Source organism: Rhinopithecus roxellana, chromosome 11, assembly GCF_007565055.1.
Source record: "Rhinopithecus roxellana isolate Shanxi Qingling chromosome 11, ASM756505v1, whole genome shotgun sequence".
NCBI lineage: Eukaryota > Metazoa > Chordata > Mammalia > Primates > Cercopithecidae > Rhinopithecus > Rhinopithecus roxellana.
The window spans coordinates 70,425,503-70,680,671 of NC_044559.1; the positions used below are offsets into that span (position 1 = coordinate 70,425,503).

General features: G+C 38.5%; 2 protein-coding genes, 1 non-coding gene and 2 pseudogenes across 6 annotated transcripts; 1 reads left to right on the forward strand and 4 right to left on the reverse strand.

Annotated features, from left to right (window-relative positions):
• Positions 1–109,433: 109,433 nt before the first annotated feature.
• On the reverse strand, positions 109,434–188,179 carry IPMK (inositol polyphosphate multikinase). 2 transcript variants are annotated; one of them, XM_010367506.2, is made up of 6 exons: positions 187,634–188,179; positions 161,941–162,026; positions 154,828–154,924; positions 137,150–137,322; positions 116,797–116,878; positions 109,434–114,617 (listed from the first exon to the last, which is right to left on the reverse strand). In XM_010367506.2, the coding sequence occupies exons 1-6, from the start codon at positions 187,821–187,823 to the stop codon at positions 113,995–113,997; spliced, it is 1,251 nt and encodes a 416-aa protein (XP_010365808.1). In that variant the 5' UTR covers positions 187,824–188,179; the 3' UTR covers positions 109,434–113,994. The 2 variants fall into 2 exon arrangements, with proteins under 2 accessions (XP_010365808.1, XP_030796913.1); XM_030941053.1 differs by having other exon boundaries at positions 161,932–162,026.
• On the reverse strand, positions 133,354–134,528 carry LOC104665615 (annotated as a pseudogene).
• On the reverse strand, positions 162,868–162,971 carry LOC115900608. Its single transcript, XR_004060277.1, has one exon. It is a non-coding gene; the product is annotated as a small nucleolar RNA U13 (small nucleolar RNA).
• A 1,054-nt stretch (positions 188,180–189,233) lies between the features above and the next one.
• On the forward strand, positions 189,234–210,115 carry CISD1 (CDGSH iron sulfur domain 1). Of its 3 annotated transcripts, none has more exons than XM_030941259.1 (4): positions 189,340–189,484; positions 196,118–196,325; positions 197,230–197,435; positions 208,099–210,115. In XM_030941259.1, exons 2-4 carry the CDS (start codon positions 196,286–196,288, stop codon positions 208,186–208,188), a joined length of 336 nt encoding a protein of 111 aa, XP_030797119.1. In that variant the 5' UTR covers positions 189,340–189,484; positions 196,118–196,285; the 3' UTR covers positions 208,189–210,115. The 3 variants fall into 3 exon arrangements, with proteins under 3 accessions (XP_010365810.1, XP_030797119.1, XP_010365809.1); XM_010367507.2 differs by having other exon boundaries at positions 189,359–189,484; positions 196,231–196,325; XM_010367508.1 differs by lacking the exon at positions 196,118–196,325 and having other exon boundaries at positions 189,234–189,484.
• A 26,070-nt stretch (positions 210,116–236,185) lies between these two features.
• On the reverse strand, positions 236,186–236,555 carry LOC104665618 (annotated as a pseudogene).
• Between the last annotated feature and the right edge of the window lie 18,614 nt (positions 236,556–255,169).

Sequence of the window (255,169 nt, forward strand, 5' to 3'; positions counted from 1 at the left end):
CACCAAAAACATCCGAAGCTATTATTAGGTTGGTACAAAAGTAATTGTGAAATAATTTGCCATTACTTCTAATGGTGAAAACTACAATTACTTTTGCACGCACCTTGTACCAACAATTTATAAAATATTAAAATGTAAGGTATTGTAGGCTTTGTCTATTTAACCTCTTCAATTCTCAGTGAGAAAACTGAGGCTCTAGAGTTGTGAGTTGTCCTTAATATAGTACTACGTATTTCCAAAGAAATAATTCCCATATAGTGCATTCAAAATTAAGCTAATAATTCCATCTTGCCAATGATACAATTAATCAAAGAGAAACATACAATGATTAGCAAGTCAATTCAAATATCTTAGTTGTATCTCCACAAAATAAGGTTATTACACAAGAGCTATAGTTAAAGAACACTACTAACGAGTCCTTAGCATTGTAATTCAGCTAAATGCCTTATCCAATAAGTTTCCAACATTATTTTCCACTCGCATTCCCACCATTAGTCTAAATTTACCATTTACACCTGCTGTCCCATTTACTGCAGGCAATTCCTTTAAATTGGAACTACTTCTACCCTTCACTTATTCCTCAGAATTTTTTAATGCAACAAGAAGTGAAAAGTATAATACATTAAACCTAGAAACTCAAATTTGAAAGTCAAATGTTTTGGATTTTTTCTGGATATTTCTCCCTGAGGAAATAGAAGTTATGATTTGTAAGTTTCTGATATATTCCAAGACATGGTAATTTATTCAAGCAATTGTATCTATCTGTTACCTGTAGAGTTTCTTGACAATCAAGCTAATCCTGGAGCCTCCGACTGATTTATTGTAGGACCACAGGCTCCACATTCATCCCATTCTCCATGACCATGCACTTTGAAGGGTTGGTTTTAAATTTAAAGCCTGTATTCCTAGAGACACTGTGTGTACCCACCTCCTTGCATTATGAAGTCTTAGCAATGCCCAATTAAATGACAAGAACCAACATCAGAATCTGTCTTATAATCAGGCATTTCTTTGTTCAAATCCCACATATGCCAACCATTTACCATGTTATATAGCAGACACACCTGACAGCAATAACTTAACTAAGCGTACCCTCAGAATGACCCGGTGGTCTAAGAAGAATGTGTTAAGAATTGTGAACTAAGGAAAATAGGAGTGGCTGACCCAGAGATTGATTCCTTACTCAGGAAGAACATCTGAATCCCTGGTTCATCTCATGGAACCCAGGCAGTACAGGGGATTGAGGCCCTTTGTTTTGGGTTAAATGAAGGTTGCTAGGTGGAAGTTGCTAGAGAGAGGGTGCTAAATGAAAATGCTGTATAAACTGCATGCTTTTTACAAGTGGTTGCTGTTCTGCTGTCCAGCCCACCACCACCGGACTGCCCTGTATGTAAGTTCCCTCAATAATCCCTAAGTCTCAGTTGCTGGGTATCTTCTTCAACCTTTTGAACATGGTGCTATCCCTATTGAAGTCAATAGGGGTCCATCCAGCATAACACATGTAACCCCTCTCATCATCAATATCTTCATGTGTAAAATGGAATTAAAATTACCTACTTGACAATATTATGATTAGAATTAAAAATAACAAGACAAAGTTGTCTTATAGTGTCAGTATATATTATACAATCAATAGATGGAGTTTGGTAGCAGTGACTGACTCAAATGTTGGTAAGGTAAAGAAAGGGAAAGTGGTCAGAGGCTACTGGGATTCCTCCCTCCTTGCTTACTTTGGGTACCTTTGACCAGAAGCCACCATGGTGGAAATGCTAGCAGTTCCCAGCATGTCCACTTCCACTTTGCTTCAACTGGTATCTTGATAAGAATTAACTGCCCACAGATGACTCTGTTCTGTGGTCAGAAGCACCACTCACTTCAGTCCTACAAATAGATTCTGTTTGATACAAATAAAACAAACAGAAAGACTGTGGATCCTGCTATAAATAAATCAATGACTATGACCGGGACCATGGCATGCCCATATTTCTATTCTGTTTCTAATACTTATCAAATTACTCCTGCAATAAGTCTCAGAAATCTTTCTTAGTGAGTAACAGAGGAGCCCCACACCACACGGTGGGAAACAGAATGCTGCCAGGAGAATCTTTGGCTTCAGAATCAGAGATTGGCCCAATAATGACTCTACCACTTAGCAACCCTCAACTTGGTTTAGTGTTACCGACATTTTCTATGCTAGTATACCATACTGGCCTGTTCTTTAACTGAGTTATTAAGATAGCAGGACTCCTTTAGTGCTGTTACTTATCCTCTCTGACCCTTCATGTCCTCCTCTATAAAATGAAGAGACGTGCCCCTCATGTTTGTTGTATGAGGTAAATGAGATCACGTATAAAGCGATCAATATAGTATTGCCCTTGGTTTAAAAACCATTATTTTGCTGTCCTTATTCAGTATTATAAAACTCTATATTGGCCAGGCGCAGGGGCTCATGCCTGTAAGCCCAGCACTTTGGGAGGCTGAGGCATGCAGATTGCCTGAGGTCAGGAGTTCATGATGAGTCTGGTCAACATGGTGAAACCCCATCTCTACTAAAAGTACAAAAAAATTAGCCAGGCATGGTGATAGGTGCCTGTAATCCCAGCTACTTGGGAAGCTGAGGCAGGGGAATTGCTTGAACCAGGGAGGTAGAAGTTACAGTGAGCCGAGATCACACCAGTACTCTCCAGCCTGGGCAACACAGCAAGATTCTGTCCCAGAAAACTCTATCTTCTCTCATATGCTGAAACATTCATTTTGCTCTTCTTTCTAATGTTTGTGAGGCAGAATCTTTGCTATTGTAGCTCTCCTAGCTCAGCATCATAGATTCCCCACAGGGCTGGAAGTCAGGAATGCTGACATTACAAACATTCTCCTGTGATATGCTGCAGCCAAGAAAAATGTCAACCCATTGCCTGGATCACCCACAGGTCAGTATTCCGCTAGCTCCATTCAACCTTTGCCACTAAGTCGATTTAATTGAAAACCTCAACATAGGAATGAAATGCATCCTGTTAGTTATATGCTTCAATTATCTATTAAGGCTTTTCATTTACCATGGCCCCCATATCCAGAGTCAATGAATATTTTTTCCTTATCTCAGAATAAGGCTAATTTCTCTACAAATCTGGAGCACCTGGGTGGTAAGGATATAGAAATAGAGATAGTTAAAAAGGTCATACAACCTCCATATTCATCTGACTTGCCGTAACTAAAGAAAAGTGTGTCCCAGTGTACTTTTCCAGGCTTGAGGTAGCCCCTTAAAAATGACTGAATTTCAAGGCTAGGTGTGGTGGCTCATGCCGGTAATCACTTTGGGAGGCTGATATAGGAGAATCACTTGAGCTCAGGAGTTTGAGACCAGCCTGGGCAACAGGGCAAAAACCCATCTCTACAAAAAGTACAAAACTTAGCTGGGTATGCTGGTGTCTACCTATGGCCCCAGCTACTCAGGAGGCTGAGGTGGAAGGATGGCTTGAACCCAGGAGGTCAAGACTACAGTAAGCCGAGATGGCACCACTTCACTCCAGCCTAGGTGACAGAGTGAGAACCTGTCTCAAAAAAAAAAAAAAAGATTGGAGCTAAATTCAGATTGATTAACTACTAATTGCAATATTAATAATAACATTTATGCAGTACTTACTATGTACTATGCTTTACTTACATTTATTCATTAAATCCTCACAAGAATCCTAGGGCTATAGATACTACTAACATCTCCATTTTACTGACAAGGAAACTGAAGGAAAGACAGTTAAGCAATTCACCAAGGATATACAGCTGGAATTTGAACTTTTTCCTTTACTATGTTATACTGCCTCTCAAAATCACAGGAAAAAAAAATGAAAATAATTCTTTCAAGCTGGGCCTACATGGCACTGAAAAGCTGTTTAAAGAGTCATAGAATGGCACTGACTCCTCCACTCAACAGTTAAGGAATGTTGACTGAGCATATCCACTCTGCCAGGTGCTAGTTGTTTACCATCATTTCTGGTTAATCTTTCATTAAATCCTGGCTCAGATCATTGAGTAGACAGAGTGCTGTGTAGGCCTAATACAATGGAACACCTGTGTCAGTACAGCCTTCCATGAGGTCCCTTGGCAGTTGGTTTCATGTAATATTGCTTTTCCTAAAATGCACTAACACACAATCCTTTTCCCATCTCCGACCCCCACCAACCTACCCAGGATTCTTGAGAGTATATGAGCTCTGGGTCGGGCATGCTTGCTAATTTCTTGACTTATTGCAAGATGATTGGAAGAGTATTGGGACAAAACTTAATAAACAGAAAATCACATATAATACAGAATCAATCAGCAAATAACAGTAGTAATAGCAAGCTACACCTCCTTATGTCATCAAAAGCTAAACATTCCTTCAGTTATGGCCATTCTGTTAACCTACACTTGGGAACATTATGATAAGGCCTAGAGAATCATTCCTTCCTGACCAAAGATTATTCCTTTCATATGAATGGAAAATTGGATCCATACACTTTAGTCTCTCTTTCCCCTGGAACATTGGATTAAGCACTGCCACCTTCTGCATCACTGGAAATCTCCATTCTTTGAAGGCCTTTACTGGGTTTACAATGGCTTAAAGTAAGGAGGTCTTCTTGGTTGGGTTGCATCCTTTCTAATGCAGCCGTATAACTCCATGTAGTTCTTCTAGCCATTCATTCACCCAATAATTACTGAGAACCTGGCAGAACCTGTGCTGGTGCTAGTGATCTCTACCCTTAAGGAGCGTATAGTCTATTGGGAAATATAGACACTAAACAATATAAACAAGCATAGAATGTAGTCATTCGTTGCTTTCAGTAGTTCTGGGAGCCACAGAAAATCCTATCATTGTAACTGTCACATTTCTTGGATTCAGAGATTATCATAAACTTCTCTACCCTCCCTTAATGTCCTATATTTTCTTTTACTAAAACTGCTGCAAATCTTCCATTCTCCCTCAGACCCACTCTCCATCTTCTCTACAAGCCTATGTGTCTCAGGATGTGTAGAGAGGGTAACAGAAGGCTCCCTAGTCCTTGGCTTCCTGTTGGGCTCAGCCAAAGGGGTGCGCCGACCAGAGATTTTTAAAAAGAAAAATAGAGAGTAAGCTTGAGGTGTGTTTTTTCATCAAATTCCTTTCTGTGGCATCATTGTGGGGTGGCTACAACCTTCAACCAAAGACCACAGCCTCTGTCAGGCCACCCTCCCCACACAGCTCTCTTTCCCTATACCCTCTCCTATCCCTCACCCCCACTGCAGGATCTAGTTACAATACAGGCTCCCAGATTTTGCATTATCCTTTGAGTTTTTAGTAAATTTCCCCACAACTTTACAATTAGTCTTTTATTAGACTCTCCACAAATTACCCATTTTGAATGTGCCATCTGTTTCTTGCAAAGAGCCTGATTGATACAAATCCCTTGGATTTCTCCTTCATCATGGCTTTTTCCTGTACAAAGAATTATTTTTGATATTTTATGAAATATTTTAGGCCAATCAGTAAACCTTTAATGAGAACCCACCATATACTTCACTGTCCAAAATGTGCTGAGGATAGAAAGATGACCAAAACATAGGATTTGCCCTATAGGAACCGGGTCTAATGGTAGAAATAGGTATGTAAATAGGATACCCCCAAACTTTATTATTAGAACTGCAACCATTTTTAAAAAGAAAGAAGCTGTTATTAACAGTTTCTTTCTATACACCAGGATAATAGGCATAAACTGTAACAGTCCCAACTTCATCCTATACATAAGCAGATTATTATGTTATACAATAATGATCACTTGGATTAATGTGAATAAGAGATAATAGGTGAGCAAAGGTGGGCCACCTAACTGACCTCTGAAGAGGATGTCAACAGAAGGCTTCTTAGAAGAGTCTTAAATCCATTCCCCCAAAGACCCCACTTGTCTCTAGTACCTCTTTGGCACATTGTCTCCTCTGCTAGAGACTCATTTTGACTAGAGCAAACTGCTTGAGAAATCAGGGCCAAAGACAGACTTACTTAAACATGAAAAAAAATATTTACTCTCTAACCTCAGAAACAAATATTTTTTAAAGTATGCATGTAAATATACACACAATGACAAACATTTGTGGCTTGTATATACCTCAGTCCACAAATTGAGGAGTGTATACATTGTTAGTTTTTAAATCTTTTTAATTCCACTTGAGGTAATTCAGGTCCCCCTGAGCCTTCTCAGGATTTTGAGGTGTCTGGGCATGTAGGTGCACAGAAATCTTACTGACAGTTACAGAACAACCAAGATAAAAGAGCAGTGGAGGAACTGACAAAACAGAATTGCTGCAACCTTTGCTTTGTGTGTTGAGATGAGGTTTCATCATACTAAGGGTGTAGAGATATCCGGTCCCTGATGCTGTGGCCTGGCCATCACTGAGTGGTGTTTGAGCTCCATGGGTCAGCTGTAATTTCCTTCCATTCCTAACTACAGGGAGTCCTCGTGCTCTCACTCAGTCTCTGGACCATGTCTACTCCCATCTCATTTGTGGCCATCACCTGGGGCTGGATGAGGGGAGGACAGGCAGAGCATGAGATTCCTTCTGTGGATCGTACTGGTTTTGAAGTACTAGAAACTCCAACCAAAGTCAGGAGAATCTTTATCATGACTGGGATGCTCTTATTTATTTTGTATTCTTCCAAATATTATCGTATGTGTCTGGGCCTATGACATTGAATCTCGAGACTCAAAGATTTTTTTCTTTGTTATCATGACCTCTCTCATGATTCCTACAATGAGAAAATTAAGACAGGCTGCTCAGCTGCCCAAGGTAAGGAAAGGTGGAAGTAACAGGTCTCCCTCACTGGTGGGGGAGAGGGAAAGGCATCCATCAATATTTACACATTTTCCCACCCAGATTCTTTGAGTGTGATCTGTGTGCCAGGAACTGAAGACACAGAGCTGAATGTGAGAAAGTGCTTGCCCTCTGGAAACTCAGAGCCTATTAAGGAATTGTGGGACCAAACAAATAATCATTGCCAAAGTAATAAGTGATTTCAGAGAAATACATTCCAGAAGACTAAAAAAATGGATTTAAAAAGTTATTTATGGATATATGAACATTGATATGGTTTGGATTTGTGTCCCCATCCAAATCTCACATCGAATTGTAATTCCCAATGTTGGAGGAAGGGCCTGGTGGGAGGTGACTGGATCATGGGGATGGACTTCCCCCTTGCTGTTCTTGTGATTCTCAAGAGACCTGGTTGTTTAATAGTATGTAGCACCTCCCCATTTGCTCTCTCTTCCTCCTACTCCAGCCATGTAGGATGTGCCTCCTTCCTCTTGACCTTCCACCATGAGTGGAAGTTTCCTGAGACCTCCCCAGCCATGCTTCCTGTACAGCCTGCAGAATGATGAGCCAATTAAACCTCTTTTCTTTAAAAATTTCGCAGTCTCGGGTAGTTCTTCATAGCAATGTGAGAATGGACTAATGCAAATGTTAACTCTGCTCTCTCCTGCTGATTTCTTGAAACTGAAGCCCATGAATTGCCAGAGTAAGTTTTGTCCTAAACAGTCCATTAAACTGTTGAGTGCCAGCCATGTGCTTTGCAGGCATATGTAAGGCTCAATTATTGGTCTGGCAATAATTGAGGTTTCCAGATTTGGCAAGATCTGCCACACACAGTGTCACCAGCAGTTCTCAAACTTGATGATTTACTACCTTGCTGGCCTTGAATAAGCATGTTCTAGATGAGATCAACTTGTCCTGGCTTCTCTGTTGAGGAATGAGGATTCTAGTTCTGTAATCATTTTAGGATGGATACTCAACTCTCCAATATCTTCAAATAATACTCCACTTACAAAAGAATAGAGCTAGGAAAGCAACTTGAATATCTCTGCTGAGTTAATTAATAATGAAACTATTATCAACATATGGGAGTAGTATTAGTCAGTATACTAGGTGGGGAGAGATCTGAACTCTCAGTTTGGTCCATGCTATACCATTTCTCTTACCGGTTCATTTTTGAACTGCTACATTTTGAAGAGTGGTGAATATGTGGCCATTTTCCCTTTCTATCAAGAAAATCGCTAAGGACTAATGTTATTCTGTTTAGAAGGCTTCAACACACTCCATGCTGCAATAATTTGACATGCAACCTCAGAAGTACACAAGGGAAGATGTGGCTGCACTTTCAGATAGAGAATTTCTATTACCCAGTCAATCTTTGGGTAGTTACCAATTTATATACATGATAGAATTTGCTCTCATTCATAAAATGACAGTAGCAGCTTATCACCCACATAATCCCATCTGATCAGTAAACCAGCCAGAAACCAGGCATGTATGAAGCTTCTGCATGTCAGACCAAAATATCTGGACATAAACTCCGAGGCAGCAGTACCTTAGATTTAGAGCTCTAGTTTGATAAGAACTTTTTTTTTTTAATTGAGACAGAATTTTGCTCTTTCGCCCAGGCTGGAGTGAAGTGGCACAATCTCGGCTCACTGCAACCTCCACTCTCCAGGTTCAAGCGATTCTCCTGCCTTAGCCTCTTGAGTAGCTGGGATTACAGGTGCATGCCACCACACCTGGCTAATTTTTGTATTTTTAGTAGAGATGAGGTTTCATCATGTTGGCCAGGCTGGTCCCAAACTCTTGACCTCAGGTGATTCTCCCTCCTCGGCCTCCCAAAGTGCTAGGATTACAGGCATGAGCCACTGTGCCCAGCCTGAACTTTTAAATTCTTTTTATAAAAGAAAATTTATCTTTTTTACCCTCAGAAAACTTCAATAGATATCTGGCTAACTAAGAAATCTTACTAACAGATATAGAACAATGTGAGAGGAGCAGTGGAGGAACTGACAAAACAGAATTGCTGCAATCTTTGCCGACAAGTGAAATTTAACTGACAAAACAGAATTGCTGCAATCTTTGCTGACAAGTGAAATTTTAGAAAGGGTGCCCTCACCTTTAAGTAGGTACAATTACAGTTGACCCTTGAACTTTTTTCAATATAAGTTACACCTAGTATGCCAGCCTCTCCTGCCTCCTCTTCCACATCCTCCATCTCTGCCTGTGCCACCCTGGAGACAGCAAAACCAACACTTCCTCTTTCCCCTCTTCCTCAGCCCATCAACATGAAGATAGCAGGGACGAAGACCTTTATGATGATCCATTTCCACTTAACAAATAGAAAATTTATTTTTTATTCCCTATGATTTTTTAAATAACATTTCATTTCTCTAGCTTTCTTTAAGAATACAATATAGAACACATATAATATATAAAACATGTTAATCAACTATTATTGGTAAAGTTTCTGGCCAACAGTAGGCTATTCATAGTTAAGTTTTTGAAGAGTCAAAAGTTACACGTAGATATTCGACTGTACAAGGTTAAGCACCCCTAACCAACTCCCCTCCATCCCTCTCCCCACCCACATTCTTCAGTGATCAACTATGATCTACAAGCTTCTGCAAGCCTCAGGAGTGGAGGAACTGAGAGGTATTTGCAACTATTGCAAAAGAAACAATAATCTAAAAAATAAAAGAACTGACTGTCTCCTTACCCCCCTTTTGGCTCACTCTACACATTTTTGATACCCGAGCAAAAATGGTATTTTGAATATTGAGAGAGTTTATTTTGTGGTAATAGGATTTTCTAATAATGCTATAAAAATATAAATTATTAAATTGCCATAAGTTTGAAATGAATAGGAACAGCCTAAACTTATTGCTCTGTCTTCTGAATTGCTAGTGTTCTCATCAGGGAAAAAGTTGACAAGGGCACTTGAATTTTATCCACACATATAAGTAGAGTTTTAAATATAGGATACAAAAATGAATCAGAGTCATGCAGGGGGGAAAAAGGCCTGTGGTCATCAAACCATTGAAACATCTACTTATTATTAAAAGTACCATAAACAACTGGAAACATTATGTGGAGGTCAACTCCAAGATAATGGAAAGACCATGAACAGAAGCAAACTATGGGTTAATAAAAAGCTTTGAAAGAAAAGTTTTAAAAAATTTTTGAAGTGAAATGCTGGCAGAATAAACTCAGCACCAATTATTGATAATAGAAACTCTTAGCAAAGTATGTAGACAAGAAGAATTCCTTTATACGGCAACAGTATCTACTAAATGCCTGCAGCAAACTGAATAATAACCTAGTAGCAGTGTTCACTTTGAAGTCCGTGAAAAGATAAGAAGCCTGCTATTATGCTTTATCAAGCACAAATGGAGGTTGTAGGTAAAGCAGGAAAAAAAAAAGGAAGGCAAAGAGGAGAAGAGAAGAAAGGAAGGGAGATAGGAAAGGAAGAGGAGTGGAGGGCAAGGTAAAGAGGAATGAAAGGAGAGAAAGAGTATAGACATTGGGAATAAAGAATAGCACCCTTTTTTTGCAAAAAGTATAATGTTTCACACAGAAAATTCAGGAGACTCTGAAGACCAAAAATTAGACACAAAAAGAAAGTTCAGATGGTTTGTCAACCATTAAAATAATACCAAAGAAAAGTCAATTATATTCCCACAAATAAATCACAAACTATTAGAAAATGTAATTTTTTGTGGATATTACGTAAATTATTTAAAATAACCTATAGAAATAAATCTAGCAAAAGATGTGCCATAATCTTATCGAGAGAAAAAAAAAAACTCTATTGAAGGATTTAAAACTTAAGTATTTATGGATGGTAATAAGCAATATCTTGAAGATATCACGTATTACCAAATTAATCTATAAATTAAATGTAACTGCAGTCAAAAATCTAACAGTTTTTCATGCAACTTGAAAAGCTGTTTCTTAAATTTATATGGAAGCTACCAGCCAATTAAAATCAACAAGACAATTTTGAGGGAAAAAGAAAATCTTGGTAACTCACCATATCATATATAAATACATTATACAGGGATAGTAATTAAGAAATTAGAGTATTTGACAAGAATAGACAATTAGAACAATGAAAAAATAACTCAGAAACAAGTTCTTGCTTATATGGACACAAAATTATGTGATATAACAAAGATAATGTTACAGATAACAGGGAGTAAATGAACTATTTAATAAATATTGCTAGGACAGTTAATCTGGTAGACACTAACAGTGCTCAACAATGTCCAATTTTCCTCTCTTTCCAGACAGCCTGAAGTCCACACTTCCACACCACTTTGCAGTTGGTCTGGCCATGTGACAGTGAATAACCAATGACCATGAGCACAAGTAGTAGGAATGGCAGGTGAAAGATGACCCACCCCCTCCTCCAAATTGCTAACAAAGGAGACTGTGTATCCTGGAAGGTAAAGCTACAAAACTGCAGTCACTTCTGCCTGAGTCTTTACAAGAGCTGTAGAGCAAAGAACCAACTATGCTCACCCATCCCCAACAGCCACAAATGGTGGACACTTATAAGAAAGAAACAAATCTTTGTTGTGTTAAGACATTAAGACTTAGGGCTCAATGTGTTAATGAAACATAACTACCTTATCCTAATAATACAATTATCCTATTTAAAAAATAAAATTAGATCCTTACCTTGCAACACAGGTAGATTTTAATTTAATTTACACCTAAATATGAAAAAAGAAAACCTTCCAAAAAATTTAGAAGAAAATATACAAGAATATCCTTAGGACCTTAGGGCACAGACGATTTCTTAAATAAGACATAACAAAACTCAAACCATAAGGACAAGTATTTGTAAGTTTGAATGCCAAGACCAGCTTGGTCAGGGAGACCCTAACCCAGGGGCACTAGAGGAATTAAAGACACACACACAGAAATATAGAGGTGTGAAGTGGGAAATCAGGGGTCTCACAGCCTTCAGAACTGAGAGCCCCAAACAGAGATTTACCCACATATTTATTAACAGCAAACCAGTCATTAGCATTGTTTCTATAGATATTAAATTAACTAAAAGTATCCCTTATGGGAAATGAAGGGATGGGCCAAATTAAAGGAATAGGTTGGGCTAGTTAACTGCAGCAGGAGCATGTTCTTAAGGCACAGATCGCTCATGCTATCGTTTGTGGCTTAAGAATGTCTTTAAGCAGTTTTCCGCCCTGGGTGGGCCAGGTGTTCCTTGCCCTCATTCCTGTAAACCCACAACCTTCCAGCATGGACGTTACGGCCATTGTGAACATGTTACAGTGCTATAGAGATTTTGTTTATGGCCAGTTTTGGGGCCAGTTTATGGCCAGATTTTGGGGGGCCTGCTCCCAACATTTGAATACATTAAATTTTAAAAATTCTCTATAACAAAAGACATTATAATCAAAGTAGAAAATCAAACTACAATTTGAAGAAGATATCTGCAACCCACATAACTGAAAAAAGAGTAGTATCTGGCATGTTGACTCCTATAAAACCATAATATATCACTCCTTGAATAAAAAATGTAAACAAATATTTCTATTCCAATACATATAATTCTAGATTATGTGTATTGTAATAAATCTAATACAGTAACAGTCTAACTAATTAAGTAGATGTAAATGGCTGTGACGAGGGAAACATTTAAAAGATGTGGTTTGTGGCTTGCCCAATAATTTCCTCTGCTTCTTGGTGCTGCTCAATCCTGGAGTTCTATGGAACAAGAGGTCTTTTTCAATCCAGTCTTTAAGAGACCTGTAGAGCAAAGAACCAACTGTGCTCTTAGGTATTTGTTCCCCTGATGAGATTACACACTCTCAAGGCAGGAGTTGAAATTTTGGGCTTACTGGCATGATGTTTTTGCAAAAATTTAATTGGAATGTCTCTAGATGAAGCTGTAAAATTCCACCATTCACAATAGGCGCCATCATTCTCTACAGTCTTATAAGCCCACATCACATATCTGTTACCTATTTGACCTATATATGCATTCAAGTTATGACTTCTGCTCATAAGCAGTGATTAGCTTTAATTTTTTAAAACTGATAAATCGGGCCAGGCACAGTGGCTCACATCTGTAATCCCACCACTTTGGGAGGCTAAGGCAGATGGATTGCCTGAACTTAAGAGGTCGAGACCAGCCTGGGAAACATGGCAAAACCCTGTATGTACCAAAAAATACAAAAATTAGCCAGGCATGGTGGTGGACTCATGTGGTTACAGCTACTTGGGTGGCTGAGGTGGGAGTATCACTTGAGCCTAGGAGGCATGCCACTGCATTCCAACCTGGGTGACAGAGTGAGACCCTGTCTCAAAAATAAAATAAAATAAAAAACTGATAAGCCTATAAAATTACTAACGGCCAGATAATGTGCTGTTTGCTGGAACAATATAAGTAAATAAGTACAGCGCTTGCCTTCATTAGAGCTCAAGGCCTAGAGACAGACCTATAAATAAATAAATAAATTATAACACTAGTTAGTGCAATTAGAGCTATATAGCAGGTAACACCAATAGCAAGGATAGACTGAATAACGCCAAGCTTTATGTGGTGGGGGGTGGTTGAGGGGTTAGTTAGAGGCTGTTTATAGAGGTCTCTCAGAGGAGACAGTACCTGAGCTGCAATTTGAAGAATGAATTCCCAATCAAAAGGGAATTCCTAGCAGAGGAAACCTCAAGCCTACAATATCAGGGGCAAGAAACAAGTGAATCTAGTATGAGGAGTGTGAGAGGGCCTTAGTTTTTTTGGGCTGCTATGACAAAAATATCATAGAACTGGGTAGCTTATAAACAATATTTATTTCTTATAGTACTGGAGGCTAGAAAGTCCAAGATCAAGGCACTGGCAGATTTCACTTCTGGTGAGGGGTTACTCCACATAAACACAATGAGAAGGGTGGCCTTCTTACTATGTCCTTAACTGGTGGAGGACTAGCCAGCTCCCTGTGGTCTCTTTTATAAGAGCAGTAATTCCTTCATGAGTGCTCTATCTTCATGACCTAATCATGTCTCAAAGACTCTACCTCCTAATACCATCACCTTGGAGGTTAGGATTTTAGCATATGAACTTTAAGGAGGAGATAAACATCCAGAACATAGTAGAGAGTTATGAGAGATAAGGCAGTAGCTAAATTGCAAAGGACCCCATATGATTATAATTGAAACCACGGCTCTATCAGTTGTTAAATGGATGACATTGGACAAATTACTTAACCTTTCTGTTTCTCAGCTTCCTCAAGTGTCAAGTATAGATAATATTTTCTTCCAGTGTTCTAATGAGGATTAAATGTGATAATTTGGTTAAGTTCTTAGCATAGCACCAAGCACATGAGAGATGCTATCATGAAGTGTTAGTTTAATCAGGCTGTATTAGTCCATTTTCATATTGCTATGAAGAAATGCCTGAGACTGGGTAATTTATAAAGAAAAGAGGTTTAATTGACTGACAGTTCTGCATGACTGGGGAGGCCTCAGGAAACTTACAGTCATGGCAGAAGGTGAAGGGGAAGCAAGGCACATCTTACATGACAGCAGGAGAGACAGAGCATGTGAAGAAGAAACTGTCAAACACTTATAAAACCATCAGCTCTCATGAGAACTGACTATCATGAGGGCAGCATGGGGAAAATGGCCTCCATGATCCAATCACCTCCCACCAGGTCCCTCTCTTGACACATGGAGATTACAATTCAAGATGAGATTTGGCTGAGGACACAGAGCCAAACCATATCACTGACTCAAACAACTGTTCTACACAAGTGAGGATTATCTGGGGGCAGCCATGATGCAAGGCACTTGTGATAAGAAGAAGAAGGCAGGAATCACCATATTGAGTGGACCCAGTTTTTAATGGCTAGCATTTGCATATCAAAGCTTGCTGGCCTGGCTCTAAGAGTTGCTTTTCTGATAGACAAGAAACGTTTCTGGAGCTGTTTTAAAAGAAAAGAAAAAAAATCTTACCAAGGACCCCTTTTCTTCTCTATCTGCCTAACAATAATTTATTAATAACTCCCATAACAGTATAACTACAAATGGATGGCAGGAAGGAATCTTCTGGTGATGCAACAGTTTGGTATCTTGGTAGTAGTGGTTATCATGGGCATTCGTGTGAAGAGACCACCAAACAGGTTTTGTGTAAGCAATAAAGCTTTTTAATCACCTGGGTGCAGGCTGGCTGAGTTCAAAAAGAGAGTCAGCGAAGGGAGATAGGGGTGGGACAGTTTTATAAAATTTGGGTAGGTAGTGGAAATTTACAGTTAAAGGGGTTATTCTCTGGTGGGCAGGAGTGGGGGGGGTCACAAGGTGCTCGGTGGGGAACATCCGAGACTCATTGTCCAGGAGAAAGAATTTCACAAGACAATTCTGGGTTAAGGCAGGAACCCAGCCGTTTTCACTTCTTTTGTGATTCTTCAGTTGCTTCAGGCCATCTGGATGTATATGTGCAGGTCGCAAGGGATATGATGGCTTAGCGTAGGCTCAGAGGCCTGACATTCCCATCTTCTTATATTAAAAAGAAAAGTAAAAAAAAACAGTGGTGAATGGTTGAGGCAGCAAAAATTTTGGAGGTGGAATGGAGAGATAATGGGCAATGTTTCTCAGGGCTGCTTTGAGCGGGATTTGGGGCGGCATGGGAACCTAGAGATTAAGTTGAAGGAAGATTTTGTGGTAAGGGGTGATATCGTGGGGTTGTTAGAAGGAGCATTTGTCATATAGAATGATTGGTGATGGCCTGGATGCAGTTTTGTGTGAATTGAGAAACTAAACAGAAGACACAAGATCCGAATAAGAGAAGGAGAAAAACAGGTATTAAAGGACTAAGAATTGGGAGGACCTACGACATCCAATTAGAAAGTGCCCAAGGGGGTTCAGCATGATTATTTGCTTGGTTGGCCCTCTGAACAGCTCTCAAAATATGTGAAAGTAGTAAACTTGGGAATAAAATACTTTTATTTCCTTTGCAATCCTTTAGTAATTGTTATAGGGTAGGACCTGCTAAAATGGAAAGGTCTCCCCTTGCTGGACTAAGAATGGCCCTTGTCAAGTTCTTGCAGTAATGAAATAGTCATTAGTCTTTCTCTCACTACTCAGAAGATATGTCTACAAAACCCTTGAGTTGTCTTTTGAGGGCAATGACCCCGTTTTTCATATATGGAAAACGAAATTGTTTCAGAGCCAGACAGACTAGAAACATATTTGCAGGAAACCCCCATTGTCATGACTGACCCGTCCCAAGTACAAAACAAAACCATTTGTGGTCTCTGGTGCTTCATTAATGTTCAATTTAACCCTACAGCTCCGTGTCCAACCAAGGACAAAATAGATATTGGAGCGTGGTGAAGCACAAACTGGGATACATTCACAGCCTCATCATCATGCTGTGCAAGGAGAGGCCAACATTCCCTGATTCCCTTGCAAGCTTATGTCCTCTCATCTGTGGCAACCTCGCTGAGGCTGCTTCCCTCACTGGCTTAGGTGGCCTCAGTGGGATTCAACTGACCCAGGGTACTCTCTTTCTCTTCTTTTACTCATAATGTCCTATCCACCTAGGGAGGAGGGCAGGGGATTTCATCTGGCTGGCTTGGTATTTGGCTTATTTTGAGAAGGTAGCTGCCAAGGAGTGAAATTAGTGCTGGGCAATTTAGAGATGCAAACACCAGTGTGCATAGAGAGAGAAGGATGTGCCTGGAAGACAAAGATTCCTGTTCAGATCTATTTCTTGCATACAATGCAAACTGCAGTAAGGACTACTACGATTGCACAGTGCTAAGTGGGAAGGGACATAGTTTTTCTGTTGTAAAACTTAGCCACCAAGAAGGTCAAGTACTCAAGGTAGAGGTGAAACCACCTTTGCAAAATTTACGACAGTAAGAAAAACATGACATAGGAAAATTAGGACAGTGAAAGAAATCTCACATAACTGACTGCATCTTGCTTCTAACCCCCAAGCTACCCTTATTAATTCCTGGGCATAAGCCCAACTAACTACGGGAGGAATTTAGTTTATAGTTTAACTTTGAAACAAAGATGATAGCCCCTTCTCCAAACAAACTCCCTCCTTGCTTGGGGATCAGACTGCCTTTGTAAAATGAAAAAATTAGCCACAAAATTAGAAATTATGACTCAAGAGTCAAGCAACGAGAAGCCACAAGATTCCTAACCTCCCCAGTTGTTCCTATAGATAACATAACTATTGTCAAACCAATGACTGGTGTTTGAGGTATTTTTCAGACGCTGTATTCTGACGGAGCAGCTGGCACCACCCAGATTGGTAAACTGGCTCATTGAGTCTTATGGTGCCTGATCAGGAACTGATTCAGTCCAGGAGGAAAAGCTCTGACTCACTGTGATTTCATCCCTAACCAATCAGCTTTTCCCATTTCCTAGGCCCCTGCCTACCAAACTATCCTTGAAAAACCCTAGCCTCTGAATTTTCAGGGTGGTTGATTTAAGTAATAATAAACTCCTGTCCTTCCATTTAGCTGGCTCAGTGTTTATTAAATTCCTCCTCAATTGCAAAAACCTGCTGTTCTCAGTACATTGGCTTTTGGAGGCAGCAGGCAAGATGAACCCATCAGGTGATTACAGAAGGATGGTGATAAAAGGAAACTCCTAAAATTAATTATGAGTAAGCATCAAAATCAAATTATAAGATTAATTTTAAATGTTGATAAATTTTTCAAAGTCCTAAGTGAGTATTCTGAAAATGTAAGATATGTAAATAAGTGTTTACATATATATGTCTATATGGTTCCCCAATTAGATTGTAAGTTCCTTAAAAGTAGGAACTCTATCATGTCTAGCCTAGCTTGCTGCACAGAGTAGCATTCAAAAAATTAGAGAAGGAAACTAATATTTGCTCTGCACCTAGCCTTTTCTTTTGCATATTCAAATTCGTCAGTTTAATCCTCACAACAATGCCCTTAGCAAAAACTATTATTCGCATTTTGCAGATACGGGAAGATGCTAAGAGAGTTTGAGTGACATGCTCAAGGGCTTACAGAAAGTAAGGGGAGGACTGACACCCATATCCAGGTCTATGTGTCTGACCCAGAGGGCCCTGTTGTCTCAAGAGCACCATTCGGTTTCCCAAATATGTATTATTTCATTTTGAATGTGTGTGAAGTGTGTATGTGTACATGTATATTTTAAATGTTAAGGTAACCAAAAGTAAATCTTTACTACGCAGCACACACTGATGTACAGCAGGTTCATGTTTTATAGTTCTAATGACACAAAATGATTCTTGAGTGCTTTCCAAATCAAACACTGTTAAGAATTAACATGAATATTAATATTAATAATATGAATCACTAAAACAATATAAAACATTAATATAGACTAATTTTAATATAGAATAATATATTATTAATATAGAAGAATATAGTTATTCTATATTAATAAATATTCTGTATTAATATGTTCCATATTGTTTTAGTGATTATTGAAGATGGGGCAATCCATGTACAGTGAATCTTTATGCAAAAGATAACTTGTCTATGGTGGTTAAAATGATAATATTAATAAGTAGAGAAGAGAGAGGAAGAAATTGAGAGGATAAAAGAAAGGAAGGTTGATTCTTTTTATCTTCAAAGAGGAGCTTAGTCTAGGTTGCAGAGAACTGGGAAGTTAGTACCAGTCTGAATTACAGCAGTTTCCAGTTACTAAAACATTTTTGTGACATCTCAGTCTCGTAAGTAGCATTAGGGATTTTGTGTTGGAGGACAATACAGGTTCCTTGCAACAGCTACAGCAGTTACAAGCTCTAACCCCAGGCAAATCTTTATTTCCACCTACCAAGCAATTCCAGAAGACATATTTTTAAATGAAAGGAAAATATAAAACAAAACAAAAATGTCTGATACAGCTTCTCAAATAGAGCACAGCATTAGAGCCTACAGTTAAGAGCTATAGGGGAAAAATCACCCACATACATTCTTAGTTGGAATGAACTCCTGTTACAAAAGACAGATGAATAAAAAAAAATAATGATTTTTCACATATATATGGGAAATATGGATATTTCATATATATATATATGGGAAATACCCAGAGAATGAGTAGTTCTCCAAGAGGTGGCTCTGAATTCCCGCTTATAGAGTATCTTCAACAAAGAACAGTGAATTTTTAGAGAAGTAACAAGGCAAAGGCAAAGAACTTTGAGCCTCTAGGGACAGCAACTTGAGGAAAGGTAAATTAGTCCCAAAAAAAGGCTAATTAGTAGAGCCTGATAATGTAAATTCCTCTGGAATGTTCTCCAGTCCAATGAGGGTTTGAAGTCTTCAGTGTTTAACCTTTGTTCTCCCCAGTGAAAGAGGGGGCAAGATAGCTTTGTAAATCTGTTATATTTCTAGGCAAATAGAGAGAAGGCAGAGAAATTCCCTGAATCTGCTTCTTCCTAATTGTCTTCTGCTCAACAATCCTTCATATTTAAGGGCAGCATATTCCGGTCTCCCACAAAAGAAAAACCTAATGTAAAATATAGCATAAACTGCATTAGTTGCTGAAAATATGAAACTTTACCTGAGCCCTGGGCTCCTGGAAAAACAGTCATGGTCAAGAAATCCCACCACCACCACCACCACGAAGGAAGCCAAAGCGTTTCACCCCAAAATAGATTTCCTTGACATAGTTGAAAATGACAATCCACAAGGGCTGGAAATACAAGAATAGCTGAAAAGCTGTCTTTTGCGGGGTGATTTTCTCTGCATTGACACAGCCAGATCTTCTATGAGGGCTTTCTTTTGTCTGATCATGGAAAGATCAACGAAGAGTCTGACACCTTTAAAGATCTAAAAGAAACATATCACTATATATTCTCTCTGAGAGCTGCCCAGAGAGATTTCATCTACATAAGAAGGCCATCTTTACTAGCCAGGCCTCCTCTTCTTCCCCTCCCATGACTACTTGTTTTGTCATTATAACCTGTTTTGCCACAATCCAAGCCCCAATTTTTCTTGCAACCCTCAAGATGGTGTATATATATATGTATATATACACACACCATATATATACCATATATACACCAGATATACACACACACCATATGTAAATATATATACATATATATAAAAATATATATGGTGTGCATTTTATATATATATACATACACACACACACACGCACACACAAGCTTCTGAACCCCATTGGGGGGTTGGGGTAATCACTCTGTGGTTCTCTCCCATGTGTGTTAATAAATGTGTATGACTTTTCTCCTATTAATCTGCCTTTTGTGAGTTGATTTTTTAGTGAAACTTCAAAGGGTAAAGGTGAAGTTTTCCCTTGACCACTACAACCACCACCCTTTTGTATTTCAGAAAACAGCTTACTGTAAAGAACCATCCTGCATATAACTTAAAGAGGCCCATAGATGATGTGAAAATAAGTAATTCAAAATCTAAGTTCTTGGAACTCTAAATTATTTTGAGTCTTAAATAAATATGATTGAGGGGCCTGAGTCATGTGACAGGCAGCCATTACCTAGGAAGTTGTAACCTTTATTTCTCCGTTAAATTAAGCCTTCTTTGTTTCGGGAAATGATGTGACCAGGTATAGGGGACTAGGAAAGACTCCATCCCCCTTCACTGTTGATCTTCATTATAGATTAATTTCCCTCTTACTTTTCTTTTTTTAATTGCTTCCAATTTTATTTATTTTGCTCTGCAATAAAAATGAATGCATTTAACAAATACCGTATGTTGCACATTTCCATTATGGCACAGGATACAAATTTGATTAAGATATAATTCTGCCCAGTAGAAGGTGGGAGACGAAGAAGAAATAGAAAATATAAGTTGAATCTGATCCTTAATATGATTTTTACTCCATGTATACTTTTACGCAAATGATAACTTGTGCACATGCAAGGATGGACTATGCTATTTCAAGGTACTTTCTATGGGGGAAGAAAAGCAGAAGGAAACGAAGATGGGGAGAAGGCCATGTATCTCCACTTCCTAAGGAAAAAGCACTTTGGTCCCAAAAGTTTGGGGAAAAAAACTCAAATGAGTGGGAGGAATATTATACAGGTGAGCAGAAGGATGTGTTTTGCATGGAAGCCTCATTTTAGCAAATTTTTGCCCTTCTGCTGCCAAATCTTATTTGCCAATTTAATGCCTTTATATAAAGTTCTTATGATTAATGAAATACTGTCTTTTTTGGCTATTTTTTAAAAGTTTACTTTAAGTTCTGGGATACATGTGCAGAATGTGCAGATTTGTTACAATAGGTATACATGTGCCATGATGGTTTGCTGCACCTATTCTCTCTTACCTTTCTTATACGAAGACTTCATGACTATCACATTGTCTTAAGATACAATGTTAAATATAGTCTTTTAAATTGGTTAAAAAAATGAAAACAAGACATAAGGAAAATAAAACAAACTAATTAAATTGTAATGACTCATAAACCAATCACATATAGAAAATGTTGTAATCCTGTTAAATTTCTTCACTTTCTGCCAATATAAGAAGAATTTAATGTTTAACTTTGGAACACTGACCACATTTCTCTGGAGTCTGTGTCTCTCAAATGGCTATTCCCAGCTTTTTGCTTGAATAAACTCTTTAAACTTGCATTCTGGTCCCTTTGATTGTTTCAGATTGACAATGACTCCCTTGTCTACCTATAACAAAGCCAAACACAGACCTTCTAAATTGTCTTTTTTTTCTAACAAATGATTAGTTGAACGCTTAACTCCACTGGCCAATCTGGATAAAAATACCCAATAACTTGACCAAACCTTAGAGACTTCTCTCCTTCCCCTATGCCCCTGAACTTTGGCCCACCCTTAAGCTTAAGCATTGGAAGCTAAGGGGACACTGGAACAAGTAACAAAATCTCCTAAACAGCCCCTCTTGAGAACCAGCTAACCACAAAAAAGGACATTTTCTGCTCAACTCTCCACTGCTGATCCCACTTCCAACACCTGGTTCTTTCTAGCCTTGTTTACTCTTCCCTATAAAAGAAAAGCTCTTTCTGCCCTGATTGTTGAGACACTTGTAGATAATATAGTCAATGCATTCTCCCATTGCAATAGTTCCTTTCCCCCAATGCAGTAGTCCACCTTCCCCAATTGTAATAGTCTCCCCTTACTAAGTCTCAAATTTTATTTATTCATTTATTTTATTTTATTTTTTTGAGACAGAGTCTCACTCTACCTACCAGGCTGGAGGAGCACAGTGGCTCAATCTCACCTGACTTCAACCTCCGCCTGCCAGGCTCAACCAGTTCTACTGCCTCAACCTCCTGAGTAGCTGGGACTATGGGTGCAGACACCATATCTGGCTGATTTTTGGGTTTGTTTGTTTATTTGTTTGTTTTAGTACAGACAGGGTTTCACCATGTTGGCCAGGCTGGTCTCGAACTCCTGGCCTCGTGATCCACCAACCTCACCGTCCCAAAGTGCTGGGATTACAGGCGTGAGTCCATTTAGTTTTTGACACTGTGTAAATAAATAGTTTCTAATCGTTTTTAGAAGTATATTTTTCCTGTGTCATATTTGCTTTTATTTATGATTTCCCTTTAACGGATTTTATGTGTTCATCTGAATCAGAAGCCACATAGGTAGAGAGACCAAACCCTTAAAGGGTATTAACAAGATTCCCACATACCTCTTACGTTGAAATGGAAACAAATAGGTAGGAGGCCCACTTCTATTTGCAAACACCTCCAGATAATTAGTTCTATTCTAATAGCTTGCTGGCTGCAGAATCACTGTTCCTAAGGCCTTTCAATTCATTTCCAGCTAATGCCTGCAGTGCTAGTGCATAACGAAAACGAAAAGTAAACTAAAATATTTTATCAGATCACAGCAAGCTAAAAGCCTGGCCAACTCCAAGCTTCACAGAGTATCTCGCCATTTTATCCCTGAACTGGCCCAAATAAATGGTTTGCAAGTGTTTACAAACTATCAACATTGCAACCTTGCAAATATTTATGTGATCCTCTGAGGTTCGATAACATGATTTTCAAAAACAAATGTGGCAATACGATATGCAGACTGGCAAAAGATATTTTGACTTATGAACTTAGTAATAGGTAAAATTATATATGAGTTAAAATTGTAAATCACATTTAATTATGCATATTTAATGAACTGCTCACTAAAATCACAGTTGACATTAAAATTCCAGGATACATGATGTATTAGTCTGTTTTCACACTGCTATAAAGAAATGCCCAAGACTGGGTAATTTATAAAGAAAAGAGATCTAATTGACTCACAGTTCAGCATGACTGGGGAAGCCTCAGGACATTTACAATCACGGAGGAAGGTGAAGAGGAAGCAAGGCACGTCTTACATGGTGGCAGGTGAGAGACAGCCTGTGAAGGAGAAACTGTCAGACACTTATAAAACCATCAGATCTCCTGAGAACTCACTCACTATCATGAGAACAGCATGGGGGAAACTGCCCCCATGATTCAATTACCTCCACCTGGTCTCTCCCTTGACATGAGGGGATTATGGGGATGACAATTCAAGATGAGGTTTGGGTGGGGACACAAAGACTAACCTTATCACATGGTACCCATAGTCATAGGGTACATTTACTGGATTATTTTTCTGAAGTTTCTGGTGTATGCTGTCATTGTTATCAGAATCAGTAGGGTGCTGAGAAATGTTTAATCACTGTCTGGGGGTTTCAGGGGGTGCAGGAAGGTCCTGATGTGTAGCACTTGCTAGTCTCTATGGTGTAAATATTCCCACAGTGGATGACTTCAAACTGTCAATATGACTGCACTGGAAGTTCAAGAACAGATCCTCAGTAACACACCATTGTATATAGCATTTCTACCATACATACGGGGATCTGTCCTGAAGACCCCAGCTGCACAATGGATGAGACAAGTACTCAGACACCAATATTCAGTGAAAGAACAGGCCAGGGGGCTGCCGGCACCAGGGGCCAAAGAGAGTTTGCTGCCCCTCTAAGCTGGCAAGGCTTACATTTATTTAGTACAGATTTAATTGACAAAGGCTTTGAGTCAACATACCTGTGGGTAATTAACCTGGTCACCCCCACCCCAGAGAGGGGCATCCTGCCTGCAAATGATCAAAGGTTGATTTTAGGACCACATGAGTAAACAAGCTATTTAGATAAACTCCTCCATTACTATGTATCTACACCCTAAGCTTTTTAAGAGAATTCAGCTGCCTTCAGCCAAATACTTTATGTAAACCCCCAGATCTTCAAGAGGGTTTCTTTCCTATAATTTTACAATTTCTCCCACCATCCTGACTGAACCCCCACACATACAATAGATGTAAAATAACCTTGGCACAGATGCTAAAATTTAGTATCTTATTAAAATTTAGTAAGATCATAAGGAAGTAATGAACTTTGATTATATATTACTTTGCTTTAATATGACTTTCACATTTATAGCAGCTTTATTCATAATCACCAAAAAATGGAAACAACCTGAATATCCTTCATTGGGCAAACAAACTGTGGTACATCCATAAAATGGCACCACCAAAAAGCAGCAATATGGATTAATCTCAAAGACATTGTACTCAGTGAAAGAAGCCAGTCTCCAGAGGTCATGTTATGCTTTATGACATTTATGTGACACCTTGGAAAAGGCAAATCCATAGGGAAGGAGAACAGATCAGTGTTTGTCAGAGATTGGGGTAGGGTGAGGGCTTGCCTACAAAGGGGAAGCATGAGGGAATATTTCAGGGTGATGACCCTGAATTCTGACTGTGGTTATGGTTATATATAACTATACATGTGTCAAAACTCATGTAACTGGACATCCAAAAATGTTAATTTTATGGTATTTTAAAATGAAACAAAGAAATGATAGACAATGGAGACTCCGAGTGATAAGAGGGGTCGGAAGGGGGTGGATGATGAGATGCTGCTTGATGGATACAATGTGTGTTGCTCCCCTGATGGATGCATGGAAGGCCCTGACTTCACCACAATGCAATATATCAGTGTTGCAAAATTGCACTTGTACCCCATGAATACACACAAATAAAACAATGTTAACTTAAATTTTAAAAGGTATTTTTAAATTTTAAAAAATTAAGTGACATGTAAATTTATATATGTATATTATAATCTTATTTATATATATTTTATATATGTTATATATAATATATATTACATACATAACTTTCTCCTCAAAAGTGCTTTAAATTTTCTATTTAGGTTTCTGTCAGAAAAGCCGCTTTGAGGAACTCTGCCACATCTGTGTTCTCTCAGCCTATTTTTCCATCTCTAAAACAAAAGGATCAGTCTAGAGCAGTGATTTTTTTTTTCATTCATTTTTCCTCCCAAATGGTGTCTCTGGCCACTCCCCTTGTGGAAGTGGGTGTGTTTGGAGAAAAAGTGCCTTCAGCCTTCACTGGGCTCTGGAGCCACAGCTTCACATCAATCAGAGCATTTATGCATTTGTTTTGTCTCACATATTGTCTGCAGACCTCCAGATCCCAATAGCTGGTCCCAAACTGCATCCCCAGGCATTCCAGGAGTTTGAACCCTCCCGATTCCAGTGCCCACTGCTGAGGCCAACTCATTTGTCCCTTGGGCAAGTGCTCCTGTGGTTTGCCGTGGTTAGCCAGACCAGGGCACTGGCTCTGATGGTGAGTGATTCTAAAGGAAACATTTTGAGATCGAGCTGGTAGGAGCTCCTTGCTTTACAACTTTTGGATTAAACTCAGTGAGAACTCTGAAAAGGTTGCAAAATCTAGTCCTCCCTGATGTAGGGTCTGAAAGGATCTTAAATCTTTTTTTCCCCCTTCCACAGGATGACATTTGGAAGCCCACTTTATAAAAACAAAGGGATATGCACAGATGGGGGAAATGATGTGGATGGGGATGATGAGTGTGCTTCCCCAGGACTGGCAGAGCCCAAGATTATCATTCATAATAAGAACTGCTCTTTAAGCATGTGCCATGTTCCAGGCCCACTGCTAGTGATCATTTCATCCTCACAACAACCCTATGAGAGAAGGGCTGTCATTGCTTTGACAGGTGAGGACACCAGGCCTCCAGGAGGTCTCATATCAAATGCAGTGCAGGTGACAGAGGTGACAGAGCTGGGTCCCAGCCCACAGCTGCAACCTTCCAAGCCAAGGCCTGCAAAATAAAACCCCAAGGACTGACAACAGGCCTGCCCTTCTCTCAGCACATGCCCCAGACAAGGAGACTTAAGCCATTTTTCCTCAAAGGCTGGTGGAAGGTAGCTGCAAACACCTTGAGACCTTGTCACCTGACAAAACATTATTTTTAAATGTTATATAGTTGATTTGATATGATTTGGATCTGTGTCCCCACCAAATCTCAAGTTGAATTGTAATCCCTGGTGTTGGAGGTGGAGCCTGGTGGGAGGTGACTGGACCACTGGAGAGGAGTTCTTATGAATGGGTTAGCACGATCTCCTCAGTGCTGTTCTCCTGATAGTGAGTTATTGTGAGATCTGGTTGTTTAAAAGTGTGTAGCACCTCCCCTTCTCTTTCTTCCTCCTGCTTCTGCCATGTAAGATGCCTGCTCCCACTTTACCTTCAGCCATGACTAAAAATTGTTTGAGGCCTCCCCAGAAGCAGAAGTCACTATGCTTCCTGCACAGCCTGCAGAACTGTGAGCCAATTAAACCTCTTTTCTTTATAAATTACCCAGTGTCAGGTGTTTCTTTATAGCAATGTGAGAACAGACTAGTACAGGAATACTTTGTTCAAAAGCTTTCTTATGCTTAAGTTCATATAGGAAACCAACGTTGGGCTGCTCTGGTTAGAGATGAGAGCAAGGGTGACCTGAGGTGGTCTGAGACTCCCTGGGCTCCCAGAGAACCATTTGAAGGCCCGTATTTTGTATGTTGGCGCTCATTATGAGAGATACTGGAGGGCCACAGTGCCTATGGCTCTGTGGCTTTGGGTTCCAATGAATGAGCTAGGATTCTGGCTGACTTGCTCCTGCGTAGGCAAGCTGGGCAGGGTTGTAAGATTCCAGGCCTAACGCATGGCTTGGGTGCTGCTGTCAGGTCCCCCTGAGTGGGTACCACCTGCTTCACCTCCCTGGCCAGGCTCTAGTGGTCATGACTTGGCATTCTCAGGGTAGGAAACTTACATTCATCCTCTATTTAGTGAGTTTTACTCTACAAAGATATATGAATTATAAAGTCAAAACCTACAGCAACTCTCCCTTTTTTCCTTCCTATTATAGAAGACATCATGTGAGTTTCTGAATAAACAAAAGTATTATACAAGCTCAAGTTTACATCTCGGTGGAAGATCAACAGCTGACCAGCATCTGGGACCCCGCAGGCAGGGCTGGCTAGGATGCCCCTCAGTTGGGCTACCCATTAAACCGACCTCCTTCTCATGGATCTCAGGGATCACACGACCCCTCAGGGAGCTGACCATGTGCGCAATATTCTTGCCAAACCACTGGAACTCCTGGTAGATGCAGGGATCCCCAAAGCCATTGTCAGGCTGATGGGTGTCCGGCAGGGGTGCAGCTGCTCTTCTCTGGGAGAGGGCGCGAAGGGGCAGCCCTGCCTCGCCCCCAGACCATGGATGTGATCAGGGATGCGACCCAGCAAGTTGCGCAGGCGCGAGACGCGCGCAGCGGCCACAGGCACCTGCGCATTGAACGCCACCGGAAGATGGCGTCCAACGCCCCCACTGAGACATTGACGACAGTGGTGATACGGTTACCGGACAGCACGAGCGTGTTTCTGGGCCACCCCTTGAATATACAGGTTGTTGGTCGTCTGTGAGAGGTCGATGGCCAAGGCACTGGACAGGAGGGCCCCGGGAGTGTGGTCACCCAGGCAGAAGGTCGGCGGCCAGCAAGGACGAGGTGTGCATCTTTCTGCAGTGCTCAGCTCACTGACGCTCTCAACCGTCAATGGGCGGGTTCATTCAGCAAGCAGCCGCTGCAGAGTCTTCCTAAGGAGTCTGCGGGAGAGAAGACGGGTCACTATCTTGGAGCCATAAGTCCTGCCCGCCCTGGGCTCTGGTTTCCGTGGCAGGCAGGAATCAGCAGTGCCTGGTCTTGGGAAAAACCCAACCTGACTTCTTGGCTTCCCTGCCCAGACTCACCCAGTTACACACCCACAACTGCCACCGGCCCAACTGCAGCCCTCGTTGAAAAGTATGCATTTAATTTTGTTGAGCATTTAAAAGAAAACTTGGTAATCTCCTCCCTATTTCTTACAGAGTTTAAAATGCAGTTCACTATCTCCTCTAAGCACAAATAGAAGAAAATCCATTTCTTCTGCCATATTAGATATTAAATTCAGAACAAAACTACTGGAAATAGAAGTTTTTAGCATCGGAGTGCATCTTAATGGAAATGCCCTGTCTGTAAAACTGTAGGATGGGATACATCCCAGTTGCCTGGAATCCTTTAATGACTACCTAAACAGTTCTAGGAGATTTAAGCCCCAAAGGCCAAATGAAGAACTCCCAAAAAAAAAACAGTCTAGAAGTCAAAGGAGATAATGTCCTCAACTACTTGGAAGGCTTTACCGATTTTTCAAGAGACATCCATGTCTCCATAAAAGCCAATGCAGTGACTAATCACTCTCAAGTGTCTAAAGAGTTCCTCACTCATGACTGATGTTACTGTTACTATTTAGGATTCGTGATTCACCAAACCACAGCCTAGAGACTTCAGAGGGAGCATGATTCTGCCAACATCTTGATTCTGAGCTTATAGCCTTCATAACTGTGAGAGAATAAATGTCTCTGTTTTAAACCACCTGGCTCATAGTGCTTTGTTATTGCAGGCCTAGGAAACTAAATTGCCTCTCTCCTGTTTCACTCATGAAAGCATACCTCAATGCAAGCAAATAAGAGAGACAATATTATAGGAACAACTTTGAATTCACTCCTAAACTACAAAACCATTTCCCAAACCTACGTTACATGTTATCTGTAACAAATTACTTCCAACACACTTCCCAACCAATCACAGTACACTCAAGCAACCAACTATTCGGGCTAGGAACTGTTCATCTCACCCAACACTTTCATTTGCCTGGAGAAATGAAGACCCAAAGAGGCCAAACAGCTCACCAAAGGTGACACAGCAACTTGACTGTGTGTTTCTTCTCGCAGCTAGCACGCTTTGTTCTAGGCAAGTTTTTGAGCACAGGTAGAAAAAAGAAAACTGGAGGCACGTAAAGGTTGTCTCATTTTTCTTATATCAGTCCTCAGACTTCGCCTTCTGGCTCCAGTTTAAATCACTTCATGCAGGATGGCTGAAGCCTGAAACTTCCATAAGCAATTCTGTTTGTAACTCTGACTTTGAAGGCTGATATAGGGACCCATTTAGCCTACTGGACAAACTGAATGACTGTTTAGTGTATGGAGATTAGGATGTAATACAATATCCATGTCAGAGCATAGACCATGGACAAAAGAGGAAGAGCATCAGTGCTTTGATATTACCATTAAGTGGCTCAGATTGATTTTTATTTAACCCTATTTGGATAGAAAGACCAATGGTGAATCCATCAAGAGACCTGAATTATCATTTTCAAGTGAGTGGTTTCTCTGCATCTCAAGGGTCCTATACAGTCCTCAAAAGTAGCCGAGATCAAATGTCAAAAATTGGAACATGAGAAATTTATAAGTGCAATTAACTAATATCTTGAGTCTGTAAAGATGTGCTCCCAGTTAAGATGCCCTTCCAAAAAGATGGCTTTGTTGACATAGATTTCTCAGTATAATGATCCTATTTGCTTCCTACCTGTCTCAGTGCTAATTTACTTTTCATTCATGTTCCTGAAAATCATAAATCTCCTTTTTGTTTTGTTGTTGTTGTGGTGGTGGTTGTTGTTTTTGAGACAGAGTTTTGCTCTTGTTGCCCAGGTTGAAGTGCAATTGCGCAATCTCTACTCACTGCAACGTCTGCCTCCTGGGTTCAAGCGATTCTCCTGCCTCAGCCTCCCCCCAGGTAGCTGGGGTTAGAGGTGCCCACCACCACGCCCAGTTAATTTTTTGTATTTTTAGTAGAAATGGGGTTTCACTATGTTGGCCAGGCTGGTCTTGAACTCCTGACCTCAAGTGATCCACTCTCCTTGGCCTCCCAAAGTTCTGGGATTACAGGCGTAAGCCACCAAGCCCAGTCAAATCTCCTACTTTTTAGACATAACCAACAGAGTTGGAAGAAACTAACTCCTCTGCCAGTAAAAAGTTCCCATTCACCCTTCTTAGAAAGGAATTGGAGATTCACATAAGTCAGCTAAACTTTCAAAAGACACTTCAAAGGGGACCCAAATACTTACCAAGGAATCTAATACTAAATTTTGCATCTAAAAATATGAGTTACAGCAGAATAACCTCCCTGAGACATTAGAAGAGGAAATAGTCAGGGAGCACTGCTGGGAGATGTCCAGCTGTAGCCTAAAGGGCTGCAGTGGTATTCATAGGGGAGAAAGTAAACTAGTAAACTGAGAATAGAACTGGGAGGAAGCAAAGAGGATCCTAGATAATTGCTTTTAATGAAGCAAAATGTCAGAGGGCTGAACTGGATTAAAGATATGATGAGGTATTTTTCTTAATGCAAATAGCTGACTCATATATAGATTAAATCAGAAGGGTGATTTGAGGTCTGTCAAAAAATCTCTCAAAACCACTTACCTCATAATTGTTCCTATTACTTTTTTTAGCCTGTAAATGTGCCTGCCCTTCCCACAATCTGTAAGAAACAGTCTCAAACACACGTGTTACCTGCAGTATTACTATGATTGATTGGATAAATAGTGGACACTTGATGCAAGACCAGGCAATCTATTGTCTAGCCAGCACCCAATTACAATACTTCCTCAAGAATTTAAATAAAGAGAAATCCCAGCTGTACTCAGTGGGTAGAACATAATCTAACTAAAGGGCCAAGTAGATGGATGGACTCTGACTGAGCTTGCCATTTCGACGCAGACAAATGTATGAATAGACTGATGTGCAGAAAAAGAATGGAGCAACATAGAGAAAGAGGCAGATACTTAAGACCTTAAGACCCTGTGGTCCAAGAAAGAGTGAGAAAGTCACAGGGAGAGTACCCGTCTTAGGTAACTGATGGCACAGCAATCCTCAGTCACATCCCCAGTGACATACCTATAAATACTTTGTCTCCGTGTGGTTTCTGTATCCTTTTGTCAAATATCCTTTTGTCAAGTTTTGGCTAGAACAGCACTCTTAGTTATTCCTCCTATTTTCAGAAGACCCCCATGTGGGCAGAATTGTCTTCTAGAGAAAAATACAACTCTGGAAAAAGAATGCTAAGAACAAATTATCAAATTCTACTCTAAAATAAAATGCATGTGCATATTCACATCTGTCATTTGCATATAAAACAGTATAAAATATTAGACTCATTGCCATTAAATCAGACAAGCTTAACTGTTGCCTTTGAGAACCCTACAGTTAGCTTCACCATAAATAACAATTGCTCATAATAATCTAAACCCCCACTGATATATATAATCTTTATATAAAGATATGTGTATCTTTATATATGTATATCTAACTATATATAAATCTGATATATAGTTATATATTATATATAATATATAAAGATTATATATGTATATGTCTTTTTATTTCTCTTCTTTTTCCTTCAAAACAATGAAGAACATTCTGAATTTTACAGTGATATCTATCTGTTTATACAAGATAAATTCTATATGAGAAAAGTTGAATGGGCAAAATAAAGACAATTTCATCATTTTTACAAAATACAAAGAAAAGTGAATCATTTTTTCCCTGAACCTTCAGTGGAAGGCAAGATTCAAAAAGAAAAAATATAGTGTGAAGAGAACATTTTAAAATGATTTTTGGCTGCAACTTGCAGAATTACATTTAAAAAAAAAAAAAAGAAAACATAACCAGAGACCTAGATTATCAGGCTGGTGTCTTTAGGTTTTACATGAAGACCCAAAGATAATCACTCTAATAAAATCATATGTAAATAACATTATTCAAAACCATACTCAAAATACCATCATACCAACAAAATAAACAGTAAGAATTTACTTTTTTTCATCTTCATCAGAAGAGTAAAAATCTGTAGAATGAAATAAACATTAAAAAGCCAGCAATAGCATTCTACACAGACCACAGCAGTCTGACAGGCTGTCATTGCTTATGCAGCACAAACCCTGCTATCAAGATAGTTTAATGCAAAGCAGTCCTTTCCAGAGAACCTGGAAAACTATAATCACAATTCAAACCAGCTTTTAAAAAAAAACAATAAAAAAGTGTTAAGGATTTTCAATGTATTCTCACCTTTAAAGACATTTCTCTTGTTTCAACAGAAGAGATGCCTTTGTGGTTGATTTCACAGCTTACTTTAGTAAGTTTCTTTTGTGGATGAAGAGAGCTTCAAATTACTGTAATAAAGACTGTAATGACAGCACGTCCAGAAATAATTAAGTCTTGTCAACAGATCTTTCTGGAAAAGAGGGTGTTTATGTTAACTCTGGTTACAAGAATTCTGAGTCCAATGGGCAGAAAGGGTTCATTCATTCATATGGGTATGTATACATAAATAGTCCTGAGTGGCATATTTAACTCTGAAACAGAAAATGACAAAAAGATTTGTGAGGAATGAGAAGCCCAAATGCTGATGTGGAAACTGTATCTCTAGTATTTCATGGGTAAGCTTATGTAGTGTGATGATTAAGATCTTAAGGCAGAAAAGAGTTTGGATACCAGCTGTGTAATTTTGGGCATGGGAGTTAGCCTATCCAGTTTCCTCATCTATAAAATCAACATAAGAGGACCTATCCCAGGGAGTTATTTGGAAATTAGGTAAACTAGCCAGGTGCAGTGGCTCATGCCTATAATCCTAGCACTTTGGGAGGCTGAGGGGGGGGCGATCACTGAGGTCAGGAGTTCGAAACCAGCCTGGCCAACATGATGAAAACTCGTCTCTATTAAAAATGCAAAAATTAGCCAGACATGGTGGTGCGTGCTGTAATCCCAGCTACTCGGGAGGCTGAGGCATGAGAATCACTTGAACCTAGGAGGCGGAGGTTGCAGTGAGCCAAGATCATGCCACTGAACTCCAGCCTGGGTAACAAAGCAAGACTCTGTCTCAAAAAAAAGAAAAGAAAAGAAAAGGAAAAAGGAAAAGAAATTAGGTAAACTAAAGTAGATAAATCATTTATCACAGAGACTTACAATAAGTACTGGATAAATCATTGTGATGGTGATGATGACAATGGTGATGAAGATATCACTTTCATGTGCCTTGGCATTGTGAATCCAATAAGGATTCATATGGTTGTGTCTTTGCTCAAGTTTAGTCCACACATTAATTTTACCATGTTTTCATTATTATCCCCCTGTGTTCCACAAGTTCTTTCCCATGATATTTAGTATGGGGCAGCCATTGTTTCTTTGTATATAGTACTTAATCTTTAAACTACAAATTCTTTGTATATAATTCTTAGTTTTTAAACCTACAAGCACATGAATTTCTCTTTAAATAGAGTGCCTAAAATAGTTTTCTTCCCCATCAGACTCTGTAAATGTGACCTACTCACTTTACTTGCTGGTATAGGAATGACCTGTGTTTGTCAGCAGTTCTTTAAATCTAACACCACTTTTTGTGTTCTTTGGCATGTCAAGACTTTAATGGACAGCCACATTTCAACTGGAGTCCAACTGAATACAAATTCTCTAATTATGCAAAAAAAAAACCATGATACTTCCTATGTAACACCACTGAACATTACTCCTGACCATTAAATTATGTCATGGTTACTACTGTTCATCCTACACTAGCAAGCATTAGGTTCAAATGGTGGACAAGAAGAGCTTGTTAAGCTAAATTAAATTAGATTATAAAGATAGCATGGAACAGTAATGTTTTAGAATGCCTTTGTACAGTCTGTTCCAGCATACTGAGACCATGTCTGGTGCTGCATGATGAAGCTTCCTTCATCTGGAAGCACCTAGACATGAAAAACATTTCATAGGAAAGCATGATGCCACATGATTTAGTCTAGTCTATTCCCAAAAGTTACAGACTGAAAAGAACAAAAACATGAGCAGTTTTTCAGTCTTACATGTTACTCTATCTAATATCACATGAATTTTTACATATTTACTACCCTGTAATTAGTCTGTTCATAAATAATTAAGCCCATCTCTCTACTCAAATGAAAAAGTAAATGTTTTCATGTAATGTCATTATTTTGCATCGTCTTGGCTTCAAAAGGAGGTCAATTTTTCACCAAGAGAAGAGTCTTGACATGACACCTATGAAGCTTAACCACTGGTGAACCATGGATGTGGTCCCCTCTACTCTGTAGGAATTGCTTAAGGGAGGGAACCTCAGCAGCTGATGGTTGAAAATCAGTTCAGCTAATATTCAATTATTCCTCAAGATTATGCTAAACTGGCCAGGCTTAGTGGCTTGCGCCTGTAATCCCAACACTTTGCGAGGCCAACACAGGAGGATCACTTAAGCCCAGGAATTCAAGACCAACCTGGAAACAAAGTGAGACCTCATCTCTTTAAGAAGTTAAAAATTTAGCTGGCCATGGTGGCATGCACCTACAGTCCCTGCTACTCAGAAGGCTGTGGTGAAAGTATTGCTTGAGCCCAGGAGGTTGAGGCTACAGTGAGCTATGATTTCACCACTGTACTCCAGCCTGAGTGAAAGAGCAGAATTCTGTCAAACATATATATATTTATGTTTGACATATATGTGTGTGTGTATATATATTTGACCCCCAAGTCATATATATATATATATATATATATATATACACCACAAGTCCACCATCAGGCAAGAATTATTCATGTTCCTGCTATATAAGAAATATGCTCATCTCCATCCAGTGACCCCCAAGTCTTATCCAAACACAACATCAGGTTGGAAGCCCATATAATAGGTATAAACCACAGATCTTCTTGATCCAGAAACCTATGAATGAAGAAGGCAATATAGCTACCTCACACACACACAGCATGCAGTTGTGAAACAGGGACGAGATAATTACAATAAACATTCCAACTCAAAAAGCAGAAAATGAGAGACATGTAACAGTCACTGATCTATAGCAAGTCTGAAATCCTGCTGGGAAAATGTTTCCAGGTCCTTCCACTTTTGAAATTGTAAATATTTCTTGATTTTACTCTGTTTCTGTCCCCTGAATGTGACTCAACACTTCATTTTTAAAAATTGTTATTATTTATTAGAGACAGTCTCCCTCTGACACCCAGTCTGATCATAGCTCACTGAAGCCTTGAACTCCTGGCCTCAAGTGATCCTCCTGCATCAACCTCCAAGTAGCTAGAACTACAGGTGCGCGCCACCACATCCAGTTAATTTTTTTTTTTCGAGAGAGAGATAATGTCTCACTATGTTGCTCAGGCTGATCTCAAACTGCTGGCTTCCAGCAATCCTCCCACCTTTATCTCCCAAAATACTGTGATTACAGATATGTGCTACCACATGTGGCCTCAGTTCGGTGTTATCCGTGGATCTTGGTTCCACCATCTACAAAATCCTTCCTTTCCATCAACTTCCTTGGCCACTTCTAAAGAGCTCACTGGAAAATAGATTAAGAAAAAATTTTAACCTGATTACTGGTCATAAAAATTGGAAACCTAAAGGCCTTCTAACATTTGGTATTGCTCTATCTCTTTTATTTCAGACAAATGGCCCTTATGCTAGTACAGCCTTCTCAAAAATGTTGTGGGTTTCTAATATCCTTCGTTATTTTATTCCCTGTATCTAAAGCCATTCTCTAAGAACAATTCTAGTTATCTCCAGTCTTTAGAGGGATTCTTATGTCAGACTGCTGCGGGTCATGACCTTAAGATTCCTAAAAGTCCTAGAGTATAGAAGAGAGGATAGATTGGGTATCAACCTGATTCTTTCAGAAGTCTTAGTGAAACACTATGTGGCTGCTTTCTTGATTTGGACTTTACTCTGACTCCATTACTTATTGGCAGCAATTGACCATTACCTCCTTCCCCCAAACTTCACCTCACTCTGAGAATATGTTACTGACTGCAGAAACTAGACATGAGAAACAATTTTATTTTCCAATACTACAAGTGATTATTTTACAAACCAACTCACCATTTTTTAAAGTCTTTTATAATAGTTTTTTCACCATTTTTCCAGTCTCGCACCACCACTCCGTTCTAAAGAAATGCCACGTACTTCAGGTATTTTTTGAAATACCCCATTTCTGGATACCAATTTCTGTACTGGTTCCCTTTGATTGTACAGCAGACCACCCAAAAAATTCAGTGGCTTAAAATAACAACTGTTTATTCTCACAATTTGTGTCTTGGCTGGCTGGATCTGCTGACCACAGCTAAGCTTATTCATGTGTCTAGGGGTCATCTGTTGAGGCTAAGAAGCTTAGGGGTGAAATAACTGGGCTTGAAGAATGTGGTATATTGTGCTAAGGGCCCCCATGTCCACGTCCCTTTCCGTGTAATTGAATAGTGCTTCTATTGGGTCATACAACTTACTTTGGCCAATAGAAGTTGAAGTAACAATGTGCAAGTCTGAGCCTGTGACTCAAAAAACTTTGTGTATTTCTGCTCACTTTCTTGTCCTTTATCATTCCCATGAATAAAACATGCTACAGGTGACCCACTGGTCCTAGAGGAAGATGAGAGACATGTGGAAGATGAGAGGAAGATGAGAGAGCCTATGTGACTCCAGCTGAGCCCAGCCTTGGTTAGTCATTCCATACCCAAAGATGTCCATACCCTAGTCCCCAGAGCTGGTGAATGTGTTAGCATCTATGACAAAAGGGGAATTGCAGATGTGATTAAGATAATGGATCTTAATCCTTGAGACAGGGAGATTATCTCTGATTATTCAGGTGCAGTTTAATCACAGGAGTCCTCTAATGCAGAGAAACTTTTCCAGCTGTAGTTAAAAATGTGACAACAAAAGAAGTGTCAGAGAGATGGAACACAGAGGATTTGACCTGCTGTTGTGGCTTCAAATGGGGAAATGAATCCTCTCCTAAAACCTCCAGAAAGGAACACAGCCCTGTTGACACCTTGATTCTAGCCCAGTGAGTCCCATGGCAGACTTCTTTAAGATAACACACTGTAAGATAAAAAATTTGTGTTGTTTAACCTACTAAACTTGTGGTAAGTTACTATGACAGCAAGTATATTAATACATTTCCATATTTTCCTGAGGCCTAAAAATTTGGATTCATTGAGTTGCCTTTGTAAATGGTTGACTATTTTATGAATCACTTTCCTTTAAATATCAACCTTATTTTTAAATTTTTTCACATCATTTTTATTTGCTATTTTTACCAATATTTATCCCATGATTCTTTAAAAGCATAGAAAATTATAAAATGGAAAAATTAATTTTCCAACCTCCAATTTTGGCACTCAAAACAAACCATTGTTTATAATTTATTTCTATTTGTCTATGCACCTATATATGCAAGAATATGTGTGTGTTTGTGTACATATACATATTTATTTATATCATTTGTATTTATATAAGCAAGGCTATGTATGTGTTTGTGTACATATACATATTTATTTATATCATTTGTATTTACATAAACAAAACCATTCTATAAACGGGAACAGACTGTGGTAAGATTCTTATACTATTCATGAAGTAGTATGAAGTATAGCCTACAGTACCTTAGATGTACCACACTTTTCTAACTAAATGGAAAAGAGGACTCACGTTATCAACATATGCATATATATATATATCCCTCTGTTTTTAAAAAAATAGAATTTCATTTTTTAATTTTAAAATTAGCTTTTGCTACAATAAATAATATTACAGTGTATTTTACATTTAAATAGGGCAGAACAATTATTTGAAAATGTATTTAAAGAAATTATAGCTGAAAATTCTTCAAAATTGATAAAAAGTATCAATCCACAAGCTTTTTGAGCTCTACAATCTCAAAACAGAATAAAGACAAAAAAACACACCTATTCAAGCATAATATTCAGATTGCTGAGGAAAACAAAACAAAACAAAACAAAAGATAAACAGCAAATTTTAAAAGCAGATTTGCTGCTTTTAAACAGAGTCCAAAAAAGGGCACATTATATCCAGGGTTAGTCTATGTAAATAATAGCCAGCTTGTTATCTGAAACAAGGAAGGACATAGAAAAATGCAACATCTTTACAGCAATAAATGAAAAATAAAATGCTTAGCCTAGGATGCTATATCAAGAGAAAATATCCTTTAAAAGCAAAAATAAAATAAAGATTTTTCAAAGTAACAACAGCAGAATGACTCTTCAGCAGACTTGCACTAGGAGAAATGCTAAAAGATGTTCCTTAGGCTGAAGAGAAATGATACCAGACATAACCTTAGTTCCACAGGAAGATACAGAGATCACTGCAAAGTATGTGTGTGTGTGCGTGTGTGTGTGTGTGTGTGTGTGTGTGTGCAATTTTTTTAGATTGGTTGCTTTAAAACAAGCTTGTCCAACCTGTGGCCCATGGGCCACATGCAACCCAGGACAGCTTTGAATGGGGTCTGACACAAATTCATAAACTTTCTTAAAACATTATGAGATTTTTGGTAATTTTTTTAGTTCATCAATTATCACTAATGTTAGTGTATTTTATGTGTGGCCCAAGACAGTTCTTTTCCCAGTGTGGCCCAGGGAAGCCAAAAGATTGGACACTCCTGCTTTCACAGAAACTATCAACAGAGTAAACAGGCAACCTATAGAATGAAAACTTTTTGCAAACGATGCATCTGACAAAGGTCTAATAACCAGCATCTATAAGGAACTTAGACAAATTTACAAGAAAAACACAACCCCATTAAAAAGTGGGCAACGGACATGAACAGACGTTTTTCAAAAGAAGGTACACATGTGGCAAACAAACATATCAAAAAAAACTCAACATCCTTGATCATTAGAAAAATACAAATCAAAACCACAATGAGACACCATCTCACATAAGTCAGAATGGCTATTACTAAAAAGTCAAAAAATAACAGGTCCTGGCAAGGTTGTGGAGAAAAAGGAATGTTTTTACACTGTTGGTGGGAGTATAAATTAATTCAACTATTGTGGAAAACAGTGTGGTGATTCCTCAAACACCTAAAAACAGAACTACCATTCAACCCAACAATCCCATTACTGGATATATACCCAAAGGAATATAAATCGTTTTATTATGAAGACACATGCACACATATGTTCATTGCAGCACTATTCACAATAGCAAAGACATGGAATCAACCTAAATGGCCATCAATAGTAGACTGTATAAACAAAATGTGGTACATATACACCATGGAATACTATGCAGCCATAAAAAAGAATGAGATTGTGTCCTTTGCAGGGACATGGATTGAGCTGGAGGCCATCATTCTTAGCAAACTAACAGGAACAGAAAACCAAATACCACATGTTCTCACTTATAAGTGAGAGCTAAATGACGAGAATATATGGACACATAGAGGAGAACAACACACACTGGGGCACACTGAAGGGTGCAGGATGGAGGGTGGGAGGAGGGAGAGGATCAGAAAAATTAACTAATGGATACTAGGCTTAATACCTGTGTGATGAAATAATCTGTACAACAAACCCCCATGACACGAGTTTAACAATACAACAAATCTGCACATGTACTCCTAAAATTAAGTTTAAAAATACATAAAAATAAATTTGAAAAAGCATTGAATTAAAAGTTGCCTTTGCCATATATTATGTTATCAAATACAGGAGAACTATTTTGGAGTTTTCTATTATTTTGTAACTGATCTATTTGCATATTCCTTTCAAATACCATATTAACTTTTTTAGTGTTTTTATAGCATGTTATGAAAACATGCTATCCAAACATGGTTTCTGGTAGAGATATTCCCCCTGACATATTGTTTTCTCATAGCATTTTGGCATTTTCATTCATTTTTTTTTTTTTTTTTTTTTGAGACGGAGTCTGGCTCTGTCGCCCGGACTGGAGTGCAGTGGCCGGATCTCAGCTCACTGCAAGCTCCGCCTCCCGGGTTTACGCCATTCTCCTGCCTCAGCCTCCCGAGTAGCTGGGGCTACAGGCGCCTGCCACCTCGCCCGGCTAGTTTTTTGTATTTTTAGTAGAGACGGGGTTTCACCGTGTTAGCCAGGATGATCTCGATCTCCTGACCTCGTGATCCGCCCGTCTCGGCCTCCCAAAGTGCTGGGATTACAGGCTTGAGCCACCGTGCCCCGCCTTCATTCATTTTTCTATGTGAATTTGAGTATCATTTACCTGATTTCAAAATGTTAAATGATATTACCATTCTAATTAGTATTGTATTGAATATATGTTAACTTTGGCAAAATTGAATTTAATTCATATGAAGTGTTCTTATCCAACAACATAGTGTACCTTTCCATGGATTTAACTTTTGTTCTTATGTCCTTTATAAATAAATTTTTAGTTAATAATTTAATGTAAAAATTCTATTAAAAGATTTTATAGTTTTTGTCATATAGATCTCATATTTCTCAATAATTATAATTCCAAATATCCTATGCTTTTTAGTATGGCTAATAAAATATCTCATTTTATTTATATATTGATTGTCCATATAAAGAAAAGCTATTGACAACTTTTGTATAGTAATAGGCAACTACCTTACTATATCTCTTATTAATTCTCAGAGGACTTTCTGGTTTGTTTTGTGTTTTAACTGAAGTCTTATAGGTTTTCTATATGAACAATTTCACCATCAGCACAAATACGATATTTTATTTCTTTCACAACACTCACGGCCTCCACGCAGAAAGTGACTTAGTGCATGAAGACCATTTCGGGCACTCCTATGATTTCATCCCCAACCAATCAGAGGCATTCATAGTCTCCTGTCTCCTCAAAAACCCTAGCCTCTGAGCTTTCCGGGAGAATTCAGATTTGAGAATTATCTCCTGTCCTACCACTTGGCTGGCCATGTGAAAATTAAACTCTTTCTCTACTATAACACTGCTATCTCAGTGTATTAGCTTTTCTGTGAAGCAGACAAGAAGAACCCATTGGATGTTTACAGTCATGAACACAAAAGGCTTTAGCAAAATACTATCAAATTTAATCCAGAAATAATTTTTTTAAAAAATAGTAAATCAGGATCAAGAAATATTTATCCCAGGAATGCAAAGTTGTTTTAATATTTAAATATCAATGTACTAGACTTCCAGTTTCAGCTCCAATATGTAAGGGCCTCCATACTATTGTGAGTTTTACCTCCAGGAACCTCATCTGGTTCTCCCAGCGAAGATCAGAGAAAAACAGTTTCCTGCTTTCAGATGGAGGGATGGGTGGAGTAATCATTTTGAAATAAGCCCAGAGCACTCTGTTCTCAATAACAAAGGGCTGCCATTAAGGAAAATTACTTTACAGGAGCCTTATTTAAGTTAAGGAAAGAGTGATCAGACAACTCCAGCCCTCCCTAGCTTTCCTATCTCACGTAAGGGAATTTAAAAAAAGGCTAAGAAACTTTTCTGAAGGTTACAGACCAGGGAATCAGGTCCACTAAAAAAACTGTGATTTAATCATAAGGCTATGGAATGGTTTCCCTCCCCAGTACCTACCTACCACATCACAAGGCCTTCACTATAAAAACAGCAGATTACAGCTGAGAGAGCTGCAAGACACAGACCCTACTTAAGAAGTTTCTAGGGAAACCCAAAGACAACAGGGAAGACAAAAACAAGGACACCAAAGGAAATTGAATTTCTGATACTTACACTTACAGGAAACATTAACTACAGGCTTACTCCTAGCAGGTAAACATAAAACCTAATGCTGAAGCCCTGTTTACCTCAGCTTTTATTATCCAATATGTCACATTAGGCTTTCAACAAAAAAATTGCAAGACCCACAAAAAGACAAGGAAAAAACTCAGTCCGAAGAGATAAAGCAAGTATTAGAACTAGTCTCAGATATGACAGAAATTTTGAATTACCAGACCGAGAACTTAAAATAACCATGATTAATATGCTAAGGACTCTAATGGAAAAAATGGACAAGATGCAAAACAGATGGATAATGAAAGCAGAAAGGTGGATAAGAAATGCTAGAAATCAAAACCACTGTAACAGATATGGCAAATGCCTTTCATGAAATCATCAGTAGACTGGATACAGCTGAGGAAAAAGTGAGTGAACTAGAAGATATGTCAATAGAAACTTCCCAAACTTAAAAGAGAAAAAAAGAATTAAAAACATGGAACACAATATCCAAAAACTGTGAGGCAGAAAGATGTAGCATATATGTAATGAGAATACAAGAAAGAAGAAAGAAAGGTGGGGCAGAAGAAATATTTAAAGTAATTATGGCTGAGAATTTTCCAAAATTAATGACAAATACCAAACTACAGATCCAGGAATCTCAAAGAACACCAACCAGGATAAATAAAAAAATAAAAAATAAGAAAATACCTACGTGTAAGCATATCATTGTCAAACTGTAAAAAGTCAAAGACCAAAAGAAAAACTCAAAGAAGTCAAAGGAAAAAAAAAACTCCCTTACATATACAGAATCAAGGATAAGCATTACATTGGACTTCTGTTCAGACACTAAGCAAGAAGAGAATGGAGTGGAGTATTTACAGCATTTAAAAAAATCAGTAAGAGGCCAATCTAGAATTCTGTATCCAGTGAAGTTATCCTTCAAAGACAAAGGAGAAATAAAGACTTTCTCAAACAAAACCTAAGAAGAATTGTTGCCAGTAGATCAGCTTTGCAAGAGAGGTTAAAAGAAGTTCTTCATGCATCCCGGAAAATATATGTCAGAATCTCACATTTATATAAAGGGAAGAAGAACATTAAAGAAGGAACAAATGAAGATAAAATAAACTATTTTTTGTATTCTTAATTGATATAATACACAAGTTTGTTTAAAATAATTATGGTACCAATGTATTGGGTGATTATAACTTATGGATAAGTGAAATGAATGCCAGCAATGTTATAAAATTAGGAAGAGAAGAGTTGGAAATAATCTGTTAAAAGTTAGGTGCACTATCCATGAAATAGTACAGCATTATTTGAAAGTGGACTTAGATTAGTTGTAAAAGTATACTGCTAGCTCTAAAGCAACCACAAAAAACACATAGCAGGTGAGAATGTAAAATAGTGCATCTTCTGTGGAAAAGTTTGAAGGTTCCTCAAAAAATTAAACATAGGGTTACTACATGATTCAGCAATCCCACTCCCGGATATATACTCAAGAGAAATGAAAAAAGTCCACAAAAAAAAGTGTACATGAATGTTCATAACAGAATTACTCACAATAACCAAAATGTAGAAACAATCCAAAGGTCCATCAACTGATGAATGGATGAACAAAATGCAGTATATCCATACAATTTTTTAGTAGCCAGGTATGGTGATTCATGCCTGTAATCCCAGCAGTTTGGGAGGCCAAGATGGGCAGATCACCTGAGGTCGGGAGTTTGAAACCAGCCTGTCCATTTTTTAGTAGAGATGGTGAAACCCCCTCTCTACTAAAAATACAAAAATTAGCCAGGTGTGATGGTGCATGCCTGTAATCCCAGCTTCTTGGGGGACTGAGACACAAGAATGGCTTGAACCTGGGAGACAGAGGTTGCAGTGAGCCGCGATTGCACCACTGCACTCCAGCCTGGGCAACAGATTGAGACTTTGTCTCAAAAAAATAAAATAAAATAAATAAATATTATTTAGCCATAAAAAGGAATTAACTATTGACACACACTATAACAGAAGTAATCATTAAAATATGCTAAGTGAAAGAACCAGAGGCAAAAGGCCACACAGTATAATTCCATTTTTATGAAATGCCCAGAAGAGGAAAATCCATAGAAAAAGAAAGGATATTATTGGTTGCCAGAAACTGGCGGGAGGGAGAAACAGGGAGTGACGGCTTAATGGGTACAGGGAGTAACTACTTAATGGGAACAGAGTTGAGATTATGAAAATGTTCTGGAATTGCATAGTGATAATGGTTATATAATAATATGAACACACTAAAAACCACTTAATAGTATACTTTAAAAATCAATGTAATTCACATTTATAGAATAAAGGAGAAAAGCTATATGATCATTATGCTAGACAGAAAAAGCACTTGACAAATTCAACACTCATTAATAATAAAAACTCTCAGAAAAATAAGAATAATGAAACTTTCTACAATCTCATAAAGAAATCTATGAAAAACCTATAGTTAATATTTGACAGTGAAAGAGAAAATGCTTTCCTCCTATGATCAAGAACAAGAGTCAACATTGTGCTGGAGACCCCAATCAGTATAATAAGGCAAAAAAAAAAAAAAAAAAAGGCTGAGGAGCCGAGGGCAGGAAATGAAATAAAGGCAAACAGACTGACAAGAATAAGAAACAAGAAGTATGGAATATCATTGTGACTTGGATATAAGCAAATGTTTTTCAGACAAGACAAAAAAAAAGAAATAACCATAAGAGAAAAAAATTGAATTCAGAAAAATTTTTAAGTTCTGTTCATCCAAAGATAATGTTAAAGAAAATTAGGGGAGCCAGGCAAGGTGGCTCACACCTGTAATCCCAGCACTTTGGGAGGCTGAGGCGGGCAGATCATGAGGTCAAGAGATCAAGACAATCCTGGCCAACATGGTGAAACCCCGTCTCTACCAAAAATACAAAAATTAGCCAGGCGTGGTGGTGGGTGCCTGTAGTCTCAGCTATTCGGGAGGCTGACGCAGGAGAATCACTTGAACCCTGGAGGTGGAGTTTGCAGTGAGGCAAGGTTGTGCCCCCACACTCCAGCCTGGGCAACAGAGCGAGACTCCGTCTCAAAAAAAAAAGAAGAAAAGAAAATTAATAGGCAAACTGCAGATTGGGAGAAAAGGTTTAAAAGTATAAATCAAACAAAATATTGGTATCCTGGGTGTATAAAAAATCTTACCATTCAAAATAAAAGACAAATAACCCAGTGAAAATTTGTCTAACGTCATTAGTCACCAGCCAACTCAAACTGAAGCCATAATGAGATAGCACTACACTCCCACCAGAAAGTATAAAATTAAAATGACTGACAATTCCAAATTTTGACAAGAATGCCAAGCAATGAGAACTCTTATACCTTGTTGGGAAGAATATAAAATACTACTACTTAAAAAAAAGTTCTGACAGCTTCTTATGAAACTATATATCTTTATGATCCAGCAATTCCATTACTTGATATTTACCAACAGAAACAAAAGTTTTATCTAAACTTTATTCATACCAACTTTATTCAAATGAAAAAATTGAAACAACCTAAATGTTTGTTAACAGGAGAACAGATAGACAAATCATGGTATATCCATGCAATAAAACATGACTAAGCAATAAGAAGAAACAAAGTAATGATGCACACAACAAATGGATGAATTTCAAAAATATTATGCTGTGTGAAAGAAGACCTAAAAGAGATCACAACTTATATTAAAGATTTATGAAATTTTTTTCATAAAATTCTAAAATAGGCAAAATTAATATATGGTAGAAAAATCAGAGCACTGGTTGACTCTGCAGGGAAGAGACTGGAATTGACTGGGAAGGGACATGACGAAACTTTCTGAGATAATGGAAATATTTATTCCTGAATAGAGATTTGAGTTACATTATCCTTAATATATAGATCAATCTCTTCACTGTAGCCAGTCTCCCAACACTACTTTCACCACCCCCACACCTGTGCAGTCACACTCCTCTCCACATTCAGCCCATGTTGAGCCATCCACTCACATGGACAGCCATCTTACCCAGCTATCTCCAGTACCCTACTCTGCACCAGCATGGCTCACCAACAGAGGCCCACCTTGCTCAGCACCATCGAATGATTGTAGGGGATGTTAGGGGATAGCTTTTATATTTCAAAAGACCCCTCTATTTCATTTGAGCCTTTAATGACACTACGAGGTAGGCAGGGTGTATAATTTTAACCCATTTTACAGGTTAGGAAAATAAGACTCAGAAAAGCTAAATATCTTCTCCAAAACTGCTTGTTGGTAGGCAGGCACAGTCCAACAATATCCTAGTCTAGCATTATTTCTAACACCTTACACAGAAGTTCTCATTCCCACCTCTATCTCTGCATCCCAATTTCTGAACCAGGGGATTTGGAGCACAGAGAATCAGGCAAATTAACACAATGGGACCTGTAAACAGCCCCTGTGAGTAAGGTAGAAACCACCATAACACACGTCTCATACAGTTGTACACTCTGTGGCCGCAAAGAGCCAACAAACCATGATAATTACCTTCATGTGCTTTTGATGCACACGCCAAGTGCCAGGCTCTTGGGTCGACTTTTCCAATCATTCTCATAAGAGGAGGTGTTGGGGGATGTTTTAGATTCTTGTGGATACTATCACAACCACAAATTTGATGGCTTAAAACAATACCATATATTCTCTTACCATTCTGGAGGCAGTTCTGAAAACAGTTTGAAGGTATTAGCAGGGTCACACTCCCTCCAGAGGCTCTCTGGAATAATCCATTTCCTTTCCTTTTCTAGCTTCTAAAGCCGTGTCCCTTGGCTCATGGCTCCTTCCACCTTCAAAGCCAACAGAGTAGCATCTTCACTTTCTCTCTGCTTCTATCATTACATCACCTTCTGCCTTCTTTGTCAAATCTGTCTCTGCTCTGTCTTCACATCACCTCCTCTTCTGTCATAAAGTCTTCTGCCTTCTTCTTATAAGGAAGCTTGTGATTACACTTAGAGTCCACATGGATAATCCAGAATACTCTCACCATCTCAAGATTCTTAATTCGAACACATCTACAAAATACTTTTTGTCATATGAGGTAAAAAAAATAATAATAATAATTCATATGTTCCAGGGATTAGGACCTAGTCATTATTCAGCCTACCACAAGGACCATAGAAGCAGGGGCACATTTCTTCTTAGGATTTGTGTAGGAAAAGTTAGAATAAAGTAGATTTATTTTTCTTATCATGATTTAGATAATGCCACCAGCTAAGGCATTTCAAACAGCATTTAAGTGAGTCAAGTCCTTCTCATTCTGTTTTCCACAAAAGAATTGTTGAAATTTACCAATGAATTTTCAATAGCCTATTTCACTCAAGTAGCTTTTTCATCTCCAACTGATGCACAGAGCCAGGGAATTATCATAGAAATGGAATTATTCAGTGAAAATTAAATATATTTTCCCTTAAAATGCACTTTGAGAGGTTTGCCTACAGAGTTTTGCCCAAAGAAACAATTATTTTAAGCATGAAATTGAATGTTAACATTCTGAATATGAACAAGCTCTCTCTCTTTGTGGGTATTTGCTTTGGGGGTCTGGGGGGCAGTGTCCAAAAAACACAAAAACATGCTATTTTTCAAGTTCTTTCTAATGTTTTTTGTTATTTTATTTTGTTTATATTTTGAAAGATTCAAATAAAACAAAAGCAGAGAGAATAATATAGTAACTCCACATACCCATCACCAGCTTCCATAGTTATCAACATTCAGACACTGGTATTCTATAGACCTCCCACCACTCTTTTTCTGAATTATTTTAAAGCCAATCTGACTTCATAAAAATTTATTCTTAAATATTATCTTTTATAGCTAAAAATGGGGTCTTTAAAAATATTTCAATTGATATATAACATTACATCAATAACACATTTGGCACAATTAACAGTAATTCATTAATAGCTTTCAATACTAGTCTGTCTTCAGTTACTTTCACTGGTTTTAAAAATGTCTTTTTACAGGCCTTCAACAAAATTCAACACCCCTTCGTGCTAAAAACTCTCAACAAACTGGGTGTCGACGGAATGTATCTCAAAATAATAAGATATTTATGACAACCCAACAGTCAATATCATACTGAATGAGCAAAAACTGGAAGCATTCCCTTTGAAAACTGGCACAAGACAGGGATGCCCTCTCTCACCACTCCTATTCAACATAGTATTGGAAGTTCTGGCCAGGACAATCAGGCAAGAGAAATAAATAAAGCGTGTTGAAATAGGAAGAGAAGAAGTCAAATTGTCTCTGTTTGCAGATGACATGATTGTATACTTAGAAAACCCCATCGCCTTAGCCCAAAATCTCCTTAGGCTGATAAACAACTTCAGCAAAGTCTCAGGATACAAAATCAATGTGCAAAAACCACAAGCATCCCTGTATAACAAAAACAGGCAAACAGAGAGCCAAATCACGAGTGAACTCCCATTCACAATTGCTACTAAGAGAATAAATACCTAGGAATCCAACTTACAAGGGATGTAAAGGACCTCTTCAAGGAGAACTACAAACCACTGCTCAAGGAAATAAGAGAGGACACAAACAAGTGGAAGAACATTCCATGCTCGTGGATAGGAAGTATCAATATCGTGAAAATGGCTATACTGCCCAAAGTAATTCATAGATTCAATGCTACCCCCATCAAGCTACCACTGACTTTCTTTACAGGATTGGAAAAAAACTACTTTAAAGTTCATATGGAAACAAAAAAGAGCCTGAATTGCCAAGGCAATCCTAAGCAAAAAGAACAAAGCTGGAGGCATCATGCTACCTGACTTCAAACTATACTACAAGGCTACAGTAACCAAAACAGCATGGTACTGGTACCAAAACAGATACATAGACCAATGGAACAGTACAGAGGCCTCAGAAATAACATCACACATCTACAACCATCTGATCTTTGACAAACCTGACACAAACAAGCAATGGGGAAAAGATTCCTATTTAATAAATTGTGTTGGGAAAACTGGCTAGCCATATGCAGAAAGCTGAAACTGGACCCCTTCCTTACATCTTATGCAAAAATTAACTCAAGATGGATCAAAGACTTAAACGTAAGACCTAGGACCATGGCCGGGCCCCGTGATTCATGCCCGTAATCCCAGCACTTTGGGAGGCCAAGGCGGGCAGATCACCTGAGGTCAAGAGCTCGAGACCAGCCTGACCAACATGGAGAAACCCTGTCTCTGCTAAAAACACAAAATTAGCCAGGCGTGGTGGCACATGCCTGTAATCCCAGCTGCTAGGAAGGCTGAGGCAGGAAATTGCTTGAACCTGGGAGGTGGAGGTTGCGGTGAGCCGAGATTGCACCATTGCACTCCAGCCTGGCAATAAGAGAGAAGTTCTGTCTCAAAAAAAAAAAAAAAAAAAAAAAAAAAAAAAGATCTAGGACCATAAAAATCCTAGAAGAAAACCTGGACAATACCATTTAAGACATAGGCATGGGCAAAGACTTCATGACCAAAACACCAAAAGCAATGGCAACAAAAGCCAAAATTGCCAAATGGGATCTAATCAAACTAAAGAGCTTCTGCACAGCAAAAGAAACTCTCCCCAGAGTGAACAGGCAACCTACAGGATGGGAAAAAAATATTTGCAATCTACCCATCTGACAAAGGTCTAATATCTAGAATCTACAAAGAACTTAAGCAAATTTACAAGAAAAAGACAAACAACCCCATCAAAAAGTAGGCAAAGGATATGAACAGACACTTCTCAAAAGAAGACATTTATGCAGTCAATAGACATATGAAAAAATGCTCATCATCACTGGTCATCAGAGAAATGCAAATCAAAACCACAATGAGATACCATCTTATGCCAGTTAGAATGGCGATCATTAAAAAGTCAGGAAACAACAGATGCTGGAGAGGATGCGGAGAAATAGGAATGCTTTTACACTGTCGGTGGGAGTATAAATTAGTTCAACCATTGTGGAAGACAATGTGGTGATTCCTCAAGGATCTAGAACTAGAATTACCATTTGAGCCAGCCATCCCATTACTGGGGATATACCCAAAGGATTATAAATCATGCTGCTATAAAGACACATGCACACATATGTTTATTGTGGCACTATTCACAATAGCAAAGACTTGGAACCAACCCACATGTCCATCAATGATAGACTGGATAAAGAAAATGTGGCACATACACACCATAGAATACTATGCAGCTGTGAAAAAGGATGAGTTCATGTCCTTTGCAGGGACATGGATGATGCTGGAAATTATCATTCTCGGCAAACCATCACAAGAACAGAAAACCAAACACTGCATGTTCTCACTCATAAGTAGGAGTTGAACAATGAGAACACATGGACATAGGGAGCAGAACATCACACAATGGGGCCTGTCAGGGTGTAGAGGGCTGGGGGAGGGATAACATTAGGAGAAACACCTAATGTAGGTGACAGGTTGATGGGTGCAGCAAACCACCATGGCATGTGTATACCTATGTAACAAAACTGCACGTTCTGCACGTGTATCCCAGAACTTAAAGTGTAATATGTATATACAAATACATATATATGGTATATATATGTATACATATGTGTATATAAAGCTTTTTACAGGTAGTGTGTTCAAATCAGAATTCAAACAAGGATTTTTTTAAAATGTATTGTATCTGTAGTTATTCCTCATTTTTCATTCTGTATTTTTCTTTCTGTATCTTTTCTCCTTTTTCTTGATTATTCTTGCCAAAGGTCTACCAGCTTTGGTTTTGTTCATATTTTTATTCTATTGTATGGCTATCTGATTTAGTTTTTATTGTGGTAGAATATATGTAACATGTAATTTACCATTTTTATGTGTACAATTTAGTGGCATTAAATACATTCATGTTATGCAACTATCACCAGTACCCGTTTCCATTATTAGAAATAAACAATTTTATAAGAAGATCCAAGAAAGTGACTTTACCTCCTCAAGACAACTTCTCTCCTGAAAATAGGATGGATGGAGATTTCAGGATAGACGTTTACAAGCTCATTAGAAGTTCCCAATATCATGCCAATTTTTAAAGCTCTGAACTGTTTCACAGTAAGATAACCTTAACTAGTATTTAATAAATGTCATTTACAAGAAGGATGTATAACTGCATTAAATCCTCATTCAAATAAATGTCAACAGCCCATCAAGTAGCATCATATAGATGAAAGTGCTGGTTTCATCTCAAGGCTCATTGAATTATAAAGCTGTTTATAAAGATTAACTCACCAATGAATGGCATCTCAATTTATAGGAACTGGTTTAGTCCCTGAAATGTGTCCACCTCATCAACAGTCACACTCACTTAGCCATTTTCCTTGCTATTATTATTAATTACAAATGATACAATCAGTCCTTACAAGCATAGAAAGCTGTCGACATTCTCTGCTGAAAATGTATTGGGACAAAATCAATTAGTCAAATTTGATTAAAGCAGTTGGTAAACTGAGGAGAACCTCAACAATGCAGATTATCCCTCTAGTTCTACTAAAGTCAAGACTTTGAAATAAAATGTGATACATGTATTTTTTTAACCGAGGATTTATTCAAGGAAAGCAAGAGGATAAGAAATCAAACATTCTGAACACTGCATGGAACATGCCACATGAGATTTGATTTAAGGCATCACAACTCACCATCTTAGAAAACGTGTGGGATCCAGTCTTTGATGAGCAGGGCATTAAGTGCTGTGATGCATGGGACTCCATGAAAACATGATTCATTTCTAATTTTTAAAAAATGCCTAGGATTGAAGAGGAGAGGAAAAAGGAAGAAGTAATCCTATTTTTACATCTCATCCAAATATGAAGATAACATTGGAAAACCTGCATAAGGAATAAAGTATAAAATTACTTTCATGGTGTATGAACATCATGGTCACTGCTGGTCTGTCATAATATGCTTTAAGGAATGTTTTATTCCAGTACTTTAGATTTCAACTCCTGGCTGATAACAGCCTACAAAACATCAGCATGAATTAAACATAGAAGAATCACAAAAACTGAATGTAACAAGAGGAGGTTGATGCAGTTTGACTTCTTTGATGTACAAGTAAAATAAAACATGATAGAAAATCCTTCTGAGGCAAAAGCAGCAGCTTTGTAGAGGAGTAAACAAAGATGCCTCAAATGTAATTATCTTAACTAAATAGGAATAAGAGAAAATGAATGGTTGAGCAATTTTACTTCTGCAACTGATTTTATTGATTTGCAGAAGGAACAAGCCAGCCGGCTCCAGAGTCAATGTATTAATCATTCATTCATGGACAGGTGCCCACTATGCTCTGGCACTTTGCTAGGTGCTGGGGATACAACAGGGAACAAGACCAATACATTCCCTTCTTCATGAAACTTGCATCCTGGTAGAAGATAGATGATAGATGAGTAGATATATGTTTAAAAGAGGGTCCATGACCTAAGTTTGGCAGAAGCACATAAAACAAATGATTACAACAATGTTCACAGAAGAACAAAACCCATAGGAGACATGAGTGGTCACTCTCTGATCACTAATTATTATATTTATATATATATCTTTACTTGATGGAATATTTTTTTTTTACAAAAGCCAGCCATCCAGACCCTCACAGAAGCAAATATTTTGATGATGCTGGTTATGGATGTAAAAGCAAAATGAAAGAACAATCGAGCTCATGCCTGTAAGCCCAGCACTTTGGGAGTCTGAAGCAGGTGGATCTCTTGAGCCCAGGAGTTTGAGACCAACCTGGCTTTGAAAACCAGACTTGAAACCCAGTCTTGACTAAAAGTACAAAAATTAGCCAGGCATGGTGGCATGCACCTGCAGTCCCAGCTACTCAGGAGGCTGAGGCACGAGAATCACCTGAGCCTGAGAAGTCGAGGCTGCAGTGAGCTGTGATGGTGCCACTGCACTAGGCTGTGATGGTGACATTGCACTACAGCCTAGGCAATGGGAGTGAGGTCCTGTCTCAAAAAAAGAAAGAAGAATTGAGGTCGGTGCAGTGGCTCAGGCGGGAGAATTCTCTGAGCCTGAGAGGTCAAGACTGCACTGAGCAGTACTCCAGTGCACTCCAGCCTGGTTGACAGAGAGAGACCCTGTCTCAAAAATAACAATAATTAAAAATAAAGAAAAGAAAGATAATAATTGTGTGCACCAAGCACTTAGGAAGTTGAACCTCTCCAGAAGCTATGGCTAAGGGTCAGAATCAAACATTCTATTACAAGGACATATATATGTAGACATATTCAGAGAAGACAAGGAAGTGCAATATACACAACATAACCCCTCTGTCTCTGCTACAGGATGCAGCTGAAACACAGCAATCTTTGTTCCTTACTTGGCCAGTCGCTACTCTCTTATATTCCACTTCATCTCCCTGCAGAGGAAGGAGAAGCAGGAAGCAAGCACCAGCTTTCCCATCACATTCTTTCCTGGTCAACTCTGATTAGTACGGATTAAGAAAGCCTTTGTTGCCTGCACGTATCCCATTCCCTCAGCCTGTAAATGTTTCTTCTAAAGACTGAAAGTCCCAGCCGAAGTCCTTCTGTGGTGTTACATGTAGAAAGCCTCGGTTCTTATTTAAATACATTCCCTGGGGCCACTTGAACTATTAACACAGTGATTCTCAGCCCTAACTGCACCTTCGAATCAATCACGTGAAAGGGTTTTATTAAATTATTAGTATCAAGGCACCATCCCCACAGATTCTGATTTTGATTGGGTAAGGCTCAATGGAGAGAAGTTTGAAAAGCTACCCAGGTGTTTCTAATGTTGCAGCCAAGGTTAAAAACTGCTGCATTAAAGCACTGATGTGAACTAGTTTGTCCCTTAGATAACAGAGGCCTGCCTGAGAGAAAAGTACACATTTCGCCAGAAAGGGAAAGACACATAGGGAGAGTACGCAGAGTACAAACCCCTGGAGCAGGCGCAAGAATGCAGAGCCTTGATGAACCCAGGTGTTCCCGGACCAAACTGAGGATCAGGCTGCTATTTCTCATGGCCCACTAAAGAGATGCAGATGAACTGGCAAGGGAGAGAGTTTTTATTTCGGTAACCAGTTACAGGGAGAAGTCCTGGAAATTATCACCAGACCATCTCAAAATTAGAAAGTTTTCCAGAGTTCATATACTTATATACTCTGGAGGCTGGGTCTTAAGATAAAGAGGGCTTATTCTGGGGAGGAGCTGCCAACTTCAATTCCCAGAGGAGCTGGGCAAAACAGAGAGAAAAATCAAACAGTTTACCTTGGGACTGTGGCAAAGTAGAACCCATTCCCTATCCATAAAAGGCAACTGAGATCAGGTCAAGAAAATTGTTGCCAAGCAGAACGTAGGCCCGGTGAGACTGAGTACTAGTGTTTCAAATTCCCAACAAATATAAATCTTTGAGATTCAGTAACAGCCAGGTGCGCTGGCTCATGCCTGTAATCCCAGCACTTGGGAGGCCGATGCAGGCAGATCACCTGAAGTCAGGGGTTCAAGACCAGCCTGGCTAACATGGTGAAACTCCGTTTCTACTAAAAATACAAAAAATTAGCCGGGCATGGCGGCACGCGCCTGTAATCCCAGCTACTTGGAAGGCTGAGGCAGGAGAATTGCTTGAATCTGGGAGGCGTAGGTTGCAGTGAGCCGGTATCGCACCATTACACTCCATGGGCAACTAGAACAAAACTCCATCTCAAAATAAATAAATAAATAAATAAATAAATAAATAAATAAATAAATAAATAAATAAAAGATTCAGTAAGGCGAAATCAGAATTATCAAAATTATAAGTTTTTCTACATTTTTATTAACACTTTACATTTTTAAATAATAAGGAGAAATCACAATAAGGAGCATTGAATCATTTATATGATAGTATTAAACCTCTAAAAGTTCAGAGATTTCCTATAAAAATAAGGACATAGTAATAAATGCATGATATACTATTAGTATGAAGCAATATACTGTGATAAGATGATATATTTCAATAACATACAAAAATAAATGTCAAATAAAATGTTTAGAAATTAAATGATGTCACCAATATTTAATATTTTAAAAGATATCAGACTTAAAATGAAACTTTTAAGCAGAAAAAGTATCAACTGCCCTATCCAATAGCCTTGATCTTTGTTTTGTGACAAATATTCCAAAAACTCTTTTTTCCCTTTGCATTACTATTGTTTGAATTAAGAGTTCATCTAAAGACATATTTTTGTTGTATGTTGACATACAAGTTCCTTCAAATAATCTAATTTTATATATGCTTTAGTTTTGATTTTGACATTGAAATTGAGATTGCTTTTGCTAGTACAAATTTTGGATCAGTTTGTGATTTCATGTCAGAGTATTTCACAAAAATGTACATATCTTTCTCTTTGCATTTCTCTGTTACAATTTTGTAAGGACTGTAAGTACTATTTCAGATATTGAATATTTAGACACTGGAAAACACCAGCAGATATTATTGACTAGTATTCTATTAACATAAAATTCAGATCTTCTAGCAAAGTTCACAGCACTACTTTCAATCCCGTGTAAAAATTGCCAATTTAGGGACACGTTTTGCCATAAAACTTGTTATTTCTTGGATCACCACTCATAGGATTTGCATGTAGTATACAATGTATGTAAACTTACGGATATTAATAACATCTCTTCTATCTATAAGGATCACTATGAGAAGCAGTCAGGTATACAAACACCTATTTATAATACCATGGCAACAGAGACAAGCAAGACTGAGTGATTATATCACAACCACTTCTCTCCTATGTGTTATTGTCCCAGTTTCCAGAAGTGTCCAACTTAACCTTTGACTGCACATGTCTGCCTTTCCTGTTCTTCCTTTTGATGTCAGTGGATTCCTTCAAACCAGTAACAATTCTATGTTGATTAATAAAGGTTAAATTCTTTCAGGAGAACTGTAATACCTTTTTCCATGTTTCTGATTTCTCAGCTGAAATTTTTTCTGGGACCTGGAATTTGAAATATATATATATATATATATATATATATATATATATACCATTCCCAAGAGTTACAAGAAAGGATTTCTGCATGGAAAATACTAAGGCTGACCAATATAGTATATACAGAAATCAAGAGAATACAAGGGTTCAAGGTTTACCAATTGTGGTCACTGTGTTCTAGTAAAGCATTTACTTCAGGTCCACGTGTATGAGCCAAAATAGAGCTGTATATCACCATTCCTAAGTCTGTGACTAGAAGGCCATGAGCTTCACACCATGCTAAGAGAATCTTCAAGATAATCAAGACTTCCAAAGAGATAACTCAGAGGCCATGCAGGGAAACAAAGAAAAGGTAGAAAAAACTTTGATCCCAAGCATTGATACTTACGTCTATTGTCTTCAATAGCATAAGATCACTGCTTTGAAATGTTAAAGTAAACTAAATATGTCCTGAGAAGGACTCTGTACTTCCATATTTGAGTCCTTGTGGACAAATTGTAACCTAACTTAGCAGGCAGACAAGATTGGAAACCTAACTTAGGAGTATGCACCTGTAACAATAGCTGAGTCTTGACCAATCCCAGCAGTCATACTTCAACCACTCATACACTGCTGAGTGTTCAAACTGTGTTCAAAGAAGGCAAACGCCAACCTGTAACCAATCCAGCTGTTTGTGTACCACATTTCCGATTTCTATATGTTACTTTCCCCTTTTTTTTTGCCTATGAATTTTCTCTGACCATGAGGCATCCCCGTAGTCTCTCTGAATCGGCTGTGATTCTGGAGACTGCCTGATTCGCAAATTGTTTTTACTTTTTCACTTGCTCAATTAAACTCTGTTGAAGTTAATTTGTCTGAAGTTTTCTTTTAACAGAGGTGGGAAAATATTTGAAAATATGAAACAATTTATATAGGAAACACTCAGCACAGTACCAGGAACATAGTAGACTCTTCAGGTTTGTTTAAATAAAATTCTTCCAAAAGCAATATCCTGGCCTTATCTTCTCACCCTGAAAATTCATTTAGAGGGTCATTGATTTTCATTAGATGTTAAACTTCCTAGATTGGGTCTATCCCCCATCCTTATCCTGCGTGCTACACAACACCGCATTGAATTTCTCCCTTGTGAAATCCAGTTCCATTGCTAATAAAATCTTGTGAGTGGTCGGCTTGCTTTCATTCACTTCTGACCACTTTCCAGGACCCAATTAAGGCAGCCACAGAGTCTGAAGGGACAGAGAGAGGAAGGAGAGATTCTGCCAATTTACCTCTATTACCCCAATGCCTAATTGTGTCATTAAAATTTGGCAAATGTCCCAGAATCCAGTAGTCAATAATTTACAGCCAAGAAACATAAAACCCGAGGCAACCCCACAGATGGACTTTCTTTCTACAGCTTTCCTTCTTAGAGAAAGAGTTTAATTCACACAGAGCCAGCTGCACGGACTGGAGTTTTATTATGGCTGAAATCAATCCCCCAAAAACCCCAATGATTGGGGTTTTTAAGGATAATTTGGTGGGTAGGGGGTTGGGAAGTAGGGAGTGCTGATTGGTCGGATCAGAGATGAAATCACAGGAAATTGAAGCTGTCCTCTTATGCTGAGTCAATTCCTGGGTTGGGGCCACAAGACCAAATGAGCCAGTTTATCAGCCTGGGTGACACCAGCTGATCCATTGAATACAGGGTCTGCAAAAGATCTCAAGCACTAATCTTAGGTTTCACAATAGTAATGTTAACCCCAGGAGCAATTAGGGGAGCTTCAGGCTGCCTGACTCCTAAACCATAATTTCTAATCTTGTGGCTAATTTGTTAGTCCTACATAGGCAGTCTAATCCCCACACAGGAAAGAGGTTTGTTTTTGGAAAGGGCTGTTACCATCTTTGTTTCAAAGTTAAGCTATAAACTAAGTTCCTCCCAAAGTTAGTTTAGCCTATGCCCAGGAATTACCAAGGACAGCTTGGGGATTAGAAGTAAGATGGAGTCAGTTAGGTCAGACCTCTTTCGCTATCATTATCCTCTGTTATAATTTTGCAAAGGTAGTTTTTATCTTATTCATTTCCATTTTCTCTTTTCCTCCTGTGTCTTCTCCTTTTCTTCTCTTCTCTATCTGCTTCTCTACCTAGTTTTTTTCCCCAAAAAGTTGGCATACATGAAAAAGAATGAAGTCATGTCCTTTGCAGCAGCATGGATGCAACTGGTGGACATTATCCTAAGCAAATTAGCACAGGAAGAGAAAACCAAATACTGCATGTTCTCACTTATAAGTGTGAGCTAAACATTGGGTAGACACGGACATAAAGATGGGAAAATAGACACTGGGAACTATTTAGAGAAAGGAGAGAGTGAAGAAGGAAAGTCTGAAAAATTACCCGTCCTGTCCGGTACCATGTTCACTACCTGGGTGATGGGATCATTCACATCCCAAACCTCAGTGTTATACATATATATGATCAATGTTTGAGATGGTGAATAGGCTAATTACCCTGATCTGATTATTATACATTATATGTATCAAAACATCACTATGTACCCCATGAATAAGTATTATTTGTTGATTTTTAAAAAGTAAAATTTTTAAAAAAGCATAGACAAATGAAAAAAGCACCAACATTGAAGTCAGATGAAAGAAAATAAGTGTTGAAAAGTGTATGTGTATGTATTTGTATATATATGTATATATATATAGAGAGAGAGAGAGAGAGAGAGAGAAACTTAGGGTTAGGGGATAGTAGAGTTGTCTTTCTGTTTTGTTTTGTTTTTTGTTTTTTTTTTAAGATGGTGTCTTGCTCTGTCGCCAAGGCTGGAGCGCAGTGGCACAATCTCAGCTCCCTGCAACCTCGCCTCCCGGGTTCAAGTGATTCTCCTGTCTCAGCCTCCTGAGAAGCTGGGATTACAGGCGCCTGCCACCACGCCCAGCTAATTTTTGTATTTTTAGTACAGATAGGGTTTCACCATGTTGGTCAGGCTTGTCTCGAACTCCTGACCTCAGGTGATCCACCCACCTCGGCCTCCCAAAGTGCTAGGATTATAGGTGTAAGCCACTGCACCCAGACGAGTTTAATCTTTCTTTATGTAAATTCCCTCCCTAATTGGTTTTGTCTAATTTTAACTTATGTGACATTCTAAAATGTAGTTTATGATATGATTATTTTTGCACTTCTATAATTCTTGAACAATCATTAATAGTGAAATATTTGAACAGTTCATGAATTCAGTACAACATTTAAATAATTCTGTTTAGTTTTCAACGCTTCTTTTATAATTTTCCTACTGATGCATTATTTCTCAAAGATATGCAGAGGTCAGAGAGTATTTAAATTGGCAGGTGTTGTGTTTTATGACTTCCTTAAAGCAGACCAGGAAAATCCCTGGGACACCTGGGCTCCTTGAACTCATGAATATAAAGAAAATATTTACAAAGACAGAATACTTCCAAGAGACCATGTGCCCATTTCTTCTCTGAGGGAGTCCAACACTACCAGCAGCATGGAATCCATATTCCATCAACCTGCACTCAAGAATTGTTTCCTAAAATGCTGACTTGTTAAATCATACCAACTAGATGCTCTTTAAGGTTCATTGGCTAAGCTAGTATATCCTATGTTTTTATAGCATTCAACACCAATAGAAATAGGTGAGGAACTGACTTAGATTCTCATGGTTCCACTAGACACTTACAGGAGGCGTTTGAAAGCAGAGACTTTAATGAAAACTAGTCAAAGGATTCTCAATTGAAACAAATTTCACCAAGCAAGATTTTTAGTTCAAGATATGTCTAGCAATGCAATACCATCTCCAGTGGAGAGTTTATTGACCAGGTCTATGAAAATTATTTTGAATTTGTCCTCTTCTGCTCAAGAACTCTCCACATGTGAGACGAGAGGGGGCTGAAACGGAGGCCCCATCTGTCCCTGGAGCAGAGTGTGCCTAAAGGCTCGCCTCCGGGAGAAATGGCCTCTGACTCGAGGCTCATTAGCACTGTGTTCAGCCAGCTGAGCCCCCTTCATTGTGAGATGCAGCCAGGACCATTGTTGTTTCTGAACAGCACCAGAAAGGAAAGCCACTGCAAAGTAGATTAGTGAGATTAAATCTTATCAGTGTGATTAAATCTGATGCTAAGGTGATAAGAAATATATCACTCTCCTCTACATAATTATCTGTTTTATTAACACCAAGTTACAGTATTTTATCAATGTTTCCTAGTGCCATGTGGCTCTGAGTATACGTGGCTCATTCTATTCTTCCCCAAATTGCCTTTGAGCCTCCTGGTTATGCAATGTGGCTGTGGCAGCAATTGGATCCACAGAGAGGAGTTCAGGCTGAATTTCAGAAGAAATGATCAATGTTTGCAGTGGTGAATAGGTTAACTATCCTGATCTGATTACTATACATTATATGTATCAAAACATAAATATGTATACACCCCCATAAATATGTACAAGTATTATTTGTTGATTTTTAAAAAGTAAAATTTTTTACAAGCATAGACAAATGAAGAAAGCATCAACATTAAAGTCAGGGCAAAGAAAATAAATGTTGAAAAGTGGAAAGCATGTACACATTAAACCATTCCACAGTTGTTTGTCCTTAAATAATGTGTTTAACTTCTCTGAACTTTATTCCACCATTGAAGAATTAAGATAATACATATTGTATAATATTATGAGAATTAAATGGAAATAATGTTATATAAAGCACATGTCTATTATCTGTCACAAAATATATTTAATAAATTGTAACTATTATTTTTATTATCATCAGCAACATAATCTGCTATGTCTTATGGACTTTCCCTCTTCTTCCCCAAACTGTGCTTTCTTTGCTTCCCATCATACTGTCTCCTCCAGAGATGATGATGATGGATAGTGATGCTGATGATGGAGAAGGAAGAAAGAGGGGGAGTGATTTACAATTAATTCAATGTTCCTGATATGCCAATATCTTGTGCTATATGCTTAACACATGGATTAGTCTGTTCTTACCTTGCTAATAAAGACATACCCAAGATTGGAAATGTATACAGGAAAGAGGTTTAATGGACTCACAGTTCCATGTGGCTGGGGAGGCCTCATAATCATGGCAGAAGGCAAAGGAGGAGCAAGTCACATCTTACATGGGTGGCATTAGCCAAAGAGAAAGAGCCAAGAGAAAGGCGTTTCCCTTTATAAAACCATAACAATACTTATTCACTACCATGAGAAAAGTATGGGGGAAACTGCCCCCATAATTCAATTATCACTCACTGGGTCCCTCCCACAGCACGTGGGAATTATGGGAGCTACAATTCAAGATGAGATTTGGGTGGGGACACAGCTAAACCGTATCAGATAACATACTTTATCTGATATAATTCTCACAACAGATGCTATTAAGTAGGTACTACAGATGAGAAATGAAGGTTTGGAGACCTGAATTAATTGGACTAAAGTTCACACAACAAATAAGTTGCACTGATAGAATTTGAAGCCACTGTCTGTGGCATTAAGTACTACAAAACCTGCCTATGCATGCCTGTAGTCCTAGCTACTTGGGAGGCTGAGGTAGGAGGGTCACTTGAGCCCAAGATTTTGAGGCTGCAGTGAGCTTTGCCTAGGATTGTGCCACTGCACTCCAGTCTGGGCAACAGACAAGACACTGTTTCTTTCTTTTATTTTTTTTTTTACATCTTGCCTATACAAGATCTTTCTCCACAATCAAAGACAAGCCCACCAGCAGTGGCATACCTCACCTTATATTTAGAGCGAAGAAAATCAAAGTATTTTACCCTAAAATATATTTCTTTGACATATTTTGAAATGGCTGCCACAGGGCCACCAGACACAAGTGGCCTTGCAAAGTTGTCTGTTGTGGGAGAAATTTGCCTCTGAAGAAAAACTCCTTTGGTGCAGCCAGCCCTTCCCTTTCTGGGTCTTTCTTGGATCTAGGAGAGAGTAACTGATTGTTGGACAACTTTAAAGTTCTGAAAAGAAACATTTAGCATCTAATCTCTTTGAGGGCTGCTACCTATGAGTCTTCATCTACATAATAAAGTCACCTTTGCTAGCCAGGCCTTTTCCTTTCTCCCTCTCATAACCTGTCCTAACATTAACATTTGATTCACCAACCTAACCTGGTTTTGACCATGCTCTGAGTCTGCATTCTTTCTATAACCTCAAAGTGGTGTAGAAGCTTGGTGGTGATGGGGTCTTCATCATGAAGCTCTCATGTATACACATTCAATAAATTTGTGGGCCCTTTCTCCCATCAATTTGCTTCAAGTCAGTGATTTCTCAGCAAACCTTCAGAGGGCCAAGGGATAGAGATGCTCATGAAGTAAAATATTGTGGAGAGACTATTGAATGGCAGTGCAAGTGCCTGGGCTCAGAATCTGTGGTGTGCTCTGAGGTTTAATTAGGGAAGGTTCATGGCTCCTTTATGTTCCATTTAGCTACTTCTTACTTCATAAGTATATATTGGTCAAGTTACTGGGCTACAGTTCCAGGAGGGAGAGCTTCCAAAGGGGTTGAAGTTCAAATATACATGATTATAGTCTTCCTTTGCATGTATTTTATTCCTAGAGGCTAAAAAGGACAGAGGTTGGATTGGCTCAAAGAAGGCCTTAAAAATGACTTTGCAAAAATAACGACAGTGAGAGAAATTTTTTTTTGAAAGAACTCACCACGCTGCACAGAGCATAGTCATGTACAGCTTTGTTTTTTGGTTTTTTTTTTATACTTTAAGTTCTAGGGTACATGTGCACAATGTACAGGTTTGTTACATATGTATACATGTGCCTTGTTGGTGTGCTGCACCCATTAACTCGTCATTTACATTAGGTATATCTCCTAATGCTGTCCCTCACCTCTGCACCCTCCCCACAATAGGACCCAGTGTGTGATGCTCCCCTTCCTGTGTCCAAGTGATCTCATTGTTCAATTCCCACCTATGAGTGAGAACATGCCGTATTTGGTTTTCTGTTCTTGCAACAGTTTGCTGAGAATGATGGTTTCCAGCCGCATTCATGTCCCTACAAAGGACACAAACTCATCCTTTTTTATGGCTGCATAGTATTCCATGGTGTATATGTGCCACATTTTCTTAATCCAGTCTGTCACTGATGGACATTGGGGTTCATTCCAAGTCTTTGCTATTGTGAACAGACAGTGAGAGAAATTTGACATGGCTTACTCCATCCTGCTTCTAACCTCACAAGCTGTCTTTGTTCATTCCTGGACAAGCTAATTATGGGAGATATTTCATTTATAGTTTAACTTTGAAACAAAGATAATTACAGTCCTTTTCTGAAACTAACCTTCTCCTTGCTTAGGAACAGAAATCACCTTTGTAAAATAACAAATTAGCCACAGTGTAAGAGTTATGGCTTGAAAGTCATGCAGGCAAAGATCACAAGATATGTAACCTTCCCTGTTGCTCCTATATGTAACATAACTATTGTAAAATCTAAGACTGGTGATTGAAGTATCTTTTAGCTTTTTTAAATAAAAATATTTTGCTTTTTTAAAACAAAAAAATAGAGATGGAGTCTTGTTATGTTGCCCAGGTTGGTCTTGAACTCCTGTGCTCAAATGATCCTCCCATCTTGGCCTCCCAAAGTGCTAGGATTACAAGCATGAACCACTGCACCCAACTAGACTTTTTATTTTGATGAATCAGCTGCCACATCCTGGACCAGCAAACACAACAACAAACTGACTCAACAGATCTTGTTACCCCCACCCAGGAACTGACTCAGTGCAAGAAACAGCCTCAACCCCCTATGATTTCATCCCTGACCCAGCCAATCTGCATTCCTCATTCCCTAGCCCCCTGCCCACTAAACTATCCTTGAAAAATCCTAGCCTCCAAATTCTCAGGGAGGCAGATTTTTGAAATACCCCCCATCCTTCAGCTTGGCTGGCCCTGCAATTATTAAACTCTTTCTTTTCTGCAATAGTTGCTGTTCTCAGTGCATTGACTTTTCTGGGCAATGGCCAAGAAGAACCCATTGGTATAACAGTCTGATTATATTTCCTTTTTATTTTGGACTGAGAGAAAGCAAGGGTGGCCTCAAGCACCTGGTTCTGAACGATGAACAGTATTGTACACAAAAGAAAATCCAAGGGGAAAAAGCAACAATAAAGCCTTAACTGGATAGGTAGAAGAAGAAGTAAATTAGTGGGAATATGTTAAGGGAATGAGAGGAAGATAATCCTCCTCTATAAAATTCTCACAGATCTAAGGAATTCCAGATGAAAAGCTACTGACGTGAAAGAACAGTGCAAAGCCAAGAAAGCCTACACCGTGCTAGGGCAAGAAAAAGCAGAAGTCATGATTTTTTCTTCGGGAAATGCCTGTTATAAATGTGGAGTACTCTGCTACAAAAAAGAATGAGCCCTATATCCCTAGAAAGAACCCACACTGCTATGAATGAAAGTATATCCATCCCCCGCAATTGAAGCTCTAACCCCCAATGTCACTGTATTTGGAGGTAGAATTCATAAGAAAGTTATTAAGGTTAAATGAGGTCATAGGAGTAGGGCCCCAATCTAATAGGACTGGTGTCCTTATAAGAAGAGGAAGAGACAACATAGTTTCTCTCTCTTTCTCTCTCTGTCTCTCCCCACCCCCCACCCCACCCCACCCCGGCCATTCCCCTCTTTTCCTATGTGCACATAGGGGAAAGGTCTTGTAAGGACACAGCAAGAGAGTGGCTGTCTGCAAGCTAGGCATAGAGCCTTTACAGGAAACTGAATCTGCCAGCACAGTCTTCTGGTACTTCTAGCCTCCAGAACAACAAGAAAATAAACTCTTTTATTTAAGCCATTCAGCCTGTGGTCTACTTACGACAATCTGAATTAATATATACACCAACTCAGCAATGAAGCCCAAGGATGTAGAACATCAAAGAGAGATAGAAAAAAAAAACTTAGAGGTTTTATACAACAAAATGGACAACAAAGGGAAGAAAGATCTCAAGAAGACCTAAAGATGGGCAATGTGCCTATAGCAGGTTGCTACATCTTGCAGAAAGACAGGAGTTTTAGATGCCACCCTTGGAGAAAAGACAATTTGAACAGTGGTGGATTTCCTCCAGGGTACAAGAGCTGCTGTGTCACAATTAACCTCCTGATGGGAGATTCCTCCTTACTGAGTTGTAAGTTCACAGGTGCTTCATTCTGTAAAACTGGCATAGATTGATTACTACCTGGCAAAGCTGGAACCAAGAAATCTTTGTCTTTCACTCTCTTTTGTTTATTCTATCCATCAATTTCTGCCAGATACATCTCTGTTATAGTCTATGGTCCTTATCAGCAATGTAGATCTAGAATGTGATACATGTTAAGTTCCAGCTAAGACTTTATCCTGGGAAATGTAATTGGATGTGGAAACTGCTGCTCCAATTGACAGTTGCTGAAACAGGAATATTTGGTGTCACAATTGTATCTGCTCTTTGTGTTGTTGGAACTTTAGAACCATAAAACACATGTGACAGTTGGAATCAAGACAATTCAAATTTTGAGATACCTGATGTTGCTAAAGGAACAACTGCAGTTCCAAGGGAAGATAGCTGCTGTAGAAGAAACCCAGATTCCAAATAAGCCATCACCGACAGAGAATATGAGCTAATCAAGAAAGAAAATTGGGAAAAATAAACTGTTTTATACATATTGGAGGACTTTAGTCTTTGTATAGCAACAAAAAAAAAAGAGATTCAATTTATCATGACTTTAATTTCTCTGATGAAACTAAGGATTGACTTACCAAGGAAATTCATATTGTTCACTTTAGGTTTATTGTGTTATATCATTTTAAAGTAGATGAACCTGGGTTGAAATGCTAGATCCATCACTTGTTGGATCTGCTGATAAATTACTTAATGCCTGTGAGCTGTCTCTTACCTATAATATGAGATATATAATGATACTAACCATCTCAGAGTGGTTAGTATAAGAAAATCAAGTGAAATAATGCCTGAAAAGTATCTTGCACATAATAATTGCTCAATAAATATTAGATACTATTATTGCTGTTATTTTTGTCTGGACTTTGTGCAAGCAGTAAAACACTATGTGGTGAGCTAGAGGGGTAGGGTAAAAGGAGGAGAAGGAATATCTAACAGTAAGTGACTTCTTACTATATGCTAAACACTGTATTAAGTGCTATCACATACATTATTCTATTTTTGTTTATTACATACTTATGTATTCATTTATTATTAACTACAATCTAATGGAGTAGGTACAATTACTTTACAGATGGTAAAAGTAATTTTTAAAAGTTCAGAAAGACTAAGCATTTTACTAAGGTCAACACAGGTAGTAATTAGTGACTCTAAGATACAAAGCCCAGATGAGTTGATTCCAGGGTCTTTAGTCTTAATGAGGATCACATAAAACATATTTCAACAACATTCGTGTCAAATATAGAAAGAGGATGGCTTATCAGATAGTGTACAGAGTGGTCTTGGGGTTAATCTCAAAACCATGTTATCATCAGAGGCATTCATAAAAACCTTGGGAGACTGAACTGCTCCTCTCATGATCATGGGTAAAGATGCAGGGACTGAACCAGTAGATCTCTAAAAGTGAGATCAGGACTGATATTTTCCTGACTTGCTCACCTCATTCTACTCCAAAAGATAAGGAGTTTGTCTCTGTATTGACCCCTGCTATTGAATGTGCACTTTTCAAGGGATTCAAACATCATATGCATAAATATATATTCTTTCTTTGTCTTATTTTGATTCCTTGAAGCTGAAGGAAGACAAGAACAGTACTTGCTTTTTCCTGGGGAAAAACCTGTCCATCTCCATTTTACTTTGGTTGCTTTCTCTTTGAAGACCTACTTTACTCAACTGGTGAGGAAAGGTGAGTCTGGAGATGACTTTTTCTTGAGAGTTACTAGAGCTTCTTGTTCTTTTATTCATCATTTCTGGGGTGCCTCTGGCCCTTGCCATTACACAAGAAAAATCTGAGACTCAAGGATACACTTAATGGAAAGGAAATAGAAGAAATCGGTGATTACTATTATCCTGGACTACATGTTTGAATTCATCTTGCTGAAGTTTTCAAATTCTGTAGGCCAAGCCACATCTTACACCAATTTAGCCAGTATTTCTGGTGGCAGAGGAGAGGGGAACCCAAACAACAGTTTTTTTTTTTAATGCCAGATCATTCCAATGGGTAACTAGTGAAATAAACGACATAATCCATTTTAGTTCTAGACCTCAGAACTGTCCTTAGGATGAGCAATTATAATCTCCATTTGGCTCAGTGTAGACCATTAAAATTCACCAGTAGGTCTGGGGTCCAGAGCCAGAGCAAAATAAAGAATGTGTCTTGGTTCCATCATTTTATTCCATTTATATATTAATATATTCCTTGTGGAGACTTTGCATGGTTAAATTGGAATAGTAGTCCAAGATTTTGGATCAAATATTATTTGGGTCAAATACAATTCATATCCTCTTACCCCATAATATTTCTCACAAATTGCAGAGCCATCATGTCTCTCTAATCACAATAGTGCTTTTCTCCCATTCTCATTTCCCTCAAGTCTTCAAGCAACACTTGAACTAAAAATTAAGGCCTATCTAATTATAATATGCCTCTTAAAATATAAGAATTGAGTTTTTAATATATCATAAAAACATTTCCAGAAGGAGGGAAAATGTACCTGACAGAAACACAAAAGGTCAGCCAAAACTTCTATTTAAATGCATCATGAAGCAAAAATTCTGGTTCTATGTGTCCTATGACTATGAAAAAATTATATATTATCTTTACCAAAGAAGAAATGTAAAAGAGTAGTAATAAATAATAAAACTATGCAGAGACAAAGAGGTTAAACAGAAGTATCAAAATAAAACAACCATAGTCACACACAGTGGGTCTCAGGTTAGCTCACACATTACAATTGTCTGGTGAGTGTCTTAAAAACCAATTGAACCAGAATCTTTAGAAGTGATACCCGTGCATTGTTTGTTTTGCTTTGTTTTTCTTTTGCTCCCTGGGTGAATTCCAATGGTCAGCCAAGACTGAGAAACGGTATGCTAAGAAAGCATTTCAGGACCTTGGACAGCTGTATCCTGCCAGGCAGTGGGAAGGGAAAAATAAAAAATTGAGACAATGTTTTTAAATAATTAATTTTTACTAAAGAGACAAACTTGTGGAAGGAATATGAAAGGATAAATCACAAACCATCAAAGAAAATTGCAATTCTTGTGTAAAATAGTGTTCTTGAACCAAAATGACTTACAGAGTCCAGGTAGAAGTAGGCAAGATTTGTTGTACAATAGCGGTTTACATTTATTCTTCTGACAAAGACACCCTCTGGATTTAGACCACTCTGCAGTTCCACACACACACACACACACACACACACACACACACACACACACACACAAAGATGTTCTTTGACTTTTCTAGAAAAGGTATGACCTTCTAGGTCTAGATTTTACTCTTCCACTTTTGATAGAAAGACACTTATGACATAATTGCATTTTCCTTTTTATTCTGCTATAAGAAAAGCAAAATTATAATAAATGGAAACTTCATAGGACAAATGACAACATGAAGGCTAAACAAAACACATCTGTAGAACAATTTTGGAACATATAATATCAACCTGCAACTGATACAATTAACAAAAAAAAAAAATGTACAAGATATGAAACTTTCTGTCTGGCTTACTTCAAAGTTAAGCTCAAATTAATTCTCAAGCTGTAATGTGCTATGATGTATGGAGTATTTAAGGGAGAGAGAACTCTTCACTATTTATCATCAGCCTTCCTAGTTCCCAGCTGAATTATATTCACAAATTTCCATTTTGCAAAGCACCTGTTGACCTGATCACTATAATTCATGTAAGGCAAAGAATGATTGCAATTACCAGGATAATTCATGATGAGCAGGGCATTCACATAGCATTTAGGACATTTCATTGTCATTTTCATTACAATGTAGGCAAATTATTTATTGGAAAACCAGATAAAGCAGTTCACATTTATCAGACAAAACCACAGAAGCACTATGAAAATGCTTCAACCTTTTCTGTCAGACGTGGTATTTCAGTCAGTTAATCATTGCAAGCACCTTTCATTAAGCAAAGGAGCCTGACTGTGAAGGACTAAAGCCAAGCAAATCAATCAACTATGGGAAAACAGAAAATGCTTATATTACCTACTTTATATATAATTGATTAGTCACTGAACATCAAAAACAGGAGAGAAATTTGTTTTTTCTATTAATAAAGTAAATGATTTTCATATTTTTAAAAAATACAATGCCTTTTAGACATCTGCTTCCTCTTATATATGGTTGTTGACCTGATGATTTTAAACTTCTAGCTTTAGAGTTCAGCCTGCTAGAGTCAGAAGTCAGTTTTTCGAACTATCCCAACTGCCACTTCCACACCATCCAGTGAGCTTTGTACCATGCTCTTTCCGAAGAGAATGGTGAGTGCTGGACTTTGGTTGAGTGTTGCAACTTTGGTGAGTGCTTTGAGAAAGGCAAATAAGGTATAATGTCGGAAATATTTACAGTTACCAGCAATTCCATCTCTGAGCTAAAGTTTTAAATACTTGACTAAATTCCAAAAGAATATTTATGAGGTTTTTCCCTGGAGAAAGAACTGCAATCTCTAAAAACGTCTGTGGTTAAAAAGAAATCGAGTTTGGAAAATGTGTTTCTTTTTGGTTTCACAGAACTTTGGAATCTGTGGTACAAGAAGCCCTATGGCTCATCTCTTCTGACCCTTACCCCTGCCTGAGTGCCACATAAAAAACTTTAGAGCCTTGGTCTACTCTAAGGGTTTACTTAGTTGCTTTGGCTAACGGCCTCTTTGGTAGGTCCTGCTTCTGTGTACTGTGGCTAAACCCTGTACATTAATTATTAACTAGAACAAGATCATTGTAAACTCTGGAAGACTAACCAAATTGTTTTCCAAAGTATGTATTTTTGCAATTGATTAACCATATGGGCAATCAGAGATACCAAATGTCACTAACACATAGTTCATTATATATCTTGATTTCTATGTTTGTTTTCCTAGAGTATAACACAGTATGTATTACTAAAGAACATAATGAAGAAAGGACCTAGTGATTTATAGTAAAAAACTAACAGAATAGATAGCTAACTGATAGTAATTAGGAAGTTTTCCCCCAAGTGGAAATTTTGCTCTATTTGGTTATTTTATTTTCTTTTTTAGTGAAGTGAAATTCACATAACACAAAATTACCCACTTTAAAGTGAACAAAACAGTGTTATCTTTCTCGATATTTTAAAGCCTAGACTGGCTAGCCATGCCATACCAGTGCTAAAACTGAAAGCTGCAATCAGTTAAAATGTTTTGCATTTTGTGTTATGTTTATGCCAAATAAAAGGTTCAACTGATTTTTTTTTCCATTGAACTGACTATATTAGATACAGTTGACTCAAATTGACTGATTATTCAGGATATGCTTATATAACACTAAACTAACAGATCAACCAGAGGAAAAACAATAATCAATTGTGTTCTCATACATTTAGCTAGTGAACAACATTTTACTTTTTAGTCTACCATTGTGCTGTCTTAGAGACATAAACCAGCAGTCATTCAATTGAACCCTAAGACCTTCATAAAGAGTCCTGTGCACTTGCTCACGGGACTTGACCTTGTCTCCATTGTCACTCAGACTTTACAACATGGCTTTGACAACACTGGGTTCAGCTTTTCTGATTCTGCCCAGGAAAGAATTATACCATCATATTTGACTCCTCCATATTAAGCATGAGCCTAGGCAGTGAGTGGCAAAATTGATAACATTTATATCAAGTCTGTTCTGTGGAATCTCCAAATTTACTAATCAGAATCTTTTTCCTTCTTTGTTATAGTCTGAATGACCAGTAAATTTCTGTATCTCTGCACACTTAGGACTGGATGGAAGCTTAAACCTTTCTCAACTCCAATTAGCCTAGTGCTTTATGCCCAGTACCTTCTTGATTGCTTTTGATAATAAAATAAACAATTCAGAACTATAAAGGCAAAGGCTGTTAACAAATGACACTTCACATTACTGTTGCACTTCAGCCTCAGAGATACACAGGGGGAACTAGTGAGAGGATTCTCAAACCTCTTTCTAAGTTTGAGGCACCTACTTCCCTTCTGTGCTCTTGTAACAACAATTGTGGGCTGTTACCCTGATAAGGCAGATCTTGAGAATGTGTTTATTGTTATTCCAAAGGTGGAACTTTCACTCCAGAATCACCTGTGCAGCTTTTCAAATGAACAACACCCATGCCTGTGACCCACCTCCGGGGGTGCTATCTCCAGCATCCAGGCATTTGTGGATTTTGAAAGCACCTAGGTGAGTTTTAGCCCCAGCTAGGGTTGACTTCTTCTTGAAAAATTCTAGTCATTAGATGATTACTGAGGACCAACCTAAATCTTAAGTTCAATGATGTACAATTAAGCATTTATCTTGCCACAATCCTGAGAGAAAATTACATCTCGTAGTATGCTCTGTTAGCCTCTTCTAGGACCCCATGAATTTCGGGCAAAGATTTTTAGTACCAAATGTGATATCAGGATTTTAAATCCAGATTTCATTTTCCTGCTGATATTCACCATTGATGAATGAGACGTTGAGATCTTAGTGACTCCACTCCATTACTGAAATGAATTGAAAGGCTTCAAAAAAGCATCCCCAACTAAACCATCAATAATGTAAAAACATGTTCCCTGTGGATTGCAAAATAGATGTCTATTTCAATGGGAACATCCTGTGTGACTCTTGTGTGTGGGGGTGACTCATTTAATTAAGAGAGCTCATCATCTCTGTCAGAGCAAAGTCATTCCAAACGCGTTCAACAAATCTTAACAAGAGCACGTCTGCCACCCAGCGTTCAAAGCCAGCATAAAATTCTGTCAGCATTCAAAGAGAATCAGCTCCTCTCTCTATTTCAATTTTACTTTCCATAGCTAAAGTCAATTCAGGAGATTAGGGGTAGGCTTGGTAGTAATAGAAAGAGGCATTATTTAGGTGCAAAACCTGTAGAAACACAAACATTTGCATTCATTACTTATTCACTTACTGGATACTATAAAAATCAATCCAAAACATCATGATTCATGTGCCTGATGCTCATTCTCATTAAACTGGCTCCACAAAATTAGCAACCACACAACTACATAGGCTTACAGAGCCCACGTTTGGGGCAAGCAGCTATATGTGGTGACTCCAAGCACGTTTATAAACTTGAGAAATGTTGCTGTTCATTGGCTGATGGTAATTTACATTTCAAAGAGGGTAATAGTGAGGACTGCCATATTTTGGTGCTGAAATTCACATTTCACAAAATACAATTTACATCAAAATGTTCTGTCACTACAAAACGCCTTAGGCTCACAACTCACTGAACGAAATAACTCTGTCTCCCCAGGTGATAATGATCAAGACTTAATCGCTCATCTAGTTTGGCTGGAAATTAAACCTGAATTTACTTACAAGGAGTTGTTGAGGAATAGCTGGGACAGGCTACAGTGAAAGGTCTTGCGGAAGCAAAGATGCAGATGTATCTTTGCAATATAATGTCCTTTCCACTAGCCAGAGTAAGAACGATGTTATAGCGACAGTGGCTAGGAATGGAGCACCAGGTAATGGATTCAGAGACAGGAGCCTATGGGGATAACCAGCACGTTCTTCCTCATGGTCTCACCTCTAAAATGCAGTATACCCTCTTTGAAGTCTCCAAGACTAAACATAAAGTATCTATGACCCATTGGGAACAAATAAAGAATGGCCACGATGGGAATTTATCCAGCCACCGCGGTGAAAGTGGTGTAAACCTGACCCTTCCACTAGTTGCGTACTTGGCCATAGAGGGAACTAGCAGACCAGCTCCTGTGCTTATCTACATCATTACTCCCATTTAGAGATAGCACTAACTGTCTCACACCAAAGCTGTGCTCTTCCCAGTACCCTGCACAATCAGACTGGAGATGTCTAGAGGTTTTCCAGACATGCAGGGAATTCCAGCTCTCTGTTCATCCTTGGCACCCCAAGCCACCTTGGCTGTAAACACGAGAAAAAAAGATTGTGAAAACTCCAAAGCAATGTGCTTCAAACATTAGACTTATGTGTTGACATAATATGGTACCAGCACTTTTCTGATCTAAATCCACACCAGCAAGAAGTCACCCAAGATTCTTCGTCTCGGGGCAGGATTTTAACAGTACCCTCTTAAGTAATATCCTTCAGGCCATCAGTGCTTCCTCCAAATCCATTATGCTCTAAATATACTTTTCTACATACCTACCTTACCATGACACACTCATGCTTTTGCACTTCTCCGGTGGTCTAGAATAAAATCCAAATTGCCTGCTGAGATATTTGAGACTTTTCTCAGTCTCACCTCCATCAAGACATTGGGGCTTTTCTGATGCTCCATTTCGTGAATCTTCCTTTCTAATCAGTCACATATATCTACTTACTAGAGAAATTTGCTGGCTTACATTCTTCTGCTCCTTCACTGCTATATTCCTCAAATCTGGAGTGCCCTTACCAATCTTCCCTGTTTGTCCAGATGTTACCCATACTTTGTAGTCTCAGTTTTTAGTCCAATCTTCTTTATAAGAACTTCGTCATGTTAGCTCTCACTGGTGACTCTCACCATGGTATTCCTCCAGCCCTTATAGTCAGCATCAGTTGGTAGAATGAGGTGTGTGTGTGTGTGTGTGTGTGTGTGTGTGTGTGTGTGTGTGTGTTCCCACTGCACTGAAGCTCATTTGGGGCAGAAACATTTCCAACTCAATTTCTTTTTTTTGAGACAAAGTCTCACTCCATCGTCCAGGCTGGAGTGCAGTGACATGATCTCAGCTCACTTCAACCTTCACCTCCCAAACTCAAGTGATTCTCATGCCTCAGCCTCCTGAGTAGCTGGGATTACAGGCATGTGCCACTATTCCTGACTAATTTTTGTATTTGTAGTACAGACAGGTTTTCGCCATGCTGGCCAGGCTGGTCTTGAACTCCTGACCTCAAGTGATCTGCCTGCTTCAGCCTTCTAAAGTGCTTGGATTACATGGTTGAGCCACTGCAGCTGGCCCCAACTCAACATTAAAATACATTTATTGAGAATCTACTTTGTGCCAGGCTCTGTGCTCTGCACTATCTTATATTTCTTTTAACCCCCAACATAACACCTGATGCCCAGCTGGGCTTAAATTGTGTATTCAAGTAATAGTTGTAGAAGAAAGAAAAATGAACACTATTTGAAGGCATAATCCGCACCAAGCCATGTAGTAGATGTTTCTATGTGCACTGCTTTGTTTAATCATAAAAACCACCCTAGAGGGTAGGTATAATTTTCCCATTTTTGAGGATAAGAATCTAATATTCTAAGACCTTAAACAATTTACCATAGAACACCCAAAAACATGGCCAAGTTCAGATCAAAGCTAGTGGTTCCTGTCTCCAAAATATGTTATACTCTACAGTTGCCTTGTCTTTATCACAGTTAAATTTTCCCTCTGCCTAAACTGGCTAGCCATATGTAGAAAGCTGAAACTGGATCCCTTCCTTACACCTTATACAAAAATTAACTCAAGATGGATTAAAGACTTAAATGTAAGACCTAAAACCATAAAAACCCTAGAAGAAAACCTAGGCAATACCATTCAGGACATAGGCATGGGTAAAGACTTCGTGACTAAAACACCAAAAGCAATGGCAATAGAACAACAGAAGCCAAAATAGACAAATGGGATCTAATAAAACTAAAGAGCTTCTGCACAACAAAAGAAACTATCATAAGAGCGAACGGGCAACCTATAAAATGGGACAAAATTTTTGCAATCTATCCATCTGACAAAAGGCTACTATCCAGAGTCTACAAAGAACTTAAACAAATTTACAAGAAAAAAAAAAACCATTAAAAAGTGGGCAAAGGATATGAACAGACACTTCTCAAAAGAAGACATTTATGCAGCCAACAGACACATGAAAAAATGCTCATCATCACTGGTCATCAGAGAAATGCAAATCAAAACCACAATGAGATACCATCTCACATCAGTCAGAATGATGATCATTAAAAAGTCAGGAAACAACAGATGCTGGAGAGGATGTGGAGAAATAGGAATGCTTTTACACTGTTGATGGGAGTGGAAATTAGTTCAACCATTGTGGAAGAGAGTGTGGCAATTCCTCAAGGATCCAGAACTAGAAATACCATTTGACCCAGCAATCCCATTATTGGATATATACCCAAAGGATTATAAATCATGCTACTATAAAGACACATGCACATGTATGTTTATTGTGGCACTATTCACAATAGCAAAGACTTGGAACCAACCCAAATGTCCATCGATAATAGACTGGATAAAGATAATGTGGCACAAAAATACCATGGAATACTATGCAGCCATAAAAAAGGGGTGAGTTCATGTCCTTTGCAGGGACATGGATGAAGCTGGAAACCATCATTCTCAGCAAAATATCACAAGGACAGAAAACCAAACACCACATGTTCTCACTCATAAGTGGGAATTGAACAATGAGAACACATGGACACAGGGAGGGAGAACATCACACACTGGGGTTTGTTGGCGGGTGGGGGACTGGGGGAGGGATAGCGTTAGGAGAAATACCTAATGTAAATGATGAGTTGATGGGTGCAGCACACCACCATGGCACATGTATACCTATGTAACAAATCTGCACATTGTGCACATGTACCCTAGAACTAACAGTATAATAAAAAATAAAAATAAAAATAAAATAAAATAAAAAAATAAAGGCCAGGCACAGTGGCTTATGCCTGTAATCCCAGCACTTGGGGAGGCCAAGGCGGCCAGATCACGAGGTCAGGAGATCGAGACCATCCTGGCAAACACACACGGTGAAACCCTGTCTCTACTAAAAATACAAAAAATTAGCCAGGCATGGTGGCGGGCGCCTGTAGTCCCAGCTACTCAGGAGGCTGAGGCAGAAGAATGGTGTGAACCCGGGAAGCGGAGCTTGCAGTAAGCTGAGATCACGCCACCGCACTCCAGCCTGGGCAACAGAGCAAGACTCTGTCTCAAAAAGAAAAAAAACAAAAATTTCCTCTGCCTTATTCCCCTGCCTAACATAAGCATTTAGACAAATTGGTAAGAGATACCCTGAGAAATATCTTTCTTGAGTCTTTCAAATAAATGCTGTCTTGTAAGGAGAACTTCTCCTTCTATCACCAAACTGTGCCATAAATTAGTTAGTGCATCCGAGTTCAAGTTACAAACTAGATGATGCAAACTTGTTATAAAATAGTAATATAAATTTAGGTGCAAATACTATGTTTGAATCTTTAAGAATGTGGTAGTAGGAAGAATTTTTTTCTAAAAGTTAAGCCTATAGATTTAACTACCAGATTACAGAAAACTCAGGGGTCCAGGGACAAGCTGAGCAACACCATGAAGAATCAATAAACCAAATCCAAAATAGGGAGCATATTATTGAACAAATGACCCAATTTGACAATAGATCAGCAGCCCAGAAGTCAGTAGCTAAGCTAGTACTGAACCCAGGCAGTCTGCAGTTTGCTCTAAAATCTGGGCTTGTAACCTCTATGCTGTGTATAATGTTGTATTTCTCCCTTGACTGTTAGATTATCCTCAACCCAACAGAAAAATATATATATATATATGCATATATATATATGTATGTATATGGCGATATAATGCCATTTAAACTTAAATTAGAAACTGAACAACTTCACTTTTTATCTCCAAAACAGTCATTTATAATGCCTAGTTATTTCCCAGTAGTATAAATACTGCTGACAGCATGACTCAGTGCCATGATGAGAAATGAAACCACAAAACCATTCTTAGGCCACAATTACTGATATCCACAAGCCTGGGACGGTTGCCATGATTCTAACAATGTGTGTTCACTATTGTCTCACACCACACTCCTTCTGCTTATGCAACATGACCATTGTATAATAATTGAACTTCCTTTCTACTAGGCTGAACAATATTAGTAATAATGCACCCAGATGTTGATTTCAACATCTGCAAACACAGTTTTTAAAGCAGTTTAAGACCATCTAATTTAAAAATCAATATAAAATGGTGACTAACCTTTGTCTGTGATTTTAAACTCAGGTGGGTTGGGCTATTTCCTCCCAGCAGACAAAATGTATTTCTGTCATGTGAACCCCTTGGAAAAGCTTTAGGAAGATGAAGTTCTCAAGTTTAAGTCACGGTTCCCACACCTGACTAATCATCAGAACTTCTAGGTCAGATTTTCGAAAACACAGACTCCCAGCCTCCACCTTAGAAAATCCGAATCTGAGTATGATTTTGGTGAGGCTCCAAAATTTGTAATTTTTTTAAACTCCCAGAGATTTTGATGGTCAGCTAGGTTTCAGATGCTCTGCTTCAGAAAACAGGAGGAATCTCTCTCTCTCTCTTTGTTCTGTATTGGTTCATGAAATAGAAACTTTCACCATCAATTTTACCTTAAGTATTAAGGAATCTGACAGCCATTTTTTCCTCTTCTCCTCAATTCCTTCCACCCAAAAGAAGAGAAATAAGTTGCCCTATCAGGGGAAAACCAGCCCCCAATATTCAACGTGGTTTCTTTTCTATTTCCCTAAGTGTCGGCCAGCCTGAGAAATAAAGGGAAAGAGTACAAAAGAGGGAATTTTTAAAGCTGGGTGTCCAGGGGCGACATCACATGTTGGCAGGTTCCATGATGCCCCCCAGTAAGTTTTTATTAGTGACTTTCAAAAGGGGAGGGAGTGTATGAATAGCTTGTGGGTCACAGAGATCACATGCTTCACAAGGTAATAAAATATCACAAGGCAAATGGAGGCAGGACAAGATCACAGGACCAGGATGAAATTAAAATTGCTAATGAAGTTTCAGGCACGCATTGTCATTGATAACATCTTATCAGGAGACGGGGTTTGAGAGCAGACAACCAGTATGACCAAAATTTATTAGGTGAGAATTTCCTCATCCTGATAGGCCTGGGAGCACTACAGGAGACTGGGGCTTATTTCATCCCTTACCTGCACCCATAAAAGACAGGCGTTCCCAAAGCGGCCATTTCTGAGGCCTCCCCTTAGGAACGCATTCTCTTTCTCAGGGAAGTTCTTTGCTGAGGAAAAGAACTCAGCGATATTTCTCCTATTTGCTTCTGAAAGAAGAGAAATATGGCTCTGTTCCGCCCTGCCCACAGACAGCCATACTTTAAGGTTATCTCCCTTGTTCCCTGAAAATCGCTGTTAACCTGTTCCTAAGGTGCCTAGATTTCATATTGTTCAAATACACATGCTCTACAAACAATTTTTGCAGTTAATGCAGTTAGCGCAATCATCACAGGGTCCTGAGGTGACATTCATCCTTAGCTTACGAAGATGACGGGTTTAAGGGATTAAAGTAAAGACAGTCATGGGAAATCACAAGAGTATTGATTGGAGAAGTGGTAAGTGTCCATGAAATCTTCACAATTTATATTCAGAGATTGCAGTAAAGGCAGGGATAAGAAATTATAAAAGTATTAATTTGGGGAACTAATAAGTGTCCATGAAATCTTCACAATTTATGTTCTTCTGCCATGGCTTCAAGCAGCGCTTCCATTCAGGGTCCCTGACTTCCCGCAACAACCCCAATTGGGAAAGCCAGCGGAAGGCCCCCAAGCATGCATAGCTTGTCCTCTGGAGTCTAGTTATTGCTGTCTCCCAAGCAGACCTCAGAAGTAGAGAATCTTCTCCAATGAGCTCCTGCTTCCGTACTGGAAGTACCTCTTGAATTGCTCTGTCTTTTAGCCTTCTCTCTGGGCCCTCTGACTCTTGTTTATCTGAACTTGAAGGGTTACAAGCACGCAGTGAACTTCCAATTGTCTGGGAAAGAAGCATCTACCTTATGAACCTAATATCCCCTACATGCAATTCTCATGGTCTTGACTTGGGTGCATGTAAAAGTACTTTCCTATACAGGCAACGAAATGAATCTTGCTATGATCTGAATATGGGCATCTCCCACCTATCAAATTCCTATATTAAAACCTAATTCTCCATGTGAAGATATTTGGGGGCCTTGGGGAAGTGATTAGGTCATGAGGGCAGAGCCCTCACGAATGGGATTACTTCCCTTATTTAAAAGGCCCCAGAGGGTCCCCTCACTCCTTTCATCATGATACAGCAAGAAAAATCCATCTGTGAACCAAAAAAGCGGGTCCTCACCAGACACTGAATCTGCCAGCACCTTCATCTTGGAATTTCCAGGCCCCAGAGCTGTGGGAAATGTTGTTTATAAGCCACCCGATTTATGATATTTTGTTAAACCAGTCCAAATGGCCTAAGACAATCCTGCATTTCATTCCCATCTGTTTCCTATATCTACTTCTCAACTGGCTCCTCCGGATCTCCTAATTCAGACCACCTGGCATCAAGCCAAAACACATCTGCATAGTCCCATGATTCATTTGACCATTCATGAGGAAATGATGCACAAGGAGCTCCAAAGCCAATAAAATCTTAAAGCCTCTTGCCTGAAAGCAGTCAAGAACTTTGTGAGCGCTGTCCTTTGGACTGCCTCTGACAAACCTTGCCAGTGGCATCAGCAGGTCTAGATTACAAGATAGAGTAAAGGAGGATGCATTGGTTAGAAATATTAAAATTAGGCAATTGCAGGGAACAAAAGAAAAAAGACTTTCCCTCAGTTATCTCTGCTCAGTAGAGCCAGATTCGCTAGCACCTGTAGAGGGCTAATCCTCCTCTCTTCTTCCCTCTCTTGCTAACACACACGTTCACACATGCATACATACACAACCCTCATTTATAAGACTATACTTGTGGCTGGATCACTTTACCCAGAAAAAAACACAAATATTGGGCATGTTAATTTTTCTGAATGTGTTTTAGTGTGAATTTTATATATAATAATTGTACAAAGAAGTAGCACTTTTCCAAAATAATTGCTGTGAAAAATACTCCACACTCCAGTTTCCTATCAGCTTTCTTTATGCAAACCCCATTACACTACAAGTAGAAATCCATAAGTAATTTTGATGTTGCTTTAGAAAATGGGTCCAGGTGTTTTCAGTTTAAAGATAAATGCTCTTTATGGAACCAGGTAGAGTGCTCACAAAGAAGCAAATGCACTTTTCAAAACTCTTCAACCCAAATTTTGTTGATATTGTTACAAAGAGTTTCAGAGTGCACTGGTAGAATAGCAATGAGGAAAAAGGTAAAACAAAACACTATACCAGGAAGCAACTCTGGTGCTAAAAGAACTAACAGCATCCCAATTATCTACCATCAGAGTTTAATATATATGCAATCAACATGCATCAAGCTTGAATTTGCCAACTTGAAACTGATTATAATTCATGCAGTGGTTTTTTTTAATTTGCCTATGGGGGGAAAAAAGGCTTATAAAAAACAAATAGCGTTGATAGCATATATGGGAGAATGTTTCTTAGAAAATAAAAAGTGTTCAAATGCTTTTTAGAATTCTTTTGCAAAAAGTAATATTCAATTAAGCAGCAAATGTTATTGTCTCATTATATAAACAAACATTCCTAGGCTATTCTTTAACAATAAAAATTAAGGACTGTACTAGTGTGACTTCAAAAGTGTGTCTCCAACTACAGTGGCTATTCTTTAATCTATTCTCATTCTTTTCTACGAGCCTTCTACTGATCAGCAGTGCTCATCTGTCAGGACAAACAATTCTGACATAAGAGTAAAGTTAGTTGACCAATACGCAGATGATCCTGAGCTGGTGAGAACTGCACCCTGATTTGGTTAGCACAGAGTCCTAATCAAAACTAAGCATAGTTATAAGTGGCTGTTTGCCCACTTTTAGAGTGTCTATTTATATACAAACAATGCAACTGTAATACACTTAGACTGGTGGTGGTTTCATGAACTTTTCTATTTGTGGTTTCATTAAAGTAAGCATTCTAAGAGGCTTTCAGTGCAAGTGGACACTTGAAAAATTCAATTGAATCCATTTAAAAATTTGTGTTCAAATTCATTCCATTTATGTAGACATTACCACTCATTTAAAACTTAAATTAGCGACATGGGGCTATCATGTTGAGTTCTGAAGAATTCCTTCTATGAAATGCTTTTCATTAATGAGATAAATTATAACTGTACTTTCCCTGAAGAGCAATTATGCATTCTCCACCTTGCAGCTTATATTTAAAAATAAGCTATCTTCATGCATTGTATATACACATAAAATATTTATCAAGGATCACGAAAGATTTGGTTCTGTCACTTTTTAAATATGCTTCACATCAAAGGCTTTGATATTCTTAAGTTATCTGGCAAGATGACATCCCAAGCAAGATATGATTTAATCAGATATTTGGAAGTCATTCAATTTCATATAAGAGTGAAGGAAAGAAAACACATTAACTGGCAAAGAAAATGCATTTTCACCCATAAAAATATTGATTTGCTCATAGGAATGATTTACATTACCAGCAGAAATATTTAATTTGAACCCTTAGGGTCTATTTTGCACTATAATTTCAAATACGTGAATGTTAAATTCTTCCAAGTTACAAATTTATTCTTCTCTTGCATCAAAAATGTATTCCTCTGCATGATTTTTTTCAACTTCAGCACAAATAATTTATTGCTAGATTCCTTTATAAGACAGCAGGAAATATGCTTACCTCTTTTATATCTTTTTAATCAGAAATGGACTGGAATCCATGGGGAACATTTAGTCACATTTGGAGGGGAGAAAGTTAAACTAACTTGCTGTTTTCTTATGAAAATGTGAAAGGAACCCTTCTAAATAACTTGTGCTGTTCGTTAAATCTCTCTACCTAGAGAGAAAGCCAATAATTGAATAATGGTGATAAGAAAAACATATCTTATCCTTATGTTTTTTCTGCATGACTCATAAGAGAAAGGATCAAAAAGGAAAATTCTTATCCCATAATCACAAGAAACAGGACAACACTACCCCAGTATTGTCATTTGTGGAGGGACCTCCTTGGAAGGAAATCAGCATCCTCAACCATTGCAAGATGATTTTCAATTATAGGATTCATATAGTATTTGATCACAGCCACACTAAAAGAATTACGCTATTTAAATTACAGTGTATTTTAATATTTATATATCTTAAAGATGGATGTTGATGGCTGTCTTTTTAGCCCACCCCCTTCATTTTACAAATGAGGAAATTAAGGCCTAGGGAGGGTAAGTGACTTGTTCAAGGTTACAAATTTCATGCTATAGGAAGTAGTAGAACTCCATGTCACCTGGCTTTCTTTTTTTTTTTTTTTTTTTTTTTTTTTTTGAGACGGAGTCTCGCTCTGTCACCCAGGCTGGAGTGCAGTGGCCGGATCTCAGCTCACTGCAAGCTCCGCCTCCCGGGTTCATGCCATTCTCCTGCCTCAGCCTCCCGAGTAGCTGGGACTACAGGCACCCGCCACCTCGCCCGGCTAGTTTTTTGTAGTTTTTAGTAGAGACGGGGTTTCACCGTGTTAGCCAGGATGGTCTCGATCTCCTGACCTCGTGATCCGCCCGTCTCGGCCTCCCAAAGTGCTGGGATTATAGGCTTGAGCCACCGCGCCGGGCCACCTGGCTTTCAATCTAAAATTCTTTCTAAGTCATGCATCTGCTAACTCATCTAGCTAGCTTGGGACAAAGGATCAAGCCAACATTTATTGAGGACTTACTATGAGCAGAGACAAGGAACCCTATGTGCCAGTTATCAATCTATTGCTCAGCTCCAAATTCACCCTTCAATACATGCTCTGCATTAATGAATGAATTTCTGTATGCATTTCTCTTGTGCAATGAGCATGATATTAAGCTTTTACAGAGGAGGACATTGCAGCAATATCACACAAGGAAGGTACTCCTCTTATTTTTCCTGTGACTGCACAGTCAGTCAGGGGTGTTATGTGAAGGTGTGTATAGTGTCTGACCCCAGCCATACACTTAGAAGACATGGTCTCTTGATCTTAAAGCTCTGGCCTTACCTAGTGCTCACCTTCCCAGAACCCTATCAACACTGACACTGGCCTGTTATGATGCCATTGCTCCCTCTGCACACCCACATGCCCTGCCTAGCCACTAGCTGCAGCTCACCTGTTCCCCTCTTCTCCTCTGTTCCTAAAGAGTTGCTTCCTCCTTGCCCAGAGACTGCAGACCAGCTCTGGCCCATACAAACCAGCAAAATTCTCTGCCATCCAATAGGCTACAAGTACACCTTCTCCAATAAGGTCTGAACCTCAGTCTCAAGAGGGAGCCCCCAAAAATGCATTTGTCCTTCCTGTGTGCTCCTCCTCAGCCCCAAGAAGGAGGGAGGAAAGAAAGAAAGGACAAAAGTAGAGTGGGACATGAGCATGTTATTCTGGGAAAGCTTCATAAAGAATGTGAGTGCTCCAAATCTGATTGATGTTGTGGAGTTAAAAAAAAAAAAAAAAAAAGAATCATCACCTGGCACAGTGGCTCAGGCTTGTAATCCCAGGACTTTGGGAGGCTGAGGTGGGCGGATCACAAGGCAAGGAGATCGAGACTATCCTGACTCACACAGTGAAACCCCATCTCTACTAAAAATACAAAAAAATTTATCCAGGCTTGGTGGTGGGTGCCTGTAGTCCCAGCTACTCGAGAGGCTGAGGCAGGAGAATGGCGTGAACAAGGGAGGCAGAGCTTGCAGTGAGCCAAGATTGTGCCACCACACTCCAGCCTGGGCAACAGAGCGAGACTCTGTCTCCAAAAAAAAAAAAAAAGGAATCATCAAACCTTCCTATGGGCCTGTGAGGCAAGCAGGGAGATGACCAGACACTTGTGTGACGATCCAGAAGAGGATCTGCAGAGTTTCCACAAACAGACTCAACCATCTCCAACACTGGCAAGGGTTGGTCCCACCTGCAAGACTGTTTGCTTGGTGCACATGCTTCTTGACTCTCCCCATCCTGAAAACTTTCCCTGAAATTATTTCTTCCTGCTTTTCTCTGTGGTCTGCAGGCTGAGCTCTTCTACATTTCCTGGGTCGCAACTTGCAGGACATTGTGGTTAACCTGTATTTCCTACTTTTGACTAGTGTTACCTGTCTTGTGTCCTGGGTTCTGAAGACACTGATGACACTTTTTTGTTTGTTTTTTTGTTTGTTTGTTTGTTTTTGAGTTGGGGTCTCGCTCTGTCACCCAGGCTGGAGTGCAGTGGTATGATCTCGGCTCACTGCAGCCTCCGCCTCCTGGGTTCAAGTGATTCTCCTGCCTTAGCCTCCTGAGTAGCTCAGATTACAGGCATGCACCACCATGCCCAGCTAATTTTTGTACTTTTAGTAGAGACAGAGTTTCACCGTGTTGGCCACACTGGTCTTGAACTCCTGACCTCAGGTGATCCACCCACCTCGGCCTCCCAAAGTGCTGGGATTACAGGTATGAGCCACTGCACCCAACCACTGATGACACTTTTTAAGCAATAAAAGAAATCTGCTACTTCTTCTCACCCTCAACCACCCATGGCAATTCCAGTTCTGTTGGGGATTGAGTACCTTTTCTTGACCCTTGTTCTAGAATCAAGCTGATGTTTGAATCTGGAGGCTTCACAAAAGTCCACAGAAGCTGAGAGATGACTAAGCACAATCTGACTTTCTAGGCACTTGAGCCTCCCTCTTGCTCATTCATGAAGCAATCACATGCACTGAGCCCCAGCTGTGGGCCAGGCACAGTGCTCGGCCTGGGGCATAGTCATGACAATATCTGCTCTCAAAGTTGACAATCCATGGAGAGACTAACTATAAACACAAAAGTGCTGCAAGGAGAAGCAGGGGCTGCTGTGAAAGGAGGAGGTGGCCAAACCTGGTCTGAAGATCAGAAAAGGTTTCTCACAAGAAGTGACATATCGGCAGCTGAGGCTTGAAGGGTGAGCAGGAATTGGTCAGGCGACTGTCTTATCATGCCCAGGTGTCCAGTCCCTGCATTTCCTGGGCTCCGGAGGACACACCCAATTTGACACCTCATCCTAGCTCTCCTTTCGCAGGAGATACTGCATTTCACCTGGTCACCTCTCATTCCATCCCCCATAACGAAACTTAGGTCTTTGTCTCACATTGTCTTCGTTCATTTGTGAATATCACTCATAGTCCAATCATCTGAGATCAACATTCTGACTCTACCATCTACAGTCTTTAGGAATAAGATGTCTTATTTCTTTTCTGAGTCATGTTTCTCACCCTGAAATATGGGATCATTTATACCTTCCTACCTACTTCACAGACATAAAAATAAATCAAATAATTGTGTTATTGCTGATAGATTATAAAAGAATATATTTTTTTTTTGAGACGGGCTCTCGCTCTGTCGCCCAGGCTGGAGTGCAGTGGCCGGATCTTGGCTCACTGCAAGCTCTGCCTCCCGGGTTTACACCATTCTCCTGCCTCAGCCTCCCGAGTAGCTGGGACTACAGGCGCCCGCCACCTCGCCCGGCTAGTTTTTTTGTTTTTTTTTTTTTTTTTTGTATTTTTTAGTAGAGACGGGGTTTCACCGTGTTAGCCAGGATAGTCTCAATCTCCTGACCTCGTGATCCGCCCGCCTCGGCCTCCCAAAGTGCTGGGATTACAGGCTTGAGCCACCGCGCCCGGCCAAAAGGAGATTTTAAAGAAGTAGAATAGTTAAAAAAAAAATATGAGTTAAGCCAACTGTCCCCAAAACACTTATCATCTCCTATGATGCTCTTTATATCATAACTATAGTCATAATAATAATAAAAGTTAATACTTTTAGTGCTTATTTTGGTGTCTGTGCAGAGCAGACACCCTACAAATATTTTTAAATAGTTTAATCTTCCCAACAAGTCTATGAGGTAGATATTAATACTATTACTATTTTTATTATTATCCCATTTTCAGATGGATATGAGGCAGAGAGTGGTTCAGTAATTTGTGGATAATCATGCAGCCAAGAAATGGCGGAACCAAGAGCAGTTGTGGGTGAGCACGTCATGGCTATCCTCCCTTCATTTCCTAACTTTCTGCTTCTACACCCCTCCCCTGATTCTGTCCCTGGTATTGTTTTCTGTGGTCTGCATTAAAAGCAGCTTAGTCTGTTCTTTTCCTTATAGCACCACAACAGAGCTGACTTTTACATGCTGCAATCATTGCAAATTCCAAGCCACTTCTTGAACAGGCAGTCACACAGAGTTACAGAATGTGACCGTTGCCCACTCTGTCAGTGCTGGAAAGACTGATTACATGGAGGGGTAGAGAAAAAGCAGGCAAAACGAAAGCCTCCTGCCTAAAGTGTTAAATTTTCTTTTTAAAAACAACAGCCTCTATCTACAGACAGCGGCATGTGCATCCATCAGGGCACCTGACTCACTGCCTCTATTCCAGTGGCAATTCCTAACTGGATTAGGTTCAAAAGAGCAGGTAGAGAAAATATGATACTATCAGAGAGCCTTGGGCCTCTTTGTTACCCTGGCAGGTTCTAGCTAGATTATCACCATCGGTGTTGCAGATAACAAGATACTCCTTTTCTCTGTTAAAGCTCATGGGTGACTTTCTTTCAAACAGACAGGAAATTGAGAATCCTGGATAGTCTATGCCCAAGGCACTCTCCTGTAGCTCATTTCAAAAAAAGTGTCAATTCTGTTACCATTTGGGGGCATAATCTAGAAATATGCTATACAGAGTAAAGTAATGAGAAAGGAAATAAGATAAAAATGAACGAGACCAAAAAGAAAAGAGAAAATGAGAGAAATATATCCACTCAAATAAAGTAGTCATGTCGGGAAGCTCCTCATTTGCTGAGAGGACACAAGCTAGGTGCCTGCTAGATGGTCCTGGTGGCCCCACCCACACTGTACCTCCTTCTGGTCGCCCCTACCCTTTAGGAGGTCTAGCAATGCACTAGCCCAGCGGGACTGAGCTGGTTCAGCTGAAGGCTACAAAGTCATTAGCTCATACTGGCTTTGGTAGGTGAACTCCCTAAACCATTGACCCCTAGGTGCTGGACACTCCTTTGTTCCAGCAAGGCCACTTCTTGCAGCCAGAAATCTCACACGGCCCATGGCCAGCCCAGTGTTTCCTGCTCCCTTCTTATCCATATAAATGAAAAGTGGTACCGGGGCAGGATTCTTCACAAGGAGCACCTTCCTCAGAGCATCCAGCTCCACCTGAGAACCCTGCACACAATGGGCTGACTCTTTCAAGCTCTTCCAATAGGCCTTGTTTTAACCGTACCCCTCATGGCACTAGAGGTGTTTGTCCTACCCTCTAGCATGACACTTGAATTACACAACTCAAGAAGAAGTACACCCCCATGCTCCACAGTCATCCACTGATTTTTACTCCAAATAAATCTGCCCTAAGGAGGCAGGGTGGTGAAAAGGAAAAGCCAGTCTTTGGGGGAAGATAGAGCTGAGATGCAGTCCTGGCTCAGTCAACATGAACTATGTACTGTTGGGGTTCAGGAAAACAATACCCCCAAATGAAGGCCTCAGAAGCAGTATCAGAAGCAAAAGTTATTCTCCAACCCTCTTCCCTCCTGTCCCTGGCCCCTCATTCCAGAAAAGTTCCTGTGCCACACCCAGGAGGAAGAAATGCTGCTCAGAGGCCATATTAGAATCCAGACAGACCTTTCTGGGTTTCCCTATTCAGTCTATTAGTGTTAGATCACACCCTTTTTGTGCAGTCATATTTCTACACGGCTGTGCATACTTGGCTGAACGCAAGCATAAAAATGGACTATTTTCCCTGTCTCTTTGGCTTGTCATTCTGAAGGCTCCCATGTCATTTAACACTATGATCAAATGCAGCCAGTGTGTCAGTGTAACTACCTATTCATGCTGCACAGTCCTCAGGTTTCACGTGAATCCTTTGATGCTGCTGGGCACTCCAGGTGAAACCTCCTGAAAACACTGCTTCTTGTTAAAATTTCATCCTTCCTTTTATAATTGCAAAACCACTAAACAAACATCGGCACACTGGGAGACAGAGAAATAATAACTAACATTAAGCTTCCCTCTCAAAATAAGAATGCTGTCTCTGAACACTAAAATAATTGAAAATAATCTGATCAAGCCAAAATATAAATGCAATCAATTTCTGTATCATTTGACAAAAACCAAAATAAGTATATTTAATTGCTCGTCAAAATAAATGCAAAACACATTATTCTCTTTATTTTATTTTTTCTTGAGACATCATTCTATTGCCCAGGCTGGGGTGAAGTCATATGATCATTGCTCACTGCAGCCTCAAATCCTGGGCTCAAGTGATCCTCACCTCAGCCTCCTGTGTAGCTAGGACTATAGGTGCAAGCCACGGTGCCCAGATAATTTTTTAATTTTTTTGTAGAGACAGGAATATCACTATGCTGCTGAGGTTGGTCTTGAACTTCTGGGCTCAAGCAATCCTCATGCCTCAGCCTCCCAAAGGGCTGAGATTACAGGAATGAGCCACTGCACCCGGCTTAAAAAGCATTATTCTAAAAAGAACGACGACAGTAAGAGATTTATAACATAATTTCCTCAGAAACTAATAGAACAAGCAGACAATAACAAATGAAGATATCAAATACTTGAACAATTAGTATTGGATATATGAAATTTATTTCAATATTAGTCTGGTATGGAGAAATACCTAATGTAAATGATGAGTTGATTAGTGCAGCAAACCAACATGGTACATGTATACCTATGTATCAAACCTGCAAGTTGTGCACATGTACCCTAGAACTTAAAATATAATTTAAAAAAATATATATATATGGTTGGTGCAAAAGTAATTGTAATTTTTGCCCACTATTAAAGTTTAATATTTAAATACCTTTCATATATCCAATTACTTTTAATGGCAAAAACCACAATTACTTTTGCACCATTCTAATATATTAGACATAATAGATGATACACGTTTTGAATATACATGCAACATATATAAGAATGAACCATTTCAAGCCTTTACAATAATCTCAGTAAATTCCAAATGACCAATATGTACTTCAAACTATTATTCAGACTATTGTACAATAAGTTTATAAATTAATACCAAAAATATAGCTATTGAGATGTAACAAATATTTGAGAACTAAATAATATATGACCAAACAATCCATGGGGTAAGAGGGAAAAAAAAACCTTAAAGAAAATGAAGATCTATTTATAACTGAATGCAGACAAAACCCAGTTTATGTAAAAGTTAGTTTGACATAGCTAAGGCAGCACTTGGGAAATGTATTGTTTACATGGACTCACTAGGAATTAAGAAAGGTTAAAAATAAACATCTTTATTATTTCTCTCTTTCTTGCTTCTTTAGATGTGTCTTCTTACTCTTTTCAGCTCATTGAGTTGAATGCTGCACTTGAATGACCCATAAATATATGAAAAAAGATGCTCAGCCTAATTAATATTTAAAGATAGGCAAATGAAAACAATGAGATACAAGTCTAGTGTGTTACATGCATCTGCATAATCCAAGATAGCTCAATATCATATTTGCATTTCAGCTATCAGGAAAAAAAAAAAAGGAAAAGGAGGGGAAAAGCAAACCCCTTCCTTTTAAAAGGGTGTGGCCTGAAAGATGCAACATTAACATTCTCATTGACCAGAACTTGGTCATGACTACACCAAGCTTTCTGAGGATCTGGGAAATGTATACCTTATTGCAGGCTTCCATGTACCAAGATGAAAACCTGGGGTTTCTATTACTGCAGAAGAAAAAGAGAATAGACATTGAAGAGATAGCCAGCATACTCTAGCACAGGAGACACACTGAAGTAAATTTTTTTAACTCTCAGACTTTGATGGTGAATCCAGCCCCTTTTTAACGTTCTCAGATCGTTCATTCGGGTTTGGAAAGTTATCTGCTGCTCAAGATTTTGAATTTGAAAAATAGGCCAAAACTAGGTTTGGAAAGAAAAAAAAAGTATGCATGCAAATCTTTTTTTGGTAAACTTTTGTTTATTCAGTCCAACATTTAATTACTTGAAGTTTTTTTAGCCTTCACCTTTTATGGAGCTTTTGAAGCAATGCTGTCTGGGATGTTATTAAGCAGAAGTGCTAGATAGTTCAAACCCTGAGGACTGATGGCAGCCAATGATTTTTAGTGAAAATCAGACTACCTTTCATTTCTGTTTATGATATGCCATGATTTACTAGTAGTTTTATATCATTCATTCTTTTCACATGAAAAGAACTATAAACCTTTTTGAACGCACTGACAAGGATTTGTAATACCTCTTTGGTATCAAGAACACCATCTCTGGAAAGCAAATAGGCATTTGACAAGCCAATCAATTGTTTAATGGAATGCAGAGGAGAATATTTTGAGGGGAATAACTGACTCCTCCAAGTGGATTTGAAATGGCATAGTTTCTTTTCACAGAAGGTTTCTAGTTGCTTTCCAAGAAACAGAATAGCCTGTATAAAAACTTAATTTTTTTATTCAGAAATATTTTAGTCTCCAGCCTTCCTGGCAGAATCTTGAAATATTGTTGAACACTGAAAGAGTTAAGAGACCTGTTGACACTTACTACTGGAGTGAATAGAAATGAAATATCATTTTCTATTATACTGCTTGTCTCCTCTTCCCCATGCCATACAAGAAAATGTGGATGCGCAAGTAAAATCTGTTGAAAATTTACATTTGTTTGGAAAAAATGTATTAAAGAGGAGATTACAGGAATTGGCAATATCATCTTTTTACTGGAGGGCTGCTGCCTGCCTGCCAACATCAGTGCCCGGTACCAGGTAAGCAACTTACCATATTTTAGGGATGGATCCAATTAGAGCCAGTGGAAATTAGCTACTGTCAGATGGCACATTCACTTTCCTGTGTCCTGCATTTTATAATGGGCTTTTCCTGTCATTTGTCCCTTTGCCTAATTCAGAAGTCTTAGGAGATGTTTAGCAGGAATGTGAGAGTCCTGAAGGTATAAGACATGCAAAAATGATTACAGGAACTATAACCACCAATGGTGTGCAATGATGATAAATTGTGTCCCACAAAATGTTGTGTTTAACCAGGACTCAAGTAAAAGAGGGCAAGACTGAGGAAGAAGCTGAAATACAGGTAGCTGTGCTCAGGAAACAAAAGCTAAAATTTTTAAAACGCAGTTTTTCTGTGAGCAAATAATTTTCTGCAAGAAAAGAAATGGAATAAAAGGCATAAAGGTGCTTTGGAAAAAGAATTTCAGAATGATTTGGCGCTTTAATCTATGTGACTGTATAATTTGATTTAAAAGCAAGCATTAAACAATTAAAAAGCTAAAATACAATTTATTTTCAAGTTCTAACTTCCAGTACCTGTAAACATGATCTTATTTTAAAACAGGCCTTTGCAAATGTAATCAAATTAAGATGAGCTCATACTGGATGAGGGTGGGCCCTAAATTCAATAACTGGTGTCCTTGTAAGGAAAGGAAAATTTAGAGACACAGAGACACAGACACACATAGAGGCGGAAAGGCCAAATAAAGACAGAGGCAGAGATGGGAGTCAGACAGGTATAAACCAATATATTAGTTCCTTCTCATGTTGCTAATAAAGACATTCCCAAGACTGGGTACTTTATAAAGGAAAGAGGTTTAATTGACTCACAGTGCAGCATGGCTGGGAGGCCTCGGGAAACTTACAATGGCAGAAGGGGAAGCAAACATGTCATTCTTCACATATGGCAGGAAGGAGAAGAATGAGTGCCCAGTGAAGGGAAACTCCCATTATAAAACCATCAAATCTCATGAGAACTAACTCATTATCATGAGAACAGGATGGGAAAACCGCCTCCATGATTCAATTATCTTCACCTGGTTCCTCCATGACACATGGGGATTATGGGAACTGCAATTCAAGATGAGATTTGGGCAGGAACACAGCCAAGCCATATCAACCAAGGAACACCAAGGAATGCTGGGAGTTACCAGAAGCTAGAAAAAGATAAAGGAAGGAGTCCTTGAGTCTCTGAAAGTTCAGGGAGCCTTCAGAGGGTACATGGCCCTGCCAGCATCTTGGTTTAGGGCTTCTAGCCTTCAGAACTGTGAGAGAATAAATTTCTATTATTTTAAGCCACTCAGTTTGTAGTAATTTGATTCAGCAGTCCTAGGAAACAAACATAGATGGAAATGATACTTCTGGCTCCAAATGTTCTACTATGTCATCAGGAGTTAGTTGCAGACACTCAACCCTCAGGAATATGGAAAGATCTGGCACTGGTTATTTGACTTAAAGGTAGTAAGAACCACGTTAATTCTCAGAAACTAGACTTTAGCAGCCCATAGCATGCTGTGGCAAATTATCTAATTAAACAAATTCCTATGGTCACCTGGAATAAATTGACCTTTAAAAGAGATTTAGGGAAACTGAGCTGCTCTCTGACCTTAGACTAGTATGAAAAACTAAAGGAATTCAATATTGTGGAGTAGCAACTTCTAACAAAATCAGAAAGTTTAAACAGAGAAAAACTCAAATGCTTGAATTCGCTGAACTATGATGAACTAAAGGCTTTTTATTATTATTTAGCACTAAAGCTAAGATAATTAGAGACCGAATTTCTTCCAAAGTCTGAGGTCACAGTTTCATGATTTCTTACATTACAGTTATAGCATTAGTCACAAAGGAGTGGGACAGAATTTAGAAGATTTGGACTACACCAAGACTCCAACTCCCCATAAACCTCCTCAGACAAGTGGATCAGCCCTCTCTGCCCTGTCCTGGTGAGGCTGTGCCACCTTCTGAAAGACACTGTCTCTCCCTTACCTGAGTAAATCACTTTTCCAGAGGAAGCCACTTCTCAATTCTCATCTTCAGTCTTGCCCCACTCCCCCACCACTCCTCACAGTCTTTAGATATTAACCATAGGAAGATCTAGTATATGCTAGCAGACTAAACCCAAGAAGAAAATTCTTTGTAGTATGTTACTTAAATTTCAGGAAGGATACTATACTATGGTGGTTAAAATACAAGAATCCAACAGCCCGGAATTCAAATCCCCCCGTGACACTTACTGTGTGACCTTTGTCAAGGTTTTTTACATATTTTTGCCTTAATTTCCTCATCAGTGAAATTCAAATAATAACAGTTTTATCCCTTAGGGTTTTGTAATAATTAAAATGAATATATATAATTCTTAGAACAGCTGGCATACACTAAGTACTATGTAAGTCATAGCTATTAGTGCACATTAAACTTTATAATACAATGCACTCAGGCTCCACCCAGCAGTCATCCCTTAGTGTAGTTAGACTCTGGCCTTTTCTGCTACGGAGGCTCCATACTGCTGTGTTCCACACCTCTGTCTGCCATTCTCGGCACAGTCAATCTGCACATCTTCTATGATGAGCAGGTGCACACGGCTAAGGAAACAAAGACAATAACAAAGCCAAATGTTCTGATCCCAGATTCAACTTACTTAATCTGCAAGATGAAAAAGTAGAATTATATAGTGAGACCAAAACAGTGAGGCCCAGTATACAGCTGCTTCTTTTTATAAAACTACCATTTATTGAGGGCCTTCAGTTACAGAAACTGTGTGCTTCCCACTTTACAAGCTATCGTAGATTGATGTCCACCCAAATATTTGTGTCCCCTCATATTTCACATATTGAACCCTAACCCCCAGTGTGATGATATTTGGAGATAGGGTCTTTGGGAGGTAATTAGGGGCCCTCACGATAATAGAATTTGTGTCCTTATAAAAAGAGACCAGAGAGTTTGCTCTATAAAGCTCTCTTCACCATTCTCCCTCACCCTCATGCAAGGACACAGGGAGTCGGTGGTGGTCATGTACAAGCCAGGAAAAGAGCCCTCACCAGAATTCAACTATGCTGGCACCCTTACCTTGGACTTCCAGCCCCCAGAACTGTGAGAAAATGAATTTATATTGTTTAAACCACCTAGACTACAACATTTTTATGGTAACCCAAGCTAACTAAGACACGGACATTTTCCTTTGTCCTCACAAGAGTGCAGGAGACCCAGTCCCTGCCCTCAGGGAACTCTCAGTTTACTGATTAGGTACTGATACAGGGTGACTAGGCACAGAGATAGGGAAGTACAGCAAGGACAGCTTGAGGAAAGGAATATATAAAGTACCCCCTCAACACACACCTACAACTCTCTGCCAAATACAAGGGGGTTGTTTCTTGCTTGATGACAGCAAGCAATGCACTTTGAAAACAATGTCAAACATGTTTCTTCCCACCCCTTGCCTAGCAAGTTCTTAGGAGTTATGCTTCTCTCTCTCTTCCTCCTCCTCCTTCTCCTCCTCCTCCTCCATATTTTCCTCCACTTTTGCCCTTGCCTGTTTCAAAATTCTTGGAAGAGGTTGGAGCAGCAGTCACCAGTATCCTGAGGTTTCAAATCTATTATGTCCTACTTAGTGTGGTGGTTTCAGAACCAAGGACAGCACTGTGTCTATCCCTCCCAGAGTTTTGTAATCTACACCTATGGGAGTGGTGTGATTAGATTTCCCCCAAAGTCACAGTTAAGACAGCTCTTTCATATGCCATCCTAAGAAAATAATATTAATGTAAAATAATAGTAGCAACGCCTAATGTTTATTGAGTGTTTAATATATGCTATATGTTTATTATTTCATTTAATCCTCATAACAACCCTATAAAGTAGATATTTTATTATCCCCATTTGACAGTTGAGAAACAAACTCAGGAGGACATCAAGTGGCTTGCTCAAGGTCACATGGATGTAAGAATCAGAACCAGAAGTGGAATCCAAATTAGGCATTTACTACTATTATTCTATTTGACATGACTTCTTACATAACTCTATTTGCTGCAATTATTCTTTCTCTGAATAGTTTTTCCATGACAAAGCACGGTTTTCCAGGAACACTATCAGAATTATGTGCATTTCACCATATGAACCTTGCACAACATGACTTTATTACTCATGGGACATTGAGTTTCCATGAAGCCAGATATCATTAGCAGAGACTCCTGCAAGGAATTACATGGTGAGGCTGAAACAAGACATTCCTAATTAACCATTGCCTTCCACCTTAACCATTGTACTACCAGCCTCAAGAACTGTAAGAAAGTGAATTTATATTGTTTAAGCCACCTAGTCTATAACACTTGGTTATGGCAGCTCTAGCTAACCATAAGACATAGACATTTTCCTTTGTCCTCAGCCTGTGAGTGATGGAGAGTTACTGTCACCAACAGGAAGGAAACGAGAAGGGCAAATAATATTTATGGAATATTGCTGTTTTGCAAGGACCTTGGTAGGCATTTTTGCAATACTTTAAAATTTTATATTCAGTTTTTAAATAAAATATTATAGTTTTTTGTTCAATTATACATACACACTCCAGCAAAAAAATAAAACCAAAGGAAACCTCACTCGTCTTCCAGTACTCAAAGATAACTACTCTTTCCATTTTGTGTATTTCTCCACAGTCTTTACTTTCTACAGCTGTTTTCAGCAAGTAGGGGAGCGAGTAGACCATCCAATGATTAACTATTTATCAGCTAAACATACTGGGACTCCAAGTAAACTTTCATTTGAAAGATATCGTTTGTTTTTAAAACTAAAGTTTTAAAACTTATCTAGTAAATATTTTTGGTAAGCTTGTGGATATTTTGAAGTTGACTTTCGGTTAAAAAACAGAAATATTAGTAGCTGATTCGCAATTCCAAGGAAGAGAAATGTCTAATCTGAGTACTGGATTTCAAAAATTCCAAAATCGACTCGCTATCTACTTACACACCACTAGGTGGTACTAGGAGATTTTTCTTTTCTCTTTAAGTCAGATGATTTGTGTGTTTTCTGCTCTTAACACTCCTTAAAAGGTGAAATTGAAGGAAATTTGGGCAGTGCTGGAAAAGTTCTAAAATTGGATTGTGGTGATGGCTTATAAATTTAAATCACAAATTTACTAATATGTCTTGAATGACATCTCAGTAAAGCTGTAAAAAATTTTTAAAAAACTAAAACGTTTTCATATGTGGTTTGAGAATCCATATGCTTTTTCTGTATATTTAAAAGAAAGCAAGCAATCTGCTTAGTGACAAGTTGAAAATTTTTAATTCATTTGTATAATCTGGACATGCTTCCACCATTGTACTTTTACTTCTTTAATTTGCATACTTTCAGAATCGCCTTACATCAGAAAATTGCCCTAATATTGCAGGTACCTAATTAACCAATATAATTAATTACTTATTTAAAACCCTTTTATATAGTACTCTCAAATAGAAACAAATTTGATTTTTGGTATTACCTTTCAATAGCTTCTTTACCATGCAGAGTATCTCTATGAAGTGCAAGAGTCCATAAACCCACATCTTTAACTTTTAATTTGGATGGTATTTTCAGCATTTAATTTGATCAAAGACGAGAATTTTTTCCACAGTGATGTACATGGTACAGCATATTATCGCTAATGCAAGTATCCCTTGTTAAGGAAATTACAGAATTGGGAAGCAAGCAAATCTAATGCAGTAGTTAAATCCCTTGGCCTCTTAGATTTGCATTGAATTCCTTATCCTAAGCTCCGTGAGCTTGGGCAGTGTTCAGAAGTTGGAAGCTGCTTAACCTCCCCAGGCCTTTTCCTCATCTGTAAATTTGGAATAAAACTTTCTCATAGAGAGTGTATGAGGATTAAATGGGTTTGACATCAGTAACATAAAGGAAGAAAAATGTTACTGAAACTACCATAGTCAACCGTGCTTGCCAAAAGTGGCTATCATAATTCATTTTTATAAAATTAAACCTCTGTTCCTCTATTCACAGATGTTGTTGAGAAACAGGGGAACAAAACTGAGACTGGAAGTCTTGGCCAGTGATGTTAAGCTTAATATCTGAAGTAGGTAGATGGCTTGTTGTTTTTAATAAGGACATTAAGGACTCAGATATAGTAACTGTTAAAAATTCCAGGAGGGAGAGATGCAGGGACTAAAGGGTAGTTTAAGACACAGATGCTTAATATTCTATTTCAATTTGTTTATGTTATTGCAATGCAACCAAGTTTATCACTCGCAAGCCTTCCTCTAATCCTGCTACACAAACAAAGTCTCTGTGTGATTAGTATGAGAGGAAATCAAGGAAAAGGAGCTGAGTCTTACCCTAGCTTTTTATGGAGCAGAAAGAGCAGCTGCAGAACTAAACAAGATTAAGGGCTGTTGTCCAGGCTGGAGTGCAGTGACATGATCATAGCTCACTGTAACCTCCAACTCCTGGGCTTAAGTGATCCTCCCATCTCAGCCTCACAAGTAATTGGGACTATAGGCCTGAGTCATCATGCCTGGCTGGTTTTTAAAATTTTTTTTATAGAGACAGGGTTTTGCTTTGTTGCCCAGGCTTGTCTCAAACTCTTGGCTTCAAGTCATCCTCCCACCTCAGCCTCCCAAAGTGCTGGGATTACAGGCGTGAACCACTGCACCAGGCCTCAAATGTTTTCTAAGATGTAAGATAGAAGGTTGTAATCAAATGTGTGTGTTTGCGTGTGTGTGTGGGGGGGGGGGGGTGTCTTAATGTATACAGAGTTGAATCTCATTATTCATGGATTTCGTATTTGCAAATTCACCTACTTGCTAAAATTTATTTGCAGCCCCAACATAAATACCATAAACAACAATAAATATTGACAGCATTTTCTCAGTCATTTGCAGACACACACACACAAATTGAGTCACCGGAGGCACACTTTCCTGGCTGCAATGAAACAAGGTAATGTTCTGCCTTCTTGTTTCAGCTCACAAAAATAAGTTTCCTTTTCACAGTCTATTTACTGCCATGATTTTGCATTTTGGTACTTTTATTATTTTTATTTACTTTTTTTTTTTTGAGATATTGCTGTTTAAAATGGCCCTGCCAAGAGTAGTACTAAAGGGTTGCCTAGTGTTCCTAAGTGTAGAAGGCTGTAACATGCGTGAGGAAGAAAATACACATGTAGATAAACTTCATTCAGGCGTGAGTTAACAGTGCTATTGGCTGGGGGTTCAGTGTGAATCAATCAGTGCTATATATTAACCAAGCCATCTTTAAACAGCAGCACACATTAAGATACTGCAATACAATTCTGATGCTAACAATCCAGTTAGCATTCAGCCTCCACAGGTTAAAGGACACAGCTCCCACAAAGACTGCTCTTACTTCAGATGCCAGTTCAGGGGTGTCCAGGCCACCGATACTTCTGACCAACTGGCTACAAATCTGGGGGTTTCAAGGACTCCATCGGGTTCAATAACTCACTAAAATGACTCACAGAACTCAGGACAGTGCTACACTTATGATTACAGCATATTATAAAGGATACAAACCAGGACCATTAAGCGAAGAGACACAAAGGGCCCCCAAACATACCGCTTCCCCAAACATACTGCTTCCTTGCCTGCTAGAAAGCTTCTATTCAAAAGAAAGAGAGTAGCTGTCGAAAAGCAGGGAGAGCAGAACTACCAACTAGAGCACAGCCAACTAGAGCCATTTATGCTCCAACAGCCTTGGAACCCTCAAAAGCCCCTGCAGCTAGTGGGGAACAGGATCACAAATATTTGTTCTCTAAATTTTAAAGTCACCAAAAAGACTTTTCTTTCTTTCTTTTCTTTCTTTTTCTCTTTCTTTCTTTCTTTTTCTCTTTCTTTCTTTCTTTTCTTTCTTTCTCTTTCTTTCTTGCCTGCTTTCTTTCTTTCTCTCTCTCTTTCTTTCTTTCTTGCCTGCCTCCTTCCTTCCTTCCTTTTCTTTCTTCCTTTCTTTCTTTCTTTCTTTCTTTCTTTCTTTCTTTCTTTCTTTCTTTCTTTCTTTCTTTCTTTCTTTCTTTCTTTCTCTTTCTTTCTCTCTCTTTCTTTCTTTCTTTTTCATATAATGAACACCTACTCTGTTCCAAACAGTGTTCTAGATGCTACAGAAGCAACCAGGAACAAAAATGACAAAGCTTTTGCTCTCCTTGAGCTTCCCTTCTACAGAGGGAGAATATGGTGGGGGAGCGGGTGGCGTTGGGGCACGGGATGGGAGAGACAGAAAAACATAATATATGTTTTTATAATATATGTCAGATACTAATAAGTGCTATGAAGAAACATTTGACAGTGTAAAATGCCTGAGTCATGAGGCACTGGCTGTTCTTATCCAGCAAAAAGCCTTCTAGGGCAATGATACAGGCAAAGCGAGGAAAGCGTTGGGGAGTGGTCTATTTAAATGTGAGAATTCAAAGTTCCAGGTAAAGGCAAGTTCAAATTCCAGGCGTAGGAGGAAGAACTGCATGAAGGCAGTGCCAGCTTAGCCAGAGGGCTAAGTATGATAGAAATGTAAGGAAATGAGATCAGAGAGGCAGCCACAGTTTCGAGAATATAAGGCTCTGGAAAACCGTATTTTGGATTTTATTCAAGTGAGATGGGATACTATTGGAGGATCTTGAGTGGGAGAGTGAAATGATTTGACTCAGATTTTAACATCCTCATTCTCACTGCTAAAGGAGAAAAAGGATAGGGTGACAAAAGGGAAAGCATGCAAGAATCTAAAAGGCCACTGGGCAACCCTGGAAAGAGATGATGGGGACTAACACTGGAGGTGGTGAGAGGGAGTCGGACTCTGGGTGTATTTTTGAAGGTAGAACCAACAAACCTTACTAATAGAATGGATTTGGAAGAAAAAGTCAAAGATGACTCTTTTTTTGTTTTGTTGCAGAGACAACTGGAAAGATGGCGTTGACTCCAAAGATGGAGCTAAGGTTCACTAGAAAGGAATCTATATTTTTCTAAGACTTTTTGATATTGTTACTGCTCTGATGTAGCTAAATTACACTGTGACTATTTCTAATTACTTTGGCTGCTAAATGGCTAATGGCTTAATTCATGTAAAGCACAGTGCTGGGACTGACTACGAACTCAGTGAATACTAGCTACTGTTACTACACTTTAGACCACAATTTAACTTCTAGTTACTATACTTTAGATCACAGTTTAACTTCAGTAAAATATCCGGAATAACGAGACCAAAAATTAGAATAGTTCATGAGAAAGCAACCCAATGTTTTCCGACTTGGTGACTTATCCATCTAAGTAAACGAAGGGTGTTCAAGTGTGTGAACACTCAGAAGAAACTAAACTTGAATGCATGGATCTCTGATTTGTTCTTTTGGAATACAAGTTTAAGAGCTAGAGATTAAAATAATTAGTGGTCTGCTAAGAGATGTTGCTGGGGGAAGGACATTTAACCTTTATAAACCAGAAAATGTGTTTTTCTTTCAGTCAGATTGTGTTCTGCTCTGTGCTTTACTGCTTAATTTTCATGAAAACAAACTGAATGTGTTTTAGAACAAGAACAGTTGGCAGAGCATGTGCAGGCCTTACATTGCCTATTGCTTATTTTCATAACTCTATTTAATTATAATTTACATGTAACAAAATGCAACCATTCGTAAGTTTCTCAAGTCTTGACAAATAGATAACATTTGTATAACCACTGTCACAATCAAGGTAAACAATATTGCCATCAGTGCTTTCCCAGAACCCCTCATCTCTTCTGGAGATCACCTCTTCTATTTATTGTTAAAAATTATTAACTCCAAGTCACCAATCTCTGTCCAGCCAGGGAAAATGAAGCCTATGAGTTCAGTGGTTTTTCTCCTTTCGGGGAGAAGGAGGGAATTCCACCTCACGGTGACACTCCCTGGTATAGTGGGAAAGAGAGGGTGGTGTTAGTGACATACTTGCTGAATTTTATCTAATTCAGTCATCCTTTGGTATCTGTGGAGGATTGGTTCCAGATGGATTCCAAAATCTACAGATACTCAAGTCTCTGATATAAAATATCATTTTATATGGGTAGGTTGCCTACCCATATCCTACTGTATATTTTAAATCATCTCTAGATTATGTATTATACATAATACAATGTAAAAGCTATATAGTTGTTGTACTGTATTTTAAAATTTGTATTATTTCTAATTGTTGTATTGTTATTTTTGTTGGAGTTTTTTTTTTTTTTTCCTGAGTATTTCCTATCTCTGATTGGTTGGATCTGCAAATGAGGAACCTGCAGATACATAGAGCCAACTGTGTTCTTTTCCTCAAGTGCTACTAGATAAAAGTATGTCTGTCTGTCAGTCTGTCTGTCTGTCTTTGGGTGGGACTTTTCTAACTTCGTACTGATGCAAATGAACAAATTGTGTACCTAAAGTGTGGAGAAATGATAGGTACCAAGGGAGAAAGACAAGTGCCCCCCAGCCCTGGGCCCAAATCTTAGCTTTAACACCAATTAACTGCATGACATTAGACATGGGCCTCAGTTCCCTCATTTGTAAAATGGACAATAGTGGCCTCATGTACGGACTGGATCAGTTTGTGTCCTGGAGGGTAAGGCAGGACCTGCTTCTGCTGCAACACTCACCATCACTGCTTCACAGGCCTGGCCCAGAGGAAGGAGCTGATCCAGGCTGTGGAGCCCACAGTGTATCTCTAAGTGTCTTCTAAATCTTTTGGCCTCACCTCAACTTTGGTTCCCTCAGATAGATTCTTTTTAAAGAACCTGATTCTTGTGATATTCTTTGTGGCACACTCCTTTGTGGCCCATTTTCACGGAATGAACATAATGAAGACAGGAAAAGAATCAAGAGTAGAAAAGGCTGAAAATGCCTGAAATAATCAAGTTGCAAATTTTTATGTGGAAGAGGCTCATTTCTTCATTAAGAAAGACATTTACAGATACGAAAATACAACCTACATTTTCTATTTTTGTTCATTTACTATTTAAGGTCTTTTTAAAAATAATGCCACTGTTTTATGAGAACACATGGGATGATTTATTACACAAGGTCAAAGTATTTTCACTAGAGGAGAGGCCACTGAACTGCAGAAACTCTACTTAAACTTTTCTCACAATCTAATTAATACCCACTCCTAGTTTAGAAAAAATTACTAGCATGCTTTAGTGTGTTCCTAATAATGAAATACACCTAACTTGTGGCTAGAGCTTGACTCTCTTTGAATTGTGGTGTGGTGTGTTTGGGTTTGTACCCAAGTTCCTGATACTGTGGACAGAGCTGTTAAACCACTGGGGGCCCAAACTCTCTCATCAACCCAATGGGGATTGTAGTGAAAATAAATTGTAGCCTAAAAATGTTTTATACACACACACAAAAGCACTGCAAGATGAAGCTATGTGATTTTAAAATGTAAGAAGTGTAATTTCTTTTGTTCATTCAATACATATGTACTAAGAATCTCGAATCATAATTCATGACTTATCCATAATGTAAAAATCTTTGTGACCTTGGGTTAAGTAAATACTTCTTAGAGCCAGTATCGAATGTACCATACATAAAAAAGAAAAAACATTGATGAATTAACTTCTGCAAATTTAAAAATTTCTGGTTTTCAAAAAGAATGCTTTCTCTGTAATGAGAATGAAACACAATTCGCAGACTGAGAGAAAATATTTGCAAATTATATCTATTAAATAACTTGTATCCAGGATGTATCATTAACTCCCAATGTGCAATAATGATATGGGTGGGAAAGCCTATAAGAAAGGAATGCTTAAAAAGTTAAACAGATACTTCCCCAAAGAAGATGTATAGATGGTAAATAAACACATAAAATGACATCATTAGCCATCAGTGACATGCAAATTAAAACCACAATGAGATACTACTATAAATCTATTAGAATGCCTCAAATTGGGGGGAAAAAAAAAAAAAAAAAACCTGACCATATCAGAGTTGGTGAGGAGCAACCAGAATGGTAAAAATGTGAAATAGTCAAATCACTATGGAAAACAGTTCAGCAATTTCTTAAACTGTTACACCACTAAATGACCCAGCCAGTTTACTTCTAGGTATTTATCCAAGAAAAACCAAAGCATATGTTCTTACAAAGATTTGTATACAAAAGTTCGTAGTAGCTTTATTATGGTAATAGTCAAAAACCAGAAATAATCTAAATTTCTATCAACAGGTCAACAGACAAGAAAATTGTGCTCTCTCTCTCTGTATATATATGAATACTATGTAGCAATTAAAAAGAAATGAACTATTGATATACGAAACTATGAGAATAAATTTTAAAACAATTATTCTGAAAGCAAGAAGCCACACCAAGTAAATCAATAAATAAAAAGTATAGAAATAACAAAAATTCAAATAACTGTAGGTACTTGAAAGCAGATCATTATTTGCCTGGGAATGGAGAAAGGAAGGAGGGATGATGAGGAGGGCCTACAAACAGGATTACCAATGGGCATAAGGAAATTTTTACAATTGATTGATATGTTCATTTTCCTGGTTTCAAGGGTATATACATATATCAAAATTATCAGATTGTATATTTTATATATGTGCAATTTATTGTATATTATATAATAAAGCTGTTAAAAAACCAATTGATCATATTTGTTTGTGTCTACTTTTGAATTTTATTTTCTGTTCCATTTATCTATGTATCTATCTCTCAATACCACAGTGTCTTTGTTTTTTGCAGCTTTAGAGTGAACCCTGGAATTTGGTAGTGTGAATTATACAACTTCACTTTTTCTTTTTTTTTTTTGGATGGAGCCTCCCTCTGTCATCCACGCTGCAGTGCAGTGCCGCGATCTCAGCTCACTGCAACCTCTGCCTCCTGGGTTCAAGCAGTTTTCCTGCCTCAGCCTCATGAGTAGCTGAGACCACAGGCATGCACCACCACGCCCGGCTAATTTTTGTATTTTTAGTAAAGATGGGGTTTCACCATGTTGGCCAGGATGGTCTCGAACTCCTGACCTCAGGTGATCCATCCTTCTTGGCCTCCCAAAGTGCTGGGATTACAGGCGTGAGCCACCACACCCGGCCATACAACTTCATTCTTTTTCAAAATAGTTTTGGCTGTTTTATTCCCTTTGCCTTTCCATACATATTTTAGAGTGTAGATTTTTTTAAGGGAAAAATATTCTGCTAGGATTTAAATCAGGGTTGTTTCAAATCTATAGATCATTTTGATAATAATTGACATCTTAAAAACTGAGTTTTCAATCCATAACTATGCCATATCTTCAATTTATTTAGGTCTTCCTTGACTTTTTATCAGTGTTCTGTGTATTGATTTTTAAAAATCATATGTGTGAATAGATTATATTACCTATAAGTTTCAGTTCAGGATAGCAAATATGGTTTTATAAAGTAGTCATTATTGAAACCTATTAAGTCTAATAGGTTTCAGAACCTGACCTAAAGAAGTATTACATAAAAGAGAAGACTGACTTTCAGAATACACCAAGACTCAAGGGTTGGTGAAAAGACAATGATTCAATGAAAGGTGCTGAGAAGATAAAAGGTGGGAGAAAAATACGGAGAACGAAATGTCAATAAGGCCAAATGAAGAAAGAGAACATTTATAATGGAGAATACATTCAACTGTCTCCAATGCTATTATGTCATGTAAAATGAGGAGAACTGAACTTCAGATTTAATAATATAGAAGTTGTTCTTGTCAAGAACTGTTTCAATTTATGGGGGTGTCAGGGCTGGGATGGTGAGAAAGCCTGATTGGAGTGAGTCAACAGAGAAAAGAAGGAGAATTGGAAATAAGTTGAGGCATTTTGCTGAAAAGGGAGCAAAGAAATAGGGTGGTAGGTGTAGGAGTAAAGGAAAAGTCAATAATAGATGCTTAAAGGGGGGAATATCATAGATATGGAAAATCTTACCTGTATACTAATGGGAATGCCACAGTAGATAGAGAAACATTCCAGTTGCAGAAGAAAGGAGTGAGCATAGCAGTAGTAATGTTTTGCTGTTGTTTTTGAGACAGGTCTCACTCAGTTGCCCAGGCTGAAGTGTAGTGGCACCATTGCAACTCACTGCATCCTCCACCTCGTGGGTTCAAGTGATCCTCCCACCTCAGCCTTCTGAGTAGCTGGGACTACTGGCGCACACTACCACAAATGGCTTTTTGTTTGTTTGTTGCTCTTTTAGAGGCAGGATCCCACTGTGTTGCCCAGGCTGGTCTCGGACTTCTGGGCTCAAGAGAGCATCCCTCCTTGACCTCCCAAAGTGCTAGGATTACAGGCATGAGCCACCACACTTGGCCCAGTGATGGTTTTTAATATGAGAGAGAGTATTGGATCTAAGGGCAACAGGAGACGAGTTAAATTCACATAGAAAAATGGCAGTGTTCATTCATTACAACAGCAGAAAAGAAATATATATATATATGGATCTAGAAGGAGGTGGATATGTAGGTTTGAAGATGTGCTAACATTTCGATTACAACAATTTTCTTAATGAAAAGGTAAAAACATGGACTAAGGGAGGCTGAGGGAGGAGGCATGGTGAAACAGCCCTCTGGAAGAATGGTGGGGTAATTGGCTTTGAAGGCGTAGTAAGATTGCCTTGACAGTAGTGAAGGCAATCTTCAAAGCACTTGGAGTTTGAGGTAATAAATTTCAAGAGACACCAGGAAGATTGCTGTGTTTTTCTCCAAACATTTTCATCTAGCTATTTTTATTAAAATAATTTCAACTTTTATTTTAGATTCAGGTCATACTTTTGCAGGTTTGTATTATATTATACATATTATATTATATTATATATTTATATATTATATAGATTATATTATATAGATTATATTAATATATATTATTTATAATATATATTATATTACCTGGGTATGTTATATTGTGTGATGCTGAGGTTTAGAGTATGATTGATTCCATTACTTAGGTACTAAGCACAGTACCTAATAGTTTTTCATTCCTTGACCCACCCCACCCCCAGTAGTTCCCAGTGTCTGTTGTTGCCATCTTTATGTCCATCAGTATCCTTTGTTTAGCTCCCTCTTTTAAGTGAGAACATGCCAACTTTTTTCATCTCTAAGGTACAGGTACTGAGTTGGTAGAAAATAAAGAAAACCAGGGTTTGAGTTTCCCAGGGAAATACAATGAAAGGAATAGGGCTAGAAAATCTGTAACTGTATATGGGAGTGACTGTAATGAAGGACTTTTGAATCCAAGTTGTATAAGGCTTAAAGTAAGAACATGAAGATGATGGACAATGCAAAGGTTAGAATCAACGCACTGGATCCTTGTGGGTGAAAATAGTAGAAAGAGGAAGATGAAAGTATAGGAGGAGATAGGGTGGGATATTAATCAGTGATAGGGTGGGATATTAATCAGTAATGTCTAGAGTGCCCATGAGAATGAATGGCTGAAGTTGGGGTAGAAAATAAAATCACTGGAAGTGAGGAGGTCAGGGACTGAGAGATCAAGGTATCGGAAAAATCACCTATGTGTACAAAAAATCATCAAAAATAACTTCAGAAACTGTAATGTGGAGTATGAATGTGAGCCAGGTACTGTGTTTTGACATCATTGGAGGAGCTATGGATAGATAACTGAAATAAGGAGGGAAAGCAGGTACTTCAAAGGCACTTGCCTTGTTTTATTAAAGGAAGGAGCAGGAATAACGATGATTCTGAAAGTGGCTACAGAACATCTACCACCTCCTGGCCTGACCTTATTTAAATATGGTGAAAAAATAGCCACTGTTTACCTTAAGTATCTCCTTCTGAAAATATAAAGAATTGTGCAATATCTTTTGGAAGGATTATTATAAACAGTTTGAGAACACTGTAATACTTGAAGAAATGCACTTCAGTTATTTGCAGATGTTATGTGGAAGCTTCTAATATGTTATCTGCTATTTATGGCTTCATCTCAAATGGATGATATCATATTTCAAAAACTCAGATCCTTGAGCACTTTCATGAAAGTAAGGTCTCTACAAAAGCTATATGGAAAAAGTAAAAATTAGCCTGGAAAAGCTACATAGCACGTATTTGTGTAGTAACTGAGCACAGGTCTGATTAACCCTTCTACTTAAGATTAGGCAAATTTACTTAAATCTAGAAACTAGAAATTAGGGATAAACACAGTGATACATTTGGATAAGGCCAGAGTGCTAGATGTTGCCATTTTTCAAAGAAGATTTACTAATTTTATTATCCCCAAGAAATAGATTCAAAACTAATTATTACATATGTAAATGTACATATTATTACCAATAACAGAGTAAAAACCTAATAGTATCCCCTCTGGGGAAAAAATGAATGGGAAATGCATGGGAAAGGGAAATTATAAAGTAAATAGGCATTCCTCCTAAGACTTTTCACTCTCTTTGGTACATTAAAAAGAAAAAAAAATAGCAGGGAGAAAATGACAATGAATTAATGTGAAATTCTGATTTAGGATGATGAAAATCCAACTAAACTGAAATAAAACAGCATATTCAAGTTCAAACAGTATTTTAAAACTAAGTAGCCCCTGCATCTAAAAGCTGAACTAAAACTACTAGATTTGTGAAAAGAGTTTCAACATTAACTAGTGAACTGGTGTTTATAACACACAATAGAAGGTATGCATTATTTTGCATCATTTCTGTCATAGAAGTGAACAGTTTGCCTACACTAGAAATAAAATCAGTTGACATTGATTACCAAGGAAACTCATGAATAAGACAAGATTGCTTAGGACACCAAACCACTCCCCAAACTATAACATCATAATTTAAAGTGGAAGATGGCAATACTCTAGGACTGCCCAGTGGGCTCTACCTAGAAGAGGTAACGGATGAAAGAAAAAAAAAAAAAAGAAACAAGAAAAGGGATTTTAAAATTCACATATGCTGCTTGTCCTGTTGCCTCTGTTCTGATCCACAGAATTAAATATCCAAGTTAAATGTCTAACTTGTTCTGACATTGCTGCCCCAGAAAGTCATGGATGACAAGACATACTTTCTTGGTGCCCTGTGTGAGTTCATCTGAGGTTGGAGCATGTAGTTGATTGTACTGTGGCTTCCGATATCCACACCCTTCTTCAGCGTCCTCCCACTCTGACTCTGCATTCAGCAACAGTAGCAAACTTACACAGAAACTTGAAAACTATTTGCATGTTTTCAGCTTCTCCTGAACTCCTAACTACAACTAAAAGAAATGCCTGGACTAGCCTGCTGAAATATGAGACACATTGTCCCACCCCTACCCCCAGATGACCTGCCAGCTGATTCTAGAGACATAAGTCTAGCCAAGATCAGCAGAACTGCTCAGCCCACTTGCAGATCCATCCAAATAATAAAGGGAGTTAAGACTTACGCTGACACTTTGGGGTGTCATGCAGCAATAATTGCGGACAGAGTGGTCAGGCTAGTCCACGAGTTGGACTGATTATCCCCTCCACCTCTGACATAACTTGGGTGGGTCAGGGCCAACCACTATGAAGAGTGGAAACTGGGAGTTAAAATGAGTAAGAATTAAAAGTTATGGTATTACAGTTTCTTTACAAATTTATAAATATGAGGATGTCATTTGAACTGCATTCAAGCCTCAAAAACTATAAACTAAGTCTATTTACCTTAAGTGTATGATCTTTAAAGTGTATGAGGTGAGACTGGTTATTCCTCTGTGCACTATCTCCACACGATGCTTCCACACTCATCATTTTCCTAGAGCCCATTCCAAGGCACTTTAAAAATTTAACTTTCATTAAATAATAATTTTAAAGACTTTCCTAACTCCTCTTAGAAAGACTTGGTTTTCAACATTTCTTGGCATTTGAGCCAATGGTACCATGTCATTTACGCCCAAAGCACATCTAGAATATTGTCAGATGACAAGAACAATGTAATTAACAAGCATATGCAGATATTTTCTTAGGTTGGCAAAGTAGTAATTATTCACACAGAAAAAAAAAAAAGGCCAAAGGCACAAATAATAGAAAATAACAAGTCTATCATTACAGGACTCCCAAAACTTGTTGCAGGAGGCATGGTTTAATGTCCTTGACATTAACTTTCCAATGAACTCAATGAACTTTTTCTTCCAATTGAGTGGCCAGCGTTATCTTAAGCCATTTCTAGCGTTATCTTAAGCCATTTCTAGCTGTATTTTCTTCACATTCTAAGCCCATTTCCTTTTCTGTTGCCAGCACTCTCTCTTGGCCTTCAAACAACTCTAGTTGGGCCTCTGTTCAAGTGGTAGTGCACACCCTACCTCCAAGGAACTTGTTGCAAATCTTGTTAGTCCAAAGTGTGCTCCATGGACCAGCATCAGAGTCCAGTCCAGTCTACTTAATCAGAATCTGCATTTAAACAAAATCCTCACGTGATTATTTTTACTTACAATTATTTTCACTTTTTATTCTTTCTCTTTAGCTTTTATTTAGTCTTTACACTTAGCTATAACTTGGGGACTGTGGCAGTGGGTTCCATGGTTTTTTTTTTTTTTTTTTTTTTTTTTAGCAGTTAAGCAGCCTATCTTAATCAGGAGGGAAAAAACTACTACATCACATAGTATTGCTCCTCCTCATAGCATTCACAAAGAAGCAGGCATTAAGGTGGAATTCAATACAAACTTCTTTAGCACTACGATATTATAAATCACACTCTCTTCTTCCTCTTGCATGCTATTAGAATGACTTCTCTATCTTCACAACCCTGCTGGATATTGAGAAGTCAATCATAATTCCACTACTTTATCCCACATCAACATTTTTTTTTCTCTTTCAGTCAGTATATGTCTTGATAATAGGTACTGAATCCTTTTTAACTTTTTAAAATCTCCAAAGCAAGATATAGTGCCTGGAAAACCAGTAGGTGTTCAACAGTACCCTCTTTTTAACTAATAATGAAAAGAATAATTTGGTCACTAATTCCTGAAATTTCAAATACATGCAAAAACAAAAACAAAAAACTTACCTACTTAAGCTTAAGTTATTGCATTTTCATAGCCATATCAATTTGTTTCTCCTATGGCCCACTTCTCCTTCTAGTTTGATTCTAAAGATTTTAGTTTATGTGATAGAAAAAATAAATATCCATGAAAAACTTTAAATACTTTATCATTTCCAATGTGTACACTTAAAAAAAAATCTCTTCTCCAATTTGTCTGAAATTATGGAATTTCTACTGATGCAATTTGTCATCTTTGATCCCCCAATGATTCCTGTAGTTTCTGATACATAACATTCAAATATCTGTTGAATGAATGAGTTATTTTCAAACCACCATGTTAGCATGTTACAATTAATGAAAAAAGTTCCAATGCAAAACATTTTAATAGGTTGTCAAATATACAGTTATTAGAATTATGTAAATATCACTTATAAAAATTGGTATATCACATTAGATGATTCTATAAAATAAAAACACAAATCACACATTGACAATAACCCCTGCAGTCCAAGTATACTCCCACAATAGTACAAATTACAAACACATTAAAAAAAAAAAACCCTAAAGACATTTATACATTTAAACCAAAGCAACTATGACTAGACTAAATACATTCATTCATCAAGTACAATAAATTTAGCATTGCTGCTCATAGTCACTAATAACACAATTTTAGGTGCAATTTCACATGCTTTCATAAATCTTCCAGTACAGTTCCCATAGTAAAGTGTCTTTGTGCACGCCATTTTCATTTATATGCAGGTGCATCATACATCATACTTAAAACTATTTCACTTCACAAACTGTTAATATATATTTTAAGTGGACAATAGGTAAAAAATTTAAACCTCAATGATGACAAAATCTAAAATTAAAGAAAAGTCTTGAAAGCCTATAGTGACTTGTTTACTTGCATGAATAATATTTTCACTTAGTACAGGCTATTAATATAAGTAATGAGAACTTAAATATTAACTCAAAAAAAGATAGAGGCTCCAAACTTTTCCAAGAAATTAATGTGTTTTCAAAGTAGTAATATAATCAGTCTGTAAGTCAAAAGTAATTTCATATTCATTGCCAAATTTAAAATAACAGTGATGTTAAGATTGAGGCCTAAAACTGTTGTACTAAATTGTAAAATATAGTAAAGATGCAGCTCATTTGCTTGGGAATATGTAATGGAATGTTTCTCAGAGCAATGTTCATTACTTTAAACGGACAGTCTAAATAAATGTACCTTTGCCAGCAAGGAAAGTGAAAAATTAAGGCTTTTTTATGCTATCTGTAACTACTACCCAAACTTAGAGGTTACAATACTGCAAAATATTACTTCTCACTTCAACTATTGTTAGTTGCTTCATTTCAACCCCATACTTAATATTTAGATGCTTATTTTTCTATATGTCTATTTTAATTAAGTCCCCAATCCCACCTCATCCAAAGAGAATGCTGAAAATGGTTAGGGCCTTTTATCTGTTTGGTTCACAGTTGTAATACTGGGGGCTAAAAATGCTTATTAACACATGGCATTAATCCAAGAAATATTTTTGAATGAACTAAGAAGCCTGGCCTCCAAAGACAACCCTACTTGTTTTTCCAAAGCAGTAACAGATAATTGTTACCTCTTTAGATAATCAGACTGACAATTATTCAAAAGGAATAGATGTTTCCTAGGCTATGAAAACATCAAAAACATGTAATAGAAAGGATAACTGAGGGTACAAACATATCAAATCAAGACTAAAGGCACCGGAGAAAAAAGGTAAGCATTGTAAACATTTTTTAAAGCAAAACAAGTTTTAACATGTAAAATGTCAAACTAGTAAGAGAAAATGTACTAAAATGATGACAATGCTTTACCATAGTAGACACAATTCCTGTAATTTCACAAACCGAATTCTTCCGTTGTTCTATCGTTTTCTTTCATCCTACATCTTCTACAATATTCCAACCCCTAGAAACAAATGTATTTTCAGTTGCGTGAAACAAAAAATTTCAACTGAAGGGTCTACGGAAATTCCTTTTTCTTAAATGATGTTATAAATTTGATACACAGACTTGATAGACATAAGAACATCATCTTGGAAATCATAAAATACTAAATTATGCTCAATCAAAATACAGACAAAGGTTCTTCAGTTGAACAGTTTAGAGCCCCATAAGAGCAAATTGTAGTGTAAAGAGGAAAAGTAAGTACAATCTTTCCAGACACACGAAACAAAGAATAATGAGTACTGAGTTGAAATACCACAAGCTCCACATCAGAGCCATTTAATATACACATTTTCATAACTGTTTCTTGAAAAACTATTTAGATAAAATATTTAGCATTTATCATTGATTTTAATTTACTTGAATCTATGCAATGTCCATCCATATTAAAATATCAATTCATGTAAATACTTTATTACAAAACTATTATACAATTTAAATTTTTATTAGAGAAAGGTATTATTCATATCCACAATTTCTTAAAGTCCTTTTTAAATGAGTGTATTTCATAAGAAATACACTAAAATCATTACTTTTGTTTCATAGGGGAAAAAAACTATGAGAATCCTATTTACCCAAACTATATCCCTAATATGCTTATTTCTTAAGCCTTTACATGTTCAAATATGCTTGGTGAATAGTGATCATTCATCCCCACAGTGGTAAATTTCAGCATAACAATAAGTGACTGAGAGAGACTAAAATAGTCACATGTAGATTAGATAAACAGATACTTATTCTGTTAGACCTAAGCTTTCTTATAAAGCAACACAAAATGAGCATTGGATAACAATAACAAATGTAAACAAACAGAATTAAATGTTAATCCCTTCCCTGAAAAACAACAGATAAGAGGGCTTCTTGCTTTATTAAAAACAAAACTTGATCTATTTTATCAAAAGGGTAAGACATTGATTTTACAAAATTATATTTCCAAATACAGATAAAAAAAATCTTGAAGTTACTTCAGATTTTATTGAGCTAAAATGTGCAAAAATCTGATAATACTTAAGTTTATTAAATTCATTGTACATAGGTTGATATAATCCCATACAAAAAAAGCCTCAGTATCTTGTTAAGATTCAAAATAGTGTTTAATTATCTGAACTTAAGATTTATTGAACCACTATCCAAATAACAACAAAATCCATATTGTAAAAGAAAAAAGTAAAACTAAAAATTTTCTGATTATCACTTGAAATTCATTCCCATTAAAACATAAAACTATAGCCAATATCCATTTGAAAAGTGAAGAAAAATTGGAAGTCCCTGTGATAATTACACCAATTCTAAATAAAAAATTAAAATCAAATTTTGCTATTACAAAATGCACGTGATCTTTTAAGTTATTCAGGTTTAATAGATTTACTAAGGATAGAGTTCATAGAGCATTTAGTTGGTACTTCTGTTTGGACTCAGGTATTTGCAAAGTACCCCCAGAGAAGGCTGAGAAGGTAAAATAAACATAAAATTGTGAAATTTTCTCCACACCACAACAAAGGCGCTCGGATTTAAAAATTCAATTTGTAACTCTAGAAGAAAAAGAGGAGAAACAATTTACAACCCCAAAATATTTTCCAGAACTATGACAAAACTGATAACTACCTAGAAATGTTATTAGTGAATCGAAGTGCAAGTAATGACAGCATTAACATCAAATGTATTTGAAGACTCAAAGTTTTAAATGTTTTCAATGACAAACAACTAGTTGATTTTTTTTAAGGTGGTGGGTGTGAAACAAAAATAATACAAATCTAATTTTTCCAGGAACAGTAGCACTGCCCCGTCCCCATGAAATTAAGTTATAATTTCACCATTCAACATAATATAAAACTGTTTTGAATAAGAGTGAAATAGAAGCATGAATAGAGATACGCACCAAACCCTATACTAGGGACTAATTTACACATGGTATTTTTGATAACAACCTAATTAGATACTGTCTTTCATTGCTTACTATAATTCTGAGAAACTGCTTTTAACAACATTTACACTACTGCTTAACTAAATGGGGACATAAAAATACATATATTTTTAAAGAAAAAAATTCAAGTTATTTAGAGGAGAAATAAAACTTCATCTATTTACTTTTTTGAAGCTGCATTTAGATAAAAAGGTATATGGTTTATGATACTTTTCACAATGTAATAAATTTATATTCCAATTTTCTCATGAATGAAAGATTGTAAAATAAAATATTTTGTTCCTTGAAAATAACATCTCTCTTCCCCTAACCCGGGTAAGAACAATTAGTGTGCCCTTAATTTCAAGACTTTGTTGTTGTCATCCACATCAATTGTCTTTTTCATGAAGTATAATATTTTGAGAGAGAGATGTAAAAATTAAAGAGAAAATCTGCTTTTGGAATGCAACGATTCTAAATCATTTCACTAAGAAGCACCCTTTGATACGCTGGTCTGAACTTTTAATATAAAACCTAAACAGTACTTATTTCTGAAGTAGAATTTTCTCCAGTTTTAATAACTTCATACATAGCAATACTAAGGACATCAACCTGTGCTTTTGAGATTTTGATAGGTGTTCTAATAACATAATATTTTAGATATGGCTCATTGTCAAGGCTGGGTGGACAGAGATTTCATGAACTGGCTACAGAAAGCTAACTAAACTCTTAATGACTGAATAATGGTTTGCATTTTGCTTGAGCCAAAAAAGATGTTTAAGCCACGTACCACCACATTCCCTGCTTAACATTCCTAAGTTTCTTTATTCTTCATAGTTTTCTAATGAACAAATAATTAGTTTTCCTGAGTAAGATTATAAAAAAGTTAACCTTTCTTCCAAAAGTATAAAGACAAATAAAATGTCAACTCACAATACAAATTTTTTACACAGCATTACAGGTGCAGAAATACTGACTGCTCCTCTTCATTATGATTGGCCCACCCTTTAAAAAGACTGTAACAGAGAATTCAATTGTCTAAAATACTTCGAAGTACAGAAATTAAATGCTTTAGCCCATAAACATATCCCTCATCTATTGTGTTGCTAGGGAACACATGAGCAAAATCTATCATTCGCACTTCTACTTCAGCGATCTCTTGGCAACCAGTGGGAAGATGGTAGAAAACTTTTTCCAGTTGGGAAAGTACATTTCCATTTAAATGTTCCTGTGACATGCTTTTCCATCCATTGTCTTGCTCCAGATTTTCAACTTTCAATGAAGTCTGACTGTGATGCTTTTTTGTATACATTTTCCTGTGACGAGCATACATTTTGGACAAGCTTTTGCCCACTGAAGCCTCTATTTTTCTATTAGCTGTGGAACTTAACACATGAAAGTTATTATTGTACTCTAGTACTTCTGTGTCTGACAGTTGTCCTTTGGACAAAAACTTTTCTGCCAAAGTTCTGTCATTCAATTTTGTAGTGGTTGGCTGAGATGAACCTTCATAAACAAATAGTAATGAACTTGCGTAAAAGTTAAGCTGCTTCTGGTTTTCAAACCACTGCAGAATTTTCTCAATCTTCTGAATACTGGCAGCAACAGCATCTTTTCTTAAGCAATACCCATTATGAAAAAATCTGGAGACTCCTATAAAAAAGAAAAATATGAGCATTATAATCAAATTATGAAATAACTATTATTTGGGAAGTCAACTCATCACAGAATTCTCCAATATTTTCCCCATCATCCCTTATAATTAAGTGAACAGTTAATCCTAGAATTCTAAGAATTCTAGTCTGATATAGAAATCTGACCTCAGCTTAATTTTTGGTGAAGATGCTCTTATTAGAAAACATTTAAATTACACTAACATGATATGAAATGTCCTATTTAGACAAAAGGAAATTTATTACACGTAGACTGATAGTTTACTTCTCTCACTATATTCTCTTAAGAAATAGGATTCCAGGCCAGGTGTGGTGGCTCGCGCGTGTAATCCCAGCACTTTGGGAGGCCGAGACGGGCGGATCACGAGGTCAGGAGATCGAGACCGTCCTGGCTAACACGGTGAAACCCCATCTCTACTAAAAATACAAAAAAAAAAAAAAAGAAAATTAGCCAGGCATGGTGGCGGGTGCCTGTAATCCCAGCTACTCGGGAGGCTGAGCAGGAGAATTGCGTGAACGCGGGAGGCGGAGCTTGCAGTGAGCCGAGATCATGCCACTGCACTCCCACCTGGGTGACAGAGCTAGACTCCATCTAAAAAAAAAAAAAAAAAAAAGAAAGAAATAGGATTCCAAGACTTGCTCTATTTGCTATTGTGAGAAATTTTACAGTAAAATTACTTGTTCGGGCTGGGCGCAGTGGCTCACGCCTGTAATCCCAGCACTTTTGGAGGCAGAGGTGGGTAGATCACCTGAGGTCAGGAGTTCAAGACCAGCCTGGCCAACATGGTAAAACCTTGTCTCTACTAAAAATACAAAAATTAGGCATGGTGACGTATGCCTGTACTCCCAGCTACTTGGGAGGCTGAGGCACAAGAATCACCTGAACCTGGGAGGTAGAGGTTGCAGTGACCCGAGATCGTGCCACTGTGCTCCAGCCTGGGCAATAGAGCAAGATTGTCTTGGAAAAAAAAACAAAAAAAAAACACAAAAAAACTTGTTTGTTAGAATCTCATTTAGAGCTAACTAAAACCTAGAGTCAAATTTAATTATTTTTTAATGGTACCATTACCAAATACCAAACCATAACTCTACTAATTTTCATTTGCTCTTAATAATATTGATTAAGTCAATTGTTCCAAAAAGTTCAGCTCATTTTTGGGAATAGCGCTTTTCCAGGTTAGGTATATTATTGAAAATTGAGACCTTTAAATGTTTTAACCTATCAGATTATTAGGACTTTTTCAAAACTAGGCCTAGTTTATCATACTTGGGAATTTATAGGTATATATAATTTGATTTCTACTTTTTAATAACTTGTTCCCCCAATTTGGGACAGAAACTATTAAAAGATACGTTCAGGTATGACTGAATTAGTAGCATGGGAAAATATTTTTTAAATAGCCCATCTGAAAGTTATTTTGCTGTTGACTAAGTACTCCAAGGCAAACACTAATTGTTAAGCTCATGCTATGGATGTTTGCTTTCTATACACAAAATAAGAATTCTTCTACAAACTTTTTACACTATGCATAAGTTCTTCTCTAACTATCTTAGCAGAGCTAAGAATAAACGTGTAATATAATGTTATTTCCAGGAATCTAGAATATTGTTGTTTTTGTAATATCTTGGCCATAAATATTTTAGAAGCATATATGTATGTTAACAGATTTTATTTAAATCAGTTTAATGCCACTTAATTATTCATTATGTAGAGCTCTAGAAACTTACATAGTTCAACTACACATGGAAAAATTCAATAAAAATACATTACATGCTATAACACATATTTTAAAGTCTCTCATGTAACAAGCAGTTTTAATATACTATGATCTATAATGTTTACTTACAAAATAATTTTACAGACAACCTCTAGTTCCAGTATTGAGCTAGATGGTTGGTACACAGCTGTTCATTATTTTTTTAAATTATATTAATAAGAAATAAATGAAAATGTAACAGGGCCATTCATAGTCCCATGGTCTTGATGTATTATGAACCAGGCCTTATGATTAATCCAATTCTGTAAGTCTAAGTTTCATTATTTTTTAAAAAAAATTTATTATGAATCAAATCACTTTTCCAAATGATAACTAAAACTGAAATAACTTTAGAATTATTTAACTGTTCAATCATAAAAGCATTAATTTTTTAATCCTTACCATCCTTTATAGTTTCTTTTGTTAAGCTTCTTCCATAATGCTGATTTTGTGTCTCATAGCTATCGGAATGAACATGATAAACCTGTCAAAAAAAAATCAGTGAATATTAAAAAGCTAATACTCCTTGACCATGTGGGGCTTATCCCAGCTACAAGGGTGGCAAAAGATGAAATCTACTCAGGTAATTCATTCTAATAGATTTGAGAAGAAAAAAAAAATCGCAGTCATATCAATGGATGCTGAAAAGGCACTTTACAAATTTAACATCCACTACTGATGAAAACTCTTTGTAATATAAGGATAGATGAATATTTCCAATATGATAAAACTATCTACCTCAACCTACCAGGAGTTAGTCTCAAGTTTAAAGGACAGAACTGAAAAAGCACTTCTTTTAAAATATAAGAAGCTTTCACAAAAATATTTTATCACGATGTCTTTTATATTATTATCATCTAATATTCTGGAGTTCCTAGTAAATGCAATTAGAGAGGAAGAAATTAGAGGTATAATAATTTGGAAAGGTGGAGATAAATACTCTGAAGATAATAGTTGTACACTGGAAAATAAAATTAAAGACAAATTCAAATAATAAAATATATGACATGGCATTTGAATACAAATTAGTAAACAGAAAATAAGCTTTCTAAACACAAACAACTCATTAGAAAATGTAATGAAAGACAAGACCCCATTTATAAAATGTAACCCCCCCAAAACATGAAAATAACCTAGATAAGTAAAAGATGTATAAGAAGGTATCTTTAAAACATTCCTAAGACACACACCTATGTTCTCAAAAAAGATTCAACATAATAAACTATATCAATTTTCCTTAATCTACAGCTAAAGTGCGATTATAATAAAAATACCATCTCTTTTTTTGGGAGGTAGGGAGAGACAGAGTCTCTCTCTGTTGCCCAGGCTGGAGTGCAGTGGTGTGATCTCAGCTCACTGCAACCCCCGCCTCTAGGATTCAAGTGATTCTTGTGCCTCAGCCTCCAAGTACCTGGGATTACAGGTGCGTGACAACACGGCCAGCTAATTTTTGTATTTTTAGTAGAGGTGAGGTTTCACCACGTTGGCCAGGCTGGTCTCAAACTCCTGGCCTCAAGCGATCCACCCGCCTCAGCCTCCCAAAGTGCTGGGATTACCGGAGTAAGCCACCATGCCCAGCCTCAAAAATTGTTTTTAACCATAAGCCAACTCTAAAGTTCACATATGTAAAAAAAAAAAAAAAAAAAAAAAAAGAAAGTTAAAGTAAGAATAAGGTGGAACTAACCTTGCCATCCTACCAGATATTAAAACATATTTTAGAATGGAACATATGTGAGAACTTATCATATGATAATGGGATTTTAAATCAATGGGAAGGATTATTTATTAAATGGTGTTATTCTGATTAAACAGTGATCAGGAAAAAATAAGTTGTATTCATACCTGATATCGTATGTCAGGATAAATTCCAAATGTATCAAAGATTGAAATGATAAAAGGGTCCCCGAAAACATGTAGCAATTCTTGAGTAACTGATAATAACTAGGGACGGCATTTTCAACTAAAACTCAGAAATGTCACAGTTGTTTTTTTTTTTGGTAGATAATATTTGTACATACTTACGGGGTACATGTGATATTTTCTTACAGGCATAGAATGTGTAATGATCAAGTGAGAGTATTTAGGGTATTCACCACTACAAATATTTATCATTTCTATGTGTTCACAGTGTTTTTCCCATGCAGAAATCAAAAGAAAAAAATATTTAAAAAATCATTTGAAATGTATTTGATGAACAAAGGGCAGGTTTACACTTATGGGGGAAAAAACAAGAAACAGAAAGTGTTTAAGGTCGATTTTGTAATAAACATATATACAGTATTTGCATGTTGAAAATATCTCTGGAAGGACATATAGAGAAAAATAACTATAATATGATATCTTGTATGGAGGCAGACTATGCAACTGCACAGGTATACCTCATTTTATTGTGTATCACTTCATTGTTCTTTACAAATATACTGCATTATTTACAAATTGAAGGTCTGTGGCAGCTTGAGCAAATCTATTGGCACCACTTCTCCAACAGCATGTGCTCACTTCATGTCTCTGTATTACAACTTGGTAATTTTTGAATTTTTTCATACTTATTATATCTGTTACGGTGATCTGTGATTAGTGATCTTTGATGTTACTCCTGTGATTATTTTGGGATGTCATGAAGCATGGCCACATAAGATGGCAAATTGGATAAATATGTGTGTCTTGACTGCTCCACTGACCAGCTGTTCCCCCATCTCTCTTCCTCTCCTCAGGCCTCCCTATCCCTGAGACACAATAATATTGAAATTAGGCCAATTAATAATTAATAACCCTCCAATGAACAATTAATAACCCTCCAACGGCCTCTAAATGTTCAATGAAAGGAAATGTCACGTGTCTCACTTTAAATCAAAAGCTATAAAGTGATTAACTTAGTAAGGAAGGCATCTTGAAAGCAAAGACAGGCCTAAAACTAGGCCTCTTGTGCCAAACAGCCAAGCTATGAATGCAAAGAAAAAGCTCCTGAAGGAAATTCAGAGTGCTAACTACAGTAAACACACAAATAATAAGAAAGTGAAACAGCCTGACTGCTAATATGAACAAAGTTTTAGTGGTCTGGATAGAAGACCAAATCAGCCACAACATTACCTCAGGCCAAAGCCTAATCCAGGATAAGACTCTTTTCAATTGTATTAAGGCTGAGCATCACCATGAGGAAGCTGCAGAAGAAAAATGCAAAGCTAGCAAAGGCTGGTTCATAGACCCTAACAGAAGTTTATGGAAAGATGTTGTTTTTAACCTAAAATGCAAGGTGAAGCAGAAAGTGCTGTTGTAGAAGCTACAACAACTTATCCAGAAGATAACTGATGAAGGTATCTACCCCAAACAACAGATTCTCAATGTAGATGAAACAGCCCTCTACTGAAAAAAATGCTACCTAGGGTTTTCATAGCTAGAGATAAGAAGTCAGTATCTGGCTTCAAAGCTTCAAAGGACAGGCTAACTCTCTTGTTAGGGGCAAATGCAGCTGGTGACTTTAAGTTGAAGCCAATACTCACTCATCTGTCCTAGAGTCCTTAAGAATTACGCTGAATCTCCCAGCCCTTTCAGAGGCTGAGATGGGAGGATTGCTTGAGACCAGAGGACAACTTTTGGCAAGGAGCTCAAGAACAGCCTGAGCACCATAGTGAGACCCTGTCTCTACAAAAAATTTAAAAATTAGTTGGGTGTGGTGGAACATGCCTGTAGTCCCAGCTACTCGAGAGGCTGAGGTGGGAGGATTGCTTGAGCCCAGGAGTTGGGGGCTGCAATGAGCTATGATTATGCCACTGGACTCCAGCCCAGGCCAAGACCCTGTCTAAAAAAAAAAAAAAAAAAAAAAAAAAGTGCTGAATCTACTCTGCCTGGGCTCAAAGCCTGGATGACAGCACATCTGTTTATAGCATGGTTTACTGAATATTTTCAGCCCACCATTGAGAACTACTACTCAGAAAAAAAGATTCCTTCCAAAATATTACTGCTCACTGACAGTTCACCTGGTCACCTAACAAGAGCACTGATGATGTACAAGGAGATTAATGTTGTTTGCATGCCTGCTAACAACATTCCTTTTTGCAGTTCTATGGATCAAGGAGTAATTTCAACTTTTAAGTTGTATTATTTAAGAAATATATTTTGCAAGGCTACATACAGCTGCCATTGATAGTAATTCCTCTGATGGACTGGGGCAATGTAAATTGAAAAGCTTTTGGAAATAATTCACCATTCTAGATAGCATAAAGAAAATTCGAGATTCCTGGGAGGAGGTCAAAATATCAACATTAACAGGAGTTTGGAAGAAGTTAATTCCAACGCTCATGGATGACTCTGAGGAGTTCAATTCAAGACTTCAGTGGAGGAGGTAACTGCAGATGTGGTGGAAAGAGCAAGTGAACTAGAATTAAGACTGAAGGCTGAAGAGGTGACTGAATTGCTGCAAACATAAACCTTGAACGGATGAACAGTAGCTTGCTTGCTTGTTTTACTGATTGGCTGACTGAGATAGAGTCTCGCTCTGTCACCCAGGCTGGAGGGCAGTGGCACAATCATGGCTCATTCTTGTACTCAAGCAATCCTTCCCACCTCAGCCTCCTGAGTATCTGGGACTACAGGTGTGCGCCACCAAGTCTGGCTAACTTTTGTATTCTTTTGTAGACGGGGTTTCGCCATGTTGCCCAGGCTGGTCTCAAACTCCTGAGCTCTAGCGATCCACCCACCCTGGCCTCCCAAAGTGTTGGGATTACTGGCAAAAGTCACTGCCCCTGGCTTCAGAGTGGCTTCTTATGGATGAGCAAAGAAAGTGGTTTCTTGAGATGGAATCTACCCCTAGTAAAGATGCTGTAAGCACTGTTGAAATGAGAAGGAACGATTTAGAATATTACATAAACTTACTTGATAAAGCAGAGGCAGGATCTGAGAGGAGTGACTCCAATTTTGAAAGTTCTACTGTGGGTAAAATTCTATCAAAGAGCATCACATGCTCCAGAGAAACCTTTCATTTAAAAAAGAGTAAATTAATGTGGCAAACTTCATTGCTGTCTTATTTTAAGAAATTGCTGCAGGTACTCCAACCTTCAGCAGCCACTACCTTGATCAATCAGCAGCCACAGGCAAGAGCCTCTATTAGCAAAAGGAAACAACTCACTGAATGCTCAGATGATCACTAGTATTCTTTAGCAGTAAGTATTTTTTAATTAAAGCATACATATCGTTTTTTAAAAAACACAGTGCAGCCAGACACAGTGCCTCATGCCTTTAATAATAGTGCTCTGGGAGGCTGAGGCAGGAAGATTGCTTGAGCCTAGGAGTTTAAGACCAGCCTGGGCAATATGGCAAGACCCCATCTCTATAAGAAATAAAAAATAAGCCAGGTGTGGTAGCAAAGATATTTGTAATAAAAAGTTAACATTCTCAACCTAAAAACATGTAAATATGTAGCAAAACAGTATCCAATTTTTTTTTAATGTAAAGAAAACTAAGAAACAGGTGTAGGAGGACAGAATGATAAGCAAAAGCAAGCTCCTGCTTTTCCTGGATTGTAAATCACCATATTAGTTGCTCATTTTGTGACTTCTTTGCAGAAACTGACAAGCTGATCTTAAAATTCATGTGGAAACAAAAGGGACCCAGAATAGCCAAAACAAATTTGAAAAAGAAGAACAAAGTTGAGGCCAGGTGCAGTGGCTCACACCTGCAATCCCACCACTTCGGGAGGCCAAGGCAGGAGGATCACTTGAGCCCAGGAGTTCAAGACTAGCCTGGGCAACAAAGTGAGACACAGTCTTCACGAAATAACTTAAAAACTAGTTGGGTGTGAATGGTGTACACTTGTAGTCTCAGTTACTTGGGAGGCTTAAGTAGGAGGACTGCTTGAGCCCAGCAATTTGAGGCTGCAGTAAGACATGATCATGCTACTGCACTCTAGCCTGGATGACAGAGCAAAGACCCAGTCTCAAAATAAAATAAGGCTGGGCGCGGTGGCTCAAGCCTGTAATCCCAGCACTTTGGGAGGCCGAGGCGGGCGGATCACGAGGTCAGGAGATCGAGACCATCCTGGCTAACATGGTGAAACCTCGTCTCCACTAAAAAATACAAAAAACTAGCCGGGCGCGTTGGCGGGCGCCTGTAGTCCCAGCTACTTGGGAGGCTGAGGCAGGAGAATGGCGTGAACCCGGGAGGCGGAGCTTGCAGTGAGCTGAGATCCGGCCACTGCACTCCAGCCTGGGTGACAGAGCGAGATTCCGTCTCAAAAAAAATAAAAATAAAAATAAAAATAAAATAAAATAAAATAAAATTTAAAAAACAAAATTGGAGGACTCATAATTCAAAACTTACTCCAAAGCAACATTAATCAAAGCAGTGTAGTACTTGGCATAAGGATAGACAATATGAAACAATGGAAAACATTTATGGTCAATTTATTTTCAACAAGGGTATCAAGATATTCACTGGGGGAATAACAGTCTTATCAACAAACGGTGCTGGGACAACTGGATATCCATATGCAAAAGAGTGAAGTTTGACTCCTTCCTTAAAGCATACAAAAAATTTACTTAAAATGTATCCTAAATCTCAATGCAAGAGATAAAATTACAACATTCTTACAAAAAAAAGAGGAGTAAATATTGATGAGTTTGGGTTAGGCAATGGTTTACACCAAAAGCCTAGGTAACAACAACAACAACAAAAAAAGCAAATTGGACTTCAAAACTAAAAATTTGGAGGCTTCAACGAATACTATCACGTAAAGACAATCAGATTAGAAAAAATATTTGCAAATCAAAAGTTTGATGGATTTATATACAACTCAATAATTAAAAACAAAATGACGGAATAGACATTTTCCCAAATAAAACATATGTAGTCAATAATATTGCACACGAAAAGATGCTCAACATCATTAATCATTAGAGAAAGGCAAATCAAACCACAAGGAGATGCTACTTGCCACCTACTAGGATGGCTTATAGCAGAAAAACAAAAAGGAACAAAGGTTTCAAGAATGTGGAGAAAATGGAACCATCATGAATTGCTGGTGGGAGTGTAAAATGAATGGTGAAGACACGATATGTTCTTACTTACAAGTGGGAACTAAGGTATGACTAAACAAAGGCATACAGAGTAATATAATGGACTTTAGACACCCGGAAGGAAAAGAGTGGGAAGGGTGGCTAGGGATTGAAAAACCTACATATTAGGTACACTGTACGCTACTCAGGTGATGAATACACTAAAATCTTAGAATTTACCACTATATAATTCATCCATGTAACAATAACAACAAAAAAACTGTACCCCAAAACCTACTTAAATAATTTTTTGAAAAATTAAATAACTAAAGAAAAGGGTGAAGTCACTTTGGAAAAACACTTTGGCAGTTTCTCAAAAAGTTAAACATAAACTTAACCCTAGGACCTACCAATTTCACACATAGGAATCTACCTGACAGAAATAAAACATATACCTGCACAGAAATGTGTATACAAATGTTCATAACAGTTATTAGTAGCCAAAAAGTAGAAACAACCCAAAGTCCATCAATGAACGAATGGATAAACAAAATGTGGTATATCCATATAATAGAATGTTATTTGGCAATAAAAAACAAAGTACTGACTTATATGACGTGGGTGAACTTTAAAAACATGAAACTAAATGAAAGAAGACAGTCACAAAATACCACACATTGTACTGTACAATTCGATTTACATGAATTGTCCAGAAGCGGCAAATCCGTAGAGATAGAAAATAGATTAGTGGTTCCCTAGGGAAAGGGAGTTTGGAAGGAAATTGGCAGGGACTGCTAATGCATATGAAGTTTTTTGCAGAAGTGATAAAATATTGTAAGTTGAATGTGGTGACAGTTGCCCAAGTCTATGAATTGACTAAAACCAGTGAACTGTATACTTTAAATAATTAACAGAATGGTATGTAAATGACATCTCTCACTAAAGCCATCTTAAAAAAATAAACCTCTTTAAGAAGTAAACAAACTTCTATTTATGTCTAGGGAAACAATATATCCCAGCAGAGCGAAATCATACAATACCTTATTTGCTTATCCTGTTTATGTACCCTAAAGGTAATGCAAACCCAAAGAAGAGTTTACTATTATTATTATTTTATTTCAATAGCTTTTGGGAACAGGTGGTTTTTTGTTACATGAATAAGTTCTTCAGTGGTGATTTCTGAGATCTTGGTGCACCTGTCACCCAAGCAGTGTACATTTTACTGAATGTATAGTCTTATCCCTCACCCGCGTCCTACTCTTCCTCAAGTTCCCAAAGTCCATTAATCTCATTCTTATGCTTTTGCATCCTCAAAGCTTAGCTCCCACTTGTGAAAGCTTACAGTATTTGGTTTTCCATTCTTGAGTTCACTTAGAATAATTGTCTCCAACTCCATTCAAGTTGCTGCAAATGCCATTATTTCATTCCTTTTTATGGCTGAGTAATATTCCATCGTGTATATTTCTTTATCCATTCATTGGTTGACGGGCATTTAGATGGGTTCCATATTTTTGCAACTGCCAATTCTACCACTACAAACATGCGTATGCAAGTGTCTTTTTCATATAACAACTTCTTTTTCTTTGGGTAGATACCCAGCAGTGGGATTGCTAGGTCGAATGGTAGTTCTACTTTTAGTTCTTTTTTTTTTTTTTTTTTTGAGACGAAGTCTCGCTCTCGCCCAGGCTGGAGTGCAGTGGCGCAATGTCGACTCACTGCAAGCTCTGCCTCTTGGGTTCACCCCATTCTCCTGCCTCAGCCTCCTGAGTAGCTGGGACTACAGGCACCCGCCACCACGCCCGGCTAATTTTTTGTATTTTTAGTAGAGACGGGATTTCACCGTGTTAGCCAGGACGATCTCGATCTCCTGACCTCGTGATCCGCCTGCCCTGGCCTCCCAAGGTGCTGGGATTACAGGCATGAGCCACCGCGGCCGGTTCTTTAAGGGATCTCCATACTGTTTTCCATAGTGGTTATATTAGTTTACATTCCCACCAGCAGTTATAAAAGTGTTCCCTTTTCAACACATCCATGCCAACATCTGTTATTTTTTTATTTTTTAATTATTGTCATTCCTACAGGAGTAAGGTGGTATTCCCTTGCAGTTTTAATTTGCATTTCTCTATTAGTGATGTTGGGCATTTGTTCATGTGTGTTGGCCATTTGTATATCTTCTTTTCAGAGTTGTCTATTTATGTCCTTTGCTCACTTTTTGAAGGGATTATTTGCTTCTCGCTTGCAGATTTCTTTGAATTCCTTGTGGATTCTAGATAGTAGTCCTTTGTCAGATGCATAGTTTGCAAACATTTTCTCCAACTCTGTGGGTTGTCTGTTTATTCTGCTGATTATTTCTTTTGCTGTGCAGAAGCTTTTAAGTTTAATTAGGTCCCACTTATTTATTTTTGTTATTGTTGCATTTGCTTTTGGATTCTTGGTCATAAACTCCTTGCCTAAGCCAATTGTAGAAGAGTATTTCCAAAGTTATCATCTAGAATTTTTATAGTTTCAGGTACTAGATTTAAGTCTTTGATCCATCTTGAATAGATTTTTGTATAAAGTGAGAGATGAGGATTCAGTTTCATTCTTCTACATGTGACTTGCCAATTATGCCAGAACCATTTGTTAGACACGGTGTCCTTTACCCAATTTATGTTTTTGCATGCTTTTTTGAAGATCAGTTGATTGTAAGTATTTGGCTTTATTTCTGGATTCTCTATTCTGTTCCACTGGTCTATATGTCTATTTTTATACCAGTACCATGCTGTTTTGGTAACTATACCCTTGCAGCGTAGTTTGTAGTCGGGTAATGTGATGCCTAGAGATTTGTTCTTTTTGCTTAGTATTTCTTTGGCTATATGGACTCTTTTTTGGTTCCATATAAATTTTAGCTTTTTTTTTTTTTTTTTTTTTTGTAGTTCTGAGAAGAATGATGATGGTATTTTGATGGGCACTGCATTGAATCTGTAGATTGCTTTTGGCAGTATGGTCATTTTCACAATATTGACTCTACTCATTCATGAGCATGGGATGTGTTTCAATTTCTTTATGTTATCTATGTGTTATCTATGATTTCTTTCAGCAGTGTGTTGTAGTTTTTCTTGTAGAAATCTTTCACCTCCTCGGTTAAGTATATTCCTAAGTACTTTTATTTTTTATTTTGTGGCTGTTGCAAAAGAGATTTAAGTTCTTGATTTGATTCTCAGCTTGGTAGTTGTTGGTGTATAGCAGTTTGTGTATACAGATTTTGTATCCTGAAACTTTACTGAATTCATTTCTCAGATCTAGGAACTTTCTGGATAAGTCTCTAGGATTTTCTAGGTATTCAACCATGTCACTGGTGAACAGTGACAGTTTGATTTCCTCTTTACTGATCTGGATGCCCTTTATTTCTTTCTCTTGTCTGACTCCTCTGGCAAGGACCTCCAGTACTATGTTGAATAGAAGTGGTGAAAGTGGGCATCCTTGTCTTGTTCCAGTACTCAGGGGAAATGCTTTCAACTTTTCCCTATTCAGTATGATGATGGCTGTGGGTTTGTCATAGACAGCTTTTATTATTTTGAAGTACGTCCCTCCGATGCCAATTTTGCTCAGGGTTTTTACCATAAAGGCATGCAGGATTCTGTCAAATGATTTTCTGCATCTGTTGAGATGATTATATGATTTTTATTTTTAATTCTGTTTATGTGATATATCACATTTATAGACTTGTGTATGTTAAACCATCCCTGCATCTCTGGTATGAAATCCACTTGATCATGGTGTATTATGTTTTTGCTATGCTGTTGGATTTGGTTAGCTAGTATTTTATTGAGGATTTTTGCATCTATGTTCATCAGGGACATTGGTCCATAGTTTTCCTTCTTTGTTATGTCCTTTCCTGGTTTTGGTATTAGGGAAATATTGGCTGCACAGAATGATTTAGTGAGGATTCCCTCTTTATCTTATGGAATTTCAGTAAGATTGGTACCAATTCTTCTTTGAATACCTGCTAGAACTCAGCTGTGAATCCATCAGGTCTTGGACTTTTTTTCTCGGTAATTTCTTTATTACTGTTTCAGTCTCGCTACTTATTATTGGTCTGTTCAGAGTTTCTACTTTTTCCTGATTTAATCTAGGTGAGTTGTATATTTCCAGGAATTTATTCATCTCCTCTAGATTTTCTAGTTTGTGCACATGAAGGTGTTCATAGTAGCCTTGAATGATCTCTTGTATTTCTGTGGTATCAGTTGTAATGTCACCAGTTTTGCTTCTAATTCAGCTTATTTGGATCTTCTCTCTTCTTGGTTAATCTAGCTAATGGTCTATCGATTTTGTTGATCTTTTCAAAGAACCAGCTTTTTGTTTCATTTATATTTTGCATTATTTTTTGTTGTTTCAATTTCATTTAGTTCTGCTCTGATCTTTGTTATTTCTTTTATTCTGCTGGGTTTGGCTTTGGTTTGTTCTTACTTCCCTAGTTCCTTGAGATGTGACATTAGATTGTCCATTTGTGCTCTTTCAGACTTTTTGATGTAGGCATTTAAGGCTATGAACTTTACTCTTGGCACTGCTTTTGCTGTATCCCAGAGGTTTTGATAAGTTGTGTCACTATTACCGTTCAGATTAAAGAATTTTTACATTTCCATCTTGATTTCATTGTTTACACAAAATCATTCACAAAAAGAATTCAAGGGCAGATTATTTAATTTCCATGTATTTGTATGGCTTTGAGGTTTCTTTTGGAGTTAATTTCCAGTTTTATTCCACTGTGGTCTCAGAAGATACTTGTTATGATTTTGATTTTCTTAAATTTATTGAGACTTGTTTTGTGGCCTATCATATGGTCTATCTTGGAGGATGTTTTGAATGTTTATTCTGCAGTTGTTGGGTAGAATGTTCTGTAAATATCTGTTAAAGTCCATTTGTTCTAGGGTATACTTTAAGTCCATTGTTTCTTCGTTGACTTTCTGTCTTGATAACCTGTCGAGTGCTGTCAGTGGAGTACTGAAGTCCCCCACTATTACTGTGTGTTATATCATTTCTTAGGTCTAGCAGTAATTACTTTATGAATTTAGGAGCTCCAGCGTTAGATGCATATATATTTAGGATTGTGATGATCTTTTTGCAATGAATTTCCTAGGACTTCTTTGAGCTTCCTGTAATTGATGTCTAGATCTCTAGCAAGGCCAGAGAAGTTTTCCTCAATTATTCCCTCAGATAAGTTTTCCAAACTTTTAGATTTCTCTTCTTTAGGAAGACCAATTATTCTTAGGTTTGGCCATTTAACATAAACCCAAATTTCTTGGAGGTTTTGTTCTTTCTTTCTTTTTTTTTTTTTGAGATGGAGTTTTGCTTTGTCAGCCAGGCTGGAGTGCAGTGGCGCGATCTTGGCTCACTGCAAGTTCCGCCTCTTGGGTTCATGCCATTCTCCTGCCTCAGTCTCCCACGTAGCTGGGACTACAGGCACCCGCCACCACATGCGGCTAATTTTTTGTATTTTTAGTAGATGGGGTTTCATCGTGTTAGCCAGGATGGTCTCGATCTCCTGACCTTGTGATCCACCCGCCTTAGCCTCCCAAAGTGCTGGGATTACAGGCATGAGCCACCACACCTGGCTCTGTTTTTTAAATTTAAGTTGCTTTTCACCTTTCTCTGGTATCTCCTTGAGTAGCTTAATAATCAGCCTTCAGAATTATTTATATGGCAATTCAGAGATTTCTTCTAGGTTTGGAACCATTGCTAGGGAGCTACTGTGATCTTCGGGGGTGTTATAGAGCCCTGTTTTCGTCATATTACCAGAATTACTTTTCTAATTCCTTCTCGTTTGGGTAGACTGCTTCTTCAAATTGTTCTTGAATACATTTTTGATTGGACTTTAAAAAATTTATTTACTTTTTTTCTCTCTCTCTCTTAAGGATTAGGCTTTAATTTTTATTTTAGTCTAAACTGATTCTCGGTACTTGTAGGGGTAAAGACTCTGTATGATTTCCTTAGTTATAGAGAGTCTTTGTGTGCTGGCTTTCCCCAATGCTGGCTATAGTAGTTATATTATTGGTGGGTGGGTGAGTTCACTGTCTCCTATAGAGTTGGAATGGCAGGGATCTCCTGAAGCTTATCTTATTCTCTCGTGGTGCATGCTTCATTTATTTAATTTTTTCCTGGTGTTTTATTTCCTAAGTTGATGATTCCAGTTTCAGGCCCACAGAGGAGGTATCCCTGGATAGGCACCAGGTGTGGCTAAGGCAGGTGAGTAGATGTAATACCCAATGGTGGGCCAAGGTCCCAGCCTTGATGAGGGTAGCTGGGGCGGCTCTCAATTAGATGTGCTGAGGACTTATCAGAGTGAAGAGTGGAAACTACCACAGCTCCCCCGCTAAGTCAGCAGGAAAACTATTTACCTCGCAGCCTCATTCCTATACTAGTGTTCCAGCTATTCAGATCAGACAGGCACCTCTTTTCATCTATAGGAATGTTGTATTCCAAACAGGGAATGATTGTGACTGTGCCTCTCGCGCAGGCGTGAATCTGGGGGATGCTCCTCCTGTCAGGCTGCACTCACCCTGGATTATTCCAGGAGGGCTGTCTGTAGGTGCCTCCATGCTGCATTGCTGTGGGGGATGCCCCAGCTATATCTACAGTGGAGTGCCGGGGAGAACAAGGACCTTTACTCCAAGGTCCTTCATGATCACAGTGGCTGCCTGCCTGTTGCGGTGTATGTGCAGACTTTCCCAGCTATGCCTAGCACTGCAATTGTGTCTCCGCTGTGAGAAACTACCCACCAGTGAAAAGATCTGAACTCAAGGCCTGCTGTTCAGATTCTTTTGTCCCACAGGGTGATCCTCTGATGTGGTGCTCTCCCCATTCCCCGGCGATGGGGCTTCCTGAGAGCCAGACAGTAGTGATTGTTATTGTTCTTCTGGGTCTAGCCACTCAGCAGGGCTACCAGGCTTCGGTTTGTGCTGAGGAACGTCTGCCTGTGATGCGATCAGTCTTCAGGTCTCCCAGTCATGGATAACAGCACCTGCTCTTGTGGAGGTGATAAGGGAGTGATGTCGACTCTGTGAGACTCCTTCAGTGTAGGTAGGTTTAGTGTGCTGGCTTTCTCGAATGCTGGTTATGCTAGCAGCGAAGTTGTCACATGGACAGACTGAGGACCACTGGTTAGCCAGGGTGTTGGAGGCAGTAGCTTTGGCGGTTGTTTTCTCCTTCCTGGGAGCAGAGTTATTCCGTCATGAGTTGCTGTAATGGCCTGAGTTGGTCGGCCTCCAGCCAGGAGATAGCACTTTCAAGAGAGTATTGCAATACTTGCAGTATTGGCAGTAGGATTTGAGCTTGCCCTAAGTCGGCAAGCGGGAAGTATTCTGGTTTCTCACATGATGGGCATTGCCATAAAGCTCCCAAGAGTTTATGTCTTATCACAGCAGGTAGAGAAAAACCATCAGGTGGGGGCAGGGTTAGGCAGATCTGAGCTCAGACTCTCCTCGGGTAGGGCTTGCTGGAGCCACTGTCGGGGATGGGGGATGGTTCTCTCAGGCCAATGGGGTTATATTCCAGAGGGACGTATTGCTGTCTCTGCTGTGCTACACAGTTTGCCAGAGAAGTGGGGAATAGCCAGTAGCAAAAGGCCTCACCCAGCTTCCATGCAGTTGGCGAGGCCGGTGTTGCTCCAGCAGTGCATGTTAACAGCTCCAAGTTTAGATCACATGCAGCCTGCATGTGAAACATAGACCTGCCCTGGGCCATAAGCTTCCCCACTGAGAAAACAAGCATAGCTTTCAGGCCACATCCCTCCTTGTCTACCAACAATGATGGTGGCTCCTGTGCTCCTATCTGCAGCAGTTCCCATTTGCCCCTGGATTCTGCTCAAGGAAGTTCGTGCCTACTTGAAATTGCCAAAAAATTCAGCTGCAAGCTTCTTTCACCCTATGACTACTCCCTAATTCTGCTGGCTACCTTCCCTGAGATCTCATGTGAGATATAGTCAGGGATGACTTCCCTGGGCTTGCGCTGGAGACTGGGAGTACCTACAAGGTTGTTCCTGCTGTTGCTTATACTTTTACATTTTACGTGGCTCCCTAAATCCATTCCACCTCTAGGTAAGGTTAAATCCTTCTACTGTGATCTGGATTCTCAGATTCACCCAGGGGGTATGTGTTCAGAGGCAGGTATTCCCCCCTCACACTTTGGGAACTCACAGTTTTTCACCTGACTCAGAGTTTGCAGGGATCCTTTCAAAAGATCTGTGAATTCGTTTGGTTTTCCTGGTACTTTCCTGTGGTGGTTTTCAGAATGATAGCTCACTTTGTGAATCTCCACACACTGTTCTGTCTGTCCACATGGAAGATGCACATTAGCCCCGCCTGCCATCCACTATCTTCCTCCCATCTGACAGAAGAGTTTTTGAATAGGGAATATCATGATTAGATATACATTCTACAATGTTTAGAGAAAAGATTATAAAATAACTGAACTTGAGAGACTAGAGTCTGGAGAGGGATAATAGTGATAATGGAACTTGAGAAGTTTAGGAATCAAGATCAGTAGGATTGATGGATGGCTGACAGGTAACAGTGATTACCCCGTTTCCTTCTTTTTTTTTTTTTTTTTTGAGACGGAGTCTCGCTCTGTTGCCCAGGCTGGAGTGCAGTGGCCTGATCTCAGCTCACTGGAAGCTCCGCCTCCCGGGATTATGCCATTCTCCTGCCTCAGCCTCCTGAGTAGCTGGGACTACAGGCGCACACCACCTCGCCCAGCTAGTTTTTTGCAGTTTTTTTTTTAGTAGAGATGGGATTTCACCGGGTTAGCCAGGATGGTCTCGATCTGCTGACCTCGTGTTCCGCCCATCTCGGCTTCCCAAAGTGCTGGGACTACAGGCTTGAGCCACCGCGCCTGGCCTTTTTTTTTTTTTTTTTTTTTAATGAGACGGTCTTGCTCTGTCACCCAGGCTGGAGTGCAGTAGTGCAATCTCAGCTCACTACAACCTCCACTTCCTGGGTTCAAGCGATTCTCCTGCCTCAGTCTCTCGAGTAGCTGGGACTACAGGTGTGTGCCACCATGTCCAGCTAATTTTAATATTTTTTATTAGAGACAGGGTTTTGTCATGTTGGCCAGGCTGCTCTCGATCTCCTGACCTCAGGTGATCCACCCACCTTGGCCTTGCAAAGTGCTGGGATTACAGGCATGAGCCACCACGCCCAACTGACTACCTGGTATCTACTGTGTAACACTGGATATATGGTGATGCCATTTACTGAGACAGGGAATAATAGAGATTTGTTTTTAGGTTGGGCACAGTGGCTCATGCTTGCAATCCCAGCACTGCTTGGGATTGCCCAGGATCACTTGAGCCCAGGAGTTCAAGACCAGTCTGGGCAACACAGTAAAACCTCATCTACACTCAAAAAAAAAAAAAAAAGTCAGCCAAGTGTAGTGGCACATGCCTGTAGTCCCAGCTACTCGGAAGGAGGCTGAGGCAGGAGGATCCCTTGAACCCAGGGATTGAGGCTGCAGAGAGCCATGATCTTGCCACTGCACTCCAGCCTGGGTGACATTTCACACACACACACACACACACACAGATACTTGTTTTTATTGCTGTGGTGGTTGGTTTCCAAGAGGGATAACATGTGTCAGTGTTGTGGGGTTTTTTTCCCCAACTAAATTAGAATCTTTTTATTCTCTTAGTAATCTCTTCCAGAGTCAACTACTTTCATTGTAGGTGCTAAAATGTGTAAGGCTCCACTTCAGATGCTGGCACTGCTATGAGCATGGTCTCTCCCTTTTACTGCAACTCAGAATTAAAATTTTTGCTTCTCATTTTTTATATTTCAGTTCCAGAAATAGTTTCCACCATAAAAGTTATCTAATGACAGTCTTATTCTTTCTAGTAGTGGCTTACTGCCAGGCTCTAGCTTCTCCAGGAACATTACAAGATGGATTTAGTTTAAATATGTATTAAAATAAAAGGTATTCTCTCAAATGAGTTTAAATGCATTTTATTTTTTACATGGCACGTTTTTCTTAAAAACAATGCATCCACTCCATGCATCCACAGTCAAAATAAATGAAGAGCTCAAGATGACATCAGTCCCATTTGTCTTAAGTCCTGGTGTTGTATGGATGACAAGCAGTAGCCAGTTACGATGATAAGTGATAGATACAAAGTAATTGCCGAATTTTTTTTAACATTTTTCCATTTCTGAACCACCCTTAAAGAAAATCATTTATGCGGTCACACTATCCTCATGATAGTCCAATAGAGCAACCATACCATCTGGATTCATGTTTTCACAAATAAAGAACTAGTAGTTTTTGCAATTAGCAAGGATGTGCAGCCTCTGTCGCAAAAGGTTTTACTCTTTCTGGTCTCTGTTCTTCAAGTTTGCCTTTGATTGCTACCATGTAATCTTTGATGTAGTTCTTGTAGGTGTTTTTAGTGAAGCTGGTTTCTTACAAGTGATAGTTTGTGACAGCAACAACAACAGTGATAACTGTGGTTTTGATACCTTTGCCCTCCAGACCTTCAGCAGAGGCATTTCCACTAATGAGGAAGTCATCAATGTTACCCTGTGTCTTACTGACCATCTTGCCCTCCACCACCAGGCACAGCCCATCTGCAATCTCCCAAATCTCATAAATATGGAAGAACACCTATCTCATCATAGCTGATGAGATGTTGGTAAACAATCATGATGGCAGCTGAAGGGAGACAGAGGACAGCGGTGCTAGCTTAGCAGGAGCCGGGAGCTCTGGGCCAGGGTAGTGGAGCCAGAGCGCTCCAGGAAAGGGGAACCACGGAAAAAGCTATGTCAGTTTTTTATGTACTGAGTTCAAGATGTCTTTAAGCACTTAAAATATTTAAGTAAGGTGTCCAGTAAGTTGTTAAATGTACATATCAGGAGATTAAAGAAAAAGCAGAGCCTGCTGATAAACATTCATGAGTTATCTGTGTAACTAATACTGAACTAATGAGACTAGAGAGTCCTGCTTAGGAAGAAATAGAAAAGAAAGGTAGACATTAAAATGGAACCAAGAGGAATACCTCAGCATTTAAAGAATAAAGAGAGGCCAGGCGTGGTGGCTCACGCCTGTAATCCCAGCACTTTGGGAAGCCAAAGTGGGCGGATCACGAGGTCAGGAGATCAAGACCGTCCTGGCTAACACGGTGAAACCCCATCTATACTAAAAAAAAAAAATACAAAAAATTAGCTGGGTGTGGTGGCGGGCGCCTATCGTCCCAGCTACTCGGGAGGCTGAGGTAGGAGAATGGGGTGAACCCGGGAGGCGGAGCTTGCAGTAAGCGGAAATGCACCACTGCACTCCAGCCTGGGTGACAGAGTCAGACTCCATCTCAAAAAAAAAAAAAAAAAAAAAAAAAGAGAGAGAGAATAAACAGAAATGGGCTGGCAAAGAAGACTGCAAAGTGGCCTTAAGCAGAAACCAGGAGAGGGGTGGGTGTCATAGATTCAAAGAAGAATGTTTCAAGGAGGACATGGTTGGCATTGAAAGCTACTTTTCAAAGTAAAGTAAGGTAATGAAAAATGTCATTTGGAAGTAGTGGCATGGTGGTGCTTAATGAAGAGCTAATCCATTAGCATGATGGGGCAGAAGCCAGATTAGAATGAGCTGAATACTGAATGGGAAACAGGGAAATAGAAATGAGTTTGGTTGTAAAGCGAAGACAAGCTAAATCTGCAGTTGGAAAGCAAAGCAGGTTAAAGGTGGGGTTTTGATGTTTTGTTTTTTAAAAAACTTGACAGTGATTTGAAGATATTTAAAGCAAAACGATAAAAGCCAGTAAAGAGAGGCAGAAGTTGAAAATCTAAGAAAGATAAGAGAAAATCAATAGTATAAGGTTCTTGAAGACGTAAGAAGGAATGAGATTCAGAGGGTATACAGAGGAGCAGTCCTTAGATAGGAGGACAGAAAATTCTTCAATGTGACAGGAAAGAACAATGAGGGAATAAAAGCAACTGCAGGTCTGGCATGTGCATCTGTTAGCAGGAAATTAAGGGAAATCCTGTCTGATGATTTTTATTTTTTCTGAAGCTTTGTCATCTGCTAAAAGTCAGAAGGAAAGAGGGAGGGTGAGAGATCTGAAAACAGTGGAGGCCTAAATAGTTGCCCAGTCAGATTCCTGTGGGATGTTTATTTCTTGTTTGTTTTAACTTCATTCCATTACCGTTTTTTCTTTTTCTATACACTCATATTTAATTATAGTTTTCTAAAATGAAATAACTGCTTGAACAATTTCTCTGGTTTTATACACAACCCAAATATCAAATTCAATTTTGCTATTTCCATCACAATGACAATTTATCCATAATGCTTCCTATTAGCTCTTCTGTTTAAAACTCAAAAAGGAAGATCCATATATCATTTTACAGGAATTTCAGAACTACCCATCATGCTTACATATAGGTAAACAAGTATTTGGTATATCCACAAATTTTACCTTCATGCATCTAGAAGATGCAGCATTTGTTCAGAGGACTTTACACCACATTACTTCTTTTTTTCAAAATGGCCTCAACAATTCTCCTTATCCTGTGCACATTGCTATTCATGCTGTGACTTTGCTTTTCCTACCATCAGAGGTGGAGTCTGTTTCCTCACCCTAGAAATCTGGGCTAGATTTTGCCCTACAGAATTTCATAGAAGTGACAGCAAATAACTTCCTAACCTAGAGTTTAAGAACCCTTATAGCTCCTGCTGTTACCTTCTTGGAATGTGGTACTTCAAAATAAAAAAGCCCAAGCTAGCCTTCTGACAGATAATACCACAAAGAAAAAGTCCCAGCCAACAGTACCAACTTCCTGACATAAGAACAATTTCTCTGGTTTTATATACAAACCAAATAAATGAGAGAGAGTCATTTTAGACCATCTATACCCAGCTGAACCATCAGATGACTGTAGAAGGAACCCTAGATAAGATCAGGAAAAGAACTACACATTTGAGACTAGCTCAAATTGCAAATTCACAGAATTGTGAGAAAATAAAACAACTGTTTTAACCCAAAAAGTCTGAAACAATGACCAATTTTTTTGGGGGGGGGGTGGCGTTGTTTGTTTTTCTGAGACAGGATCTCACTTTGTCACCCAGGCTGGAGTGCAGTGGCATGATCACGGCTCACTTCAGCCTTGACCTCCTGGGCTCAAGGAGTACCACCTCAGCCTCTTGAGTAGCTCAGACTATAGGCACATGCTACCTCTCAACCAGCCAGTTTTTGCATTTTTGTAGAGATGGGGTTTACCATGTTGCCCAGGCTGGTCTGAAACTCCTGAGCTCAAGTAATCCACCCACATTGGCCTCCCAAAGTGTGATTATAGGTGTGAGCCACTGTGCCCAGCCACATAATTACCAAAATTTAATTTATTTTCTATTTTGAAAATGCAGAAAAATGACTGAATATATAAATTTAGCACTTTTCTCATGGGACAATCATAAACAATATGACATTTACATTTAATATTTGCTTGCACCTAAATTTAAGACTTCTTTAAAACAAAATTACCAGAATTATAGTCTTGAGATTCAGCCACCATCCATTTATTTATTAATCACCCTACTATGTTGCTGAACCAGAGAAACTGATCGTGTGTCAGTGAACAAACAAAAAATTTTTTTTAAATCCTTGCCCTCGCTTTTCACATTGGGGAGTTACAGACAACTCAATTCCAGAATACATTATTTTCTGATATATTAGTACTACAATGACATCCATAATTTTCAAGGGAAGAACGTGTACAGAGAAATGTGCATATTACACTAATAAGCACTCTTACCCTCATGCCAAGCACCAAGAACCCAATCTCTTCCATTAATGGGTACTTGCTGACCTGTTGCTGAATCTTCTCAGATGAGGCAAAAGGATCATAGCTTTTTTGCCCTATCTTTACATCCATTATACAGGGCTTATTAAATTTATGGGTCACATCTTCCAGTTTTAGGTATAAATCTGTTATTAAAGAAAAATATTAGTTAGTAATAGGCAAACATATTACTACTCAAGTACTTACCAGGAAAAAACAAAATGAGAAAATCCTAAAACAGAGAAAAAAGTTAAAATAAATGTAGAGTCAATAATTATTCTTACTCTACCTTAAAAAAAAAAAAAAAAACCCTAAACAACAAATTTATAACAAGTATAAACATCACAGAGAAACTCCTGCAGGAGGTGAATTAAATAAATTCAACCATAAGCAAAAGACAGCAGATACAAGGTTTCCAACAATATTAAAAAGGCAATGGGATCATTTCAAAAGTTTTTCCAGAATGCATTCCCCTTATGAATACAATTTAAGCCATATATTTCAACAGATCTCTTAGTATTTTAATAATTTTTAAAAATTTATTCATTTAAAATTACTAATCAGAATAAATCCTTCCCACAGAGCAATACAACAGAAGTACAGATTAAGAAAGGGTAAACCAATCCAAATGATGATCATTGTCAAATATACATTTTAGTCTTACTAGTTTCAAAGGAGAAACACGTATCTTGCTTTTCATTTTTTTGAGCTAGAGGCTTGCTTTGTTGCCTGGGCTAGACTGCAGAGGCCAAGCTTGGCTCAGTATAACCTCTGCCTCCCGGGATCAAGCAATTCTTGGGTGCCTCAGGCTGTCAAATAACTGGGATGACAGGCATGTACCACCGCCTGGCTAATTTTTATATTTTCAGTAGAGATGGTGTTTCACCATGTTGGCCAGCCTGGTCTCGAACTTCTGGCCTCAAGTGATCTGCCTGTCTCAGCCTCCCAAACTGCTAAGATTACAGATTTGAGTCACCACGCTCAGCCCCTCTAGCCTTTTTTTTTTTTTTTTTTTTTTAAGAACACAGGAATTTCCCAAAAGTTGCTCTGTATATCTTGCTGGCATCCTACATACATCTTTCCACAAAAAAATTAAATAGAGATTCAAATATAGTATTATAAAAGCCCCAGTTATCATACACGGCTGACCTTATAGTTTTAGTTTGAAAGCAAGGGTCCAGGTCCCCTGAGTCAGGAAACAGTAAGGAAAGAAATTCTTCCCTCCTTTCCTGGGTTAAAGAATTGTCTCGGCCGAGCCAGGTACCTCATGCCTGTAATCCCAGCACTTTAGGAGGCCAAGGCAGATGGATCACCTGAGGGTGAGAGTTCGAGACCAGCCTGACCAACATGGAGAAACCCCATCTCTTCTAAAAATACAAAATTAGCCAGGCATGGTGGCAGGCACCTGTAATCCCAGCTACTTGGGAGGCTGAGGCAGGAGAATGGCTTGAATCTGGGAGGCAGAGGTTGTGGTGAGCCGAGATCGCGCCATTGCACCCCAGCCTGGGCAACAAGAGCAAAATTCCATTTCAAAAAAAAAGAATCATCTCAAAGTTCCGAATGAGATCATGACTCATTTTTTAGTTAGGAATGCAATAAAAAGTATTTGTCCTCAAAGACAGAAAAGATTACTTTCAACCAAGGTGACAAATAAGGTTAGAGAAGGTGTGTATTTTTTCTGAAATAAATAAAAGAGTACCGGGGTAAGAGAAGCCTTACTCTCTGATGTCCTTTCATTATCCCCATCCCACCAAGACTAGCATAGTTACTGAATTACAATAAAGTTTGTGCTCAAACAAAAGTGAGAACCCAGTTAAGGCTTGAAAAGTTTTAAGCCCCTCAGATTTAAAAGGCATAAATCTTCTCCTTCAAAGGATAAGAGATACTTTTTATTCTTTAGTCAAAGAAGATGAGAGCAGGGTTATAACTCTGTAGAACTAAGTGAAGTTAAGCCCAAATATAACAAAAAAGTTATTGCAGTCCAAGGGGGCAGCACTGACATACCCAAGGAGCCCTCCACACTTGAAAGAAAGGTTCTCCCAGACAGACACCTTCAGGATAAGATAAAACAAAAGATCTTGACAGAGACATGAAACTGCTGTCTGTGAAAACTAATGGGACAAGTGGAAATATCCTGATCAAGGAGTTGGAACACACCTAAGCTTCTGAGTTTAAAAGATAACCACGGATGGTATGAGAGAAGAAAGCAGCACAGAACAGTTACCTTCAGATTTTCTCCTCCCATCTCCAACTACCTTAAGCAAAAAGGAAGAAAACAGATCCAGCCCCTCTCTAGGGCTGCATAATAATTTCAGTAAAAAGACTTGAATTTCAAATATCAGAATAAAACTAATTAGATAGTAATACATAGTAGAGCAGATCCTTGGCATTCACCAATTTATTATCATTAATTTAGACTCAAGGGACTCCAGAAATCTTACTGGGGTAAAGTTGTATATGGGAGTATAAAGATAGTGAGAGAACATAGCTAACTGTCATAGCATCTATATCGCACTGTAGGGTTAGTATCTTCTACCTGTCAACTTGATAGTGATTAAAAACAAACAACAAACTTTTTATGATAAGATAAAGATAACAGAACCTAGAGTAAAGGCTTTGCAAATCTGAAATAAAATCCCCTATCTCTTCCTTTTACTCTTTGAAAGGAGTAAAGTACAAATGCAAACTATATATAGTGGAAATACAATAAATGTTTGCTGAATGAATGAGTGTTTGCCCTTCCCATTCCTATTATCTAGTGAAACTTTAGACGTGGCCTTCCTCATGCTATAATAAATTGAGGCACCCCTTCAGTAAATAGGGATGAATACCACGGGTTTTATTTGATGTTTAGTTACACTATCCAAATGTGTTTTTCTTTACTTTACTTTCAGGTCCTTATTATGTTTCATATGGTTGGAATTACCAAATAACTGCTAAATTATTTCTTATTAGCCTTCAGAAATAAAACTGTAAGTTAAGCCTATTGAAGACTGGTTTGCTGTTTTCTTTCTGTTCTCTAATCTTACATTTTTTTAAGTGAAAATAAGAACTTGAGATTCTCATTTCTATGTTTCCCTCTGAGTTAAAAAATAAACATCAAAACCTGCTTTAGAGATGCAGAATTCTTACAAAAGAATGCGATACCATGTATTTCACCACTTACTGCAAGTGCTTTTGAAAAAGGTAAATAGAAAAATAGGGTATGATCTGAGCATTGAGATTTTTACTGATTTTTTACAGGCTGTCATTAATAGAAATAAATCTAAGTATTAATTCACCCTGAAAAATGCTATTAGCAAATTCTTTCCCTAGAATAGAGCTTAATTCAAGGTAGGTCAATCCTGAGACTCAATTACTTAAATGACCAAAGACATTTTACTACAGGGAGCCTCACTTACAAAGCAATATCAAATTCTGGATTAACAAAGGACACCTTTTCAGCTAGGCCCCTCTGGGTGTAGAGTGGAGCAGTATTTTTCCATTTCTAGGTCACAACCCATCATTGGATTATGAATTCAACTTAATAGGTTGTAACCAAAAGTTTCCTAAATGAAAGAGAAAAGAGAATATATGAGACTATCTCACACAGAGTAAGACTAAGTATTGTTGTCTGGGTTGGTCTCAGTCTTATAAACATTGAGTTGCAATGTAAGAATGTATTTATTATGTATCATAGACTAAGAAGTTTATTCCCCCCATGCCCTAAAGGCCCAGTGTTTTTTTTTCCCTTTTAGACAAAGAAGTTTTAAAAACATCTGACTAGATAGAATGTCACTACGTCATTAGTATGTCTGCCCAGCTCAAGAACTATCCTCAGACCTACAGAAGTGGTCCCTTTGCCAACACCATCATACTTTGGGAATCCAGCCCATGGGCCATCGTCACTGACTGGGGCAGGAGCAAATACCTGATACAAGCTTGGCCAGCCTTGCCAATTTGGAACTGGAATGCAGAGAAAACCTGTTGCTAACCTCTGTAGGTGACTGATACTATAACATGTAAGTCCCTTGGTAGGGAGGGGAGAGGTGTGGATAGCAAGGAAGGCAGAGGAGGGAACAAAAAGGGCTAACAAAATATGCAGAGAGAGATCTCCCTGGGCTTTGGGTTCAGGTTCTACTTCCAGTCCCATCTGAGACTCAGATGCATGGCCCTTGGCTTTCATAAGACCCCTCATATCCTTATAAGAACTTTTCCTTGTTGCTTAATCAAGTTCAAGTTCATTTGTATAACTTGTGCCCAAAGAATCTTAACTGAGATAATACAGTTTAAAGTAAATGCTTTAGAAGAAGAAAAAGGAGGCTCAAATTTCAACTCCACAATTTGCTAGCCTGTGACCTCAGGAGCACTTACCAAAACCTCAACTGTATGTAAAATGCAGATAATTATAGACTCTACCACACGGATATTTAGAAGACTAAATGAGATAAAATACAGTAAAGCACTTAGCATAGTGTCAGTCCTCACCCCATACATGCAGGTTACACATTCCCACATCCCCTCCAAAATAAAATTTCATACATTCCATATATAATTACTGTCAAGGCACACAGGTGAAGAAAACAGATAAAAACCTGCCTTCATAGAGCTGCTTTTGAAGAGTTGAAATCGCATTACGCTTAGCATAATTGCTGCTACGTATTTGGTACTCACTGAATATTAATTTTATCAGTATATATAAATATTAAACATGCAAGTCACTGATAAATATTAAAACCTGCTAACCATGTTAGGTCACCAACGAGTCCAGGTCTAACTTCGATATTCAGTATAAATAAAAATATAAGATGATTCCCTGGAGTCTATTCTTATCCTTCCAGATGAGACAAGCATAATAAACACAAAATTAAAAGATGTATTCACAACTCAGTTATGCACTTGATAATGGATATTCTCCAACCCTCAAGCTAATATCAAGCCTTAGCCTTTAGTTAAATATTAAAAATAATAGCTATATATAATAAACCTACTTATTACATATTGATTTCATCTCAAGTTAAAGTAACTCTTTTTTGCATGTGTCATGACTGCAAAACACACTCAATCTGACCACTAACCTCAAGTATGCCCTTAAAGTTGCTCAACTATCATGATCTGTTTCCCAAATCTCCTCACTTTTCCATCTTCTGAGACTACTATTTCATCCTTCCTTCCCCCATCATCCATAAGATCAGCTTGCCTATTTTTTTTTTTTTTTAATTCTAAAGAAAAAGGTACAACTTAGTCAAGGTTATAGATGGTAAACATTACTACAATAAATATGACAGCTAGGTTTTCTTTGATGCAATAGTAACATAAAAAAGATGACAGTAAATAAGAAATTTGTTCTAAGACTGATCCAAAAAAATCTAATGAACTAAAAATAAGATAGATTTTTGTTGTTGTTGTTTGAGACAGGGTCTCACTCTGTCACCCAGGATGGAGTACAGCAGTACAGTCATGGCTCACCGCAGCCTCGAACTCCTGGGCTAAAGTCATCCTCTCACTGCAGCCTCCTGAGTAGCTGGGACTACAGGTGCATGTCACCACACCCAGCTAATTTTTATTTTTTTCTTTTCTTTTCTCTTTATTTTATTTTATTTTATTTTTGAAACAGGGTCTCTCTCTGTCACCCAGGCTGGAGTGCAGTGGTTGATCTTGGCTCACTGCAACCTCTGCCTCCTGAGTTCAAGCCAATTCTGTTGCCTCAGCCTCCTGAGTAGCTGGGACTATAGGCACCCATCACCATGCCCAGCTAATTTTTGTATTTTTAGTAGAGACAGGGTTTCACCATGTTTGCCGGGCTGGTCTTGAACTCCTGGCCTCAGGTGATCCACCCGCCTCAGCCTCCCAAAGTGCTGGGATTACAGCCATTAGCCACCGCACCTGGCCTAATTTTTAAAATTTGTTGTAGATACAGAGTCTTGTTATGTTGCCCAGGCTGGTCTTGAACTCCTGCCTTAAGCAATCCTCCTACCTTGGCCTCCCAAAGTGCTAGGATTACAGGTGAGAGCCACTGTGCCTGGCAAGATAGATGTGTTCTATCTGGAATAGTTTAAGTTCACTCTGTTCAAGGTCAAGAATATAAATTAGACTATATTAATATGATGTTTGAAAAGTATCTTGTAAAATAATTATAATATGACTATTTCATATGATGTAGTTTATAAGGCAGAATTCTGAATATTAGAATAGAGATTATTTTTACATATCTATATACATAGACATGTGTGTATCATAAAGATAGATAGCACAATTAACTAGATTTACTTTTATAACTCTGAAAACTCTATTTAGGACTCTTATGAAGTGAGTCCTGCAGAAGACTAAGGACGGGCACTTGTAAACCCCAGATCTAAGAGAGAGAGTCTGTAAAGTTTAGTGCTGGTACTTGTATAATAAATAAAAGGATATCTACTCTTCATAAATACGTGGAGTTCATTTCAACAGGTAACAATGTTTAGAAATAAAGCTACGTTTAAGAGGCTATGGGCCGGGCGCGGTGGCTCAAGCCTGTAATCCCAGCACTTTGGGAGGCCGAGACGGGTGGATCACGAGGTCAGGAGATCGAGACCATCCTGGCTAATACGGTGAAACCCTGTCTCTACTTAAAAATACAAAAAACTAGCCGGGCGACGAGGCGGGCGCCTGTAGTCCCAGCTACTTGGGAGGCTGAGGCAGGAGAATGGCGTAAACCCGGGAGGCGGAGCTTGCAGTGAGCTGAGATCCGGCCACTGCACTCCAGCCTGGGTGGCAGAGCAAGACTCCGTCTCAAAAAAAAAAAAAAAAAAAAAAGAGGCTATGGTCAATAACTTATCACTTATTAATTTATAGAAAGTATATAAAGAATTTCTATAGTCCCTTAATTTTTCTGAGGTAAAGATTATAAAAATATCACGTGTTCAGAAATATAACACTTCCTGCTGTTTTAAGCAGACTACATAAGATCCCTCTGTGGCTTTACCAAGGACATTGTTTTCATGCTCAAAATATTTATATATTTTATGATGCTGATGACAGTATGAGATTATGTTTGGTTAAGTGAAGTAACTCAGGAATGGAAAACCAAACATTGTATGTTCTCACTCATAAGTCGGAGCAAAACTATGAGGATGCAAAGGCATAAGAATAATACAATGGACTTTGAGGATTCCAGGGAAAGGGCAGAAGGTGGGTGAGGGATAAAAGACTACACACTGGGTACAGTGTACAGTGCTCCAGCAATGGGTGCACCAAAATCTCAGAAATCACCACGAAAGAACTTATTCATGTAACCAAACACCACCTGTTCCCCAAAAACCTACTGAAATTTTAAAAAATTTAAAAATAAAGATTACACCAGGTTACTATGAATGGAACTTTTCTATCTTGCTAAACATATATAATTAAATATAATTATCTTAAACATAAGTTAAATATACATATGGTTTTATAAGCGTTAGGTATAAAAAAATTCCTTTAGCTAATTTTCTACTGCTATTCTTGATATCCTAAGAAAAAGAGGCAAAAAGTGCCCTACAGAAAAATCTCAGAAAATCTAGAGATAACTAAATAGTAAAGCTGAAATAACCAGTTCCTTTAAAGGGAAGAAAATAGGGAGGGCATTTAGGGAATTGAAGGAATACTTATTTATAGCCCCTTAATCAATATTGTTGATTTCATAAATTATGAAAATACAGGTTTCAAATTGCATTAAGTTTTTCCTCACCCTATCTGGAAAATCTACTAGGTATTAGCTACTAGTTTGATTTCTAAACCTCACAAAAAGGAGGAAAAGCCAGAGGAAGAACCACTGCTCAATTATGAAGCCAACTGGAAAAACAGATGATATGGTTTGGCTCTCTGTCCCCAACCAAATGTCACCTCTAATTGGAATCCCCATGTACTGAGGGAGGAACCTGTTGGGAGGTGATTGGCTTACGGGAGCGTTTTCCCCCAAATTGTTCTCATGACAGTGAGGGAGTTCTCATGAGATCTGATAGTTTTAAAAGTGGCAGTTTCCCCTGCACTTTCTCTCTCCTGCAGCCATGTAAGACCTGCCTTGTTTTTCCTTCACCTTCCCCCATGATTCTAAGTTTCCTGAGGCCTCCTCAGCCATGCAGAACTACGAGTCAACAAAATCTCTTTTCTTTATAAATTATCCAGTCTCAGGTAGTATCTTTAAAGCAGTATGAAAATGGACTAATACAATAAGACCTTTCTTTGCTACATCAATCTCCAGCTATTCCTGAGAACAATACAAGTTAAAAGCAGAAAGAATAATAAGTAGAGAATTTGGGTCCGCAGATTAGGGGTGAAGGAAGAGGGATGCAACAGACATGTATGTCCGCTTGTTTCAGTTCATGCCTCCTGCAACATGACTAGTAGCTAGCTCCAGAAAACTACCAAACAGGCTAGAGATTACATTTGGAAAACTCTCAATTTTTTCAAACCTACTAAATGTTATACTTTTCTATCCCTCCAAATAATTATATCCAAAGGTTTTTGATGCTACATGTATTAGCCTCTTACATGTTTATACACAGGTACAAATGATATTTATTTGTATGAATAGCACGAAATGCTCAAAGATAATTGCCAACAAATGTTATATTTTTAAATTCCAGGGCGGTTCCAAGATGGCCAAATAGGAACAGCTCCAGTCTACAGCTCCCAGCATGAGAGATGCACAAGACGGGTGATTTCTGCATTTCCAACTGAGGTACCGGGTTCATCTCACTGGGGCTTGTCGGACAGTGGGTGCAGCCCACTGAGCATGAGCTGAAGCAGGGTGAGGCATCGACTCACCCAGGAAGTCCAAGAGGTCAGGGAATTCCCCTTCCTAGCCAAGGGAAGCTGTGACAGATGGCACCTGCAAAACTGGGTCACTCCCACCCTAATACTGTGCTTTTCCAAGGGTCTTAGCAAATGGCACAGCAGAAGATCATATCCCAGGCCTGGCATAGAGGGTCCCACACCCACGGAGCCTTGCTCATTGCTAGCACAGTCATCTGAGATGGAACTGCAAGGTGGCAGCAAGGTTGGGGGAGGGGCGCCCGCCATTACTGAGCCTTCAGTAGGTAAACAAAGCAGCCAGGAAGCTTGAACTGGGTGGAGCCCACTACAGCTCAAGGAGGCCTGCCTGCCTCTGTAGACTCCACCTCTGGGGGCAGGACAAAGCCAAACAAAAGGCAGTAGAAACCTCTGCAGATTTAAATGTCCCTGTCTGACAGCTTTGAAGAGACTAGTGGTTCTCCCAAAATGGAGGTTGAGATCTGAGAACGGACAGACTGCTTCCTCAAGTGGGTCCTTGACCCCCAAGCAGCCTAACCGGGAGGCACCCCCCAGTAGGGGCAGACTGACACCTCACACAGCTGGGTATCTCTCTGAGACGAAGCTTCCAGAGGAAAGATCAGGCAACAACATTTGCTGTTCAGCAATATTCGCTGTTCTGCAGCCCCCACTGTTGATACCCAGGTAAACAGGGTCTGGAGTGGGACCTCCAGCAAACTCCAACAGACCTGCAGCTGAGGGTCCTGACTGTTAGAAGGAAAACTAACAAACAGAAAGGACATCCACACCGAAACCCCATCTGTACGTCACCATCATCAAAGACCAAAAGTAGATAAAACCACAAAGATGGGGAAAAAAAAGAGCAGAAAAGCTGAAAATTCTAAAAATCAGAGCACCTCTCCCCCTCCAAAGGAATTCAGCTGCTCGCCAGCAACAGAACAAAGCTGGACAGAGAATAACTTTGACAAGTTGAGAGTAGGCTTCAGATGATCAAACTTCTCCAAGATAAAGGAGGAAGTTTGAACCCATGGCAAAGAAGATAAAAACCTTGAAAAAAGATTAGACAAATGGCTAACTAGAATAAACAATGTAGAGAAGTCCTTAAATGACCTGATGGAGCTAAAAACCATGGCATGAGAACTACATGACGAATGCACAAGCTTCAGGAGCTGATTCGATCAACTGGAAGAAAGGGTAGCAGTGACCGAAGATCAAATGAATGAAATGAAGCAAGAAGAGAAGTTTAGAGAAAAAAGAGTAAACAGAAACAAAAAATCCTCCAAGAAATATGGGACTATAAGGAAAGACCAAATCTATGTTTGATTGATGTACCTGAAAGTGACAGGGAGAATGGAACCAAGTTGGAAAACACTCTGCAGGATATTATCCAGGAGAACTTCCCCAATCTAGCAAGGCAGGCCAATATTCAAATTCAGGAAATACAGAGAACACCACAAAGATACTCCTCGAGAAGGGCAACTCCAAGATGCATAATTGTCAGATTCACCAAAGTTGAAATGAAGGAAAAAATGTTAAGGGCAGCCAGAGAGAAAGGTCAGGTTACCCACAAAGTGAAGCCCATCAGACTAAGAGCAGATCTCTCAGCAGAAACTCTACAAGTCAGAAAAGAGTGGGGGCCAATATCAACATTCTTAAAGATAAGAATTTTCAACCCAGAATTTCATATACAGCCAAACTAAGCTTCATAAGTGAAGGAGAAATAAAATCCTTTACAGACAAGCAAATGTTGAGAGATTTTGTCACCACCAAGCATGCCCTACAAGAGCTCCTGAAGGAAGCACTAAACATGGAAAGGAAAAACCGGAACAAGCCACTTCTAAAACATGCCAAATTGTAAAGACCATCGATGCCAGGAAGAAACTGCATCAACTAACGAGCAAAATAACCAGCTAACATCATAATGACAAGATCAAATTCACATATAATAATATTAAACTTAAATGTAAATGGGCTAAAGCTCCAATTAAAAGACACAGACTGGCAAACTGGATAAAGAGTCAAGACCCATCAGTGTGCTATATTCAGGAGACCCATCTCACATGCAGAGACACACATAGGCTCAAAATAAAGGGATGGAGGAAGATCTACCAAGCAAATGGAAAGCAAAAACAAAGCAGAGGTTGCAATCCTAGTCTCTGATAAAACAGACTTTAAACCAACAAAAGATCAAAGGAGACAAAGAAGGCCATTATACAATAGTAAAGGGATCACTCAATTCAACAAGTAGAGCAAACTATCCTAAATATATATGCACCCAACACAGGAGCACCCAGATTCATAAAGCAAGTCCTGAGAGACCTACAAAGAGACTGAGAATCCCACACAATAATAATCGGAGACTTTTACACCCGACTGTCAACATTAGACAGATCAACAAGTCAGAAGGTTAACAAGGATATCCAGGAATTGAACTCAGCTCTGCACCAAGCAGATGTAATAGACATCTACAGAACTCTCCACCCCAAAGCAACAGAATATACATTCTTTTCAGCACCACATCGCACTTATTCCAAAATTGACCACATAGTTGGAAGTAAAGCACTCCTCAGCAAATGTAAAAGAACAGAAATTATAACAAATTGTCTCTCAGACCACAGTGCAATCAAACTAGAACTCAGGATTAAGAAACTCACTCAAAACTGGGTAACTACATGGAAACCGAACAACTTGCTCCTGAATGACAACTGGGTACATAACGAAATGAAGACAGAAATAAAGATGTTCTTTGAAACCAATGAGAATAAAGACACATGTACCAGAATCTTGGGGACACATTTAAAGCAGTGTGTAGAGGGAAATTTATAGCACTAAATCCCACAAGAGAAAGCAGGAAAGATCTAAAATTGACACCCTAACATCACAATTGAAAGAACCAGAGAAGCAAGAGCAAACACATTCAAAAGCTAGCAGAAGGCCAGAAATAACTAAGATCAGAGCAGAACTGAAGGAGACAGACACAAAAAAAACCCTTAAAAAAAATCAATGAATCCAAGAGCTGGTGTTTTGAAAAGATCAACAAAATTGATAGACTGCTAGCAAGACTAATAAAGAAGAAAAGAGAGAAGAATCAAACAGGTGCAATAAAAAATGATAAAGGTGATATCACCACCGATCCCACAGAAATACAAACTACCATCAGAGGATACTATAAACAACTCTACACAAATAAACTACAAAATCTAGAAGAAATGGATAAATTCCAGGACACATACACCCTCCCAAGACTAAACCAGGAAGAAGTTGAATCCCTGAATAGACCAGTAATAGGCTCTGAAATTGAGGCAATAATTAATAGCCTACCAACCAAGAAAAGTCCAGGACCAGACGTATTCACAGACAAATTCTACCAGAGGTACGAGGAGGAGCTGGTACCATTCCTTCTGAAACTATTACAATGAATAGAAAAAGAGGGAATCCTCCCTAACTCATTTTATGAGGCCAGCATCATCCTGACACCAAAGGCTAGCAGAGACACACACAAAAAAGAGCATTTTAGACCAATATCCCTGATGAACATCCATGCAAAAATCCTCAATGAAATACTGGCAAACCGAATCCAGCAGCACATCAAAAAGTTTATCCACCATGATCAAGTCGGCTTCATCCCTGGGATGCAAGGCTGGTTCAACATACACAAATCAATAAATGTAATCCAGCATATAAACAGAACCAAAGACAAAAACCACATGATTATGTCAACAGATGCAGAAAAGGCCTTTGACAAAATTCAACAGCCCTTCATGCTAAAAACTCTCAATAAATTAGGTATCGACGCAACGTATCTCAAAATACCAAGAGCTATTTATGACAAACCCACAGCCAATATGATACTGAATGGGCAAAAACTAGAAGCATTCCCTTTGAAAACTGGAATGACACAGGGATGCCCTCTCTTACCACTCCTCAACATAGTGTTGGAAGTTCTGGCCAGGGCAATCAGGCAAGAGAAAGACATAAAGTGTATTCAATTAGGAAAAGAGGAAGTCAGATTGTCCTTGTATGCAGATGACATGATTGTATACTTAGAAAACTCCATCGTCTTAGCCTAAAAGCTCCTTAAGCTGATAAGCAACTTCAGCAAAGTCTCAGGATACAAAAACCAATGTGCAAAAATCACAAGCATTCTTATACACCAATAACAGACAAACAGAGAGCCAAATCATGAGTGAACTCCCATTCACAATTGCTTCAAAGAGAATAAAATACCCAGGAATCTAACTTACAAGGGATGTGAAAGGACCTCTTCAAGGGGAATTACAAATCACTGCTCAATGAAATAAAAGAGGTCACAAACAAATGGAAGAACGAACATTCCATGCTCATGGCTAGGAAGAATCAATATCATGAAAATGGCCCATACTGCTCATGGTAATGTATGCCATCCCCATCAAGCTACCAATGACTTTCTTCACAGAATTGGAAAAAACCACTTTAAAGTCCATATGGTACCAAAAAATAGCCTGCACTGCCAAGTCAATCCTAACCCAAAAGAACAAAGCTGGAGGCATCAAGCTACCTGACTTCAAACTATATTACAAGGCTACAGTAACCAAAACAGCATGGTACTGGTATCAAAACAGAGAGATCAACCAATGGAACAGAACAGAGGCCTCAGAAATAATACCACACATCTACAACCATCTGATCTTTGACAAACCTGACAAAAACAAGAAATGGGGAAAGGATTCCCTATTTAATAAATGGTGCTTGGAAAACTGGCTAGCCATATGTAGAAAGCTGAAACTGGATCCCTTCCTTACATCTTATACAAAAATTACTTCAAGATGGATTAAAGACTTAAATGTTAGACCTAAAACCATAAAAACCCTAGAAGAAAAGCTAGGCAATACCATTCAGGACATAGGCATGGGCAAGGACTTCATGTCTAAAACACAAAAAGCAATGGCAACGAAAGCCAAAATTGACAAACAGGATCTAATTAAACTAAAGAGCTTCTACATGGCAAAAGAAACTACCATCAGAGTGAACAGGCAACCTACAGAATGGGAGAAAATTTTTGCAATCTACCCATCTGACAAAGGGCTTATATCCAGAATCTACAAAGAACTCAAACAAACTTACAAGAAAAAACAAACAACCCCACCAAAAAGTGGGCAAAGGACATGAACAGACACTTCTCAGAAGAAGACATTTATGCAGCCAACAGACACATGAAAAAATGCTCACCATCACTGACCATCAGAGAAATGCAAATCAAAACCACGATGAGACACCATCTCACACCAGTTAGAATGGCGATTATTAAAAAGTCAGGAAGCAACAGGTGCTGGAGAGGATATGGAGAAACAGGAAGACTTTTACACTGTTGCTGGGACTGTAAACTAGTTCAACCATTGTGGAAGACAGTGTGGCGATTCCTCAAGGATCTAGAACTAGAAATACCATTTGACCCAGCAATCCCATTACTAGGTATATACCCAAAGGATTATAAATCATGCTGCTATAGACACATGCATACATATGTTTATTGCGGCACTATTCACAATAGCAAAGACTTGGAACCAACCCAAATGTCCATCAATGATAGACTGGATTAAGAAAATGTGGCACACATACACTATGGAATACTATGCAGCCATAAAAAAGAATGACTTCATGTCCTTTGTAGGGACATGGATGAAGCTGGAAGCCATCATTCTCAGCAAACTATCGCGAGGACAAAACACCAAACACCACATGTTCTCAATCACAGGTGGGAATTGAACAATGAGAACACTTGGACACAGGAAGGGGAACATCACACACCAGGGCCTGTCGTGGGGTTGGGGGAGTGGGGAGGGATAGCATTAGGAGATATACCTAATGTAAATGACGAGTTAATGGGTGCAGCACACCAACATGGCAGATGTATACATATGTAACAAACCTGTATGTTGTGCACGTGTACCCTAGAACTTAAAGTATAACAAATAAATAAAATAAAATAAAATTCCACTGCTGATGTGCTAAAAGTAGGTAATCGTGATGATTGTACAATTCTGTGAATACACAAGAAACCACTGAGTAGTATACTTTAAATGGATCAGTTTTATGGTATGTAAATTACATCTCAATAAAACTATCATAATAAAATTAAAAGAAAAAACCTCATTGGTCAAAACATTCTTATTGTTCAAATTATTATATGATAGTTTGTTGAACAAGTTGGCTTTCAGCATTTTACTACTTTGGATTATTAAAAACAGTACCAGCTTTATAAAATTCTACCCTGAACACATAAGAAAAGATACCCCAACAACAAGAACAAAAACCAACATGAAATAATGTCATTAATTTAAGACTACATAAAACACAGTAATGCAAACTGTAGTATTCTACTAAAACTCAAGCAAATATGTTTTCATGATCCTGTGAGCTAAACATGTACATACGTTTGCCATCTTCTATTTCTTTCATTTGCAATCCAAAGGATAAAAACAGAAAGATGATTCTATGAAGTTGCCAGTAAAATCAAAAGAAAACAATCTGCATGGTTCAACAGTTTTGCCCCACTTCTTCCAGAGCTAACAAAGTAGGAAAGAAGTAGAAAATCCCTTGAAGCAACTGTTGCTACTACTGGACCACTGTGTTATCATATATACTTTATTTCTTGTCCTTTTTTCCCTTCAGTTTATGTTTTCTCCTCTCGTTACTCAGCTTCCTCACTTCATCCTCTCATCTTAGTAGCACAATATCTCCAAAAATGGAGATATTTGAAAATAAACATCTCCATTTATTTTCAAATGAGAGAATTAGAGTTTATAAAATATTTTCACATAAGATAACATGCATCTTTACAACTCAGTGGTATTACTTTCTATTTGTAGAAGAAAAGGTGGAGCTCAAAAAGATTACTGAGTTAGCCAAGTTCACAAAATTTGTAAATAACCAAGACAGAGGACAAATATTTTTACTTCAAAGTTACTGCTCCTTCTATATTAGCATAGCTGAACTTCAAGATTATATAGTACTGAAGACCAAAAAGGTTGATTACCAGCAATCCCTTGATTATTTAAATTATATGCTAGTAATCCTAAACTAAAAATGCTATCTTTAATTAAAATATTTCTTCTCTTATCCAAATTCTTTCTGTATACTCTATTCATAGTAATTATGCTATGTTTGCTGTTATTCTACTCTTTCCAAACAATCCTTTAAACTAAGCGTTTAATTATCTAGATTTTTAATCAAACACCAACCTCAGCAACCTTCATTAATTTTTCAGCGTCACTTTACTGAGGAATAATGATTTACTCTAAATTAAACAGCAATCAGTAGCAAAGTTCATTGGAATCTAGATATTGTACTTTCTCCTTTCCTTTATCTCATTTATAGCATTCCTGAAAACTTCCACTTACAGCAAAGGGGGAAAAAAAGGAAGGCATTAAATGAGTTTGCGAGAGATTATATAGGGAATGATGACCAAAGGGCAATCATAATGACTTGTAAAGTAATTTAAGCAAAATGTTGATCTGAATCATAGACACATAGATATATTTAGGACTAAAAAGACCTGTAAACCCACAAAAAAGAAGGAAGGAATTAAGGGAGGGAGGAAAAAAGATAGTTAATAGAGCTTCGGCTCACTTTCTTTTTTTTATACAATTAAAGTACAGAGGAATCATAAATACTCAAGGGAGATACGGATTTACTATTAGCTAGCTGAGGATACTCACAGAGAGATACCAGGGTTCCCTATTAGTGAATCCTGGCACACAAAGTCAGTAAGTTAAAGGAAGACAAGAATTGACCAAAGGAATAGGCAGACTCACACTGGAATCCCCTTCTCTTTCTGTCCTCCAAGTATGGATCAAGAACTATCCACATCAGAAACACCCATGGCTTTTAACAGGTCTATCACTATACTCCAACATAGACCTGTATAAACAAAATGTCTGGGAGTTGGACTTTTATATTTGCATTTTAACAAGACCATAGGTTATTTTTAAACCCACTGAAGTTTGAAGCCCTTTCCCTTCAATTCACCTTTGTCAATGGTCAGTCAAGCTGCTTATTTAATTAAATTGTGTCTGCTTTGGCAAATGCCTTCTGGGGGCAAATACTGCTTCAGGTATTAGTTAATCTTTTTTTTTTTTTTTTTTTTGAGACGGAGTCTTGCTCTGCCACCAAGGCTGGAGTGCAGTGGCCGGCTCTCAGCTCACTGCAAGCTCCGCCTCCCGGGTTCACGCCATTCTCCTGTCTCAGCCTCCCGAGTAGTTGGGACTACAGGCGCCCGCCTCGTCGCCCGGCTAGTTTTTTGTATTTTTTAGTAGAGACGGGGTTTCACCGTGTTAGCCAGGATGGTCTCGATCTCCTGACCTCGTGATCCGCCCGTCTCGGCCTCCCAAAGTGCTGGGATTACAGGCTTGAGCCACCGCGCCCGGCCTAGTTAATCTTAAAAAAGAGAAATTCTGTGTCCTTATTTAGGTCATTTTATTCCCTATGAAACTTACCAGTGTTTTTCAAAAGACTGTAATTTAAAGCCTGGAGGTGAGGGATGAAGGAATAGGATAAGAGACAGGGAGGAAGTCATGCAGAGACAATATTTTTCTTGATTTTGTAAAAATTACTCAAAATGGGAAAATAAACTACACGATAAATTAGGACAGAACATCTGCAAATTAAGATAGTATTAAGTATATATGCTTCCATTCAACTATAAGAGATTGGCCATTTACTTGTATATGCCACTTTAAAAATCATTATGAAAACAAAAGTATTAGTAAGTTTCATTTAGTGAAAGAAAGATTAGAAAGCAGAACATATATATTCTGTGTTTTTATAATACATACTATATTAAATTTTAATTTTACATAAGGTCTTTAAAGAAGGTACACTCATGAATTAAAACTGAAAGATAATTTTTATGAAAAGATTACCGTTTGGTGCAGTGGGAGGTGACCAGATGCCATAATATTTTGGCAAATATTTTCGTAGCTCTAGAAGAACACCATCAAAACAGTCAGCAGCATAAACCTGAAACAGAGAAATATAACATTGCTAGGTTCTTACAATGCTTTGTAACTGCCCTGCACATTTCTCAAATAAAATATATTATGTTGAATTATAATTCATCTGGTATGGCTTCAACTGCAAGTAAATTTGGAACAAGCAAAAAATATTACTGTGTGTCTCCAATGAGTAACTATGTATTATTTAGAGTACACTCTTGTTGGTTATCTGATTCTAGCCTTTTACTATCCTTGAACTATTTTACAACTTTGTAAGTTATAGATACTGATAGCAAATGCAAAATAACTCTTGTCCATAGACATGTAAATACATTCTGGCCAGAGGATGTTCTTCTGACTTTCCTCCATGCACCCTGAGAGGAGGAAATGTAGTGGCAATATGATAATTCACATCAAACTTCCATTATTCCAGATAAATGTGTGTTTCTTTAACTTCTCTTTTGAACAACTTTTAACATCTATCTGGTTCCCTAATTAAACAATACGTTAAAGCAAATCTTTAACATATATTTATTTTATATCTATAAGGTGATTTTTGATTTTATCTTTTTTTAAAAAATCCTTTAACACAGTGTAAGTCTAATTGCTGCTCATTTAATTCCTTGATTTGTAACCATTAATAATTCTAAAAGATACTAGAAAATTCTAATATCCTAGAACTAGATTCTAGTTTTCCTAGAAGAAAAGAGATAATATTTTTTGTTTAAAAAATGACATGTAACACATTTTATCTAATGAACTTTCTCTAAATATTCCCTACCTAATTATTTAAAATCATTGAAGTTTACTGGTGTAAAATGCTTATGAAAACTTAGTATTAGAATCTAATTATATATGCCAAACCATATTTATGTCAAGTAGTTGTATGCAACATAATTCTTCAGAATAAATTCAAGTGTGGCAGACTCTTGGCAGACCAAATATCCATGTGGTACATTGTATTTCCCAGACTCACCTGTTGAATTGTTAGTAGAAGTGATTTATATTAGTCACTTCCAGGCCAAGGTAATTTAGAGCAAGTGTACCTGAACATCCTTCCATTCCTAGCACAATGACCATGGGTGCAGTGCTGAGGATGAGCTAATTACAAGATGAAGGAATGAAGTAGATCTCTGTGTACTATCTAAAGAACTCCATGCTATATTTATAAATAAAAAAGATAAAAGGCATATTACATACAAATATATATAGCAGATCTATGGAATTAAGTAAGATACATATGTGGGTATCATCTCTGCAAAGGCACAGGACAAATGATAAATATTCATTTGAAACTACTGATAGTTTAATTCTGGAACGGAAATGAAAGATAAATTTTCTCTTCTTATTTAGAATATTTTTTAAAAGTAGTGGGGCTGGTGTTTACTGCAACATGCCAGGCAAGATAACGTAAGAACCTTTCTTTTTGTTGTTGTTTTTTGTTTTTTGAGATGGAGTCTCGCTCTGTCGCCCAGGCTGGAGTGCAGTGGCGTGATCTCAGCTCACTGCAAGCTCTGCCTCCTGGTTTTACACCATTCTCCTGCCTCAGCCTCCCAGGTAGCTGGGACTACAGGCATCCGCCACCATGCCTGGCTAATTTTTTGTATTTTTAGTAGAGATGAGGTTTCACCGTGTTAGCCAGGATGGTCTCGATCTCCTGACCTCCTGATCCACCCGCCTCAGCCTAAGATAACCTAAAAACCTTTCTATCTTGAAATGTAGTATAAAATATAACAAATATTTTCTTAAATGCACAGCTGAGCTCTCAAGGAAAAAAAAGGGAATTCTTCTTAGTTTTGCATGCCTATGAAACAAAAGTGTTAACACAAGCAGTGATGTTTGGGCTTCACAGAGGTTCACTCAAGACCTGAACCAAAGGATCTCAGAACTCAGGGATGAGGCAGAGCTGAGGACAGAGTTACTATACTGAAACATGGAGACTACATAAAATTCTAAATCCTGAAAAATAAAAATCTTGGCTTCCTTTTGCCTCCCCTAACCATTGAACTCCAAGAATGCTGGCAGCTAAGCTTACAGAGAAAAACAGAGAAGCAGCAAATAAACAATATTAGGAATGAGAAGGGACTCTCAACTGATAGAACAGAATTTTTTTTTAGTACTAGGAAAAGCTTTGTCAAGAGGGCAATTTGTATTAAAAAAGCAATCTAGGCCAGGCGCGGCGGCTAACGCCTGTAATGCCAGCACTTTGGGAGGCTGAGGTAGGTGGATAACCTGAGGTCAGGAGTTCCAGACCAGCCTGGCCAACATGGCAAAACCCCATCTCTACCAAAAATACAAAAATTAGCCAAGCATGGTGGCATGCACTTGTAATCCCAGCTACTCAGGAAGCTGAGGCAGGAGAATCACTTGAACCCAGGAGGTGGAGGTTGCAATGAGCAGAGATCACGCCACTGGACTGCAGCCTGGGCAATAGCAAGACCATCTCTCAAAAGAAAAAAAGTAATCTAAATATATTGTACTATCACACTAACAAATAAAAATCTGAAGAACTTTAAGAAACTGAATCACTGGTTAAAAATATATCCCTTCCCAGGAAAAAATGAAAGAAAGAAAGCACAAAAAAGAGGAAAGAAAGAAAAAGAAAGAGGGGGACATTCCAAGATGGCCGAATAGAAACAGCTCCAGTAGCAGCTCCCAGCGTGATCCATGCTTGCCTCACCAGGGAAGCACAAGGGGTCGGGGGATTTCCCTTTCCTAGCCAAGGGAAGCCGTGACAGACTACCTGGAAAAACGGGACACTGCTGCCAAATACTGCACTTTTCCCAAGGTCTTAACAACCGGCAGGTAAGGAGATTCTCTCCCATGCATGGCTCGCTGGGTCCCATGCCAATGGAGCCTTGCTCACTGCTAGCACAGCAGTCTGAGATCGAACTGTGAGGCGGCAGCCTGGCTGGGGGAGGGGAGACCACCATTACTGAGGCTTGAGTAGGTAAACGAAGAAGCTGGGAAGCTTGAAGGGGTGGAGGCCACCACAGCTCAACAAGGCCTAACGCCTCTAGACTCCAACTCTGTGGGTAGGGCATAGCTGAACAAAAGGCAGCAGACAACTTCTGCAGACTTAAACATCCCTGTCTGACAGCTCTGAAGAGAGCAGTGGTTCTCCAAGCATGGCGTTTGAGCTCTGAGAATAGACAGACTGCCTCCTCAAGTGTGTTCCTGACCCCCATATACCCTAACTGGGAGACACATCCCAGTAGGGGCCAACAGACAGCTCATATAGGCGGCTGCTCCTCTGGGACAAAGCTTCCAGAGGAAGGATCAGGCAGCAGTATTTGCTGTTGTGCAGCATTTGCTGTTCTGCAGCCTCCACTGGTGATACCCAGGCAAACAGGGTCTTGAGTGGACCTCCAGCAAACTCCAACATACCTAGAGCTGAGGGACCTGACTGTTAGAAGGAAAACTAACAAACAGAAAGGAATAGCATCAACATCAACAAAAACTTCATCTACACCAAAATCCCATGTGTAGGTCACCAACATCAAGGACAAAAGGTAGATAAAACCACAAAGATGGGGAGAAACGAGAGCAGAAAAGCTGAAAATTCAAAAATCAGAGTGTCTCTTCTCCTCCAAAGGATCACATCTCCTTGCCAGCAATGGAACAAAGCTGGACGGAGAATGACTTTGACGAGTTGACAGAAGTAGACGTCACAAGATCGGTAATAACACACTTCTCTGAGCTAAAGGAGGATATTCAAACCCATCATAAGGAAGCTAAAAACCTTGAAAAAATATTAGACGAGTGGCTAACTAGAATAAACAGTGTAGAGAAGTCCTTAAATGACCTGATGGAGCTCAAAACCATGGCAAGAGAACTTTGTGATGCATGCACAAGCTTCAATAGCCAATTCGATCAAGTGGAAGAAAGGGTATCAGTGATTGAAGATCAAATTAATGAAATAAAGTGAGAAGACAAGGTTAGAGAAAAAAGAGTAAAAAGAAATGAACAAAGCCTCCAAGAAACATGGGACTATGTGAAAAGACCAAATCTACGTTTGATTGGTGTACCTGGAAGCAATGGGGAGAATGGAACCAAGTTAGAAAACACTCTTCAAGATATTATCCAGGAGAACTTCCCCAACCTAGTGAAGCAGGCCAACATTCAAATTCAGGAAATACAGAGAACGCCACAAAGATACTTCTCGAGAAGAGCAACTCCAAGACACGTAGTAGTCCGATTCACCAAGGTTAAAATGAAGGAAAAAGTGTTAAGGACAGCCAGAGAGAAAGGTTGCATTACCCACAAAGGGAAGCCCATCAGACTAACAGTGGATCTCTTGGCAGAAACCCTAAAGCCAGAAGAGAGTGGGGGCCAATATTCAACATTCTTAAAGAAAAGAATTTTCAACCCAGAATTTCATATCCAGCCAAACTAAGCTTCATAAGTGGAGGAGAAATAGAATCCTTTAGACAAGTAAACGCTGAGAGACTTTGTCACCACCAGGCCTGCCTTACAAAAGCTCCTGAAGTAAGCACTAAACCTGTAAAGAAACAACCAGTACCACCACTGCAAAAACACGCCAAATTGTACAGACCACTGATGTTATGAAAAAACTGCATCAATTAACGGGCAAAATAACCAGCTAACATCGTAAAGACAGGATCAAATTCACACTTAAAAATATTAAACTTAAATGTAAATGGGCTAAATGCTCCAATTAAAAGACACAGACTGGAAAATTGGACAAAAAAAATCAAAACCCATTGGTGTGCTGTATTCAGGAGACCCATCTCATGTGCAAAGATGCACATAGGTTCAAAATAAAGGGATGGAGGAAGATCTACCAAGCAAATGGAAAGCAAAAAAAAGCACAGGTTGCAATCCTAGTCTCTGATAAAACAGACTTTAAACCAACAAGGATCAAAAGAGACAAAGAAGTCCATTACACAATAGTAAAGGTATCACTCAATTCAACAAGAGCTAACTATCCTAAATATATATGCACCCAACACAGGAGCACCCAGATTCATAAAGCAAGTCCTGAGAGACCTACAAAGAGACTGAGAATCCCACACAATAATAATCGGAGACTTTTACACCTGACTGTCAACATTAGACAGATCAACAAGACAGAAGGTTAACAAGGATATCCAGGAATTGAGCTCAGCTCTGCACCAAGCAGACCTAATAGACATCTACAGAACTCTCCACCTCAAATCAACAGAATATACATTCTTCTTAGCACCACATCGCACTTATTCTAAAATTGACCACATAATTGGAAGTAAAGCACTCCTCAGGAAATGTAAAAGAACAGAAATCAAAACAAACTATCTCTCAGACCACAGTGCAATCAAACTAGAACTCAGAATTAAGAAACTTACTCAAAACCACACAACTACATGGAAACTGAACAACTTGCTCCTGAATGACAACTGGGTACATAATGAAATGAAGGCAGAAATAAAGATGTTCTTTGAAAACAATGAGAACAAAGACACACATACCAGAATCTCGGGGACACATTTAAAGCAGTGTGTAGAGGGAAATTTATAGCACTAAATGCCCACAAGGAAAACAGGAAAGATCTAAAATTGACACCCTAATATCACAATTAAAAGAACTATAGAAGCAAGAGCAAACACATTCAAAAGCTAGCAGAAGGCAAAAAATAACTAAGATCAGAGCAGAGCTGAAAGACACAAAAAACCCTTCAAATGATGAATCCAGCAGCTGGTTTTTTGAAAAGATCAACAAAACTGATAGACCGCCAGCAAGACTAATAAAGAAGAAAAGAGAGAAGAATCAAATAGACTCAATAAAAAATGATAAAGAGGATATCACCACCGATCCCACAGAAATACAAACTACCATCAGAGAATACTATAAACAACTCTATGCAAATAAACTACAAAATCTAGAAGAAGTGCATAAATTCCTGGACATATACACCCTGCCAAGACTAAACCAGGAAGAAGTTGAACCTCAGAATAGACCAATAACACAGAACTTTGGGAGGCAGAGGCAGGGGGACTGCCTGAGCCCAGGAGTTCAAGACTAGCCTGGACAACATGGTAAAACCCCATCTCTACAAAAAAAAACTGTTTTAAAATTAGCCAGGCTTGCTGGCCTGTGCCTGTAGTTCCAGCTACTGTGGGGAGGTTGGGTGGGGTGGGGTGGGGAGATGCTGAGGTGAGAGGATCACCTGAGCTTAAGTGTTTTAGACCAGCCTGGACAACAAAGTGAGGCCCCATCTCTACAAAAAAATACAAAAATTAGCCGGGCTTTGTGGCACACGCCTGCAGTTCCGACTACTTAGGAGGCACAGGCTGAGCTGGGAGAATAGCTTGAGCCTGGGAGGCAGAGGTTGCAATGAATCAAGATCATGCCACTGTACTTCAGCCTGGGCAACAGAGCCAGACTCTATCTCAAAAAAGAAAAAATCAAAACAGAAAAGATGCTATGTATCGTCCCTTTCCCACTCCACCCTTCTCTACCCAAGAGGCTGACTTGAATCAACTGCATCAGTGAGGTTCCTTGCCCTCTTGCCCTTGGAAGACATAAACAAGAGACTGGAGGGTATGAGAACAGTTGAAGTCAGTTATTTACTTTTCTAGCTTCCTCCTTAACAGGTCAAGTCTTATCATAAAGTTACCTTCCCTAGGTTCCGGGAATCACTCTCTCCACTTCAGGCCCAGGGATGGTATAACATTATAACATCTCTTGCAGGTTGCCATAAGCTCTAACCCTACCTTTGTAAATATCCCTTTATGAAACCAACAGAGTATATTATTTGTATCTTGACAAAACGTTGCCTCACACAGAGGGTATTTTAATTTCTTTAACCTGAGAAGAAGTATCTACCATTTACACAGAAGAAGAATCTAAGAATTGAAATAGAATATAAAATACTAGACTGCATCACATACAGTAAAGATAAGCACTGCTTTCCATGAAGCTTTTGTTTCCGTTACATACACACAGTGACTATACTGTCAAATATGTGTCTAACTGTGAGTCACCACCAGAAAACTCTGAAAAACACTTTGAAGACAACAAAACAAATCTTACCTCACTTACCATATTATAGAATTCCAGCTCTCTTGGGCCCCTTGGAGGTGGTTGTAACTGTTTCAAAACTGTGCCATCTGGATGTTGTAGTATACCTACAGAACAAAAATCAGAAATTGTTTAATGCTTTAATAATAGTAAACCTTGCTTCATTAAATAGATTTATTCCTGAAGTGACAGGTAAACTACTTCCATTAAACTTAAGGGTTTACTTTTACTTATTTCAGAAATTTTAACATTCAACCAACATGTTTCAGTACTTATTATATGCAAAGCACCAGAACATAAATTCCAAATATCTTCATTTTAGTGTCTCCAACCACTACCTCTTTTGGCACCCTCAGGCTTTATAATGCATAGTACATAAGTGTAAATTTGTATAAAAATACCTCAGTAATAGGCTTTCTATAAGATGTTAATTTATAGTTACAAGAAGCAAGTTAAAAGCAATAGCACAAATTGACCCCACTTTTAAAACCAGAAAAGAACATTTGTGTTAACAGTGGCAATATATGAATTTCCTACTTGGCAATTTTTTACAAGTCTCTGTTGTCTAACAGCAACTAAAACATTTGCTGATTCAAATGCACTGTATACAATTGTATAGATAGTACCAGGGCATCTAGCCAATGGGTAAAGTGAGGGCTGAAATCAGGCAACAAGCCGAGAGCAGGAAGGGGCAACTTTTTATAATCTGTCCAAAGAGGGAGACTTTTTATAAAGTTGCCATATATATACACCAACAATGGTCCTACCCCTATACCATGAAGACACATTCCAAATTTATATGTTAAAATCTTAAATTTTGATGTATTGGGATTTTATAAAATCATGCTAGTCAGAATATCGCTCAAATAAACATATTTAGAATTTTGATAAAATATGCCACTTGAGTTTCCTTTTCTTTTTGGCAAGTGTTAGGAATTTTTTTCTTTCTGTCAGATAGGTAATGTGCTAACACTGCAATAAGATTAGAGTGAGGCATATCTCACGCATAAGCATGAAAACTCAATCATTGTGCTTATGAACTACAAAAGGATCTAGAATTTTTAATAATGCCAAAAAATGCAGAATTCAGCCAACAGAAGCAGAAAGTCTCAAGAGATACAGAAATCAAGTTTTTTTTTTTTAATCTTAAGACTTAGAATAGGCCAGGCATGCTGGCTCACACCTGTAATTCCAGCACTTTGGTAGTCCATGGCTGGAAGAGTCTGAGATGAGTCTGGGCAACATAGTAGACCCTGTTTCCACAAAACATTTAAAAAAGAAAATTAACTGGGCATGGTGGCATGTGTCTATCGTCCCACCTACTCAGGAGAACGAGGTGGGAAGATGCCTTGAGCCCAGGAGTTTGAGGCTGCAATTAGCTATGATCAGGCCACTGCACTTCAACCTGGGTGACAGCGCAAGAGCCCTTCTCTAAAAAAAATTGTTTAAAATTTTAAAAAGGCCTAGATACAGAATAGAAGGAAGGTAAATATTAATCTTTCTGTATAAGACTGGTTGGTAAACAGTTAAAAGACTTCAAAGAGTAGTCCACTATAACTAAAAATTTCTGAATAATTCTGTTCCTGAAGGTTTGGATGGAGCACAAGAAAGGCCTTTATTCCCATGGTTATAACATTTTCTGTGGAGCTTAAAATGAGTAAAGAAGCTTTGATGAATAGTATTCCAGAGGAAAATAAAAATTGAACTTTCATAAATAAGCAGAGAACCATGACAGCTTCCCTGCCTTGGAGCAAACACCTCAGTCTAGATACAGGTGATCTTCCCATTAGACAAATACATTTTATCAGGCAAGCAGTAATCAGCCAAGCCGTAGACAACTGTGTGGGATAGCAGGATGGATTAGAGACTGTAATAATCCCAACACAAAAAGAAATTGCTTGATCCAATATGTCTCCCATATTACTCACCCTGCAACATAACCCCTCACGTTTGAGAAGATAGAAGGTGGTAATCTTGGCATTCTCTGGGTGAGTGAATTCCAGGATCCAAATAAACCAAGTCAACCAACAGTTTCTCAGCCTGCAACCAAATACCCACCCCAGCTCAAAAACTGTCAAGATAAAAAATGAGGCACCTTGGAATGGGCTGAGCCAATTAACAGATACACTGAATCTAAGACTGCAGCCTAACACTAGCTCAACTAAACTCAGTCCCTCACCCTAAACACCAGAAAGGGCATGTACTCCATGGGGGATCAAAACAAAACAAAAAATAGTATGCATCACTTCCCACTGTTCTTTAAACAAAATGCCCTAGATTCAAGAAAAAATTATGACACGAGTATATCAGCAAAACATAAAGCACAATCAAGAGAAACATTAACAGGAGATGACATACAGATGACCAAGTCATTGTAATTAGCAAGCAAACATTTTAAAACAAAAAGTATAAATATGCCAAAGAAACTACAGAAAAAGATTAACGTAAATGCTAAAGAGATTAGGTACTTCAGGAGATAAATAAACTATGAAAAAAACTCTTAAAACTGAAAAGGCACAGTATCTGAAATAAAAAATTTAATTAATGGGATTTAATCAACAGATAAGCAATCACAGCAGAGCAAAGAACATTCAGAAAGACCAATACAAAATATCTAAATTAAAGCAAATACAGAAAAGTATCTAAAAAGAAAAAAAAATGTATACAGCATTAGAAACCTGTAAGGTAATACCAAGAGTTTTTAACAAACATGTAGTTGGGGTACTATAAAAAGAAAAGAGAATGGGCCAGAGAAAAAAATCTGGGCTTTCAAGTTTCCACCTAGGATACAGAAAGCTGGAAGAAGCATTGCTCCCACTTATAATCTACAAAATCATAATTTTTCAGGAAGCCATCAAAGTGTTGAGATAATAACCAACAAACTTGAAATCTAAAGGAAGACATACACCATGAAAAAAAAAAAAAAGACAAATGAGAGCGCTGGCTCACCCATGGAGGGGAATGGGAAGGTGGGGTTACCTTACAGGGGGGTTAGAAAAATACAGCTAAAATTTTTAACAAACAGCTAATGGCAAAGTGTAGATTCGAGTGAGGGTATAAAACTCCAAGAAGTTGTAAACACTTGCGACATTTTCTTCCAGGCTGTCAAGAAAAAGACTGGAGAGACGCAGAAAGCCAGAAAAAGTGACCATCAGAGGTACAGGCATGGAGGAAGTGAGGCACCACTACTAAAAAAGACCCTATTCCTCTCTGGATCCAAAAGTCTTAAGTTGTTGAGGTAAGAGCAGCAAATCATGTTGCCCCAAGAAACAGGTGACAAGCCATTGAGGATGGTAGAAGAATAAAGAAAAAATTTCTCCAACCCTGGGAGGGTGAAGGAAGACAGGAAATCATATGCAGTCCTAGCTTTAGAGGTCTCCTACTGCTGGGGGTGAGAAGGAAACTCATGCAAAGGACCTGATGAAGACACAAGGCAGTCTGACTTCTACAGGAAAGAGGGGCAGGATCCCTGAACAAGTCTCATTCCCAAAACTTAGGATCACAGAGCATACCTAACATTGAAGCTGGGCCAAGACAATAGAGGATACCTCTTCAGTCTAGCACCAGGGTAGCTATCACCAAGTAAAAAATAATAGTAATCTACATTTGCGGGAGGGGCATGAACATAAAGAAAACTGCCTCTGAGGCCTACGTGCACAAAGAAGACCTAAAGCAGAGGGTTAAACAGGAATACTGAGAAAAATCCTCTGGCAAATCAGGTCCACCCTGAACAAAAGATGACACTAGCAGAATTTCAAATCTGTGGTGCACTGACAGTATTTTAGTCAGCCGGAGTTTGCATAACAAAATGCCATAGACTGAGCAGCTTAAACCATAGAAATTTATTTTTCCATATTTCTGAAGGCTAGAAGTCCCAGACCAAGGTGCTGGGAGATTTGGTTCCTAGTATGGGCTCTCTTAGCTTGTAGAAGGTCACCTTCTCACTGTGTTCTCATATGGCAGACAGAGAGCTAACTCTCTAGTGCCTTTTCTTATAATGACACATTCTGTTGGGTCAAGACTTCACCCTTATGACCTCATTTAACCTTACTTACCTCCAGAAAGGTGCAATCTCCAGATATGCTTACATTTCCAGGGGAGGGGGGCTTCAACATATGAATTTTGAAGGACACAAACACTCAGTCCGTAACGGAAACCAATTATAACAACAACATATAAATTTATCTAAACTCCTCATTAGATTGGTTCAAATCACCAACATTATCAGTCAAGCAGAAGAGGTATATTCATTTCAGTAACAAATACTGTTGCCTTCAGTTTGCTACAGTCCTACCCATGATGCCCACTAGAATTTAATAAAAATTACAACAGATAAAAAAAGCAAGGAAAATAATACTGTCAAGAGATACAGGAAAATACAGACCAGTATCAGAAATGACAGTGATGCTAACATTATCAGACAGGGGAACTTAACCATAATTAATATGTTAAAGCTGTAAGAGAAAAAGTACACAACATGTATGAAAAGACAAGTGCTTCCATCAGACAGGAACTTTAAGAGTTTAATGGAAATAGTAGAAATAAAATACATGGTAACAGACATGAAGAAAGCTTTCTACAGGTTCATCACTAGACTCAAAACAACCAAGGAGAGAATCAGTAAATTTGATGTCAGGTCAATAGAAATTATACAAATTGAAACACAAAGGGAGAAAAAACAAAAAGGAAGGAGAAATCAGAAGAAAGCATCCCAGATCTTTAGAATAATATCAAACAGTCTACGATAATGATAACTATCTGATATGTTTTGGTTCTGTGTGCCCACCCAAATCTCATGTTGAATTGTAATCCCCTGTGTTGGGGGAGGGACTTGGTGGGAGGTGACTGGATCATGGGGGCAGATATACCCCTTGCTGTTCTCATGATGGTGAGTTCTCATAAGATCTGGTAGTTTGAAAGTGTGTAGCACTTCCCCCTTCTCTCTCTCTCCCTCCTACTCAGCCATGTAAAGAAGGTGTGGGCTTCCCCTTTGCCTTCCACCACGACTGAAAGTTTCCTGAGGCTTTCCCAGCCATACCGCCTGTACAGTCTGTGGGACTGAGTTAATTAAATCTCTTTTCTTCATAAATTACGTCTCAGGTAGTTCTTTATAGCAGTGTGAAAATGAACTAATACACTATCCTAGGAAAAAAATCTGAGAAAGGCACACCCATGTTGATTATAACATTATTCACAATAGCTGAGAAGTGGAAGCAACTTCTATGTCCATTGACAGATGAATGGGTAAAAAAAAAAAAAAAGTTGTATAGGCATACAATAGAATGTCATTCATTATTTTGTATATATACATGCATATGCATTGCAAGTATGGATATGCATTGTATATGCATACAATAGAATGTCACTGCCTTTAAAAAAAAGAAAAATTCTGTCTTATGCTAACGCATGGATGAAACTTAAAGACACTATGCTAAGTGAAATAAACCAGTAACAAAAAGATAAATACTACATGATTACACTTATATGAGATATTTAAAGCAGTTAAAATCTTGGAAAACAGAAAATAGAATGCTAGCTGCCAAGGGCCAGGAAAAGGGAGAAAAAAGGAGTTGTTGTTCAGTGGACATGAGTTTTAAAAGATGAAAAAGTAGGCCAGGCAACGGTGGCTCATGCCTATAATCCCAGCACTTTGGGAAACTGAGGCAGCCAGATCACTTGAGGTCAGCAGTTCGAAACCAGCCTGGCCATCATGGTGGAACCCCGTCTCTACTAAAAACACAAAAATTAGCCAAAGGTGGTGGTGGTGGCACATGCCTGTAAACCCAACTACTCGGGAGGCTGAGGCAGAAGAATCACTTGAATCCAGGAGGCAGAGGTTGCTGTGAGCTGAGATCATGTCACTGCACTCCAGCCTGGGTGACAGAGCAAGAGTCTGTCTCAAAAAAAAAAAAAAAAAGAAGATGAAAAAGTCCCAGAGATCTGTTGCACATCAATGTGCACATAATTAAGAGTACTGTACATTTAAAAATGGCTAAGGTGGCAAACTGCATGTGCTTTTCACCAAAATTAAAAATGTTGTATATTCAGCAGGATTACAAATATTCAAAATAAATGCACGCTAAAATTTCTGTCTGCGGAAGGCACTTTCTAAATATTTGTTTTTTGATACATAACTGTACATACTTATGTGTGTGCACATATATGTATTTTGATATGTGCTTACAATGTGTAATGATCAAATAAGGGCAATCAGCGTATCCATCACCTCAAATGCATAATTTATTTGTGTTGGGAACATTTCAAATATTCTCTTCTAGCTATTTTGAAACATACATTTTTATGAACTATAATCACCCTATCATGCTATTAAACACTAGAACTTACTCCTTCTAAGTGTATTTTTGCACCCGTTAAACAATCTCTCTTCATTCCTCCCAACAACCTTTCCCAGCTTCTGGCAACCATCATTCTACTCTCTACCACCATGAGATCAATGTTTTTAGCTCCCACATCTGAAGAAAATCATGTGTTATTTGTCTTTCCATGCCTGGTTTATTTCGCTTCATATAATGAGCTCCAATTCCATCCACGTTGCTGCAAATAACAGAATTTCATTCTTTTCTATGGCTGAATAATATTCCATTATGAACCACACTTTCTTTATCTATTCATCTGTTGTGGACACTTAGGTTGATTCCATATGCTGGCTATTGTGAATACAGCTACAGTAAACATGGGAGTACAGATACCTCTTCAACATATTGATTTCTTTTGGATATATATTCACAAGTAGGAATGCTGGATCATATGGCTGATTTATTTTTAGTTTTTTGAGGAATTTCCATACTATTTCCCAAAGTGGCTACACGAATTTACATACCTAACAACTGTGTAGTAGTGTTCTCTTTCTCCACATCCTTGCCAGCATCTGCTGTTCTTTTACTTTAAAAAAAAAAATGTATATGCTGTTACTGTTTTTGAGATAGGGTCTCACTCTGTAACACAGGCTGGAGTGCAGTGGCACAATCATAGCTCACTGCAGCTTCCAACCTCTGGGCTCAAGCAATCCTCCCACCCCAGCCTCCCAGGGCTGGGACTATAGAAATAAGCCACCATGCTCAGTTTGACGTTTTAATAATAACCATTTTAACTAGCATGAGATAATATCTTATTGGTTCTTAGATTTGCATTTCTCTTATGATTAGTGATGTTGAGCACTTTTTCATACCCCAATTGGTCATTTGTATGTCCACTTTTGAGAGATGTCTATTCAGAATCTTTGCCCAGTTTTTATTGGATTATTTTTGCTGTTGAGTTGGTTATTTATATATTCTGCTTATTAATCTGTTCTCACATGGACAGTTTGCAAATATTTTCTCCCATTCTATAAGCTGTCACTCTGTTGATTGTTTCATTTGCAGTGCATAAGCTTTTTGGCTTGATGTAACCCCATTTGTATGTTTGCTTTTGTTGCCTGTACTTCTGAGGTCTTGCCCAGAAAATCTTTGCCCAGACCATTGTCCTAAAGCATTTCTTCAGTATTTTATTCTGGTAGTTTCATGTTTTACATCCAATCCAATCAAATACATATTCATTTTTTATATATGGAAAGGGATAGAGATCTAGTTTCATTTTTCTGATTATGGATATCCAGTTTTCCCACCCCATTTATTGAAGACACCATTCCTTCCCCAATGTATGTGCTTGGCACCTTTGCCAAAAATCAATTGGCTGGAAATGTGTGAATTTATTTACAGGTTCGCTATTATGTTCCATTAGACTATGTGTCTGTTTTTGTGTCAGTGCCATGGTGTTTTGGACATTAGACCTATGTGGTAAATTTTGAAGCCAGGTAGTATGACACCTCCAGCTTTATTCTTTTTGCTTAGGATTTCTTTGGGTATTTGAGGTCTTTTGTGGTTCCATACAAATTTAGGACAATTTTCTATTTCTCTGACGAATGTCTTTGGTGATTTGATAGGGATTACATTGACTCTGTAGACTGCTTTGGGTAGTATGAACATTTTAATGATATTAATTCTTCCAATCCATAACATATCTTTTCATATTGTGTGTCTTCTTCAATTCTTTCAGCAGTGTTTTATCGTTTTCATTGTAAAGTTATTTCACTTTCTGGTTTAATTTTTTCTGAGGGTTTTTGTTGTTGTTGTTAAGTTGTTGTTGTTAACTATTGTAAATGAGATTGCTTTTTCATATTGTTCACTGCTGATGTGTAGAAATGACGATTTTTGTATGTTGACTTTGTATCTTGCAGCTTTGCTGAATTCTTTCATCAGCTCTAACAGTATTTCGTTGGAGTCTTTAGATTTTTCTAAATATAAGATCATGTTGTCTGCAAACAAGGATAATTTGACTTCCTCCTTTCTTATTTCCTTCTCTTGACTAACTGCTCTGACCAGGACTTCCACTCGTATGTCAAACAGAAGTGGTGAAAATGAGCATCTTTGTCTTCTTCTAAGATCTCAGAGGGGCTTCAGTTTTTCCCAATTCAGTATTATATTAGCTGTGAGTTTTCACAAATGGCCTTTATTTGTTCTGAAGTACGTTCCTTCTACACACAGTTTGGTGAGAGTTTTTATCAGGAAGCGATGTTGAATTTTATTACATCTTTTTCAGTATCTATTGAAATAATTATATAGTTTCTGTTTTTTATTCTGTGAATGTGATGTACCATTTGCCATAGTATGTCAAACCATCCTCAGAAACTTTTCGTCTATTTCACTTCTACTAATTTTGGTTTTGGTTTGTTCTTGCTCTTCTAACTCCTTGAGATGCATCATTAGGTTACTTGAAGTCTTTCTACATTTTGACATCAGTGTTTATTGCTATAAACTTCCCTCAAAGAACTGCTTTTCTTGCATCCCATGTGTTAGTATGCTGTTTCCATTTTCAATTGTCTGAAGGAATATTATAATTTAATTTCTTAATTGACTCCATTCATTGTTCAGGAGCATGTTGTTTAATTTCCATAAATTTGTACCATTTCCATCTTTCCTTCTATTATTGGTTTCTAGGTTTATTCTGTGTGGTCAGAAAGGATAGTTGATATTACTATTTGTTTGTTTGTTTGTTTTGAGATGGAGTCTTGCTCTGTTGCCCAGGCTGGAGTGCAGTGGCACAATCTCGGCTCACTGCAAGCTCTGCCTCCCAGGTTCACGCCATTCTCCTGCCTCAGCCTCCCAAGTAGCTGGGACTATAGGGGCCTGCCACCACCCCCGGCTAATTTTTTGTAGTTTTAGTAGAGATGGGGTTTCACCATGTTAGCCAGGATGGTCTCGATCTCCTGACCTCATGATCTGCCCATCTCGGCCTCCCAAAGTGCTGGGATTACAGGTGTGAGCCACCGTGCCCTGCCCCCAGTTGGTATTATTTTTAAAAATTTGTTAAGACTTGCTTTGGAATCTAACATATGATTTGTCCTGGAGAATGCCACATGCATTATTGAAAAAAATGTATATTCTGCAACTGTTTACTGCAATATTCTGTAAATATCTGTTGGGTCCATTTGGCTTACAGTCCAATTTAACTCTGAAGACTGTTGATTTTTCTATCTGGATCACATGTCCATTGCCAGAAGTGGGGTGTTGAAGTCTCCTACTATTATTCTATTACAGTCAGTTTTTCCCTTTAGGTCCATTAATATGTTTTATATACCTGGGTGCTCCAGTGTTGCATACAAACATATTTACAATGATTATATCCTCTTGCCATACTACTGACTCCTTCACCATTATGTAAGAAAATGGCCTCCTCTGTCCTCTGTAACACTGTTGACAAAGTTTATTTTATCTGATACAACCATAGCTACTGCAGCTCTTTTGGTTTGCATTTGCATGGAATATCTTTCCATCCCTTTACCTTCAATCTGTGCATGTCTTTAAAGGTAAAGTGAGTTTCTTGCAGACAGCATATAGTTGGGTCTTGTTTCATTATGCATTCAGCAACTCTATGTCTTTTAATTGGGGAATTTAATACACTCAAGGTATGATAGGTAAGGGTTTACTTCTGTCATTTTGTTAAGTTGTTTTGTGGTTGTTTTGTAGATCTTTTCTTCCTTTTTCCCACTTAATGTCATAGTTAAGGATTTTTTTCTAGTAGTATGTTCTGATTCTATGCCATTTATTTTTAGTGTCTCTCTTACAGGTTTTTGGTTTGTGGTTACCACGAGGCTTATAAAAAATATTTTGTAGTTACAACAGGTTATTTTAAACTGGTAACAACTCAATGTGGACTGACAAGCATCAAAAACAAACTCTGTATTTTAACACCATATCACCCCCTGTACTTTGACTTTCATGCTTCAATTTATACCTTTTTATATTGCCTCTTAACCAATTGTTGGAGTTACTAAGAGTTTTGTCTTTTAGTCTTCATATTTAAGATATAAGTGGTTTTACTTACCATAACTACAGTATTAGAGTATTCTGAATTTGATTGTTTCACTTTTTTTTTTTTTAAGGTTTACTTTTAGGCTCAGGGGTCCAGGTGCATGTTTGTTCTGTAGGTAATTTGTATGTCACAAAAGTCTGCTGTACAGATTATTTCATCACACAGATAATAAGCATAATACCAAACAGTTGTTCTACTTTTATCCAAGAGTTTTCTTTCTTTCTTTTTTTTTTTTTTTTTTTTTTTTGAGATGCAGTCACCTTCTATCACCCAGGCTGCAGTGTAATGGTGCGATCTCAGCTCACTGCAACCTTTGCCTTCTGGGTTCAAGTGATTCTCCTGCCTTGGCTTCCTGAATAGCTGGGATTACAGGCACCCATCACCCGCCCGGGTAATTTTTGTATTTTTAGTAGAGATGGGGTTTCACCATGTTGGCCGGTCATGAGCTGGTCATGTGACCAGGTAAGGCTGGTCACAAACTCCTCACCTCAGGTGATCCACCCACCTCGGCCTCCCAAAGTGCTAGGATTACAGGCATGAGCCACTGTGCCCAGTCTCATCCATGAGTTTTTTTAACTTCAGATGTTTTCTTGTTACATCTTAGCATCCATTTCCTTCAGACTGAAGAACTCCCTCTAGCAGTCTAATATGGTTTGGCTGTGTCCCCACCCAAATCTTACCTTGAATTGTAGTAATCCTCACATGTCAAGGGCAAAGTCAGATGGAGATAATTAAATAACGGGGGTGGTTTCCCCCATACTGTTCTTTTGGTAGTAAGTCTCTGATAGTTTTATAAATGGAAGTTCCCCTGCACAAGCTGTCTTGCCTGCCACTATGTAAGATGTGACTTTGCTCCTCATTCATCTTCTGCCATGATTGCGAGGCCTCCCAAGCCATGTGGGACTGTGAGTCAATTAAATCTCCTTCCTTTATAAATTATCCAGTGTTAGTTATGTCTTTATTAGCAGCGTGAAAACAGACTAATACACAGTTCTTGCAAAACAGGTCTGGCATTGATGAACTCCCTCAACATTTGTTTGTCTGGAAATGTTTTTATCCTTCCTTTGTGTTTGAAAAATAGCTTTACTGGGCCGGGCACAGTAGCTCAAGACTATAATCCTAGCACTTTGGGAGGACAAGGCAGGCAGACTGCCTGAGCTCAGGAGTTTCAGGAGTTCGAGAACAGCCTGGGCAACACAGTGAAACCCTGTCTCTACTAAAATACAAAAAATTAGCTGGGCATGGTGGCATGTGCCTGTAGTCCCAGATACTCAGGAGGCTGAGGCAGGAGAATGCTTGAACCCAGGAGGTGAAGGCTGCAGTGAGCCATCACGCACTGCACTCCAGCCTGAGTGACAGAGTAAAACTCCATCTCCAAAAGAAAAAAGAAAAAGAAAAATAGCTTTACTGGGTACAATATTCTTGGTGGACAATTTCCCTCCCTCTCTCCCTCCCTCCCTTCCTTCAAATCTAGCATTCCAGTCTCTCCTGGCCTTCAAGGTTTCTGCTGAGGAATCCATTGAAAGCCATATTGGGGCTCCACTGACGGAGATATGTTTCCTTTCTCTTGATGTTTTTAGTATTTTTTCTTTGTCTTTGATTTTTGCTAATTTGATTATAATGTGCCTTGGGGAATTCCCTCTCTAGGTTGAATTTGAATGGTAATCTCTCAGCTTCCTTTACCTAGATGTTGTCATCTTTCCTCAGATTTTGGAAATTTTCAGTCATTATTTCCTTAAATATGCCTTCTAGGCCTTTTTCACTCTCATCTCCTTTAAAAATTCCAATTATCAGAGGTTGCTTCCCTTATTGATATCTCATAATTCTTGTAGGCCCTCTTCATTCTTTATTCTTTTCTTTTTGCTCCTCTGTTTAGGTAAATTCATAGCTTCTACCCTCAAGCTCAATAATTCTTTTCTCTGTTTGATCAAGTCTGCTGTCAAAACTTTCTAATGAGTTTTTTCATTCAGTTATGGTACTCTTTATTTATGGGATCTCTCTCTTTTTTAAAAAACACTTCTATTTTTGTCAAACTTCTCATTTCATTTCGGGAGTGTTTTCCAAATTCCATTCAGATTTCTATCCATATTTCTTGTGATTCCCTGAACTTCTTCAAAAAGTAATTCTAAATTCTCTTTCAAAAATACTGTAGATCTTCAATTCTTCTAGTTCATTTCTGGAGTTGAGTTGGTTTCTTTTAGTAGTATCATACTTTGTTGGATTTTCACAATCCTTGCATCTTTATGCTGATGCCTGCACATTTGAAGAGACAGTTAACTCGTCTAGTTTTTGCAGGTGTTCTTTATTGCTGTTAGTTAGACCTTTACTTTTTAGTATCAGAACTTAAACATGGCCTGTTGTTTCTTCCTGTTTGGTGGATGACTCAGAGTAAGTACTGGAACTAAAACACTGCATTAGAACTAATTCATTGCCCTGTCATTGTTTCCTGTTCTGGGGAAGACTTATAATGAACATTGAAGCATAAATGCTGTTGCAGGATGAAATCACTGCCCTGCCATTGTTTCCCACTCTAGGGAAGACTTAAAGTGAGCACCAAAGCTTAAACACTGCCACAGAACTACATTGCTGCCCTACCACTGTTTCTTAAACTGGAGAAAACTTAAGTGGGCACTGGAACTTAAGCATGACTGTTAGTTGTTTCTATATAGGGAAGGTTCCATGTAAGCACCTGGGCTTTGTGGAAAGCCTGGGATTCAGGCTATCCCACATACTATGTCCCTACAGCTCTATGGCATCAGCCAGTCTCTTCAACACGGTTTCCCAGCTGATTGGAGTACTGAGTAGCCACAAAGATCCACACACCTGTCACTGTAATCATTGACCCACTTTTGTTCCCAACACACTCCAGTTGGTTCAATCCTTCTGGCATTTCCAATGGTACCTATGAGATGGAGCTGGAGTGGGCTTTCCATGAAGATTCCCAGACCAGTGAGAAGATCAAACATCCACCTCCAATTCTCTCCTCTCACCTCAGAAACCATGGGTCTAGGGAAATTTTCTGAGTGGTGTTATGCCAGCTTCGGGGAGGGGTTGGCACAATCTGAAATGATGATTTCTCTTATCAGCCAAGGTTTCTCTCAGGTCTGTGGATACAGGGGATTTCTCTGATTCTCCCGAGTTCTGGTGTATTCAGGCTGGTGCTCTTGTCTTTGAATGGTTTCTAATTGTATTTTTATGAAAGCAGTGATGCTAGGGGATCTTCTATTCTGCCGTCTTGATGATATCACCATCTAGGTAATTTATATTTCTTTGTTTTTTCTTTTTTGTAAATTTCTCCTGGAAATTTCTATGATAAATATATATTGGTCAGGTGTGGTGGCTCACACCTATAATCCCAACACTTAGGAAAGCTGAGACAGTGATGTGGGAAGTCAGAGACCTCGACCAGAGGGATCGACTGAAGCCACAGCAGAAGAACACAAATTGTGATGATTTCATGGACATTTATTAGTTCCCCAAATTAATACCTTTATAATTTCTTACGCCTGTCTTTACTGCAATCTCTGAACATAAATTGTGAAGATTTCATGGACATTTATCACTTCCCCAATCAATACTCTTATAATTTCCGATATCTGTCTTTAATCTCTTACTCCCATCATCTTCACAAGCTGAGGATGTATGTCACCTCAGGACCCTGTGATGATTGCGTTATCTGCACAAATTGTTTGTAAAGCATGTGTGTTCGAACAATATGAAATCTGGGCACCTTAAAAAGAACAGGTTAACAGCGATTTTCAGGGAATTAGGGAGATAACCATAAGGTCTGACTGCCTGCAGGGCCGGACAGAACAGAGTCATATTTCTCTTCTTACAGAAGCTAATAGGAGAAATATCGCTGAATTCTTTTCTCAGCAAGGAATAACTCTGGGAAAGGAATGCATTCCCAAGGGGAGGTCTCTAAAATGGCCGCTCTGGGAGTGTCTGTCTTATGTGGTTGAAGATAATGGATGACATATGCTTTTGTCTCCTGCAGTGCCCTCAGGCTTGCTAGGATTAGGACATTGCAGCCTGGCAAATTCTAGTCAGACCAGTTGTCTGCTCTCGAACTCTGTTTCCTGTTAAGATGTTTATCAAGACAATGCGTGCCCAGTAGGACATGGAACCTCATCAGTAATTCTAATTTTGCCCTGGCCTTGTGATCTCGCTCTGCCCTTCTGCCCTTGTAATCTTTTATTGCCCCCTGAGGCATGTGATCTTTGTGATTTACTCCCTGTTCGTACCCCCCTCCCCTTTTGAAATCTCTAATAAAAACTTGCTGGTTTTGTGGTTCAGGGGACATCACAGAACCTGCCGACATGTGATGTCACCCCCAGAGGCCCAGCTGTAAAATTTCTCTCTTTGTACTCTTTCTCTTTATTTCTCAGACCAGCCAACACTTAGGGAAAATAGAAAAGAACTTATGTTGAAATACTAGGGGTTGGTTCCCCTGATAAGACAGGAAGAAAACTTGAGCTGAGGAGTTCAAGACCAGCCTCAGCAACATAGTGAGATCCCATCTCTATAAAAAATAAATGAAAATTAGCCAGGCATGTTGGCACATGCCTGTAGTCTCAGCTACTTGAGGGGCAGAGATGGGAGGATCACTTGAGCCCAAGAGGTTGAGGCTGCTAGTGAGCTGTGATCACACCACCGCACTCTGGTCTGAGTGGAAAAGACCCTGCTTCTAAAATCAAACGGAATAAAACAAATGAAAACAACATATTTTGCTTTTATTATTAGAAAAGAAAACCTGTGATATAAGAAAGTATATACATTATATACATACTAAGAGAATAATAGATTTTGTTTAATCTCAGTTAAACACAAGGTATTTTAACAGCCAGGCCCAGTGGCTAACACCTGTAATCCCAGCACTTTGGAACTCCAAGGCAGGTTGATAGCCTGAGGTCAGGAGTTCGAGACCAGCCTGGCCAACATGGTGAAATCCTGTCTCTACTAAAAACACAAAGATTAGCCAGGCGTGGTGGCACACGCCTGTAATCCCAGCAACTTAGGAGGCTGAGACATGAGAATCTCTTGAACTTGGGAGGCAGAGGTTGTAGTGAGCTGAGATTACAACACTGTACTCCAGCGTGGGCAATGGTGCAAGACTCTGTCTCAAAAACAATAATAAATAAAAAAATAAAATAATAAAATAAAGAACATTTTTAAAATGTGAGAAAGGGAATGAGAAAATACTGACAAGGCAATGCCTGAAATGTTCTAAAAGTATTAAGAAACATAAAAACATACAGCAAAGATGCTCAGAGAATCCGAAACAGACTGAAAAATATCAAACCCCTAGACACTTTTTAAAGACACAGATGAGTTAAAAGTGAAAGAATGGAAAAGATATATCATGCAATTATTGCTCATAAGAATGTTTGATATAGTAATATTATATATCAGACCACATAGTATTAGAGACAGCAGACTACAAGAAACAGAACATTATATATAAAGAGAGACATTTCATAACAATAAAAAGGTCAGTTCATTAAGATGATACAAAAATTCTAAATATGTGTGTACTAAATTAAAATTATTTGGTGGTTCAAAATACATGAAGCAAAAACTGACAGAACTGAAAGGGCAGACAAATCCACAAGGGACAAATTCATAATTACTTTCTCAACAATTGATAAAACAAATAGAATAGGCCGGGTGCAGTGGCTCACACCTGTAATCCCAGAACTTTGGGAGGCCAAGGTAGGTGGATCACGAGGTCAGGAGTTCAAGACCAGCCTGGCCAACACGGTGAAACCGCCATCTACTAAAAATACGAAAATTAGCCGGGCATGGTGGCATGTGCCTGTAATCCCAGCTACTTGGGAGGCTGAGGCAGGAGAATCGCTTGAACCCAGGAGGTGGAGGCTGCTGTGAGCCAAGACCATGCCACTGCATTCCAGCCTGGAGACAGAGTGAGACTCCATCTCCAAAAAAAAAAACAAATAGAATATTAGTAATGATATATAAAACTTGAACAGCAACAAACAAGTTGACCAAATTGACACCTGTGGAATGAATGCTATATCCAACCGAATATACATGCTTTTAATATGTAAATGGAGCATTCACCAAGATTGACTAAGTGCTGGACCATAAAACAAGTCTAAAATCTAACAAGATTGGAATCACAGAGAATATTCATATAGGAAATATTCTCTGACCACAATGGAAGTAACAATAAGACACTTGGGAAAATACCAAATAGTTGGAAAGTAAACAACACCCTTCTAATTATTCATGTATCAAAATTCACAAGGGAAATTAGAAAGTATTTTTAATATAAATTATAATAAAAACTCTATCAAAATTTGTGAAATGCAGATAATGTATTGCTTAGTACTTAAAGGGAAATGTGCAGTTTTAAATGCTTGTATTAGAAGAAAAAGGAAGTCTCCAATTTAAAATGTCAGAAAAAAGAATGTATTAATTCCAAATAAATAGAAAGATAGGAAGGAAAAATCAAAGAACTAAGAAATGGACAATGAAGAAAAATCAATGCAATTTTAAAAAATGGTTCTTTTAGATCGTTCCAGGAACATAAGTTGGTTTAAATATTTCAAAATGAATAAATATACTGATGTTTTGAGAAGACAGAGTTCTCACTGAGGAAGAAGGGAGATGTAAATACAGAATAGAGGGAGACAAAAAAGAACTTCCTGGTGTTGAATTTAAATTATAGGTAGAGGGATTAACTCAAATGTTTAAGAATATGAAATTATACATTTCTTAGTCCAGTCTGTGAATGGAAAAACAGCAATCACACCCAAGAAACCATGAGCACACCTAGTGGCCAGACCATAGTTTCTAAATACCATTTACCCCTAAAGGAACAAGAGTTTCTTGAAGAAAAATGGCTCATTTCAGGGGCAAGACAGGGAAAACACAAAAGGAATGTGGAATATCTTTTTATGCCAGAAAGTTAAAAAATGTTTTAAAAGAAAAAACAGGAAATATCAAAAACACATAGGAGCCAGCTTGAAGTTCCCACTGCTCAAATCTGAGACAACCATAACATCAAGCAGCAACAATGGATAATATCTATCCACTGAAGTTTGAAAAAAATCCACCTTAACAATCAATGAATGAATCAGGAGGAAAATCTATTCCTTAATATAGAATGCCAACTAACAAATGTAATAGAAATGAGGGCTGGGCACAATGGCTAAGGCCTATAATGCCAACACTTTGAGAGTCTGAGGCGGGTGGATTGCATGAGCTGAGGAATTCAAGACCAGCCTGGCCAACGTGGTAAAACCCCGTCTCTACAAGAAAAAAAAAAAAAAAAATTAGCCAGGTATGGTGGTACATGCATATAGTCCCAGCTACTCAGGAGGCTTAAGTGGAGCATCACTTGAGCCTGGAAGGCAGAGGTTGCAGTGAGCCATGATTGTACCACTGCACTCCAGCCTGGGTAACAGAGCAAGAACCTGTCTCAAAAAACAAAAACGAAAACAAATGTAACAGGAATGCTAGTTAGAATATTACTGTTTTGCAATTATCATAGTACTACGTGAGTCTGTCAAATATTATCAATCAAGGTACAGTTTCATGAGGAACAGAATATATAACAGTTTCAAAATATTCCTCTCAAATTACTTAACAGCAAAAATGATAACTTTCCTGTGGAAAAACCTGGCAGAAATCACTTAACCAGGTGATCAGTTACATCACCAATAATGCAACTGACATCTTATGTCTTATGATATGCTTTGAGGACATGACATAGTCATATAATATTCTCACCAAAAATGCATAATCTGAATATAATCATGACAAAACATTCAGACAAAGTGAATTTAAAGGACATTCTAAAATGTTATACACCTATACTCTTCAAAAATTCCATGGTTATGAAAGATACAGAAAGAAGTGCTCCCAATAACAGGAAACGAAAGAATCATAACAACGAAATGTAATGTGTGATCCTGGATGAGGGAAAGTGTTGTAAGTGATATTACTGGAATAATGGCAAAACCCAAATGCTAAATACTCTGAATTTTGTAATTTTATTATGGTTAGGTAAGAAAATTGTCTTATTTTTAGGCATATATACAATTATTTAGAGGAAAGAGGTTATGATGTCTAAAATTTATTCTTAAATGTTTATGCACAATCATCATATACAGAGAGTAATAAAGCACATGTGGCAAAATTAGTATTAACAATTGATAAATCCAGATGAATGGCATACATTAGTTCACTGTACTATTCTGGCATATTTTTAATAAATTTAAATTTTTTTCAAAAAAAAACCTTAAGGCAGTACAATTTACAGTAAAAGCAAATACTTAAGGAAAAAGCCTAGTAAACAATATGTAAGTCCTGTACACTGAAAACTATGACTCACTGAGAGAAATTAAAGGACTAAATAGAGAGATATACCATGTTCAAGTATTGGAAGATTCAATATTGTAAAGAAATCGATTCTCACCAAAGCAATCTACAGATTCAAGGCAATGCCAAATAAAATCTCATCGGGTTTCTGGGGAAAAGTAATGAGTTGATTTAAAATCTGTATGTAAATGCAAAGGACCAGAAAAAGCCAAGACAATCTTGAAATAGTAAGTGGAATGCATGAAGACTTACTACAAAACAACTTGAATCAAGATCGTGAAGTAGGATAAACAAGCCAATGAAAATAAAAGGCAAAAAGCAAATCCAGGAAATTGATTGAATATGCACAGTTGAGCTGTAAAAAAAAATGAGGGGGAACTCTAAGAACTGATACATATCAATTTCTAGGATTTAGTCTTAACTCTTAAAAACCAGGTGAAAAACAGTATATAAAGCATCCTAGCTTTTGTATCAGAAAGAAAGGGAGATAAAACTTACATATCTGTAAAAAGAACTCAAAAAGGATAAATCAGAAAACAATCAACTTGATTACCTACAAGAGATGCTGAGGAATGGATGGGGTGGAGTGATAAGGGAGTGACAATTTTAATTATACTTTTCTGTAAAGTTTTGTTTTTTGGAAGCATGTTAATGTTACGAGCTTTCAAATATATAATTAAACAAACAAAATTTGAGGAGGCAGGGATATGAATTTAAACAGAAACAAATGAACCCAACTGTATTTCTTTTTTTTTTTTTTTTTTTTTTTTTTTTTTTTTTTTTTTTTGAGGCGGAGTCTCGCTCTGTCGCCCGGACTGGAGTGCAGAGGCCGGATCTCAGCTCACTGCAAGCTCCGCCTCCCGGGTTTACGCCATTCTCCTGCCTCAGCCTCCCGAGTAGCTGGGACTACAGGCGCCCGCCACCTCGCCCGGCTAGTTTTTGTATTTTTTAGTAGAGACGGGGTTTCACCGTGTTAGCCAGGATGGTCTCGATCTCCCGACCTCGTGATCCGCCCGTCTCGGCCTCCCAAAGTGCTGGGATTACAGGCTTGAGCCACCGCGCCCGGCCCCAACTGTATTTCAAATGAATACGACTACTGCAAAAAGAGAGAAAAAGAAATAACAACCAAAACCAAAAAACCTAATCCAACTAACTTTTGTTTGTTTATTTGTTTGTTTTTTAGACAGTCTCGCTCTGTCACCCAGGCTGGAGTGCAGTGGCACAGTCTCGGTTCACTGCAACCTCCGATCCCAGGTTCAAGAGATTCTCCTGCCTCAGCCTCCTGAGTAGCTGGGACTATAGGTGCCACCAACACATTCAGCTAATTTTTGCATTTTTTTGTAGAGACAGGGTTTCACTATGTTGGCCAGGCTGGTCTCGATCTCCTGGCCTCAAGTGATCCACCTGCCTTGGCCTCCCAAAGTGCTGGAATTACAGGCATGAGCCACCACGCCAAGCCCCAGGTAATTTTTGAACACAGTTTATACCCTCAGTATAAGAAAATCTCTTCCTGAATTCATGAGTTCATGTCCCTTGTAGCGACATGGATGAAGCTGGAAACTATCATTCTGAGCAAACTATCGCAAGGACAGAAAACCAAACACCCGCATGTTCTCACTCATAGGTGGGAACTGAACAATGAGAACACTTGGACACAGGGTGGGGAACATCACACACCGGGGCCTGTCGTGGGGTGGGGAAGCGGGGGAGGGATAGCATTAGGAGAAATACCTAATGTAAATGACGAGTTAACGGGTGCAGCAAACCAACACTGCACATGTATACATATGTAACAAACCTGAACCTTGTGCACATGTACCCCAGAACTTAAAAGTATAAAAGAAAACAAAACAAAACTCATCCTGAATTCTTTATTCTAGGCTTGTTTTCTGAAGTAGTATGGGTGTAGAAATTCTGAAAATTAAAAAATTAAGCAAAAGAATAAACATATTAATAACACTGGGAGCCAGGTTTCTTACTAGAGAAGAAGGGAAATACAAATTTAGAATCAAGGGAAAGGAAGAACTTGGGTTTAAATGAAATATGAAATTACAATTTCCAAAATATTTATACATACTTTAAAAATCATATCCATTGAAAAGTCCTGGAAGAAATGATACTCCAACAGCTATTACAACACAGATCTTGGTTTCTAAATACCATTTTCCACCCAAAAAGAAACCAGGCCTCCTTGGAGAAATGGTTGACTCTAGGGCTGGGGACGATAGTTATGAGATAATTCTAAAAAACCTGTTATGACAGAAAGGAAGTGCTCTCAATGGTCAAATTTGGGACAATTTGAGCAACAAAATAAATAAGTTCCTTTTTTAAAAACATTGAGATGTGATTAAAGTCAAATAAATAAGTTCCATAATGGGTAATGATACATGTTATCAAATAGGAATCCATGATGCAAACTGATTATAAATAAGGACATAAATACTTAGGGGTAAAGGGAGAGCTATTTCTCAGAATGCTAGCTGTTAAAGCAGACGGAGTGAAAGAATGGGGGAAAAAATCACAATTTTGTAACTATCAGAATAAATACAGCTTCAGGCAAGAATCAACAGATGCCAAATCTAGGGGTGAAGTTGATGAGAACACAGATAGCTGCATAACTGTAAAGTGTCTCCTCACATACAGCTTATTAATTGTAGAACAGAAAACATTAACTATATACTGAAGTCAGGCATGGTGACTCATTCCTGTAATCCTAGCACTTTGGGAGGCTGAAGCAGAAGGATCACTTGAAGCCAGTAGTTCAAGAGCAGCCTGGGCAACAAAGCCAGATCCCATCTCTACAGAAAACGTAAAAATTAGCCTGGCCCAGCGGTGGCTCACATCTGTAATCCCAGCACTTTGAGAGGCGGAGGTGGGTAGATCACCTAAGGCCAGGAGCTCGAGACCAGCCTGGCCAACATGGCAAAACCCCGTCTCTACTAAAAATGCAAAAACTAGCCGGGTGTGGTGGCACACTCCTGTAATCCCAGCTACTTAGGAGGCTGAGGCACGAGAATCACCTGAACCTGGGAGGCAGAGGTTGCAGTGAGTCAAGACTGTACCACTGTTCTCCAGCCTGGGCAACAGAGTGAGACTCCGTTCAAAAAAAAATTAGCCTAGCCTAGTGGTGTGCACCTATACTCCTGGCTACTCAGGAGGCTGAGGCAGGATTGCTTGAGCCCTAAAGTTTGAGGCTGCAGTGAACTATATCATGTCACTGCACGCCAGCCTAGGTGACAGAGCAAGAGCCTGTCTCAAAAAACAAACAAAATTATATACTGAAGAAGCCAGACTACACTTGAATCAGACAACCAGAATTAATCCACTACTAAAGGGCAGCTATTGTTAGCCTCCACTTATACAATGTTCCAGCTGGAAATGTATCACCTGAATCCCATCATAAGGAACTATCAGAAACCCAAATTAAAGAACATTTCATAAAATAACTGGCCTGTTCTCTTCAAAATGACAACGTCATGAAAGACAGGGAAAGGCTGGGGATCCGTTACAAATGAAAGGACACTAAAAGACATAACAACTAATTGCAATAAATGATTCTGGACCGGATCCTGTACTGAGAAAAACAAATATGACAAAAGACATTACAGTATTGGAACAGTTGACAAAGTGAGAATATGGACTACAGATTAAAGTATTATATCCCTGTTAAACTTCCCATAGTTGATCAATGTGCTGTGGCTACAGAAGAGAATATCCTCATTCTTAAGGAAGACACACTGAAGTATTAGCATGTAAAGTGACATAATGTATGCAACCTACTTGCAAATAGTTAAGAAAACATTATTTGCATTGAGAGATAATAAAACAAATTTGGCAAAATGTTAATTTCTATTGTTCTTGCAACTTTTCCGAAGGGTTGAAATAATTTTAGGTCAATGTTTCAGAGGATATCTAATCAAAAGAGACTACTAAGCCAAGATAATTGTAGGTCTTTCTCCCCCACAATTACCAGTTTAAATCCTTGTTTTCCCTACAGACTGCCGCATTTCTACATCCTATATCGGATCAAGAAATAAATATCAGATTTCCATCATTTGTTTAAAACTTTAAGGACTTTTTAAAGAAATTGATATTAAAAGAATGTTATGCAGAAAAATATTTATGCTAACTTTGGTGAGTTTTGGGAAATTATATGGATCTTTTTTTGTGAAAACTTCCTACAGAGATAGGTACACAATGTGCAAGGTATGCTATAATATACAAGTATGTTTAATAAGTACATTACTTATCACAGCAAACAAATGGTGAAAAGTCTAAAAATCTACTATTAAAGAAATAAATAAATTGTGATAAATCCACATTGTAGAACACAATTTTTAGAAAGAATAAAGTATATCGTAAGTACAAAAATATAGGTATAATACATGATATAATACAGAATGAGTGAGAAAAGTTGCTGATAGATTTATTTGTATGAAAAAACAGAACTGTGCTAATGTGTTTATGTATGTGCCCAGAAACAAAGGCCTGAAAGGATAGACAGGAAGTAGTTACCAGTGATTGCCCCTGGGAGAACGAGTAGGGGGAAGGGCACTACTCAAACTGAATTTTTTTCCTAAAAGATCCGTGTACTATACAATTTTTACAATTTAAAAAACAAAATACTTTGTATTCTTAGAACTAAGATTTAAATGTACTTTGATGAAATATGGTTTTAGTGAAGAATGTAAAATATAACTGATATCTGAACTACCAATATATGCTTGTAACTTAGCATATATAACCAGATCTATTTTTCTGCTCAAGCACCTTTGTTCTATCAAGTTCCATGAGTTTAATTTTTAAACTAGCAAAGCCAACAACTCCTTTTTGGAAATAGGTAAAATAGTCCTAAATTGAACATTTCTGGTTACTTAATGATGGTAACACAAATTTAAAAACAAAAAAATACCAACATAATGTCCTTAAGCTTATCCTGAGAATTACTTCAATTGACAGACCAAAGCATGATCTAAATTATATTCTTTAAACTGTACATGACTTATGACAGTGGAGAAACGTAATAAAACTGTTGAACTTTGAATTAGTGACCATCTTATCCATTTTACAAATAGGGAAGATAATCATCATTCAAGTATCCTTTTACTTAACAATACATGCAGGATTGTATAACTATCTGAGAATTAAATTCAACAATTTATTAGGTTGATAGCACAGTATGTTCAATCCATTCTACTATGGTGACACAAAGACTGTCCCTACTCAAAAGACCCTTTTGAAACTGCAAAAAAAAAGTTTATTTTACATGGAATGAAATAATAAAACTAAGGAGTACTAACTCCAGAATCTAAACTTTTCATTTAATTAGGCAATTTGGGTGACAAATTAACTTTTCAGCCACTATTTGCAATAACTCTCTGAATGGGATCACTATTACATACTGTGAAAAGCGGTGGTTATGCTCTTAAGTGACAATTATCATTTAGATTGTTTTTATGTTGAGATTTCTAAAATCTATTCTCCTTTGCATATAAGTCAATCTCTAGGGACTTTTAGGGAAACATTTACTTTTTCAGGCATTTAGAATATTATTAGGAATATTAAAATCACAATTTATTAATATAAATCAATAGGCATTCCCCTATTAACTGAAACCCCATGAGTACTCTCAAATTCTCATTACAAGACACCGACACAAAGGAGGAAATGTCTATACTGAGCACCTTGAGGAGGCTGTTTCTTTACCTCAGTGAAGTAAAAGAACCGTCAATTTTCACTATTCAATATTTCCCGACTGTTACTGAGTCCCAGTCCGTGCACAACGCTATGAGAATACAGATTCCCTCTCTAACCTCTATGAATTCACAGTTTAGTGGGGAGAAAGGCACACAAACAATTAAACAAAGTAGGTAAAAATAAAAGTAGTGGAAAACGTCGCTTTGAGAAACAGCATATACTCAAATTAATACCCATTTTCTAAAAGTCTTGAGTTGTTTCAGCAAACACAATACATGGTGAAAAAAAACAGTACTCCAAGGAAGAACTCTTGGTTTCACAATTCTTAACATATTGTAACGTGACTTTAGGCACGTCATTCTTAACCAGGGTTGGTTTTAGTCACCTTGTCTAAAAATGTCAGTATTAGCAACCTAAACCCGAATCATTTTACCAGCATAAACTAAATCGTATCTAGTGGTTCTTCTGGGTCAAAGATCCACAATATTCACATACTCATCCATCAGATTACCCAAGTAATCATGGCCCAGGAAACCACTACGAGTAAGCTAGATGAATTAGCGTTCCTAAGCTGAGATAAGCTTTAAACTTGTGAACTCAGAAAATGTATTACAGTAGCCATGGTACAGCCTTATAAAATGAACAAGAATAGTTGAACATTTTGTGTATCATTCTAGTACCATACCCGTGTGAATTTCCTACCAGGAATCCGAGTTTCTGCACTACTGGAACCACGCCTCCCAGAGAAATCAAGGAGACACCAGAAAAACCTCCTCAAGGGACAGGGAAAAATCACAGACAAGCTTTCTTTCCTTCTCACCTCCCCCCCAAAAAAGCCCAGTGTTTTTCTTCCCCTCCAGCTATGCAGCTGCACCCAGCAGAGAAGTACTAGATTAGCATCATCTGCATTTCATTCCTTTTCTTTTGCAATAGCTACTCGCCTATAATAAACAGACCTTGTGCTCAAGGGAGAATTTACTTCCCCGTCCAGTAAAAATGAAGTTCCTTATTTTCACTAACAACGCGGTCTCCAATCAACACCCAACCTCCCCGGGGGGTGGGTGAGACCAGGCACGCCTCTCCCTGCCACCAGTGCTGCAAGCCTGACGACCCACACCCTAGGAATTGTCCCACTTTCCGAGCCCCTTGTGCTCGAGTGGCGAGGCTTCGGGGGACAGCGGAAGAGGCCGGGGATTTGGCGTGCACACCAGGGGGGCCCGGGAGCGCCAGGCTGCCTCGGCTGGCAGGGGGTTCGCGGAGGCGGAAGGGGAGCGGCGAACCCCGTGCCACCCCCACTTACCCACTTTGTCCTTCCCGTACATGTGCCCGGCCACCTGATGCGAGAGGGGTACGCAGCCGTTGAGGAAGCGGAGTCTGCCGCCCGCCGGCTGCGGTGTGCCCTCAGGGGTGGCCTCGATCGCCGGTGGGGTCCGCATTTCTGGGGGACCCGGCGCCTCGACCCGGAGGGGGGATGGTGGCTCTGTTGCCATAACGGAGAACAGAAGCGGTAGCGGCAGCGAGAGCAGGGAAAAAAACAGGGCAAGGGAGGGAGCGCCGGAGAACCCGGGGGTCGCTCAGGCTAGGGCGCGAGGAGGCCCGGGGGTTCCCGCGGCTGGTGCCCGCTGAGGCCTGGGGAGGGGGCCCATGACGCCGTGGGGACGCGGGCGCTCCTCTGCCCAGCTCTCGGCGGAGCGCGGCTCCCGCTCCTGCTTCTCTGCCGCCGCAGCCGCTGGCCCAGGCGCTGCCCGGTAGACAGAACCGAGCCGAAGAGCAGCAGCAGCGGCGCCCCGCGCTCCCTGGGGCCCTGACGGCGACGGCGGCCCCACCTCCTGCGCCCCCGCCCCCTCCCGCCGTCCTCCAGTCCCCTCAGCTGCCGCGCGCGCGTCAGCGCCGCCTGCACCGCCGCTACTGAGCATGCCCAGAGGTCGTCCGACAGGACACCCCCCGGCCATCAGATGGGAAGGCGCGCGGCGCTGCCGGGACCTGGCGACGGCGAGCAGGGATGGGGCGAGCGCACTCGTGTTCCTTCTCACCCCAACCTCGCGGGCATTTCGAAGTCACGCGTGCTGCTGTGGCTTCATTCATTCAACACGCTTCTCAGCGCGTCAGCTCAGAGAAGCCAGGGACTTCCAAGTGTGCGGAGCAGTGCGGCATTAGAATTGCAAGGCACTAGCATTACCAAGGGTGGCTCTAAAGGCCACCCCTAACTGCACTCAACTCCCACCCCGCACAAAAACAACAGAAGTTAAAGCAGGCAGCTTATTAGAAGATGCGCCTTCAAAATACCCTTCTAGTTAATCTCAGCCCCCCTCCCCGGATTGCTGTCTCTAAACCCCTCTTACCAAAAAATAAAACATATAAAAATAAAATAAAATTGGAACCGACACTAATTTCAGACTGTAAAAGAGAAAAATCCTAATTTTTTTTTAAGTGAACACGTTGTTTAAAGAAAGGAGCAAGTTTTTTCTCTCTCCAACTCGACCTTTAAGACAGTGCAGGTTCCAAGGTCCTGAGTAGATAATTATAGCAAAAGCAGGAGAAAGGGATGGACACCGGTAGCTAAGCGAGGTTCTGGAATGGGACTCAGTCATTGATTGCTGTATGTCCGCCACTGGCGTGTTATATAAAAGCTGGACCTGGCCTTGAAGGTAAATCGTCACAAGCCCCAAGCAAGAAAAACTGGGGTCAAATCTTAGGTATCCGATTAAAGTAAGTGTCCTATTAACACCTGTCTCTGCCCCCAGAAGCCCACACACCTGGAAGAGACGTAAAATCTGGCCTGGATTCCCTAATCCCAGGGCCCTGCCCCTCCGCTTCAGGGCCGCGCCCCTCGGCGTTGCGCAAACTCTGTTGCTACCTAAGTCTTTTCCTCGTCCCCGCTCCGGTGGCTGTCAAAATCTGGAGTCCAGACTTCCTTAAGGCCCAGGGCACAGCTCCACGCATGCTCAGCACCTACCAGGGTCGAGCTCACACACGTGCTTACGACCCGCCGCGGCGCCTGCGCGGTAGCAGCGCAAAGTCGGTGCCCTTAGTACGGCGCTGGCACCTTTAGTCTCGCCGGCCGCGCGAACCCGTTTGTGCTCGGTATCCTAGTGCACACGCCTTGCAAGCGACGGCGCCATGAGTCTGACTTCCAGTTCCAGCGTACGAGGTGAAGTGGGGCCTGGGAGCGGGTGAGGCTGGTGAGGCTCACCGTTTGCTGCGCCCGCAGCTCAGCTGGGTTGTTTTACCACTGCCGTAGGCGCCCGCTGGTCCTATAACCTTGAGATGCAAAAGGGCAAGTGCTCGGCCCGACTGCGAGCTCCGGCCCGGATAGGGAAAGGGGGCGAGGTCAGGGATGGATTGATGGTTTGGGGCCATGCCAGACCAGAGTCCACGTTTCCCCCAACTAGCCAAACCGTAACACCTAATGACCGCGCCACTAGCTTTCCATCTTCTCTTCTAAGACGCCTTCATATCCTTAAGTCACAGAGCCGGGAAAAGAAGGAAAGGTGGGAGAAAACAACAGCAAACCTGTTTACCCTTCTCCTGTTTCAGTCAGCGTCGGGCCACAACGTCGATTTCCTGGAATCCTGAAGCATTGCATGACTAATCACATCTTAGTTTTGCAGATTTTTTTTTTCCAGGGATGAAACCCAATCCGAGGTCTTCAGTTTTCCCAGTTTTTTGTTATGCCCCTGGCATCTGGCACTCGGTGGCAGCAGTCCAGGATAATGGATTGAAACCCGCGTTCGTTGAACCTTCAGGTTTCTGAGTCTTCTTTCCCCTATGCTAGTAGTTAGCGTTTGGAAACAGTATTTCTCAGAAAGTCCCTTATGATAAAATTAGGAGACTTTAGAAGCAGTCATTTAGTGTGGAGTTTCACTTTATAACCATTCTTGGTGATGTTATAGTTGTTGATATAATACTGTGTACCAGACACACGGTATGTGTGATCTTTGCCCCTCTATAAAACACAACTTCGCAAGGTTTTGAGTAAAGGCAAAGAGATTGTCCAGAGGTTAATTAAAAATACATTCAGTAAATATTGAGCATCTGTAGTGCCAGGTAATGTAAAGTCCCTACTAACTTGAGCCCTACTTTTTTAATAGGTAGTTTCCAAAAATTGAAGAGTTCCACTTCTGTTGACAAAATTTACCTGGCTAAGTAAGGGTGATATTCCATGACATTTCGAAGTTACTAATGATACAGAGATTATTATTTGCAAAAATTATTTTAAAGGATACTTATCTTGAGACTTTTTGTAATAGAGGCAGCTTGGTGCATTTAAAATAGGGTGTGATTTTTGTTTTTGTTTTTTGGAAAACTATGTTCTCTTGGGAGTAAGACTTGTGAAATGAGATGTTCGTGTGACTTGTGCCGCTGATATTTTTAATTTTACAGGAAGACTGCACATGTTTGAGGTGGACCAAAAGATTCCACAATGTGTGTTTAAAATGTGGGATCATTTTATGTACATGAACACTAAACGTTATTTAGTTTGCATATTATTGAAATGTGAAACAGGTGAACCCCTAGGACTTACCACTATCTGCAGGCTAGTCTGCAAGATTTCTTTTTTAAACAAGTTTTTTTGTTTTGTTTTGTTTTTCAAGTCTAACCATAGAGGAATTCAAAGGCAACTTTCCCAATCATTTTCCATTGCCTAAGGAATAGGAAATCACTGAAGTAGGTTATTGGCTTCAACTGGAAGTATTCAGCTTTGTTATGAGGAGTGACTACTATCTATTTTTTGAGACAGAGTCTCACTCAGTGGCCCAAGCTGGAGTACAGTGTTGTGATCATAGCTCACTGCAACTTTGAACTCCTGGGCTCAAGCCGTCCTTTCTCCTTGGTCCCCTGGCTTCCCGAAGTGCTGGGATTACGTATGTGAGACACCACACCCTGCCATGACTACTTTTTTATTTCACCAAAAAGCATACAGGTTGTCATGAGGACTGTAGGGAGAGGCCTGTGTAAATCTCTTCTATCAACACTTCCCTCCTCAATATAGTAATAGGTAGGCAGGGTAGGGACAGAGAATGTCAAAGTGATTTAACTTTTAATGTTTAGATCACACAAGTTTGGTTCTACTCTCAAACTTTAAACCAAATTTATTCCTACAGATTGAAAAGCAATTTAGATCTTTTAATTGAGGGGAAGATATCATGTCTCTTCTCAATTAAATGAATTTGTAATTATAAAGGGCTTAGAATGGTATGTGACAATGGTAAGCACTATATAAATATATGTTAAATATAAAGTGTGTACATATATGCATAACTCTTGTTCATCTTCAGAAGAAAAATAAAAGGTAGTTTATAAATAAAATTTTACGGGGACCAGGCCAGGACTGGAATTACACAGAGGCAATGAGAATGAATGATTGGAACTGAAATACTCTTAAGATCCTCATCACTGAGATAGCTCTTGATACCAGTATGGTCGATAAGACCATTAGTTTATTATATTTTCTAGTACTAAGTGGCCTTCACTGCCTACTTGTCCAGTCTCTTATGATTCTTCCTCATATCCAAATAGATGACCTTTCTGAACATCATCCTGCTCCTTGATAATTCTAGCACTCACTGATTGCTTTCACCCTTAACCCTTTCCCTTCTGTTTGCAAGGAAGATGTTAACTCTTAGGCTGTTCTCTCTCCATGCCCTCCAGATGCCATTTTATTTTGCTTAAATCTTTGCCTCAATGATACCTGTTGCTCGTAAATATTTAGTGCCTCATGAAGATTTTCTTCTCTTCAGCCTAAAGTCAATCATAATTCACCCTCATCTTAAAAAAAAAAAAAAAAAGCCAACTAAACTAGATAATTTTAAAAGGGCTTCCTTAACCTGCCTTCCCCTGAAATCACTTTTTTTTAATTTACCCTCAAGTTGCAACATAGGGATTTGTCTCTTCATCTTGTATTTCATTATCTATCCCAAACCCTGATCATTACAATGCTTGTAACCAAAATTACTTTCATAAATTCTTATTCTTTTATATTCTTGTGTATTTTATTGAAACTAATTTTCTAATTAATTTAACCTCAACATAGGAGAATATTGTTTTGGTTCACTAAATTCACCAAGTCATTTAAAGTCACTATTTAAGGGTTTGTTTTTGTCTGAAAAGGAATGTATGGATCATACTGAAAATAAAGGGGATAGCTCCTGTAAGTTATAAACAATAAATGAAAAATAAGAGGGCTGGGCGCGGTGGCTCACGCCTGTAATCCCAGCACTTTGGGAGGCCGAGACAGGCAGATCATGAGGTCAGAAGTTTGAGATCAGTCTGGACAACATGATGAAACCCCATCTCTACTAAAAATACAAAAAATTAGCCAGGCATGGTGGCACATACCTGTAGTCCCAGCTACTCGGGAGGCTGAGGCACGAGAATTGCTTGAACCTGGGAGGCAGAGGTTGCGGTGAGCTGAGATCACGCCACTGCACTCTAGCCTGGGCAACGATGTAAGACTCTGTCTCAAAAAAAAAAAAAAAAAAAGAAAGAAAAATAAGGGGGGAGTTTGGAGCTATAGATTGGCCAAATTGATGGTTGTTAGAGCTAGTTGAGGGTAAATAGTATTCCCTGTGTGTGTCTGAAATGGTCCATAATAAAGTTTTTTTAAACATAGCTTCTTACATTTGCCTGAAGTTTTTTGTTTGTTTGTTTGTTTTTAATATATGTATCAGAGAGTAAATTCCACACCCTAATACAGCAGGTTAAGACGAAGGTAAAGATAAGTCATTTAGTGTAAGAGCAATGCAGTGTAAGGACAGAAAAATTGCACATAGTAATTGCAAATTTAAAGTAGTCATCCATTATTTCTTTTGACTCAACCAACATTATTGAATACCACTTATATGCCAGGCCTTGAGAAAAAAAAAAAATTACCAGGCACAGCCTGCCAGCCTATGGGAGATCTAAGGGAAGGAAGAGTTTAAACACAGCTCCCCTCCCCCTCTCCTGACAGAAGAGGAGAAACATGATTCTATGGCAGTTGATGGTTGGCTGGAGAGGGCAGTTTAGAGCAGAAAAGGGGCTAAGGTAAAAGAAGCTGAGAGAGATTTCTGAGTTAAAGCAAAATAATGCTCACGGTAAAAAAACAAAACAAAAAAAGCCAAAGATTGGGTTATAAACAAGGCTGTTGAGTTTGGGAACAAGTCCATGTTTTCTCTCTCTCTGAATAATTTTAAAGAGAAAACCAAGTATTATACAATAGTACGCCAATGGAAGAATAAGCAAATGGGAGGATTATTTAGAAATTATTAGAAGTGTTACCTTTCTCAACATTTGTGATCTTTAATGGTATTTGTGTAGATACAAAGCAGGTTACACAAGGTCTGGTAGGGTGGGGTTTGACCTAACTACAGGAATTAACTGTTCCTTGAGAAATGTCTATAGAAAAGAAAAGTGAGGGCCAGGCATGGTGGCTCATGCCTGTAATCCCAGCACTTTGGGAGTCCAAGGCAGGCGGATCACCTGAGGTCAGGAGTTCAAGACCAGCCTGGCCAACATGGTGAAACCCCGTCTCTACTAAAAATTCAAAAATTAGCCAGCGTGGTGGTGGGTGCCTATAATCCCACCTATTCGGGAGGCTGAAGGAGGAGAATTGCTTGAACCCGGGAGGCGGAGGTTGCAGTGAGCTGAGATTGTGCCATTGCACTCCAGCCTGGGCAACAAAGCAAGACTCCATCTCAAGAAAAAAAAAAAAAAGTGAGGGAGATCCAGAAGAGGGAGAAATAATGCTCAGGGGCTGGGTGTCATGGCTCACACCTGTAATCCCAGCACTTTGGGAGGCCAAAGTTGGTGGATCACTTGCGGCCAAGAGTTCAAGACCAGCCTGGCCAACATGGTAAAACCCCGTCTCTACTAAAAAAAAAAAAAAAAAAAAAAAAAAATTACAAAAAATTAGCCAGGCGTAGTGGTGCATACCTGTTATCCCAGCTACTCAGGAGGCTGAGGCAGGAGAATCGCTTGAACCTGGGAGTTGGAGGTTTAGCCGGGATCACGCCACTATACCCTAGGTTGGGCAGTAGAAACTCTGTCTCCAAAAAAAGAGAAAAACAAAGAATGCTCAGGATTTTTCTAGATCCCAAGTCTGAACCAGTATCTGAAAGGTGCCAACAGAAATATCCATCTATCTATGTATAATTTCCTTTTCCTTTAGAGTTGTCAGTGGCATCCACAGCTTTTTGCCAGAAAAGACTGATTCAGGCTGCAGTCATGAAATGATAAAATAGCAACTTTTTTTTTTTTTTTAAACTTCTGAGAACTATTGCATTTGTCCCTAATGAGATTAGAGAATTAGAATTTGGGAAGGGAAAAAAAAGAAATGGGAATTGTTTTCTCAAGACCTCAGAGCAAATACAAAGCTATTTTGCTCGAGCACATGGTACTGTGACATTTGCACAGGGTCATAAGTGACCCTTGCTGGGGAGTAGGGGGTAGAGCACAAAGTGTGTGTTTTGATTCCCCATGTGTATTTTGATGCCCCCATGGGGCAGCTAATCTTGGGGATCTGGAGTCAGTTTCCATTTCTTTCAATGATGCCTTTGGTGTTACCCCTTTTCCATGTCAGTTATTCTGTCATCTCTCCCACCATCACAAAATCCAAGGGAGGTGAAGCTTAAAAAGAAAAGTCACCTGTGGGTGCAGTTGGTAAATTATATGAGAAAAAAAATGCAAGAAGAATGTTTTAATGCCTAGGAGAGATTGTTTTCACTTATCATGATGGGTTTCAAGTAGAAATTCCTATAGTATTCTCTTTTTAGATCATGAAACAAATTAATACGAGCCAATGTAGTTCTTTGGATCTCTCAGGACTTTCTGCAATATGCGGGTGCCATCCCAACAAATATGTTATGAAGTACTTTATAATTCACCTAAAAAGTAAAGTGTAACTAAAATCGACGGCATTAAGGAAGTTATTTTAGTCTTTTAGGATATTGCCCCCCTTTAGGTTTGTACTAAAGACGATGTTCAGCAAATGTTACGGTGCATATAGTATGCAAAGCATCATTTTAGCCCATTTTGTGATAGATACATTAGCTATTCAGAGTGGCTTTCCATTAGCTAAGAAGTGGATTGCTGCAGCTCCTGGCAGAGGGAATGTTTTCTCAAGAGAGTTCCATGGTAAATAACATTAGAAAGGAAGATCATGAATCTAGCTAGAAGTCATAGCAAAGTTGCAGATCTGCTTGGAATAACCACAGGGTAATGCCATGAAGTGGCACTAAAATTTGAGATAAATCTACACATAATGTGTACCTACTTAAAAAACGTCTTCTGATGAAGCCAAAGGTTTGAAGCTGTCAGATGATATATTAACTTGTCTTCTCAGTCATGCAGGACCTGGGAAAGACGAAATGTTAATGTCTATTAGGGAATTATAGCAAGAAAGAATGGAAATGTTATGGGAAGGACAACAGTATAAATTAATTTGTTAAGAAAAGTACTACCGTGGTTGAAAATAAAATCCAAGGAACACGTTAATTAGAAAGTGAGGATAAACCAGAAGAGGCGGAAATTATGCTCTCTTACGAGATGAGCAAAATGCAGGAATAATTTAGATAAAGTCTAAATTATTAAATAAACTAGAAAAGAAGACCAAATATACAAGAGACTGAGAATGATCCTTTCTATTACAGTTTTAGAAGACTGAGCTCCAGTTTTATGTAATGCACTATTAGGTATGGTGAAATAAGAAATTTGACTCAATAGTGCAAGTAAACTATACAACTAATTATTCATTATGTGTTTTTATTTGGCCTTGGAATGTGTTTTTTTGTACTTATCTCTCTAGGGTTTTATTTGATAGTCTGGGAACTTATTTGAAACACTGAAGATCTGACTCAGGAAGTGCTGGGAAGGAGTCCAGTGTGTTTATCCTGACCCCTGTTCAACTTCTTCCTGCAGCCCACTCCATGCTGGGAATAGACAACTCTCCTCTGAGGCTGAGGCTAACCAGATTATGCAGAACTTTCTTCTCTCCAACATTGCCTGGAGCTGGGGTAGTTGTTAAGCCCTTGGGTTTCTAAAGACTTGAAAAGCTGCTTGAAAAGAATAACTAGATGGCTTGTTAGTCAAACAGTTTTTTTTATTATTAGAAAGCAGAACAATGCCATTAAATTTAAAATGAATTTTATAGGAAATTAAGATAAATTTAGAATTTATTTAATGAGAATATAACTATACTTATATTAATCATGTTTTCTACAAAAAATGAAGTTAGTACATTCTGATTTTTATTTTAATGAGAAAACACTTTGAAATTTTAAAAAAGGACTTTTGAATGAAGAATGACTTTGAAACCTGGAATCCTGCTACATATATTTCTTTGAGTGTTTAACATTAAGGGTGGTTTTGTTTTGTTTGTTTGTTTGGGTATCATTTCTCTTATAACTTTCTGCAATAGTTGCAAGTGAGTTTTGGTAAATTAAATCATTTAAAAATCACTAAGGGATCTTACTATTTAAACTCAAATGAGTCATTTTGTTAACATAACAAAATGTTATTTGTAATCTGAATTTTTATGTTTCAGGGCTTTTTCTTTTTTTTAAGCAATAAGTACCTGCAAGTTCACATGTTATTTAAAATCTACTTATAAACACTTTTTAAATGATTATTGAGCTTTGGGTTTTTTTTAACTCCAGCTCTAAAATAATAGTTTTAAGTTTCTTCTTCTTAATGTAGCTGTCATCACTCAGCAGAAAATACACAATTGCTTCAGTAAGGGCCAGGGAAAGTCATAACAAAGGACTATTATACCAGTGTTTTCTGGTCATTTTGTTAACATTAAAAACCTTGGACTATTAGGATGCTTAATACTCAAAAACTGGATTTTCTGAACATTCATGTGATATTATTAGTGTATATTTTGGTTTTGATAATTATTTTTTTCCTTCCCTGCTCTAGTTGAATGGATCGCAGCAGTTACCATTGCTGCTGGGACAGCTGCAATTGGTTATCTAGCTTACAAAAGATTTTATGTTAAAGATCATCGAAATAAAGCTATGATAAACCTTCACATCCAGAAAGACAACCCCAAGATAGTACATGCTTTTGACATGGAGGATTTGGGAGATAAAGCTGTGTACTGCCGTTGTTGGAGGTCCAAAAAGGTGAGGAAAGCCATTTCTTCATACAGTACCATTTTAAATGTTATATTTCTTTTTAAATTATTCTATCAGACTTGTATCACCAGATATTGTTATGATATCCCTTTTTTGTTGTTGTTGAGACAGAGTCTATTCTGTCATCCAGGTTGGAGTGCAGTGGTGGGATCTCGGCTCACTGCAACCTCCACCTCTGGGTTCAAGCGATTCTTGTGCCTCAACCACCGAGTAGCTGGGATTACAGGCATAAGCCACCACACCTAACCTGTTATAATGTCCCTTTTCTCTTTCTTTCTTTCTTTCTTTCTTTCTTTCTTTCTTTCTTTCTTTCTTTCTTTCTTTCTTTCTTTCTCTTTTCTTTTCTTTTCTTTTCTTTTCTTTTTCTTTTTTTTTGAATCCTATTCTTCTTTGTCTTCCATACACTCTTAAAGGAATATATTTTCTAAAATATCTAACCAGTATGCAGTAGAATTACATTGTACCTTCATCGAGTTCAGGCAGATTTAACCATACTCTTGGCCAAAGAAAAGAGAAAAATCCCTTTAATTTGCTCTTAGGATTTCTTAGCTTCCACTGTCTCAGAAAGTGAAGTATACAGCCTAATCACAAAGAGAAGCAAAAGAAGTAAAATATTTTTTTGAGCTTTCAAACACCAGATACTAAGACAAGTGTTAGAAATTTGAAAAGAAACTTCTTTAAAATTACCTGTAAAAACTTACCTGGTAAATGTCCTATACCTTCTTTCAGCTGCAACTCCTCCAGTTAAATATCTAACAATATAGGATCCTAAAATCTTATTTTCTTATATGAGAATTGTGTTTTATCAAGTCCCTTTTGGAAGTGTCATCTATGAAACCTGCAGGTTTTAGACATGATAGCAGCTAGTGATCCACAGTTGATAAAATACTGTATCAAGCATCTCAAAAGGATTTGTACACCGAATGACTTCGGGATTTCTGGTGTGTTGTGAGAAATATGGTATAAACACTGTACTACCACTCTTAGCATTCAAATAAAATGGATTTCAGCAGGGCGTGGTGTCTCACACCTGTAATCCCAGCACTTTGGGTGGCTGAGGCAGATCACTTCAGCCCATTAGTTCAAGAGCAGCCTGGGCAACATAGTGAGACCATCTCTTAAAAAAAAAAAATAGCCAGGCATGGTGGCATGCATCTGTAGTCCCACCTATTCAGGAAACTGAAGCAGGAAGATCACTTGAGCCCAGGAGATTGAGGCTGCAGTTAGCTGTGATTGCACCACACTGCATTCCAGCAACAGAGTGAGACCCTGTCTCAAAAAATAAAATACAATGGATTTTACAAAAAAAAAAAAAAAATGACGTTAAAGGGCCCTCAAAAAAATCAATAAAAATGATGTATCTGTTTCTGAAAGCACGTTATGTTTGGGATCTCTTCCCATAGTAGAGGGTCATTTTCACAAATAACTTGTCACAAATATGGAAGAAGCCACATACTAGATACAGGTTAAGCTATACCTTCTTATTTGGATTTCTCTAATCCAAATAATCCAAAAATTTGAAATCTGAAAGGCTCAAAAATTTGAAATGTTTTGAACACTGACATGATACCACAAGTGGAAAATTCCACATCTCACCTCATGTGACAGTTCACCAGTTGAAGTCAAAACAAAGGCACACAAGACACAGTTAATTCAGTGACCCAAAGGGAAAAAAGGCCCCCCAGCTGCTGATGTTGGTATTCTGGTGGTGCTACTATGCTGCTGAATTTCCCGGAGCACTTTTTTTTTTTTAACTGAATTAATGGTATGGTATGTTTTTTACTGTTAAGTACTCACATGTGAATACATGCGAGAAAATGTTTGCTTATCAGTAGCATATAAATTCGTAGTCGGGAATGATGGTGATGCAAGATAACCAGAGATTGTCCACATGTGTGACTGAGATAGTGACACCTTTGCTTTCTGATGGTTCATTGTATACAAACTTTGTTTCATTCACAAAACTGTGTAAAATAGTGTATGAAATTACTTTCAAGCGGCTGGGCGTGGTGGCTCGCATCTGTAATCCCAGCACTTTGGGAGGCTGAGACGGGTGGATCACGAGGGTCAGGAGATCGGCTCCTGGCTAACACGGTGAAACCCCATCTCCACTAAAAATACAAAAGGTTAGCTGGGTGTGGTGGCAGACACCTGTAGTCCCAGCTACTTGGGAAGCAGAGGCGGGAGAAAGGCGTGAACCCGGGAGGCGGAGCTTGCCGTGAGCCGAGATCTAGCCACTGTACTCCAGCCTGGGCGACAGAGCGAGACTCCGTCTCAAAAAAAAAAAAAAAAAAAAAAAAAATTACTTTCAGGCTACGTGTATAAGGTATATATAAAACATAAGTAAATTTTGTGTTTAGGCTTGGATCCCATCCCCAGAGATAACCTCATTAGGCATATGCAAACATTTCAAAAGTTGAAAAAATCTGAAATCCAAAACTTCTGGTCCTAAACATTTTCTTTTCATTTTCTTATGACCAAGTATTTCAGATAAGGGTTACTGAACGCACAGTAGAAAGCATATTTCACTCCTTTCTCCCAATAGGTTTGCTGTTGTACAATCCAGTGATAAAGTACTTAGGTTATGCCATTTTGTTCAAAAACTCCTTGATGAGTATATTGAATATAAACCAAAAATTAATAGGCCCATTACAACAAATTATGAAGAGCACTATTCATTTGGAATTTGGAATTGTTGATAAGTACTAGTGAGGTTACTAGAAAATAATAAATACATCTAGTAATACATCTAGAAATTGTGGAATTTCTAAGTTGGAGTTTTATAGTTCTTTAGTCAGTGATCTTCAATAGTTCATTTGCTATCTACTATATGTGCATGTGTGAGAAACATTAAAGAGTAAAACAGATGTCACAGATGTATATAGTACATGCAGTGTAAGTGGTCTAAATAAATGGAAGCTAAGAGGAAGAAATTACACCATGAGGCTGGATGCAGTGGCTCACACCTGTAATCCTAATACTTTGAGAGGCCAAGGCAGGAGGATCACTTGAGGCCCGGAGTTCAGGACCAGCCTGGGCAACATGGTGAGACCCAGTCTCTTTTTTTTGTTTGTTTGTTTGTTTGTGTGTTAATTAAAAATAGACCACATCTTCTGGTAAAGCATAGTCATATACTTGGGAGTCAAATTGCTCTGAGAAAAACTGGTAGCATTTGAATAAACTGCATATATTGGAGACTCTCAAAATCTGCAAGAAAGGACTTGTGAACAAAGGTGAAATGGATAAAGAATCTAGTCTGGTTCTTGTACTGCCCTCCCCCCCAAGGAATAAATCTAAATTAAGGAGAGTCTTGAGGACAGTGTGAGGAGTTTGTGACTCCAGACATGGGAGCTCCTTGACAGGGGTTTCAAACATAGAATTATGATACTTTTACCAGGGTGCTAGCTATGGAAATGGCGAAAAATGAGCAGACATGAAACATTTCGGGGAAAGGATCAGCGAAATGCACTGACTTCTGTGTGAAAGACTCGGGGAGAAAAACTAAAGCTCATTGAAGGATCTAAGCATGTAGGATTAGAAGAGGGTTATGCCATTAACAGAAATAAGAGATTCGAGGTGAAAGGCTAATTTTCCAGGACAGCTATAAGTTCTGTTTCAGAGAGCAAATTTGAGGTGGTAGTTGAATGGAAATACACAGCAGACAACGTGAAATGTGAGACATCAGGGTTGGAGACAGAGATCAGCAAACTGATGAGTCAAGTGTAGGAATGCAACTGATCTTTGATATGGATAAAAATCAAGGGCTAAATATGAAATCTTGGGGAATTTTCTGCATTTTGGAAAGGGCACAAGAGCCATTTAAGGAGATGGAATGGGCCAGAGAGGTTAGAATAAAACTAAAAATACCATAGCTTCAAAGTAGAAGAGGGAAAAGTTTCAAAGATTTAGTACTGAACATTGGCCTATGCAAAGACAACTATGTGAATAGACAAGACTATTAGATTAAGCAATTGCCCTTTTGGTGTCATTTCAACAGAGTAATTAGAATAGAAGCTATGTCCAAGTGAGTTAAAGTGTGAATTAACTAACAAAGAAATGACAGAAGTCTATGTCAGATTTTCAGTAGATGCAACAGTGAATGGAAGGAAAAGTAAGATAATTGCTTGAGTGAACACTACAGCTTGGCTTTGAGATCAAGTAAAGCGTGTTTGCTTTGATTCGGTTTTCCCAGAGGGCAAAGAATCCAATGAAGTAAATGTGGGCTTTCATGAACTAAGATCTCAAATATTTTGGGAAGAATCACCCATGGACACAAACTAGTGGTGTAAATGTTTATTAGACTTTATAATTCAAAACATTCCAGGATTATTCTTTCATTTTACAATTTAGAGTTTCCAGATGGTTAGGCCAGAGACTGCCATTTCCTGTAGGTGAACTTCAGGAGAGGGAATGAGACCAGTCATTTTATTTCCAGTTTTCTCATGCCTTTTTTTTCCCCTCTGGCTTATCTTTCATGCCATTTAGTGATCCTCTTTGTGTCTTGAATTTGTCAGTTCTGAATTTTCATTGCATCTTGGGCACTTATTCCTGCATTAATCAATTAACAGTTTGCTTTGAATATTATCCAAGTTAACAAATGTTCTTTTTTTTTTTTTTTTTTTTTTGAGACGGAGTCTCGCTCTGTCACCCAAACTGGAGTGCAGTGGCCAGATCTCAGCTCACTGCAAGCTCCGCCTTTCGGGTTCATGCCTTTCTCCTGCCTCAGCCTCACCGAGTAGCTGGGACTATAGGCGCCCGCCACCTCGCCCGGCTAGTTTTTTTTTGTATTTTTTTAGTAGAGACGGGGTTTCACCGGGTTAGCCAGGATGGTCTCGATCTCCTGACCTTGTGATCCGCTCGTCTCGGCCTCCCAAAGTGCTGGGATTACAGGCTTGAACCACCGCGCCCGGCAATAAATGTTAATATTCTTCAGACACTTTTGGAAACTCCCCACATTCCTGTGGTTCTAAGGTTATCACACAGGTGCCAAGTCACACACTTGCATGCCAGTTCACAAAGGCTAATAAATACCTTTGATTAAGTGGCTACCTTTAGTTTATAGTCAGTAATTTTTCCCTCATACAAACCAGTTGTATTTATGACAAAATTTAAACATGCGATACAAACTTCAATTCTAATTCATTCTTAAGGTGCAATCACTAGTAACCTGTTATGTGTCTGTAACATTTTGAGCAGGTTTCTCAATCCCAATGAATCAGATTTCTTAGTAATGTACAGAAATTACTTTTTTTAAAAACATATCCCTCCCTTTTGTCCAGTGCTTCTCTTGCCAGCATTGGTATGTCATCTGATATTTCAGAAATTGGCTTGACTTTTTTTTTCTTTTTCTTGAGACAGAGTCTCGCTCTGTCACCCAGGCTGGAGTACAGTGGCATGATCTCAGCTCACTGCAGCCTCCACCTTCTGGTTTCAAGCAATCCTCGTGCTTCAACCTCCTGAGTAGCTGTGATTACAGGCATGCACAACCATGCCTGGCTAAATTTTGTATTTTTAGTAGAGATGAGGTTTCACCATGTTGGCCAGGCTGGTCTTGAACTCCTGACCTCAAGTGATCCACCCACCTTGGCCTCCCAGAGTGGTGGGATTACAGGTGTCAGCCACTGTGTCCAGACCAGAAATTGGCTTATTTTATAGTACAGTCTTCCCTCAGTGTCCGTGGATTGGTTCCAGGACCTCCCATGGATACCAAAATATAAGAATGCTCAAGCCCCTGATTTAAAATGACAGTATTTGCCTATAAGCTATGCACATAATCCTGTATACTTTAAATTATTACATCATCTCTTGATTACACATAATATCTAATACAGTGTGAATGTAAATAGTTGTTATACTGTATTGTTTAGAAAATAATGACAAGGAAAAAGGTGTACATACTCATTACCCATACAATTATTTTAGCGAGTATTTTCTATCAGCAGTTGGTTGAATCCATGGATGTGGAACCCACAGATACAGATGGGGCCGACTGTATTTCACAAAAGGGCTGTCCATATTTGAAGTGAGAATGAAATGAGCCAGTATAGAGGAAATGATTAAAATGACTACAGGGAAAAATACTATTTGAGACTGTGGTATCTTGACAAAGGCTGGAAGGAAATGAGAGTAAGAACACAGATGTGAAACTCAGCCTTAAAAAGGAAGAGAGAGTCTTGCTTTCGAAACAAAAAGATGAAAGGACTCTGATGTAAGAGGGAAGGTTATGGGATGTAGTATTGCTAGATTCCTCTCCCTGCAACTTCAGGTTGGTTACATCATTTGCTGAGTTGTATTATGGCCACCTAGGAGGCAGTTCAAACAAGGACAGCAAAAGAATACGGACTAAGAAGAAAGAGAGGAAAGACTTCCCAGTTAACATCAGGAGCTCAACTGAAATTGAAATGAAATGCAACTGGACATATTTAGACTCATTTTCTTTCATTTACAGTGTAAGATCTGAGTTTGATACTTTTGTCGTTGGTAGTAGGCTTGATCCTGGGTTGTTTTGTTGTTGTTGTTGTTGTTGTTGTTGTTGTTGTTGTTGTTGTTGTTGGGGAGGGGGCGGATATTGGGGGAAAAAGAGAAATCATCCTGTTAATGGCTTAGAAGTGGGTTTTACTGAGTCTTTCTTCATAAAAACGATATTCTGAATGTTGGTGACATTCCTTGGCCAATCCACATAAAGACAGTCTTACAAAAATCTTAATTTCATATTATAGTTACTGTCTTAGGTTTACTGAAGTAGGTACATAAAAATGGTATAAAATGTCATAATCTCTAGGGTAGTCTCAAAAAATCTCATTACTTCAGTTTTCTTTCTCAACCAAAACAAGCATATTTTTCTGGACAGTTTATGGTAATGAGCCAAAATGGTGCCAGGCAACTTCCTTAGGACAGAAAATCAAAACTAATACAAAGTACAAAGTTCAGAGAAGGAAGATAGTCTTTAAAAGAAAATTGTTTCAGGTGGAAGAGATAAGTCAAAGAGGAGCATTTATTTCTACCTTGAATTACCCTCAAAACAGAGATGTAACTTGAGATGTGGGACCATTAAAAAGAAATCTTGTGTTTTTATGAAGATCCAAACAGCATTGCTAGCTTTCCAGGTGGAGAGCAAGGATCTCCAGTGTTTTTTCTACTAAACCTTTATTCCAGCTTCTTCTTCTAACCTTTTCTTCCCCACTTTTAAAGATATTTGGGATTTGTAGTGTTCAAATTAGGTTAAAAACATAAAAGGATGTTTTCTGGACATAAAGGAAATTTAGTTTATAGACTTTTTCCAGGATTTGTTAATAAACAAACACTGACATCTTAGAACAAATTAAGTGTCAATACTACATGAACTGAATTTAATATTCTTTGTGTGTTTTTTTCATAATTTAAAACAATTTAACAAATTTCAAAATTTTTAATGAAAAAGGGTTACTAAAATTCTCATTTTTGTACATTATTTAATGTAAAAATTACTGTACTTCCTACATTGTATTTGAAAGTATATAATGCCAGGCACAGTGGCTTAGGCCTGTAATTCCAACACATTGGGAATGTAACGGGCAATGTAGTGAAACATTGTCTCCACAAAAAAATGTAGAAATCAATTGAGTGGGATGGCATGCACCTATAGTCCTAGCTACTCAGGAGGCTGAGATGGAAGGCTCACTTGAGCCTGGGAGATTGAGGCTTCAGTGAGCTGCAATTGCACCACTGTGCAATCTAATTTAATCTCTTTAAAAAAAGTGTATATCCGCCACACATTATCTTTTTCCTGCTTAGGTCAGAAATAAAGCAAGACACATAATGCAGTAACTGGGGTTAAGTGGTATAAAAAGTACCATTAAAAAATAAGTCTCTGAACAAAATTATATGCCTAGTTTACATTTTAAAGGCATAAAAGCTTTATACACTTTAATCACATGAAAGTTTATTAACTAATAACCAGGATAAACTTGCTTTTTAAAGAAATGTTTATTTGTTTATATGTTTGCTTTTAAGAATATGAAGAAACAGGCTAATTTCAGTTTTTAGGCAGAATTGGGTGATTAGAAAAAGTGTATTCTCACTTTCAATATATGACCTTCTTAATATTTTGTAAGATTTTCTTTGGATATTTTTCTATAGATTTCTCTCCTACTCTGTGTATGGAAGAAAATAGTTTGAGAAAATGTTAGTTTCTAATATTTTCAACATAAGATTAAAAAAGAAAAGTTAAACATGCCATTTCAGTAAGTCATTTAGAAATATTTCATTTTTCAGAAATGTAGCCTGTGTGGATTTACAGTGAAGTGTTTTGTGTGTGCTATTTATAAAAATAGAATCTTTACAATGTAAACTTTTATACTCACTGTAAAATCATCTGTGTTTGTTTATTAAACATATGTCACTTTGAAATTTTGCTGTGGGATACATTTTAGTTTAATTTTTATAGCCTCTTTCCTCATCCATGCCAAGAAAAAACTGAAAGCTTAACTATATGTTTTTGCATCAAGGGCTTGTTTCTAATATGAATATACTGTGTACCACATCTTATTGACCTCAAAAAGAGAAATAATGTAAACTTTACATATATTACATTTACACTGCCCTCTATGACAGGATAGAATTTATATCTGGAAATATAAGATATGCCAATGACTTGAGTTTTTCTGTAATTTTTAGCTAATTTAGTGCCTCTTGCAATTATTTACAGATAGATTAAAATTTGATTACTTTAACATGGAGTAGACTTTTGGATATCAAAGTTTAAGATTAAATACCATCGTCGAGTTTCACTGATCTATTATATTCCCTTCACTGCACATAATGAGGTACTTGTTACTCATAAGGCTAAGACTCCTCTTACTTTACTCTTCTGAGTAGCCTTCTTCAAAGCAACAGCAACAGCGTACCTTAGACTAAACAGTGAAACTCTAGATTCTAGATTGCAGATACATTCAAAACACCAAGATTAATGTAAAGTTGCTAGCTCTAGTCATTTGACATGAAATAGAAATAAAAGATACAAATATAGAGAAACAAAAAAATTACTGATGATTATACCTTCTAAGTGTAAAATCCTGAGGAGTTAAGTAAAATATTATTAAATTCTTATTTTTTCATTTTATAATAGAGAAGGATACACTTGTCAAAAATGATTTTATATAGCAAGAGTTCAGATATGAAAATAACTAATTATAATAGTGTTTAAAAATATGACAGAAATAGTCTTAACAGAATATACATGAGATCTAAGAATGAAAACTACAAAAGAAATTAAGACTTGGCAAAAAACATTCTCAAGCTTATCTAGAGGAATAAAGTGATAAAGTTTAATAAAGTTAACAGAGACGAATAATGAAGGAAAACTAGCCCTACAAAACACTGAAATGTTTAAAATACAAATATCCCAGTGTAGTAGGCTGATCAACATAATATAGAACCTATAAATAGGTGCTTTTACATGTATAATTTATTTTGATAAAATTATGAATAAAGGTATTAGTGTGGGAAGCAACACTTTCCAGTAATACTGAAGCAACAGGATCTTAGAACAGCATTTGCAAAGTGTGTTCTACAGAAAGCTATGATAATAGAAATCAAAATTTAAAGTGTCCATAGTCCAGTCACCTTGAGAAACTCTGGGATAAAATTGTGTTTTTTATAGCAAAATTAAAATAATGTGTGCTGTGATTCAAATGGGCTATATGATACGTTTTTTAAACACAGAATGAAACCAAATCAGAGTGTCTTGCAGGATTCAGCTTCTTTGGACCACACTCTGCAAAATACTGTGTTAGAGATTTAGTTTTGTCCCTTTCCCTCCCACTGGACACCAAAACGTCAGTTATATCTAAAATGTGAAATCATGAAAATGAACGGAAATTTGTATTTGTCACATCTCTAGAAGAAAGCTGTCTCCATGAATGATGTTAAAAAGGGAGATATTGACATATTTGTATGAAAGTGGAGAAATTGAGAATATGAAAAAAAAGCAAAATGAAAAGATTTGGGAAAGATGGCTGCAAAAATAACAAAGGGATAATATGCAAATTGATTTTTTTTTTTTTTTTAATATTTTTTGAGACCAAGACTGGAGTGCAGTGGCGCAATCTTGGCTCAGCGCAACTTCCACCTCCCAGGTTCAAGCTTCAGCCTCCCGAGAAGCTGGGATTACAGGCACTCGCCACCATGCCTGGCTGATTTTTGTATTTTTAGTAGAGACAGAGTTTCACCATGTTGGCCAGGCTGGTCTTGAACTCCTGACCTCAAACGATCCACCCATCTCAGCCTCCCCAAGTGTTAAGACTACAGGCATGAGCCATTGCGCCTGACCACAAATTGATTTTAAATAAATGAACTTAAACTCTTAGAAGTAAATAGGCAATAGACATATTCACTAGAAAGGAATGTAACTAATATATAAACATAAAAAAGGCCTTCAACACTCATCAAAATCACAGTGAAATTCAATAAATGATGGGTGTATTATGCTCAAGTCAATTTCTTCCTCCTACTAAGTAGTATAGTTTACATATGATGTTTAAGAAAGCCTATATAAGACAGCCAAGAAAATCTTTTATGTGATGTTATGTGAATTAAGCATCACCTTCCATTCTGCCAACCATAATACTGATTTTGAGATTAGATGTTTCACATTCATTCTTTCTCTTCCTAGTTCCCATTCTGTGATGGGGCTCACACAAAACATAACGAAGAGACTGGAGACAATGTGGGCCCTCTGATCATCAAGAAAAAAGAAACTTAAATGGACACTTTTGATGCTGCAAATCAGCTTGTTGTGAAGTTACCTGATTGTTTAATTAGAATGACTACCACCTCTGTCTAATTCATCTTCGCTGGGTTCTAAATGTGGTGTATTGCAAACTGCAGCTTTCACATTCATGGCATTTGTCTTGATGAAACATCGTGGTGCACATTTGTTTAAACAAAAAAAAAAAAGGAAAAACCAACCTCGTGGCCTGTGGGTTATTTTGGTCTTGTAAGGATCCGTTTCTTTAAAATATTGACATATAGAGTTGTATCTTACATAGAATATAGTTGTATCTTGAAGTCAACATATTAAATTATTCTCAAAATTATGTATTTGCAGATTGTACTTGTAAGTTTCAAAGAAAAATTACCATCTTTTCATATTAACCTAGAAACTAAATATGATGTAATTCAGCTATATAAATTTCTTAATACAATCTAGGAAAGACCTGTTGTGACCTTGATTTTCTTGACATTGGTAATGACACTGAGAAAGTATGGCTTCTGTTTTTCACAGTTTTCAATCAAAATGATTGATGAATGTTATTCTGCTTAATTTCACAAGTAAGGTCAATAATAAAGGGGTGGTAACTTCTTCGTATTCATCTTCATAGATACTTAATGAAGATGGATCCATTAAAGGAGCTAATAGTGAAAATTTAGTTAAAAGTGATATTATATTTAAATTAGTCATGAAGAATGTCTTAAAATCTAATGTTCCAGAATTCTGGCCCAAGGAATGGTAAGCACTTGAACTGAGGACTTTGAAGGAATTGGAGCACATAATGTCAAGCCTTTTGATCACTAAGCCACATATCCTGACAGAAATAGTAGTCACAAGATTAGATCAAAGGCGTGGGAAGATTTTTTTTTCCCACTCTAGCTAATGAAGCACATGGCTTTTAAATTGTATGATCTTTTTCTTAAAAGTAAAAGTTTGAAGACAAGTGTTTGTTTATGTAATATTCTTCAAAGACTCAGAGCAGAAACATTGCATTCATTGTTGATTCAGAAAAAAGAAAATATAAAAACAAAATAATTAGCAATAAAAGAGTTAAGACAAATAATTCATAATATTTTTAAAGAGAGATTAGATTTTTGAATTTCATAGGTTAGAAGGAAAATCATGGCAAAATATATAGAAAATCGGGCAAACATAATTGAAATTGATTAAGCTGGTAAACATCTTCATTATTTATTTTAGTTTACATGAATTCTCAGTAGTAGTCGATCACAGGTTTGTACTTGATAAAATCCATTTACCTTGACAGGAATCAAACCTGACATCAACATTCCTCTGTAATATATCATCATGGCTATTTTTAAATACATAGTTTTGTGTATTACTGTAGATAAAAGATGGTAACAGAATTGTACAGTGGTTTTAAGAAGCCTGTGTAACTAACTTGGACATGTCTTTAAGTCACATATTCATCATAAAATCTAAAATCCTACAAACTGATTCTATTAGATTCTTAGGGTAAGTTTTTTCTTTGCCCACCTCCTTTTTAAAATAAGTATGCATGTCAGCAAAACAGAGCAATCATGCTTTTAAAGATGAATTGTTTTATAGAAAACTAAATGCATCAGCTCCCAATGTTTCTGATAAAGGGACATCCTTCTAACTTAACAGACTGTTCTTTATCTTGAATTTGAAATTATATTGTTAGTCATGCGTTTTTGCAATGTCAGGGGGAACCTGGTACCAGTTCTCAAAACTGTAGGATTATATGAGTGTGTGTATATGTATGGCAAAATTATAAATGACCACCTTACTGTGAAATATAGATCTTGAGCATTTTGAAAGGCCAAAATAATTAAGTAAATGTATTTTCAAGGTCATGTTAAAATTTTTACATGCTCTTGAACTAGCATTCATTTATGATGAAAACCTTTTCAGGTTATTTAACCTAAAAACCAAAGTGAGTGTGGTTAGGTTAATATGAGATTTTTTTTACACAGAAATCATCGTGTGCAATTACTGTTCTAGCTAAGCACCTTAATGCTTCTAAGTGCTTTTCATTTCGTTAAGGCAAGACAAGTGGGACTTTCATCCTTTTTTTCTGTGTCATTTATATTCTGATTACTTCTGAAGAGTTTTTACTAGGTTGAGAAGTTTCTAATGTGAAAAATCTTGTTCATCTGTTCATGCAACAGACATTTATTAGGCATCTGTAGACCATATAATTGAGACAGAGAAACGTTTTGGAGAATTAGAAGCTCACACTATTTATGGCATAGGTTATGTAATTATGGTAATTTATGATTTATTCTCTTGACAAAAACAGCTACAACCATGTATACCTACTATTTCTACTACAAAGTAGGTGAGATTTTTTGATTTTACGTTAGGTAGGTTTTTGATTTTATTTTGCTTTAAGATAGGCATTGACTATGACTCCTGATTAGCAACGTACAGTATTTTGTGCTTGGGTATCTGTGAGGGTGTGTAATTCTAGCTGTCAAAAGCTGTGCTTTTTCTCCTTGATTTTAATACTAGCTGACCTCAGGCAGAGCCACTCACCTCTCAGCCTTTTAAATTGTGAAGTGAATGGACTAAATGGCATTTTAGGCAATTGTTCCCAGATTCTAGACCAAGACTAAATTTTCAGCTCTCCTCAAAGGAAAAATGTAAATAATACTGATAGAAAGCTCAAATTTGATTTTTTATTATGATTATTTCAGCTCTTGTGGTATTGAAGTGTCTTTTATGAAATGTTGATGGTAGTAGCTTGGCAAAATAATAAGGTGGCAGCGCAATGTTGGTCCCTACTTTTTTTTTTTCACTGCTCCATGGAATTTAAAAGTCTGGGAACCGCCGGGCGCGGTGGCTCAAGCCTGTAATCCCAGCACTTTGGGAGGCCGAGACGGGCGGATCACGAGGTCAGGAGATCAAGACCATCCTGGCTAACATGGTGAAACCCCGTCTCTACTAAAAATACAAAAAAAAAAACTAGCCGGGCGACCTGGCGGGCGCCTGTAGTCCCAGCTACTCGGGAGGCTGAGGCAGGAGAATGGCGTAAACCCGGGAGGCGGAGCTTGGCTGAGATCCGGCCACTGCACTCCAGCCTGGGCGACAGAGCGAGACTCCGTCTCAAAAAAAAAAAAAAAAAAAAAGTCTGGGAACCACTAAGCCAACATCCTATCTAAAGTTCTGAGACTTATTAAGGTATTAAAATAACAGTTTTATTTTGAGATTTAGTTTGTGTTATATGGAATTTTTCATTAGCACAATGTGTTGACGCTTCATGGAAAGTTACTATAAAAAAAAAAAAAAAGTCTTTACTTCCATTCGGTTTACCATCATGGATCCAAACCAAGGGTAAAGGCAATATACATCCTAATGTCTTCCCAACCCATAACTTTAATTAAATGATTAAATAAAATACACAACAGGGAGATCGATTGTTAACATGTGTTAACTGAAATTGCCAGGATCACCCTAAAGGGGAAAAAATGTCTAATCAGTGAAGAAATATAAGATTATAAATTAGAAGTGTTGCTATGGTGTTAGCTCTTACATCCCTGAACAACAAAAAAGTTCAACCCGAAGCATGGAACAGAAAAATGCTGAGTTTAGAATGTTGTCAGCTAGATATTGTATAAAGTAGATGTTCTTTTTAATACCTGTATCTCTGTGGATGATGTATTTCTAGTTCTTCCAACCTGTCCCTTACAGATAACCAGAAGTCAATTCATGTTAATAGTTTATTCTTTAATTGTGACATCATTTTCATTTGTAAATATGCAGTGTTATGTAGATTCCCAGCTTTTTCATTTAAAATAATTTTGAGCATTGTCCACCTGCCTGAATGCTCATTACTGGGAGGTAAATGATTTTTCTGCTGGTGATACTGCTTGCCAACAATTTCATAAGCAGTGCTTTATCTAACTCATTATACAAGATAGACATGAGATACAAGAGATTATGTCTCTTATGGCTTTATCATCAGTTAAACTTAGCAAAGTCTGTTAAATTTATTTCAGAATCTCCCAACTATGAAAAGTAGAGTTCCACTTATGTCATCCATATCTGCACAGTAATCTTTTTTTTTTTTATCCTGAACTTTCTTAACAGGTTTCTTCTCTTTATTCTAAACAATAATGCTGTGTGTTTTCCTTGAATACCATGATTTTAAACTTTTAAAATGTCTCAGCCTTCATTTTTCCAATGCAGTCTGCCCTGTAGCCTTCACATGTACCTTCTATATCTCTTCACTTTCACATCCCTCCCGGCAAAGAACATTTTGATCATTACTTAAAGCAACATCACCCCTTTCTCTTTTAAAACTGTTTCTCTTAGAATCCACAGGGAAGGTGCATCGAGCACAGAAGTTAATACGATTGGCTTTCCATTGCTAGTTACTGCTTTCAGCCTGACCCTGGATGCCACCTAGTGTTGAGTCTCTGATAATGAAAATATGAAGCCATGTAATATGAATTACATTTCATAATTTAACAATGCCATCCAGTATATGCATTTGGTATATGTCCCTGATCTTGCAGTACCTTTGTACTCCAAAAAGTTTGGTCACTTGCAGCAGTTTACGTTTCTGTGACTCCCTTATGCTTTTGGCATCTGGTTTGGAAAGTAACTATAATGTTTGAGCACTCACCTTTTTTAATCCCTGAGAAATAAAATAATTTTTAAAATTTTGATTATTACAGTAGTCTCAGTACCCAGAACAGTTACAAGTACACAGCAGATGTTCAGTAAATATTTGTTTAATAGATTTGAATGCAAGATTTTTAAAGGATACAAAGGTAGCTGCCAAAAAGTCAATATTTTGTCTTGTTCTGTCCCCAAACCTGATTACCTTTTTTTTTTTTTTTCTTATTTGTTTCTCTACATCCTGTATTCTAAATTTTTGAACATGCCTGTTAGGAAAATGTACTGAATAGCTATCTTATTCTGACATGATTGGCTATAAAGTAGTCTACCTAATCAACACTTCTGTGGCTAAACTTGTGGTATAAAAACCAACCAACCAACAAAACAACTATCCAAGTCAGCTTGTTTTAAACCAGTGTGTACATGATACATCTATCATAACTGGGGAGAGGTATGGTACTTGGTTATTTCAAATCTGTGGCCATGCTGTGGGAGAAAGCTGCTATGAAGAAGACTGAAGTTTCTGGTGTTTGTCAGCTTGGAAGTCCTGGTGATTGTCCTTGGGGCAATGTGGGAGCAACAATGATGGAATTCTAAGTCAGACTTAAATTCAGATCCCTGATCTCCCCCTCATTATTTGAGATCTTGAAGAAATTATTCTCTCTAATGGTTAATTTTATGTTGCAATTTGACTGGGCTACAAGGTGCCCAGATATTGGTTCAGACATTCTTCTGGGTGTTTCTGTGAGTGGTTTTGGATGAGATTAACATTTAAATCAGTAGACTAAGTAAAGCAGATTACAGTCCCTAACGTGGGTGGGCCTCATTCAATCCTTTAAGGCTTCAATAAAGCAAAAATTCTGTGCCTTCTCCAGGAAGAGAATTCTTCCTGCTTGACGGCTTTGAACTGAAATAAGCAATCTTCTGGATCTCAAGCCTGCCTACTTTCAGGCTAAAACTAAACCATCTGCTCTCTTGTGTCTCCAGCTTGCTGACTCACCCTGCAGATCTTGTCAGCCTCCGTAATCATGTGAACCAATTCCTAATAATCTCTCTCTCCATCCTATTTACCTTTTTATCATGTAAAAAGGAGATTGTCCTTACCCTTCAAGCATTAGAGATAATGAATTTAAATATCTATCATGGTATCTCACACATAATATAGACAAGCTTAGCCTCCTTAGCCTGAAATCATGTCACTTGCTAAAAGTAGTACAATGATTCAGAGTTGTTTCCTACATAATTTTAATATGGAGAAATGATTGAACATTGGCAAACTTGTTAACATCCTAAAACAATTTTGGAAAAAAATATTTTTAGAATTTTTATGCATGAGAGAAAAAAAGGGCCATTTTATAGTAATTTCTACAAATAGTTATTGTTGGCCTAAAGAAAGAAACTGAGTCAAAATTAATATAGGCAAAAAGTTTATTTGAGGACTGCAACCCAGGAGATACAGATTCAAGTTGCCCTGAATATATACCCCGATTAGCAGCAGTTACAAGTGGGTTTTTAAAGGAAAAAAAAATTGTGTGTGGTAGGGGCAGGGGTGGGGGCACTTCTTACATTGGTTCATTAACCATAATAAGCTATTGATGGGCTACACATCATTCTTCCTATCACAAATTCCAGTAATATGAAGATAACAGGTGAGGGTTACATTGTGCAACTTGTGATAACATTTTAGGTAACTTATTAGCTAGTCTGGAAATTACAGGAAAGGAAAGGAAAAGTAAAATGCCCTTAAAAAATTGCCCCAAGGCATGAGTGGGTGGGTCTATTAGTCCATTTCCATATTGCTATAAAGAACTGCACAAGACTGGGTAATTTATAAAGCAAAGAGGCTCAATTGACTCACAGTTCAGCACAGCTGGGGAGGCCTCAGGAAACAAACTCATGGCAAAAGGTGAAGGGGAAGCAAGGAACCTTCTTCACAAGGCAGCAGGAAGGAAAAGTGCCAAGCAAAGGGGGAAGAGCCCCTTATAAAACCATCTGCTCTCCTGAGAACTCACTATCACGAGAACAGCATAGGGGAAATGACCCCCATGATTCAATTACCTCCACCTGGTCTCTCCCTTGACTTATGGGGATTATGGGGTTTACAATTCAAGATGAGATTTGGGTGGGGACACAAAGACTGACCATAACAGTGGGTAAGGGTGTGATTGAAGTCTCTTATTCCTGTCTCTCACCTGATTAATTCTGCATACCTCACATAGCTCAGACTGCTCTGAGCTACTTTTCTTTCACATTATCAAGCACCTACTGTTTGCCAGACGATAAGTACAAGACGGAAACAATTTCTGCCCTCATGGAGTTCATCAATACACATACACACATTTCTCTTAGTAGGAGAAAAGGCTAGTGTTAGAGACAAATAAAAAGGTCATTCTTAATATGATTAGAGCTATGAGGTGGGAGAGTGAAGTACAAAAGCTATATGAGTACAAGAGGCATAAATCTAGAACCACTCAGGTCAGGGTAATAAGAACTAAAGAATGAGTTATGTTTTTGAAGGGAAATGGAGGCAGCAAGTTTCAAAGCTTGGAGACCAGTTCAAAGCAATACACTTTGCCCTCTCCAAGCTGGATGTGATTGGTTCCACCACTTGTTATGTCTGCAGTGTGCCTTCCTGTAGAATATCATTAATAGCATTTTTTCCCCTGACTTTGAATATGCAAGATGAAATCTAATTGTCACTCCTGACTCAATATCAGGATTAAACAGAAGAGGCAGCTCACATTGCCTTGGCCAAGACTTAAAAGGTCTTGTATTCAAATGTAAACCAAAAATAAAACTTCAAGCCTCCCAGCCAATTAAATGGACCCCCTCTCAGCCAAAGGGATGCCAAACAAACGTGAAAAACTAGATCAGGTCATGTTGGGAAGTGGGAGCTCAGATATGCCTCATTATGTCTCTTTCTTTTGGGGTTTAGACACAACAAACCAGCATTAACATTAAAATAGAGATCTTAAGACTGACAGACTCTTAGTAGCAATAGGACATGAAATTCTGGCCAGGTGCGGTGGCTCATGCCTGTAATCCCAGCACTTTGGGAGGCCAAAGCAGGTGGATCCCTTGAGATCAGGAGTTCGAGACCAGCCTGGCCAGCATGGTGAAACCCTGTCTCTACTAAAAATAGAAAAACTAGCCAGGTGTCATGGTAATCCCAGCTACTCAGGAGCCAAGGAGGCAGAGGTTGCAGTGAGCCAAGACCATACCATTGCACTCCAGCCTGGGCAACACAGCAAGACTCGGTCTCAAAAAAAAAAAAAAAAAAAAAAAAGATGAAACCTGACACTAGTATAGCATTACATGACAAATAGCAGGCCCTGAAGGAAATGAAAGTATTTTGTCCCAAAATGTATTTCTTTGACATATTTTAAAATGGCCCTGCAAAGCTGCCTCTTGTGGGGGAAATGTACATTCCATAGAGAATCCCCTTCCCTTTCCAGATCTTTTTCTGATCCTGAGGAGATTAGCTGAGAGTCTCTAATATCTTTTAAATATCTGAAGAGGAAATATTTGCCATCTATTGCCTCTAAGAGCAGCCACCTTTGAGGCTTTATCTGCATAATAACCTTGATCTTCCCAACTGCTTATCTTTACTCAGACACTCTGTTCTGTTTATTCTCAGCTTGTAAATAATAACTTAGATCTTTCAACAAATTGCCAATCAGAAAATCTTTGAATCCACCTATGACCTGAATTGTCTTGATGTTCTGGATGGAACCAATGTATACTTCACACAAAAACCAAGCTGTAACCCAACTACCTTGGACACATGTTCTCAGGACCTCCTGAGGGTATGTCATGGGTCACAATCCTTAACCTTGGCAAAATAAATCTCTAAATTGATTGAGACCTGTCTTAGATAATTTTTGGTTTACACAAACATGATTACCTCACCAGAGAGGCTAAAATGTTAAATCACTGGTGGTTACGTACTCTCATTTCCTATTGAAGAAATACCTGACCTGGATACAAATGTTTCATGATCTCAGTACAAATATTGATGTTTTAAATTAAGCTATACTGGCCACACGTGGTGGCTCACACCTGTAGTCCCTGCATTTTGGGAGACTGAGGTGGGTGAACCACTTGGGGTCAAAAACTCAGGACCAGCCTGGCCAACATGGTGAAACCCTGTCTCTACTAAAAATACAAAAAATTAGCCAGTTGTCATGGTGGGCACCTGTAATCCCAGCTACTCGTGAGACTGAGGCAGGAGAATCACTTGAACCCAGGAGGCGGAGGTTGCAGTGAGCCAAGATCACACTACTGCACTCCAGCCTGGGCAACAGAACAAGACTCCATCTCAAAAATATTAAAAATAAAAATAAATAAATTAAGCTATACCACCATGTGATTTTTGAAGAAGAACGCTAAGTGGGTGTGTATATCAAAGCCATTCTTTTCATTATTCACTGCTCATTACTGAACACATTGGGGGAATCCCTAGCAAAGAGATAAGGACTTTAGATCAGGTCATTTAGCCTCTTTGAGAACCTATAAAACATGGATAAGAAGATTTATCTCACAGAGCTGTCATGAAGGTGAAATGCACAGGAAGCACTTTACACTGTGCACAATACCTGGTAAGTGTGTTCCATTATTCATTACTGTCCATTTTGGTTCAGCTGTTTAACAGTGTATCAGCATAAGTAGGAATCATGACTACTGCATAGTCATGAATGTTTCCATTCAAAGAAGCCATTTTCTTTATTAGAAACTGTAGCTTAGTGGTAACTATAGTCAACCAACTACAGTTGGTTTGGGGACTAAGGTTGCTTTCTTTGTTATACCCTTTGATTAATACTGTTAGAAGACCCAGAAGAAGAAACTGGAGAAGGACAGAAGCAATAAACACACCACACAAAGGTGAGGAGGTTGGAAATCTGAACTGAGAGAAGTAGCTCAAACATTTCTACCTTTTTTCTAGGTCCTATTTTGTCCTTTAGCCTCCTCTATTAATATCTGCTCCATAGGAGGAAAGCCTAGCGAGAAATCCAAGTTTTAGGGACCTCTATGCACTTGTTACCATGTCCTCCAGGGGGAGGCCTGACAACAGTTTTCTGTGGCAAGGTAATAGGTGGGAGTGGGTCAAACTCTCTTTTTTGTAGAAGTTTCTCATTAACACTTCATCAAGATTAGAAAATCAGTGGTACTGTTGACGAATGCAAGTGTGCCACTTGATTTCAAAGACGCAAGTTGATTTCAACCAGCTAAGTTTTTATTGGTGTGCTAAGAAAGAGTCGAATATAAACCCTAAGGGCAGAATCAAAAAGCAGACTGTAAGCTGATCAAAGCAAGGGGATCTTAGACTGTTCTTTTATCAGTGGGACAGAAAAATGCACATTGGCAGAGAAATCTAAGAAATTCCACATGTAATATCAAATAAAAGTTCTAATCTCACATTGCCTTCAAATACATCTTAAATTATCAGAAATGTTTAATACATTTCCGGGGTGAAGCACATTTCTCTACCCTTACTCTTCTAATTTAATGGGTTGTTTTTTTGTTTTGTTTTGTTTTCCTGCTGGGTAAGAAGGATTCATAATTCCTCACTCAGATAAAATGAAGAATCAACTCGGGACGGGGGAGGGGGAAGGGGATAGCATTAGGAGATATACCTAATGTAAATGATGAGTTAATGGGTGCAGCACACTAACATGGCACATGTATACATATTTAACAAAGCTGCATGTTGTGCACATGTACCCTAGAACTTAAAGTATAAAAAAAAATGTTAACTACAAAAAAAAATGAAGAGTCAACTCTCTATCTGTATATCTCTCTCTGTGTATTTATATATTTGTAGTATTTATGTCTTACAAATACCAACCGCAAGCTAAAAAGTCACTTTACAGATACAAATCAAGGTGTAAAGTATGCAATTAGAAAACAAGTAAACATGGCTTTGGGATTATTATTTATTTATTTATTTTTGAGACCGAGTCTTGCTTGGTCACCCAGGCTGGAGTGCAGTAGTGTGATTTCAGCTCACTGCAACCTCTGCCTCCCAGGTTCAAGCGATTCTCGTGCCTCAGCCTGCCGCGTAGCTAGGATTACAGGCGCGCACCACCATGCCTGGCTAATTTTTGTGTTTTTAGTAGAGACAGGGTTTCACCATGTTGGCCAGGCTGGTCTCAAACTCCTGACCTCAAGTGATCCACCGCCTCGGCCTCTCAAAGTGCTGGGATTACAGGCATGAGCCACCGCACCCAGCCTGATTATAATTTATATTGGAAGATATTGTATAAGCAGAAAGTTCAGAGAGATCCAGAAAAGAGGTGGGAACTCTTTAGGTTTTAATAGTTGGAAAACACTGCATGGAAAAAGTCCAACATGAACTGGGTCTTTATAATAGTATACACAAGGAAGAGACCTGTAAGGAAACACCTGTCATACTTGTCTGTTCAATGGCACTAACACAAATAAGCAAATAGGCTCACTCTCAATGTTTGAACACAGCCCAAAGCAATAAAAGCAGAGCTCAGTGTGACATGGAATTCCATGACAACCTTCCTCCTAAGCAAATGCCATTAAATTTTCAACCCCACTTAATCACTTGCACCATCAGTTTAAACTAGATTTTATAAGAACCTGCCTACAAATGAATACTATTATTTCTGCATAGGGTTTGATAGCGATTGCAAAATGCTTCTCATATATCATCTCAGTTGATCTTCACAGCAAATCTGTAAGGTTGGTAAGGTTTCTTGGTCCTCATTTTATAGATGGCCTGAAAAGTTAGGTGCCTTGCAAAGGTCACGCCATTAACAAGGAAGGTATACAATGTTGACGCGAAGTCCTATATGTTTTCTGCAGCAACAGATCACCTCTTGTATCATGCCCAAATGTGAATTTAACTCACTTTAATTCATTCTTTCTCTTCTGTCCCTTCCTCTATCTCCATGCTTCTGTTTGAAGGTCTTCCCTTAATTTTTTTTCCTGAAGCCTACAAATTTTTCCCACTTATTTATCTCTTTATTATTTATGTAGCTCTGATCCCTCAGGCTACACACCTTTTGCAAGGATATGGGTAATGTCTACTTTCCTTTGATTATTTTGTTCTCCTCCTGTTTGTTCTATTCTGACTCTAGAGACAATAGGCTGTTTGGCATAGATTTTATATGTGAATTGGTCCCTTTTCTTCTTATCTGAGGCATTTAAGCATGAGTTGGCCCAAACTGACATGCTCTCTAGACTTCCATTCATTATATAGACTTTAGCTTCCACAACATCTAAAATAGTCTCTAACTGGATATCAGATTTCAGAGTGTTTGTTTCAGGACTTACTGGTCACAGTGCCACCAAACCTTTATATTCTCAGGTCCACATACCAAATATCTGCCCTGGATTATAATATTATCCTGCTTTACCACAATATGTCTTCCACCTAATCATATGATCTCCAACAATTTTATTCCTGAATAATAATGTACGTAGACAAATCTTTAGCTTGCTGCTTAATACTATGTTGTTTAAAAACTGTTCTTCAGATCTTATTTCTTCAGATGTTTCTTCACACATAAACCGTAAGCTTTACATCACACTCCATCACAGTCTGTCTAAAACTGGGCAAAATGGGATTTCACATCAAAGTTTCACCTACATAATCCCTGAGGACCAGCTGACTTGGAAACTAATCCTAGCAACAGATAATCTTTGCAGAGATTTCTGAGAAAGTGTTTTTTTCCCTGAGACATTGCTGGCAGTCCTTTTTAATTCCAGTGACCTTAGAGGAATAAGCAGATGTCCCAACCCTATCAGAAATTCCTTTTGCCTTTTCCCCTCCTCAAGGTACGGCAGAATTTCTCTCCCTGCCTTTTTCTGTTCCATCCTTTATACATTTTTTTAAAAAAGATATCACAACATTTCTTTTGCTTCTTTTTCTACTACCTTTCTACTCTTTGAGGCGACTATTATCAGACAAAGCTGGCTGCAGATCTTGGCTCCACCCCACTTTATCACCTGTGTGACCCTCAGCAAATGAACCTCTGAATCTCTGAACCTCAGACTGTGTGTGTAACATACGAAAGGTGATAGCTACTTCAAAAGGCTATTGTCAGGAACAAGGCAGATAATATACCTAAAGCACGTAGCACAATGTCTGGTACATAATAAGTGCTAAGTTGCCATATTATTATTTATTATTATTATTTTTTTCTTCTTCTCAATTTCAGTTCTTCCCAGTGCTTACTTCCCAGTTACTTCATGGCACAATCTTTTTACTCTCCATCAATTATTTTTCAAGGACTCTGTTCCCTCTCAAAGTGGACTACTATCTAACCTTCTACCAAAGTAGCAATCAATATTCAGGATGCCAATAATACTGATTGAATATTCACTGTAATGTCTAGTCCTATATTAGACATCATGACCTCAGAGATACAAACTGAGCTCAGAGAGAAGGGCTCTTAAACAGCCGGAACTCCCACGTTTCGATTCCTGGACAATCCGCAAATAAATATCCAAAGTAGGATACATTTGCATTTGTCTTCCCGTTGTCTTTTGATTACTTGATTTAATTTTTTAAAAATCTGAAAATCGACATTTATGAATAATGTCCATATGAACTAATGGATTAAATCTGAACCCCTCACTGGACATTCAAGACCCTTCATAATATAACCCTAACTTAACTTTCTTATCATTAAATACCCCCTAATGCCTGCCTTACGTTTCATCCCTTGTCATTATTCATTATTTTGCAGTATTTGCCTTCACATTTTGGCCTCTGTATCTTTGCTTATGCTATTCCATTTGCATATGTCTTCTCTCATACTTTTTTTATGTTAAACATTACTTATTCTTAATGTCCATTTCAAATTATCTCTCCTCTGACATCAGTGACAATCTTACTCCTTTTGCATTTCAGAAACACTCATATGCAGGTATCTATTCATTCAGGGAACAAATACAAAGTATCATACTGATGCTTTGGATACAAAGATTAATTTTTAAAATTTAAAACAATTCCAGCCTAGTGGGAAAACTAATAATAATACCTATAAAACAGAATAACTAGTGTTAAAATAATAGTATGTGCAAGGTACAGTTGTTCAGTCTATTCGAATTCTGCTCTTGGGGGCTACAGGGTGGTTGGACTGACTGTCTTTCCAGAGAAAATGGCACTGGAACTGGTACACAAAGAATAGATGAGATGTGCCCAGTCCAAGAATAAGAGGAAGTTAAGAGGGGCTGAGGGGGTGGGAAGCCACTGGGGAAAAGAAGAGGCATTAGGTTGCATAGTATGCTAATGTAGATCAAGGTCATTCAGTGTAGTTATTCAAGACCAAGCCTGACTATCCTTCTGGCACTGTAGTCCTTCATCTGCAACCCATACCCTAGAAATCAGTGATTCCAATCTAATCTAGATCCCACACCAAGCTGCTCTTTTTTCTTGCAACACCTCCCCACATCCATCTTTTTCTTTCTTTCTCTTTCTTTCTTTCTTTCTTTTCTTTCTTTCTTTCTTTCTTTCTTTTTCTTTTTCTTTCTTTCTTTCTTTCTTTCTTTCTTTCTTTCTTTCTTTTTTCTTTCTTTCCTTCCTTCCTTCCTTCCTTCCTTCCTTCCTTCCTTCCTTCCTTCCTTCCTTCCTTCTTTCCTTTCTTTCCTTTCTCTCTTTACTTTCTCTCTTTTCTTTCTTTCTCTCTTTCTTGTCTTTCTTGACAGTCTTGCTCTGTCACTCAGGCTGGTGTGCAGTGGCGTGATCTTGAGCTCACTGCAGCCTTAACATCCTGGGTTCAAGCAGTTCTCCCACCTCAGCCTCATGAGAAGCTGGTACTACAGGCATGTGCCATCACACCCAACTAACTTTTATATTTTTTTGGAGAGACAGGGTTTCACCGTGTTGCCCAGGCTGGTTTTTTTTTTTTTTTTTTTTTTTTTTTTCTGGGTAAATCTGCATATTGCTTCCTCTGGAGAGCCATCCCTACTCCTTCAGTCAGGATTAGGTGCCCCTTCCTTATAGCCCTCAGAACTGTGCATAGTTTTTGTCAATAGTTTTACAATGACTATAAACCTTTTTACTTAAGCTATAAAGTCTTATGTATTTCCCTGCTATCTAACACATGTTTGAATGAATGAATGAGTGAATGGACACCTGTTATGTGCCAGAAATTCTGGTAGGCCCTAGGAGGGAAAGTGCAGTAAGACATAATTCTTGCCCTTAAGGAGTTTAAAGCTCAGATATGTCATAAGGGGTGTATCAGTGGCTGAGGATGAAGGGAGAAGAGAGAAGGAGGCATTGAGTTGTGGGAGCCACTGGCCGAGACTGCAGAGAGAAGACAAGGAGAAGGATTCCCTTTGTGTGTCCCCAGTACCCACCAACATAAAGACTGAAAGCTGTTGGACTCATGCTCAAAAGAATCATAGGCAAGTTGTGTTTGTCCCATGAAGCTAACATTTACAAATCAGAAGATTTTATCCAAAAGATGGATTTCTAGCTTCTTTTGAATAATCTGGTAACATGGGACTGTAATCTCAGAATGGAAAAACAGCTGTCTTTTAAAGATAAGGTACTAACTCTCACATTTACCAGTTTTTATTTTAAATAAACCTATTTCAGTTAAGAGATGAATTACTTTAAAGAAAAATAAAGGTAAATAACCAGACAAGCAGTCCTTGGATATGGCCTAAAAAGTGAAGGGGTTCTTCAATGATGGTTCAAGGCCATAGAGAGCAGCACATGGGCCTCCAGTTTATCTACCACTGCCCACCCTATCCCAATTCCAACTTCCAACATTTTAGTCAAAATGTATACGTAAGTTGGACATATCTGTAAAATCATTGTGTATTGCTTCCTTTATAGGGTGCCATCTTTGTAATTATTTTCCAGAATTTAGTCTCACCTGATGTTTATATTGCAACCTCTACTTTCCTACTATTTATATTTTCTTAGAATGTCTTTGTTCATTCTTTTATTTTTAAGTTTTCTAGGTAATTTTAATTTAGTGCTCTCTTTATATACAGAGTATACCATGTAAATGCTCTTCGCTTTATAATTCAAGCAGATTATTTTATAATAGATAGGTTTAGCATATTTACATTTATGGATATAACAGATGAGTGTTAGTTCTATCATTTTTTAATGATTTCTTTCTTATTTTAGCTTATTTTTAATGATATTTCACTGTATGTTCTATGCTTGTTTTGTGTTGTTACATTTTTTTCTGACAATTGGAGAAGTTTGTATTTTTGTTTTACCTTTATTGTGAAATATACATACTCTTCTATTTGTTTTTTGTTTGTTTGTTTGTTTGTTTTTAGATGGAGTCTCTGGCACCCAGGCTGGAGTGCAGTGGGTGTTCTCCGCTCACTGCAACCTCTGCCTCCTGGATTCAAGTGATTATCCTGCCCCAGCCTCCTGAGTAGCTGGGATTACAAGCACCATCACCACACCTGGCTAATTTTTTGTATTTTTAGTAGAGATGGAGTTTCACCACATTGGCCAGGCTGGGCTAGAACTCCTGACCTCAGGTAATCCGCCTGTGCTCAGCCTCCTGCAGTGCTGGGATTATAGGCATGAACCACTGTGCCTGGCCCTATTTGTTTAGATAATATTTAGCTACTACCTATTAAGAAATTATGGCATAGCGTATTTACACTTCCTTCTCCCTGTCTTGCATCTCTGCCACCATCCTAAATGGATAGCAGAGGGAAGCAAGTTCCAGGAAATGGGAATGACAAGTGTAAAGGCATTCTGCGGTAAATTATGCTTAGTTTGTTGATGTATTCACTTAAGAAATAGCTAAAATGCCCGTGGGGCTGGAGCTGAGTGACAGAGGGAGTGGGAGGAGATGAGGTCCAAGAGGTCATTAGAGCTGTGTTAGCGATGGTGGCTTTTATTCTGACCCAGGCTTCTATGTGGAAACTAAATAGTAGAGACACCAACACAGAAGCAAGGAAATCATTTGGGAGGCTGTTGCAATAATCCAGAGGACAGAAATGATGGTGGCTTTGTCTCGGATGGAGCGCTAGAAAGTTGGTCAGATTCAGGATATATTTTGAAGGTAGAATGGGCCAGATTTGCTGATGGATTAAATGTAGTGTGTGAGAAAAGGATTACTGCAAGGCTTTTGACCTGAGCATTTACTGGGATGTTCTCCAGATTGCTGTAGGAGGATAGCAAAACCTATTATTAAACCCCAAATTAGCAAGCCGGATAGTTAAACCTATATTTAAACTACAATAATGATTGGAATGATGTGATAAATGGAGCATAATTTTTTTAATCTGTGAAAAAGAATAGAAACTTAGAAAGGACCTTAATTCAAATGAGAATTCAATATAAAAGTAGCATTTCAAATCATCATAAAAATGATAAGAAATCCAAAGTATTGTGCTGAAACAACTAGATAGCCAGCTGGGAAAGAAAAATAATATTGGATACCTACCACTACCTGATATATCTTACAGCAAAATAAATTTCAGATTCATGTACCTCCCCAAAACTGTGAAGACAAAGAGGGACTATAACGCTCCAGAAGAAAATATAGAGCAATATTCTTTAACTCTTCAGGTAGTAAAGACTTTTATAACACAAAATACAGAAGCCATAACTTTCGAGTTCATTTTAAAAATCAAAACAAAAAAAACCTTCTGCATCACAAACACCAAACACCCAAGAAATAAAGTCAAAAGATGAATAAGAAATTGGGAGGAGGAGAGGGTTATATGTGCAAGTATTACAAACATATATAATGTTACTTTTCAATTTTTCTGTATTAACAAAAATTTAATTCAAAAATCTCATATAAAAATATGAAGAAGGAACATAAACCCTACGGAGATTCAGGAACTGAGCATTAACTTTGAACATGGTGGGAGAAGCTTGACACTGAAAACAGGATAGCTTAACCATCTGACTAAGGAGGTATAGACACCTCTTATATAAATACCCTGTCATACTCACTTGGGCAGATAGCTGTCCCTCTGCACATTTTCTGAAAGACGATTTGAGGTTTACCCTGGGGAGAAGTTGTCATGGAGGGACACTGGATTCCAGCACCCTAGATATAGTGAAGAGCTGAATTAAAAACCAAAGGGCAAAGTTAAGATCTGTCTATTAAATGGTGAGCTTTATAACCCTTTTACTGACAGCTTGCTTATAACTCCTTCCCATGTCCCCTCTCCACTGTAGCCTGACAGAGTAGCCAAGCGAAAATACTAACATTTGTAACACAAATAAATAACCCTAAAGTAATACCCATCATCACTCCTAAATGTGAACCAATAGACCATGATTGACCTGTGAGGTAAACCTTTAATGTGAAAAACTGAAGCAAAAAAAAAAAAAAAGTGAAAAAATTTTAAAGTTAATAGATGCATTAACTCCAAGACAAGTAAGTATAAGACAATAAAAAGTTGTGTGTAGCTCTGCTGTGAATACTATTTTTCTGATTATAATAATTAAACTATTAAATTTTATTTTCTCCAAACTGGGTAACAAAGAGAGGACAGCTGTTTTCTCTTCAGAACCTTGTAGTATTATTTGACTATGAAAATTATGTACAAGCCAGGCATTGTAGTGCACACTTGTAGCCCCAGCCACTCCAAAGGCTGAGGCTGGAGGATTGCTTGAGTCCAGGAGTTTGAGGCCAGACTGGGCAACAGAGCAAGATCCCATCTCTTTAAAAGCAAATTTTAAAAACTATATACAGACAAGTCCCTGAAGGTCCTAGTCAGTCATTGGGGAAGTTGGTCAAGGGAGAACAAGAAACTTAAATAAGAGATAAAAGGATTGATAAGGATGAATACAATTGTAGGTGGTCTGTCTGTCACTTAATGATCTCCAGAGTCTTAGCTGTCACCTTACAATTACTCTTGACTTTGGGATACATATGGTGCCCTAAAGATTGTTGACATGGACATCTTGGAATCATTGGAGCATAGAAAATCATACAGGTTGCTGAATACAAGTTCATGATATCAAAATCCATTATATTCATATACAACCAATAATTATGAAAATACCAAGAAATAAATTTAATGAAAGATGTGAAGATCTTTATGGAGAAAGTATACAATTTTAGTAAAGAACACATAAGAAGACCTCAGTAAATGAAGAACACAGCGTATACAAAAATTGTAAGAACTGTCATCATAATGAGGTCAGTTTCTCCCCAAATTAATCTTTACACTTAATGCAATTACAACTGAAATCTCTTCAAGGCTTTTCATGCACATTGACAGGCTGATCTTAAAATTCATATCAAAGAATAAAGAAAGGCAACATAATTTTCAAGGCAAATAAGAAAGGGACGCTTATCTTACAAGGAAAGCAAACCTCATTATAAAGCCGGAATAATTGAAACAGCATATTTCAATATGACACAAAAAATACCAGTGAAAAAGAATAGCGAGTTCATAACAGTTCCATATAAATATGAACAGTAGCAAGACAATTGTCTAACCATATGGAAAAAGATAAAATCACATAACTATCATTCCATACAGAAATAAATTTTAAATAAATTAAAGATCTAAATATAAAATGCAAACTTTAAAATGTTTAGAAAACATACAGCAGCCAGGCGTGGTGGCTCACGCCTGTAATTCCAACACTTTAGGAGGCCAAGACGGGCAGATCACTTGAGGTCAGGAGTTCGAGACCAGCCTGGGCAACATGGCAAAACCTCATCTCCATTAAAAATACAAGAAATTAGCCTGGCATGGTGGCAGGCACCTGTAATCCCAGTTACTAGGGAGGCTGAGGTGGGAGAATCACTTGAACCCAGGAGGTGGAGGTTGTAGTGAGCCAAGATCATGCCATTGCACTGCAGCCTGGGTGACAGGGTAAGATTCTGTCTCGGGTTAAAAAAAAAAAAAAGTAAACATACAGCAAAAAAATTTTTAATGACATTGACATAGGGAGAGATTTCTTAAACAAGATCCGAAAAGCACAAACTCTGAAGAAAAAGACCTAATTATATAGGTCACACAGATAATTGATTAGATGGATATTTAAAACTTCTATTTAACAAAATACAATCCATCTAGTACCTGGAATGTATAAAGAATTTCTGCAAATTCATAAAGAAAGAAAAGATTTTCAGAATGGCAAAAGATGTGAAAAGGCGGTTCACAGACAAGGACCCCCAAACCCAAATGATCAACCTCTTGAGTAATCAGGAAAACGTAGATTAAAAATAAACAAGAAAATACTGATATACTTTGGATATGCGTCCCCTTTAAATCTCATGTTGAATTATAATCCCCAGTGTTGGAGTTGGGACCTGGCGGGAGGTGACTGGATCGTGGGAGTGGCCTCCCATGGTTTAGTGGGTTTAGTGCTGTCCACACAACAGTCAGTGAGTTCTCGTGAGGTCTGGTCGTTTAAAAGCGTGGAACTTTCTCCTCTCTCTCTTACTCCCGCTGTGTCATGTGAGATGTCTGCTCCCTCTTTGCCTTCCACCATGATTGTAAGTTTTCTGAGGCTGCCCCAGAAACAGATGCCAGCACTATGCTTCCTGTACCTGTAAAACCATGAGCCTGTAAAACCATGAGCCAATTAAACCTCTTTTCTCATAAATTACCCAGTCTCAGGTGTTTCTTCTCAATGCAAGACCAGCCTAACACAAATACCATTTGACATACATCTGATTATCAAAAAAGTCTAATAATACTAAATGTTGAGGGAGAATGAGGGAGTGTAAGCTGGCACAACAAGCTTGGAAAACCATTTGGCAATGTTGAGTAAAATTGAAAATGCATGTACTCTATGACCCAGCAATTTCATATGTAGAATTTAACTCAGAAAAACTTTTGCTCAATTGTAAGATCCAAAAAGCAAAAGCCATGAGAGGTATATTATTAGTAAAAATAAAAAACTGAAACAATCTAAATGTCCTTTGACATGAGCTAATGACAAACTGTCATATATTCTTATATAATATACAGCAATTAAAATTACTTAATAAGTTATATGGAGGTCATCATGCTAAGTGAAATAAGCCAGGCGCATAAAGACAAACATTGCCTGTTTTCACTTATTTGTGAGATCTAAAAATCAAAACAATTGAACACATGGAAATAGAGAGTAGAAGAGGGTTACCAGAGGCTGGGAAGGGAACTGGGAGGGGGAAATGGAGATGGTTAATGGGTTAAAAAAAAAAAAAAAAAATTAGAAGCAATGAATAAGAACTAGTATTTGACAGCACAACAGGGTGACTATAGCCAATAATAATTTAAGTGCACATTTAAAAATAGCTAAAATAATATATTGGATTGTTGGTAACACAAAGAATAAATGCTTCAGGGGATGGGTACTCCATTTTACATGATGTGATTATTAAACATTACATGCCTGTATTAAAAAAACTCATGTACCCCATAAATATATACAATTGCTATGTATCCACAGAAATTAAAATTAAAAATCAAATAGTAAAAAATAAAAACAAAAATGTAAAATTACTTAAGAAGTTATATATGCATAAAAATGAACAAAACTAAAAGATATTTTTGTTGAGCAAAGAAAGGAGATTGTAATTTGATAAAATGTGATACCATTAATGTACTATTTTAAGACACAAAGCATATATAGCTAATAATATAATATGTAGAGCTATATGTTTGTGAATGTGTAATAAAGTTATAATAACATACACAGGAAGGATCACACAAAACTTCAGTATAGGAACTACCTCTTCAGAAAGAAGTAGGAGATGAAATGTTTTTAATTTTATCTGAAACATTACACATTTTAAATATATACATTCATTTAATCTAGGTACTGGGCATGGGAGTCGGGATTTTTCACATAATTTTGGCATTTTCCAAATGCTGAAAATAGATCACAATTTAAAGAGAGAAAGAAGCAGACAAACTTAATCTAGCACCAAAACCTTAGTCATCACTGAGAAGGAATGATTTTAAGTAACATATAATATTTCTACTCAGATTCTTCATTGAGTCAAGTCTCCACCATCACATGGGCTTATGCCCAAAGTTTTCTGGGAAAGACAGAGGCTAAGAGAGGGAGAAGGAGGGAAATGCTGTAAATATGAACTGCAAGTATGCTATTCTTAAAATTCTAGAAGACATAGTGGTGCAAGGCATGGTGGAGCAATTTTTTTCTTGCACTTCCTTTTTGATTCCTGGTATACACTAAGGCTGTGGAAACACAGAAGAGCAGTACAATTCAACACCAAGGAGGAGATAGGCATCCTTTTTGTATATTGGAGCTATGCTGACCAGAGGCTAATTTCAACAGTGTGAAAAGTTAGCTTTCTTTTAGGTGCTCTGCTGGAAGTTTAACACTAGCTGGCATTGCTATTGAGAGTCATTAGCCACTCATTAGCTCCACTGAGAGCACATTTTTTATAGCCATGATATTGCAAATGAAGTTCAGAGACATTAAATATACTTGCCCAAGTTCACATCGCTGTTAAGTAGAGGGGTCAGGATTCAAACCTAAGTTTCTCTGACTCTAAAAATCCAAGCTCTTAAGTGGGACACAGTGGCTCACGCCTGTAATCTCAGCACTTTGGGAGGCTGAAACGGGCGGATCACCCAAGGTCAGGAGTTCGAGACCAGCCTGGTCCACATGGTGAAACCCTGTCCCTATTAAAAACACAAAAATTAGCTGTTCATGGTGGCAGGCACCTGTAATCCCAGTTACTTGGGAGACTGAGGCAGGAGAATTGCTTCAACCCAGGAGGCGGAGGTTGCAGTGAGCCAAGATAGCACAATTGCACTCCAGCCTGGGCAACAGAGTGGAAACTCCATCTAAAAAAATATAAATAAATAAATAAATAAATAAATAAATAAATAAATAAATAAATAGCTGGAGATACTTCAATAGAAAGAATTTAAAGAAGAGCGAAAAAAAAGAGAATCAGAAGAGAGAAGGGATGGGAAGTACATTTGTTACTTATTACTGCAAAGCAGTATTACCAGAAATTTAGTGGCTTAAAATAATACATTTATTAGCACATCATTTCTTTTTCTTTTTCTTTCAACTTTTATTTTAGAATCAGGGGCGCATGTCCAAGTTTATTACATGGATATATGGTGTGATGCTGAGGTTTGGGGTAAAAATGGCCCCATCACCCAGGTACTGAGCACACCTACCCAATAGATTTTCAACACCTCCCTGTTTCCCTGCCTCCTCCCTCTAGTAGTCCCCAGTGTCTGTTGTTGCCATCTTTATGGTAAACATGCCATCCATGTGTACCCAATGTTTGGCTCCCACTTATAAGTGAGAACATGCAGTATTTAGTTTCCTGTTCCTGCATTAACTTGCTTAGGATAATGGCCTTCAGCTGCATCCATGTTGCTGCAAAAGTCATTCTCTCTTTTTTTATAGATGTGTAGTATTCCATGGTGTGTATACACCACATTTTCCTTATCCAATCCATCATTGATGAGTACCTGGATTGATTCCATGTTTTTGCTGTTGTGTGACACAATTTCTGTAGGTCAGGAATCCAGGCATGGCTTAGTGTCAGGGTCTCACAAGGCTGAAATCAAGGTGTTGATCAGGTTGGTTTGACTGGGAAAGATCTGTTCCAAACGTAGATGGTTGGTCGCAGAAGTCAGTTTCTCATGTCCTGTTGGACTGAGAGCCTCCTTTTCTTGCTCTCAGTGGAGGCTGTCTTCATTTCCTGCCTGGTTCTTGGCCAAAGGCCACCCTCAGTTCCTTGCCACATGGGCCTCCTCAACATGACCCTTTGCTTCATCAATGCCAGCAAGATGGGCATTTGTGGAGGGCTGGTTGTGGGGAGAAGTGGGGATGGTTAATGAGTACAAAAAATTGGAAAGAATGAATAAGACCCAGTATTCAACAGCTCAACAGGGTAACTGTACTCAGTAATAATTTAATTGTACATTTAAAAATAACTAAAAGGCTGTAATTGGATTGCTTGTAAGACAAAAGATAAATACTTGAGCACATAGATACCCAATTTTCCATGACGTGATTATTACTCATTGCATGCCTACATCAAAATATCTCATGTACCCCATAAATACATACAATTACTATGTATCCACAAAAACCTTTTCTAAAAGATGGGCATTGTACCTTAATAATGTAATTGCAGAAGTGAAATGCTGTATGCTATCACCTTTGTAGTATTCTGTTGGTTAGAAACAAGTCACAGATTCCATTCACAATAAAGGGGAAGGGATTACACAAGGGCATGATACCAGAAGATGGGAATCTTCAGGGGCCATCTTAAAGTCTGTCCACAACAGGGAGCAGAGAATGTTAAGCCTCCATACTCTAGCTTGCCTCTCTGTAAGCCTAAAAGAAATCCCCAGAACTCAAATTTTATTCCCATTTTGTCACCTGCCAGATGCATAATCATCTTTCAAAATGCAGATCAACTATTCGTTTAACCATTAAATTGTTTTTAAATTTTTGTCTCTTATTTCCACATTCCATTATTCCCTCCTCTGTTGTACCATGGTGTTCTGTTCAAACTTCTAATAGAGATAGCACTTCACACTTGGTATTATTATCTGTTTATGTGCCCCTTTCATACTATCAGCTTTTGAGGGTATAGCCTGTCTTATTTATTGAAATATTCACAGAATGTATGCAAATGTCTGACACATATTATGGATTGTTCATAAGTGTTTACTGATGAACTACTGTATTAAATATCTCAAGATAAGGGATAATAAGTCCCAGAAAAATGACATAGATAGTAAGTCCTGTAAGCAATCAGAGGAGTGAGAAATTACATTTATTTCATATGACTCCAGAGATAGCAATTGGACTGATAGGTAAATGTTACAAGGAAAGCAAGTTTAGGCTCACTATAAGGAGGAGTATGAATAATCAAACTATCCCAAGAGCTGATCTGTTTCCCCAAACTCACTAGAGTTTCTTATCATTACAGGCCAGTGGTCTGGGATTCCTGTATTTGTTAAAGTATGGGACCAAGGACCCCGAATATCTTTTCCTAACTTCTAATCTATGATTTCATGAAGTTACTGAGTGTTTGTTTCCATTAGGCATCTCATCTGTATTTTATTCTTGAGTTTGATATTTAAGAGGAATTCTTCTTGGAGGACATGATGAAGGAATTAGAAATAGAGTGAGCTCAGAGCTTTTTTCAACAAACCAAAACTTAGGCTGCATTCAGGTGATGGATTTACCCTGCGTCATGCATCCTGTCTATTGGGATGAAGAAGAAATACCGGAGTAAGAATTCTGGTTCACAAATGGGGTAACTATGTGCTTAGGTTTGCAGTAACCATTTGGTGCAGAGAAGCAAAGAAGCAAGGAAGAGAAAGGTAAGACACCAAATGTTTTGGCCTGTGTCGCATGGAAGAAGACCAAAAAGAGAAAAAGAGTCTTTTCGGTGGAAAGAAAATGGAAATAATTTGATTCTAGGTAGTAAGAACCCATTAAATGTCTTTCAGTGGAAAAAGCCTGAGAGATAATGACAGTAAAGACAGCAATGAGCCTTTTTCAACAAACCCCACTGGCTTCTTTTCTTGTATGACCTGTCTAAGCTTCCTGTCTCCCCAAGAGCTTTTCTCATTGCCCACCAAGAAATCCAAACCCCTCTTCCTCTCTGTTTCCCCTCCAAAGCTATTTTCCTCTTCTTCCTCAGCCACCCAAACTTTTTCTTGACTGATCACCTAAATTGTCTTCATTTTCTCAGGGTATTTATTCCAAGTTTGATCTCTGTTGCTGGGTTCTCAAGACTGGGGCACCCAAGACACCATTGACCTCGTGTGCCCCAAGTGTCTCAAGGTTTTGAGAGCAGCCCAGGGAAGAACAGAAAAGATGTCTTCTTTCAAGATTTCTCTGCATGCTGTTCTTAGTGCTTTCCACTTGCGTGAAAGTGGATGTTTGATGGAGCTGGTAGTTTTGTATTCTGTAGTATTTGTAGTGTATCTCTACCATGTCACCTCCCACAGTCCATTTTATTGCTCACTGTTTTAAAATATGCTTTGCACATAGCACAGACTCCAGTAGCATGGGATGAAATGAATTGAATGTGCTTTCATAGTAGTCTGCTTCGGTGGACTCAGCAGACACTACAAAGCATTAATGAATCAATCTTTTGTTTCTACAAGAAAATAATTAGGTTACAGGTAAGTTAAAATTAGTGCCAATGTCTATGAAAGGGATATTGGGGCTACCTTTAAAAATTAAAAAGTCACTTAACATTTGACCCAAAAACTTTATTTCTAGGAATTTGTCCTATAGATTTATTCACACATGAGTAAATGAGGTAGGTTTAAGATGACTACATGGCATGCTGTTCGTAATAGCAAACCAAAAGAAACAACCTGAGGTTTAAAGAATAGGGTTCAGATTAATTATATCACAGCACATGGTCACAGTGAATTAAAAGGCAGCCCTTCAGAGAAATGAGGCAGATATTTCCATACTGATATGAAACTCTATACAATATATGTTAAGAAAAGTAAGGTGTAAAAGTATGTATATGCTCTATTCATAGCTACCATTTCACATTTGTGTGAAGATATACATTTATGTGTACATTTGTGTGTATATACATATACAAGTAATTTAAATACCATAAAATTTCAAGAAAAATCAATGCAAGGCTTTATCCATAGCTACCATTATCTAAATATTTGTTACACTGGGTGCAGTGGCATTAGCTTCTGAAATCCAAGCCTAAACTTGAAGATGGCTGGAAACAATCCAGTCTCTGTTAGCTAAGCATGTAGTGGAATAGCTAGCCTGCACCTGTGGGAACAAAAACAGTAGGGTTTTGCCTCTCTTACATCAGTAGACCAAGAGGACATTAACTTTCTTCTCTAAGTAGGTACCTCTAAATCAATTTAATTCAGTACTTAGAGTCCTAACAGGCCAGGAGCCCTTCAGATTTCCTCATGTTTATTCCTCTTTCTTTTAAAGTTCTGAATCTAAATACTTCTTTTCAGGCCCTGCTCAAGCTTTCCCCCACAAAACATCACAACTGTGAGAGCCCCTAGTAATGGCACCCTTTCCTGGCCCTATAGAGGTTTTGGTCCAGGTCTTTTCTGGGTACTTGACATATTACTTATATTATCTTCATGTACGTGTTCTGAATTCCTAAGTAGACCATGAACACCTGCAGAGCAATGTCACTCATTGGAGGTAGACAGATGTGGATTCAAATCAACTAGCTGGAAACCACATGTTACTATGTAACCTTACACTAAAGCTCTCTAAGCCTCATCTATAAAATAAAAATGATAAAACCTACTTTAGGGTTTTGATGTGATGATTAAATCAAGCAACACATGAGAAACTGCCTGTCCCAGCATCTGATACATGTGAGTATCAGAGGTGAGTCATGTTGCCCCCCAGGCTCTAACAAAGTAATCTGTAGAAAGGAAGTCATTGGTGCATATTTATTTATTATAACATGGGTTTTTTTTTAAAGAAAAGAAACCAAACATAAACATAATTTTCAAATATAAACAGTGCAGTAGTCAAATATCGTGCAGGGCAGAATTTTATATTAATATCCCTTCCATCCGTTCTATATGACAGAATTGTTTTCAGTAAAACTGGAAAAAGAAATGATGAATAATGGCCAGAAAAGAAATGCAGATGGAGAAATTTTCTTTAATCTAACTTCAAATAGATAATCATTTTGGTGCAAATAATAAAAAATTAAACATTTCAGTAAAATAAAGGAAAATAAAATATTGATCCTTTATAACCATGTTAATAGTTTTTATACAAAGGAAAATACCTATATATTGGTCTATGGCAGAAATAAATAACATTACATTTTCTCTTTTTAAGTGTTAACTTACAAAATTTTATAATGACTTCATCAAATTTGACCTTCACATTTTCACATTCAATGAATAGTCTAGCAGGATTTACCTACCAATCTATCTTGAAAGAAAACAATATGTTATAATAATTTTAATTTGGAAGTTTCTTTCACATGAGGCAACAGACATACATTTAAACATGAGGATAATTTTGGCAGACTCATCAAAATTGGATTTAACAAGAAATTTTGGAAATTGTAATATCCTTATATCTTTGTCTTTAGGAATAATTCTAAGGGCTTTCAAAGGTCTCCCAAAACATTTCTACTAAAATGCTATCTTCACCAGAAATGTTTGTCAGAAATTTCTTTTCTATAATTTAGTAAAAACTTCCTGGTTTTCATCTTATACATGAATCTGAGAAAAATGACTGAATAACAGTAAATATTGGCTGTGTGTGTGTGTGTGTGTGTGTGTGTGTGTTTTTAAAGAGTTCTGCATCTTGGTGGTCATATTTATTGGAAGAGAGTTAGAAAAATGAAAATACCATTTCACTTAAGAAGTTGTGAGTTATCTGCAAATCAACTCATTTCAGGCATGGAAGAATCCCCAGAATTATTTCTTCATATCAAAATGTATGCAGGTTTCTCTTTTGAATGTTTTGTACATTTAGAAAGGCCACTGTACAAAGTCTCCTGTTTTCCATACAGGACAAATTGTTTGTTTCAGCCAACTCTCAGTGGAGGGGCAACCAGGACAACGCCACCTCCCCGGACAAAGAGCATTGGAATATTCCGTTTCGTTGATTTATATATCTCTTCATATGTTTCTTCATCAATTTCTATAGTACTCACAGTTTCTTCCACGTCTCCCAAGATCATATTTAAATGTTGATCATAATCATGTAATCTGCCTCGAAGCTCTCAGTCATTTCTCATCTTCACATAAATTCGCTCATCTAGGCTGAGCCTGATGAGATCCAGGGGCTCCTCTACAGTGTTGGTAGTTTGTTGCTGGTCTACGTCGTCCGCCATGTTTGAAACCCTGCGCCCTTTCCCGCCTCTCTTTTTGTGTTTTTTTAATACATTGCTTTAAAATGGGTATCCAGTGCTTGGTATTCAGACACTGACTTTTGCTTTCTTCTAGCAATGAAATACCAACTTTTTCATTGTTTATCTTGGCATTCTTTGAACTTGTATTCTTTTTCAAATGTAAATATCCAAGTTTCTTACATTTTGTGGTTGTAGAGCCTTCTCTACGATATCTATGCACAGATCTTCAAGGAATAATTTTAAAGCTTTGTGTTTCACTGTATATTATTCAAGTCTGATTGTGGCTATTTGCAAACATTTTTATATCTGATTAACCTCATCTAAAAATTTTATGCCATTAAAAAAATTCAAAAAATATTGCTTACATCTATCATTGTTTGTTCTGAATCCACTGTTTAAATGAAGGAATATGTAAGTGGTAGAGTTGGTTGTCCAGAAACTTCAAACAATTATCGTCTATTATGAGCTTACTTTCAAAACAAATGCATATAGTTTAATTCCATGAGTCAGAGGCTAACAGTATAACTGGAAATTCTCCAAATTAACTTCCATGTAGTAGTATGCAAAGCTATTAAAGGATTAGTAATGTAAATGTACTAATTAGAAACTTATGTAAGTGTTACTAAAACTCAACAGGTGACAAAATATTCTAAATTTAGATTACGATGATGGCTACACAACTCTGTGGATATACTACAAATCATTTAATTGTATACTTTATATAGATCAATTTTATGGTATGTGAATTAAGGTTAAAAAAAAACTTAAGAGGAATTGCAGTGATTATTTAGAACTTAAATTAGTAATATATTTTGGGGGATAGGAGTATCTCATCACTGGCATTCTGTCGAATTACTGAAAGATTTATACTATTCTTAAATTCCCTACAATAAGCCCTGCACCCAGGGCAAACAGCACCTGTATCCTTACGACTTTGGCACACCACTGGATCGATTAGTGTGTTCATAATTCTATGTAACATAATTACTATTAAATTCTACTCCATTAGGCTTAAACTCAGGGCAAGGATCCAAATATATGCCGTGTCTGTTATGACTGCCCAAATGCTAACCCACAGTAATCCAGGGGATTGTGGAATCCAGCACTAAATGACGTATTCAGGAATGACCTTGCAGTATCCCTGCTTCTGATACTGAATTTTCTGTCTTGCGGTTTCTTATCTGTTTCTGTCTCTCTCCCCCTCACTCTTTCTCTCCTTCTTCCTTTCCTTTCTCCAGCGTTCTGTGTTAGAAATATCTGAAAATTATTCTGAGAGGCTTAATGTTCTTAAACCTGCCAGTTGACTGCGACTTTTTAACACCAGCTGAATAAGGTGATCTTTCTTTGCTAAGGTGCGAAGGTTACAGCAGCTGTGTAGCTAAAACACCTATATTTATACTAGTTCCACCTCCTTTTCCTGCAAAGGCAGGAGAAATTTTAATCCACATACCAAAAGTTTGCTTTGTTTTGAAGTGGGCCGAATGTTAATGTTAAGATGTGACTCTGTTTTTCCCATTCCCTGCCAGGGTGGTGGGCTGGGGAGAGTTCAGAAATTAAAAACAGAGCAATCACTTATGTAAGCACACCCTTTATGGGATGTTTCTGTCAAAACCCAGAAATTGTGGCTCTCCTTTCCATTTCTCATCAATTGCCCTCTCTCCACTCCCTATTCCAAACAGCACAGTTCTCCTTATAGCAAGTAAAAGGGCCTCACCCAAAGTCTTAAGCCTTTTCTCCCAGTCAAATATGCTTTCTGTCCAGTGTTTCCCAGGAAGCTGTATTCTTTTTATTTTTATTTTTATTTATTTATTTATTTTTTTGAGAGATGGAGTCTCACACTGTCACCCAGGCAGGAATGCAGTGGCGCCTCCCAGTTCAAGCGATTCTCCTGCCTCAGCCTCACGAGTAGCTGGGATTACAGGCGCATGCCACAATGCCTGGCTAATTTTTGTATTTTTAGTAGAGATGGGGTTTCACTGTGTTGGCCAGGCTGGTCTAGAATGCCTGACCTCGTGATCCACCCACCTTGGCCTCCCAAAGTGTTGGGATTACAGGCCTGAGCCACCAAGCCCGGCCGGAAGCTGTACTCACAAAGTGTGTTGACACTCTCATTTTCTTTTTTTTTTTTTTTTTTTTTAATTTTATTTTAAGTCCCAAGATACATGTGCAAGACGTGCAGGTTTGTTACATAGGTAAACGTGTGCCATGGTGGTTTACTGCACCTATCGACCCTCTCATTTTCAATCTCTTCTCACTTTTTCCATTTCCTGATCTCCTGATAGAGTATGTCCCTTTTCCCTAGGACACCAATGGATGGAGCCCTTGGGCAAATAAAAGCCCAGGAGACAGGAACACAACATGGACAGGCTCACCAGGTTGAGGGTTACTCATCTGTTGTCCATACAATAAAGGAATAAGCAATGTTTCTTGGTCTGACTATCCAGGGCTTACCAGGGTAGACAGTGAATGCCAAATCCCACCCTCTGAGAGATCAACTATCCTCAAAATAGGATTTGGGTGTGTGTAGGAGGGGAGGGTATGTGTGTGTGTGTGTGTGTGTGTGTGTGTGTGTGTAGGGAGCATATATATATTGAAATCATATAATAGTGCAGTGGAAGGCAGTACAGTGCCCTGGCTAATAGCATGGCTATTAGTGTGGTCACTGACAGGCTATGGGATCTCATAACATTATTTTTTCTCTTTAAACTTCAGTTTCTGTATATGTAAAATGAGGCTAATAAAATATCTCCTTCATTGAAAGACAGATTTTTTTTTTTTTTTTTGGTATTTCAATGTTTATGTATTGTCTTCATTTTCTGTTGCTTTTAACAGAAAACCTCAAATGAAGTAATTTATAAAGACAAGGAATTTATTTCTTAGAATTATGGAGCCTGGGAAGTCCCAGGTTGAGAGGCCACATCTGGTGAGAGCCTTCTTGCTGGTGGGGACACTGAAAACTTCCAAGAGAGTGTAGTATGTCATGTGGTGATAAGGCTGAGACTGCTAAGATGCTCAGGCCCTCTTCTTATGAAGTCACCAGTCTCACTCCCATGATAACCCATTTAATCCATGAATGAATCAATCCATTCATGAAGGAAAAGCCCTCATGATCCAATCATCTCTTAAAGCCCAACTTCTCAATACTGCCCCATTGGGGATCAAATTTCAACATGAGTTTTGGAGGGGACAAATATTCAAACCATAGCAATGAAATTGGAATTATCTTACAATCTGAGCTGTTTTATATTATTTGTATACTAGTGTGATGGCTAATATTAAGTGTCAACTTGATTTGATTGAAGGATGCAAAGTATAGTTTCTGGGTGTGTCTGTGAAGGTGTTGCCAGAGGAGATTAACATTTGAGTCAGTGGACTGGGAGAGGAAGATCCACCCTCAATGTGGGTGGGCACCATCCAATCTGCTGCCAGTATGACTAGAAAAAGCAGGTGGAAGAAGGTGGAATACACCATCTTGCTGAGTCTTCCAGCAGTCATCTTTCTCCCATGCTGGATGCTTTCTGCCTTTGAACATCAGTCTCCAGGTTCTTCGGCCTTTGAACTCTTGTACTTACACCACTGGTTTGCCCGGGGCTCTCCAGTCTTCAGCCACAGATTGAAGCCTGCACTGTTTGTTTCCCTACTCTTGAGGCTTTGGAACTCAAACTGAGCCACTTCTGGCTTCCTTGCTCCTCAGCTTGCAGATGGCTTATCATGGAACTTCACCTTGTGATGGTGTGAGTCAATTCTCCTTAATAAACTCTCTTTTATATATACATATATGCCTATCAGTTCTGTCCTTCTGGAGAACTCTAATACTACTAGTAACTACCTGCTAGGGTTTTTTGAGGCTTCCAGGTGATAGTGCCTGTAAAATGCACTTCACTGTTACAGATTCTCCAGTGACAGATGTTTTCTCTTTAAGAAAGTAAGGGAGACATGTTAGAATCTGTGAGAACATGAAATTTTATTTATATTACTAGGCCATTGGTTTGTGCATGTGTGTGTATTTCTTATGCCCACAAATCTTCAACTTGGGCGGAGCTCAGCTGAGACTGCTGACCTCTGCTCCAAGAGGTAACAGCCTGGGAAGCTTGAATGGGACTGGAGGATCTGCTTCCAAGAAGGCTTACCCATGTGTTGGGTGTGGTGTTTTCTACATGTTTAAATTTTAATATTTATTTTAGTGAGGTATAGTTTATATACCATAAGTCCACCAGCTTAAAATGTGCATTTCAATGATTTTTTTAGTAAATTTATCCAGTACAACCATTACCACCATCCAGTTTTGAAACATCTACACCACCCCAAAAAGTTATTTTGTGCTTTTTTGTAGTTAATCCCCACTTTTATTCCCAAGCCTAGGCAAACACTGATCTGCTTTATTTGGGTCTTTATAAATTTGCCTTTGTTGGACATTTCATATAAATGAAATCATACAATATATAGGTCTTTTGCATCTGGCTTTTTTTTTTTTTTTCACTTGGTGTAATGTTTTTGATGTTCATCCATGTTTTAGCATGTGTCAGTAATTTATCCTTTTTATGACTTAATAATATCCCATTGTGTAGATATACCACATTAGACTTATCTATTCACCAGTTAATTGACATTTGGGTTACGTTCAATTTTTATCTGTTGATAAAATAATCTGCTATGAATATTCATGTACCTAGTATTTGAAATTAGAAATATGTTTTATTTCTCATCGATAGATTCCTAAGTGTGAAATTGCTGAGTCATATGGTTACGTTTTGGTTTAGCTTTTGTATATAGGTGTTTTGTTTCTTTTTGAGACAAGGTACTTGGTATGTGGCTCAGACTGGTCTCAAATTCCTGGCCTCAAGCGATCCTTCTGCCTCAGCCTCCCAAGTAGCTGGGATTACAGGAGCACAACACCACACCCGGCTTATGTTTAACTTTTAAAGAAGCTGCCAAAGTGTTCTTCCAAAGTTGTTGTACTTACATTTTGTATTCCCACCAGCAGTGGATAAAGGTTCCAGTTTTTCCACATCCTCTCCAACATTTGTTTGTCTTTTTAATAAGACATTTTTTAAAATTGTGACAAAAAAGCACATAACAAAATGTACCACCTAAACCATTTGTAAGTGCACAGCTTAGTTGTGGTAAGTATAGTCATATTGTTATGCAACCAGTCTCCAGAACTTTTTCATCTTGCAAAACTGAAACTCTATACTGATTAAACAACTCCCCATGTGTGACCCTTAGACCCTGGAAACCACCATTGTACTTTCTGTTTCTGTGAATTTGACTACTCCAGAAACCTCATATAAGTGGAATAATACAGAATAAGTCATTTTGTGGCCAGTTTATTTCACTTAGCGTAATGTCCTCAAAGTTCATCCATGGTGCATCCTGAGTCAGAATTTCCTTCTTGTTTAAGGCTGAAGACACAGATTTTTAAAGGATAAGGAATGCTGTACTTATCATCCTTAGGGTTAAGCAAAGTCTCTCACTCCTGGCTGCAGGGGAATGGGAAAGTAATGGGAAGGGAAGGAGAAGGATTTGGGAGAAAGTTTCCAAAAAACAGAAAGGCACACAGGAAGGAATTAGGAATACACATTGTATCCCTAGGGTGAGCCCAAACTTCCTTTGTCAGTAAAGTGTAAATATCTTTTTGCCTTTTCACAAGATTGTATTATATAGTATATATAAAGGTCTTCCTAGGCCAACTGGCTTTTGGAGTCCCCATCACTCTTAATTGATTACAAAGTTGGCTTTGCATTCAGTCCCTGTAATTAGATTCTGTTAGGCATTGCAGAAAAGTGCAACCAACCATGATTCAGAGCATCTGGAAATAGGTTTGTTTGTTAAAGAGCTATGTCATGTAGACTTGTTTAACAACATTTATAGCATTAACATGTTTATTACTGTTTAATCTCAGGAGTAAAACTACAAGCATCAGTCTCAGTAAATGACAATATATTGTTCTGGATTATTTAAAAAATTAAGAGAGTGAGGTGCGGCCGGGCACGGTGGCTCAAGCCTGTAATCCCAGCACCTTGGGAGGCCGAGATGGGCGAATCACGAGGTCAGGAGATCGAGACCATCCTGGCTAACATGGTGAAACCCCGTCTCTACTAAAAAATACAAAAAACTAGGCCGACGAGGTGGCGGGCGCCTGTAGTCCCAGCTACTCGGGAGGCTGAGGCAGCAGAATGGCGTGAACCTGGGAGACGGAGCTTGCAGTGAGCCAGGATCCGGCCACTACACTCCAGCCTGGGCGACAGAGCGAGACTCCGTCTCAAAAAAAAAAAAAAAAAGAGAGAGAGAGGTGCTCATTTATTGCTCTAAAGAATAGTCTTGCTAGGAGCGATGGCTCATGCCTGTAATCCCAGCACTTTGGGAGGCCGAGGCAGGCGGATCACAAGGTCAGATCAAGATCATCCTGGCTAACACAGTGAAACCTCGTCTCTACTAAAAATACAAAAAATTAGCCAGGTATTGTGGCATGCGCCTGTAGTCCCAGCTACTTGGGAGGCCGAGGCAGGGGAATTGCTTGAACCTGGTAGGCGGAGCTCACAGTGAGCTGAGATCGTGCCACTGCACTTCAGCCTGGGCTACAGAGCGATACTCCATCTCAAAAAAAAAAAAAAAAAAGAAGAACAATCTTTACTTTTAGATGGCAATATCAGCTGCAAAATATGCAATTGTTATACTATAGTACAAAAATGATCAGAGCAATACGGTCGAAAGACTCCATCCAGAATATTTATATCATAGCTTAAAATGACAATTCATACCAAAGAAGAAAGGAACTAAATTTCTAAAAATGCTTGTGGAGGGTCACAAGATAGGAGAAAGCTGTTTTGTTGTTGTTGTTTGTTTGTTTGTTTTGTTTTGTTTGAGATGAAGTCTCGCTCTGTCACCCAGGCTGGAGTGCAATGGCATGCCCTCACTCTCGGCTCACAGTAACCTCTGTCTCCCGGGTTCAAGTGATTCTCCCACCTCAGCCTCTGGATGGAGTACCTGGATCTGCAGGCACGTGCCACCACACCCAGCTCATATTTTGTATTTTTAGTAAAGATGGTGTTTCACCATATTGGCCATATTGAACTCCTGACCTCAAGTGATCTGCCTGTCTCCGCCTCCCAAAGTGCTGGGATTACAGGCGTGTGCCACCTCGCCTGGCCAGAGAAAACTGTTAAATGGAATTGTAAAAAAGAAAAAAAAAGATCTGAGAAGAAGGAACCCTGCAAAAGAGTAGAATACATCTACTATAGGAATAAAATTCTTCTACATGTAACTTTCTGCTCTAGGATTACGACTGCCTTAATGTTTTTTATATCAAAACTTTGAACTGAGTTTATTAGGGATATTTTCCCATGAAACATTTTTCATTTTACATAATAAATCATGGGGTAAAACTGCTATGTTTTCATCATTTTTAAAAATTTTATATAAATTAAATAATAGACTTTCCTTTCTTCCTTCCTTTCTTCCTCCCTCACTCTCTCTCTCCTTTCCTTTCCCTCCCTCCCTTCCTTCCTTCCTTTCTCCTTCCTTCCTTCCTTCCTTCCTTCCTTCCTTCCTTCCTTCCTTCCTTCCTTCCCTCCTTCCTTCCTTCCTTTTTTCTTTCTTTCTTTCTTTTTCTTTCTTTTTTTAATTTTTGACAGAGTCTTGCTCTGTCACCCAGGCTGGAGTGCAGTGGTATGATTTAGGCTCACTGCAACCTCTACCTCCTGGGTTCAAGTAATTCTCGTGCCTCAACCTCCCAAGTAACTGGGATTACAGGCATGCACCACCACACTTGGCTAATATATATATATATGTGTGTGTGTAGAGATAGGGTTTTGCCATGTTGCCCAGGCTGATCTTGATTTCCTGGCCTCAAGAGATCTGCCCACCTCGGCCTTCCAAAGTGCTGGGATTACAGGTCAGACTTTCCATATAATTTATCAAAACATGTTTTTTTGTGTGTGTTAACAAAGGCCATGGGCGAAATCAGTGATTTCCAAACTTTTTTTTCAATTGTTGGAAGCCATTCTTTCAATAATTTCTAATGTGGAATTCAAGAACAATAATAGCTACCACTTTTCTGAACAAGCTCCATGTTTCCCATACTGTGCTAAGTGCATTACACGTTACCCTCTCTTTTCATTGATCATACATGGTAGATGCTATTAAACTAACTTTTATATGAGAAAGCTTACCCAAGTCCATTCAGATAGTTTAGAAAAACAGACACATACTGAACTGCTCCAATTACAGCTGGGGATGAGAGGGAATGGGCCACATCCACATTTCTGCCCTCACCATCGCCTTGTTCCAGCTCCCACAACCCGGTCCTAACTTCCAGGGTCTTTGTTGAAATCCCCCTCTGCCTGAGAGTGGCCCATCAGAAGCCTTTCCACTGGGCACTTCGCTGAAGAATGAGGGATGCAGTTGCCCTGTTTAAGAAGGGATCTAGCCAGGGCCCCTCAGAACGTTATGAAAATAAACTATGACTAAGTAAAACCACAGAGGGATTTTTTTCTCATACTTCATCAATCAAAAAAAGAAACAAAAAATGTTTAAACGCTCTTCTGCTTGCTGTTTGGTGCTCAAAATTGGTTTCATTGTTAATGAAGAAAATGGCCTACAGAATGGACAGGATCGGTGTTGAAAGAAATGCAGGTCTTAGAAAGATACACATAACAGAAGCAGCCTTGAAGGAAGCACAGGTCACTCCTGAGAAGTTCATGGTTGGCTCCACCACTGTTGAGGCTGTCTGCTCTTTGCCCTTCCCAAATGGTGGTTCTAATCTAATTTCAGAGACTCATTCAACACTGGGTTCCAACCCTGTGGACATTCATGAGGGACAAGGAAGTTCATGTATCAACCACAGGTCCCACCCCGGGAATGGTCCCCCTGAAATCTTATGGCCTGTAGCAGGACAGAATTGGGGATGTGGGGGACAGATAATGCCAAAACCTGTGAGACAACAATCCAGACAGCTGTTCAGAAAATATACCACAATTAAGAATGCTTGTCCTACGTGTGTTCCAAACACCCATTCTGAGCCATTCATTCCCAGCTCTCCTGATTGGGCTCTACCTCCTGATGATTCTGGTTTTACAGTTGGTGGGACTACCTAACCACAAAAGGAAAAAGCCCTGTTGTATATGGAGACCTCAGTGGCCTGTAAGCTCAGAACTGCCCCCAGCACAAATGAGAGCTCTCATCACCCCAAATAAAGCACCCACAGGTCCAAAAAGGTGGGGACATTCGATGGAGTGGCCCTCCCTAGAAACCACTTCTGGACAGCACAGCCTCAGAGGCACAAGGAGAAAAAAAAAAAGAGCACTTTCCCTATTTGCAAAGACAAACACTTCTTCATTGAGTGGAGGAGACGCAAAATTGGCAACTGGAGGGCAGTCCCCAGCAGTACCTGAGAAATGAGGTCACCTTTGTTCCAGAGAGGGCAGACTGGTCATGGCATCCCCTGCAGCGGAGCCAGGCTGCACTATATGGACTATAGCCCCGGGACTCCTGGTAGATGTCCTGCTCCACTATGTCACCTCCACCAGGAATGCCTGAATCTTTTCACCAAACTCTTCATTTCACTCTACTCTCTTTGAAATTTCTGTCTAAACTCGTGCGTCAACTCCTTCCTTCAACGTCTTCATGAATTGCCCGATTGCCGACTGTTGCTTTGACTCTTCCTCCAGATCTACTTTGGTCAGCAGCACACTCAGAGAGCTCTTCATCCGCCTCTTCGATTTGGCCAGTGATCCCCTCCAAAGACTTCTCCAAATCTGCCCCTCTCCTTAATTCACCCTCTTTCTCTGGACCATCCCCCCGCTCCCCGCATCATGACTCGGTAACCTCTCTGTATTCCGTGCGCTTACAACGCCTACAGCCTGCTCGATATCCTGCAGAGACTTCTTAAATCTGAGCTTCTGAAGGCTGCGGGACCCTGTGACCTCTTCCACAAGCTGGGTCGGGTATGGGAGAACTGGGTTGCTGAAGCTGTGCTGGGGGTGACAGGAAGCCCCGGCTTCGCATTGCTGTGGGTGACGGTCACGTGGAGCCCGGTTCCTGCGGCATCCTCGCTCCTTCCCTGGCCGCCTGGAGCGCGGGAGCTGGCGGGGCAGGTGACGAGTCAGCCACGGCTAACCGAGGCTGGGAGGGGTCGAACAGGCCTGGGCGGGGGCTCCCGGGACTCGGTCCTGGTCTGGCCGTGGGATGAACTGCTTGGGCCGGCGCTCCCTGTGCCTCCAGCCAATCGGGATTTCTAAAAAGTAACTCACGCTATCCTGAGGCACAGCCAGGGTGGAGAATTTCTACTTTACAGATGCTGGGGTTGGGGGATTTTGAGATCGTCTTTCCTTTCTTATTTGGTGGGATGCAAAGACGGAAACAGCATCCCTGAGATGGAAGCCACATACAGATAGGGCTGTCCTCATAAAGAATTCGCAAGAAAGAGAGTGACGGTGATGAGGCCTGAGGGTTCAAATCCCAATGAGGACAGAACTGACTTTAACAAAAGTTTTATTGCGATATAATTACATACCTTAAAGTTTAATAAGTGTACAATTAAATGGTTTTAAGTGTGTTTAAAGAATTCTGCAATCGTCATCATAATCTAATTTTTGAGCAATTTTATCATCCCCCAAAGAAACCCTGTACTCATGAGCAATCAGTCGTTCATTCTCCCCCATACCTCCCTGCCCCCAACCCTTAGCAAATACAAATTTACTTTTCAGCTCTATAGGTTTGCCTGTTCTGGATGTTTTATATAAGTGAGATCATACAATATGTAATCTTTTGTGACCGGCTGCTTTCACTTAGCATAATGGTTTGGGCTTTGTTTTGTTTTGTTTTTGGAGTCAGTGTGGCTATGTTGCTCAGCAATCCTCCCACCTCAGCCTCTGGAGTAACTGGGACTATGAGCATGTGCCACTCCTCCCAGCAGGCAATTTTTTAGGTTTTTAGGTTCATCCATGTTGTAGCACAGCAGTCTCCAACCTTTTCGGCACAGGGACCAGTTTCGTGGCAGACAATTTTTCCACGGATGATGGGGTGGTGGTTTCAGGATGACTCAAGCGCATTACATTTATTGTGCACTTTATTTCTATTATTATTACATTGTACTATATAATGAAATAATTATACAACTCACCACATTGTAGAATCAGCGGGAGCCTTGAGCTCATTTGCCTGCTACTAGATCACCCCATCTGGGGGTGATAGGAAACAGTGACAGATCCTCAGGCATTAGATTCTCACAAAGAGCATGCAACCAAGATCCCTCAGATGTACAGTTCGCACTAGGGCTCGTGCTCGTATAAGAATCTACTGCCGTGGCTGATCTGACAGGAAGCAGAGCTCAGATGGTAATGAGAGCCATGGAGAGTGACTGTGAATACAGATGAACATTCACTCACTTGCCCGCCACTCACCTCCTGCTGTGTGTCCCAGTTCCTAACAGGCCACAGACTGGTTGGGGATCCCTGTTGTAGCATATTTCAGTACTTTATGCCTTTTTATTGCTGAATAATATTCAATAGTTTAGATATATCATGTTTTGTTTTTCCATTCACCAGTTGATGGACATTTGGGTTGTTTCCACTATTTGGTTATTATGAATAATGTTGCTAGGAATATTAATGTACAAGCGTTTGCGTGGATATACATTCTCATTTCTCTTGGGTGGATACCTAGAAGTAGAACTGCTGGGTCTTATGGAAACTTTACTTTTAACATTTTGAGGAACTGCCAAACTGTTTTCCAAAGTTACTACACCATTTTTCATTCTCACCAACAATATATGAGGGATCCAATGCCTCCACATCCTTTCCAACACTTGCTATTGTCTATCTTTTTGAGTATAGCCATCCAATGAGTGTGAAGTTTTATCTCGTTGATTTGCATTTCTTTATTGACTAATGAAGAGCATGTTTTCATGTGCTTATCATCCATCTGTATATCTTCTCTGAAGAAATATCTATTTGAATTTATTGCCTATTTTTAAATTGGGTTATTTATCTTTATTTTATTGAGTTATAAGAGATCTTTACATATTCTAGATAGAAGTCCCTTATCAGATGTGTGATTTGCAAATATTTTCTACAAGTTTGTGGGTTGTCTTTTTCCTTCCTTCCCTTCCTTCTTCCCTTCCCTTTCTTTCCTTCCTCCCTCCCTCCCTCCCTCCCTCTCTCTCTCTCTCTCTCTCTCCCTCTCTCTCTCTCTCTCCCTCTCTCTCTCTCTCTTTCTCTCTTTCTCTCTTTCTCTCTTTCTTTCCTTCTTTCCTTCTTTCTTTCTTGGTCTCACTCTGTCACCCAGGCTGGAGTACAGTGGCACAATCACGGCTCACTGCATCCTTGATCTCCCAAGCTCAAGCAATCCTCCCACCTCAGCCTCCTGAGTAGATAGCTGAGACTACAGGCACACACTGCCATACCTGGCTATTTTTAAATTTTTAGTAGAGACAAGGTCTTGCTATGTTGCCCAGGCTTGTCTTGAACTCCTCAGCTTAAGCAATCCTCCTGCCTAGGCCTCCCAAAGTGTTGGGATTATAGGCATAAGCCACCACATTTGGTCCTTTTCACTTTCTTGATGAGAACCAGTCTTTAATAGTTTTGTTGTATGTTTATTCTAAATAATTCTTATAAATTTGTCATGCCGCTGTAGTTCATTATGTATGTTGATGTTCTCAGTTTCCTTGTTGTTACTTATATTAAATGCCTTCTAAAGAGTCTCAAAGTAAAGGTGTCTGTGAATTTAGAGAAAGGATGTGAGAAGAAGAAATAGGAAACCTGTTATAGGTTTCCAAGAGGGTCCAGGAGAAAAATGGGGGAACCTGGGGTCTTGGTGTTGGGGGAGAAGCAGACAATGGAGATGCAGAGCCAATACTAGGCATAGGGTGAGGAAAGGGATATTCATAATCTTAGGTAGGGTCAACACTAGTCATAATCCCTATCTCTCTTGTGCAATTGGCCTGTATTTTTTGGCCAGTACTACATGCTCAATATAACACCTTTTATTCCATCAACTCTGATGAAATGAGAGAAGATTTAGGGGTTTCCCAAATATCTGTGGTTTCTCAGATATGCGCTTGCAAATGTAATGTGCTGTCTCTAATAAAATCATGAAGATTGAGACAGAAAATCTAGAAAATTAAACATAAATATTCCTACAGGTAGCAACCATGATTAGAAGGGTAAAAGATAGGACCTAATGGAGAGTTTAAAGCACTGGAAGAAAGGAGGAAAGGAAAAATAACATTATTAAGTACTTATTCTGAACTCAGTGCTTTATATAGTCTGCTTTTTTCATCCTCTACTCCACTTTATAAAATTGGTATTATTGCCATCATATTATTTAAGAAAAAATTAAGAACTGGAGTGGTTAAGAAACTTGCCCAAAGACATACAGCTAACTAGCAGTAGAATCAGGATACAAATCTATGTTTTTATTCCAAGATTATACTCTTTCCACTGCATTAAATTAGCTATTTAAAAACAGGATTATTTTCATTAAGTTGTCTAATTTTGTTGTATGTTGCCTTAACTGCTAACTCTGTGTGGTAAGCAGTCAATTTGTAGGCACTCTTATTTACTCTGCTTCTCTTCTGTCACAAGACTCACTTCTGCTCTTCCTTCCTCCTGCGTAGGCTACAATTTCCTTCTCTAAAGAGGATCCTTTCTGTACCCTGGATCAATGATTCTCAAAATGTAATATGCATATGAGTCACCTGGAGATCTTTTAAAAATGCAAATTCTGATTTGGTAGTTCTGAGGTACAGCCTGAGATTCTACAATTCTAACAATTTCACAAGTGATGCCACTCCGTGGACCATACTTTGAGTATCAAGGGCTTATGCCTTTCCCTTAACACTTGCATTGACTTTTCCTTTCCCTCTGTGGTGGCCAGTCTCCAAGATGGCCCCTCAGTGAGTCCCACATCCTGGTGTCCACATCTTTGTGTAGTTTCCTTCCACATTGGGTAAAGTTGACAGTGTGTGACTTCCAAGACATTGTGACTTCCAACTTGCTCTTTCCTTGGAAGAAGGAATAAGAGGGAAGTCAATTGTCATGTTGTGAGGACACACAAACAGCCCTATGAAAAAGTCCAGATGGCCAGAAACAAAGACCATTCTGCTGTCCATGTAAGCGAAGTGTTTTAGAAGTGGATCCTCTATCTCTAGTCAAGACTTCAGATGACTGCAACCCTGGCCGACATTTTGACTGCAACTTTATGAAAGACCTGAAGCCAGAACCACCCAGCTAAGATGCTCCCAAATTCCGGACCCACAGAAACTATGTGAGATGATAAATGTTGATTGTTGATTTAAGCTGCTATGGGTTGGGGTAATTGACTTTGAAGCAATAAATAAGAGACCCACTAACTCTTTCACATCTACCTTCAAGCATGCAGAGGTCATATTTGGAAAAATCACAGGCCCTCTTTTAGTTCCTATCTCATGCCCCTTCCTCACCAGCATTTTCCAAAGTGTGATAAGCACTGCTTGACTCCATTTAATTTACCCATTTATCCTTCACAATGTCTTCTTTACCCATCACCCTTCTAAAACACTATCCTTGAAGGTAGCACCTCACTAATTCTGATATCGTTTTCCTGTTCCTTATTCCCTTAGATCCCTGTTGCAAAATACATCTTTTTGAAGCTATTTTCCTACCTAAAGCTCTCACTTTTCTTGGCTCCCACTACACAAAACACTCTTGGTGTTCCACTTACTTTCCCACCCATGACCCATCTTTTTCCTCACAGGTCTTCACTGTCGCTACTCTCCAAAGCCCATTTTCTAGTGTCTTCTCTTTTCTCTGTCTTCCCCTTACCTCTTTGGGAAGCAATTTGTATCTTACGGTTTCAACATCATTCTTTCACACGATTGATCTCAAATCCATATTCTCAGCCCCATATCTCTACCTACCATTAGGGAAGTTCCACTGGAATACCACATATATTTCATATATGTGTATGTCTTAAGCTCAGTTTACCATTCTCCCCTCCAAAAGCTTATCAATGTTAACACCTTTAACCCAATCAACCACACATAAATTTAGAGTTCATATTTACTCTTCTATTTTTCTATTTTTGTATGTAATTGCAACCAAGTTCCATGCTTTTTTTCTTTTTCCAAAAGGTTCTTCTTTGGGTTTCTAGTGCTATCGACCTTGTACAGGCAGGCCCTATTATCTTGGTCCTAAATACTGCAATAGCTATTGAACTTATTTCCCTTTCTCAATTCTCTCCTCATTCTATGTCCCTCTACTAGACTAATTGTCTATTTAATGCATCACTGTCACAATAATACTCTCCTGATACATAACCTCTTGTTGCATTTAAGCTCAATTTCATGTTTCTAAGACTAACAGTCAATGTCCTTCACTATCTGATCTCAACCATTGGACTTAGTTGTATTTCCTCGCTAGTCTCCAATAGGAACTTTGGCCTCCATGTGGAGCATTCCATACTTCACGTCCACTCCACATGCATTTCCTTATGATAGGAAGTTCTTTACCTATTCTTTTGCTTATCCAAATGCGTCTTGCATTCAAGTTCTATTGTCTCTACAAGGCTTCTCTTACTCTCCATCCATGGCAATGCCCTTTTGAACATCTTTAGCCCTTATCCTCTGCAGCATTTGTTTTGCTTTAAGGGAATTTTCCTGAAATTTATTGTTGCTGTTGTCTGCATGAATGAATGAAGGAATGAATGAATGAATATCTTGCATTGCTACTTATTTGTTTTATGCATTTATCTTCTTACCATGAAGATTTTAAGTTTATGGAAGGTAGGAGCAAATATAATCTTTCCTTTGCATATATTTTACCACCTGGTGCAGTATAATATCTCAAACAGAGATAATTCGGAGGGCAAGGATTATTTATTTACAGTGTGGTCTGACGCCTAGAAATCTGCATTTTTAACAAGCCTTGTACCCTCCTCCCCACCCCATAAGATTTTGATGTACTGCTTGTGAGCAGGGATCTTGTCTATTTTCTTTATCATGTGTCTTCAGTGCCTGGCATATAGTAAGCATTAAGTAATATTTTTGAATTAGTTGTGCAGTTGACCACAAGCTGTTTTGAAACTATACCTTGGGAGAAAGAGTAGGAGATTAAATAACACACTGAACTACTATATGTTGCACATGTATTTGCATGTTGCAAAAATGTGTGTGAAATGTTTTGAAAAGTTTAAAGCAATTTTTTTTTTTTTTTTTTTTTTTTTTTTTTTTTTGAGATGGAGTATCACTCTGTCACCCATACTGGAGTGGAATGGCTCCATCTTGGCTCAGTAAAACCTCTGCCTCCCAGTTTCTAGCAATTCTCCTGCCTCAGCCTCCCAAGTAGCTGGGATTACCGGCAGGTGCCAACACACCTGGCTAATTTTTGAATTTTTAGTAGAGAAGGGGTTTCACCATGTTGACCAGGCTGATCTCGAACTCCTGACCTCAGGTGATCCACCGGTCTCGGCCTCCAAAAGTGCTGGAATTAAAGGTGTGAGCCACTGCAACCAGACTGTTTAAAGCAATCTTAAAGTGTAAACTATTAATGCAAGATGCCAAAGTAGATTCTTTTTATAAGTGTTAATTTCTCTTTTGTTGGGGGGTAGACTGCCCTAGGAAAGACAAAAATAATCTTGTAAGCTTACTTTTTAGGTTTCTTTCTATTTATAAAGAAGAGGAAAAAAAATCACCTTTTTTTTTGTGCAAATCATAGACCTTTGAGTTAGAAGGGTACCAAAAGTTTCAGCTCTATTCACCTTTAAACAAATACAACATTTATTGCATTAGTTATGGGTGAGGAAATTGAGGCTTAGAAGGATTTGAAGATTTGCCCAAGGTGGAGATTCTCAAAAGTGTCCTCAGATACCTGCATCATAACTTCCTGGGAAGCTTGTTCTAACTCAAAGAAGTTTAGACTCAGAGCTTCACCCAAAACTTACTGCTAAATTAAATCCTTTAAAGGAAATCTGCATTTTTAGGAGCTCCTCTTATGCCTTCCAGTGTAGTACTTCTCAAACCCTAATGTTCATCCGAATCACCTAGGAATCTTATTAAACTACAAAGCCTGATGTAGCATGTCTGGAGTGGGGCCCAAGATTCTTTGTTTGTTTGTTGGTTTTTGTTTTTCAACTTTTATTTTAGATTTAGAGGGTACATATGCAAGTTTGTTACCTGGGTATGCTGTGTGATGCGGAGATTTGTGGTATGAATGATTTTATCACCCGGGTACTGAAAATAGTACCCAAAAGTTTTTCAACCCTTGCCCCCTCCCTCCCCTCTCTAGTAGTCCACAGTGTCTATTTATTGCCATCTTTATGTCCCTGAGTGATAAGGTTTCACTGTGTCCCCACCCAAATCTCATCTTGAATTGTATCTCCCATAGTTCCCATTGTTGTGGGAGGGACCTGGTGGGAGATAACAGAATCATGGCAGTGGTTTTCCCCATACTGTTGTTGTGGAAGGGACCCGGTGGGAGATAACAGAATCATGGCAGTGGTTTCCCCCATACTGTTCTTCTGGTAGTGGATAAGTTTCATGAGATCTGATTTTGTTTTTCTTTTTTCTTTCTTTTTAGATGGAGTCTCACTCTGTTGCCAGGCTGGAGTGCAGTGGCATGATCTCAGCTCACTGCAACCTCTGCCTCTGGGGTTCAAGCAATTCTCCTGCCTCAGCCTCCCAAGTAGCGGGGACTACAGGCACGTGCACCACCACCCTGGCTAATTTTTATAGTTTTAGTAGAGATGGGGTTTCACCATGTTGGCCAGGCTGGTGTCACACTCCTGACCTCAGGTGATGCCCCTGCTTTGGTCTCCCAAAGTTCTGGGATTATAGGCATGAGCCACTATGTCTAGCCTAGATCTGATGATTTTGTAAGGAGAAACTCCTTTTGTTTGGTTCTCATTTCTTTCTTTGCCTGCCGCCATCCATGTAAGGTGTGACTTGCTCCTCCTTGCCTTCTGCCACAATTGTGAGGCTTCCCCAGCCACGTGAAACTGTCCAATTAAACCCCTTTCTTTTGTAAATTGCCCAGTCTTGGCTATGTCTTTATCAGCAGCATGAAAACAGACTAATACAATGAGTATCTGATGTTTAGCTCCCACTTATAAGTAAGAATATGTGGTATTTCATTTTCTGTTCCTGCATTAATTCACTTAGGATAATGGCCTCCAGCTGTACCCATGTTGCTGCAAAGGATATTATTTCATTCTTTTTTATGGCTGCATAGTATTCCACAGTGTATGCCCCATTTTCTTTATCCAAGTCCACCATTGATGAGCACCTAGGCTGACTCCATGTCTTTGCTATTGTGAATAGTACTGATGAACATGTGAGAACATGTATCTTTTTGGTGGAATAATTTGTTTTCAGTTGCATATATACCCAGTAATGGGATTGCTGGGTCGAATGGTAGTTCTGTTGTAAGTTCTTCGAGAAATCTCCAAACTGCTTTCCACGATAGCTGAACTAATTTACATTCCCACTAACAGCATATAAATGTTACCTTTTCTCCTCAGCATCACCAACATCTGTTGATGTTTTCACTTTTTTGTTTTTCTTTTTGAGACAGAGTCTTACTCTGTCGCCCAGGCTGGAGAGCAGTGACTCCATCTCAGCTCAC

Excerpts from the sequence above, each read along its gene's own strand:
- IPMK (XM_030941053.1), bottom strand. The coding sequence starts at position 187,823 with ATGGCAACAGAGCCACCATCCCCCCTCCGGGTCGAGGCGCCGGGTCCC. Across the intron at positions 162,027-187,633 it reads GTACGGGAAGGACAAAGTGG|GTATACTACAACATCCAGAT; the intron begins GTAAGTGGGGGT and ends TTTGTTCTGTAG. Across the intron at positions 137,323-154,827 it reads ACCTCCCACTGCACCAAACG|ATTTATACCTAAAACTGGAA; the intron begins GTAATCTTTTCA and ends CTTTAATAACAG.
- CISD1 (XM_030941259.1), top strand. The coding sequence starts at position 196,286 with ATGCAGAACTTTCTTCTCTCCAACATTGCCTGGAGCTGGG. Across the intron at positions 196,326-197,229 it reads CAACATTGCCTGGAGCTGGG|TTGAATGGATCGCAGCAGTT; the intron begins GTAGTTGTTAAG and ends TCCCTGCTCTAG. Across the intron at positions 197,436-208,098 it reads GTTGTTGGAGGTCCAAAAAG|TTCCCATTCTGTGATGGGGC; the intron begins GTGAGGAAAGCC and ends TTCTCTTCCTAG.